The sequence below is a fragment of the Muntiacus reevesi genome, chromosome 21 (assembly GCF_963930625.1).
Source record: "Muntiacus reevesi chromosome 21, mMunRee1.1, whole genome shotgun sequence".
NCBI classification, from domain to species: domain Eukaryota; kingdom Metazoa; phylum Chordata; class Mammalia; order Artiodactyla; family Cervidae; genus Muntiacus; species Muntiacus reevesi.
In genome coordinates, this window is record NC_089269.1 from 6,310,092 (window position 1) to 6,598,449 (window position 288,358).

Genomic DNA, 288,358 nt, shown 5'->3' on the forward strand with positions numbered 1-288,358 from the left:
CCAGTTCTTTATCTTAATTTTCCTTGATTCAATTATAACACTTAGCACAGTGCAAGGCATGTAAGTGGGACCAAGTGACTGTTAATTGGAAGCAGTAATCTAAAACGTACAAGAGAAATGATAATTTAGTCACAAAAGTCTTGTTTTCTTGGTTTTTCAAAGTAGTTTGGATTTCCTGGTCCTCTTTCAGTGTTAATGCCCCAAATGCCATTTTACTTGTAAGATACAGAGAATAATATGGAGAGACAGTGTATGTATATGTTATTAAATTACACAAATGATAATAATAGCAAGTGATTTCATGTAAAGTATGTAGTGGAAGGGGAAATTGGATCTATTGAATATAAAAAATATCACATTTAACTTACAGGCTGTGAAGGAAAATACATATGAATTATTAGCTATTAGAGCGAGCAGATTCCTACTGTAATCGACAATGCTAACAGTATAAGCACAGACAGAGTTTCACGAGAATGAATTTGGAGTCAATGCTACACCATTTGGGGGTACATTTTTCTTTATTACCTTGACAATCGGAAACAGTGGGGATTTGAGTTGCTGATTTTAATTGATAAGCAGATTGTTTTTTGCCAACTATTGAGCTCTAATGGCCTAAGGTCTGCTCATTTTTTGAACATCATTTCTGCGCAATTGAAATAAAATGATCAATTAGTCTTTTAAGCACAGCATCTGTGTTTCAAGGGCAAGTTAAGAGCGGATGTAAAAATTGATTTTGTGGGTGAGTCTCAGAGGGGTACTGTCTCTTTCCCTTCAGGAAAGCTCCCATCTTTGAGCAGAAGGCAGCTGCTGGAATTAGGGCACGGTGGCAGATAAGTGCAGGTTTAGGACACAACCTGTGGAGCAGTTTTAACTGGTAACAACTGACGTGAGTGAGAGCTAATCTAATGCTGCATTAGCTGAGAAAAACAAGTGACCTAGAGAGAGGAATAACTGCTCAGTGTTACATACCTAGAGGGGATAGAAGGCCATGATGCTAACAATACACAGCCTCTCCCGCTGCCACTATGAGGGACATGTGGGGTAGGGACAAGAACCAAGGAGGGAGAATCTCCACTGATGGGAAGCTTTATCTTCCTCAAAATTAGGTAACAGATTCACATAATCCCCTGGGCTTTGTAATATACACTTATTAATACAAATGTTTGTAGGGATGTACTTAGTGATAGAAAATTATGCTCACACATGTATGTATTCTATTATATCTATATGCATATCTGTATCATTTGGAGAATGTATGCACCTCTGTATATGAGTTCAGTTCAGTTGCTCAGTCGTGTCTGACTCTTTGTGATGCCACGGACTGCAGCATGCCAGGCTTCCCTGTTCATCACCAACTCCAGGAGTTTACTCAGACTCATCTCCACTGAGTCAGTGATGCCATCCAACCATCTCATCCTCTGCCATCCCTTTCTCCTCCTGCCTTCAATCATTCCCAGCATCAGGGTTTTTCAAATGAGTCAGTTCTTCACATCAGGTGGCCAAAGTATTGGAGTTCCAGCTTCAACATCAGTCCTTCCAATGAATATTCAGGACTGATCTCCTTTAGGATGGACTGGTTGGATCTCTCTGCTGTCCAAGGAACTCTCAAGAGTCTTCTCCAACACCACAGTTCAAAAGCAGCAATTCTTCAGTGCTCAGCTTTCTTTATAGTCCAACTCTCACATCCACACATGACTACTGGATAAACCATAGCTTTGACGAGACGGACCTTTGTTGGCAAAGTAATGTCTCTGCTTTTAAATATGCTGTCTAGGAAGTTCATAGCTTTTCTTTCAAGGAGCAAGCATCTTTTAACTTCATGGCTGCAGTCACCATCTGCAGTGATTTTTGAGCCCAAGAAAATAAAGTTTGTCATTGTTTCCACTGTTTCTCCATCTATTTGCCATGAAGTGATGGGACCAGATGCCATGATCTTAGTTTTCTGAATGTTGAGTTTTAAGCCAACTTTTACTCTGTTTCACCTTCATCAAGAGGCTCTTTAGTTCTTCTTCACTTTCTGCCATAAGGGTGGTGTCACTGGATATCTGAGGTTATTGCTATTTCTCTCAGCAATCTTGATTCCAGCTTGTGTTTCATCCAGTCCAGCATTTCTCATGATGTACTCTGCATATGTTAAATAAGCAGGGTGACAATACAGCCTTGACATACTCCTTTCCCGATCTGGAACCAATCTGTTGTTCCATGTCCAGTTCTAACTGTTGTTTCTTGATCTGCATACAGATTTCTCAGGAGGCAGATAAGGTGATCTGGTATCCCCATCTCTTGAAGAATGTTCCACAGTTTGTTGTGATCCACACAGTCAGAGGCTTTGGCATAGTCAATAAAGCAGAAGTAGATGTTTTTCTGTATGTACATACATACATTAAATGCATGCATATCCATATATACATAAATGCATGTATATACATACATAAATGTATGTTTATCTGTACTTTAGAAAATGTATGTATACCTGTATATATATTATTTAGAAAATAGTATTCACAGCTGTATGTATTCTAAAGTGTATACATAGGACCAAGATAACACCAGAAGAAATAATCTGTAATAGTAAGAAAGAATCTTAGGTTATTGCATACAGCCCAGAATGTAGGGGGAAAAAATGAGCAAGACTATGATATGCATAAACTCAACTGACTTAATATTCTACATGACATCCAAGACATGCCTAGTTCGAAAAGCTCCACTGATTCACTGACACCCCCGATTTTGATTAAAAAGATACCCTCCTGTAGTTTCGTTTTCAGTGATGGAGCCTAGAGTTCATCAGATCCATTCCTCTGCTGTGACCACCACCCCAAGCAGCCATCTGTACCCCTCCCCCACCCAACGTGCACACCCACCCCCCCCACACTCCAGCCTCAAGGGAGGAAAGACAAAATTCTTCATTTACCAAAATCATAATAAAAGTATTTATTTAGTTGTTTTGACTATTAACTGAGCCAAATTTTATAAAACGCCTTGTACATGGCAATCTCATAAAAACTGCTGTTACTGTTACTGCTATTGTCTGATTCCAAGGCAACACATAATCTAGGCATTAACCATTGTGCATAATGAGTTCGTCATGATATAATGTAAAGCGCTGAACGTGGAATCACATTCAGGAGCATTTGGCTTATTTACTCCCCCTCCCCGAATCTCCATTTCTCTCTCTGTGAAATGGAGCGGTAACGTCTACCTCAGGACTGTTGTAAGGAATTGATGCACAGTAATTAGGAAGTGGGTGTTGGTGGATCAGTGTCAGTATCATCTGCGATCTCCTTCTAAACCTTTCCTGCGAGTGTCTCCACTCGAGACAAGAGGATGCAGCACTTCAATCAGTGGGTTGTACTCCTGCCATTCTTTCCTACTCTGAGTGATGGATGAAAACCTGTTATCTCTTTCTGAGCAGCAGCTGCTGTCGACTGCCACACAAGTGTTCCCAGAACATGTTGTGAGCAGATAGGGATGCTTTATTGCCCACAGTCAGCTGACCATTTCTCTGGAGGAGTGAAAAACTCAAATACGGTATGTGAACCAATGCAGTCAACCTATTCAGAATTGGACCTGGATGGATCCAAGAGCGATCACATCCTTAACTACCCTATTTCCAGCAATGCTGCATGCTTACGAAGCACTCGAAAGCCCATTCGTTGTAATTGTGCATTTAAAATGCCCCAGTTTTTATGTTTATCTCTAAAGCCAATTATGTTCCTAAATTTGTTTTGCAAGTTTTCTCCCAGGAAATATCCAGTCATTCTCCAGATTTGAGCAATGGAATGACTTTTTATCTTCTTCCACCATCCTTTCCTATTCTACTGACCACCAAGAACTTTGTTAAGAAATTCGAGATGAATATTAACATGAATCCTGTACTAGCACTTCTGCAAAGAGGCAGAGTAATCTTGGAGGCTAGCAGGATACAGCCCTGATCGTCTCTCTGTAGGGGCTCTATATCAGTTAAGCCTCGCTTCTCTCAATTGTGAAACAGAGAGAAGAATGCATTCTGGTAAAGAAGGGTTGATGCTGAAGTGAACACATGAGAGGAAAATGCCTAGCACATAGCTGATGTTCAGCTTTTCTATGGGTCGTCCTTCTCTACACACGGATTCGCTCAGTCCATCTTCTTGATCCCCTTGTTAAAAACTTACTCTGAGCCTCTTGCCCGTTTTAACTCAGCCCTGTCACACCTTCCGAGAAGCAATTTGGGAGCAAGCAGTTGCAGAAACATCTCCAGCTGTGCAGTTCCAGAGCTCCAGGCTTGGGGGCGGGGATGGGGAGGCTGGAGCCTTCCTGGGAAGCAGCAGTGACCTCTGGCACCACCCCCACGAGACCACGGGCGGCCTGACAGACACGAGCACTTTCCGGGCGCCCACTGGGCTCAGAGCGCCTGACTGGGCTCCGTGAGGGCAGACGGAGGAAAGAGATGAGCCCTCCTGCCTGGCTGCTCCTTCCACCGGCTGCTCAGAAGCCTGAGAAGCCAGGGAGTCAAGGTCAGCTGGAAGATGTCACACCGCAGTGCACTCGACTCGAGGAGAGCTCACTTTGAGCTGGCAGGTATTTGTTAGCACAGAAGATATTCACTCCTGGAGTAGGAAGCTGGAAGTTAACCAGATTCAGGGCACCCAGGGGGCCTTGTAAATCACAGAGCTGCTGAACCACCTGAGAATGCCACCGAGGACAGTGAGAGCATGTATTCCAGTCACAGAGGAGCGCAGGAGCTTTTTGTAAACCCAGTGAAGGCAGATGCTGGGCGACTGCTTCGCAGAGAGGACAAAATCTAGGACAGCGGCTACAGTAAAGCCACAGCGAAGCCACAGTCCTCCTGGTGTCCTTATTTTTACTCAGTCCTTCTTAAGTCTTTGCATCTGTCGTTTGTGAATATTGCCTGATCAAAAGGAAAACCTCTTGTGTGAGCAGAGAAGGGCTGGGCAGGGCAGGGGCTGGTTTCTCTCTGAAGTGGATCCGGCCCTCCGCCAGGCCTGAGGAGGGTGGAGGAGCAGACTGGTCCAGCTGGAGGTAATGGGGAGCATGATCGCCCCGCTGCCTCAATTATTGCTGAAATGCAAGCGTGCAAGGGCAGATCTGTGTTTAGGAAAAACCCAAGCCTTCCCACACAGCTGCGGGCTTTGTTCGTCTTCTTCTCAGAGTCCCACTCTCTCTGGGAGAACTAGATTCTCACAGAAGCTGCACCAAAATGGGAAGATTAATCCAGGTGGTTACAGGCCAGTTGTTTTTCGACAACTCTTTGAAGGTGGATGTGTAACAGACATTTCTAATTATTTATAATGACACTTCTATTACTATGGCTCTTTTCTCCTAAGGACTTAGATTTCAGCATGCTCTAGAAGCCTACTGCTATTCATCACAGGTTATTTGTTTAAAAATTGAAGTACGGTGGATATGCAATAGGCAATCTAAAGTCACATTTTATGTATCTTTCCATTATTAACATTTTTCAATTATCAAGAGTGACTACTTTCCTGTGTCAATTAAATTATATTTATTTTTTAAAGACAAATTTCAAAGTTGTAACTTAAAAGATTTAAAAGCAAAGTCAACGATAAACTTAAGTATAGGAAAAAGAACTTCAGATTTGAGACAAAAAACTAGGCTTAATATTGTAGCTATAAGCATTGCATGTGATCAGTTAAATACTTGAAAGCTACCAGGTGAAAGTTTATGATTACTAGTGTTTTCCTGGGTAGCGGTTCACGTTCATACAACAGAAGGATAGCTTTGAACAGAGGTCCCATACTGAGGGCCAGGGATAAAGTTTCAAAGCTGGATTTCTCCAGGAAGTCCACAAATACCCTGAAAACAATGAGCAAAACTTCCAGGCACCTGTGTATGTTAGGACTCTGAGTTGCAAGTGACAGAAATTGAACCCACACCAACTTATCCAGATAAGACAGTACAGGTAGAAGCCTGGGAGCTTGGGGACAGGTGGAACCTGGGCCTGGCACACAGCCAAGGTGCCCGTCCCACTTGGTAGCTGTGGTTTTCTCAAACGCGCATTATTTGTAAGCAGATAGGGTGGGGATCCTAGAGAAAGAGAACCAGGCATGGCTTTCTTTACATCAGAGAAACTATTTTGGCCTTAACCATTTTGTGATCTATGCCTAACTAGAATGCTTGCTCTTGAACAGGTCTCAGTAACTGATGTTCTCAAGAGAATGAAGAAACAACGGAAAAGTAGTCAAGAAACAATCATCAAAATACAACAGAGTCCTGGTTTCTCCTCAAGGGATATACACAAAAATCTGATACCAATCTGAGTTCTACAGGAACTAGGTCCCCCCGCCCAGGTGGAGGATGGAATAATGATGTTGACCCCTCAAACTTCCATCGACTAAAGCTTGGTCTCTGGCAACCTTTGCCCCAATTCTATGATGAATTCTGCTCTGCTCAAGCCCCTTCCAGTACACACATACCCTTTCCTCAAGGGTTCCTTCATTTTGGTGTTAGGGAGACACTGTTTTGTGAAAGATCCCTCGTGTTCTTCATACTTGCTGCAAGTGACAATAAATCCCTCCTTCTCCCGATCTCTGGGTTGGGTGTGTCTTTCAGCAAACCCAGTTTCTGGGTAACATATTCACTATTACACAGCTGACCAGCTTCTCAAAACCACGTTGAGGGGCATGGATTCAGACCATCACTTCACCCGTACTCTAGAGAAACTGATTCTCTCTCTTCCCAAGAGGTCGCAGGAGACAGCTCCTTGGGAAGAGACTTCTGTCTTTTTAGAACATCTCTGTGAGCAGGAGGCAGAGTACTGAAGATGCTAACGCGTACCACTTGCATGGCGCAGAGCAGGAAAAAGGAAAGCATTTCCCAGGAGAAAAGGAGATTGAGTATGGGGAGAGAAAGTTCACATAAATGGACCATTTTGTGGGAATTCTTTATCAGATTTTCAAACGTGTACATTCACCACAGAAGAACCACACATATCTATAGATCTGAGAATTAAAAGGATGTTTCCTCTTGTGGAAACATGTCTTAAGGCAGGTATTTCTTAAAGAAACACAATGTTTTGTGATATATAAAAAGTTTTCACTTCAGTCCTGTGATTAAAAAATTAAGTTACTCACTAATACCTTCATATAAACCAATGAATATTCCAATTGACATGCATAGAAGGCTACAATTAAGTTCTCAGTGGCCATCTTAGGTTCCATAGAGTGGCTAAAATCTGTAGACATCCATCAACTTCAACAAATATTTGAATACTTGTTATGCATAAGATTTTGAGCTTAGATAATGTCAAAATATAGTTGACCACTTTGAGGAAACATCCTTAACATTTGTGATAATTAATCTTACTCTCAGCTTAGCTAGGCTACGGTGTCCAATTGCTCGTCAAACACCAATCTTGACGTCGCTTTGAAGGTAGTTTTAGAGGTGATGAACACTGCAATCCGTAGACCCAGGAAAGCAGACGAGTCTCTATACTGTGCACAGACTCATCTAAACAGCTGAAGGCCTTAAAAGCAAAGACGGGTTTCTCAAAAAAGCAGTTTGGCCTCAAAACTGCAGCATAAAAACCTCACCTGGGTTTCCCGCCAGCAGATTCCCGGCCTGCAGACTCTGGACTGAATACTGCAACACCAACCCTGCCATGAAATTTCCAGCCGGCTGCACAGATTTCAAGACTTGCGGGCCCCACCGTCATGGGAACCAATTCCTTAAGGCAAATCTCTTTCTTTCTCCTACTGGCTTCGTTTCTCTAGACTCTGGCTAATACAAGATCTTGAAAATATAGAGTATCAAAAATTGAGCCGAAAACCCAAAAATTAACTCAGCAGAAGAAGCAGACCTTCTGCAAGGTCACCTCCCTTGGCGTGGCCCTCGATCACCTGCGTGAACACATCCCACCAGCAGCGCAGGCAGCGGGACAGCGCGGCGGGCGGAACAGCCGCTTGCAGGAAGCCTGCTCTGGGCCAGCGCGGCTGCCTGAGGCCGAAGCCCAGGCGCTGCCCACGAGAGGCCTGCGGTGCTAGAGATGCGCGTGTGGGTCCTGATCGTCCTGCCCGAGACGGCGGCTAGCGTGGGGTGGGGTGGGTCGGCTACAAAGGAAAGAGCTTCAGCCAGGTGCAAACCAAGCCTGACGGGCCCCTACCGACCAAGTTCTCATCACCTATGGGCCCGTGAAGCTCGTGGGGGGCGAGGTGGGGGGGTGATGGACCACCCAGTTCTGTGCTCAAGTAGCCTGCTCTGCCAATAAAGGCACAGAATTCTCAAAAAAAAAAAAAAAAAGACAGTTCTGTGACTGTTTCACATAAAAAGAAATACAAAAGATACTTAATGTTCTTCAAGATTAGGGAAAGCACATTCATAACTAAATTAAAATATGTATATTACATGTCAGAACGAGAAAAAAAGAAACACTTTCAATTTGTATTAGTAAACAAAAGAACTCTGTTATTAGGTAACCACACAGAGATAATTTTTTTTAACCTGTGCTCAGTTAATTACATTACGGTAGTTAGAGACTTTCAGTGTGAGAAAATAGAGAAAAGATATGCAAAGTAAAACAAGTTAAATGTAAAACTGCTAGCTTAAATTTGAATTGGAGACTTTTTTCTCTTAAAAAACAAGCACATTTCTTGACTCTGTCCACAGAAATAATAGCAATGAGAAGCGGTGTGGTTTGTGAATATCATTTCTACTAAAATATTCCAGGGCTCTTGATGAAATGAGTGTTTATAGCCAGACCTGGGGCAAATGATGGGAACATGAACTTCAGACATCTTACTGTAACAGGAAATAAGGAGTTTAGACCAATGTCCTCATATCAAAAGAAAACAGAAACCAAAGTGTAAAGTGCTCTCTCCCCATTGGCCTAAAATGTGGAGCCCTATGCCAAGGTCACAGGCGTGGAGCCTTGGACCACAGTCACCGGGCAAAAATCTCTGGAACTCACCCAGCCGCATAGCGACTGTTGCTTTGAGCCTTGTGATCTAAACCGGCCAGCTCCCTGATGCCATGTTTGGTAAAAATACCCAGGCCATTACCCACCCTCTAGCATCCTAACCAATCACCTAATGCCACCCTTCTAGCAGGAATCTTCTGTGTCTCGAGGCTGTAAAGATTGGCTACCAGCCTGTGAAACGGTTTTGCCCTCCCTTGGGCAGGCCTGCTGTTTTAACAGTGTCTCCCACTCTAATAAATTTTATTTTCCTCTCATTCTGCCTCGTGTTTGGAAATTCTTTTTCAACCTGCACACAGACCATGATAAATAGGACAATGTGAGCATCAAAATAAAAATAATGCCAGTGATAGAGTGAAATGCATATGATATATAAAAATCCATTAGCTCATTAATATTCCTTAGGAAAAACTATCCCTTGGTTACCATTTGGAGTTCATAAGATCCAATGTTGTTCCTCTAAAAACTGATGCAAGAGCAACCAGGCATCTATTCTTCCTCTCTTGTAGAAACTTTAGGGTAGGGTAACTAAGTAATTAATGTGTGTAGTTATTTATAGAAGACTCTCCTCTAATATCGGAGAAGGCAATGGCACCCCACTCCAGTCCTCTTGCCTGGAAAATCCCATGGACCGAGGAGCCTGGTGGCTGCAGTCCATGAGGTTACTAGGAGTAGGACACGACTGAGCGACTTCACTTTCACTTCTCACTTTCATGCATTGGAGAAGGAAATGGCAGCCCACTCCAGTGTTCTTGCCTGGAGAATCCCAGGGATGGTGGAGCCTGGTGGGCTGCCCTCTATGGGGTCGCACAGAATCGGACACGACTGAAGCGACTTAGCAGCAGCAGCAGCTCCTCTAATAGATGCTGAAATAATGATATAATTAGAAAATCGTCATTTGCAGCCTCCAGGTTATCAATGGAACTGGAAAAAGGTCATCAATGGATGTTCAACCATTTGTTAAAGATTGATAGGGAAATTCATAAGAAATACTTTGAACCCCAAATCTAATCATCATTAAAAGGGTGGCTACCACTTAATAAGCGTTGGTGAGAATGTGGAAAAATTGCTACCCTTGTGCACTATTGGCTGACGTGTATACAATTGCTCTAGAAAACAGTACAGCAGGTCCTCAAAAAATTAAAAATAGAACTACCATATGATCCAGCAATCCCACTTCTGAGCGTATATCTACCAAAATTGTAATCAGGGTCTTAAAGAGAAATTTGGACGCCCGTTTTCATAGCAGCATTATTCACAATAGCGAAAATGTGGAAGTAACCTAAGTGTCCTCTGAAGGATGAGTGGATAAGCAAAATATAATCTATACAAGCGATGGAACACTATTCATGCTTAAAAAGGAAGGAAATTCTGAAAATGCTACAGGGTGGATGAACCTTGAGGTTATAATGCTAGGTGAAATAATTCAGTGATAAAAGACAAATATCCCATGATTTCCCTTGTTTGTGGTACTTCTGAGAGTCAAAATCATAAAGACAGAAACAGTAACAATGGATGCTAGAGTCTGGGCAAAGGAAAAGTAGGTTGTTATTTTATAATAGTTTTAGAATTTTAATTTCATAAGATAAAAAGTTGTAGGGATGGATAGTGTTGACAGTTGCATAACAATATAAATGAATATAATACTCCTTAACGGTACATTTAAAAGTGGTTATGCTGGTACCTAGGTGGCGCAGTTGTAAAGAATAGCCTGCCAATGCAGGAGATGCAAGGGACGTGGGCTCAATCCTAGGGTCGGGAAGGTACCCTAGAGTATGCAATGGCAGCCCACTCCAGTTTTCTTGCCTGGAAAATTCCCTGGACAGAGGGGCCTGGTGGGCCACAGTCGTGGGTCACAAAGAGTCAGACAGCTGAGCAGCTGAGCACAGCGTGCAGGTACATTTTATGCTGTGTATATTTACAGCGGTTTTTAAAAACAGACTGTCAGGCATGAACCTCCTAATGTGATACAAAAGGAACTACACATTGCAACCTTCAATGTTTGCCTGGATAATTGCAACTAGATCCACTCAAGCATCCACATTTAACCACTTGTTTACAAGGAATGTGTGTGTATGTACTCAGTCAATAAGTTATGTCAAACTCTTTGCGACCGCATGGGCTGCATCCCACCGGGCTCCTCTGTCCATGGGATTCTCCAGCCAAGAACATTGGAATGGGCTGCCATGCCCTCCTTCGGGGGATCTTTCTGACCCGCGGATCAAACCCACATCTCCTGCATTGGCAGGCAGATTCTTTACTGCTGAACCACTTGAATGGTGCTTATCTGGAATGATAAGCAGATTGAAGTTTGATAGGAGAAGGGAGGGCTTAGAGGAAAGCGTTGAAAGCAGGGACCATATCACAAGAATAAAGGAGGAACAAGCTGTTCCTGTAGGAAATAACAGGCATTGAGCTGCATTCTGGAAGACCTTGAATGGAGATGTGAGAGGACACAAATAAATAAAAATAACGGCAGTCACTCATGAGTGCTTTACAGGGCAAGGCTTTGGATTTCTTGTGCTCATTTATTTCTCAGCAGTCTCGTATGAGAGGCATTGCTTTCACTGTTATACAGATGAAGAATCTGGGGCTTACAAAAGATAAGTAATGTCCTCAAGGACGTTTGTGCTCACATGCTCAGTCGTGTCCAACTCTTTGAGACCCCATGAACTGTAGCCTGCCAGGCCCCTCTGTCCGTGAGATTTCCCAGGCAAGGATATTGGAGTGGGTTGCCATTTCCTACTCCAAGGTCCCCAAGGATACTCAACACTTAGAAACAAAGATGGTTTCAAAGGTTCAGTGTCATTGCTTTCTTGACAGTAGAATAGGAAATTCTTGAAGAAATTATTGCTTATACCTCTCTAGCTAAAATGCAAATCACTCTTTGTTACTTGTCCCTGGATTATTTATTTATCATATACTATATGATTTAATTGATTCAAAATACCATCAGTTACAACACTCAATGATTTCATGTACCAAGAAAAATGCTGTCGATTAGGGTAAAATGTAATGTTTCATCATTTAGAATTTTTATCTGCTACTCATTGAAGGAATTCCTATGGTATTATTTAGACATTTATTTTGAATCACATATCACTGTTATTATATGTAAAATTAATGATATTAGCAAACTATGTTGGTTAAGGAGTCCTAAAATTTCTTAGCATTCAATGTGGACTTTCCTACATTGCTTTTCAACTCAGTCAGCAAGGTCAATATTCTTCTATACATTTTCCTTTGTGCCATCAAGAGCCAAAATATACTTAAAGTCCACTGGTGTTGGGTACTTGTCAGTTTTGCCATAATATATAGATAGTCTACTTTTGAGTTCCATTTAGAACTTAATCCATTTTTTTTTCATGTCCTTCCCACCTCCTCTTGCAAATGTCTTTATCCTATGAGTTAAAAGAGTGCTTCTGATTTTCCTCCAATATACTGAAATTTAATTTTGCAAGTTTTGATGCTATAATTTTCCATATTTTCTTATAAAATGACATCTATGGCACAAATGCTATGAGGCAAAATAAAATGTCATTGGGTATAACTTGTATCTTGATTACAGAGGTGTGAAAATGTGAGAAAGAAAAGTGCAGGCCTTAGCGTTACTAAATATGGTAGTGGAAAACAACGTATTTGCTTAAACATTATGAGATGTGGAGACAGAACCAGCGCAGCTAGCTGGGAGACTGTTGGGTTGAATCCTCTCTTGAGTTACTTACTTCCAGTGTTTCAGCAACAGCCTCCCTTCCTCCCTAATTTCTCCCTGTCTTTCTCTTCTTCCTTCCCGCACATATTTACTGAGTGCCTGCATTAACTAAACATTAGTATAGGTACTTGGAAGTCATTAGAAAAACAAAAAATAAGGATCACACCCTTATACGTTTTGATTTGAATCTTAAGGAAGAGAAACATCTGACAATTGTAGAGAAAGAGAAAGATATTTTAAATGAGTGGGCTATGCAAACAAGTCAACAAAGTCAAAACAAAAACATTTTTTCCTACAGTCAGTTTAGACTCTTCAGAAATTACTTTCTGATCTTTATATTCTTCATTTGCATATTATGTGAATAAATTATGTATGTGCGTGTATTACTCTTTAAAATTGAAATACACATGGAGCTATTTGTACAGAACATCATATATTCGTCAAGGTGAAGAAGAAAGACTTCTGCCTAAAATAATGATCAGTGAAATGCAAAAAAGGCAACAGCATGAAAATGAAACATAAATGAGGTTTATAAAACTATCTTGGATATATTTCTCTGTGTTGGTGTTTTCAGCCCATATGATCCTCCCCCCCTTTAGCACATGAGTTCTTATTTAAATAAAATGCCTTTGGAGTTACTTTGCTGTTACTCATGTGTGTTATGAATTTTCTTTTTCCTCCCTTAAATCCATGGAGAATATGTATCCTCCCAAAACGCATTTAGTCATTTTGAACTTGAGATATTTCCTTGGATTCTTCATATAGGAACAAATCTATTACTTTGTACAGGGAATTTTTTTTTTCCTTTGCTTGATATCACAGGATAAAGAGCACATCATTTTCAGCAATTTAAATTTAAATGAATCAATGTGATAACTTTGATTTGCCTCTGTTCCTTCACAGCCACATATAGTAGTTTGCATTAATCAAATTAATAATAAAGGGATTAAAATTGCTAACTTCTAAGTGAAGGTTGTGTCAGTGGTATTAAATGTTGCACTTGGAATGATTGTTCTTGCATGTTAATTATTAGCTGCCTGAAATATAGAGAAAGTTCAAGGAAATGATGCTCTAGCCATGTGTTACCTTAATTTAGGAAAATTTCCTTTAAAGGATGAACTGCATTGCACTGGGCTTTCTAATCTGACCATGCACTAATTTAGATCAATGACCTCCAGTCCTTTAAGTCCACTATCATTTGCAGTCATTGGGAGGCTTCTGTAAAACTGTTTACAAAGCTACATATCAAGACACAACAAAAGATGCATTTGTTTACAAAATCGAATTTGTAATCGTGTGCAATAGAAAGGTCATCTCATTAGCTGTAGTGGTGAACAGAAAATTTGTGGCATTTTGTTTTTGGTGTGTGCGTAGACTTGAGAAAGAGGAGAAAGTGGAAGTAAGAAAGAAACGATCAGTAATGTGGTTTTTGTCAACTGCTTAATTTCTTTCAGCAGCCTGACTGCTGCCAGTTACGGATCCCACAACACAGATGGCCATTTTCCCTTCGTTAAGCCTAGGTATACAAATAATAAGGGGCAAAATCCATCAGCAATCGTTTGGTTGCAGTAGTGTCCACTCAATGACTATCAGTCTAAAGAACCAGACACCCCAGCAGGAAAGAGCCTTCTTTTTGAGTCCTCTACCCCTGGATGGAAACTTGGACAGGACTCGTGATTTTTTGGCTCACTGAGCGTTAATAGACAGTTCTGTCATTACTTGAAATCACAAAACGCAGTCTTATTTCAGCAAGGAAGAAATCCAGTCCAAAATATTAATTGAGAATTTGACATCTCAATCTTCATTGTGAAGGAAGGCTTTCATTTTCTGTTTTGCTCGAACCAAAGCTTGAGCACAGAAGTGCAGTGTGACTGCTTTTTCCCATTCCCACCACACCCTTGTTTTGTATCTGTAGCTTTGACTTTGGGGACTTGGAGTATGGGGAAGGAGGAGGGAAAAGGCTAGAGAGGTAGGAAGTTTATTTATTGATGGTTTCAAGATCTCTGGCCTTGGAGGATATTTAAAGCTGTCTCTTGTAATTATTTAATTTTTTCCCCCTCCAATATAGCACAGTAGGTCACAGTTGCAATAGACTAAGCTATAAAGGAAGCAAGTAACTACCTGATCTAATTGGAAGAGGGGATGTCACCCCAAACTTCAGTCTTAGTTGTACTGGGTCATCTGCATCCATATTGCTACAAACTGCAGTAGACTAGAACAAAGTAAGGTGAATGTACATCCATCCAAGGTCTCCTATTCAGCCGGTCCTGTGGTCCTTTTGCCTATGTCAGACCTTGACCTGGCCATTGAGCCTGCTGACAGCGGCACAGATCTGACTTTACGCTAGAATGAGGACCGTTCCATGGGTGTGGAGAAGACCATTTCCAAGGATAACTACAAACAACTAGCCCAGCATTTGCCCAGGAGCTAATCTATTAGACCACATAGCCCCAGCACATCAGCAGTCCTCAGAGACTTTGTCTTTATAATGCAGAAAAAGATACTGTTCATGGTTTTGATATTTTAAAAAAATACTTATTTTTCTTGCTTACTGCCTCCATCTTTGTAATCTATACTCTGCTTTGCTGGGATTCCCTGCTCTGCCATAATCTCCAATTTGCCCTCAGTAGTGCAAACAGAGTCATTTCTCCTTAACATTTGCATTTTATTCTTTAAAAGACAATAGTCTCTGATGTAATCAGCATTCCTGCCATTTGACAGATGAGATAACTGAGGCTCAGGACTTTGAGTCTTGTGCTCCAGGCCTCACTGCTAAATAAGTTATAGATCCCTATTCATTTGGGAGCCCATTCAAAGTCTGCTTGCTTTTAAAGACTGTAATTTTTTCATTAAACTGATAAGTACCTCCATCTCTCAAGAATAACCTGTGCCATTTGGGGAACACAAGAAACAAAGGACCCTTCTTTCCCTTCATACCATCGTTACTTTGTCTAGGAGGTAGTGGAGAGTTGGGTCTACAGGATCTGCAAAGGTTGCAAGAGAATTTGGTGAGGGTGTATGCATGTGTATGTCTGTTTAATAACGCCCTCACAATTATTTGTTATTTAAATAGCACTATTCATATTTTCCCCTGCTTACATTGAACCTTCCTGCTGAGAACTTTTGTGTCTTTAAAACCTGGTGCCTGAAATGTGAAAACACAAGGACAAGGTTAATGAAAGCAGAGAGAAAACTTTCCTGATATCTTTTGGGTTGTTGCTTGTGCTCTTTTAGATTCATGTTCCGACTTAGTGCCTGAATACCTGAGTGCTTGCTGATTTGTATGATTGTCCTAATGACCAATGACATGAATTACTGAAAACCTAATTAGGCCTTTTGAGCTAAGAATATTTTTTAAGAGACTCTGACATTTGGTGAGAAATGTGGTGTCAGCGGAATATCTAGCCTGAATATAATTTCTAATTTGGGGAAAAGTATTGGCATGTAATTATGCGAGCATGTAGAGGGAGCAATTATATGAACCTGTCTTGAATGCTGAACTTTAGAACAATGGGAAGGGATGAATGTGCCCAGTCTGCCCAGAAGCTTGTATATACACTTACAACTTATATACTTAAGATCGCTAAATAGCTACTTGGCATTGCTCCAGATAATTCTATGTGTTGATGCCAAAGTGCATTTAATGCCACACAGAAGAGTTGGATGTCCTGGGGGAAGAACATTGGTCCCAGAAAGGTCAGAGAAGAGGGAAGCATTTCAGAAGTGCAAAAATCTAATCATTGGGGTTTTAATGAAATGTCTCTGATTTTTTGAGGAAGGAATCTTTTTCATATTAATCTGACCTCAGAAGTCAACCAGGAACTTACTTGCCTCTGCAGAGGTGAGCCAGTTAGCTACTGTCACATAACAACAGTCTCAAAACTCAGTAGCTTGAAACAGTCCTCTATTATTATAATGCTCACGTCTGTGGGTCATCTGACAGCTGATGTGGCCTGGGCTCAGGTGACCTTGGCTGAACCTGCTCATGTGCCTGTGGCTGGTGAGGAGCTCTGCTCTAGTCTAGGCTTGTTTGAGGCACTTGACCTGGTGCAGATCTGCTCCAAAGGTCCTCAGCCTCCTCCTGGCATTAACAGGCTTGCCTTGGCTCATCCTTCTCATGGTGATGACAAGAAGGCAAGAAGAAACATGGTAGGTCCCTTGAGGACTAGGCCCAGAATCAGAAAATGGCTACTGGTCACTTCTACACACTTGTATGAGTCAAAGCAAATCATATGGCTGAGTCTAGAGTCAAGGGGTGGGAAAATATGCTCCACCTTTTTCTAGGAAGAGCAACAAAGTCACATGCAAAGGGCATGAAGACAAGTAAGGGTAAATAATCAGGATAACTAAATAAACAGATAGACCATAGAAGAAACAGGAATGCTGCTTGCAAAAGCATTTAATTTTAGGAAACATCTTCTGAAACATACAAAGAGAGGAATGGATGGAAAGGACTTATCCTATGGTAGAGCTGGGGTGTGTGTTCTAAGAAGAAAATGTGAGCCAAGGACAAAATCAAAGGTTGTACAAGCTTTGTGACATGCTTCATATCACCATCATCTTTTAGCAAAAGATCAGTTAACTGCAATGACAAATACATGTGCTTTAAATCTGGAAACGTGAACTGATTTGGAGAGTCAAATCATAACTGAACAGTTCCCCTGTGTGCCTCTAAGTTCCCAGACCTCTTCTGTTCTGTTCTGCTCTTTCATTTCTAAATTGGAATGTAATTACTTTGGTAAAGCCCATTCGACTTTGCTTCCAATCACATGGTTTCCCCACTGGATCAAAAGCCAGGAAAAATCATTTTAAAGAAGAAACTGAGAAGTTGATTTCCACCCTCAGCCTATACTCATCCATATACTACTTCTGCTGGTAAGAATGGGGAATAACGGAGCTAGCCCAACAAGAACTGTCTTACTGGCAGTTCTTCTTTGGTGCAATGCCAACAGTCACTGGGTAATGATACTGAGGGGGTTAATGTAAATTTCATTTCATGATAAAACACCATAAAAACCACAGCAATACTATTTATAAATCTGAACAACTCTTAGAATGGAACACTAATTCCATACATTGCTATTGTCATCGGGACAACAAAAAATATAATGAGTCCTGTGGCTGTCTGCGGAGGTCTTACAAATAGTTGTGAAAAAAGAGAAGCGAAAAACAGGAGAAAAGGAAAGATAAATCCACCTGAACGCAGAGTTCCAAAGAATAGAAAAGAGAGATAAGAAAGCTTTCCTCAGTGATCAGTGCAAAGAAATAGAGGAAAACAATAGAATGGGAAAGACTAGAGATCTCTTCAAGAAAATTAGAGATACCAAGGGAATATTTCATGCAAAGATGGGTTCAATAAAGGGCAGAAATGGTATGGACCTAACAGGAGCAGAAGATATTAAGAAGAGGTAGAAAGAATACACAGAACTATACAAAAAAGATCTTCATAACCCAGATAATCATGATGGTGTGATCACTCACCCAGAGCCAGACATCCTGGAATGTGAAGTCAAGTGGGACTTAGGAAGTATCACTACAAACAAAGCTAGTGGAGGTGATGGAATTCCAGTTGAGCTATTTCAAATCCTAAAAGATGATGCTATGAAAGTGCTGCACTCAATATGTCAGCAAATTTGGAAAACTCAGCAGTGGCCACAAGACTGGAAAAAGTCAGTTTTCATTCCAATCCCAAAGAAAGTCAGTGCCAAAGAGTGCTCAAACTACCTCACAATTGTGCTCATCTCACACACTAGCATAGTAATGCTCAAAATTCTCCAAGGCAAGCTTCAGCAATATATGAACTGTGAACTTCCAGATGTTCAAGCTGTATTTAGAAAAGGCAGAGGAACCAGAGATCAGATTGCCATCTGTTGGATCATCACAAAAACAAGAGAGTTCCAGAAAAACATCTATTTCTACTTTATTGACTATGCCAAAGCTCTTGACTGTGTGGATCATGACAAACTGTGGAAAATTCTTCAACACATGGAAATACCAGACCACCTGACCTGCCTCTTGAGAAATCTGTATGCAGGTCAGGAAGCAAGAGTTAGAACTGGACATGGATCAACAGACTGGTTCCAAATTGGAAAAGGAGTACATCAAGGCTGTATATTGTCACCCTGCTTATTTAATTATATGCAAAGTACATCATGCACAGCTGGAATCAAGATTGCTGGGAGAAATATCAAAACCTCAGATATGCAGATGACACCACCCTTATGGCAGAACGTGAAGAAGAACTAAAGAGCCTCCTGGTGAAAGTGAAAGAGGAGAGTGAAAAAGTTGCCGTAAAGCTCAACATTCAGAAAACTAAGATCATGGTATCCGGTCCCATCACTTCATGGGAAATAGATGGGGAAACAGTGGAAATAGTGGCTGACTTTATTTTTTTTTTTTGTTCCCAAATCACTGCAGATGGTGACTGTAGCCATGAAATGAAAAGACACTTACTCCTTGGAAAGAAAGTTATGACCAACCTAGATAGCATATTAAAAAGCAGAGGCATTATTTTGCCAATGAAGGTCCATCTCATCAAGGCTATGGTTTTTCCAGTGGTCATGTATGGATGTGAGAGTTGGACTATAAAGAAACCTGAGCAACTAAGAATTGATGCTTTTGAACTGTGGTGTTGGAGAAGACTCTTGAGAGTCTCTTGGACTGCAAGGAGATCCAACCAGTCCATCCTAAAGGAGATCAGTCCTGGGTGTTCATTGGAAGGACTGATGTTGAAAATGAAACTCCAATACTTTTGGACACCTGATGCAAAGAGCTGACTAACTTGAAAAGACCCTGATGCTGGGAGAGATTGAAGGCAGGAGGAGAAGGGGATGACAGAGGATGAGATGGCTGGATGACATTACTGACTCAATGGAGATGAGTTTGAGTAAACTCCAGGAGTTGGTGATGGACAGGGAGGCCTGGCATGCTGTGCTCCATGGGGTTGCAAACAGTCAGAGATAATTGAGTGACTTAACTGAACTGAACTGAACAGGCCAATATCACTGATGAACATAGATGCAAAAATCCTCAACAAAATTCTAGCAAACAGAATCCAACAACATATTAAAAAGATCATACATCATGACTAAGTTGGCTTTATCCCAGGGATGCAAGGATTCTTAAGTATTCACAAATCAATCAGTGTGATACAGCAATTAACAAATTGAAAGATAAAAACCATAAGATTATCTCAACAGATGCAGAGAAAGCTTTTGACAAATTTCAATATCCATTTATGATAAAAACCCTCCAGAAAACAGGTATAGAAGGAACATACCTCAACATAATAAAAGTGATATATGATAAATCCACAGCAAACATTATGCTCAATGGTGAAAAATTGAAAGTATTTCCCCTAAAGTCAGGAACAAGACAAGGATGCCCACTCTCACCACTACTATTAAGCATAGTTTTGAAAGGTTTAGCCACAGCAATCAGGGTAGAAAAAGAAAGAAAAGGAGTCCAGATTGGAAAAGAAGAAGTAAAACTCTCACTGTTTGCAGATGGCATGATCCTCTACATAGAATACCCTAAAGACACCACCAGAAAATTACTAGAGCTAGTCAACGAATATAGCAAAGTTGTAGGATATAAAATTAATATACAGAAATCCCTTGTATTCCTATACACTAACAATGAGAAAACAGAAAGAGAAATTAAGTAAACAAATCCATTCACCATTTTAATGAAAAGAATAAAATAGTTGAGAATAAATCTACCTAAAGAAACAAAAGACTTAAATATAGAAAACTATAAAACACTGATGAAAGAAATAAAAGATTTCTTAGATGGAGAAATATACCATGTTCATGGATTGGAAGAATCAATATAGTGAAAATGAGTATACTACCCCCAGGCAATCTATAGAATCAATGCAATCCCTGTCAAGCTACCAACGGTATTTTTCACAGAACTAGAACAATTAATTTCACAATTTGTATGGAAATACAAAAAACCTCGAATAGTCAAAGCAATCTTGAGAAAGAAGAATGGAACTGGAGGAATCAACCTGCCTGACTTCAGGCTATACTACAAAGCTACAGTCATCAAGAGAGTGTGGTATGTGCACAAAGACAGAAATATAGATCAATAGAACAAAATAGAAAGCACAGAGATAAATCTATGCACCTATGGACACCTTATCATTGACAAAGGAGGCAAGAATATACAATGGAGGAAAGATAATCTTTTTAACAAGTGGTGCTGGGAAAACTGGTCAACCACCTGTAAAAGGATGAAACTAGAACACTTCCTAATACCATACTCAAAAATAAACTCAAAATGAATTAAAGATCTAAATGTAAGACCAGAAACTATAAAACTCCTAGAGGAAAACATAGGCAAAACACTCTCTGACGTAAATCACAACAGGATCCTCTATGACCCACTTCCCAGAGTAACGGAAATAAAAGCAAAAATAAACAAATGGGACCTAATTAAATTCAAAAGCTTTTGCACAACGAAGGAAACTATAAGCAAGGTGAAAAGACAGCCTTCAGAATGGGAGAAAATAACAGCAAACGAAGCAACTGATGAAGAATTATTCTCAAAAATATATAAGCAGCTCCTGCAGCTCAATAACATAAGAATAAATGACCCAATCAAAAAATGGTCCAAAGAACTAAACAGACATTTCTCCAAAGAAGACATACAGATGGCTAACAAACACATGAAAAGATGCTCAACATCACTCATTATCAGAGAAATGTAAATCAAAACCACAATGAGGTACCATCTCACGGCAGTCAGAATGGCTGTTATCAAAAATTCTACAAACAATAAATGCTGGAGAGGGTACAGAGAAAAGGGAACCCTCTTACACTGTTGGTGGGAGTGCAAACTAGTACAGCCACTATGGAGAACAGTGTTCAGATTCCTTAAAAAACTGGAAATTGAACTGCCATACGACCTAGCAATCCCACTGCTGGGCAGACACACTGAGGAAACCAGAATTGAAAGAGACACGTGTACCCCAGTGTTCATCGCAGCAGAGTTTACAATAGCTAGGACGTGGAAGCAATGTAGATGTCCATCAGCAGAGAAATAGATAAGAAAGCCGTGGTACATATACACAATGGAATATTATTCGGCTATTAAAAAGAACATATTTGAATCAATTCTAATGAGGTGGATGAAACTGGAGCCTATATACAGAATGAAGTAAGTCAGAAAGAGGAACACCAATACAGTACATTAACACATATATATGGAATTTAGAAAGATGGTAACAGTGACCCTATATGTGAGACAGCAAAAGAGACACAGAGATAAAGAACAGACTTTTGGACTCTGTGGGAGAAGGTGAGGGTGGGATGATTTGAGAGAAGAGCATGGAAACATGTATATTACCATAAGTGAAACAGATCACCAGTCCAAGTTCAATGCATGAAACAGGGCACTTGAAGCTGGTGCACTGGGATGACCCAGAGGGATGTGATGGGGAGGGATGTGGGAAGGGGATTCAGGATGTGGAACACACGTCCACCCGTGGCTGACTCATGTCAATGTATGGCAAAAACCACCACAATATTATAAAGTAACTGGCCTCCAATTAAAAAAAAAAGTTATGTGGTACATGTATATGTGATTTATATATATGTATGTGTATGTGTAGGAAGCACTTAAAAATGTGATGTGATATATTAAATTTAAATACAAATGTGTTTGAACACACATTATACAATTTTGTATATAATTTCTAATATATAATATTAAAATATTATAATATTTGTCTATTTAGTCATTTGAATATCTTGGAATAATCCTTTACAGAGGGTATAACCAGTTCATGTACCAATTAATATTTCTCAGTTTTACATATCATGAAAAGGAGGATCTGTTTATTAAAGAAGTGTGGTAACTACAATAGATTCTGGTGAGCCCAGCCTTTAGATCAGATCTGGTTTGATACCTGACTTACCTACTTAGAAGCTAAATGTACTCAGGAGTTATAGTATCTTTCTAAACCTTGGTTTTCTTCTGTTAAATGGGGGATATTTAATACTACTTATAACTGTTAAGGATTAAATAAGATAATATATAGATGGGCAGAGCTCACAGTATGGGCTCAATAAGTGTTAATTACTTCTCTGGCAAGCTGCAGTCCATGGAGTCACAGAGTGGGACATGACTGAGTGACTGAAATGAACTGAACTTCCTCTGACACATATAGCTGGCTTTACCTTATTTTGAGGGGGGAGGCATTTCTAGGTTCATTCCTAGGTAATGTCAAATAGTATGCTGAATGGAGTGTTAGGAAGTGAAGAAACCGGCAAGGGTCCTCTTAATTCAGTTCCGAGGACAGTGACATGGGACACCCACAGTAAGCATCATCCCATGGTTGAAAATGGAGACACGCATTATAGAAGTCACCACTTGTGAAATCGAGGACCAGCTGAAGTGACCCACCTGACACAATTGGAGGGCAGAGACAATTTTATTTTGCTGCATTACCTCTCCAGGGAGATGGGGACTCACAATGAGTTTTCCACTCTATAATAAAGACAACTACTTTCTATGCATCGACATCCTAGCTTAGACAAGAGTCAGACCAGCTGTGAGAGACTTGAAGACATATTTCAGTTTTATTATTTTAGGTATTGATGGGTATGTTAATCCATTTCCACATACAATTCCTGTAATCACAGATAGGGAGTGAACCTTGAACTGGCAAAACCTGTCTCCTGCTGTCAAAGAGTTAAGCTGGAAAGATGGAACCTCAAAGTTGAGAATTGGTGTATCATCTTCCTTCCCAGTCTTGCCGTGCTGACGGCTGTCGGCACACACCCAAGCTTTCCTTTTTATCCAGGCGCTGATCCACTGATAACAATGTTGTCTCTTTCTTCCCCCTGGCAAACTTTCTGCTTTCAGTCCATAGCTCAGAGTTTCCCATGTTCTGCTCTCTAGGTTCTGACAGCTGTTTTCAGACTTAACCACAGAAGCCAAGGAGTAATTGTAGTATAAAACTCTCTTTCTATTGTCACATTGCTTCTTTCTGCAAATATATCTCAGGAGTTAAACTTTGAAACTTTGATCTCTCACACCAAAAGAAAAAAATATTTATATGAAAGTAACTTAATTTTAGTGTTCATGATTTATCATGGAAAGGAGGTGTTTAAAATTTTTAGAATTTTTTTAACAAAATTCTAAGATAAAAGAAAAAAAGAAATCACAGTATTTACAGAGATAACAGAATGGCATAGCCATGCAGAACAAATAACTTTGGTTTTTCCCCTTTCACTTTGGTTTAAATATTGACCAAGATTCAATTTTTTTCCTGCCAAATAAAACTTCAATAAATCAAAGTTTAGAGGCAAAAATAACATATTTTCTTTTTTCCCATCATATTTTATACAACATTGAGTCTAATAGAATATTTTATGTATTTAATTCATACCAATACACTATAGGAAGCTTTTATTAAACTGAGTCACTATTGCTCAGACAGCAAACAGTTTACAAATGTACAACAATGTGTATTTCTAAATAATGCAAAAGTGGCAAAGTATTTATTCCTAATCTTCTGGCTTTAATCTTCAATTTATTTTTCATTGTCTTCCTAATTAATTATTCCATCAATCTAAAAAGCAAACACCAGTTTTCCTTTCCTCCCAAAGAACACAGTTCTATACCTGGAAATCTGATGTTCATTTTTTTTTCCGATAAAGTTATGTAACTCCTGGGACAAAAATGGCCATGCCATGTTCTCCCAGAAACCAGGCTTCTGCTTGAAAGAGCAAAGTTTAAAAGTCTTGTCACAAGTAGCTATTGGCAAATATCCAGTCTACCTCAAAAAGTTTTCATTTAACACTACCACCCTATAGAGCTCCTCCAGCATAAAACATGTTTATAAAGTTACAAATTTGAATGTAACTAAAGATACATAGACATTTTATTATTACACTTTAACATACTGTTTGATAAATTATGTACCAGTTAAAAACACTAAATGATCTCAAGGTGCATTCAATATCTGTAGCGTAGTTAACAAAAACACACACGAAAAAAATATATATTCTATATTCTGTGGAAAATAACACAGCTTTGATAATGATCACCGTTAAAAAATCTCCAATTCTGACTGATATCTTTTTTTTTTAAAAGGAAATAGGTATAATTTTAAGGCAGTGGATAACCCAAAGGATTTAACTCCAATTTTCAGTTCCAGTGATTTACATTGTAACCTATGAAAATGGGAATGTTAGCCATGAGTTTTCCAAACTGTCCCTCATACATTGGCTTGTTTTTTTTTTTTTTTTTTTTTATTTTTGACAGAAAATAATTTACTAGCAGTTGTCTCTAAAGGTAAATGCTACCCAAGTTCTGTGTGATGTTTTTTTCAGAACAGGAAAAAGCGTCAGTTTGGGAGTACTATTTGCTATTATGTGTGTGTCCATATGCGTGTGTGACTGCTTCTGAGAGTCAGCTGGCGGCACATTCACAGAAATAGTTCATCCGGTGCTTACCAACCTGACTCTCTGACTCCTCCACAGTGATAAAAATCAGTGTTTGATTAGGGCAATGTCGTCAATCTTCACAAGCTTCCACCTTTGGGATTTAGGTGCTTGTGAGAAAGTTTGGGGGCATTGCTGATAGCAATCAGAATCAGAAAGGTACCTGCTCAGATTATTCATATAAACAATTGAAATAAAAACATCACATTATACATCAGATTAACAGCAACTCCCAGAACAAAGCTTACAGTGTATAAAAATAGCTACGTAAAAAATTTACATAAAAGGCAAACCAAAAAGAAATTCTCAGTGCAGACATTTACAGAAAAAAAATCAAACCAACACAATATATGACCTATCATCATGGCTGCCAAAACTTGTTATTATTTGTAATTTCATTTCATTGTTTTACTTGAGATAATTCTCTGATATCCCATGACAGCTTGGTAGAATGAACTGCTTAATACTTGAACCATGAATTGCTGTCAGTGTCTTTGTATATGTCTTAAATACAATCCACGTTCATGCTTCAATTGTTCTATATAGTTTTTTTTTCTGAAATTATAAAAAGAAACCCATATAATTCAGATAAGTTACCATAGCAATCACTTTTCACAGTCAGTATATGCTTTATACTAAATGTGATACTTTGCAAGAACTTTTTATAAAACTCCGTCATCCCTGAACCTAGCTGTAATCCCAGTTATTGTTGCAGCTCTTCAACTAATAATTTTTTTTTTTGAATTGTTACAAGTCTTTATTTTGGGGAAACTTGCTTAATTCTTATGAAAATTATAAGGTTTTCCAAGAAAATATTTCATTCTGTTTCTCTTCAGGTTAAAAATCTCATTTATTCCTTCAGATCACACCCCATTTTATAGACTTTGTATTCAAGCTCAATTTTCCTTTGAGAATTTACTCTATCTGATTTTGAAGAAAACAGAAGGCAAACTCTATGTTTATAAAGGATTGAGGAATGAATCCTAGAGAAGCAGAAATAAAAATCAGGTGGGAATGCTGCATGCTTGGCCTCCAATGGGAGGCAGGATGGGGAACGAATTTAGTTTTTACTCCTTTCACCCTATCATTTTGAAATTCTGGTTTTAAGATTTTAAAAATGTCTTATTTCAGTCATTTTATTTTTCTTTCCTGTGTGCATCCTTCTAATTTCGATTCCTTCCCTTGTTCTCATCTCCTTTATGGGATAAACTTAGGTGACCTACTCAAACTATTTAAACTTGTGGTTTACTTACAATCAACCAAATTTCACTGTGGCTGTTGGGGACTTTTACATATATGAATAAAGTACGGTAACACCTATCCTCAAGGACATAAAAAATAATTTGTCAAAATGACTTCTCTGTTGGACTGGCTTGAGAGAGCATAAATAAAAATAAAATGTTCAAATTGAAAGAGGCGATACCATGGAAACATACCTCTTGGAGACTGTCTTTAAAAGTATACTCATATAGCAATTTTATATAGATATATGCAATATATATATATATTTAAAATATCAATATGTGCCTTTTACACACATATATATGCATGTATAGATACACACATATAACACATACACTATTTGGAAAAGTTGTGTGTACACACATACAAATTTGTTAGTCTTTTCATTAGAATGATTTCAGAAATGGCTGCATAAATGCATTGACACTTCTAAGTATATTAAATCCTTGGATTAAAATTATATCTTAAAATTATTCTCATAATTGATTTTTAAAGTAAAATATGAGAATGGCTCTTACCTAACCAAAACATCAACTTATAAAATTAAGCTTTTTGCACTCAGCAAAATTTTTGGCATTAGACTGAAAATGCTCACTGAATGTTAAAATCTCTAAATTGAGTTCAATTATCCTGAGGATAATGATTTTCTTGAGGATGGGGAGTCCACTGAGATTCCATTCTTCTGAGAATACCTTTCTGATAACCAAAGTTTTCTTTGGAAAAAATCTCTTCCTGTTTTTAAAGCTGCAATTATAATGCATGTTAATGTCAAGGCCTTCCCTTTCATCGCTAGAATGTTTCATATTTTCCTGGGAATGATCTTTGTAAACCTCACACAGCCTACCCACCTGGACAACAAGTGGAACAGTTTCTCTCTTAGGCTTCTGTTTTGTGACTGTTTTCTTCTAACTTTTTGTTTTCTTCCATATTACCAAGGTCCTTGTTTACATGTTTTGATGCAGTCCTACAAGAGAATTAAATACACATTATCACACTGACAAACATATTTAACGTTTCTTAAAAGCTGGTTTAAAACTCAACATTCAAAAAACAAAGATCACAGCATTCAGTCCCATCACTTCATAACAAATAGATGGGGAAATAATGGAAACAGTGGCAGACTTAATTTTCTTGGGCTCCAAAATCACCGTGGAGGTGACTGCAGCATGAAATTAAAAGATGCTAGCTCCTTGAAGGAAAAGCTATGACAAACCTAGACAGCATATTAAAAAGCAGAGACATTACTTTGCTGACAGAGGTTCATGTAGTCAAAACTATGGTTTTTCTAGTAGTCATGTATGGATGTGAGAGTCGGACCATAAAGGCTGAGCGCCAAAGAACTGATGCTTTCAAACTGTGGTGTTTGGAGAAGATTCTTGAGAGTCCCTTGGACTGTAAGAAGATCAAACAAGTCAATCCTAAAGGAAATCAGTCCTGAATATTAATTGGAAGGACTGAGGCTGAAGTTGAAGCTCCAATACTTTGACCACCTGATGTGAAGAGCCGACTGATTGGAAAAGATCCTGATGCTGCGAGATATTGAAGGCAGGAGGAGAAGGGGACGACAGAGGATGAGATGGTTGGATGGCATCATTGACTCAATGGACATAAGTTTAGGCAAGCTCTGGGAGTTGGTGAAGGACAGGGAAGCCTGTCCCATGCAGACCATGGGGTTGCGGAGTCAGACATGATTTAGAAACTGAACGGCATTTTTAATTTTAGAGTTCACATTAATGTATCTTTGAAAAGCACATGTTTTACATCAAATACACATATGCTCTTAGGATGAACAATTCCACATCTGTGAGCCTTGACTGGTAATAGAACACATTCCACTGAAACTACCTTGGACCTGGGGTTGCATTAAATATATGCTAAGAGAAATAGAAGTCATCAGGGAAACCTCAGTGATGGTACTTCAAATTATTATTGCTATATAATTCCTAGCAATTGTTGTTGTTAAGTTGCTAAGTCATGTCTAACTCTTTGCAATCCCATGGACTGCAGAATGCCAGGCTTCCCTGTCCTTCACTATCTCCCAGAGTCTGCTCAAACTCATGTCTATTGAGTCAGTGATTCCTAGTAATACTTACACTTTTAAAAAACTATATAACACCACATGTGTTTCTTGATTAAGGAAGCTGGGATAGACAATGTCATTTTTCCCTAAAAGTATTGCTATGTTTTAAATAGAATGCTGTAATTCATTTGCTAAGAATCACAGCTTAATAGTGTTAATACTGTTTAAGAGTGTATGCTTTACGTCCAAGTGAGATAAAGACATACAGCTCATTCACACTGGAACATTCATTATATTTAGTCTAAATTTAATTTGTGATTAAAAAATTTTTAATTTACCTTAAACTACAGTCTTAAATCTTGCCAACATGACTGAGTCCTATAATATGTGACAGGATAGATAGGAATTTACATATGAATTTACATATATAATATAAAGGTATATATACCCTTATATATATACATATATATAATGTAGATGGTATGTATATATATATAATTATATGCATAACACAGATTTTTTGAGTTCTACTCTCTTTTTCTAATTAATTGCTTTGTGTGTATGTGTGTGCAGCCACATCTGACTCTCTGCAACCCCACGAACTATATCTGACCAGGCTTCTTGTCTATAGGGTTTTCCCAGCAGGCATACTGGAGTGGGTTGCCACTTCCTCCTCCATGGGATCTTCCTGACCAAGGGATCGAACCTGTATCTCCTGCATTGGCAGGTGGATTCTTTACCATTGAACCAACTGGGAAGCTTAATTAGTTACTTAACTAGTAACAAATAAAATCTTAGTAACCTCAATAATGGAGTTTTCCAGGTGAAGTGGTGATGAACAGGGAGGCCTGGCGTGCTGCAGTCCATGGGGTCTCAAAGACTCTGACATGCCTGAGAAACTGAACTGGACTGAACTGAAGTGGTAAAGAATTCACTTGCCAATGCAGGAGACCCAGGAGATGTGGGTTTGATCCCTGTGTCAGAAGATCCCTTGGAGGAGGAAGTGGCAACCTACTCTAGTATTCTTGCCTGGAAAATCCCATGGACGGAGGAGCCTGGCGAGCTACAATCCACAGGGTCCCATAGAGTTGGATGTGACTGAGCAACTGAGCATACACACATGCAACCTCAATAACGTCCATAGAAGATAAAGTCACCATCAAAAGTGTACAAAGAATTTTCAAACGTGGATGCACAAATGTAACTGGTAACGGTCAACTAGCTCAAGAAACAGGGCGACTTCAGAGGCAGAAGTCCCTCATTATACTCCCTTCCGGTCACTGACCTCCCCAAAGGTTATCACAACCCAGACTTCTCACAGAATGGTTTCATCTGTTTTTATAATTCATTATAAATGGAACCGTACCATATGTATTCATTTCTATCTGCCTTTTATTTAAGCTCAACTGCATGTTTGTGATATTCATATATAATGTTGCATGTAGTTATAGGTTGTTTGTTCTCATTACTGTATAGCTTGTTACCAGGCTGATTTATTTCATTGATGATGGACATTGTTGCTCTTTATTCTTTCTGGGATTTCACTTATGTTGATACATAAGTTAGACCTTTACGTGTGTCCCACATGTCTCTTATTCTCTTAAACATCCTATCTATTCTTTTCCCCTCTGTGCCTTGACCTCTATGTATTCTATTGATCTGTATTCTAGTTTGCTTCTCTTGTGTTCTGCTGTGGCCAAACTACTTCTAAATTTATCCACCAGAGACCTATTTTTAATAACCGAAACCCTAATCCTAACCTATTTTAATATATTTTCAGACCTATCTTAATATATATTTTAATATTATATGAGAAATGCTGGGCTGGAGGAAGCCCAAGCTGGAATCAAGATCCCTGGGAGAACTATCAATAACCTCAGATATGCAGATGACACAACCCTTATGGCAGAAAGTGAAGAACTAAAGAGCCTCCTGGTGAAAGTGAAAGAGCAGAGTAAAAAAGTTGGCTTAAAGCTCAACATTCAGAAAACTAAGATCATGGCATCTGGTCGCATCACTTCATGGGAAATAGATGGGGAAACAGTGGAAACAGTGACTGACTATTTTTCTGGGCTTCAAAATCACTGTGGATGGTGACTGCAGCCATGAAATTAAAAGACACTTCCTCCTTGGAAGGAAGGTTATCACCAACCTAGACAGTATATTAAAAAGCAGAGACATTACTTTGCCAACAAAGGTCAAGGCTATGGTTTTTCCAGTAGTCATGTATGAATGTGAGAGTTGGACTATAAAGAAAGCTGAGTGCCGAAGAATTGAACTGTGGTGTTGGAAAAGACTCTTGAGAGTCCCTTGGACTTTGAGGAGATTCAACCGGTCCATCCTAAAGGAGATCAGTCCTGGGTGTTCATTGGAGGGATTGATGTTGAAGCTGAAACTCCAGTACTTTGGCCACCTGATGTGGAGAGCTGACTCATTTAAAAAGACCCTGATGCTGGGAAAGATTAAGGGCAGGAGGAGAAGGGGATGACAGAGGATGAGATGGTTGGATGGCATCACCGACTCAATGGACATGGGTTTGGGTGTACTCTGGGAGTTAGTGATGGACAGGGAGGCCTGGTGCGCTGCGGTTCACAGGGTTGCAAAGAGTCAGACACGACTGAGCGACTGAACTGAACTGAACTGAATATGGTGGCTTAGACAGTGCCTCAGATGGTAAAGAGTCTGACTGCAATACAGGAGAATTATATCATATTTAATATTATATTTAAAAAAATATGTTGAAGTACATTTCAATTTTTGACTCCATCTCCTTTGGCCATCTTTTCTTTCACTTTCAATATATTATTTATAGTTTTATTAATATCCTTGTCTGTTAACTACAATACCCAAATAATGCACAGATCTGCTTGTCTGCTTTTCCTCTTGATTACTGATTTTATTTTCTTGACTCTTTGTATATCTAGTCCTTTTTATTTTGCATGACACCATATACAAAATAACAGAAGAGACTATATACAATGTTATTTTCCATTACATAAGATCCTCCCTTTACTTTGTTAAACAGAAAGGTGAGTAGATAGGATGACTTCAATTGGGTCAGGGTTTGAGCTAGGTTGAAGCTCAGTTGCAGTTTTAGTAAGATTCAGTCTACATCTAGTTTGTCCCTACCCCTAAGTCATGGCCCTCTCAAGCTTCTGATTGAGGTTCTGAAATGTCTCGTTTTCTCCAGACCTTAAACATAGAGAGATTCAGCTCTTCCCATCAGAGTCTCCACCCCGTTCTCCACGCATCTGTCCTGTGACATTTCAAATGTGGTCAATCTCTTTAGTATCCTTGACTTGAATGTAAACTCCTTGATAGTAAGGACCATGTTTTATTTATACCTTCTTGTCTGAATAAGGTAGGCACCCAAAAGATATTTCTTTTACTGAATTGAACGAACTGGCCTTATTACACGTCATATGTATTTCCTTTTACTGTTCCTTATGATATTAGTGTTCACCAATATCGAGTCTAAACTAAAGAGCCTCTTGACAAGGGTGAAAATGAGAGTGAAAAAGCTGGCTTAAAACTCAATATTCAAAAAATTAAGATCATGGCACGTGGTCCCATCACTGCATGGCAAATAGATGGGAAAGAAGTGGAGGCATTGACAGATTTTCTTTTGGGGGGCTCCAAAATCACTGCAGACAGTGACTGCAGCCATGAAATTAAGACGCTTGCTCCTTGAAGGAAAACTATACAAACCTAGATAGTGTATTAAAAAGCAGAGAAGTCACTTTGCCGCCAAAGTTGCATTATCGTCAAAGCTATGGTTTTCCAGTAGTCATATATGCAAGTGAGAGTTGGACTATTAAGAAGGCTGAGGGCCAAAGAATTGATGCTTTCAAACTGTGGTGTTGGAGAAGGCTCTTGAGAGTCCCTTGAACTGCAAGGAGATCAACCAGTCCATCCTAAAGGAAATCAACACTGAATATTCACTGCAAGGACTGATGCTCAAGCTGAGGCTCCAATACTTGGGCCACCTCATGCAAAGAGCCAATTTATTGGACAAAAATGTTATTCTGAGAAAGATGGATAGCAGGAGGAGAAGGGGACAACAGAGGATGAGATGTTTGGATGGCATCATCAACACAATGGATATGAGTTTGAGCAAACTCTGGGAGATAGCGAAGGACAAGAAAGCCTGGCATGCTGTAGTCCACGGGGTCTCAAAGAGTCAAACACAACTCAGTGACTGAAAAACAACAATATAAAGTCAATACAGCCCCAGCTGCTTTTTCACAGATAGGTAAAATAGAATACTTTTGATAGCAATCAGCATAGTGACTGCCTAAGGGAAAAAGGATAACAGGGCTGGACAGGAAGGAAATCCAAAGGGGTGATGGGGTGCTCTATATCATGTTTGGAGTAATGGCTACAATGATGTATACATTTATCAAAACGTATTGAATTGCATATTTAATGTAAGCAAATTACACCTTAGTATAAAAGTATTATATAGAGAAAAACTAAAGCATTATCCTTATGGCCAAGAATTGCAAGAATCAGGCAAAAAGTACAATAAGAACCTGGATACCATTCCCATTTCCAATTCTACTCAACTTCTAGGTGGATTTAGTATTTGTGTAGGAATGAAGGGTAATTTCTGTGATTTCAAAAAATTCTATCAAAAGAAGGGGGTCTCGAGAGGAAGGGAGTGACTAGAATTCTAAGGAAGTTGTGGTTTTCAGGGCAAATCACAATATTTTTCAGCATATTGGTCAGGTAAAATCAGGCTAAGAATCACTGCTTACAGTTTAGCATTATGAAAAAGAGTTTGTTAAGGGTAACATGAAACATATTTGTAGAATATGTTTGTAGAAGAAGAGTTGAGCAACTTCAAACTTATTATTTTTAAAATTAAAAGAGAAAAAATTTTCCTGTCTTTTCTTAATCTCACTATCCAAAAAAAATAACTGCTAAAACTCATATTATGTCTCAGTGTGCCCCAGGAGCTGTTCTAAATGCTTCATAGATATTAAATTATTTTAGCTTTAGGATACCTCTGTTTTACATTGAAGTACACTAATAAACTTGCTTGTGGTTACACAGCTAGCAGACAGCAAAGCCAGGATTCAAACTCCAGTAGTCTGGCTCCAGTATCTATGGGCCAAGTTACACAGTTATACAAATATGCTAAGTGTTAACCACCGTGAAATGTATTAAATAGGAATAAAATAGTGTTGCTGTTGGGAGATGGAGGTGTTCACTGAGTGCATGTATGTAAGATTTACTTGACGTTTTTATGAATTTCTCCATTTTTGTTACTGAGAGTCTGCTCTCTCTAACTGGGAAAAAACTCTAGAACTTTGATTACTTTTGGGCTGTTTTGAGACTGATGTGGTAAAAAATAAATATAATTTTATGGATGTGTCTTTTTTAATTTGTGGAAATTTTAGAGGTGTGAAAGCATTACACAGGTTAGAAATCCATCTACTACTGGAAGAGAACAAAAATTTATTTAAACCATTCTTTTGAGCAATATTTTCAGTCAATATATTTTTCTAAGTTGATTGATTTAAGGAAGGAGGTTAAGGCATTTAAAAGAATGAGCATTTTGGTTAAAATACAAATTATTACAGTCTGAAGAGTTATGCATCAGTAAGCTTTTTTATAATTTTTAAATGAGATGAAATTTAAATAATAGAATAGCAAATTAATATTGGAAGAAGCTCTGGAGTTGGCCCTCTAATCAGTAAAGTGGAGAGAAGAGTCTTAACCCTGGGGTTAGTAAACCTGGGTTCTCATCCTCATGTGCCAAGTCTGAGCTGCGAGTCTTTAGACAAGTCCCTCCTCTGAGGGTGTTTGCCCTTCTGTAAATGGGGGAGCTGGTGTGAGGAAAAATGTAGAGTGTATGTGAAAGTCCCCAGGAAGTGACAAGGACTCACAAAACAACAGTGAGTCCTGGATTGTTGCCCAGTCACACAGCTACCGAGTGGCCGAAGATTCAGTCCTCGCTCTCAACCACTCTTCTGGGTTGTTTCTGTGAGTGCAGTGCTGCTAAGCATTCAAGTTGCTTTTAAGTAACATTTTAGAAGATTCTTTAACTTTTTTGTGAGATTTTCCCCAATACTATAAATTTGTTTCCAGATCTAAGTGTGCCTTTGCTTTAGAGTTACTAAGAGATGGGATAGAGATGCTACTAATGCTACATTGGAAATCATATTGCAGTATATAAAGGTATCAAATCAACACGAGGTACACTTTAAATTTATTCAATGTTATACATCAACTATAGCTCAACTAACATAAATTTAAAAGGGGATAAAGGACGTAGGAAAAGCGAAGGGGGTAGGAATGGCAGACATAGCCAATATATCATAATCTTGGAATGTGGTGTCATTGGAAAGGATACATAAAGTGCTCTAACAGAGTTGCACATTTGGAAAATAAAAATAATAGCCATGTATAATAATTCATACATGAAAGAGTTCATAGGACTTTAGGTTTTCCAAATGTAGGCATATGTATAACAAATTTGAAAGCTGAGAGGCAACACGAGGAATTATTAATACTTCCCAGTTTAAAAGGGCATTTTCTATGATTTCCACTTTATAGCATGCCTGGAACACAGCACAGAAGGGCACCAGGACCACAGGTATTTAAGACTGGGACCCTGGCAGTGTGGAATTGCCACTCTCAGCAAACCGGCCATTGATACCTGTGCAGGTAATCAGGGTCATAACCATGAGAATAGTTATTTTTCTTTATTCTTTGGTCACAGCTCTCAGCAAAGTAAGCTTCCCCCTGGGCTAACCTTAATAAAGAGTTAGGAGAGGAGGACTCTAAGCCCCACATCTCAGAAGGACATTCGTCAGCAATTTCTGGGTTTGAAGGAAAGAAAGAAAAATGGATAGTTGGACTTCTTAAAAGTTTTGATTTGATATTCTTAGCATTTTTTCAAATGATTCTCCAAAGAAACTCTCCACCAAAACAGTATATCCTAATATATTATATCCTAACACTAATATATATCCTAACTAACATATAGTTTGGATATCTAACTAACATATATCCTAACATATCCTAATATAACACTAAATTATATCCTAACACTAATATCCTCAGTGAAAAATAGAAGAGAGCCTTTCATTTGGGCAACAGCAAATATGGGAGCCACCATCACGTTAGTGGATCAGTGGATCAAAATAAAGATAACAACACTGAGTAGACATGAAAGCAGGACGCCACTGGCATGTATTCAGCGTCATGGTTCAAAGCATTTCCTTTGGGTGGGTGGTTCAGGCGCTTCCTTTAGGTGGGTCATGTGGTAACGGTATGGGCAGAGGCAGGAACTTGAGGAATAGGGCTTCCTTTCACCTTTGAAACAATGATTTTAAAAAAACACATGAGATGAAAGAAATTAAGTGAAATGCAATATATATAGACAGGCTTCCCTGGGGCTCAGTGGCAAAGAATTCACCTCCCAATACAGGAGACGCAGGTTTGATCCCTGGGTGGGGAAGATCCCCTGGAGAAGGAAATGGCAATCGACTCCAGTATTCTTGCCTGGAGAATCCCATGGACAGAGGAGCCTGGTGGGCTACAGTCCACGGGGTCGCAAAGAGACAGACAGGATTGAGTGACTAAGCACACAGAGAGAGATAAAAACGGAAAATTTGGTTCTATCTCCTTCCGCTGGAAAGGTTTCAGTTCACATGCAGTCGGAGAGAGCAGGGCCATGGACAGTTCTGCCCTTTTGAGTGGTCCTGACCTTGTGACTGACTGAATGGGGACTCCAGCATTCCCACATTATCTTATTTCCTCTTTAGTCTCTTCTATTATTTATGCTTTGATAGAATAATGTGGCATTGTCTTTTCTTCCTCTTTTGGCTGCCTGCCAGGTTATGGCGCAGCGAAGGAAAAAGAAACCAAAACTTGGACTAGCTTAATGTCTAATGTAAGGCAAGAGGCCACGTCAGCTCTGCACTTGAAAGTACATCCTTCCACCCATAGCACTACATAAAATGCCAGCAGGCAATTAAAGTCAGAGATGAGGTTTTAATTCCAAAGACAGCCTTGTGAGGCAGCAAAATATATTTGAAAGTTTATATGGGATACGAAATAAGATACTGCATGTGCTAACTTGGGTAGGTAATATTCACTGAGCCTTAGATACTATGAAATATGTTTAAGCAAACTTACCTCATTAAATTTTGAGGATTTCAGTTATGTAGTAATACACTAGGAAATTCACTCAAAATGTGCCATAAATGGTCCTTCAGCCCTGTATTTTCAAGTCATTCAGCAGGGAGTCAATCTTTCCTTATGGGAACATTGATTTTAGACAGAATATTGATTGAAAATAGAATTCAGTTAAAATTAAGTTTCTTGCAAGATCCTCTTCCATATACTAAGAGATACCAATGAGAAGAGTTCTAGAAAGGTTTAATATAACCATATTTCTTAAAGTTTTGCGGTTAAATACTAGTCTTCTTTCGGAAAAGGCAATGGCACCCCACTCCAGTACTCTTGCCTGGAAAATCCCATGGATGGAGGAGCCTGGTAGGCTATAGTCCATGGGGTCGCTAAGAGTCGGACACGGCTGAGTGACTTCAGTTTCACTTTTCACTTTCATGCACTGGAGAAGGAAATGGCAACCCAGTCCAGTGTTCTTGCCTGGAGAATCCCAGGGACAGGGGAGCCCGGTGGGCTGCTGTCTATGGGGTCGCACAGAGTCGGACACGACTGAAGTGACTTAGCAGCAGCAACTAGTCTTTAGTCTTTTGCCAAATTTAGGGCCGTCTGTTTTTTTCCCTAAGACAGTAGCAGAATAGTAAAGCATTATATAAGGCAGAGCTGACAAATGATATTTGTGATTTTTAGACTTCCATATTGTCCTCATATTGTACAAAAACTTCATGAAAATAGTCATGTGTTCCACAGCTGCAAAAGATAAATCTCTTGGTAAATTTCCAAGATTCACACAACATGTATTTTGACATTATAAATGTCTGGTTGATGCTTACTTTTAGTTTAGTGATAAGAAATATGGTGGCCAGGGGTCTCTTAAATGCAACCAATCAGGAAATTATGGTTTTAATACACTTCTGAATAAGCTTGTGGCTACATCATGCTGCCTTACATTTTTTCCTTTATCTCTGACTCTTTCAATTTTTCAGTAGTTCTTGTACTATAAAAAATGCAGGAGAGAAATTAGAACTCAAAAAGTAACATTTAACTTCCTCCAGATATAAAAACAATGTTCAGAGAATATGATGGAGTGAAATGGAGTAAATACTTTTAAAAGTCATTGAATTCTAGGTCTAGGTCTTTATGTTTCCATGTTTCCTATTAAGCATGACTCAGATGGTAAAGAATCTGCCTGCAATGCAGGAGACTGGAGTTCAATCCCTGGGTCAGGAAGATCCCTTTGAGAAGGGAATGACTACCCACTCCAGTATTCTAGCCTGGAGAAGTCCATGGACAAAGCAGCCTGGTGGGCTACAGTTCATGGGGTTGCAAAGAGTTGGACATGACTGAATGACTAATATTTTCACTTCTTTCACCCGTTAAACAACTAGATATGAACTGGGTTTAGTCAGTTAATACCTTTTGCCTGGAAATGACAGTTAATACCCTACATGCATAGGAAATGATGAGTCATCCATTCTCACTATCAAAATATCTCAAATTAAAAAAAAAAATTTCCAGTGAGAAGTTATATGAATCAAAACAGTAGAGGAAGCACGAATCCTTATTCTACAATGAACATACCATATCACAATGTCACGCACAACTGCTAAGCATTTTCTGCTGCAGTTTTCCATATTTAAAATAGATATAAAAATTTGTATCTCATATGAATGGAATGGCGAGTTCCTGTCTTTTGAGTAGTCACTAGGTATGCTGTACTCAAATTCTACTTGGGCATAAAAGCTTGTTTTTCTCATTTCTCTCTCCACTGACGTTAAATTGCCAACTCAAAGAACTAATATAATTGTTGCTACAAGTTGTTTGCAATAATGGGTGACTTACTAAGATTGTTGATGGTATCATTTCACAGGAGGGTAATCACAAGGGCATATTTCTTTAGGTATTTGAGAAAAAAGTCTGAACCATATCTTTATTATTAAATTCTCTCATATCCATATAAAATGGTGATGAATTAAGCTAAACATAGATATGAAACTCTCATATTGACTTGTAAAGGTGAGGTTACCTAGAAGAAAAGGAAGAAAAGGGGGGTATTGTGGACCCAAAAACAGATCTAAGAATTCTTAAAATGAAAGCTCTTGTTATGAATCTGCACTTACTCTGGGCATAAGTATTAACAATAACTCATACAGCAGAAATGCTTGCTTATCTCAGAGGGCAGTAAAAAGAATAGCTAGTCAGGAATGTGAAGCACTTTCTAGGAGAAGGAAATGGCACACACTCCAGTATTCTTGCCTGGAAAATCCCAAGGATAGAGGAGGCTGGCAGGCTACAGCCCATGGAGTCACAAAGAGTCGGATACGACTGAGTGAGTACAAATGTGAAGCACTTAGCAAATCTGAAGAGTTCTGCAAAGTCTTAATAAAAACACTTTGATGCTTGGGGTAAAAATTGCAATTTATTATTCTGACTACCAATAATATTGACTCTAGCAAAGTTGGTGCACTTTTCAATTAATAAAAGTTATTTAGACAAATGTTCAAGTCAGATGGTAAAATAAGCACTTAATTAAATGAAGTACTTCAAAAGAAATACATGCAGTCTTAATCCTTAAACTAAAGACACTATGAAGCTAAATGTCCAGCATTTATTTACCCATGATTTTAATTCTGGGTTATCATATGGTAATATCCAATGACATAACTTAAAACAGAACAACCTCCCTGCCCTCCACACACAATTTTTTTTTCCTATTCATAGGAAGACAAATTGGATATGATGAAATATTGGCAATCAGAGTACAATGATTAAGGACACTGGGGAGTGCCATGAATTTCACATTCATTTGATCATAATGTAGAAGACTGCTGTTTATTTTTCAGTGTAATTCCAGGATACAGAGAAATTTTACTTTTATTCTTTAAGAAGTAAAATTACTTTGAAGTGCCCTAAATAAAAATTACTTTTACAAATCCTAAATAAATAAAACCAAAATACTTTAGAGGCCAAGTTGTTAGATTTGTGAGCACCTCATTGTAGATTATAAAGGAAGGGTAAGATTTTGATAGTCAGGAAACTTAGACACATAGAAGGAGAATTTCTAATAAGATAAATACCGCCTCTGGGAAACTGCATTTCCTTTCTTCTACGTGGTACAGACAGTCTTCTACACTTTCCATAGAAACCATAGGTACAAAGCAACAATGAAGAGTTTGTAGGTAAAATGTTCACTGAGGGAAAAACCCACATTTGTTATCAAGTGATAGTGTGGACTGTTCAAGACAGAGGGCTGAAGTGCCAAGACTAGCAGTGGCTATGCCCTAGTGTGAGAGTGGACATGCATATCAACTACAATATACAACAGGAATGTGTTTCTGCCTCTCTGAAGAGAGAGAAAGCAAGGCGTAATGAGAGAAAATAAGACCCAGGAATTAAACACAAAGATTCTAAAACACTACTGCCTTAAATAAAACATAATTCTGTCCCTTACAACTGTATGATCTTAAGCAAGCCTTATAACCATTCTCTGCCTTAGTTTTTTTCCAAAGTGAAATATGTGTAATAAGATTATCTACTTCAGAGACGGACTGTGAGAACAAGGAAGAACTCAATTCATGCTCCTATTATGTGAGTTTAAAAATTCTAAGCTACTACCTTCCTTTGATGGTAGATCCGTTCAAATAATACTTCACTGAAATTTGTATCTGTAAAGAGTAGAATCATGGATCTGATTGAGTCTGTTTTTTCTTTTGATTTTAAGTTAACTCAACCTGAGTTGTTGATAGGGGATGTATCAAAACATCAAGAAAATACAAAATAAAGTCCAAAGTTGCCACAAGCTATACACATTCCCTTGTAAAATTCAGTTTCCTCATTTATAAGATATAGGGGTTTGAAACCCATGATTGAAACCAAGGGTATGCCATAGAATCATGAATGGAATTTTTATAAAATGCAATACAAGAACCCCATCTCTGACCAATTGCATCTGAATCTAGGGTCAGAGTTGGTCAGAGTTGAGGAGTGCTAGGCACGTGTGTATGTTAAGAATTTTCACTGTTAAGGGTGAAAGGAGTGAAAAGACTGGCTTAAAACTCAACATTCAGAAAACTAAGATCATGGCATCTGGTCCCATCACGCCGTGGCAAATAGAAGTGGAAAAAGTGGAAACAGTGACAGATTTTATTTTCTTGGATTCCAAAATCACTGTGGATGGTGACTGCAACCATGAAGTTAAAAGACACTGGATCCTTGGAAGCAGAGCTATGACAAACCTACACAGCATATTAAAAAGCAGAGGCATAACTTTGCCAACAAATGTCTGTATAGTCAAAGCTATGGCTTTTCCAATAGTCATGTACAGATGGTAGAGTTGGATCTCAAAGAAGGTTGAGAGCTGAAGAATTGATGCTTTTGAACTGTGGTGTTGGCAAAGACTCTTGAGAGTCCTTTAGACTGCAAGGAGATTAAACTGGTCAATCCTAAAGGACATCAACCCTGAACATTCACTGAAAGGATTTGATGCTGAAGCTAAAGCTCCAACTGGGCCACCAGATGCAAAGAGCCAAATCACTGGAAAAGAACCTGATGCTTGGAAAGATTAAGGGCAGGAGAAGCACGACAGAGAATGAGATGGTTGAATGGCATTGCTGACTCAATGGACCTGAGTTTGAGCAAACTCCAGGAGATAGTGAAGGACAGGGAAGCCTGGCATGCTGCAGTCCATGTGGTCCAAAGAGTTGGACACAATTTGGTGACTGAACAACAACTGTTAACTGGATTTTCATTATAAAACATCATTAGATGATTTGTGAGGTTGACTCTATATGTATCATTGTATCATTCTAATAATCTTTAATCTAAACACCATTTAGTCATTTTTAAAGTAATCTTATTACTTTAATCATTTTTTTAAAAATTCAACACAACATAATGATGACTTTTTCCCTGAATTAGATCCTCCTATGAAACAAAGTGACCTAACTAGAATCTAAGAGGAGTAGTGACAGCAAGATGGCTTGACCTCACCAACAATTTCACTGCTGGCCGGACCTGTCACTGTAAAGACACCTGCTGTCCCCATGGGATGTACTAACCACTTTTAATTAATGTCCACAAACCTCAGTCAAACAGTTCAGAATGGCTGACTCCTAGAGACTATGTGCTTTTTAAAAATCTACCTATGCATTGAGAAAAATAAGATAATTCAATTCGACTACTGACTGAGAAAAATAAGGGGACACATGTGAAATCACTCCAAGCCATGTCCCCAGTGTTGGTAATGTAGCCACGGTGAGCTGAAGGCAAAGCATGATCAACTTGACTTTGGGAAATATGTCCTTCCTCTTAGAGAAATTTACATCCTCAGCTGAAATAAACATAATGAACACATTGAATTTTCTCCCTGTGAAAGTCAATGAACAATGAAGATCTTGTTTCTTCGACTTACTTTGATTTCTTCATGTATAGCCAATAGACGACACCGGCAACTAGGGCAGCGAGGAGGAGACCAACAACAATTCCCACAATCAGTTTTGCCTGGTCATTAACCTTTTCTTTGTTTTCATCTACAACAAAGAAGAAAAGCCCATGCAATTACAGACAATGCCAAGCATTTCTGAAAAGAAGTCAATCTAGTTATTATTTCTGATTAAAAATGACCAAGGCTCACTACTAAGAGTAACATGCAAACTTGTGCTTCTAAGGGATTAAAATTTTAGCATTCTTACTATCTTGTCTCATTTGCTATTTTAACTCAAATCAAAATGTGGCAGCTAGGGAAATTACTTATGCAATGTCACTTCATAAATCTTGAGCAGATAGTCAAGGAAGAAGAGCCGGCAGCATAGTACCTACCACTTATCTCGTCTGCCTCATCGTGTTCTGGAATACTTACTGAAATGAAAAATGTTAATATGAAATTAAAAACAAAATTTGTTGATATATGAAAGTCACCTTTACCATTATAGTATGATGTAATAATTCTCAAAGATAAAATATCTATTCTACAGCTGAGGGTAGAAAAATTTACATTTAATAAAGCATGAACTTCCATACAAAGAAATTCATCTTGTTTTAAAGAAAAGACAGTAGATAAAACTGCAAAGGTATTGATCCACCATAGAAAACTTCACAACTGACAAGCTATAGTATTAATCTGAAATCCATATTAACTTTCCCACTATCTACCACCTTTTAATAGGATTTTTTTTTAGGAGAAACAAGTTGCAATGCATGGAATCTACAGTGTAGTGTTTCTCAACTTCAATTTTCCTGCCTCAGTGGAGGAGAATTTATTTTCATACGCTAGTGTCAGAGATTTGCCACTTAGAGACATTTTCAAAGTGGTAGGGGTGGTGGTTAAAACTGGGGACATCTCAGAGGTGAAGGTGCAATATATGTGATGCTTGTAAAAGCCCTCCAAATGACTAATAGCACTATGATCTTGGCCCATTTAAGGGATTGTCACTGTGGTGGATTATCATTTAATATTAGACTAAATAAATATTTTTATTTATGGCTTGCATCAGAACTTTCAGTGATGATTGTTAAAATGCAGATTCCTAGACCCTCCTCATACCTACTATATTGGAATTTTAGGAGGTGCTCATTGACTTTGAAAATGATGGTATTAAATGTTGATCAAACCACTGCAAGGTCTATAAAGTCACCATTTAATGGGTTAGAATTAAAAAGAGAGACTTGTGTTCAGGAAGAAAGGATAACTTCTCTTTTAGGTAGGACAGATCAATACTCACTGAATTGAATTCAGAGAAGTCAATGCTCCTATTTTAGAGTTAAATTCATTTGGTTCTTTTCTCCTGTCAATCCAACAGGCTTTTATGTTCCAGTCATATTCTGTTAAGGACCATTATCTTTAGAAAATTATTTTCTCCTAGCTTCAGCTAATTCCTAGCCAGTATATCTCTATCTTGCTAAAATCACATAAAGGATTCCAACTGACTGAGGAATGAGAGTTTGGCGAGTCAGTTAGTATCCTGTCCAGATCTGAGTCTCAATCTAGGCCAGCCCTGATTTAAGACTAACACAGCAAAATAAAGAATTATAGAATCTAAGATGATAGATAACTTCAAATTAAATAAAGAAGCAGATATTGGTATGTATCCATTACCTTGATTTCAGCATTGACAGATTTTTTTCACTTTCTCTGAGATTATTTCATTTGTTTGATTTTTAACCTATGATTCAAATATGATATTCAAATGCATCAATTTTTGAAACTAAACTTTTGGATTCCTGATAGCAGTTTTACTACCAATTTGCTGAATGACTTTAAGCATGTGGCATTCCTTTGCAAAATAAGAATAGGAAAAATACCACAAAGAATTGAAATGCAAAATAATAGATTAAAGGGAATTAAAATTTTACCAAATTTAAAACTGTTAGAGAAATGTCTTCAGGTAATCTTTGAATCATCTATACTCTGAACACAAAACATGGATTAAATAAGAGCAACGCAGTCCTTATCCTCTGTTGATCTTGGAAATATTCCTGTACAAGATAAAGTCTCTGATCCATAAAACATGAAATGATTTAACTGTCAAGACAAGGATTGTAAAGAATGGACACCAGGAAAAAAAAAAAAGAATCTTATGATGATGATACCAAATGCAAAATAAATAAAACTTACCATAATGCAGTACAGGAAGATGGAATTGAAGATTTTAAACTAATGAAGAATAACTTCAAATTTTCTTACTTTTTTTAATGCCAGAAAGGAAATACTCACTAGCAGAGACATTCAAGGAGTTTACTGTTCTCTCCAGCTGGTTTTCTGCTGTGCAAGTTAATGTAACATTCTCTTCAGGGGAAATGATAATTTTACTATAATACCTGCCATTGATATATGGAGATTCCTCTGTCTGGAAAAAGAAAAGGAAAATGGCTTTAGAAATGGAAATGAATTAAAAACATAGGAAAGGGTAACACTGAATGGAACAAGATAGGTGTGGTGCTCTGCGGCATTATCTGGCACGCAAGGGTATTTGTAAGTTCACAGATGAGACCAGGTCAGGTTTCTAACTACATCAGAGAGGAATAAGAATAGTGAATCCACACTTGGATTTCTCTTTATGTCTCTATTATTAATTTAAATAATTAAACTAACTAAGCTCTTCTTTTTCAATAGATGTCTCAAGTTAGTCTATATTTTGGCATGATAGTACCTATCTCAAAATAATTAATTAGTGATTAACTCGTCACCAGTTTTCTCCTAATAAACATATGAGTTTAATTCTATTTGTAAACTATGTCCTCAGTTAGCAGAGCATGGAACCCCTAATCCCAGGGTGATGGGTGCATGCCCTAAGTTGGGCAGTTGCTCTCCTATGTTTAGGGCTTCCCTGGAGGCTCAGCAGTAAAGAATCTGCCTGGAATGCAGGAGATGTATGCAGGAAATGTGGGTTCAATCCCTGGATCAGGACGATCCCATGGAGAAGGAAATGGCAACCCACTCCAGTATTCTTGCCTATATTCTTGCCTGGGCAATCTCAAGAACAGAGGAGCCTGGTGGACTACAGTCTGCAAAAGAGTTGGACATGACTTGTCGACTAAACAAAACTGTCATTCCCCCCTACTATAATACTGAATTCTTTTATTTTAAACCATGATACGTACGTGCATATGTATGTATGTTCATGGGAAAACCAGACTCTCTCTTTCTCTCTCTCTCTCTCTCAATTTTATTGAGTTAAATACAGAGGATGGGTTCTTTTTCAGTGACTGGTGATGAGGGTAACCACTGCTATTTAATTTCTTCAAACATAAGAGACAATCCACAGTACTCTCTTCCGTAAGAGGATTCTCAGTCCAACCCCACTAAAGCAAGCATGTACTTGCATTGTTTTTTGAAACATATTATACACACCACGTCCTCTAGTCCTCTATTGCTCTATATGTGCTTCCTCCTCAACTGCATTGTAAAGGCCTTGAGGACAGGAGAGAGCTTCATGATTAGAGATATCGTGGAGTCCCTGGGATAGGGGTGGCACAGAGGTACTAGGAGTTGTAAAATAATAGATTCACCATATGATGGAGGAGGGAACAAATAAAAAAAAATTATGGCTGGATCAGCACAAGCCTAGGACAAGAAAAATAACATATCACCTAGTGGGCCAGAATCAATCCTTCTCCTTGACAATGAAGAATGGAATTATTACTTTTATCCTCATAGCAAGTTCACCTGCTATTTTTTCCAATTTCCACTAGTATTTTTCATATGACTTTCTCACTGGACTTTTCTCATATGACTTTTAAAATTTTTATTATTTTTATCTCTACAAAATGCATTTGCTTATTTCTAGGTTGACCTTTTAAATCTTTGTATCTTTTTCTTCATTAAGCACTTATCTGATAATTTTTTTATTTTTTATGTTTGCATTACACCAAAACAAAAGGTCTTTTTGCTGTAATTATTATTAAATTGAACTAGAGAGTCAAAAAAAAGAGAATAGAGTAGAATAGAAACAGTCATTTTTTATGCTAAAAAAGAGATCTAAACATTGTCAGCAATTCAGGTCTTTATTCTGAAACCAAGAGCCTCTTTGTCATCCTCAGGCACGTTCTCTTACTTGTGTGTCCCATCACATATAACCAAGTCAGGAAGCATTAGCTTGTGTCCACTCCTTTAGGGACATTCCATACCTGAGTTATGCAAATAAATATACATCACCCATAGCTCTGCAAAACTAGACTATATAAGCTGGACCAGTAGCCCACCTTCAATAGACAGAGAAAGAGTGGACACTGTAAATTACAATTCTGGTTTATGCAAGCCTTCTCAGATTTCAACAGAGTCGAAAGCTGGGAAAGAGGCAACACAGATGATTCAAATAATCAAATGGCTCATGCGGGTATTCCTGAGGAATCCTTAAGGGGCTCCACTGAAGAGAGGGACATGAAGACTGTCGCAGAGAGAATGGAATTAACCAGTATGTCAGTAACCCAAGCTGACTGGCAATTTAATGGGATTACAGCTCTGAACAGTTTGTGATAAGCCGGATTCTCATATTTTTTTGTCAAAGAGAAAATTATTGGTAGTGTTCATACATTCTTGGCATTTTACTACTGCAAACTAAAATGGTGAGACAAAGGTACAAATATTACTGTTTGGTTTACATACACGTCTGTTCAGCAAAAATCTTCCTAGATACTAAATATTTAGCTAGCCTTACTTTGGCCCCAGTACACACAGATCAGACCATATGTTCACAGTGACTATGTTCTTCACCATTCCCCAGGGCCCAGTGTCAAGAAGAAATAACCCATAATGTGCATAGAAGTAAGCAAAGTGTAAGTGAGGCCACTTATACTAAGAGGTAGAAGTTCAGGATGTAGGTAAATATATCCCTTAATGTTTTAATCACCCAAATTTCAGAAATTAGTGACCATGGGATATTATCTAATTTAAATATTTTTAAAATTTATTTTTAATTGGAGGATAATTGCTTTACAATGCTGTGTTGGTTGCTGTGGTACAACAATGTGAATCAGCCATAAGCATACATATATCCCCCCACTTGAGGCTTCCTCCCACCTGTGACACCCCTCTAGGTCATCACAGAGCACCCTGTTATATAGCAGCTTCCCATGAGCTATCTATTTTATACATGGTCATATACATATGTCAATACTACTCTCAATTTGTCCAGACCACAACAAAGTAAGTCTTCCATACTCCATGACCTAGGATTTTAAATTTCTCTTTGAGCTATGGTCTTCCTTTGGGAAAATTAGGAAGTTAGCAAAAGCTTCCTCTGAGGACATACTGTGAATTTTGTGTTGATAATAAGTTAGATTACAGTTTAGGTACCTAAATAAAACCACACACTGGACCAAGTACAGCACACAACAAGAAGACAAATACTTGCTTGGTTTATGACACTTCCACTGCCAGTAATTGTCCACTGTATAGCTGGCTTTGGAAAACCTTCCACATGGCAGATTATTGTTTTAGACAGTCCACTAGGGTCAGTTTTCTTTGTCATTTTGATTTGAGGTTTTCCTAAAAATATTACAGTTAAAATAAGATGTTGAACTGAGATCATAAAAGAAACAGATTAAATTCTCAAAGAAAATTCTGAATTGGTGCTCATGTATTTTATTACCTTCTACAATCAGAGTCAATGACTCTCTTTTCTTTAATCCTTCAACCTCTTGCAGAGCAGTTTCACAGACATAGTTTCCAGCATCCTGGTAATGGAGACTAGAAAATGATGGGCTAGATCGAAGCTTGATGTTATCCTGATTAAATAAAAAGTTAATTATGTCACACGGCACAATTATAACTCTCCATGTATTTATTATATAGTAATAAAGACTGAAATTATTCTTCTGGGCCTAATGAAAATGAAAACTTCTTTTCTTAACTTCAAATGCTTTCACAAATAGATTTCCTTTTTCCTCTGTACTTTTAGAGTTAGACAAATCAGAATTTTATTTCAGACTCTTCCATTTACTGAATTTATAATTGGAACAAGTTCATAAACTTCTGAGATTCAGTTTCCTTACTTGTAAATAGGGTAGTAATCTTACCATATTAAAGACAATTATCAAGACATGGGATCTATTACAGAACAATTAAGACAAAAATGTTTTTTAAAAAGAAAAATTTTAAATGGTTTACTATACTAAAATTTCTATGCACAAAGGAAATGCAACATTTAACTTCGAAAATAATTTGATATACAGAAAATAATACTATTTACCAGGAATTGAAATGCTCCTAAGGCAACTAAACACAATCTTAAGATTATATGGTCTTTGTACACTATAATTTTTTTTTCCATTTCCATCAACTAACCAATAGCAGGCAATATTGATCAGCACTACTGATATGAGGTATTCAATCGACAACAATGACTGCAGCTTATGAGGAAACTGGTTTAACCAAGTAAACTTAGCTTCTCTAGTTCTGAGTAAAACACACCATGAGAGTTCATATACCAAAAACCTATCAAGCCCCTTGACCATTAACTGCCATAACACATCATGTTAAATATTCAGTCTATGGAGTGACATTTTAACTATGTGAGCAAATAAAATGTTGTGATGAGGCTGTGTTTAAGAGAAAACAAAATAATAAACTGAGTTTTAAGAGTTAAGATAACAAGTAACAGAGGATCTGGCATGAAAAGAGATAAAAAACCAATAGAAAATAATTTACATTTTCATCTAAAAGAAACTAGAGCAGTACATTTCCCACAACTTTTTACAAACATAATTCTTGTCAACCCCTATTTTAAGTGGTTTGATGTGTTTTTGTCAACTCATTACTGGATAAGTGCTTCTGCTACATGTCACATTACAGGAATAAACTGACTGGGTGTTTAGATATACTAGTTAAGGATTTGAGTGGAGGGAACCTAGTAACAACCTTTCCCTTTGTTGATAAAGAAAGAAAGTGAATGTGAAGTCGCTCAGTTGTGTCTGACTCTTTGTGACCCCATGGACTATAGCCTACCAGGCTCCTCCATCCATGGGATTTTCCAGGCAAGAGCACTGGAGTGGGGTGCCATTTCCTTCTCCAAGGGATCTTCCCGACACAGGGATCGAACCCAGGTCTCCCACATTGTAGGCAGCCGCTTTACCATCTGAGCCACCAGGGAAGTCCTGATGATAACCTTATCTTTGCTGATAACCTTTGTTAATAACCTTATCTCAAATCACCAATTTCCAATGCTACCGATCTCACTCTAAAAAGATAACAGCAATGCTTGGGTCTCCAGATAATAACCTACATTTCAGATTATAACAAGAACATAAGCTCTCAGGATAGCATATTAAAAAGCATAGACTTTTAAGTATGTCTTTAATAATAATAATAATGTCTTTAATAATACTTTGCTGACAAAGGTTTGCTGACAAATACTTTGCTGAAAAAGATAACAGCAATGCTTGGGTTCCCAGATAATGACCTATATTTCAGATGATAACAAGAATATAAGCACTCAGGACAGTATATTAAAAAGCAGAGACTTTTCAATATGTCTTTAATAATAATAATAATAAGTTTTTAATAATACTTTGTTGACAAAGGTCCATCTAGTCAAAGCTAGTAGTCATGTATGGATGTGAGAGTTGGACCATGAAGAAAGCTGAGCACTGAAGAATTGACGCTTTTGAACTGTGGTGTTGGAGAAGACTCTTGAGGGTCCCTTGGACTACATGGAGATCCAACCAGTCAATTGTAAAGGAAATCAGTCCTGAGTATTCATTGGAAGGCCTGATGCTGAAGTTGAAGCTCCAATACTTTGGCCACCTATGTGAAGAACTGACTCATTGGAAAAGACCCTGATGCTGGGAAAGATTGAAGGCGGGAGGAGAAAGGGACGACAGAGGATGAGATGGTTGGATGGCATCACCGACTCGATGGACATGAGTTTGAGCAAGCTCTAGGAGTTGGTGATGGACAGGGAGGCCTGGTGTGCTTCAATCCATGGGGGTCGCAAAGAGTCAGACATGACTGAGCGGCCGAACTAAACTGAACTGAAGCACTCAGGAAATATAGACTAAGCTCCTACTGTGTTCCAGGTGTTCTACCACGGCCCAGGGGTGACAAGAGATAGCTACTATCAAGGAGCTACTAATTCATGGAACCCACATTCAGACACTTAAGGTCAGTCTCAACTGAAAGGCAGAAGGTTATGTGAATAAAGTGTGGTGTTTATGCTGGGTAAGGCCTGAGCTTGAGCCTCTGCTCTGTCACCTATGAGCTCTCTGATTTCTCTCACTTCAAGTTCTTTCAAATAATGTACAGAACTAACCATTTTCCTGCATATTTCACAGGGTTGTTATAAACACACTGTTAAGAACATTATGGCTTAAAACACACTGGAAATTGTTAACCCCTAAAATATATAACTGTATATGCATGTGTGTCCATATGCATGTGTATATGTCTATAATTACTTAGTAAATACACATAATTAAATTAATGCCCCAAAGTTTCAGAGCAACAATTATGGATGCCATAGTGATATTGAGTACCTCTAAATTTTATTGTAGTCTATTTATTATTATTATATATAAAAAAAGAGAGTATGAGTTTGTATGTATAAACATATTACACATGACTATACAAGAGAAGCCTAAAAGGAGTCAGTCCAAAAGAAGAACATTACCAAGAATACTACTTACTTTCATCCACACCACAGTTGCATTCCTACTGGCAGATATTGTGCATGACACAGGCAGAGCATCGCCAATCTGCTTGGTCACCTCCCCACTTGGGTTTAAGGACAAATCCAAATCTGTAAAGCAGAAAAATCTGCTTGAAATACAACTCCAGAAAATGAGACAGTCAAAATATTTTTGGAGAAAAATAGATGAAAGAAAGAAAAACTCCTGCTAACTCCACTTGAAATTCAGAAGTGATTTATGTGACTGAAATAACTCAAGTGTAGCATAATCACTCTAGTTTTTCAAGCCAGCTTCGAGACCAGTTTAGACAAGTGTGAATGGTCAATTTAATTGATTATGCATTTATATGCAGTTAACATGATTGATGTTTTGAATGTATGTAAGTATTCATCTGGGGTCTATCACCTTCAGAAAAAAATTCTTAAATCACTTCTGGAAGAAAATAAAGAAAGATGATGACTAAGTAAATATTATGAAAAGAATTGAAAAGACATACCATGGGAAATCAAGTATATCTACACAGCAGGTGATAAACTAAAATATCATAAGGTGTTTACATGTTTCTTCAGAGAGAATTGACTACAGTAGCTAGATACTTTTTAAAAATGCTATCCCATTTCTCATGCGGTTGAAATTTTAAATTTAAATATTTTTTGTTGAAAGATAATTGCTTTATAGAATTTTGCTGTTCTCTGTCAAACCTCAGCATGAATCAGTCATAGGTATACATATATCCCCTCCCTTTAGAACCTCCCTCCCATCTCCCACCCCATCCCACCCCCTAGGTTGATACAGAGTTGCTGTTTGAGTTTCCTGAGCCACATAGCAAATCCCCCTTGGCTATATATTTTACCTATGGTAATGTAAGTTTCCATGTTACTCTTTCTATACATCTCACCCTCTCCTCCCCTCTCCTCGTGTCCATAAGTGTATTCTCTATGTCTGTTTCTCCTGTTGCCCTGAAAATAAATTCTTCAGTACCATTTTCCCAGATTCCATATATGTGTTAGAATACAATATTTATCTTTCCCTTTCTGACTTACTTCACTCTGTATAATAGGCTCTAGGTTCATCCACCTCATTTAGCACTGACTCAAATGCATTCCTTTCTATGGCTGAGTAATATTCCATTGTGTATATGCACCATAACTTCTTATCCATTCATCTGTCAACGGACATCTAAGTAGCTTCCATGTTTTAGCTATTGTAAATAGTGCTGCAGTGAACAATGGGATACATGTGTCTTTTTCAATTTTGGTTTCCTCAGGGCTTAGGAGTGGGATTGCTGGGTCGCCGTCTAGTCAAGGCTATGGTTTTTCCAGTGGTCACGTATGGATGTGAGAGTTGGACTGTGAAGAAATCTGAGCACCGAAGAATTGATGCTTTTGAACTGTGGTGTTGGAGAAGACTCTTGAGAGTCCCTTGGACTGCAAGGAGATCCAACCAGTCCATCCTAAAGGAGATCAGTCTTGGGTGTTCATTGGAAGGACTGATGCTGAAGCTGAAACTCCAATACTTTGGCCCCCTGATGCGAATAGCTGACTCACTGGAAAAGACCCTGATGCTGGGAGGGATTGGGGGCAGGAGGAGAAGGGGACAGCAGAGGATGAGATGGCTGGATGGCATCACCGACTCGATGGATGTGAGTTTGAGTAAACTCTGGGAATTGGTGATGGACAGGGAGGCCTGGCGTGCTGCGATTCATGGAGTCACAAAGAGTCGGACATGACTGAGCAACTAAACTGAACTGAACTGATGGTGGTTTTATTCCTAGTTTTTTAAGGAATCTCCAAACCGTCTTGCATAGTAGCTGTATCAATTTACATTCCCACCAACAGTGTAAGAGGGTTCCTTTTTCTCCACACCCTCTCCAGCATTTACTGTTTGTAGACATTTGATGAAGGCCATTCTGATTGGTGTGAGGTGATATCTCATTGTAGTTTTGATTTGCATTTCTCTAATAATGAGCAATGTTGAGCATCTTTTCATGTGTTTGTTAGCCATCTGTATGTCTTCTTTGGAGAAATGTCTGTTTAGGTCTTTTTCCCACTTTTTAATTGGGTTGTTTGTTTTTCTGGTATTGAGTTGTGTGAGCTACTAGTATATTTTGTAAATTAATCCTTTGTCAGCTGTTTCATTTGCTATTATTTTCTCCCATTCTGAGGGTTGTCTTTTCACCTTGCTTATAGTTTCCTTTGCTGTGCAAAAGTGTTTAAGTTTAATCAGGTCCCACTTGTTTACTTTTGTTTTTATTTCCGTTACTCTAGAAGGTGGGTCATAGAGGAACTTGCTTTGATTTATGTCATCAATTGTTCTGCTTATGTTTTCCTCTAAGATTTTTATAGTTTCTGGTCTTACATTTAAGTCTTTAATCCATCTGGAGTTTATCTTTGTGTATGGTGTTAGGAACTGTTCTAATTTCATTCTTTTATATGTAGCCGTCCAGTTTTCCCAGAACCATTTATTGAAGAGGCTATCTTTGTGCCATTGTATATTCCTGCTTCCTTTGTCAAAAATAAGGTATGCATAGGTGCCTGGGTTTATTTCTTTGTGTTCTATCTTGTTCTATTGATCTATATTTCTGTTTTAGTCCCAGTACCATGCTGTTTTGATGACTATAGCTTTGTAATGTAATCTGAAGTCAGGAAGGTTGATTCCTCCAGTTCCATTCTTCTTTCTTAAGACTGTTTTGGGGTCTTTTGTGTTTCCATATGAATCATGAAACTTTTTGTTCTAGTTCTGTGAAAAATGCCATTGGTAAATTCATAGGGATTGCAATGAATATATAGATTGTGTTTGGTAGTATAGTCATTTTTACAATATTGATTCTTCCTACACTGGAACATGGACTATCTCTCCATCTGTTTATGTCATCTTTGATTTCATTCATTAGTGTCTTATAATTTTCTGTGTACAGTTCTTTTGTCTCCTTAGGTAGGTTTATTCCTAGATATTTAATTCTTTTTGTTGCAATGGTGGATGGGATTGATTCCTTAATTTCTCTTTCTGAGTTTTGATTGTTGGTATATAGAAATGCAAGTGATTTCTGTGCATTGATTTTGTACCCTGCAAATTTGAATTTGTTAAATTCACTGATTAGCTCTAGTAATTTTCAGATACTATCATTAGGGTTTTCTATGTATAGTGTCATGTCATCTGCAAATAGTGAGAGCTTTGCTTCTTCTTTTCTGATCTGGATTCCTTTTATTTCTTTTTCTTCTCTGATTGTTGTAGCTAGGACTTTCAGAACTAAGTAGAACAATAGTGACATAAGTGGACACCTTTGTCTTGTTCCTGATCTTATGGGGAATGCTTTCAGCTTTTCACCATTGAGAATGTTTGCTGTAGGCTTATCATATATGGCCTTTACTGTGTTGAGGTAGGTTCCTTCTATGCCAATTTTTTGAAGAGTTTTAATCATAAATTGGGGCTGAATTTTGTCAAAGGCTTTTTCTGTATCTATTGAGATGATCATATTGTTTTTATCTTTCAATTTGTTAATATGTTGTATCACATTGATTGATTTGCATATATTGAAGAAACTTTGCATCCCTGGAATAAACCAAACTTGATCATGGTGTATGAGCTTTTTGATGTTTTGTTGAATTCTGTTTGCTAAAATTTTGTTGAAGAATTTTGCATCTTGTTCATCAGTGATATTGGCCTGTAGTTTTCTTTTTTTGTGTGTTGTCTTTGTCTGGTTTTGGTATTAGGGTGATGGTGGCCTCATAGAATGAGTTTGGAAGTGTTTCTTCCTTTGCAGTTTTTTGATAGAATTTTAAAAGGATAGGCATTAGCTCTTCTCTAAATATTTGACAGAATTCTCCTGTGAAGCCATCTGGTCCTGGACTTTTGTTTTTTGGGAGATTTTTGATCACAGCTTCAATTTCAGTGCTTGTAATTGGGTTGTTCATAATTTTTATTTCTTCTTGGTTCAGTCTTGGAAGAATGAACTTTTCTAACAATTTGTCCATTTCTTCCAGGTTGTCTATTTTATTGCCATATAGATGTTCATAACAGTCTTTCATAATCCCTTGTATTTCTGCATTGTCTGTTGTAACCTCTCCTTTTTCATTTCTAATTTTGTGGATTTGATTCTTCTCTCTTTTTTTCTTGATGAGTCTGGCTAATTGTTTGTCAGTTTTGTTTATTGTCTCAAAAAACCAGCTTTTAGTTTTATTAATCTTTACTATAGCTTCTTTCTTTTCCCCTTATTTCTGCTTGGATCTTTATGATTCTTCCCTTCTACCAATTTGGGAATTTTTCTGTTTTTTTTTTCCAGTTGTTTTAGGTGTAAAGTTAGGTTGTCTATTCAATGTTTTTCTTGTTTCTTGAGGTAGGATTGTATTGCTATAAACTTCCCTCTTAGAACTGCATCCCACAGTTTTTGATTTGTCATATTTTCATTGTCATTTGTTTCTAGAAATTTTTTTATTTTCCTTTTGATTTCTTTAGTAACCTGTTGGTTATTTAGAAACATGTTGTTTAGTCTCCATGTATTTGTGTTTCTTACACTTTTTTTCTTGTATTTTTATATCTAGTCTCATGGTATTGTGGTCAGAGAAGATGCTTGATACAATTTCAATTTTCTTAAATTTACTGAGGCTTGATTTGTGACCCAAGATGTGGTCTGTCCTGGGGAATGTTCCATGTGCACTTGAGAAGAAGGTGTATTCTTCTGCATTTGGATGGAATGTCCTAAAGATATCAATGAGATCTATCTCATCTAATGTATCATTTAAGACCTTTGTTTCCTTATTAATTTTCTATTTTGATGAACTGTCCATTGGTGCCAGTGGGGTGTTGAAGTCTCCTACTCTTATTGAGTTATTGTCAGTTTCTCATTTTATGTCTGTTAGTGTTTGTCTTATGTATTGAGGTGCTCCTATGTTGGATGCATAGATATTACAATTGTTATGTCTTCCTCTGGGATTGATCCCTTGATCATTATGTAGTGTCCTTCTTTATCTCTTGTAATCTTCTTTATTTTAAGATCTATTTTGTTGATATGAGGATTGCTATTCCAGCTTTCTTTTGCTTCCCATTTGCATGGAATATATTTTTCCATCCTCTGATTTTCAGTCTACATGTTGTCTTTAGGCCTGAAGTGGGTTTCTTGTAGACAGCATCTATATGAGTATTGTTTTTGTATCCATTCTGCCAGTCTGTCTTTTGGTTGGAGCATTTAATCCATTTACACTTAAAGTAATTACTGATATATATGTTCCTATTGCCATTTTCTTAATTATTTGGGGTTGATTTTGTAGATCTTTTTTCTTCTGCTGTATTTCTTGACTATATAAGTCCCTTTAACATTTGTTGTAAAGCTGGTTTGGTGGTACTGAATTCTCTTAACTTTTGCTTCTCTGAAAAGCTTTTTCTTTCTCCATCAATTTTGAATGAGATCTTTGCCGGGTACAGTAATCTTGGTTGTAAGATTTTTCCCTTTCAGTATTTTAAATATATCCTGTCATTCCCTTCTGGCCTGTAGAGTTTCTGTTGAAAGATCAGCTGTTAAGCATATGGGGTTTCCCTTGTATGTTACTTGTTGCTTCTTCCTTGAGGCTTTTAATAATATTTCTTTGCATTTAGTCTTTGTTAGATTAGTATGTGTCTTGGCATGTTTCTCCTTGGGTTTATCCTGTATAGGACTTTTTGTGCCTCTTGGACTTGATTGACTATTTCCATTTCCATGTTGGGGAAATTTTCAACTGTAATCGCTTCAAAAATTTTCTCATACCCTTTCTTTTTCTCTTCTTCTTCTGGGACCCCTATAATTCGAGTGTTGGTGTGTTTGATATTGTCCCAGAGGTCTCTGAGACTATCCTTAGTTCTTTTCATTCTTTTTACTTTATTTTGCTCTTCAGAAGTTATCTGTACCATTTTATATTCCAGATCACTGATTCATTCTTCTGCTTCAGATAGTCTGCTATTTATTCCTCCTAGAGTAGTTCTGATTTCAGTAATTGTGTTGCTTGCCTCTGTATGTTTATTCTTTAATTCTTATAGGTCTTTGTTAAATGATTCTTGTATTTTCTCCATTTTGTTTTCAATGCTTTTGATCATCTTTACTATCATTATCCTGAATTCTTTTTCAAGTAGTTTGCCTATTTCCTCTTCATTTATTTGGACTTCTCTGTTTCTAGTTCATTCCTTCATTTGTGTAGTATTTCTCTGCTTTTTCATTATTATTTTTTTTTAACTTATTGTGTTTGAGGTCTCCTTTTCCCAGTCTTCAAGGAAAGTTGAATTCTTTCCTTCAAGAAGGTTGAGTTCTTTCTCCCTTTTGGTTTCTGCCCTCCTAAGGTTGGTCCAGTGGTTTGTGTCAGCTTCCTGTAGGGTGAGATTTGTGCTGAGTTTTTGTTTGTTTTTTTCCTCTGATGGGCAAGGCTGAGTGAGGTGGTAATCCTGTCTGCTGATGACTGGGTTTGTATTTTTGTTTTGTTTGTTTCCTAGATGAGGTGTCCTGCACAGGGTGCTACTGGTGTTTGGGTGATGCTGGGTCTTGTATTCAAGTGGTCTGTTTGTGTGAGTTCTCACTATTTGATATTCCCTAGGGTTAGTTCCTTGGTAGTCTAGGGTTTTGGAGTCAGTGCTTCTGCTCCAAAGGCTCAGGGCTTGATCTCTGGTCAGAAAAGAAGATTTCACAAGTGGTTTTTTATGGCATTAAATGAGATTAAAAAAATATCAAAAAATGAGAAGCCAAAGATGAACCCAAGACAAATGGCAGTTACAAAATCAGGCAAATAATAATTAAGAAATGGAATATATACACCCATGAGCAAAGTCAAAACTGTCCAACAAAATAAAGTACAGTCGATTGACCCAGAAAACAAACGGTATAAAAAATTATATTTACCAGTTAAGAACAAAGCTAACTAAAGCACAAACTCAAACAAAACAAAACAAAACAAAACTAAAGCAAGGTGCCAAATGAGGAATAAAGCTATGAAAACAAAACTAACAAATATGTTGTGAGGAAAGAAAGAAAAGAAAGAAAGAATAGATATGCAAAGTTAAACCGAGGTAGATGAGGAAGATTTATATTTATTAAAGATTAACTGCAAGGGGAAAAGAACAGTAGGAAAGGTAAACAAGGAATAAATGTAGAGAAAATATAATAGGTTTAAAAAATTAAAAATTTAATTTAATTTAAAAGGAGAAAAGAAAAAAAACAGAAGAAGAAAGAAAAAAAAACAAAGGAAAACTGCACTGAACTTCAAAAGCCCAATGTAGATGCAGAGGTTTATAACAACAATAAAAAGTATGAATGAATATATACATATACATATATGCCTATAAGCAAAATAAAAACAGTCCAACAAAAATAAAGTACAGTCGATTGACCCAGAAAACAAAGGAAATCAAAAATTATATCTGCCAGAACAAAACTAACTAAAGCACAAACTGGAAAACAAAACTAAAGCAAGGTGCCAACTGGGGAATAAAGCAATGAAAATAAAATTAACAAATATGTGAGCAGAAAGGAGAGAAAGACAAGAAAGAAAAAAATAGATATGCAAAGTTAAATAGAGGTAGATGAAGATTTATATATGTTAAAGATTAACTGCAAGGGGAAAATAACAGTAGGAAAAGCAAGCAAAGGAATAAATGTAGAAAAAATAATAATAGTTTTAAAAAATTAAAAATAAAAAAAGAGAAAAGAAAAAAAAAAAGGAAAACTCCACAGAACGGCAAAAGCCCAACATAGAGGCAGAGGTTTATAACAATAAAAAAATATGACTGAGAAAAAAAAAGAGCTCAAAAGCTTAATTGGATTTCATAGTGCCAATAAAAATGACAACTACAACAGAGTGGGTTCAAAAAAGGAAAACAAAAAGAAAAAAAATCCAAAAGATTCTACAGAACAAGTCTAAACATAAGAATAATAAATGTTGTTCTTGAGTCACTGCTGTCAGGGTCCTTACCCTTGCTGGGAGTCACAGCCCCCTCACCTCCCTGGGATGCCCTCCAACACTGCACTGATCCCTGGACCTGCCGTGGGGGCAGCTCAGACTCTAACCTGCTCCTACTCCTGTGTGTTCTTGCCTCCAATGCCCACAGCTATCAGAACGAGTGCGTTTTCTTTTGTGGGAGCTCTCAATGACCTTTTATATATTCCACAGACATAGAGTCTGCCTAGTTGATCCTGTGGATTTAATCTGTAGCTTGCACAGCTGGTGGGAAGGTTTTGGGTCTTCCTTCGCCACGCTGCCCCTGTGTTTCAATTGTGGTTTTATTTCCACCTCCACATGTGAGTCCTCCACTGGGGTTTGCTCATGAGGCTGCCCTGGAGGACTTGGGTTTGCCCCTTTGAGGCCAGGTGTGGAGGTGGGGCAGCTGCTTGGGTCACAGGGGTTCTGGTAGCACCAGGTACGCAGGGGAGTTGGCGGCTAGGGCAGCAGGGAATACAGTCTCTAGAGGGGTGTGGCAGCCAGTGTTGGCCAATACGCTCCAGTGTTCTTGCCTGGAGAACCCCCCTCCTTGACAGAGAAGCCACAGTCTACAGGGTCGCAAAGATTCAGACAGGACCAAAGTGACCCTGCGCACATAGACGAAAGACTTTTTGGCCTGTGGCAGCTCTGCCCCAGTGAGAGTTGAGTGTGAAGGTGGGGCAGCTGTTTGCCTTGAGGGGACCCTGGTGGTGCCAAGTGTGCAGGGACACGGACTGCCTCCGCTGCAGGGGTTATGGCCCCATCAGGGTCTTTTTTCAAGCTTCTTGTAGTGGCGATCAGAAGGCCTCTTTCTTTCTCTGTAGCTCCACCCTTTCAGGCATTTAGTGAGTTCCCTTGCCTGGGGTCCTTCTCCATTGTTCAGCTGTCAGGAACGTAGAGGAGCCCCCTGGCTGGGGTCCTACCCTGTAGATTGGTCAGGTATTTACAAGGGCACCCTGGGTGGGGTCCTACTCTGTAGTTCAGTGGATCAGGCATTTGATGGGCCAGCCTCTCTATTGTTCAGCTGCTGATGCTGACCCTGGGGAGAGAGGCTATGGTGATGGCTCCACCTCCTATGCATGACTCAGCAGTATCGCCTTGCTTCCATGGCTGCCTGGCTTTCCTCCACAGGCATTTCCCACCATGATCTCCTCCCTCACATCCCCTTGATCTGTCTCTCCGCAGTCAACAGCATCCCTTGCTCTGGGATTGCTCCACAATCTCTAAACCCCAGCTCCCAGCCATTGAGCCTTCCAGGGGACCAGCGTTCCTGGATATGTATGGGGTATGTTTGGGGATGTGTCCGGGGTATGGATGGCTGCAGCAAGGACTGTCTGATTCTCATTCCATCTAGGCTGCCACAGATCAACTGTTTCCCTCCCAGCCTTAAATGTTTCTCCTCTGACTCAGATAATTGCCTTGATGTAGGGATCGAACCATTGTTTCAGTTCCCCCACTCAAGAAGGGCAAGTCCAGTCCTACTAACACTCCTGTTTTTTCCCCTAGTTCCTTCATCCTACTGAACTTGGTATGGCTTTATATATTCTTTTCCACTGGCCAGGTACTCCTGTCTGTTCTCAGCTGGTGTTCTGCATGCACTCCTGTGTCTGAAGGTGTATTCCTGATGTATCCATGGAGAGAGATTTACTCCACGTCCTCCTACTCCTCCACCATCTTGTTCTCCCCAGTTGAAATTTTAAATAAGGCTTATTGTTAGGTACACTGTCAGCAGATACCACTTTTAAAAAACACAGCATAAACACATCTACGGAAGTATAATCTTTCAGATGGAAAGTAGTTTCTATAAAAAACTACTGTCATAGTATGATTTGTATGAGGAAAATCCAGTTCAATAGAACCTTTACTGTACTAGGTTCCAAGCACTGACAGGAGATACAGAGATGAATAATGAGCTTACAATTCAGCTTGAGGTAGAGGTAATATGCACTCAAGTATGTGACGATATGACACAGCAGCACGAAATCAGCACTTGGTGGTAAATGTGCTGTAGATTAGGAGCTCAGGAAATGTTTGCTGAAAAACTAGAGCAAAGGCTACAGACAGAGGTACAAGCAAAGACTTACAGGAGAGTGGAGAACAGAACCAAGCTGGGTTTCAAGGCAATAATGAAGGCTTTGTATGGGAGGTGATATCTGTTTGTGGCCCCTGATGGTTGAGAAGGATTGTGATAAGTGGAAATGTTGGTAAAACTTCTGTCACATAAGCAAAGGCAAAGAGGTGAGAGAGGGTGGGGGATTTCACAGTGGTGAGTAAAATGGTATCAATGGTTAAAACACATGGAAGATAAACCTATACAAGTAATTTAGGCTAGCCTGGAGAAGGAAATGGCAACCCACTCCAGTCTTCTTGCCTGGAAAATCCCATGGATGGAGGAACCTGGTAGGCTACAGTCCATGAGGTCGCAAGGAGTTGGATACAACTGAGCGACTTCACTCACTTCACTTATGAAGGACTATGCCTGCCATACTAAGTGAAGAGAAAGTGCTAGTCTTTGCAACCCCATGGACTGTAACCTGCCGGGCTGCTCTGTCTTTGGAATTCTCCAGGCAAGAATTATGGACTGGGTAGCCATGCCCTTCTCCAAGGGTTCTTCCCTACCCAGGGATTGAACTCGGGTCTCCTGCATTGCAGGTGGATTCTTTACCATCTGAGCCACCAGGGAAGTCCATTTCGTTTGGTGATTTAGATGTATTCATTCATTAGTTCAATCAACATTCAGAGATGACAAAGCTTATTAGACATTATTAGCGTTACTGTGTGCGTGTGTGTGCTAAGTTGCTTCAGTTGTGTTCAACTCTGTGCGACACAATGGACTGTAGCCAGTCAGGCTCCTCCTGTGTCCATGGGATTCTCCAGGCCAGAGTACTGGAGTGGGTGGCCAAGCCCTCCTCCAGGGAATCTTCCCTACCCGGGGACTGAACCCACGTCTCTTAAGTCTCCTGCGCTGGCAGCCATGTTCTTTACCACTAGCACCACCTTGGAGACTGCCATACTGAGTTGGGACTCTATCCTATGGCAGTGGGGATTTGCCCACCTTGTCCTTCCCATTGGTTTTTCATGTTATAATCACAATTTGTTGATTGTTTGCAACATTATTTTTAATACTTGTTTCACCTACTAGGTTATAAGCATCATGAGGGTAGGGACCATGCCCTGAGTTGTCACTGTGTATCCACAGTGCCTGCCACATTGTAGGCCTTCAAAAACTCTTGTTGAATGAAGTGAAGAAGCATGTGTCTCAGTTTCTCATTAATATAAAAATATACATTATCACATAGAAAAGTGGAGTTTCCTCAGACTGTTTTGTTGAGTTATATTTAGATGAAAATTCAATTCAGGTCGAGTTAAAGCTTTTATTAGTTGGACAGATAACTTGCCAGGGAGAAGACAGAAGAAGTTATTTTAAAGAATGATGATGGACTTTGAAAGCTCAGATGAAGAATCTATGTGTGAATGAATCGGCAAAGGACTAGTACTTCAGCAACTATGATTCTGTGAACTGAAAGCCTGATGAGAGGTCTGTTCTGCTATCATGTGCAAGTGCTGGTAGGCACTTCTCTATCTACTCCCTTTAGTCATCTATGAAAAGAAAACAAATCTTGCTTTTTTGGAAACAATTTAGGATAAGTAGGCTAAAATAGGATTTTTAAGTTTTCATTTCATGTGAAAGTGTTAATCGCTCAGTTGTATCTGACTCTTTGCGACCCCATAGTCTGTAGCCCTCCAGGCTCCTCTGTCTATGGGATTTTCCAGGCAAGAATACTGGAGTGGGTTGCCATTTCCTTCTCCAGGGTTCATTTCATGTAATTTAGAGTAAAATCTTTATTTACTTGCAATGTTGGTAGCTCAGCTGGTAAAGAATCCACCTGCAATGCAGGAGACCCGGTTCAATTCCTGGGTCAGGAAGCTCCCCTGGAGAAGGGATAGGCTATCCACTCTAGTATTCTTGGGCTTCCCTGGTGGCTCAGCTGGTAAAGAATCTGCCTGCAATGCAGGAGACCTGGGTTCGATCCTGGGTTGGGAAGATCCCCTGGAGAAGGGAATGGCTAACCACTCCAGTATTCTAGCCTGGAGAATTCCATGGACTGGATAGCCTATGGGGTACCAAAGAGTCGACAGGACTGAGCGACTTTTACTTTCTTCACTACTTTAGCTTTTAAAGAGCAATATAGGCTTTAAAGTCCAGTGTTAGAGCCTACCTTTCAAAACCTAAATGTATCTAAATCAAATCTAATAAAATTGCACTGAAATTCAATTAAACTGTTGCATGCTTTTTTTTTTTTAACTACAGCTGACCACTGAGTTATTATGCAGCTGCAGCCTTTTGCCTAATCCTTCTGCTCTCTCTTTCTTCCTGATATCCAGGTGATAAAATGAGACTTCTCTTTCTTTAGGGTTCTGAGTAGCTAGTATCTCTTAAACATAACCACACTGTACCATCTCTAAGCACTGGATTATTGGTTACTGGTCCAAAGATCTCATGAGCAATGATTACAGAAAGTTATTCCACAGGCAATTCTATCTACTGGTTATATTCCCTCACTTCATTTCTTTTTCCCTGTGGAGCAAACTGGATAAATGATCCCAGGCCAGAATAGTTCTCAGAGGAAAAGTAGCACAGTTGTTATCGTGAGAAGTTGCTGCTTTCTCTCTAACTTGCCCCTGATGCCAGACACACTCTGATCTGTTCAACATGAAAATGAACAAACAGAGAAGTCGCTTGGTTGTGAATCTTAATATTCAACTGTCACCACAGTGCCCTCCAGGGTGTGCACCCAACATGAGACTCAAAAGCAACCAGCTGGTTACTCTATTCCCCAGAGTACTGCCTTACATCTCCTTCAGAGCTTTAACTCCTCTCCTACATGTTTCCCAAGCATTATGGGTAAAGTGAAAGATTTAGAAACATTTTCTCAGAACAGTTTCTAACATCTCTTTCCATTTTGAAACAAAGAAACACTCATAATGAATTGGATTGTAATGAATCATGTCTAGAGAAACCTTACTGTAATGGATCACAGCTAGAAGTGTTGTTGGGTACAAAGGACTTATTAAAAATTTTGATCTATATCTCCAAGCAAAACTGACATTTGCCCAAAGAACGCTGTGAATTCTAGTGTCACCAGGGAGAAGTTCAAATTAGTTTCCCATTTCTACAACGCACTGGGTACATCAGTAATATAGACAGTCAGGAATTACAAAAGAATTGAAATAAAGGTCTATTTTCTATATATTTATTATTTTCAATCTACTGGAATAAATGTAACTTTGGGAGCACCTGGAGTATAAAAGAGAGTTAAAAAGTATGTTTAGGGTGATTTTGAAGCTATGTTTCCAGAAAATTTCTGTCCTTCTGTACAGAGACCATTAAAAAACTCTTGGTGGTATCTACCTCCTCCTCCAAAGTTGAGTCTATTCAACTTTGTGTTGCTTGGGTTGAGGGATTAAGAATACTCTGTAAATTAAAAGATACTTAATCTATACTTTTATAGGCCAAATGAAAACCTTTTAAACTTCAAGAATACTCTAATATTTTCTTAAAATATAAAACAATTTGTTACTTTAAGGTGTATGTGTTGTTGTTATTGTTTAGTTGATAAGTTGTATCTGACTTTTTGCGACCCCATGGACTACAGCATGCTAGGCTCCCCTGTCCTTCACTATCTCCCAGAGTTTGCTCAGATTCATGTCCATTGAGTTGTGATGCTATCTAAACATCTCATGCTCTGCTGCCCCCTTATTCTTTTGCTTTCAATCTTTCCCAGCATCAGGGTCTTTTCCAGTGAGTTGGATCTTCGCATCAGGTGGCCAAAGTATTGCAACTTCAGCTTCAGCATTGGTCCTTCCAATGAATATTCAGGGTTGATTTCTTTTAGGTTTGACTGATTGGATCTCCTTGCAGTCCAAGGGACTCTCAAGAGTCTTCTTAAGCACCCCAATTCAAAAGAATCAATTCTTCGGCCCTTGGCCATTTTTATGATCCAACTCTCATATTCGTATATGACTACTGGAAAAACTATAGCTTTGACTATACAGACCTTTGTCTGCAAAGTAATGTTTCTGCTTTTTAGTAGGCTGTCTAGGTTTGTCAAAGCTTTTCTTCCAAGGAGCCAGCATCTTTCAATTTCATGGCTGCAGTCACCATCTGAGGTGATTTGTAGTCCAAAAAATAAAGTCTGTCACTGTTTCCATTGTTTCCTCATCTATTTGGCATGAAGTGATAGGACTGGGTGCCATGATTTTCATTTTTTGAATGTTGAGTTTTAAGCCAGCTTTTTCACTCTCCTGTTTCACTTTCATCAAGAGGCTCCTTAGTTCTTCTTCACTTTCTGCCATTAGAGTGGTAACATCTGCGTATCTGAAGTTGTTGATACTTCTCCCAGCAATCTTGATTCCAGTTTGTGATTCACCCAGTGCAGCCTTTTGCATGGTGTACTCTGCATATAAGTTAAATAAGCAGGGTGACTATATACAGCCTTGATGTATTCCTTTCCCAATTGGGAACCAGTTCATTGTTTTATGTCCAGGTCTAAGTGTTGCTTCTTGACCTGCATATAGGTTTCTCAGCAGGCAGGTAAAGTAGTCTGGTATTCCCAGCTCTTTAAGAATTTTTCACAGTTTGTTGTGAATACACAGTCAAAGGCTTTAGCTTAGTCAGTGAAGCAGAAGTAGATGTTTTTTCTGGAATTCCCTTGCTTTCTCTATGATCCAACGAATGCTGGCAACTTGATCTCTAGTTCCTCTGCCTTTTCTAAGATCAGCTTGTAAACCTGTAAGTTCTCAGTTTACACACTGCTGATGCCTTTCTTGAAGGATACTGAGCAGAATCATTTGAAATGAGCACAGCTGTGTGGTAGTTTGAACTTACACATAAGAACTATACAAAAAAGTTCTTAACGACTGGGATAACCACAATGGTGTGGTATCATTCATCTAGAGACAAACATCCTGAAGTGCAAAGTCAAGTGGACCTTATGAAGCATTGCTACAAACAAAGCTAGTGGAGGTGATGGAATTCCAGCTGAGCTATTTCAAATCTTAAAAGATAATGCTATTAAAGTGCTGCACTCAACACATCAGCAAATTTGGAAAGCTCAGTAGTGGCCACAGGACTGGAAAAGGTCAGTTTTCATTCAAATCCCAAAGAGAGCAATGCCAAAGAATATTACAAAAAAGATGCACACGAATATTTTGTTAATACCACAAATTGAAGACATTTAGATAGAAGACAGAGGTTTATCACTCCCAACAGTTACAATTAATAGATCCATTCAAGATTTTAACACTGTAGGACATATTTAATATTGTAGGGCAAAGGGTAACATCAGATATGCAGATGTTACCACTCTAATGGCAGGACCAAATTTGGGTTCACTCTGATGGTCTCTAGTATATCTATTGAAATCACATTATTTAAGAAAATAGAGTGCAATTTATTTGAAAAGACAGCAGAGTTAGACTATGAGAAAAGGCCTTTCAAGTGAAGTTAGTAAAGAAGAATAAATTGACTTACAGTGAACTGTGATGGCTGCTGAAGCAATCATGCTTCTTTTGTCTACCAGGGAGCATTTATAGTCTCCTGTTGCATTGCGTTTCACATCTGTCAGTGTGTAAGTATTTGAACTTCTAATTCCTTCAGGCTGTCCCTTTTGATAGAGGCAAAAACATCAGATGATTATACTTGGTAGCTACAATAAGAACAGCTGTATTTGTTGATAAAAATGACATTTTTCTCAGATAAGAAAAACAAGGAACATGTTTCTTTGATTGGAAAAATGATATTAGATTTTGTATGATCTGAATCCTGGGAAAATAATTGATAATTTGATTCTAAGGAAATTGAGAAGGTAATTTACATTGTTTTGATGGCATATATTTTGACATTATGGCTTGTGTTAAAGTAAAATTAAAAAATAGCCAATATTTTATTTTTACATTTATCTCTTAATTTGACAAAAAGAGTTGAGGGAGCTTAAAAGAAAATATAAAATATATTCAAATTAAAGAAAGAAAGCAAGGAGGGAGAAAAGGAAGGAAGGAAGAGAGGTAGAAGGGGAGGGAAGGAGGAAGGAAGGAAGGAAGAGGGGAGAAAAGAAATTTTTAAAAGAAAAAAGAACCAGGAACTAAGAATTAAAAAATATATTTTGAGTATTAGGAGTATATATTAACAAAAGACATAGTGACTCATAAAACTAAGACACAAATTTGGCTCTGTAATCCCTGAAAATCAAGGTAGAAACGTAATTAGTTTCAAATTTTCATTTGCATATCAGACAAAAACACTATGTCAATTTATTAGGATATATAGAATCTTCTGTCAACATTTAAGTATAAAAGTGAAAGTGAAAAGTGTTTAGTCTCTCTGTTGTGTCCAACTCTTTGAGATCCCATGGACTGTAGGCTATCAGGTCCTCTGCCTGAAGAATACTAGAGTGGGTTGATATTCCCTTCTCTAGGGGATCTTGACCCAGGAATTGAACCTGGGTCTTCTGCATTGCACGTAGACTCTTTTCATCTGAGCCACTAGGGAAGCTCCTTAAAGTAAAAAGAAATCACTTATACTGGTTTTCTGAGTAGTCAGTGGTTGATAGTCTAAGGCATTACTGAGCAAGCAGTGGGCGGCATTATGAACAGACCCCTGCAGTACGAGCTGCATATGGCTTCTCCCAAAGGAATGTTCTGTCAAACACAAACCCGAGAAGGCTGTGGGAGAGCCAGCAAGTGTCCTCAGACATAGGTCTCATCTAGTCTGCCTCCACAACACTATGACATCTAGAACACAGCCAAATTATCCTCTAGACATCAACCCTTTCAGTTCCAACACTGATAAAAGCTAAGAAAGTGGCCTTTCATGACCGTGTATGATGGCAAGATATAGCCCACTGCTTTCCTCTATCACGCTAAATACAGTGGCAACGCAAGTGTCCCTGTACTGGGAATTCAGGACATGTTTAGCAACACCCTCTGTGTGGATTTAGAACCCACAGCAAACCATTTGCTATCATCATCCTACATTTTATGTTTGTCTGCTTAAGAAGAGCAGATTCTTACAGTTTATTTGGATGATGAAAATTTGAGTTTCAACCATGATGGTTTCCTATGATCAGCTCTTCTCCTCTTTGTCTCTGATTCCACTTAACACTGAATTAAAAAAAGCAAAGGCGCCGGCATACGCCAAAAAACTTTTAAAGGACGTTCCACAGGTTTCCGTTGTCTCCAAGAATAACATCCTTTCTCACTTAAGCGGCCCAAGAACATACAATTCTTAATGTCAGCCAACTGCCAAACAACAGGACAGAATGATAGCAGTCTAGCTCAAGTAAAAATCCTGAATCACTTACTGGCAAGTAAAACAAAAACTCCTCAGGAGGAGGGTTACCATTCCCCAGGCATTTAAGAGTGATGTTGTCCCCTTCTTTGATGGCATTTTTTGATGGCAGCACTTGGATTGTCACCTGCTCTGTGGGATCTGCAAGCATCACAAACACAAGTTAACCATTTCATCAAGCACCAAATTACTTTGTACATATAATGTGACTAAATTATACACAATTTTCTCAAGAAGCTAGTAATGGTAATTACTTAAATGTATCTTTTTATAGAAGGACTGAAGTTAATAGCTACTTGCTGTAACAAGTACTAATCTTGGTTAGAGCAAACTACAAAGAAGCTCTGTTAACATAAAAATCAATTTCTTCTTAGCAAAATGTCTTTAGCTGAAATAGGAATGACCATAATTATTTTATGTGTAAAAGACCAGTAGGAACAATCTCATTGTATAATCTCATTATAAGGACATTTAACTATATTACACATATCTTACAGTTTGAAAAGATTGCTAGAAAAAGAACTAAAACTATGAGGCACCTCCACACTCATATTACACAATAATATCTTATAAACTAAAAAGGGACATAAGCCAAATAATATCAGGAAGATTTTTGGTATGCAGGAGAGCAGATTTGCTTTCAGAAAGATGAATCCCATGAACAGAGGGAGACACTTAATAAAATACAATCAACAGAACTGTGAATGTTTTGTAATTCTTTTCTGTTCATTGGAGCCAAGATGCAACTTCAAATTCCATTTTGGTCATTTTTAAGGAGAAAATAGGGCTAAAGGGTATTCTTTGGTCAAGACTACTGCTCAACAGTAGAATGCTAAAGGAATTAAAAGCTGGATGCACACTGGACCATATCTACCCAACAGGAAATCAAAGGAGGCTGTGCTGGCAGTTATAAATGACCCACTTTCTAATATATTCACTTGTTATGTAGCTGGTAATACAATGAACAATGAATTTTGAAATCATATAATGTAAAGGTTTATTTTAGAGAGTCTTTTCCACAAGGCTTAATAACTACTGAGGCATGTGTCTATATTTCCAAACTGGCAGCACTAAAAATAATCCATCTATGAAGACTTACTTTGCTATTAGCTAATAAAGTGAGATGAATAAGTGGTAGACTTTAAAGCTGTTTTTTCTTCTATCTCTTGCAATCATTTACTTGTCTTGCTAAGATTAAAGGCAGGAAAAAAAAAAAAGAAACCCAGAAGGGTTGTTTTAGATTGCCTCTGACTTTTTTTCATGCTTGGGCATTTCTGAATATTTGCCTAGAAGGTTCTGAGGCTAAAGAGTAATTGACTTGATATACTTTTTCATTTTTCTGAATTTGCCTGAGGTAGTTCCCTGACCAGTTCTCAGTGCAGTGGGAAAGTAAATAAAGTTTGTCCCCCGCTGGCCTTCCACCTCTAGGCCTCCCTCACTCATTCACATGGCCCTTCTCTGCCTGGTTTGGTCTGTCTCACATTATTGCAGCACGTCTCTGACCAAAGCTGACACCAGAACAGCTAGGAATCATAATCGATCTGACTTTCTGCTTTATTTTAACCCTGCTTCTCTGGATCCCTTCTTCAATAGACTCTGCTCTGTACTGGAGAGTTGAAGATCTAGATTGAGATCACGGGGTTAATGTAACACGTTGGAGTTCTAACAGTGGCTTTCTGGATGCCCGCTAATGTGCGTCCAACAAAATTAATGATCTCATGCTCTCCCTTTGACTTTGAATTTTACTCTATTAGTAAATCATCAGTCTGCCAGTTACTCTGGCTTTCTCCTTTGCCCTCTCTTATCCACTCAGTCACCCAATCTTAATGACTAATCCTTATATTCTGCATTTGATTCTTCCCTTCTATTCTCCCAACACTTTCTTTGTAAAGGCTCTAATTAATCTACATCTGAAACATTGCCACTAAACGTCATTCAGTTCCTCACTGTAAGCCTTTCTCTTTTTACATCTTTACACATACTTTCTCTAAATCAGTTTTGGAAATAGTGCTTTGACTATTACAGTGATATTTAAAAGTCTTCATGCATTCTCAGAGAAGGCAATGGCACCCCACTCCAGTGCTCTTGCCTGGAAAATCCCATGGACGGAGGAGCCTGGTGGGCTGCAGTCCATGGGGTCGCTAAGAGTTGGACACGACTGAGCGACTTCATTTTCACTTTTCCCTTTCAAGCATTGGAGAAGGAAGTGGCAACCCACTCTAGTGTTCTTGCCTGGAGAATCCCAGGGATGGTGGAGCCTGGTGGGCTGCCGTCTATGGGGTCATACAGAGTCGGACACGACTGAAGCGACTTAGCAGCGGCAGCAGCAGTATGCATTCCCAAAAAGCAAAGATTGAAATAAAAATTTCTTAATCTGGTATTCATAACTGCTTTGAACTTACTTTGGGTAAGAATCATATATCTCACTACTCCATAAATACCCCTACATAATAACCAAAAGGGTCTACCCAATTTTTCTTTTTCTCATTTCTCCATTTATCTTATGTTCATTTATTTGGTTAATACTTGTTTAGTTCAAGTACATAGTGCTGGAGTTACAAAGTTGAAAACAGCAATTCCCTGCCCTAAGTGAACTCTCTTATTTATGATGATGTCAAATTTATAAATTAAGACTGAAACAACATTAAAACTGCCTAAGACGCATAGGCATAGTAGTCACTGGTAGCTTATAGATTCACCAGATGAGGAAGCTTCTGGTAGGAGCTGGCCCCAGAGCTAGGTTTTGAAAAATAAGATGTTTGCTGGATAATAAAGATGACAGCATGACAGCATATGAATAGGAATGTACACAGTATTCTACAGGAGGAATCTGGAAAATAGAACAGATTAGAGAAGGCAGTGAAGTGGCGAAGGTTGGAAAAGGAAAGGACCACGGCTATAGGAGACTCAAGGCATTTTGAAATTGAGAATGTAAAGATCACCTTGAGAGATCTGGGGAGTTGCTGAAGAGTTTTCATCACAGGAGTAACATGTTCACATTTGTGTTTTAGAAAGATATGTCTGGCAGCAGCTTGCAGGGCAGTTTCGGGTGAATAGACAGGAAAACTATTTTTGAAGCTGTTACAAAAATACCAGCAATGAGGAATGGTGGCATAATCTTAGGCAGTGTCAAAAGGCACAATTAGATACACACAGATTAAAGAGGTGTACTGTGAATCAGATATACACAGATGAAAGAGGTAAGTTCTATAAAACTTTCCAGATGAATTGATCACATTTCTTTTTCTTGAATGTATACTTCTGTACTTTTCATTTAGCTCCTCCTTCTCTTCTCTGAAGTCATCCTGGAGCAATGAAAATCGCTCAGTCGTATCCAACTCTTTGCGACCCCATGGACTATACAGTGCATGGAGTTCTCCAGGCCAGAATGCTGGAGTGAGTAGCCGTTCCTGTCTCCAGTGGATCTTCCCAACCAAGGGATCAAACCTAGGTCTCCCGCATTGCAGTACCAGCTGAGCCACCAGGGAAGCCCATGAATACTGGCATGGGTAGCCTATCCCTTCTCTGGTGGATCTTCCTAAGGCAGGAATCAAACCGGGGTCTCACGCCTACTGGATGAGAAACTCGAGAGCCAGGTCCAGTAGTCTGTATTCTAGCAAGTCCTTCAGGGATTCTGACGCCACTGAGTCTGGGGATCACTGCTCTCGGACCCTGAACTTTCAGGACTCTTCACTGAGTCTCTGCGGCACTTACAGTCACAACCTTGCACTGATAATTTCCTTCCGATGCATGTATCTTCTCTATTGGAGAAACCCCTTGAATGTCAGGACTGTGTCTTAAACACTTTTGGGTCTTCGCTTTGAAGGCCAGCACTGCATACATTGTGCCTTCTCAAAAGCTCTGCCAAATGTGCCCCACACAGCCAGCCGCAGTAAAATCATTTCCTTCTTATTCATCCAAGGACTTTTCTGCCCATCTATTTCCCCATGCCTGATATTCACATATATTCTGTCCTTCCTAAGCCAATTTTCCAATCCTTTTCACTGATCTTGATGTTCTTTTCCTATCTTGTACTTCTGTGCTTACACCAAGATAGTTTATTTCCAATTGAATATCTCTGAATAGAGTTCTGCTTCCACATACAGAAATAATAGTTTGATTTTAGATAAGCTGTACATGATGAAATCCTCTCAATCCTTGCCTTTAAATCAAGTTGAAACTTGTTTACAAAGTTTAAGGCAAAACATCTCATGATGTTTAGAGCAAGTGGAATTTCAGTTTTGCTCTTTATATAAGATTCTTCACTTTATGGAACCCAAATAGAAATGTAGCTGAGATAAAACTCTTTGAAGGTTTAATGGGCATTTCTACCCTTTCTCTCAAATAGTTGTAGAAGTATTAGGTTATTCTACAACATATGACAGTATTATGGGAATTTCTAACTCATTAAAAATAGTAAAATATTCTGTATCATTCTCTGAAATATATCTTGTCTATATGCTTATTAGGTAAAAATGATAATAGTACTTACTAACAAGCATTTAATGTGCTACATGTTGTGCTATTTTAGATGTTTAATTTCATTGAATCTCCATAACACCACCATGAGTTAAGTATTATATTTATCTTATTTCAAAATATGAAAACAGACAAAGTAGTTAAGCTTCTTTTCTAGAAATACATAGTAACTAACAGCAATGAAACTGGATTGCCAGCATCTTTACTCTAAATCATATTATCTTGACTTCCATCTTACAGGAAGGAACACAGCATTGGAGAAAAGCATTCTAATCCAGTTGCTAAAGCTAATTTAGGGCAAGTCTCTGGGTCTTATTTTGCTGTTAAATAAAATAATGGACTTAGATCAGATGATCAAGAAATTTCCTTTGTAGTCTAATATTCCAGGTTTTAAAATCTGTGGTATAAAGTCAAACAAAATACCTTGGAATTCAACATTCTATCTAACATATGCAATTGATTGCACTATTAAAATATTTCTCGTTAGTAAAATGGAAATTCCATATCTAGAAAACCAATCAGTCATAAGTCTCTATTCATCTGTCATTCATTCAGAAAACCATCAGGCGGCATTCCGAACTCCTACAAAGTCCATGACTATGTGCCAGGGTGGAGAATTAACAGAAGAAATCAGACTAAGTTAGAGAATACAGAGGAGACGATTATAAACAACAAAGTAGAGGCTGAAAGCTATCATAAGATGGGTGAGCATTTATTCTATAGGTCTTGCAAAGAGGAAGATATTACTTGGGTACTATGGAATAGGGATGGGAGTTTGGAAATAGATTCCAAAGAGCTTTTGAATTGGGACTTAAAATAACATTGGAACATTTTTTTTAATACATTAAAATTGTATAATTGTGTTGAGTTACTTACAGTAAATATCAAAAACTGCTTGTTCAGAGTAAACTGTTTTCTGGCCAGACGGTCCATAATATGTCACAGAGCAGGTGAATGGCATTTGTATGTCAGCCTTGGATGTCTTGTACTCCAGGGATGAAGTCATGGTATAGAGCTGAGTTACTGGGTCCATTTGCTTTCTAAAAATTATGACCACCGCTGAAGAAAATAAAGAACACTAATGGTAGGATCTTTCATCGGAAAATCACAGCCCTTAATTAACTGTCATAGCAACTTTGAGAAGTGGTTTTGTCCTTCTTACTGCATTTAACAGGAGGGAAAATTGACATGTAGTGAGGTAGATGTCTTTTCAAAAGCATGAATCAGAGACATGGACAGAAATAGAATCCTGGGAATTTTATCTCCCACTCACTTTAATTAACTTCTAGAACATGCCATATACAGAAATAATTTTCTCTGCTCTTGATTCTTCTGCACAAGGTCTAAAATGAAGTTTTAAAAAAATCCCTTACTTTCGAAACATCCCACCCTCCCCTTCTCCCACAGAGTTCAAAAGTCTGTTCTGTACTTCTGCGTCTCTTCTTCTGCCCTGCATATAGGGCCATCGTTACCATCTTTCTAAATTCCGTATATATGTGTTAGTATACTGTAATGTTCTTTATCTTTCTGGCTCACCTCACTCTGTATAATGGGCTCCAGTTTCATCCATGTATATTATCTGTGGTGAAACAGACCACCAGCCCAGGTGGGAGGCATGAGTCAAGTGCTCGGGCCTGTTGGGCTGGGAAGATCCAGAGGAATCGGGTGGAGAGGGAGGTGGGATGGGAGACCGGGATGGGGAATTCGTGTAACTCTATGGCTGATTCATATCAATGTATGACAAAACCCACTGAAAAATAAAAATTAAAAAAAATAAAAAAATAAAAAAAATAAAAAAATCCCTTACTGATTTAATGGATACTTAAGTAACAAAGAATATAGAGTCATAAATCAAAAGAGGACAATGCATTTAGGCTCAGGATAGTCTAAAGAATGCTTAGACAAGAGAAAGGCAAAACAGGTCCCCTGGATTTATTGCCCACTTCTTACCCACCTCCTTCAAGAGGCTGCAGAACTTTTCCATGCCTGTACCACGTGATGTTGCCATCTGGATAGCTGTCTTTTGAAACGCACTCACCCAACTGCAATATAGAGAGAAAACATTACAACCTTGGTTTCATCAGGGGTTGTCCACTTGAAAGCCCCAGACTCCTCAAGGGATGCAGAGCTCCTCCAGTGATTTCCTGACCCATTCATTTTATAAGTCCCAACTAAGGACTGAATGAATGCACTCTTACATAAAAACAATGTCTTGTGTTTAAAATTATAGTCTTGCCCATTTTAAAATGCGCAGTAGATGCTGCCACCATTAATAAAATCACATTCATTTAAAAGCATTACCCAATTCATTTTGACAGTATTCATTTTTAACATTAACTAAATAACATAACTGCATTAACGTTGGCTATTACCATGGTTGACAGATCTGCATTTGAAAGAGTCATTAACGGTGTTAAAATGAGGCTGCCTCTCTAACTTCATGCTACATTTCAGATGACATATACTTACCATGAACTGTAATCCTTACCACTGTACTTCACATGTGTTTTTAATATGTGTGTGTGTGTCTGTGCATGCGCGTGCATGCTCAGCCACGTACAATTCTTTGCAACCCTGTGGACTGTAGCCCGCCAGGCTCCTCTGTCCATGGGATTCTCCAGGCAAGAATACTGGAAATGGAATAGGTTGTCATTTCCTACTCCAGTTTTTAATATTTAGTGTTTATCAAATAATATTATGCAGTCAACTTTAATCTGATTCAAAGAATTTTGAACTTGCTTTTCCCTCCAATAAAAGAAATTTGGGCTATTTTAATTAGTGAAAGTAAGATTATGAATCAAGTGATATGCTCACATATGGAACTCCAGTTTTGTCCTTCCTTCAAATCTCTGCTAATATGATTGTACAAATCTGATCTTATCCCTTTTCTTCAACTTTTCAATGGTTTATCAGTAAGATAGAGACCAAACATTATACATGATGGAAGGTTTGTCATAATCCAGCCTCTCTTAACTTTCGAGATTCACCTCTTACTGGACTCTCTTGCCCACTGGCTGAGCATCCAAAATTCCCGCAGTGCAAATAATGTGTTTCCCAACCATGCCACTTCCTTTCACATGGTATTATTTCATATTGTTGGAAAGCCCTTTCTGTCTGTGGTGTGCAGAAAATGTACTCATCTACCATGACTTCATTAAACATTCAGTTCATTCAAACAAGAAAGACTTACGCTTTTTTAAAAAAGAAACTCTCATCTCCTTCTCCTCCCTTCAGAAATAACCACGCCTTCCCCTCTGTCTCCTTTCTACCTTGTGTGGACTTTCTGACTGGTATCTGGAACACTGTCAACTCCACAGAGCAAAGTCTATCTTATTTGTCCTGGCATCTGAGGACAAGTAAAGGCATTCAACAATAGGCTAAGGAAAGGCAATCAATCAAAAACAAGTTCTTACCTTTTTAAGCTGGTCTGTCTCAAGAAATGGGGCTCTGCTTACAATTTCAGGTTTAGATGGTTGCTCTAAAGTTAAACAGAGAAATATTTTAAGTGCACATGGAAGAAGAAAATGGACATTTGTGATTTGGTTTACAGAAAAATAATTAATTTACTCAAAGTAGAAAAATAAGCAACACAATAAAAATTTCTCATATAATCTATAATTAAGAAATCTGGTTAGCTACCCATTCCAGATATTTGCTTTATTACATTAAGTATTATTTTAAATGCTTACTACTTCTGTGAATAAAATATTGGTAACATCTTCTGGATGCTTTATAACAGTGAGTATGGTTCAGATGGTAACAGAGGTTAATGTATTAAAGAGGAGATATTATCTGCCGTTGATTACCCTGTGCACATTCTACTTACCAATAATTTCCAACTCTTTAGATGAAAACTGGAGTTCACATGAATTTGAATCACAGGGGCGCTTATTTAAAATGCAGATTTCTGAGCTCTACCAGGCCAACTGAATCATAATATCTAGGGGAAATCCTATAAACCTACTTTTAAAACAAGTTCCATTGGGGATTTTGGGGCACATATAGTTTAGGAATCACTGCTCTAAAATCAAGGGAAATATATAGTGGTTAAGGGATGTAGAAGCTCAAGTTTCCTATTATCTTAAACCTGGTCTTTTAAGTGAAGATATATTATGAAACTATAAATGTGAGAAAATCTTTCAAATTTGGAACCTAAGATAATGGACAGAGGCATTTTCAACATAGGAAGCTCTATAAGCATATATTCTAATAGAGGCTTTGGGAAAAACTGATTACAAATTGGATCAACATGGTATTATTTAAACTTATTTTATTCTAGCCTTTAGTTGTCTATCATTGATGAATTTTTTAACTTATTAATTAGTCTATATTAGTCTTATTAGCTCTAAGAATTAGTCTATAGAAAATGGATATGTTCTCACATTGTCATTGATTTTTGTTAGTCTTATGGACAACTATTCTATTCTCAAATAAATAAAGACAACCAGCTATCCTTTCTTTCATAATCTCACTGTCTACCATCACTGCACTTTTACTACCAAACTAAACTCGCTTTTCTATTATTATTATTCAGTTTGGAACTCAGTTATGACACATATTACCTAACCAGATCATTATAGGGAACATGAAAGAAGACAAAAAGTCTTTGAAATAGCAAAATGGGTATCACCAAGATTCCAGGCAAAAATAATGTAATCTTCTTCAAGTTAATATCCAGAGTTAATTTTCCCTTTGCAATTATTTTATATTAGAAGTTAGAACAATGAATAATAATAGTGAATTTGCCTATGTGTTGAACTTGCACTTCAATTATAGGAGGCCTGTTTACTATTAACTCTAGAAATATAATTTTCTTGATACAGCTTCCTGAAGAGCAATTATCTATATTCTAAATGCACAGACTGAAAAGAAAATATAAGAAAGATTAAAAAGTAAAAGAAAGATAGAAAAATAGAAAATAATAACAAACAATTACATTAACACAAATAAGAAGTGATCTGGCTACCTGACTGCTAAGAATGTGACCAAAAATTACGAAAAACTGAAAAAATACTCAAAATAAATAGCAATTTCTGGGAAATATGTAGCCTTCTACACATCAGCAAGTCTTAATTTTGTGACTATTTTAAAACAAAATCATTAATGTTCATAATTACAACTTGAGTTATTGATAAAACCTTAAATTATGTTCAGAATCCAGTGTTTTATGGCAAATGTTCAATGCCTTTGCGATAGGGCTGCATCCAAAATATTTAAACAGAACGAAAATCTTGGGGTTTGAGTAAGTGAAAGTTCTCTGGAAACTAAAGTCAGCCACTCAGTGACACCACTCTCAGAGCTCAAAAGAGGTAAGGTATTAAATTAATTTATGTGGTTGATTAAAAGTCAAGTTTAACAAGAAAAAAAGAGCAAAATAGTTTTCTGTTTCTCTTCAGTTACTATCTATGCCTGGAATATACATATAGATTGGAAAAGATCCTCTAAAATATTAGATTTTTAATAGAAAGTGCAAGTGGGCAGTTTTGTTAGGTTGCACTAATGTCTAGTTCATGAAAATCAGATGACAACTCGGTTAGACACATATTTCCTCTAATGTAGAATATACTCCTCTACTGTAATTTATAAACTGTGTAACTGTTAATACTGGTGTGTTCAAATTGTTGGTCTTTTCCACATGTCCATGTGCACTTGTTTCCATAAACACTGTCTAAAATTTATTATTTCAATAAAAGAAAGCTGCAGCAAACCCAGGGAAACCTGATGAAAGGATACTTAAAATTTAGTTCTCTTTGTACAGTTGTTCATTTTTCTATTTAGAAGAGAGAGTCATATTGAATATTGAGAAAGTAAGGCTAATAGCAATTGCATTTCTTTGAGTTATTTTCTCAAACTTTTGTTTCAAACATTTCATATTAAATACATATTTTGCAGGTAACTTTCATATCAGCGTGTAACAATCGATGAGTGTCGGTTAGAGGACCATAAAAGAGGATGTGTACTATTTTAGCAAAATTGCATATTGATTCCAAAGTGATTAAAAAAGCTTTATGTGAATTACATCTTAATATGATTCATGGATTCATAACTAAGTATAGAATTGAAAGGAAAAGTCAAGTCACAAATTTATTAGCATTATTAAAATAATTTTGTCAAGGGTTTCACAGCCAGGTGAGGATGAAGTGATGAAGACAAAACTGTTCTATATCACCCACAATGCACTAGAGTTATTCTCAAAAGCCACACAGAGGACAGACAGCTCAGTTTGGTATGGGAAGAGAGTAAGAGGCAGGTGTACTGGCTACAGAGAGTCAAGGATGCTTCTGTCTGTATTTTCTCGACAATCACCTCTTGATCTACTTTAAGTAATCATTATGAACATTAAATTATAGTTTATTTTCCTTATGAGATGGGAAGAGGTATTATTTTTTTTACATTTAAAGGATCAAAATGAAATATACAGGGTAGACCTCATTTGTTGAAAGGGTTATTTTCTGCTTCTTTCATTAAAAAAAAAAAAAGAAGTGGCTTGCAGTTGAATAATTTTCACAGGGAAGGTTTGAAGAGGGATGCTCAGTTCTGATAAATATTGAGCACAGTGTCCAAATGAAAGCTCTAAAATAACACTGTGATGTCAACCATTACTAGGAGAAGAGCTGGCTGGTCCAGGTAGACACCAGACTCCAAGTCACAGAAATAATCTTCCTTTTAACACCACACACTCCAGTGCCGAAGATTAGGCTGGATTGTGATTTTCAAAGGCTTTTTAGTGCTCAAGCCCTTCTCTCATTTTTTTTTCCCCCTGAACAAAATATCATGAAAAAACTTTGAAACACTGAGTGACTAGAATTCTAGTTAATCAAGTAGAAGCTGCTCCTCACTTTCCTCAGCCTTATTCATTAGCTCCTCAAGAGAATCCTAGGAACAGAGTGGGAAAACTCACTTATGGACGAGGAGAGACTCGCATGCCTTGCCCTGACTGGGGAAGTCACTTGTCCAAGGTCAGAAATTTGTAGCAGATCTAACAAAGCTAGATGTCCTGATGACCAGTTCAGTGATTTTCCTATTATACCGCCGACAGCCATTCAGCCATTTGGCTCTCTGGGCACGCATTCAACCTCTAAGACTTTTGCACAGTCACAACAATGAATCTTTGGGAGAACTTTTAAAGGTTTGCTCTTGCTAAGGGATAGTTTTATTAACTTCAAATGTACATTAAACGCAAAGGGTCTGATTTTAGTGCCATTTTAACTACCAAACAAACAAAAGTGCCTTAATACTGGTGACAAAGCAGGAGACTTATTTTGGATCTGGTCTGCTTTACTGGCATGATTTCTTGCATGAGAGATATAGCTTAGAACTGAATAAACAAACCTTCATCAGAGTAATAAAGTCATCACTCATGGCCTCTACTTTGAACGAAAACAGTTTGACTTTGCCTATAAGGCGGACATTCTGCAGTAAGCTGATTTGGGATTAGCTCACGTTAACCACACTCATTCTGTGGTACACAATGCATGTTGCTAGGTGACTCGTCAGAAGGAAACAGAGGACTGATTGATGAGCCTGGTAACTCTTAAGTGACTGCAATATATACATGCACAGAGTGAAAGCCTCCATGTCACAGCTGCTATTTGCTTCACAAATAACGATCCAAAGTAAATTCATTATTTTTAAAAAAAGCAAAGTCCCTATATGCTCTTTGCAGACTCTTTATCATGAGCTGTGCTGTTTATTTAATTGGACTTGGAGGGTCCCACAGTTTCTAGTATAAAACCCCTTTTTCAAAAATGTATAACTTATCTATTTAAATTCTCCCTGGCCCAGAGCCTGGAATGCAAATTCTGTTTCTGAGAATCACTTTGTTTTCAACAACATTCAAAAGAGAAGGGGGTAGGTAGCGGGAGCTGATTGTATGCAGGGTGTGAGATTGGTTTTACAATCATAGATATCCCTTACAAATTTTATCGAATTAAGCCAACTGAACTTCTGGGCATTTAAAAAATTATATTCTAAAATTTGTATTCTGAAAATGGAACAACCTGAATTTTCTCAACTTTCTTGTTTCTTTCTCAACTGTCTCTTCTTTCTCAACTGTCTTGATATTTGGTAATTTTAACATAATAACAAGAAATGTGACAATGACATCAATACACATAACCTTTAGAGTGATGTGACTTAATCTCTACCTACTGCAGTACATTCCTATATACTTATATTTATGACATCATGGCCTAATTAAAAGATTTTGGATGCTCTCTTTAGAAGAAGTGTTTCTAGCAGTGCAAAATTCATCTTCCTAATAACATAAAAGTGAAATAAAAGGAAAGAAAAAATACATGGAACTTTGGCAAATACAGGATGGAGATTATTTGGGGTGTCTACTAGAAAGGGGCATAACTGAGAAACACGTGGTACTTGGTTTGATCCATAAAATAACTGAGTTGAGTTGATGGTTTCTGGAAAGTGCCTTCTAAGCTGAAAGGTAATCAGCTGAAACATGTAATATGCTTTTACACGGTTCTTCTGGAGAACAAAGGCTTCTTTGATTGTATAAGCACTCTTTGAATCCTTGTCGTGAGCCCAAAGGAGCTTTGAAGTCCATATAAATGCTTAAGGGACTGTCCTACTTAGTTGCATGGGCTATTACAAGAGGAACAGGAAAAATCCAAGGTTACTTGCTGTAATAGCAAGGCCCTCTGGCTTTCTTTCTTCCCTGTTTATTTCAATAATTTCTAGGTGCTGTCAAGTTATCAGAAAACTGGAAAAAACTAAAAAGTGAGACCTTCTTCCCTAATTAAAAAAGACTGGCATTCTGAAGCCTTTGAGACCTATTTTTCTCCCTGTAATTTCTAAGATATTATGATGTAATGAAGGTGGGATATTTTATTTAAATATTAAAAGATAAAACATTTTAATTAGAACTTCTCAAGTCATTTATTTGCAGAGCTATTTGCACCCTCACATTAACTACATAGTATCATTAGCCAAAGTAACCTACAGTAATTATTCCAAGCTTCTTTACAACTTTCTCTTCTTCCAATCCTACTCTACTTTTCCCCCCTGATGGATTCCACATACACCACATAAAGAAGTGGTGAACTTCTTTATTTTAGGGCAATTTTCTAAACCACTTGAAAACTCTCAGAATGTAAATCAACAAGTATTAAGTGCTTAAGGTCAGAATGTGTGTGTGTACACATATACATATACAGAAAACTTAGGTCTCCTGCTTGCATTTTGTTATTGTTATACATCAAAATGGAAATTTTATATGGCTTAGCCTAATGCATATTTATGGATGCATTGATATGCATGAATATGTATATCAAAAATGTTCAAATTTTTCCATAACGTTGTACAGAAAATCCCGATGAACTTTCTGGCCAACCCAATATGATGTATCTATGTATTAGTATCTATCACATAACATTTATTTGTATATGTCAGTGAAAGTAAAACTTCACAGGCTCATTTTTATTTAACAGCGCTTCATATCACAGGAAATTTTATCCAACAAAACAACAGAATATTCTTTTATTCCCTCACTGCAAATAAAATAATATTCTGCTTCTTTGCTAGATAAAATTCTTATTTGAACTTCAGCTTTTTGTTTTTCTCACTGACAGCATGCATGAGCAGAACGAAGCTCTCTAGAAGTCCTCTTACATGATACCTGCTGTGGAGACACCACAGAGAGCTCAGCCTTCTTTCTAAAGAACATTTTCTAGGACCAATCATCAATCCCACTTAGCAGTTACACTCGGACTACTTACTGAACACCTTGACTACTGTGGGAGCCTCAAACACGTCGTCCTCAGTTACTAGCATGCACACAAATCTCTTTTCATCACTGATCCTTGCATTACTGATAGAGAGAGTGTAGTTTTCTGAGAGGTTCAATCTGTCTTTGTATTCGGGTACATCGTCGTACTGCACACTTTTCTTTGTAGAGGACCTGAAGGCAATAAATACTGGGGAGCCATCGGGCTTTTCCTAAAAGTTAAAGTAACAATACATTAAAAAACAGGCATATTTAGACATTTCAGAATTACAGTCAGAGCAACAAAATTTTCTTGGCCAGGTTATTCCATCAAAATTTGTAGTTCTGTCCAAGAAGAGTAATTTTGGATATGAGCGTCACATAAATCTTTGGTTACAAAGGATCACTCTTCGTAAGGGAAAAACTTTAAGCTCTTTTACAGGCATCGGTAAGTATACAAACATGAAAGGATGGAGCTTAAGGGATCCCATCTTTTCTTGCATCTGAAGGATAGAATTGGTATCTCTTTTGAAATTGACAAGGGTTGGCCTTATGTCTAATACAAAAGAAAAACAGGTGAAAACAAATGTGTTTTGTGTTATGTTACAAAAGGATTTTCAGCTAACTATCACAGCAACATACACTTGAGCTGCAAACACTCATTTAGAAATCCTAGGCAATTATCTTTAGCATGCTCGTTACTTTAATCTGTATACTTTATGTGCCCACACTTTTCAGTTTCAGTCAGAACTGACACAGCTGACCTTTACATATAACATAGTTTAATGAATCTTCATGGAGGAACAGTATATTTGCCCTTGCAAAAGGATCATGTCCATTAAAGCAATAGAATCCGATTAATCACTGAAACCCATGCTTTTGCTATCTGAGTCATAAAACTTAGCTCAGAGGGCTTTCATACAAAAACTTATTATCAGAATAAAATATAATCTGGCATATACACTTATGCCAAGAGCACTGAGACATACAATTCATTTCTTCCTTTGCTCTCACAAACATTCTCTTATTTAATAACAACAATCTAAAATAAGGGCCAATCTCTCTTCTACTTGGGGCTTCCCAGCTGGCACTAGTGGTAAGGAACCTGCCTGCAATGCAGGAGCCACAGGAGATGTGGTTCCATCCCTGGGTCGGGAACATCCCCTGGAGGAGGGCGTGGCAACCCACTCCAGCATCCTTCCTGGAGAATCCCATGGACAGGGGAGTCTGGCGGGCTACAGTCCATGAGGTTGCAAAGCGTTGGACACGACGGAGCAACTGAACACACATGTGTGTACTCTCTGCTACTAACCTCACAAGGTCTTGAAGAGAATAAAATATAATAAAACATGTTAAAGTGTATGACAAATTTCAAGGTGTTAAGAGAAGTAACATTTAAAAAATTATTTTATTTACTACTGTTAAGAACTCAAGGCTTGAGACCCTCCCAAAATTGTATGTCTAAGCCCTAACCCCCAGGGTGGACCTTTGTGAGATGATTAGGTTTAGAAGAGGTCTTGGGGATGGTACCCTCATGATGGAATTAGTGCCCTTATAAGAAGAGGAAGACACATGAGCGCTTCCTCTCAATGAAAACACAAAGAAGAGGTCCTGTGAGTGCACAGCAAGTGGCAGGTATTGGCCAGTTGGGAGTAGGGCCCTCTTCAAGAACTGAATCGGCTGGCACCTTGATTTTGGACTGCTCAGCCTCCAGAACTCTGAGAAACAAACATCTGTTTATTTAAACTACCAGTCTGTGGTAGTTTGTTATTGCAGCTCAAGGTGACTAAGACAATTACTAAGCTAAAATTGGAGTCCAAAAGGTTCAGTTGGTTGAATATCTGAATACATCAGTAACATTCTCTTTAAATCTTTTAATATTGTTACAGGTTTACAGTGCAAATCCTTGTACTAAATCATTCCTTCATTAAGAAAAATATGTTAGAACAGTATCTTAAATTTCTATAGTTCACTCATGCAAGAAATGACAGTTATTACATTTTGAGCACTTAACTATAAACCAGGGGACTTTCTTCAGGCTTCCTGTGCATTAATGGATTTAATATTCATAACAACCCTGTAAATTACACATAATACTGGCCTCATTTATAGACAATGGAGACAGAGGTTGGTTAAATAACTGGTCCAGAGCCCCAACCAGTGTATCTCAGCAGGGCCAAGACTGGAGCTTCACTGCCTGGCTCCATTATGACTATGTTATATCACTCTTGACAGTCTCAGATGCTTCTTCTGTACCAGGCACAGAGGTGGATGCTGGTGAAGAAGCAGTGGGAGTGGGGTAGGGTGGTGTGCAGGGAGGTATGATCTCCACTCACAGGGAGATTACCATGCAGTAAGAGAGGAATGAATCCATCTTTCCTCTGGGTTCGCTCCCTTTCACTCTTTCCAAAGCTGCTCTTTGCCTTTCAGGCTACATTAAATTAGAGGTTGTATACTGCATCAGGGAATCAAGACTGCTTTCAGAGCATATGGCACTTCAAATATAGCTCATCAGTTTATTGCTGAAGCTTTTTATTTCATTAACAGTTTGAAACCTGCCATTATTGCTTGTTTTCACTGCCATTGTGCCAGTTCAGTTTAGGTGAAATGTATTCCCTGGGCATCAGAAATGTCGATAATCACAGAAGTTTTTCACCAGTGGATTCCATTTATGTTAGCACTAATGGTGGTAGCCTCCCAGACCCTTGGGATTTTAGGATTGTGACTAGACTTTGTCCTCACAGGCCTTAACTTTGTATTTCCATTTTTATACAGAACCAGAAATAGCTAAAAATTACCCAGGGTGAGCTGGATATTAGGAGGAGGGAACAGGGAAGTGGTATGCCGGCTTACCTCCTTCTGCCTTCACCTGCCCCATCACACACTGTCTTTAGAACTCGGTGGTACCACACTCACAACAGTTTACACTTTTCACACAATTACCACGTGCCAAGTACTAGGTAAGTATTCCTATATGAATTACTTCATGTAACCTTCACAACAGCGTAAGGAAGACTATCATTATCATCTCATTTTTTTCCCATGAGAAAATGGGGATTAATTCACTTGTCCGGAATTCTACAGCCAGTACATGATAGACTATGTCAGCCTGACTTCAGAACCTGTGCTTTAAGAGACTGTGCTTCACTACCCCTTGGGTGCAACTATGCACATTTCTATTCTGTGGAACATTAGTTCTTGCAGATATCTGAGAGGAAAAGTTGTGTGGTTCAACAAACCTAAGAAATGAATGAACTCAGACAATTCATCATGTAGCTGTACATAGGAAAGGCTCTGAGAAGTATTGCAGAAGTTTTCAAAAATTATTGGACCATCAAATCCTTCTCCTATTCAAATATCTTTTAACATTTCAAGGACCTAGGGAAAATTTGCCAATTGTGTTCAATGAAACTTATGTCCTCTGTTCAAACTTGCAAACTATTGTGTCTTATGTGATCTAGCACTCGGAGATGGTGCCACACAGACTTTTTGTTGGTTCCGGGAAATAGACTGAGGTATCTTATTGGTCAATGTTTTCCAGCCTTTCCACTTCACCTACTAGGATAGCTACCCTGCGTTTCCAAACCTATCTGTACCTCAATACCTGAGAAAATATGATTTTCCTATCTGCAAGAAATGAACGAATGAGATGGTTGGATGGCATCATCAATTCGATGGACATGAGTCTGAGCAAGCTCCGTGAGTTGGTGGCGGATAGGGAGCCTAACGTGGTGTCCATGGGGTCGCAAAGAGTCAGACATGACTGAACGACTAAACTGAACTGAAAAAATGAATAAAATCAGCAATGTGAAATTTTAAAAGAAGCTACCACATCAACTGAGTTGTAAGACCAAGTACCAGAAACAGGCTTCTAATACTGATGACTAGTTTTCAGTGGACATGTGAATGCTCTGGTTCCCGGTACATCTTGCCTCTAAAGTAACCACACCAAACAAGAGATGAGTATGTAGAGAATGGCAGCCATTCTCCTCCAAGCTCTGTCCTATACTCCCTGAGTTTATTCTGGAATTCTGCCATTTCTTTTGCTTTGAACACTTCAGGGTGACTCTTTCAGACTAATTTGAGCTAAGAATTATCTGTTTATTGGTTTTATTTTAAAATAGCATTTGTTATGTAAGGAATTATTCCTTTGATATACTCAACACATTAATTTCATCTTCTTACATTTATACCCACAGTTGAATATTACCATTATGTTATTTGAAATTCACATTTACTCATTTTCTTTAAGAGACTAGAGGCAACTAACCAAGTCCTAGATAGGTCACACTTACATATTTCCATTTGCCAAACATGAGATTCTGAGGTACATCGACTCGGCAAGGCATGATAATGGTATCTCCATATGCTGAGTTTACAGTGTACCATCCAAGACCTTTAAAGGAAAGGAACAAAAGAGAGACAGAAGAGTTCAAATATTCTCTTGAAGCAGCAAAGCAAATAACTTCAGTACAAGATGCAAGTCTTAGTGAAGGTTATGTATTATAATTTTATCTTAAATGAAATACCATAAATTATAGTTAGAACATATTTCCTATTTAAATATCAACAATTCTTATTTAGTTTAGTTATTATTAAGCCTTTGGATGTCATAAGATTCAAATCTATAAAACTCTCAATTTCACCAGGAAGTAGACAAGTGCATGGGTGCATGATAACTCGCTTCAGTTGTGTCTGACTCTGCAGCCCTGTGGTATGTGGCCTGCCAGGCTCCTCTGCCCATGGAATTCTCCAGGAAAGGATGCTGGAGTGGGCTGCCCTGCCCTCCTCCAGGGAATCTTCACGACATAGGGGTACAGCCTGCATCCCCTGCGGCTCCTGTATCATAGACGGATTCTTTACCACCGAGCCACTGGTGAAGCCCCATATAAATAAGCAGTTTATGCCAAAGGAACCGTCTAACACCTAGGGTTTATTTTCACCTTCAACTGTATAATATAAGGAGAAAATTCACTGTATTTCATAGAAACATAGGACTACACAAAGATTAATATGCTTAAATTTTTCAAAACTGGGTTCAAATATATTTGTGTTTTTTATTTGAAAATACTCTTAAATTTAACTTCTGAAAAATTGCAAAAACTATCAAAAACTAAGAACAAGTTCAAATAAGCCCACAACTGAATCTTAATTATAAGTGGCAAAATGAGCATGAAAGTGTCGTGCTTTACTGTAGCAATGGCTTAAGTACTAGTTTTCACTTTAACTATACACAAAATATTCACATGATAGGAGTCTGTAGGGAATTCCCTGGCGGTGCAGTGGTTAGAACTTTGCACTTTCACTACGAGAGTGAGGGTTCAATCCCAGGTTGGGGAAACAAAATCCTACAAGCTGAGAGAGGGCAAAAAAAGAAAAGAATTTGTAGTATGAAATTTCTTCATGAAATGATTACACTGCTTTTTTGGTAGACAATCTAACTTAAGCAATTGTTTTGCTTCTAAAGTACAGAAAACTTCCTTATTTAATTCTTTTTTAAAAAGAATGCAAATTATAACTAATTGAATTATAAATAATTTCCACATTTTTCATAGATATGTAACATACTATTCAAATTTATGACATTTAAAGAAACATAGGTATTTAACTTGGCAATAGTATAGTATTTAGGGGCTTCCCTGGTGGCTCAGAGGTTAAAGCGTCTGCCTGCAATGCGGGAGACCTGGGTTCGATCCCTGGGTTGGGAAGATCCCCTGGAGAAGGAAATGGCAACCCACTCCAGTATGCTTGCCTGGAGAATCCCATGGACAGAGGAGCCTGGTGGGCTACAGTCCACGGGGTCACAAAGAGTCGGACACGACTGAGCGACTTCACTTAGGAAATCTAGAAGATCTTTTTACCTTACTTTGTTTACAACTGTCTTTAAGATTAGATACATTTTCAATTATTTAATTGTATTAAATGATTTAATATCTATTAAGATAGCTCATAATGGGGTGCAGAGTGTGAAGGGGCTAACTAAACCAAAGAGAAAAACAAACGATATTTTTTCCACCAGGTGGCGCTAAAGTGCAAAGCTAAGGCAATGGCAATACATGAATAAGGCCATCTTATGGCTTTCTAAAGAAACAAGACAGGGTGGAGACTATCTTTCACTGCTATCATCAGTCACAACATGTACAAAAATTTCATGGTAACCTTAGTAAAGAAAGAAAAGGAATTCTGTCAACTGAGGAAGGTACTTTCCTTTAAAGCACTTTTGATCCAGTGAACAAAAACATTACAGAGAACACAAATTTTCACAAAAATAAACCACACAACTACTATCCAGGATTTTTAACATCATTAAAATGAAGAATACAAAGTATAGTATAAGCCATAGAATGCATTTTTAACTTGCTATTAGAGACAAAATTTGACTAAAACTTTTATTACATATTATTTTATAATGAAAAATTAAAATTTCCCATCAATAATTTTCAATTGCTTAGTGTCAGTCATAATGATTTAAATTCCTTTTTATGATAAATCATTGAAGAGCATAAGACTGTAAATGAAGAAATAGTCTCTTCAGCTTTATTAAAATAAAAATTGTAAGGATTTAGACATGTGGTTGTAGACAAGCAAACTTATGGCAGTTAAGAAACTGCTTTATTTCACAAAATAGAACTTGGTTTTGTATAACACTTTGGATCCTAAATGTGGAACTTGTATCATGTATTTTAGGATCTGTTCAAGCACTGTACACAGGGGCAGGTTTTCCAAGCTGTGGAAACAATTTTGTGATTTAGTATCTTGCTTTTTTCATGACTATATAGCAAGACACCTGAATATGTAATGACTCTAGAACATTGTGATTCTCTTCCTTAAATTATGGTAAGACATGCATGTCTAATTACTTTCTGTATTATCAAAACATCTTCTTTTGACAACTGATGGTGTTCCCATGGTTGGTCCAGGAGTGAAAACAGATTACAGAGCCTGGGTACCAATGAGGTGATCCTTTGCTAGGTAAAGGGAAATAAAAAATGTCTTTTCCAAAAAATGCAATGCCCTGCTCTATCTTACAGACCATTTTTCTTTCCTCTTCTCTATAAAGCTTCAATATACAGCAAACTTTATAATTTTATAGTTAATTTAAAATTTTAAAATATTATAATTTTATAATTGATATTAAACCTATATGAATTTCAAGGACATAATGTATTAGCATGATGAAAGCAGTTACAGCAGGGAAGGGAACACTTTTTTTTAACCACAGTGTCCCTGGGATAATTTCTGGCATTTAATGTGCATCTAGTAAGATAATTTTCCATCTGAATCTTGTGGAGTCCTTTTCACTTAAGTTATCAAATTAACATCTTTGAAACCAGGGAGGCATTGACAACACTGGAACTTTCAAAATTCTTATTCTTGTCACCTACTGTGAAGGCTGTCATATACTGTCTTCAATGTTTAGGGAACATAGATTTGAGCTTGAATGTCATGCTCTTACTTGAAGAGAAACAAGCACAAATTCTATGTTTTTATGAGTTTATGGATGTAACTACGGGAGAAAACATTTCTTCCTTCTCTTTCAAGAGAAAATGAAGAACTGTTTGTACCCCATGATTTGCAAACGTCCCTAAGAAATGCCTTTTCCTTACCCGTGATGACCATACAACAGAGTTGTTTTTTAAAGTATTTGCAAATTTATGGATTGGGTCTTTCAGTGACAGCTCGATATCCAAAATAAGCCATGACAGGACTTGCCAGAAACACAGGGCAATGAGGCATTTGACAAGAATGAGCAAGAGGTAAACGAGCAAGGGAGCAATCCGCAGACTGAGGGCAGAATGAGCGGTAACCGTTTGGAGGGCATCAGGAGCCACAGTCACAATGAGTTTAGAAGTAAGTTGGCCATGTTCATCAGCTTTCCTGTTCAGGTGGGAGTATGATGGCGCCGGGTGCATCTGAAAGAGAGACTTGTACATGTGGGAGAGCTGACACTGTCAACCCCCTGGAGATAAAGTAGCCATAAAGACGACTATGATTTTGTGATACATTGGCTTCCTGACACCTCTAGGGCATGTCGGTCTTTGAGATGAAGTGCCAGGTAGACCCAAAGCACCTGTCAACACAAATAGTTCTGTTTATACTTTTCATGGAAGCAAGAGATTTTATCTTTGAACTGCCAAGTTTGAATTAAATTTAGCTTACTAGAATCCCCCTGCAATTACTTCCCTGTAATATTAGTTTGTTAAATTATTCATGGTTTTGTACTCTAGAGATTATTGGATATTATTGCAAATATAGAATACCTATGATGTCCTTTCTCAAAGAGGCTAAATATAAAATATAGAAGGAAATGTGTGTGTTCACAAGGGTTTGCATTTCTGTTCTATACATGTTATGTCTATATGTACATGCATATGTCAGAAGATACTTTAAACTGGGCTAAATCACCTTATGTATTAAATGTGTTCTAAAAATTTAGTGTAATGTTATTCATTATTATTACTGTTGCTATCAAAATGTCAACACATAGAATAAAACATAAATATGTGCTGTACTTGAATAGAATTGTGTAGTTCTTTAGTCATTCTTATAAAGAGTTATTAGCTACAGATAAAGAACTATAGAACTAGAAAGGTGACAGGAGAATTCAGTGAGAAAAAAATAAGACAAGCACATCCCAAGAAAAGTCTCTTGACCAAATAATCTCACATATAGAATTCTCAGGCAAGTGATCGTAAAATACAAGATAATTATAGTTATGCATTTTATACAGCAAATAATTTAAAGAGGCACTAAAACAGACTCAGGCAACCTTTTGAAGTCAGGTGAATGCTTTATATTTCTAATTAAAATAATAAAACTGTAATAATTTGGGCTATATTGGTGAGAATTTCTTTTTCTGGGTAAAGTAATCCTTAAGGATGATCAACGTCTGAGTAATCATTCTCTTTACATTGCTGACATACAGACATCTGCATTGAGGTCACTTAAAAGTCAGAATCTGCTACCATATTTCAAGAGGAAGTGCAACAAATAATATAGAATAGTATAAGACCAAAATTCATCAGAGTCTGTTTTACACGCTGTAATTTAGTGTGGTTAATTATTTTTTATTGCACTGATACTTTGAAAGCATCATCATCCTTAAAAGCATTTTTTTTTTAGCTCTGTAGCTCTGGTTGGTGCCATAGAAGGGTAAATCATTTTACAATGGGCTCAGAGCTTACGACATAAAAACTAAATTCCAGTTCTACAGAAATGTTAAGAGAAGTTTATTTGTGCAAATGAACTGTTGGGGGAGGAAGTAGGTAAAAATGAGACTTATCCTTAGAAATTACTTTCATATGTATTTGACTGATTTTGACAAACATGCCAATGTCCCTATTTGCTTTATTAAAGAATTAAGATATATACAACTCTAATTAAAACAGGTAGTGTTTCTTAATTTCATCACTGCTGACATTTGGGCCTGAATAAATCTTTACTGTGGGGGGCTGTCCTACATAATTCTAGCAGCACCCTTGTCTCTGCCCCTCAGATACCAGTAGCACCTTCTTCTCACTAAGACAACAGAAAAATCTTCAATCATGGCAAATGTCCCCGGAAGGCAAAACTGTCCCCAGAAATCCCAACTAGTTAAGAACTACTGGTTTAGACCTTCACTCATTTAATAAAACTGTGGTTTCCAATAAAGGGATCATTGTTGTAAAATAGAATCTTAGCGTAGGACTAAATAATCACTGAATATGAATGAAAGGATGGAGGAAGCAATCACACATAACAACATCTGATTATTATCAAATTGGTTTTCTTCACAGAAACATATTATATTAAACTATGATAGGAGGATTGATTTCTGACTTTGAAACACTGTGATCCAATCCAATCTAAGAAATTACAAAAAATCTATTCCATAGAAATCTACTTCATATATTCATTATAATGAAGCACAAATTGTATCTACTATATATGCTTTCTAAAGTGTATATAGCACATGTATCTTATTTGATATGATAAAATATAATAGTTCTACTGACAGAAGATTAAGTTGATGTCTTTAAAGAGACTTTCATACCTGATTTTATGATTCAATGACGCATAATTATATCTCATAATTCCTCTCATAAACTATTATATTAGACAAGAGCTTAAAATCTTTGTCAAGGTCATGTAATATACAACAAGTAAGATTTCTGTATGTGTGTGTGTGCATGCGTATGCACGTGTGATATGAGTTCTTGTAATTCTCAAATAACTTGGTTGCATGGCAGATGGGAGAAGACATCTGAGGGAATTCAATACCACTTTGTGAAACTGAGAAAACAGCTATGCAGCCCACTTTTTCTTGTTTAACTTCCCTTCATAAACGTGGGTACATGGGGGTAAAGTTGGGTCTTTGCTAAATCAGAATTAGGAATACAGTTTTTCACAGTTTACTTCCATTAACTTTCATAAGTATCATATATTATAATGTAGGTATAGTTGTGCAATGCCTACATATCAGAAAAATAGTAATTCTTCCTTTCTTCTCCTCTCACCAGTTACTACAATTTTAGAAATGCATTGTGTGCATATGTGCTTCAGTCGTGTCTGACTACTTGCAACCCTTTTTACTGGAGCCTGCCGGGCTCCTTCGTCCATGGAATTTTCCAGGCAAGAATACTGGGGTGGGTAACCATTCCCTTCTCCAGGGGATCTTCCCAACGCAGGGAGCGAACTTGCATATCTTGCATCTCTGGCATTGCAGATGGGTTCTTTAGCTCTGAGCCACTGAGTGAGCCTCATAAATGCATCATATTATGTCTTTTAGATAAATGGTTAGGCCACTGTGGAATCACATTCAGATGAAAAAAAATCTTTGTATTAAATCATAAAATATTGCTAGTATTCAGGAATACACTATAATATATGTGTTTTTAACATTACTTCCCAGTTTGGCATGTTATAATGCTCAAAATATTTATCTTTTTAGTGGAGTAGAGGTCAATTTAATAATCCATACTATATCACAGAAGGGACATCTAGAAAAACAATACAATTTAAAAAAATATAGTAACCAGTTTGCATTACTGTGCTAAAAATTACCTTTTCAATTTATCATGTGAAAGTAAAAGTGAAAGTCACTCAGTTGTGTCTGACTCTTTAGACCCCATGGACTGTACAGTCCATGGAATTCTCCAGAATAGAATACTGGAGTGGTTAGCCTTTCCCTTCTTCAGGGGATCTTCCCAACCCACAGATAGAATCCTTGTCTCCCGCGTTGCAGGCGGATTCTTTACCAGCTGAGCCGCAAGGGAAGCCCAAGAATATTGGTGTGGGTAGTCTATACCATATGCCTCATATATTAATATCCTAAGCATATAATGATCTCTGAGCCTGATAAGTCACACTTATTTCCTCTTAGTTTAGGTTTTACTTCATCTCTACTTCATTTTTTATCATTGCTCCTTGAGACCATCTGCTCTGACTTAATTCCTACATATTCTAAGACCCATCTAAAAAACCACCTGTTTAGACATTAAACAAGCACCAAGTGTTTACTGAACACCTGCTATAGTCAACACGTACTACTATTATCAGGGCTTCCCTGTAGCTCAGCTAGTAAAGGATCTGCCTGCAATGCAGGAGACCCTAGCACAATTCCTGGTTTGGGAAGATCCGCTGGAGTAGGGATAGGCTACCCACTCCAGTATTCTTGGGCCTCCCTTGTGACTCAGTTGGTAAAGAATCTGCCAGCAATGCAGGAGACTGGGGTTCGACCCCTGGTTTGGGAGGATCGCCTGGAGAAGGGAAAGGCTACCTACTTCAGTATTCTCGCCTAGAGAATTTCATGGACTATGCAGTTCATGGAGTTGCAAAGAGTCAGACACAACTGAGTGACTTTCATTTTCACCACAGTCAAAGTGCTAGATGTTCTTTGTGGGGGAAATATATAAATAAAATAATGAGGCCTGCTCCTCAAAGAACATGATGGATTTGTAGGAGGTGCTTACTAGGTGAAGTAAGAGGTATGGCAAAGCAGAGAAAGGAATCCAAGCAAGGAGTTTGAGGGTATTGGTTAAGGTGTCTTGGAGAAAATTTCATTTGATGTGAACACTGAATTTCTGTGATTGGAAAGATGAGAACTACTTCACTGGCTTGCCATAACCAGGGACCATGTAGACGCATTGAGTGATACTTGGTCTTCTGTCTTATGGCAGATTCCAATTTTTATTATAGTAATTTTGACAAATTACATCTTTGGTCCTCATAAGGAACATGTCCTAAAACTGGCAGTTTACCCAAATTCATAAATGCACATAAAATTTTCTTAATAAAATGCAATAAACTGTTACATTTTTTTACTTTTTCTTTCCTTTCACCATCAACACCAGCATTTGGATTCCATTTGGGGTCACTTTTTAATTATAAAGCAAAAATTTTACTTAGAAATGATTTAAAAGCAACAGAAATTATTTAATTTATGGACTTTTACTCTTACTTTTGGGAAATGCCTCAGGAATTTTAAACCAGCAAAACACAAACTCTACTGTACTTGTTAGAATTTCTTAACTTGGAATCCATAAATGGACTTTAGGGCATCTATGAATCCTCTAAAGTTATTTTTTAAAAAACCCAAATTGTGGTATACTGAAGCATTTCTTTTTAAAGAAAGAGAACTCAGAACTTTTATTAGATTGTTAAAGATTGCCTTGAATTAAAAAACAAAATATTTAAGGTTCATTCTAAATTGAATAGAACTTATGGAAGCATAATTTGATGGTATCTATCAAATTTTAAAATGTTAATACCCTTTGATCCAGTAATTATACCATTGAGGATCTAGCCTACAAAAAGTTTTTGCACAAGTGCATGATTGTATATAAAGATAACACAGAATTATTTTGAATACTAAACAACTGAGGAAACTAATGTTCATTAAAACAGAAATATAAGCTAGAGGAGTATCTACACAATGCTTTCCATGAACCCACTGAAATAAATAGGCAAATACATGGTTTTCCTTTTCCCTGTATATATTTCAGTGTTTATTCTTTATCATTCATTTATTGGCTATTGAGTGCTCGCTTTGTGCCAAGGGCTGTCTAGGGTAAGCAATTCACATTGATGAAAAGAAAACACCCTGTACTCAGAGTTTAAATTCTAGGCATACACATATATATATGTATATATACATACATGTGTATATATACATATATATATATATGAAGTTTAATTTCTTTTCAAAAGAGGGAGAAATTATCAGTTTAATTATCCACCATGCTGCAACCTATTTGAAGGAAAAACCTACATTGCCCTCACTTTGAAATTCATCGCAGCACCATGAAGGTTGCAGGTGCTCAATCATAATGGGTAAAATAAAGCCCCATTGCAGTGCACTGAAAGGAACTCTATCAGATCATATTCTTACAACCCATAATTTTTAGTTTGCATTTAACATTTCAGAAAACCATATACAATTCTTTGGGATTCTAGGGAATCTGGGAAGGTGGGGATAAAGCAGATACTGAAGTAATTAGATTCAGTATCTTAGCATTGTCCCCCACCAAAAAGCTATTTTGTTTTAAAAATATTTTTAATGGAATAAAACATACACTCAAAACAGTGCACAGACCTAAATTTACATTTGAAATGTCACCAAGAGCATCAGGATTTAGGGTTTCTTTGACAGTTCTCTTCACATTCTTTGTTCTGAAGATGAGATTGGGGTTTCCAAAAATTTGTTTCACACGGGAGCTGTGTGTCACCAAGTTCTCATTCCTCAGTGATGAGTTTTTGACTGGACTACACAGTCTCTGTAAACACTGGTTCCTTTGTGGGGACAAACTCAAATAAAAATACTTAAAAACACTTCATGCTTTATGGCGAGGCAGGGGGAAGCCAGGAAGACTACATTGAACCAGAAATTTAAAAATGTATATGAAAATAACAATCTTCTATATTTTATTTTAAAATGGATTTTCATAGTAAAGGAGACTAAAGAAAAGAAGGCTTAATCATGTTTCCCTTTATATTCTACAGTTCACACATTATAATATTTACAAATACTTATGTAACTAATAATTTATGTAAGTTGAGATTCATAAAGTTGACTATTTTCTACTATCATGCTTCTCTCCTAATTATCTAGGACTTGATGCTGTGTCATTAATGAGAATCCACTCAGACACTTAATCAATACAATGAAAAGAATCAGTAAAATATTATTTTCCTTTCGTTTCTCTCCCCCAATTCAATTTCCTGCATTAATTCTTGCACTGTCTCTATTCAGATCCTGAGAACTTCATTTGGGAACCAGCTTAACTAAAGAGGTAGGTAGAAGAAACCCCTATTTGAACACTGCCCCATGTCAGATGCAAAGGAAAGATGCTCCAAGTTTAACTAACTGTATCAATTATATGTGAATACTGAAAAGTTACATTTTCCTGTGCATTTTCCCACATAAGTTGTATTGAAATTATGAATATGACTTAATTATTTTAGCAAAGACAATAACTGTATTGTATTCATGAAAACACTATCAACAGGAAAGCAGGCACAATGCTTCACAAAAGACCTTAAGTGCATCATCTGAAGTAATGGAAACTTTTGGAATTTAGACTAGAGCCTGTCTTCAGAAAGAGTTCATAGTTATTGTGACATTATTAAATTTGTTGTCTGCAAATAATTTAATGCCATGACAACAAAAAGACCTCTTGATTTGAGATAATCAAAGCTGTCCTTGATAACACTCTCCAACTCCCAAACAACAAATTCCTAATAGCTTTTACATTTCTCAGATGTCTTAGAAAAAACATATTATAAATATTTTTAGCCAATAAGATCATCATTGTTTTCAGAGAGCTTCTGCTAATAACAGCTTGTGCTAATTTTATTGCTTTAGCATTTAAAGTAATATTCAATAGCATTAGAGAATTTTACCCAATAATTGAGGTAATGAATTATAGGGGTATAGCAAATAAATTGTCAAGGCTCCTGAACGAGCAGAGTAGTAAACTTTTGCTTCCTAATTGGTTGAGTGATCTTGTCCAGGATGCCTGCTTCTGGAATATTCCCTGTTAAGTATTTAACTGCTGCTGCTGCTAAGTCATGTCAGTCGTGTCCAACTCTGTGTGACCCCATAGACGGCAGCCCACCAGGCTCCCGTCCCTGGGATTCTCCAGGCAAGAATACTGGAGTGGGTTGCTATTTCCTTCCCCAATGCATGAAAGTGAAAAGTGAAAGTGAAGTCGCTCTGTCTAGTCCAACTCTTCTCGACCCCATGGACTGCAGCCTACCAGGCTCCTCTGTCCATGAAATTTTCCAGGCAAGAGCACTGGAGTGGAGTGCCATTTCCTTCTCCAAAGTATTTAACTAGGTACCAAAAAAATGTTTACATAGGTTGAAATAGCTTTTTGCTCTTTTCTTCACATGAATCCCAATTAGCACTGCCTACGTCTCCTGAGGATATAGATTTGTACAATCAAACATGGTAAGTAATAAAGGTTAAAAAGCTATTTAATAGATTTCCCCACATATTTCATATTGCTGGCTGATTTCCAAGACTTAGATTCGTGTAAATTCCATGCTTTTAAATTGACAACTTCCCACAGGGGTTGTAATATAAGTTAAGGTCATAGGAAGAAAATGATGGCTTTCTATGGCATTTGCCCTTTTTAAAGAACTAAACAACTTACTATGAAATCTAGTTTTCTAGTTCTGACGAGGAAGAAGAAATAGAAACATTTGTCCAATATATTTTTTGAAAGCAATTAAGACCACAGGAAAAATAAAATTTTCTTTAAAAAAATTAAAAGTAAAACAGATAGTTGCATAATAGGAAATCAGCATAATCTACTACATAAAAATGAAATCATCCTCCAGTCTTAGAGGTTGAGGTAAGCATAGAGAATGGTACCCACTGTAACTTGTCCACAGCATAAGCTCAGTGGTGTTGCTCTGAAATGCATGAACTTAGACAATATTAACAATAACTTTGATATATTACACTTTTCCTGACAGTCATTACTCTTAACTGATGAGTGGGAGGAAAAGTGGGAAAGAGAACAAGATAATTTAGGAAGGCAATAAGTAGCAATAAGGAATATAGGAAGTTGTATTGAAAGGTAGTTTTAACATTTCTAAGGATATCAGAATGGGGGAATGCTTTTAAAAGACCTTGTAAAATCTGGATCTTAATTTGGCTGAGCTTTGAAACTCCCTTACCCTCAAAGATTTTTAACTTGCTGAACACTTTGTAATCCCAGACGCTCACTGTAACTTTAAAATGTGTCATATTTATACTGTGATTTAGGCAAAGGTCTAATGATCCGCAGAGTTTCTGGAAGACTGACCATCATGGACAAAATGGCAAAAATGATAACAACAACAACTCTCTAGAAAGGTAAACAAGTTCTTACAGCAGGAAATGGCTTTTCCGCATTCAGCTGAACTCTCCACTCTCCAGGCCAAAATACCAGAGTGGGCAGCCTTTCCCTTCTCCAGGGATCTTCCCAACCTAGGGACTGAACCCAGGTCTCTTGCATTGCAGAAGGATTCTTTACCAGCTGAACCACAAGGGAACTTACCCTCTAAAATTAGTAGGTTATTGGATCCTAGAAAATTCAGATTGCAATAGGGGTGTAGGAAAAAAAAACAAACCTACAGTTTGATTTAGTAGGGAGTTAGTCAAATTAAAAGCAAAAATACATTAGAGCAATTGTAGCAATAATAATAGACATTTTATGGTGCATTATAGTTGTAGTGCTCTTCTATTTATACTGTACATTTTTGCATTTGAGTCTCACAATAGCTCTATATGATGAACAAATAAAGGTTAATGTGAACACATACTATGATGCTTCCTTTGCTGATGGGATCCTGTTCACCCTTCAAAGCGAAGAGGCTACTACACAAGAGACTACCACCAACAATGTCAAGCCAGTATGTAGTGAAGCTAGAGCGCCAAATTAATTCTCACCTGCAGTCCAATACTCATCACTATTAGATACACAGAAAACGATGAGATGTTCTTATTTCATTTTAAATTGTGGTTAAGCTAGGAATATTGTTTGAAAAGTATAAAATGTTTTCCATATGTATTATTAAATAAAACTTTCATATTTAACATTATAAAACCTATAGATCAGAAGGACAGAAGGACTAGCAAGAAAATAAACTATCAAGTTTACCACCTCCTTCTCAATTGGATGTTATACACCAACCGAGCATTTATTGCCAGGAAATATGTGAAGTCTTGTCTATGACAGCTCATCTGATTCTCAGAACACAACAGAAAACTGCTAATATCTGAGATAGATATCTTTCATATAAGGAATCAGAGGTATAATAAGGCTTTTAAGTGTAGACAAGGCACATTTGACAGGTGGAGTGGCACTTTATTTAAGCATTTCAAACACCCAGCACAGTAGAAATAATAGAGGAGACTACCAAGAAAAATTTATTGGATGAATAAAATGAAGGTTAGGATTCAAATCAAGTCTAACTTCAAAACTCATGCCTTTCCTCTCCATCAAAAATAGTTTTCACAATTACAAGTTTTTGAAAATTTTTTACTTTTTATTGGGGTATAGTTGACTTACAATGTTGTTTTAGTTTCTAGTGTAGTAGTTGTAGTTTAGTCCCTAAGTCATGTCCAACTATTGTGACCCCATGGATTGTAGCCTGCCAGGCTCCTCAGTCCATGGGAGTTCCCAGACAAGAATACTAGGGTAGGTTGCCATTTTCTTCTCCAGGGGAACTTCCTGACCCAGGAATCAAACCCAGGTCTCCTGCATTGAAGGCAGATTCTTTACTGACTGAGCTACGAGGGAACTCCATCAAAGTAAATAACTTTATTAAAGTAAATCAATTCTACATGTACATACATCCACTCTTTTTTAGATCCTTTTCCCATATAGAGAAGCATCCTTTTCCCATTATAGAGTATTGAGTAGCATTCCTTGTACTGAGTTGAAAATGTTTAAGCTCACAAAAAACCTTAATATAATGTTTATTCATAATTGCCAAAATCTGGAAGCAACCAAGATGTCCTTGTGAATGAATAAACCAGGTGGTATATATGATAGAATATCAGCAGTAAAAAGAAATAAGCTAACAAGCTCATGAGCTCAAGCTCATGCAAAGACAAAGGAAACTTAAAGGCACATTGCCAAGTGAAAGAAGTCAATCTGACTGATCTTCTGTGTCAATCTGTATGACTCTGACATTATAGAAAAAGATGAAATGATGGAGATAGTAAAGAGAGGAGTTCCCAGGGGTTTGATGAGAGGAAGGATGGGATGGACGGACAGAGCCCAGAGAATGTTTTGAGTAGTGAAATTATTCTGATATTATGATGGTGGATACAAATCATTATACATTTGTCAAAACCAATAAAACATACAACACAAAGAGGAAAACATATATAAATTATAGATTTTACTTAATAATAATAATGTGGCAATATTGACCCCTCAGTTGTAATAAATGTGCCACACTTATGCACGATGTTAATAATAGAGAAATAGGGGGATGGGGAATTTTGAAAGAGTATAGGGGAACTCTCTTCTTTCCATTGAAATTTTCTATAAACCTAAAACAGATAAAAAATACTCCATTAATTAAGAAGAACGATGCACATAGCTTCTTCAGCCTATGGAATGTATACATTCTGTATCCAGACAATCTCATTTAAATTCCCTTGGTTAAGATGGAAGGAAGGACATAAAATCTTCAAGGACAAAGCTTTGCATCCCCCAGCAAAGGTGATCTCTGCCTAGCCAGCTGCATCCCCAGGTGGCTCTCCGCAGGTGTTGATAGCACCAAGACCTCTGCTGAACATTGTCCTGGGTGGTCACGCTGCAGCAAGAAATGGCGTTTTATGATTATGCTTTCTACATATTCTCAATCCCACCAAAGTGCTAATATATTTGGTTTATCTTTGGATTATAAGAGATAATGTCTTTGATAATTTGTTCATGGTTACTGCTCGGGAAGACAATGAAGCTCAAAATCCCCCTAAACTTCATATTATAATATTACCTCCTTGGCTCTGCTATTCTTAACAGTTTTTAAAAAGAATAGTGTCATGAAGGTTAAAAAAGCAATTCACTGTTCCTACACATTAAAAGAATACCAGGTTACAGAGATGCGCTGCTGGAGTGTAAGCAAGGCTTCATGTTATATCATGTGTTTGGTTTATGAATTTCATTTGAGTTCTATAACTGAAAATACTCCTAAAGCTGCCTCTCAAGGAAGAAATTATTAATTAAAAACAAACAAACCAAATAGAAATGACTGGGATGCTTAGACTGTGTCAGTCTGAAAATCCATGGCAATTTTCAAGTTAGTTCCCCCTTAAGAGCTTTACCAAAACATGCCGAAAGCGTGCATTCTTCAGCTACAATTTTACCTGTGTGTATAGAACAGATGATAAAGAATGTCTCTGAAATCAGCTTTACAACGTTTTCTTCATTATCATTTTTTCAATTGTCAGTAGCTTCAACATACAAGTATGAATATTGATGCATATTCAATCTCTCTCTCTCTATATATATATATTATATATATATATTCCATACCTTTATAGGTAATCAGTATGATTTTAGAGTTTGTTATACAGAAATTCATTGTTTCTTACCTCTAATTTTAAAAACCAAGAGATACTTTACAAAGGAAATTTCCAACCCAACATCATACCTAATAGTCACCCAAGGTAAACCTATATGGTCAATGAAAATAACTCATACACAAGTACTTCAGAAAGATATCACTAGGGAAGTGTGCTATTCATTCTAAAACCTTAAAAACTAAAAGATAATTTATAATGACGTACATTGGAAAGCCACTGAAATCTACTGAAAATGGAAAATTGCATGTGCCTGAAGAATAGTCTAAAGTAATTACAGGTTAAACATTTATCCAATATTGTTGATGTAACTGAGAAATTATAAAAGATATATGCTAAACACCAAGATCCACAGTTTGCATCTCAATATAAACATTTTATTATTGACGTGCCATATTTTCCTTAATTTTTTCTAAAAGCTTATGAAAATAACATTTCCTTAACTCAAAAGATTCTATTTCATGATATTTATAAATGCATTGTACCATAAAGCAATAGGTTGGCTGCAATGTCAGATACTGTATTCCTCTTCAGCACACAAATGTAAATAAATTATCTATTCGATGGAGATTAAAATCCAGAAGAAGAGGCGACAGACAACACTACACAGGTGTGATTCCAGCCCTGATACTAAGAAGGTAAGTGACCTCCAGAGTTAGTTGAACTGTATGTTCTCATCTTTTCCAACCATTAAATGGAAGATAATAGTATCAAGCTCAAAGGGTAATTGTGAATATTAAATAAAGTAATGTGTAAGCTGCTTAAAGGGCTTCTCTGGTGGCTCAAACAGTAAACAATCTGCTTGCATTGCAGGAGAGCCAGGTCCAACCCCTGGGTCGGGAAGATCCCCTGGAGAAGGAAATGGAAACCCACTCCAGTATTCTTGCCTAGAGAATTCTATGGATGGAGGAGCCTGGCAGGCCACAGTCCATGGGGTCACGAAGAGTCAGACATGGCTGAGTGACTTAACACACAAGCTGCTTGAAAGAATACTCTTCATACAAATGCTCAGTAAATGTTAACTATTAATAAAAGATGCTCAACATCATTAATCATTAGGGAAATCAAAACCATAAGATACCACCTCATACCTCTTAGGATGGCTCCTACTAAAATGGTCAAAAGGTACGTGTTAGTGAGAATGTGGAGAAAAAGGAATCTTTGTACACTGTAGGGGGGAATGTAAATGGGCACAGCCATCATGGTAAAGTACAGATATAAATAGAGATGCCATATGATCAGCAACCCCACTTCTTGGCATATGTCCAAGGAAACAAAATCACTCTGTCTAAGTGACATTACGCTCTCACAGTCACCGTGGCATCATTCACAGTAGCCAAGATACGTGCACAATCTAAATGTCCATCAATAAAGAAACTGTGATACACACATACACACAACCACACAATAGAATGCTACTCAGCCTTAAAAAAGAAGGAAATAAGGAAATCCTGCCATTTGTGACAACATGGATGAATCTAGACATTTCACTGAGTCAAATAAGCCAGACACAGGAAGACAAGCACTGCATAACCTCACTGATGTGTTGAACATAAAAAGCCCAACAGATAGAAACAGAGAGTAAAACGGTGGTTTCTAGGGCTTGGGGGAAGAGGGGAACGGGGAAATACTGGTCAAAGGCTACAAACTTTCAGTTACGAGTGAGTTCTGGATACCTAACATACGTGGATGTGTGCTTAAGCTCAGTCGTGTCTGACTCTTGTGACCCCACCAGGCTCCTCTGTCCACGGGATTCTCTAGGCAAGAATACTGGAGTGGGTTGCCATACCCTTCTCCAGGGGATCTTCCTGAACCAGGGATCAAACCTGGGTCTTCTTCACTGCAGGAGGATTCCTGACTGGCTGAGCCACAAGTGGTTATAATTAATAGCAATGTATTGTACACCTGACATTTGCTCAGATTAGATATCAAGGTTCTCATTATATCCCCCCAACAACACACAAAGGGAAACTATGTGAGGTGATGGATACACTGATTAGCTTAAACATGGTAATCACAATGCAATATGTGTATCATAGCTTGTTACACACTTTGCACATATACAATTTTTTTCTGTCAATAATATCTAAGTAAAACTCAAAAATGTTAGCTATTATACCCCTGTCTTTTATTATTTAATGAGTGGAATTAAAGAGATTATGTGTTAAATGTTGTACTAGCAGAGGAGAGATTGATGAATAGACTGAAGAAGGCTTTATTTTAATAGGACATTCATATTGACCTTCACAGACAAGAATTTCCTCAAGTGAGAAGGAGAATGAAGGAAAGTACATGCAGATGAAACGCTGGGAACAAGAGGTATGATCTCATTCAGTCAGTGTGCCTAAAACTTAGGGCATGTGGGAGGTAATGGAAGGAAATAACAGCTGGGAAGGTTGCTTCTGGAGTGATACTAGGAAAGCCCTTAAACAACAGCTTAAATAATTTGGATTTTACCCTATAAAGAATGTGGAAGAAAGGGTTTTTGGTGTATTTTAAGGATGGTAGTGAAGTAGTCAGATCTTTGCTGTTGAAAATTCTCTTTAGCAGTATTCTGAAAGATAATCAACTGTAGAAGGGACTAGGGGATGGTAACCTTGTCAGAAACTTACAATGTTTAGAAGGTCAGGTAATCATAGTGAAATATGGCAAGAGAATGAAGAAGAGAAAGCACAGTGCGGAGGAGACATTTCCAAAGTGGAATCTGTGTGAGCGTCACGTGGTCACAAAGTTCACATTTCCCAACCTAGCCGGCACACTGCTCACGTGAAGAAGAGCTAACACTTTGTCTGGTAGAAGCACATCACGCACCATGTGTGAAATCACACACGGACTAGGCAAATAGGAGAGCTGCCTTTTTATGTTAGCTTTTTGGAAAAAGCTTGAGACTAAACAAGCAGAACCGTCCAAAGCAAATATTAAGTCTGGTGGTGTTAAGTGCTTAGATTTCTAAATGCAAATTGTTAATGTAACTTGCATTTTGCTTTTAACACATGCAAGCCCTTTTCGGTAAACACCGCAAAAGACAGAAAGAGAAAAGTCATGGTGCTGAAACTTATATAGTCCTAAAGAAATTTTCCTGCTTATTATTCCCCTAAGGCTTTGTGTTTACCAGTTAGAACCTTTGATGAAAAAAGCAAAAATGAAATGTAAAAGGAAAAGACTTAAGATATTGAGCTTTTAGGTCACTACTAATTTTTCTTTTTAAGAGCAGTTTCTGAATTCAATTGGGATTCCAGAAGTGTTTCTTCAAGCACTGATGAGTGGGTCAAGGACCTCACAGAGCTCTGATATAAAGTACAAAGCCTGACACTATGTATAAAATAGATAACTAATGAGAATATAATGTACAGCACAGGTAACTCTGCTTAATGAACTGCAGTGACCTGAATGGGGAGGAAGTCCAAAAGGAAGGGAATATATGTATATGTGGGCTTCCCTGGGGGCTCAGGTGGTAAAGAGTCCACCTGCAGTGCAGGAGACCCAGATTTGATTCCTGGGTCAGGAGGGCCCCCTGGAGGAGGGAATGGCAACCTACTCCAGTATTCTTGCCTGGAAAATTCCATGGACAGAGGAGCCGAGTGGGCTAACGTCCATGGGGTCACAAAGAGATGGACATGGACGGGCGACTTTCACTTTTTTCATGTGTATACATTTAGCTGATTCATTTTGTGGTACAGTAGAAACTAACACAACATTGTAAAGTGATTATACTCCAATAAAAATTAATTAAAAATACAAAGCCATTGTACTATCATAGTTTAAACATTCCAATTCAGATGACAGTGTGACCAAAGATGGTTGTCAAAGACTATAAAGGGAGAGAGTGGAAGATATTACTTCTATATCTTTCAAATAACCCTTTCAGAAGTTGCTGGTAGCTGGGAGTTAGCAGCCTCTGGTGTTGTTCTTTCTTTCCTTGCTGTACATAAGCATAATCGAACGATCTGTGCCCTTGTCTGCCAGGAAGTCAATCAATTCCACTAACCTGCACCCGCCTGTCTAATGTCCTTTCTCCTGCTCACCATTCAGCTGCTTCCATGTGCTCTCCTTAAATGCCTGGACTTTAGGAAATGATTTCCAAATTATGGCCTCAAGTCCCCAGGACCATGGACTGTCATCTCCATCCACTTTTTCATTCTTAAAATGTCTGCCATTGATGCGATAGAGTAGATTATTAAGCTGTGTTTATTAAAAATTCAGTATAAAATATCAAATCTGCAACTCATGGTTGAAAGAACTCTGGTGTGGTAGTCTAGGAACCTGAGTTCTTGTCTCATATTTGCCTTGAAATCATTGAGAATCTGCTTTCCTAGGCCTCCATTTATTCATGTATAATATGATATAAAACAGGGCTTAAATTTCTAGGCTTAACGTTCCCAAATATGAGAAAAGGATTCCCGTATTGGATTCTCATAAAGGATTCTCGTTAATTTTCAGTTGGCATTTGAAGCCATATTACTTTTATGCCTGGACTGGCAAAATCTTTTTAAAAAAAGAGAGAACATGTCAGATTTCTTATTTTCGCTTTATAACTTAATTTGCTGTTGGCATTTCCAGGGAATATTTTAGAAACCTGACACTGACAAACTTTGGTTTTGGTTTCTAACTTCTCATCAACTGATGAGTGCTTTTAGATTTAATTTTAGTTTGCTTTATGTTGGCTACCAGTATCACTCAAGAATTATTAAAAACTTTTATTACATTGGCTCAGCATGTAGTATGTTTTGAGTATTGGCATGTATTATATTCTGCATTACTCCAACAGTATGCAATACTATCATAACAGGCTCATGAGTCTAGAAACAGTGTTACAGAAAATTCCAAACTGAGCACATAAAAATTTTGTTTAATCATGGAGCAAAATGAATTAATATTATTTTATCTTAATTACTTCTACTATAGATAATAAAAAATTACTACCTTTCAAAATTAGAGTAGCACTTCATATATTTAGGATTACTCAGATATAATTTTTAGGTAACTGAAATCTAGTCCATTATGTGCCATATCACATTAAATTTTTAATTCTCTCAGATGGGAAACATTTGTATCACAATGCATACTGTCCTGAACTTCAAATCAAATTATATGATAATACCTAACATTTATATATTACTTAAAAATGCACTTTCCAAGAAATCATCTCTTAAACTAAATATTATTCAGAATATAAATAAACTTTCTTGTGGTAATTCAGCTACTTCTATAAGCACATACTGTGCTATAATTCAGAGACGATCTTGGAAACTATTGAAGGGATTAAACCTATTTGCCCAGGTATACCAAACAGCACAGCCCAATAGAATTTTCACATCACTATGTTGTCTGAAATGATTTACCTTTCCTCTCACTGCTCCTGTCAGTTGTCATTCTTACCAATGATAACAGCTCAGATCTGCACGTTACTTGAGAGCCTACAAAGCTCTTTCCCATACATTGTTCCATCTTGTGATGGCCTCGTAGTCCCTTTCCAAATTGCCAGGCCTTTGTAAACAAGATAAACTTAAAAAGAGATTCTATGTAAAGAGCAAACAATCTCTGAGGGAGGGCCCCAAGGACTTTCCCAAAGAATAAGGTTAGGAATGCTCATGGACACCAGCATTTATTTTGGCTGCTGAGAACCTATGTGTTTCCCATAGATTCTTGGCTGGGCTCTAAAGGGTTGAGTTTGGCAGATAAGAAGCCTCTGATTCTACACAATATTCTGTTATTGCACTTTATACAATGAACTATCTGGTGATTTAAAGGCACTGTACACTGGAATGAGAAATAACCTTAGACATTATTCACTACAGATTACTCATCATACAGCTAAGAAGGCTGAAGACTAGAGCATTTTTAGTGCTAAAGGTAGAAGTGACTTCAGTTAACAACTCTTCTGGTCCCAATCAATGCACTCTCTATTAACACCACAATGTGCACTTGTTCTAAATCTCCCTGGTATTTTTAAGATACTGAGCTTTTGGAATCTAGCCAAATGATAGATGAAGATAATGTATTTTCAAGTGTATGTAGTACGACATACAGTGAAGCATGTAACAGAGTGACTGACTTTCCCACTATTAAACTGTAAATACCTTATAGGTATTTTCCCCATAGTTTCAAAAGTTAGAGAGAAAACATTGTAAACGACATACTGAGTTTTTAAAAAAAAGTTATCTGACTACTCTCACATACAAAGCTTACATTTTGAAAATACAAAATCCTAAAATAAAAGGAAAAGAAAAAAGAAAAGGAGTGAGAAAGGGAAGAAGGGGAAAAAGTAGGAAAGGAGAGAAGAAAGGAGGGAGGAAGGTTGAAAGGAAGAAGAGTTGGGGAAAGTAAATCATTCTTTGCATTTGAATATTAAGGAAGTATAGCAATTTTTGTGTTTCAATAATTTTCTTCTATTCTATTAATAATATGAACTACAATTAGTTTGTGGTTAAATCAGCATAGGTATTTCAATTATAGCTTTCTGGCAGCAGGGAAAGAGTGGCTAAATTGGTCACTTGTATTCTAAGTGATGGTGTGTGAAAAAACTGATTACTATTCCCCCTAAATTCTCCACTTTCAACTAACTAACACAATTATTACCAAACATTTTGGTGTTCAACTGAGTGACAGCTTTGACTTGATATTTAATTCTTCTCAGGTGTTGAGAGTAGGAAGAAATAATTGCCTGTTACAATCTATTCATAGTTCATTCTGAAAAACAATCCTGTTTGTCAAATGACCGCACTGGAATAGAAGAAAAATGGATCAAGTATTTTCATATTTCATTTTAATAAAAAATGCATAATGAAATAAAAGCAGACTATATATTTCACTGTAGAAAAGTCAGTTTTTTTGTTTTTATTACCTAACAACTTTTCACCATGTTCACACTTAACAACAACAACAAAAATGAAAGCATGCTTTTTTCCTTGGTTAGGAGAAATTGACTTGATATTTGCAGATTTATTCTCATGACAAATTAATGATGATTCACATATTAGCTTTGGAAGTAGAATTCTGGAGAAGAAATTCTACTATCAATTAAACTAGAAACTGTGCTGGTAAATCAAGTACAGGTCAGTTCAGTCCAGTTCAGTCGCTCAGACGTGTCCGACTCTTTGTGACCCCATGAACTGCAGCACACCAGGCCTCCCTGGTCCATCACCAACTCCCGGGGTTTACTCAAACTCATGTCCATCGAGTCGGTGATGCCATCCAGCCATCTAATTCTCTGTCATCCCCTTCTCCTCCTGCCCTCAATCTTTACCAGCAAGAGGGTCTTTTCCAATGAGTCAGCTATTCGCATCAGGGGGCCAAAGTAATGGAGTTTTAGCTTCAGCATCAGTCCTTCCAATGAACACCCAGGACTGATCTCCTTTAGGATGGACTGGTTGGATCTCCTTGCAGTCCAAGGGACTCTCAAGAGCCTTCTCCAACACCACAGTTCAAAAGCACCAATTCTTCGGCCCTCAGCTTTCTTTATAATCCAACACCCACATCCATACATGACCACTGGAAAAACCATAGCCTTGACTAGATGGACCTTTGCTGGCAAGGTAATGTCTCTGCTTTGTAATATGCTATCTAGGTTGGTCAGAATTTTCCTTCCAAGGAGTAAGTGCCTTTTAATTTCATGGCTGCAATCACCATCTGCAGGGATTTTGGAGCCCCCCAAAATAAAGTCTGACACTGTTTCCATTTTTTCCCCATCTATTTGCTATGAAGTGATGGGACCATATGCCATGATCTTAGTTTTCTGAATGTTGAGCTTTAAGCCAACTTTTTCACTATCCTCTTCCACTTTCATTAGGAAGCTTTTTAGTTCTTCTTCACTTTCTGCCATAAGGGTAGTGTCATCTGCATATCTGAGGTTATTGATATTTCTCCCGGCAGTCTTAATTCCAGAATGTGCTTCATCCAGCCCAGCGTTTCTCATGATGTACTCTGCATATAAGTTATATAAGCAGGGTGACAGTATACAGCCTTGATGTACTCCTTTTCCTATTGGGAACCAGTCTCTTGCTCCATGTCCAGTTCTAACTGTTGCTTCCTGACCTGCATATAAGTTTCTCAAGAGACAGGTCAGGTGGTCTAGTATGTCCACCTCTTTCAGAATTTTCCACAGTTTATTGTGATCCACACAGTCGAAGGCTTTAGCATAGTCAATAAAGCAGAAACAGATGTTTTTCTGGAACTCTCTTGCTTTTTCAATGATCCAGTGGATGTTGGCAATTTGATCTCTGGTTCCTCTGCCTTTTCTAAAACCAGCTTGAACATCTGGAAATTCACGGTTCACGTATTGCTGAAGTCTGGCTTGGAGAATTTTGAGCATTACTTTACTAGCATGTGAGATGAGTGCAATTGTGCGGTAGTCTGAGCATTCTTTGGCATTGCCTTTCTTTGGGATTGGTAACATCTGAGAAATAAATTGAGGACTTTAATTGGTCGTTATGTGTCCTAAACAAAACCTGTAATGAGGACCCTGAGTAGACTGTGTGAGTTAAACAAATCCACAGCAGGTTTATCTTCTTCAAAGAGGCTCTGAAAGCAAAGTGTTGTTAGCTAAAATAATTTGAAATAAAAAACAGGCAACATCATATTAATTTAAACAACCAGCATTCACCAGTACAGCAATTCTAAAATTCCCACTTTAAAAAGTAGCTCTCCTGGGGATTCCAAGAGTTAAGTGGTGATGGAGTAGTGAAGAATGTATCCATATCTGAACTGAGGTCATTAGTGTAAGATGTTCTGTGTTGAAATCACATCAGCTTTCCACCCAAAGATCCCGAGGATGTATGTTTATTTCTGTCTGCCACCATTTACTTATTTGATCATGTGTTTAAATACAATAGGCCAATCACATCAAACAACCACTTTTCCACCCCCAGGAGATTATAACCAATGAATACAAATTAGTTGGTAGGTAGAAAGATAGACATGAAATAATTTATAGAACATATCTTTGAGGTAAAACATATTTCTTGTCATTAGAAGTTCAGTTCAGTCACTCAGTCGTGTCCGACTCTGCGACCCCGTGGACTGCAGCAGGTCAGGCTTCCCTGTCTATTACCAGCTTCTGGAGTTTATTCAAACTCATGTCCATGGAGTCAGTGATGCCATCCAACCATCTCATCTTCTGTCATTCCCTTCTCCTCGTGCCTTCAATCTTTCCTAGCATTAGGTTCTTTTCCAGTGAATCAGCTCTTCGCATCAGGTGGCCAAAGTATTGGAATTTCAGCTTCAGCATCAATCCTTCCAATGAATATTCAGGACTGATTTCCTTTAGGATGGACTGGTTGGATCTGCTTGCAGTCCAAGGGACTCTCAAGAGTCTTCTCTAACACCACAGATCAAAAGCATCAATTCTTCAGCTCTCAGCTGTCTTTATAGTCAAATTCTCAAATCCATACATGACTACTGGAAAAACCATAGCTTTGACTAGATGGACTTTGTTGGCCAAGTAATGTTTCTGCTTTTTAATATGCTGTCTAGGATGGTCACAGCTTTTCTTCCAAGGAGCAAGCATCTTTTAATTTCATGGCTGTAGTCACCATCTGCAGTGATTTTGGAGCCCCCAAAAATAAAGTCTGTCACTGTTTCCATTGTTTCCCCATCTATTTGCCATGAAGTGATATGACCAGATGCCATGATTTTAGTTTTCTGAATGTTGAGTTTTAAGCCAACTTTTTCACTCTCCTGTTTCACTTTCATCAAGAGGCTCTTTAGTTCTTCTTCACTTTCTGCCATAAGGGTGCTGTCAACTGCATATTTGAGATTATTGATATTTCTCTCGACAATCTTGACTCCAGCTTGTGCTTCATTCAGCCTAATATTTCACGTGATGTACTCTGCATATAAGTTAAATAAGCAGGGTGATAATATATAGCCTTGACATACTCCTTTCCTAATTTGAAATCAGTCTGTTGTTCCATGTCCAGTGCTAACTGTTGCTTCCTGACCTGCATACAGATTTCTCAGGAGGCAGGTCAGGTGGTCTGGTATTCCCATCTCTTTCAGAATTTTCCACAGTTTGTTGTGATCCACACAGTCAAAGGCTTTGACGTAGTCAATAAAGCAGAAGTAGATGTTTTTTCTGGAACTCTCTTGCTTTTTCGATGATCCAATGGATGTTGGCAATTTTATCTCTGGTTTCTCTTCCTTTTCTAAAACCAGCTCGATCATCTGGAAGTTCACATGCTATTGAAGCCTGGCTTGGAGAATTTTGAGCATTACTTTGCTAGCGTGTGAGATGAGTGCAATTCTGTGGTAGTTTCAACATCTTTGACATTGCCTTTCTTTGAGATTGGAATGAAAACACTAGAAAGACAGAATTAAAGGACTTTTCTATTCATAACTCAAAGCCATGTTAATATTATGTGAGTGTTTTTGGCCTGGGGATTTGGAAAAGAATTAATAAAACATACCATATCACTAAACTGATAATATTATAGTATGAAGATAAAACTGCATGACTTCTATATTCTGTTTTAGCTATAATTTAACATTATGGTCTGATCTTTTGTCTTAACTGATAATCCACTTATCAATTGCTGGTTTTTGCTTACCTAAGTTCATTTACTCTTAGGGGATATGAATACAAGCATATTTTAATTAATTTTCTAGGTCTTAGATATTAAAGATATGAGATCTCCATTCTACATGGCTTTGAAAATTCTCCTTTTTGCATTTTTACAGTGATTTAAATATCATTTCTAGTCAGTTGGTATATTTTAAGCACTTTCATGAACTCAGAAATAATCTTGTGACATTGTACAATCGAAATTTATTGCCATTCATTTGCTTTTAAATAGGTGAGATAGGTTGAGTCCTTCTCATTCCTAAACATATAAATCATTTTTACCATATACAATATCCTTTAAAAAACTATGAAAAACATTAGTATTTGTATAACCTAATGAAGAACTGTTTCACTCTATTTTAGAGCAGCTTGTGATGAATTACATCTTCATTAATGGAACAAAGTCACTATCTAATGTCACATTAACCATACCATGGCAAGACAGAAAAAGGCATATTATACTAATAGACAGATAAGGTAGCTGCCCACCCTCCCACCCACCCTGCCCCTCACACACACACAGAGCAAACTGACAAACATAACATTCTGGTAAAAAGGTTGTCAAACTTAAGACAAACTGCATTGTGATTCTTCTTCTCTATTTAGTATGGAGACCAAAGTCCAGAGCACGCTAATCACACACTCAACATTTAGAAAACTTCTCAGTAATGCTGATGATTCACATTTAGTTTTTCTGACCAGAAAGTATGGAATAGCAAGCAGAATATTATACAGCAGGGGTCCTTGACCTCTGGGATCTAATGCCTGATGGAGCTGAAGAAATATAATAGAAATAAAGTGTACAATAAGTGCAATGTGTTTGAATCATCCTGAAACCACCCCTCCCTATCTCATTCCCACCCCTGGTATATGGAGAAATGTTGGGGACCCCTGCTATAGAGCACAAGGGAAAAGCCCCAAATTTTACTATTCAAATGTTCTGGTTTGAACCCTCGCATCATGACTTCCTAGCTGTAGAAGTCTTGAGTATATCATTTAATCCTGTGTGCTTCTCTACTTCACAAACTGTAAAATGGGAAAAACCACACCTCTCTTCCAGCATTAAGTAGATAATGAATGTAAGACATCAATCACTCTGGACATGGTAGGTGCTTCACTAGGGATAGCCCAATTTTCACTTTCAAACAATAAAAGCTGAGGAAATTCTGCTTGGCAACATATGAATTCAGTGACCACATCTTCCAAATGAAAAATTGAGACATAGTCTGCCAAGTATGAATGCATTTTTGGTGACAGCAGGACAGAGCATTTGAAACTGGAAATGTCACTGCAAAACCATGATGGGTGTTTATCATGCTATGAGGAATGTAGCCATCAGGAGAACATCCAAGAACATTCATTTTTAGAGGAATTTTATTTAACAACCTTTGGTATTTTCACTTCAAAAAGAAAGGAGATTAACTAGAGCACAACGCACACCCCAAAAGTCATTTTCTCTGAAAAAGATATTCTTAGGAAACATGTCATGTTGTTATAAATTGTAGAGTTGAGCAATTCTGATGAATTGCACATAGAGTCAAATATAAAGAGCACTTAAAGGAAGCTCCCTATTGGTTAGGATGACTTGGGGATGCTTTCCTTCCTTCTCTACCTCCTTTTTCTATTTAGTGTCTAGAGAGAAACCATTGCTTATCTTCAATGCATTCTGTGACCTTTTAAAAGTCCCCCTTTCCTAGTGAGAATGATTTGATGTTGTTTAAAGAAAAAAAAAAAGAGACCATCCTCATGGTTTTCTGTGCTTCAGTGGGAAGTATACTTTATTTGAATTTCTTCCTTAAAGGATACCATAAAACTTTCTTTTTTTCATTGATTCAATTCAAAAATAGAGTAGAAAACTTTTCTTTCATTACTAAGAATAGTTGGAGGGAGGTAATAGAGTGAAAGAGGAGATGTAAAAAGCCTATATATTTCATATTTGAGGGCTAATCTTTACTGAACTTCTTCATTGCTCCTTCTTGTCTCTTCTTTATACTTCTGCCATAAACACATACATACATATTTTTTTAAAAAACTGGACAACCAGAATATCTAAACTCACTGTGTATGGTAAAAAAGTAATCTCTTTAGAAACTATCTCTTCTAGTAATAATAAATTATCCCACAACTTTACCCAAGATGGCCTTATCTATCTCAATTACTGTATTCTGTTATTGTACTTAACACCAAGAATGTCAAAAGACGAGAACGGAGAATGAGACAGTGCATGCAGAATGATGTCTGAAAGTCAAACAAAACTGAAGACAAGCAGGGAACTAGGAAATATGTATTTCTTCTTCAGTGATTGAAGAGGGTAAACTTTTTTTTAAAACTCTGTTTAGATGACAGTATTTAAAAACATAACTTTTCTTCTTTCCCTCCATCCTTAGTCCATATTTTCCCTTTTCTTTGCATACACAAAATAAGAAGCAAAGTTCTTTGTAAATTCTTGGGACAGAATTGATTTTTTCTTAAAGGCTATCAAATCCATTTTGAATGACATAGACAATAATATGAAATGTTCTTAAGCAATGAAAATATACTAGCAGTGTCATACCTCTATCTAAACTAAAATCATTGGCTAAGAAATCATTCAACTGATTTGCAAAATCTAGATATATTCCTCTACATCACAAATATTATTTAATGCTAAAAACTGCAATGTATTGATGCACTTTGTTGTCATGATGTGCAATGTTTCATATGTAGAAGAAATTCTCTGATCATATTTTTCTTTTCATAGCTCCTATAAGTTTTTCTGATAGAAAAAATAATTAGGTAATTTCAAAATTCATTTATTTTAAAGAAAGATCTCGACATTTCTAATAAGCATTTTAAACTTACCACAAATAGAAGTATTTATGCTTTGAGAACAGGCAGTTATTGAAAGTTAAGAAAAAGCAAGAGATGGAAAGCAGAAATAGTTCAGTTCTCTTTTATTAAAAAGTTTATATGCATGGCTCATAAAATATACTCTGCAATTCTATGATTTTCCATGCCCTTAACATTTTCTTTATCTTTAGATAGAATCATCAACCCATTCTTAGCTAATCATTTATTTGCTGTCAAAGGTACTCAATGGCACATGATCTTGTTTGCTAATTTTAGACATAAACTGACTCTAATCTCTTGCTGTGCTGTGTTAAATGTATCCCACCCTGCTAGCATATTTTGAGTACAACCTCAAACTCTTCTACAAAAACAAATTCTTATTCATGTTGCTTTTTTTGTTTTTACAAGTTTGGCATCTGATTCTTCCATTGCCAGAGTTTGAGTCTGTCATCTCTTTGGAACGAGGACTCTGTCTCTCATAGATTCCCTTTCTGTCTACACCCATCATCATGTTCTTCTTCTCCTATAGAACAAACAAGCTTCATTCTCCCCCTCTTCATACCAAAATGCCCTTCTTGTATTGCGGTTCATATCAAAGAGGATTCTTCTTAAAGAGAGATGAAAATACAGCCAGCCCCTAAGTGGCCTCAAGGGCTTGCAGCACCAAAGAGGAGGAAACCAAAAGGCTCCATTATTGTTGGTCCTCCAGATTTCTGATGTGAAATTCGGGGTCAGGTGGAGCACCAGAGAGACCTCAGAGCTCTCAAGAGCACAGGCTCATCACCTCAGATGTCATTTAGACACGGAATAAGTGGTGTTATTTTGGTGAAGAGGATATAAAATGTTCAAAGCTCCCAGGTTAAAAAAAAAAAAAGAAAGAAAAAAAATTCTCCCAACTTGAATGAGTAAGAAGGGTTAGGAAAGCTTTTGAAAGAAGGGAGAAAGAAGCATTAATGCATCAAAGAGAAGAGAGGCACCTTGGAATAGCAATATAAATAAGAGAGAAGACAAATAGATGAGGAGCACCATAAAAGTAAGGAGAAAGCACTGCTGCCTGGCAAATCGGCAGTGAAATTTTTTTTTTTTTTAAAAAGAGACTTAACTTTTTTCCTTCTTCTCAGATACACAAGTTTAGCTGCTTAGGCTGAGAAAAGAAAAGGAGAAGGAATGAGAAAAGGAAGGAAGGAAACTCCATCATCAAATAAAAGATCATTTGCTACATTCTAGAATATGTCATACTAGTGATGTTATGCTTAATTATTCCCTTATAAAATATTATCAAAATCATTCATATTACAAGAAAATTAAAGTTGATGATTTTAGAAAGATAAATAAAGCTAATTTGGCACAATGAGCACAGTAATTTTTTTCTAAAGGACCCAAAATCCTCACAGGTATCCTCATTGGCCCTTCTTTCCAGCAGGTAACTGGCAAAGAAAAATTGATTTCATTCCATAGTAGGAAAAATGAAACTCTTGCTTGGTTTTGATATATAAAAGGATTTTAAACATATCATCTTTAGAACAAAACAGTCCAGGGATCAAATGCTGGCTTCATCATTTACAAGCTAAGCTTGAGAAGTTATTCCAGCACCCTAAACCTCAATTTCCTCATGTATAAACTGAGGATAATGATAGTTTTTATTTCCTAGGGTTGTTGTGAGGTCAAAATGAGTTCACTTAAATTACTGTAGCAGAGAGCCTAATACATCAGAATTTTTTATTGCTGCTGTAACAAATTACCACGTTGCTTGTTGCTCATGACTGAGCAAACATGCTCAGTCATGTTTGACTCTTGCAACCCCATAGACTGTAGCCCATCAGGCATCTCTGTCCATGAGGTTCTCCAGGCAAGAATACTGGAGTGGGTAGCCATTCCCTTCTGTAGGGGATCTTCCTGACCCAGGGATCAAACCCGGGTCTCCTGCATTGCAGGCAGATTCTTTACTGTCTGAGCCATTAGGAAAACCACAAACACAGTGACTAGAAACTTAAGAATTGATTATGTTATAGTTCCTGGGGGTCAGAAGTCTGACCTGGGTCTCACTGGGCTAACCAAGGTGTTGGCAAGGTTATGTCCCCTTCTGAAGGCTCTGTGGGAGAATCTACTTTCTTGCCTGCTGCTGATTCTGGAAGCTGTGTGCAGTGCATTCCTCTTCTTGTTACCCCACTCCTGCATCGTCAAAGCCAGAAAGATTGCCTGTTTTTCTCACTGCAGCGTCAAAGCATCTCTGCTTCCAAGAACTCATGTAATTATGTTGGGGCACCTGGACAATTCAGGTAAATTTCCTCTTAATCTCAATGTCCTTAATATTAATCACATCAGCAATGTCCCTTCTGTCATGTAAAGAAATATATTTCTGGGTTCCAGGGAACAGAAGGTGGACATCTTGGTTGGGGTCAGGTCATTACCCTACTTACCACAGCTTAGTACCTCAGAATTTACTACATAAATGTAATTATTTTATTATTTTTATCATTACCATTACTATTTTTATTGGCATTAGGGTGGTCATATGCCTACAGAATCTCATAATTTAGGTATTATTAGTGACCCTGACCTCCCATACATACTGACACCTCTCATTTCGCAGTTGAAGAATTAGAAACCAAGAGATGGGAAACAACTTACTCAAGGCCATCCAGCCAATTGATGCTGATTTTTGTCAATTCACCTCATTCTTGGCTCCACATAGTGCTTCCCCCACATTACACAGCTGAGAACAGTAATCTAAAAAGTACACCTAATATTTATACTGAAGTTTATTTGCACAGAGCCTCAAAAATGTCAAACCAATTACTTAATTTGCATAACCAACAGCATAAATTAAAACAATAATTATTCTACTTTTCACAGACTTAAGATATATTAAGGAGGACGCTTATAATTGCTAAACTTCACTGAAGCCAGATTAGAAGTTTTGATTTGAAAAAAGTGAGTTTTTAGAGCACACATGTTTTATCTATAAGCCTTTCCATTTCTTGCTTGTTTTTTCTTGTTTATTTCTTTCCTTGTTTTGTACCCAGAGTTCTGAATGAATATGTTGTCTGTTCAGCAGGAAAAAATTAACAGCACAAGAAGACAACAAATTACTTCATTTATAATTTATGATAACATTATATCACTAGCCTATTATTCTATTTTTATTCAAAGAGTTTCTATGTTGATTCAAATAGGTTACCCATTGGGACTGTTTGAAATATTCTGGGTTATAGTTTGAAAATATCCACCTGTATACCTTGCTACAGGGGAACAAGTACAGACTAATTATCTATTACAAATCTAAAAGCCAGTGGTCTGTTTTGATTCGATAGACACTTTATATAGACAAATTTTAGACATAACTAGGTTTCTGTTCCCTAATGCACGTCAGTCACATTATGATAAGGTGTTTGACGGCTATCCTTTCTTAGTCCCCTAATAAATTCATGCACCTCACTTTTTAGTTGTTCTTCATGGTTTTCCCAGGTGGCACAGTGGTAAAGAATCTGCCTTCCAATGCAGGAGACACAGGTTCAATCCCTGGGTCAGGAAGAGCCCCTGGAGAAGGAAATGGCAACCCACTCCAGTATTCTCGTCTGGAAAATTCCATGGACAGAGGAGCCTGGTGGACTACAGTCCATGGGGTTGCAAAGAGTCAGACATGACTGAAAAACAAAGCACTCACATGCTGGCAAAGAAATGCTCTAAATTCTCCAAGTCAGGCTTCAATAGTGGGTGAACTGTGAACTTCCAGATGTTCAAGCTGGATTTAGAAAAGGCAGAGGAACCAGACATCAAATTGCCAACATCTGTTGGATCATCAAAAAAGCAAGTCCCAGAAAAACATCTACTTCTGCTTTATCGACTACGCCAAAGCCTTTGACTATGTGGATCACAACGAACTATGGAAAATTCTTAAAGAGATCAGAATCCCAGACCACCTGACGTATGCAGGTCAAGAAGCAACAGTTATAACTGGACATGGAACAACAGCCTGGTTCCAAATGGAAAAGGAGTACATCAAGGCTGTATACTGTCACCCTGCTTATTTAACTTATATGCAGAGTGCATTATGCAAAATTCTGGGCTAGATGAAGCACAAGCTAGAATAATGATTGCCTGGAGAAATATGGATAACCTCAAATATGCAAATAGAACCACCCTTATGGCAGAAAGTGAAGAACTAAAGAGCCTCTTGATGAAAGTGAAAAGAGGAGAGTGAAAAAGTTGGCTTAAAACACAACATTCAGAAAACTAAGATCACGGCATCCGGTCCCATCACTTCATGGCAAATAGATGGAGAAACAATGGAAATAGAGACAGACTTTACTTTCTTGGTCTCCAAAATCACTGCAGATGGTGACTGCAGCCATGAAATTAAAAGACACTTGCTCCTTGGAAGAAAAGCTATGACCATCCTAGATAGCATATTAAAAAGCAGAGACATTACTTTGTCAACAAAGGTCTGTCTAGTCAAAGATACGGTTTTTCCAGTGGTCAGGTATGGATGTGAAAGTTGGACTATAAAGAAAGCTGAGCACTGAAGAATTAATTGATGCTTTTGAACTGTGGTTGGAGAAGACTCTGGAGAGTCCCTTGGACTGCAATGAGATCAAACCAGTCAATCCTAAAGGAAATCAGTCGTGAATATGTATTGGAAGGACTGATGCTGAAGCTGAAATTCCAATACTTTGGCCACCTGATGCAAAGAATGGACTCATTAGAAAAAACCCTGATGCTGGGAAAGATTGAGGGCAGAAGGAGAAGAGGACGACAGATGAAGAGATGGTTGGATGGCATCACTGACTCAGTGGACATGAGTTTGAGCAAGCTCTGGGAGTTGGTGATGGACAGGAAAGGCTGGTGTGTTGCAGTCCATGGGGTCACAAAGAGTTGGACAAGACTGAGCGATGGAACTGAACTGAACTGAACTGAATGAGAAACGTTAACAAAAAGTTCTATCAATATCTAAATAAATCATTCTTAATCATTATACTTTTGTGTAAATTCTTCATCCTTTTTTTTTTCTTTAGGATACTGTGGGAAGAGGTTAATATTTATTAACAGAATAACTGGCATTATCTGGCCAGAAGCCTATTGACAATAAATTTAGCTATTTGAAATTTCTAGGTGATGGAATTCCTAGCTTACATGTAACTGATAAATGGCAAGTATATTTTCCCACAATGTTCCTGCCTTGTTAAATATATCTTCTTATGCAAGCGCTCATATGTGCTTAGTCACTCAGTCTTGTCCAACTCTGCCACCCATGGACTGGAGTCTGTCAGGCTCCTTTGCCCATGGGATTCTTCCCAGCAAGAATACTAAAGTCAGTTGTCATATCTTCCTCCAGGGGAATCTTCCCGACCCAGTGATCAGATATCCATAGCCTGCATTGGCAGGTGGATTCTTTACCACTGAGCCACCTGGGAAGTATTATATTCCTTAACATCCAAGTGTCCTAAGTATAAACAAGTATAGCAAACATGATACTCAAAGTATGTGTTATTCTGTGACAAACTGGATTTTTTGGATAATTCTTCCCTGTTAATTTGTATTCAAATTATAGGTTAACATTAACAAGAAACTGCAGACACTGGAAATTCATTTTTCATTTATAGGAGTCTATACAGGGTCAAAGATAATGGCTATTCAGAAACGTTAGTGCCAAAAACACCCAAGATTTATTGAGTCCAATTCAATAAATGATGAAGAGGGGAACAGTCCAATAGGAGTATATTTTAAATTTAATTTTATATGAAAAGAACATTTAGAGACTACAATCCTAAATCCTAATGTATATCCTGCTTTTTTCTCACCCATTTCTTCCAACCAACACACACACACACACACACACACACACACACACACACACACACAGAGTTACCTTTCAAATAACAGAAAACATACAGGAAACAAAGAATCGCAGGACACAAGTGTGTACTTACAAAAGTAACATTTCACTTCTGTTTTCAAAGGTACTACAGGCTAAGAGTACCTTTGAAGCCCTGGGTTGGGAAGATCCCCTGGAGGAGGAAATGGCAATCCACTCCAGCACTCTTGCCTGGAAAATTCCATGGACAGAGAAGCCTGATAGGCTGCAATCCATGGGGTCACAAAGAGTCAGACACGACTGAGCGACTTCACTTTCTTTACTTTTCACAGGCTAAGAGAATTCAGTGTTACAAAGTAAACCTGAACAGTTATCTTTATTTACCCAATTTCTTTCACTAAGTGTTAAAATAATTCTATTGAGTACGGTCATTTGACATCACTTTTCTATCACAAGGCATCAACCAAATGTTTGTGAAAGGCTAGGAACATAAGAGGCTCAAACATTGGGTATTTAGAAAATGAGAGATTATAAAAACTTGACTACAATGTCTAAATAAGGAGGACACTTGCAACCTAGAAACTCTCAATAAAGAAGACTTTCAGGAGGGAGGACACTTGCTGCCTAAGATATCATATATTTTTAGCCTCACTTCTCCAAATTCCTTAGTTACTTTGCTAGGGAAACAAAAGTTCTTAATATGTACATTGGAATCAGACCTGAGAGGCAGGAACTGATAGCAACACTAACCCTACTTAGAAAGTGTTATTGGCACAATGACTGGAATGTGAAAAATAAAACAGGTGAAAATCATTAAATGGTGACCTAGCTAAGTGAGTTTAAGTGATGGATGGGGAAAAGTACCCAGATAAAATTTTTTTATGGTAATAAGTCTTTTCTCTATGCCAAGACAGTCTTTAGAAAATGCAGTTTATATTCAGTCTCATAAAACAGATTGAATTACACCTAAAGGCAGCATAAATGTACATATTTATACTGACACTTCTTTTATATATCTTCCCCTGGAGAATAAAATGTTTTGGATGAGAAAATTTTCAAGATAACTAAAGTATACCCATTTAATTATAAAATTATATCAACAAAACATGGTTTGAGATTTTGGGTGGCAATTTCTCTAAAATGCACTGAATATTTCACTGATTTATCCACCAAACTCGGTCACATGCTAAGCAGAAACTATCCAATTTTAGACGATATAAGGATCAAAATTATTGCCCTGTTATTTAAGCGAATGAACTCTCTGGGAGATGCCACGCAGTTTGAGTGATGGACTATCCACTAAATGCCTTCTGGACTGCTGCGTTTCTCCAGATTCTGATACTTCAATCTCCTTTATCACTGTCAGCCATCATTTCTTTATTGTGTCTGGTTTAAGGATTTTCCCTTCCTTTCCTTGCCTCTTCTAAACTATGCTTCACTAAAATGAACTAAACCCTAAGAGAGAAGCAGACACCTGAGATATAAAATTCAGGAGTCTTAAATAGTCACACAAGAACCTACAGGTAGCACTTTCTCCTTCTTGCACAAGGATAGATATAGCTTTGGATGAATATTATTGAAATAATTGTTAAAGTCTGACTTATGAATATGGTATATATGAATTTGCTTTCTTTCACCTCAAATGATTAGAATATTAATATAATGCATTAGGATATGAAAAATGTGGTATGTATTGATATCACATGGGAGTTTGCTAGAAAAAAGCTCAGTACTACTCCATCTTGAAATCTACTGAATCAGAATTTTGACAATATCACCACAAGAACTTTATGCATATTAAATTTAAGAAGCACTGATTTAGAACATAATACTCTCCAACAACAAGCTCACCAGTGATGAAATTTCATTACTATCACCCGAGAAATCAGGAATTTTTGTTCTGAGAACTCAATTTTTCCCTTTAATACTCTTCAATTTACCTTCATGGATTATTTTTACTATCTAACATACCCTTAGCAAATCGTTATTTTCAAGAAAAAAACCTGAGTTGAAATAAATTTGTTGCAGATAAAGGGATATATTAATCAATTCATTTAGAGTCAAGAATCATAGATTTTTAATTCTTTGAGGAGCATTATAAATTTTCAGGGTCAATCTAATCCCCTCAATTTGCACAAGAGAAAACTGAAGTCCAGGAAGACGAAGTGACTTGGTTTAACACACTAATCAAGTATTAACATGCTTTACTCTCTCTTAATCACAGATCCACTCATTCAGTTATGTCCACTCAATTCCTTTTGTTTGTTTAAATTTTTTTTTTCTGTTCAAATTCATGCACACTTTTCTACACATCAGTGTCAAAACTGTTCAGTGGGTTCATTCTCCCTTAGATCAAACTCTATATATCTTTATCAAGACTTATAGTAGGAGTCCCATGTATTTATGCCTCACACTTAGTTCAATCTCCCGTATTCTTGCCAGAAAAAATCTTATGGATAGAGGAACCTGGCAGGGCTACAGCCAATGGGGTCGCAAAGAGTTGGATACAACTGAGTGACTGGGTCTAAGTTAAGGCTTTATTCATTTTTCCATGGACTTTTCCTGATCTCCATTTCTGCCTGGACTGACCTTTGCATTCAGGTTGGTGGTGCTCTGTGCAAGCTCCTTAAATTTTAGGGACTCAGCCCAGGAGCTCTTCTTAAAGTAGCAACTAAATCTCTCTCTACTGCATCATCAGCTCTCAGGAGCTCATCTTACTCTCTACCTTTATAAGTCTTTAGTCACATCTTCTAGGGTTAGGATAAAAAACTCAACTCCACCTTCCTCTCAGACCTCATAACTCTTAACAATAAGTCCTAATGTTAGTCATGGCAAAGGCATGATTGTAGAAGATTATGAGCTCTGGTGAAAGAAACAAATAATAAGAACTATTTTGTTTCTGGCCTCTCTTTCTTGAGATCTCTTATAGCTCTTGGATTACATGTTCTGTTTGTATTATTTTCTCTTATTCTATGTAACTAATAGGTGAGCAAAGGACAGGAATACATCATTTTCTTCTCACAAGCCTATGCCATAAACAAGGAAAATAGGGAATAGGAGTTGACCCCAAAATTAGACTTTAGTCTCAGTCTTATTTAGCCTTATCTGTGCTCAGCCCAGGAGCACAGATTCCATATGGCTATAAGTTTAAATCAAATTAGTAATAAAAGGTATACTTTACCTAGAATCTCCCTCACACAGGACTCTCCATGAGGATTTGGGAGAAGGATGTGAGGGAAAGAAAAGGAGGGGCTTCTTATTAAAAATGTCAATAGGCCCCAAACAGTTTTATATAGTTAGATTTTTAAAAAATAGTTATTCATCTCTAAAATGTATGCTCTTGTATCTTATCTGGTTTTCCCAAATCCAAATGAAAGCTTTCTTTTCTGTGTGGCTTATAGATAAAACTAGTGCCAAACTAGGCAAAAATCTTCTTCCTTCATTGGTAACCTATTTTGAATCTGAGCCTAGCACAGCAACTAAATAAATAAATATGTTTGTAGTCTGCTCAGAGAGATAGCATAAGAATAATTCACTGCTAAAAATAACCTAATTTTTAATGCAGGTGTTTAATTTCAAAATAAAATTCATCCATTTTAAAGTTAGACTTCATGCTAATCATTTTGAAAATTAATGTTGAAAGATGAATGTAACATAATTCCTGAAGTATTTTTCATCTATATTTTTAGGAATGCCTTTGGATTGGTTAACTATCAGAAGCTGGCCTTTCTAAATGCCCCATGTCTAGCAAATTAATTTAGCTGTCAGTATATGCATCTTGTTCTGTGGCAAATTATTAGTGAACAACCAGTGCAATTAGATGAATACTCACTAAGATGCATAAGATGAGAATTCAAAATGATGCAGAACACATTCTTTCCTTATTAAAAACAAATACTAATTCCCCCTAGCATGGACTTTGCATTTTGCTCTCTTTCTACTGGCCTCTCCCTTAAAGAAGAATTACTGAGTTACAGCTAAGTATAGTATAAAGACACAATTGAAATTTGCTGAATGCCCACTTGGAAGGTAGAAAATATATCAGGCTTTATAAGCTGATATAATAGTCTTATTTGGAGAATTGCAATTCAAGCAAAAATTCAGTAAGTGCCGCATCTCAAATAACTGAGTATACTAAGCATCCACTAAGCATGGAAGCATTTTTAGAGAATCCAGCTGAGCTTCAGAAGTATCTATCACAACATTAAGATCTTCATTCAGTAAATTGGATCAGTGTCTCTCCCAGGAGGATTATCATTGTGATGACGGTGTCCAGCAGGGTACTCTTTTATAAAGCACAGGAAGATCAGTGCTTTCACCTGAAAATATTAAATTTAGAAAGGTTCAAAGTTGCTACAAATGGGTTAACTCTTTCAATGCTTTAACTAAAGTTATTGGAAGAACTGTTTAATCCAAATAGTTCTGGAAGCAAGATTTCTTAAAAAACTGGAAATAGAACTACCATATGACCCAGCAATACCACTTCTGGGCATACACACTGAGGAATCCAGATCTGAAAGAGACACGTGTACCCCAATGTTCATCGCAGCACTGTTTATAATAGCCAGGACATGGAAGCAACCTAGATGCCCATCAGCAGATGAATGGATAAGGAAGCTGTGGTACATATACACCATGGAATATTACTCAGCCGTTAAAAAGAATGCATTTGAATCAGTTCTAATGAGATGGATGAAACTGGAGCCCATTATACAGAGTGAGGTGAGCCAGAAAGATAAAGAACATTACAGTATACTAACGCATATATGCGGAATTTAGAAAGATGGTAACGATGGCCCTATATGCAGGGCAGAAGAAGAGACGCAGAAGTACGAAACAGACTTTTGAACTCTGTGGGAGAAGGGGAGGGTGGGATGTTTCGAAAGAACAGTATGTATATTATCTGTGGTGAAACAGACCACCAGCCCAGGTGGGAGGCATGAGTCAAGTGCTCGGGCCTGTTGTGCTGGGGGGATCCAGAGGAATCGGGTGGAGAGGGAGGTGGGATGGGAGACCGGGATGGGGAATTCGTGTAGCTCTATGGCTGATTCATATCAATGTATGACAAAACCCACTGAAAAATAAAAAAAAAATAAAAAAAAATAACTTTCTAAAAAGATACGTGATCTTGCTGTTTTGGTAGCTGGTAAAATATCAAGAGGAGCAAGCCCTTGCTTGACAGATTGTAAGAATTATTTTTTTGGTAAATTGATACAATCTGTGTAACAGAGTCAAAGTTTAAATTTGAACGTCATTATTTGGGTTCATACATTAATAAATTTGTACTTTTCTTAAATTGCCTTTATAAGCTGTTGATTAACACTTACCATTGGAGTATGCAGGGATGAATCAAATACTGGATTCAAAAATATCAAATAGCCCCTTTTTCCTGAGGTAAAAAATGGCCATAAGTGGATAATTTCATATTGTTTAACCTAAAGCCAAGGTTAGTAGATATACAACTTCATTAATATCATGATTACTATTCAATAATCCAGATGTTTGGTCTGTAGCAGAGTGAGCATAGTGAAGTTGCTCAGTCATGTTCATCTCTTTGCAACCCCATGGACTGTAGCCTACCAGGCTCCTCGTCCATGGGATTTTCCAGGCAAGAGGACTGGAGTGGGCTGCCACTTCCTTCTTCAGGGGATCTTCCCCACCCAGGGATCGAACCCAGGTCTCCCGCATTGTAGGCAGACCCTTTACCGTGTACTGCATATTTATTAAAGGAATAAATAGTGGAGAGTTAACACAACTCTTTCATCTATCGGTCTTCTTATAGACTTAATGCTTAAATCCAACTTTCTGGGTCAAATTATATTGATTTAGTGTATCTTCTATATTCCAGAGAGCACAGAAGCAGATGAGTTTCTTCTATATATTTTTTTGTTACATGCAATGCTCTTATCTCTACTTCTCTCTTTTCTTCTCTTTTTTCTTCCCCCTCATTCCTTGCCTTTCTCCTTCCTTCTCAAACAGACACACACACACACACTACAGTCCTGTCTGACATCTCAAAAATAATCCTAGACTATTGACTATAATTACAAGATTTCTTTCAAATATCAATCAGTGAAGTACTCAATGCAAAGCACAAGGGCATTTTTTGACCAGAAGCAGTGTGTGTGTGAGTCTGAATGCTAGCAACTGAATGCACCATCCACAGGCTTCTTTTCATACTGCATTAGAGATGCAATATTTGGTTTTGCAAGAATGTCTTTTATTTTGTCTTCTAAGTGGAATTTATTTTTTTAATTTGATATTTGGTCATTAAACACTGGACAATGAATAAAAGATTGCTATTCATTTTAATTTTTGAGCAAATGTTTAGGGGATATTTGGTAAATACTGAGAATGTTTTCACGATTTCTACTATTTTCCAAAGAAATCCATCCTGATTTGAAGTTTGTTTATAGGCTTAATGAAAATTATTTGCTTTCCTAAAGTATGAGTATGCACAGGGTCACTAGCTTCTGAATAGTTTCTCTAGTTAAGCTGTTTTCATTTTAGTGGCACATTTCCACAACAGCTGTTTATTCCACATGTTTATGTTGAAAACATATTAATCTGAGCACCTGGATATAATTATCATTATGTACAAATGTCTTTGGATGTTAATGATTCCTCTTCTGCCCTTTCTCTATTGTCTGAAACCTGATGCTATTAGGAATAAATGTCTTTGTGTCATCGTGGTATTGCTAACATCCTGAAAGTCATCCACATTGACTTTGGTTAAGAAAGCTTGAGTTCCAGTAAATATTCTTCAGTTAACTGTGTATAACTCAATAAATAGATATTTCTTTTTTTCCCATAGGAGTATATATTAATATTGACTTGATAATAATAACATAACTCACTGATCTTTGTTCATCTGGAATCATTTAGATTTAACAATTTTTTCCTTGAGATCTGGGTGTGACAAACATGTAATATGCCATTTGGATTAAGCTGGTAAAGGAAAACATCACCATTTCTTGGATTATTGATATTCTTGATATGGTTTCCCAGTTGTTATATAATGAATGTAATTCATCTAGTAGAGCAAACACAGCAAAAGTTGCTCTCAAACTTTACTCTTTATATGATTTCAACATTTCCTTCCATGGTTGATATATGACATGAACTTGACATATGATGGCTCTATTTGTCTACTTCTATCCCATAGGAAATTGCTTCTGGTCAAGAATGCTTACCTGTTTACTTTCAATACTGTACATAAAATATTGACTCTTGAAGAACCATTTTATTGAGTCCCTAAAGTTTACAAATAAAAGAAAAAGATAAAGACTGAGACTTGTTTAGGAACACTCAGATTGTTAAAAAGCACTTGCAACTTAATTGGGTTTTGTAAAACCCTAGACAGGCTAAACTCTGACATTCAGAATAAAGCAAACTATAAATCTGATAAAAATTATTCATTACCACATGTACTTCCTTTCAGTCCTTTCACTTGTGGTCACATGAGTTTTAAAATAGATGTTTCTTTTTCTGGCTTCATGGTATCTTGCTCTCCGGCTACTCTTCTATCCTCCCTGGGTTATCCTTTACTTTCTGTATCTGCCTGGCTGTTTATGTTGTATCTGCATCCAGTTGCCAGAATCTCTTGGTCAGTATATTCAGTCCTGACCATGCTTCTGTGATCCACACCCATATTTGCAATTGTTCACAAATCTTCTTCACCTGAATGTTTCACACACATCTTAAACTTAATATGGCCCAAACTGAACAACTATTTTCTTGCTCTCCTCACTCTATCATCCATAGGCAAATAATTTTTCTCCTATATTTTCTACTTGGTTACTAATTCAACAATCTATACAAGCAACCAAACTGGGCAGGCGAATGGCACTCTAGATTTCTCTACCACTCTCAGTTCCCCACACCTAATCAAACACAAAGTTCTCCTAACATCTTATATGGATGTCTGTCATTTGTCTTGTCCTCATTCTCTCCATTCTACCAGTTCATTGTAATGCCTATGTAAACACATAATATGTGCTTTATAAATTTTCATGGATGAATGACTAGAACAAGAATGAGCAAATGAATGATGACTAAGACATCGTTCCTACCCTCATTAGCTCACTGTCTAGCAAACGGAGAAAGATAAAGAGATATTGCTGTGATGCATGATGTTCCAAGAAAAGTCATATATAAGAGGTTACCTAAGCTGGGGTGTGAGGAAGTCTTTCTGAAGAACAAAAACCTAGGTAATGAATAAATTTACTTACTCATTTATAATCTATTTAGTTTTCTACTAATCTCTTCAAATTTAGTAAGGAAGAAATTTGGATGGGTTTTCCTCATGGCTCAGGTGGTAAAGAATCTGCCTGCAATGCAGGAGACCCAGGTTCAATCCCCAGGTTGGGAAGATCTCCTGGAGAAGGGAATGGCTATCCACTCTTGTATTCTTGCCTGGAAAATTCCACAGACGGAAGAGCCTAGTGAGCTACAGTCTATGGGGCTGCAAAGCCGAACATGACTGAGGGAATTTCCTTTTCACCTTGGGTGGTAACAAAAAGAAATTCAATGGTTTCCACAAAGATCAGTTTGGCTTTTCTGCTCCCCAGGTAGCCATGACTGCTTAGATATTCTTGGGCACATTTTTTTTTTTTCCTAAAAGACCTATGTCTGTTTTACAAAATTAATAACTCACAGAAAAAGACTTAGCCCCAGATTTTGATAAAAAATCATGAAACATGAGGTTTTCGTTAATTAGCAGATTATGTTGCCCTATAAACTGAAATGAATTCAGATGAATCCTTATGTTTTACTATAAAGCATAGGCTGCACAAATACACTGATAAAGCTATAGGATAAGATTCAGCTTCAACTTTTGTGTGAGATGAGCTCCATGGACTGGTCTCAGCTATATGATGACACTCAAAATGAACAGGTATTTCTAGTGGTCCTTATTACATTTATTTGGTCTGAAATGGACAAATTATGTATTAACAATAATAATAGTAATAATTCAAAATTTCCTAATATGCTTTCTAGAAAAAAAATCTCCTTGAAAATTTAGAAAATTCTTCCCATATAATATTCAGTATGATTTAATATTAGTAGTAAATTATTAAGTTTCAAGCACTACTTCCTGGCTCTACTTTAAAGTTTGTTTTCCATTAAATTTTCTTTTCAGGGTTAATTAGTCTACAGTGTATGAAACCTATCAAATAATAACCTTGGTTACTCTCTAATTACCAGACATAATTCAGTAAATAGTGAAGAGATCAATAGATTTAATTCTCATTTTTAATTTAAACATACAAATTTAATTTAAACATACAAACTATCTTTAATGAATCAGTCTAGCACCTCAAAAAACACCTTTATGGTTTCATAAAGAAAACACTAAGAAATACCTAAACAAACAACAAAGGGAAAACACAGCTTTTTTCTTCAAAAACACATATTTTTCATCAAGAAAAACTCTCATCACTAAATCTGTGCAACTTTCTGTCTTAATTCAGTGTATGAAATATGTGGAGGAATTTATTAAATGAAATATTCCCCTATTTGGTTCCTTTTGGTAAAGGCACTATTTAAAATCTGTATTTAATGTCAAATAGCCAAAAAAATCTTGATAAAGAACAACACTGGAGGTATGCTCCCTGATTTAAAACTATAAAATACAAAATTATAGTAATCAAAACAGTATATAGCATTAGCATAAAAACAGACTATTATATATTATGGGAACATATATATTAATGTTATGTAAGGACATACATATTAATGGAACAAAATAAAGAGCCCCTAAATAAACTCACACATATATGTTCAATTAATTTACAGCAAAGAAGGCAAGAATATATGGTGGGAAAAGAACAGATTCTTCAATAAAAAATGTTGGGAAAACTAGATGCCAAAGAATAAAACTGGACCAATCTCTTATACCATATACAAAAATTAACTCAAAATGGATTAAAGACTTAAATGAAAACCCCAAACCATAAAACTCCTAGAGAAAACAAAGTGGTAAGCTCTTTGACATCAGTCTTAGCAATGTTACTCCAAAAGGCAAGGGAAACAAAAGCAAAAATAAATAAACAGGACTACATCAAACCAAAAAACTTCTACACCGTGAAAGAAACCAACAAAAAATAAAAAGGCAGTCTACTCAAAGGAAGATGTTTGTAAGTCATAATCTGATAAGGGGTTACTATCTAAAATATGTAAAGAACTCCTACAACTCAATAACAAAGACAAACAATCCAACTGAAAAATGGGTAGAAGATCTGAACAGACATTTTCCCAAAGAAGACGTACAATGACTAATAGGTGTATGAAAAGATGCTCAAAATCACTCATCGTGAGGGAAAGGCAAGTCAAAACCACAGTAAGATATCACCTCACAACTGTGAAAAAGCTATTATCAAAAAGGCAATATAGCAAGTGTTGGTGACAATGTAGAGAAAAGGGAACCCTTGTACACTGTTGGTGGTATTGTAAATTGGCGCAGTAACTATGGAAAACAGTATGGCGGTTCCTCAATTAAAAATAGATCTACCATATATGATCTGGCAACTCTACTCAGTAATTTTCAAAAAAAAAAAAAAAAAACACACACACCAATTCAAAAAGATCTATGCATCCTCTAGTGTTCACTGCAGCATTATATACAATCGCCAAGATACGGAAGCAATCTAAGTATCCATGGATAGATGAATGGATTAAAGAGATGTAGTGCATATATACTGTATACTCAAATCATTCAACAAGAAGAATGGAATCTTGTCACTGTGACAACATGGACGGACCTTGAGGTTATCATGCTAAGTGAAATAAGTCAGAGAAAGACAAACACCACATGATTTCAGTAATATGTAGAATCCAAAAAATACACAAAAAAACCAGAAACAGACTCATAGATAGATACAGAAAATAGCCTGGTGGTTGCCCGAGGGGAAAAGGATGGAATAGGTGAAAGAAGTACAAATTTCCAGTTATAAAATAAATACATCATGAGGATATAATGTACAGAATGAGAAATATAGTGAATAATATTGTGTTAATTTTATAAGGTGGCATATGGTTACTAGATATATTGAGATGACCATTTCACAATGCATACAAATGTTGAATGACTATGTGGAACATCTGAAACTAATTAATATTACATGTCAACTATACCTCAAGAAAAGACCAAATCATTTTATAGTAAGTTAACTGAAAAGACAAAATAATAAAATAAAATGTGTATTCAGTCTGGACTACTTGTAGAATTAGTTTTTTAAAAAGATGATAAAAATACTGCTAATTCAGAGTTACACACCACATTCTATCATCATTTCACTTACTTTTACTTTCTTTCCATGGCAAAATTTCGTTTTTAACTTAGTATCCATAACCTGTGCTATGAATGATCTAGCTTTTAGAAAGGAAAGGGGAGGCATCACTTACATCAGTAAAAAATGCAATTCCAGTTATTTCCCAGTATGGGAAGATGAATAGCGTTAAACTATGTATAATATGTCTGCCCTGGTTCCCCTCGCAATTGTTGAGTAACACTGAAGAGTTGTTTATGAACTACAGTTATGTGCTCAGTTTTTGGCTTTAGGAAACAAAATATATTTATGTCTTACATAAGTGCAAAGTCTGATAGCATTTGCTTTATTGGCCCCACTAAGTAACCCAAACTCACCAATTTTCTGTTTTCTGGCTAAAAAATACATTCTACTTTCCACTATCATGAGTGTTGATGGCTCTATTCTTATAAATAGTGTTAGAAAAAAAACAGAACTTCTTATATCCCAAGGTTGTGCTACTTTCAGCCTCCCCGAGGTCAACAGATAGGGCAATGAGAGAAGTTATGCACTGTCACAGCCTGAACAAAATCTCATCAATCAGAGAACAAGATTTCACTCTCTGGTGCTTTCTTTTTGCTGGAGTGGAAACAAAGGAAAGAATCCCCAAACAAGTAATTCTGATGAATTACTGTGTAAGACTATGAGAAAAAATGGCAGTGCTTATATCTCAAGTATGCAGTTTCCAACATGAATAAATCCTTCTTAGAAAATACATTTTATCTGAATTTTATTTCATAAACACAGGAGGTCCAAAGTAACAGCACATAAAAGTTAAAAAAAAAAATCTAAAGTCAAGCTTTATTCTATGTATGGAGAAGAGAAATGTTCTCATCCTAACAAGAACTTTTTTTTTCACTGCACGTTAGCCTAGCACACCCCTTACACAACCTCAGATGTCTGGCCGTGGTGAAGCCATGCATTGGAGGGATTTTGATCTAAGCTCTATGAGTCTGTTAAGTCAATGGATCAGAATTCAGCTCCTTTCTCAAACCACCTCTTAAGAACTGCTTCAAAAACTTTATAATATGTATATACATACACACATACACACACACACACTCCAGCAAGCCAAGGATTAAAAAGCACTAAAGACACCAGAAATTTGAGGCCAATGAATGAATAAACTTTTAATTTATTCTTACCTCCATGGTTTTTCCCATATATATTTGTTAACATATTATGTCAAAATGTGTGTATTCATACTGTTAGGATGGGTAGTAAGGAATTCAAGGTTGTGCCTGGTATAGGGTAGGAATGGATTAGATATAACTGAGTGGAATCTCCACAGTACATGATCTGTCCAAAACTTTGCAGACATAAACATTAGGTGTAATTAGGCTTTAGGAGGCTGATTCTCAGTATCTAAATTCACAAAGAAAGGCTATTTAACCCAACTAAAAAGAAATAGTTTCAAAATAGATGTATGTGAAACAAGATTGACCATGCTAATAGCAAGCATAAGAAACATGCAATGGATACTTTATATCAAATAGAATAGACTCAAACCAAGAGTATTACTAATATAAAAGAAACATTTCAGGGTAATAAGAGAATTAAGATGATATAAGTAATCATAAATGTATACAAACCTAATAACAGAGCTTCAAAGTACATGAAAGCAAAAATAAATAGAATTAAAGAGAACAATAAATAATTCTACAATCATAGTTGGAGATTTTTAATATCCTCTCGGCAACTGATAGAACAGTAGTCACAAAAACACAGTACAGAGATGTATAATCTTAAACAAGACAGTCAACTACCTTTGCCTATTGATATTTGTATAATATAAATATAAGACCTTTAAAGAAAGGAATATGAATGCAAAAAATAATTATGAAATTGGGTGTCTATTTTTGCTATACTTCCAAAAACATTATTATTTTGCAAAACTCATTAATCAGTCTTTGGTGTTCAGTCTTTTAACAATCTTTACACTGATTGTACTTACTTGTAAATCTATTTGTTATTACATAATTAACCTTAGAAAGAAATCTTTGTTAAATATGTATTATATGTTGTAAAATAAAAGGAAAGCGTTTGCAAAATATTGATTTCACAATTTAAAATACAGTAACTGAACAATTTGCAACCTGATCAAACATCAACAAATTATTTAACTCAATTCTTTAAGTGTGAATGACAGAAAGCTATAAAAAGTCTCAATAAAGCTCCAAACATTTATTTTTATTTAATTTACATAATCAAACATTCATTTTGTATTTTGTTTTAGTTTTTGAAGCACTTACCTTTTAAAATCTAATTAGAGAAGAAAAATTTCAATTATGTATTTAGTAGTTTGATAATTATTTTTAAAATATACTCTATGTACATGTGAGGCATTATTCCAGAAGCCAGGGATATATTCATAATCTCTACTTTAATAAAATTTATATTCTAATGGGGAAGTAAGAAAGCAAATAAGAATACAAAAATAGCTAACTATTTAATTATAACGGTGCTATAAAAGTGAAGTAAACAGATGCCTGGAGAAGGAAATGGCAACCCACTCCAGTGTTCTTGCCTGGAGAAACCCACGGACAGAGGAACCTGGCAGGCTACAGTTCATGGGGTCGCAAGAGTTGGACACGACTTAGCGACTAAACCACCACCAGCACCCAACAGTGATATCAAAGTATGTGGTAGATAGGCTCAAGAGACAGAAAACGGAGCTGAACTTTGAAAAATGAACAAAAGTTAATCAATGAAGAGAGTCTAAGAAAGAGGGAGAAGAATGTGAAGCTTGATTCAGAAAGGGGAAAATGTGTTTGAAGGACCCTAGAAAACGCCTGTTGATGGATCACAGAAGGAACAATGGTTTCCAGGTAAGGCAGGCAAGGTAAGCTAAGCCTGGTAGACCAAGTAAATGATTAATAGCTTTTCCTCTGTTGCAATGGATAGTCAGTTAAAGCACTTTAGACAGGCGATTTAAAATTGAAAAGCAGATATTCTGAATTTGGAGAGTCAAAAGGAACAGTAAACTATAGTTCCTTGGTTTCTAGCCTAAGCAACTAAGTGGATGGTGATGCCACTTGCTGAGATGGGAAAAATAGAAAAGGTAGAAATCTGTGGAAGAATTAGAGAGTACATGTTGGGACATACTGAATTTTAGTGGAGGTGCTGTAAGACATTCAAAGGAAAAAGTTATGGGTACAACCCAATACAGAATTGTATATCAGAGAAATGTTTTAGTTTAGAAGCGTAAATTTTAGGGATCATTATCACACAGATGACAATGAATGCTATGACTGTGAACGAGAACATTTAGAGAAAGAAGAGAATTGCTATCAAAATATGCCACTTGAAGCTCAAGCAACTTTATCAGTTGGAGAAGGTTAGGTAGATGAGATAAGCCAGCAAAGGAAAGAACAAGTGTGTGCCGTGTGGTGAAGGGCAAGAAAGTAGTGCCTAGAGGAAGGGATCGTCATTAGCTGTGGTGTACCAGAGAAGCCATGCAAAATGAAGACGCCCAAATCCTGTTGCTTTAACATTATGGCCTACTGTTCATCTTACAGTGAATCACATTTTTGCTGGAGGGATGAAACTTGGAGGAAAATTAGGCCTGATGAAAAAGGCATGTGTTATTAAAAAGGAAGAAAAAGAAGAAGGGGGCCATTGGAAGAGTGAAGAAAAGGAGGGTTATATTGATAGAAATACATTTTTTTTTTTTTAAGTTGGCAGCATTTTGAAAGTGGTGATGAAGACAAGGGTCAAGTTCAGAGGGAGAGAGTAGAGACAAAAGAGAGTGTGAAGGGCCCGAGTTACATTTCCAGTCAGCCCGATCACCAGAGACAACATTTAGGAGAGCTTTCTCTCAGATTTATTCAAATAATCTGATATTTCATTGAGCATGAAATTTATCACAGTTACATTTGATGCTGAAAAACTTTATTGCCAAATTATGTATGTGATTAAGTCTTCTTTATTTAAAACATATGCCCCAGTTAATGAAAATTATAGATATGTCTTACCTACTTAGCAAAGACTACGTTAAAGGGAAATGTTAACTTAACCAGCAAATTAGTTTTAAGCAAGTATACAACTGAAACAGATGAACAGAACACATACTGCAATTTACTGTTTTATTTCTGGAGATTTACCTGAGTGATTTCTCCTCAGAGAAATCAGAGCACTTTAAAAAATCTCATTTAAAATTTTTTTAGCATACAAGTCAACCTCATATGAAGGATGTTATATAATTATTTGTATCATTTAAAATATATTCATCGAGGAAACTACAAACCTAAAGCCTTCTGCATTAATAGACTTTGCTTGATCGTTTTAATTCAGAATACAGGTTTTAAAACAAATGCCCTCTACCTACCTACAAAATAAACAAACACCATCAAGAGTATAATAGGTTAGAAAGTGTGCTGCCAGATTTTTGCCCATGGCAGGGGGATAAGTAGGTGACTCTGGATATAGCTACAAGAGCATTGCCGTTGTAGATACTCAGGTATTGTTTGCTCTAATTGAGCTGCTCTGGGGATGATTCTCAACGAGCCAGCTGAATGAATGGACTGTCTGTAACGTATTTTGCATGTGACACAAATAAAAAGAACCAGGAATCCAAAGGAGACTTAATTACAATAATTCTAGTAAATATAATAAAAAGTAAAATATTACAGCTTTATAATTTAAAATTATGGTGTGTCTACTGCAGGGGCTTCCCCGGTGGCTCAGTGGTAAAGAATCTGCCTGCAAATGCAGGAGACAAGGCTTCGATCCCTGGTTCAGGAAGAACTAGAGAAGGAGACGGCAACCCACTCCAGTATTCTCGCCTGAGAAATCCCATGGACAGGGCAGCCTGGCAGGCTACAGTCTGTGGGCTCACAGACAGTCAGACACGACTGAACAACAATAACAACAAAAATGAATAAAAGTACATATGGTTGCTGTAAATCTCTTAGGTAATAATCTTATGTCCTGGGGACAGTTTAACAAACAACAATCTCTCATAGAACAAGGGGACATACATTGTCATAAAGTTTTCCACATAATACTTCAATCTAGTCTACAAACCGCAGTGTGGAGCGAGTTGGAGCACATACACAGGAAGCTGCTTCATGAGCACCACAGAGGGAAGCTGACATGCAGATTGCATTCCAATAGTTCTATTTAGTGTCTAATTACATATTTAATTCAAAATTATGGGAGGGCAAGTGACAGAACAGCATCAAACTTCTTGTAACGAGGTCTACATAATCCATTTGATGTTGTTGGAAAAACAGCATATGTTTTGGGTAATTGCTGAAACCTCAAAGGATATTTTCCCAACTTCTGAGAGTGAAACCAAATGCTACAAACCCCAACCACTACCTGTGATGCTGATGGAACCACAGGTACATAATCACAGTGATGGGGTCAATAATTAAGTAGCCATTAACTCTTAAAAGCATGGTTTCAACCTTGAATGTAACTCTGAATAACTGGGTATAGCAGACATTTGAAGACAGTCACTCACTCTTTTTTTTTTTTTTTTTTAATATTATTTTATTAGTTGGAGGCCAATCACTTTACAACATTTCAGTGGGTTTTGTCATACATTGGCATGAATCCGCCATATAGTTACACGTATTCCCCATCCCGATCCCCCCTCCCACCTCCCTCCCCACCCGACTCCTCAGGGTCCTCCCAGTGCACCAGGCCCGAGCACCTGACTCATGTATCCCACCTGGGCTGGTGGTCCGTTTCACCATAGATAGTATACATGCTGTTCTTTCAAAACATCCCCCCCTCACGTTCTCCCCCAGAGTTCAAAAGTCTGTTCTGTACTTCTGTGTCTCTTTTTCTGTTTTGCATATAGGGTTATCGCCACCATCTATCTAAATTCCGTATATATGTGTTAGTATACTGTAATGTTCTTTATCTTTCTGGCTTACTTCACTCTGTATAATGGGCTCCAGTTTCATCCATCTCATTAGAACTGATTCAAATGAATTCTTTTTAACGGCTGAGTAATATTCCATGGTGTATATGTACCACAGCTTCCTTATCCATTCATCTGTTGATGGGCATCTGGGTTGCTTCCATGTCCTGGCTATTATAAACAGTGCTGCGATGAACATTGGGGTGCACGTGTCTCTTTCAGATCTGGATTCCTCAGTGTGTATGCCTAGAAGTGGTATTGCTGGGTCATATGGCAGTTCTATTTCCAGTTTTTTAAGAAATCTCCACACTGTTTTCCATAGTGGCTGTACTAGTTTGCATTCCCACCAACAGTGTAAGAGGGTTCCCTTTTCTCCACACCCTCTCCAGCATTTATTGCTTGTAGACTTTTGGATAGCAGCCATCCTGACTGGCGTGTAATGGTACCTCATTGTGGTTTTGATTTGCATTTCTCTGATGATGAGTGATGTTGAGCATCTTTTCATGTGTTTGTTAGCCATCTGTATGTCTTCTTTGGAGAAATGTCTGTTTAGTTCTTTGGCCCATTTTTTGATTGGGTCGTTTATTTTTCTGGAATTGAGCTTCAGGAGTTGCTTGTATATTTTTGAGATTAATCCTTTGTCTGTTTCCTCATTTGTTATTATTTTCTCCCAATCTGAGGGCTGTCTTTTCACCTTACTTATAGTTTCCTTTGTTGTGCAAAAGCTTTTAATTTTCATTAGGTCCCATTTGTTTATTTTTGCTTTTATTTCCAATATTCTGGGAGGTGGGTCATAGAAGATCTTGCTGTGATTTATGTCGGAGAGTGTTTACATAGTGTTGGAAGTTTTGGCCACAGCAATCAGAGCAGAAAAAGACATAAAAGGAATCCAGATAGGAAAAGAAGAAGTGAAACTCTCGCTGTTTGCAGATGACATGATCCTCTACATAGAAAACCCTAAAGACTCTTCCAGAAAATTACTAGAGCTAATCAATGAATATAGTAAAGTTGCAGGATATAAAATTAACACACAGAAATCCCTTGCATTCCTATACACTAACAATGAAAAAACAGAAAGAGAAATTAAGGAAACAATACCATTCACCATTGCAACAAAAAGAATAAAATACTTAGGAGTATATCTACCTAAAGAAACAAAAGACCTATACATAGAAAACTATAAAACACTGATGAAAGAAATCAAAGAGGACACAAACAGATGGAGAAATATACCGTGTTCATGGATTGGAAGAATCAATATTGTCAAAATGGCTATTCTACCCAAAGCAATCTATAGATTCAATGCAATCCCTATCAAGCTACCAACGGTATTTTTCACAGAACTAGAACAAATAATTTCACAATTTGTATGGAAATACAAAAAACCTCGAATAGCCAAAGTAATCTTGAGAAAGAAGAATGGAACTGGAGGAATCAACCTGCCTGACTTCAGACTCTACTACAAAGCCACAGTCATCAAGACAGTATGGTACTGGCACAAAGACAGAAATATAGATCAATGGAACAGAATAGAAAGCCCAGAGATAAATCCACGAACCTATGGTCACCTCATCTTTGACAAAGGAGGCAAGGATATACAATGGAAAAAAGACAATCTCTTTAACAAGTGGTGCTGGGAAAACTGGTCAACCACTTGTAAAAGAATGAAACTAGAACACTTTCTGACACCATACACAAAAATAAACTCAAAATGGATTAAAGATCTAAATGTAAGACCAGAAACTATAAAACTCCTAGAGGAGAACATAGTCACTCACTCTTTAAAGAAAAACTGTCCTGTTTCCACTGCTAGCAGCAGCCCACATTGGCTAGTGGCTTGACGGACCTAAACACCTCTCCAGGGTTTGAGGGAGAGAATGGAGCAGGAGATGGAATGTGCCATGAGACTCGGCAGGAGCGTTACACATGTATTCTTTAGTCATAATGCTTTTTGGGAGAGATGTAAGCATATAAGAAAGTATTTACTGACCTTTTAACAGCACAATAATCAAGCTTTTTACAGCCAAGATGTTCTTAGAAAATGACATTGTTACTTTCCCTAAGTTTCTTTTTCAGGTAACTTTTCCCCTTTTCTCAACAGTTTGGCCAGAGTAACTATAAATTCTGGCTTCCAAAAGAGAATGATTTAACCATTAAACAATAAAGAATCTTATTCCCCATGCTATCACATTTGACCTAATCCACACTAATAAAATTTTCCAAGCGATATTCTAATTAAATGAAAATAAACCAATAAATTGACCTACATGTATAAGAATAGATGGTCCTCTTATTTCTTCTATTCTCTTCCTTCTCCTTTCCCTAGTCTCATTCTTTTAGGGGAGGAGATATTGAGAAGAAGGACAGAAAATTAGTATAAAGTAAATGTAGCATTTCACTGAGCAGCTTTGAGAGTTGAAAAATTCTTTATATACTAATAGTACAAAGCTCAGAAAATGGAACATTCTAATTAAACTTTCTAGTGAACTTAAATTAGGGAGGAAAAACAGTCTTTAAATGTTTCAATTCTTCTTTAAAACCTTTTGAAAGTGATTTAACTCCTTTCTTGGCTTATTAATTATAATCTATGGAGACGAAAAAACATATATGATGAGTTAGATTGAATCAGAATCACTTATGAATAATAATTCTCATTGTACATTTCTGGGATGATATCAACATTTGGACTGATCGTATATAATCTTCAAAAAGCCATAGAAAGTTATCTTCTGAGTAAATCCTGTTTATCACTTGCTCTTTTTCTCTCTTTTCTCTTTCATTTAAATCTGAGCACTATAAAATTCTAATAAAGTGAGAATTATAGTTAATTCTATTTATAGTAACTTTAACTTTTATATGTATAAAAATTTTCAATTATCAAAATATTAATTATTTTAATTATATTTTCACCTCTAAGCACTTACTTTCTAACTTCCACTAATATGGTTGATTAATTCATTATTAACATAAATATATTCATTATTTATTGTGGCAAAGGAACACCTGGAATGATGGTTCTATTTATTTATAAAAATTGTGTAAGTTCATTCTCATCCTGGTAAATATATGAAGAACTTTTAGGATAGGAGAGATTACATGCTGTCTTAATCTGGAGTGCATGGAATATGGAATGCTAATCCAAAGGAGAGGAGAGGAAAGCTGCATAGTGATTTTTTTTTTAAGAATGATTCTCAGTTTATCTATTTATTAAATAATAATATGAACCTACTATGTGCAAAGTACCCTTGAATTCTGGTACCCAGTTTCTACCTTTTAAGACTTTAGAGAATAATTGAAATAAAGGATGACTTTCAATTTAAGTAAAAACTGTAGACAGAAATTAAACCTATCATTTGCTGAGTACTTACCAAGTATCAGTCACATTAAAACACTATATTTATACACACACACATACACATATGTGTTTATGTGTATAATGTGTGTATATATATAATGTTATATATAACATACTTATATATCACACAAAACCCCACACATACAACATATCATAGTGTCTCTAGTGAATAAGAGTTATTATTTCTGTGTTTATAGATATAAAAACTGAGGCTCAGTGAGGTTAAGTAAGCCAGAGAGTTTATGAGTTCATGTTTCAATATGAGAAGATCACACTGTCAGTTAGATAGTAATGGTATATATTTTCTGCACACACCTTATTTATTTGGTCCACAGGCAAAATCCTATAAAACCAAGAAACATATGAATTTGCCCAGTGCATTATCTATTTCTAAGTTCAACTCTCAGCTCTTCTACTTTCTGCTTACTTTTGGTCTCTTCAGTGCCTTCAAATCAGATAAATAACAGTAAGATCCATAGTCTTAGTGACTTAACAAAGCAGAGTTTGGAGCTAACAGCATCTGGAGCGGGGTTGGGTAGAGGAATCTTGGAAAGGAAAGAGCTGCAGAGAGGCAGAGGACAAACACTGCAGATTAAACCTGCCTAATACCTAGCAGAGCCCTGAACTATATACACATGAGCAGTGAAAATTCTAAGAAACCCAATTAAGGCTAAAAGATATGAAAAACTGTTAGCTACTTTCTCCCAAGCTGTGGAGACAAAGCTTGAAATTAATTGCCTCATAAAGCAAACAAACAAAAAACACTCTTTGGGAGAACATAACAGAATCTAGAGTCCTTACAATGCATTCATTATTCACAAGTCCTGAACTTGTGTATAATAATAATGAATAATCAGATATTATCACACATATAAAGAAACAGAATAATGTGATTCACATGTAAGGAAATGACAGTCAAAGAAAACTGGCCTTTGTGTGACCCAAAGGCTCAACTTAGCAGGCAAGGACTTTAAAGCAGCCTATTATAATTATTTACTAAAAAAATCAGTAAACAAATAAGAAATGACACCAAGAAATAAAAAGAAACCAAATAGAATTTTAGAACTGAAAAAGTCAATATCTGAAATAGGAGGTTGTAGTGGACCTACAACATTCATTTAGATAAATACCAATGTTTTCAGACATGCCAGCTTCATATTTTAAGCATGAACTCACAATAAAACTAAACTGAATATTATTTTATGTGCTCTCAGTCATTGTTTATGACTCTGTTCAACCCTGTTAGTAAGAAATTCTTTTTCAGAAAAGGAATAGAGATGAGAAAGTAAATTATGTCAGCAACTTGTCACATGCACTGCCCACGAGACATGAAACCACAACCTTTTCACAATGGACGTGCAGTTTCATGGGTTGATTTTCCTGAAATGCTGACAGGATGCAAAAAGCATTCATATGATCTATATCTCTATAAAAATAACATAAAGAAATGGTTTTTGATCAAGTTTACAGATACAGTCTATAAAAAAGTTCACCTTATGATATTGCTTAGGAGGGGTATCAAATAGTCAAAGCTATGTCATTAGATCTCTTAGCATTAATCTCTAACCAACCAATGGTTGATCAACCAAACTTCTTACTAACTAATCTTTATTAAGTGTCAGTTAGTAAGGTAGTTTTATTATATATTTTATAGTTATCCTAGTCTGTACCAGAGAAAGAGAGTAGTAAAGCCAAGAGTTGGTAGAAGGCTGTTTTATTAGTTCTTGAACAAACATGTTGTTTGTTCAGTTTGAACCACTTTCCTTCTCCTAAAAACCACAGTGTGTTCTGCTATTACAACACATACATGGCTCAATGATGAAATTAGCCCATTCTATTGTAATTGTCCTTTTCTTGCCTACATCCTTCCTCACATTCAAACTTCTTGAGAGAGGTATAAATTACTGCTTTCTCATTGGTCAACAGGCAACAGCATGGAAAGAATCACAAAAATTGACCCCTACTTCCTCAACAAAACTGAAAATTTAAAATGTGAGATGAAAAAGTGAAAAAAAAGGTTTTCAAGATGTCTGAGGCAGTGGTGGACAGATGTAATAAAATTGTAAGTACCACAGTGCTATTCTGCAAAATGAGATCCCTCATTTGTATTGCTCATAAGTGTATTTTTTACTCGATACACTGCAGGCACCTAATAATTTTTCTCACTTCAGAATCAGGGTCTGAGAATCACCTGAAATTTAAGTTACGAAGAATCAATATGAATCTGAAGAAATGATGCTGAAAAATAATTTATTTATTTCAGAAAAAAATCTGAAAAAATTTAAGGTATCTCCAAACCTCACTGAAGATCTTGAAATTTTTCCTAATTAAAAATATGTCACAAAAGATCAGGAGTCAAATTATCTAAGAAAATCACTTACAGGAAAGATTATACTATGAGAAGCATGCAATTAATAAGGAATATTGAAGAATAAGAATTATATAGTGAAATGTTTTTGTATGTCTCTTACACACTCTATAGGAGAGGGTTTTTTTTTTTTTTTTTTGGACTAAAGTCCAATATTAGTTATCTACCTAGAAATATTCCTAGGTTGAAGAAGATTCATTTCATTAAGGCTGCACTAGATGAAATGTCACTCTTTATATAACTCTGTGTTTATGAAATATCTATTTGATCTGTAGACTGACTTTCTGAAGGAGTCTACCAACTAGTGCGCCAAGCTCTCATTAGGTAAACATGTCTGTGCTCAACAGGAATGAAGAAAAATAAATCAATATTTACTTAGCCAATAATACATTCCAGAGAAGTTCCTATGCAATTCTCATATATAGTCTATGTAATTCTAAGCAGAGTCCTGAATAAGTACTATATTCATTTTACAAATAGGAAAATTAAATTCAGAGGGATTAAATTATATATCCAAAGTTACACAGCTGTTAAACGGTGAGGTTCGAATTAAACCTCATTCTACATGGTTCCAAAGTCCATACTCTTTCTTTTCCACTGTAAATTGATAAAATGCCATTCTGCTTCATAAATCAATGATTTATGAGCCTGATGAGCCTGCTTAGAGCAAATAACTTCTACAGAGGCTACTCAATTACCCTATGTGGAATTGATAAAATCAAAAGTCTAACTCATTCAAGCAGTTGAGATTAGACCTTGAGTCTCCTGGTGGAAAAATCCAACAACTAGGCTTCTGGCATTTGAGGCTAGAAGTCAAATATCTGCTTGCTCATTTGACCTGGATCTAGACAGAATCAATTCAGGTCATTTGTCACTAATTAATATGTGCTGAAACAATGTTCTAAACATTTAGGGCTTATAACCTTTTCATTCTGCATGTCTCAGAGATGCCAGAGTACAGTCACCTCTTGATTAAGCTGGATGGACAAGTTAACCTTTGAGCTACACCCTGGAACATGAGAAAGAATGGCTTTGTTAACAAATGGAGCTGGGAAGAGAAGGATGTTTTTTAATATGAAAAGAACAGATGGATATAAGAAGAGCACTTAAACACTTCTTATACAGAAGCAGACTCTTCAGAACATATGAAGCCTTAATAAATGAGTAACCATTAAACAAAAATGTGAAGATGGCACAATGCTAGAGGATGCTTTTGCCTGATCTCTGGCCCCTGATGGCTGAAAGGGCTTGAGATTTGCACTTAAGAGCATAGTCACCCTGGCCTGTTCATCCATGATTTTTTGGAGAACATTCAAAATGGCCATAAAGGAACTTATTAGGTGTAGAGATTTATTAGTTGTACTGGACATTAGGGGAATCTGGACCTACAAGAACAAGAGCTTCCCCAAACAATGAAGAGTTAAGAAACTAATCATAAAGCAGGGATAACAGAATAGCTGTCATCACATTGTTTGAGTTAGAAATCAAATAAATGGTGGAAGAAATTTTTAAAAATTAGATACTAGGGACTATTTGAGTGTCTTGAATAAAAGAAGAATGCAAAATTAATGTTGTATGAAGATGATGGCCATTTAGAGACTGGCACTGCTTTAATTTTTAGTGAAATCATCATAGATCTGAGGTTTGAAGAACAATGGCCGCCTCTCTTCTTGCAGTATTTTTCTTGGTGTTTAAAATCAAAACCTATTTACCTCTTCGGTAATACACAGTGGTCTAACTCTCCTGTTGCTGTTGTTTAGTCACCAAGTCCTGTCCAAGTCTTTTGCAACCCCATAGACTGTAGCCCGCCAGGCTCCTCTGTCCATAGGATTATCCCAGTGAGAATACTGGAGTGGGTTGTCATCTCCTCCTCCAGGGGATCTTCCAATTCAGGGATTGAATCCATGTCTCCTGTCTTCGCACACAGATTCTTTACCACTGAGCCACCTAGGAAGCCCAGTCTAGCTCTCTACTCAGGTTTAATTACGACAAAATTTTTATGAACGATTAAAAGCTACAAAAATTCCATGTTTAGAAGAAGAGTTTCATTAACAAATGTGTTTTAATGCTTATCTATAATAACAATAGTAGAAAACAAAATGAAAAATCTCCTAAATTTGCTGAAAGATTATCAACCATGTTGTGTTCAAATAAGCAAGTTGCGTCTTTAAAGCTGAAAAGAGAAATCAGGTATAAACTGGAGATAGCTATTTCAGATATGCTAAAAGTGGTCACAAGCTCTTCAAACCACAGATACCAGAGGGTGTAAATGTCTTACTCATAGAAACTGCCATTTCCTTGTTCCTTACCAAATTTTTTCTCTATGTATTTTTTAATATGCTCCAATTATCGTTACACTTTTGATCATTTCCAGAACTCATCTTGCCCATAATCAATCTTGGCTAAATTATGTGTTTTGATTTCTCTGAACCTACTCCAGCTCAGAATATTCTGGAAAAAGTCACGTAACAGTGTTGACTGACAGGATTATGAATTTATATGTTTATACATCTTTTTATCTCCAGTTCAGGATAGATATGTTTCTACTCTTTCAAAAATCACATAATTACTTATGCCCTCTCTTTTGAATCTTCTAGCTCTTTCTCTACACAAATTCTTTCCCGGAGCCCATGAACAATATAAACAAGTATCCCGACAAAACTTCTTGCCTCTTCTAACTACCAGGTATTACTATTTTTTCTCATTATCAAAATTTCTAAGTATATATCATAGTATTTAATTTATACCAAAATTAAGAACAGACAAAACTAACCTATAATAATAGAGAACTTGAAACAGTGATTGTCTCTGGGCAGGGCTACAGGAGATTAACTGGAAAGGACATGAAGGGAATTAGCTGGGGTAGTGGAGATGTCTTGTATATTGGTTAGGTTGGCTGAATGCATTGTCAAAACTTATTGATCTTTACAATTAAGATCTAAATTCAAATTACATCTCAAAGATATATTCAGAAAGTACAGCATTTCTGATATTTCCTTCACCAAACTACTCACATATTTTTCATCTCGTTAACTATTTCTACCACAATATTATTTTGTAGCTACTTTTCCAAAGACAACCACAGTCCTCATATGAAAACCCCATTAATCAGCAAATGTAGTCACCTATTCTGGGAAGGATTATTTCTTGATAAGCCTTTTTTTCTTTTGTTCTTTTTTTGATCGTAAAACAGTTTCCTATAAAGTGGAAAATTAACTACATTATTCCATGGGCATCCAATGCAATAAAATTTATTATTTGCCCCAGTGTGCTTACAGTTATGAAGAATATATGAAGAAAAAACTAGGTCCCTCACTTGAAGACATTTGAAAATCTCTTTGTAGATTGAGAATTTGACTGGTTTAAGTAACCAAAAGTAAACAATATTTTTTAAAATTTCCTTTCTAAAATGTTCATTTTTTTTTTTTTACTAAAAGCTCTGAACATAGAAATTTTGTTTGGGAACCAGGATTATGCATAATATAAAGCATACTAAGTTATTAATTATTTTCAATTATTGTTCTATCACACTGCATTTCATAGAGTCAAATATTCCTCTATATAGAAGTTTTCAGTGAAAATTTTGGTGGAAAAAAATATGAATTTACTAACACTCTAAATATGCTTAGACAAGAAAATATATTTAACTATCTAAGACAGAACTGTCTCTGTTCTATGCATTACCTTGCACTTACATGGAAGTTGACAGATTGGCTCTTATAGAGCAGCAGATATTTTACAGGCACTAAATAATGCGAAACAAACTGCACATCTTGTTAGCTTATTTTAATCTTGCTTGTGCCGAACAGAATATCTGTGCATTATAAAAACCTTCCTTAGGAAGGACACAAATTTTATAAATTGCCAATCCTCCAGATAAAGTAATCTGCAGTCCCTGGGAAATTGCTATTCCTTCTATTGATTGAGTGACTTCAAGGAAAACAGTAACAGAACAAAATCTCCCATATTCCTAAATAGCTTCATTGCATCTCTGAATCCATGGCCCCAATATTCCACAGTTATATATTATAACACATTCACTATGAAAAATGTAATAGACATCTGTGTTATCTCCAAAAGTCAACAATGGAATTTTTTAGAGTAATTGCAAATTTCAAACTTTTCAAGAGAATTAGTTTAGCCTTGTTATGCAGGTGGTACTCATTGAATAATCCTCCTTTTCTAAAAACCCTCCAAACTCTCTATTCATATAAATTGCAAATCAAAAAACTTAACAAGAAAATTTTATAATTTTATCAAAATGCTTTAAGAAAGTGTGTCAAGTTGTTCACTGTTGGAAAATTCTGTTCTTAAAGTTATGTCACTTAAAGGTTTCTGCACCTTTACCTTTTTAGCATATAGACTTACTGGGCACAGAAATAGACAAATTAGAAATATATGGTGAAGATAAAAATTCCATCACAGCAGGCAGGAAAATGTATGCAAGAGAACCACCATTAAATAAACAACCACCCTAATAGCTGCTGCCCGAGATAATGTTGTGCTGACACAGTAGAAACGGGCTGAGGGAGGTGAAATATTACTGAAATTCAAATGCTGGGAAGTTCCTTTTGGGTATATAGTTTTTAATAAAAATTACTAAGTGATACTGACTTTTATTCCTTTTCATGATTGAAATATGGTTTTCTGAAAGGTATGCAACAAAATAAGGTTAAACTGCATTATATTTGTCATGTGGTATGTCAGTTATGAAGGAGTAGCTTTAAAAAAAATAATATCCAAGATACAGATTTAAGATGGTCATGCTGACACTTTATTTTTCTTGTACATATGGATCTGATCTCTCTCAATTTTCAAGTTAAACTTGGAGAGTGCACAACTAATATTCTATGTGTCTTGGAACAGTGCCTGGAAAAGAAGACTGTGAGAAATGGATAGAGAGGTTAGGCTAGCAATATAGCATTTTTGAGTAGAATGTCACTATGCAATACAAGCTTTCTAAGTACATATTTTATATTAAACCACCTAAACTTCAATGCTTTTGGAATGGTTTTCAACTGTTTGATCATGTTTTAAGAGTAATACTAAGTCTGAAACACCAACATAGACTTTTGTTAGCTTTATGTGTAGCAATTTACTATGCTATGGGCAGTGAACAATTGAATAAAACTTTTCCCACCAGTACTTACTCATATTCATTGATTAGCAATGTAATTATTCTTTAAACACATTACATTTTACTCTGTTAAATATGGGTCTTTTGATATATATGTCAATTTGTAAAATTAGTATATATCTCAATCTATAGTTTAGAAAGTATAAAGGCATCTGCTGAAGCTAGAATGTCAAATATTTTTAATATTTATACATGTATATTACATAAAATGAAATATTATATGTAATCAAAAATATTTGGGGGTATATACCAGTACTGCTCCCATTCTCCAGAATAGCTGCCCTTTCTTTTTTATGCTTCTCTACCTATCTCTCTGCAAATCTATGTGGCACATTCACAAAGGGCATGTAAGGCAAGAAAGTAAAGTGTATAAATATTACTTGTACTGATTTTAATATTTTTCCTAATGATAAGTATTCATTTGATAGCTGTTGAATGGAATTTATTCATTAACTGACCAAAAGTTTGGCTATCCACGTCTAATTTTTTACAAACTTTTGATGAACATGAGATGGTTTTATGTTCATTTGCTTCTAGAAATATTTTGACACAATTATATTTGACATGCTACAGAACCTTATATACAAAATATTATTTTTGATTTTCACAGAATTATGGAAATTCTCAAATAATTCCACTTCCTTCTAGAATAACTGAAGCATATCTAGTATGACTGTCCATGTAATCAATTTGTAATAAGGTTGGTTTGACCTGTGTCCATATGCATGGGAGACCATGTATTAATAGGAATTGTCATCTGGAGTCTGAAGTAGTATATGGAACATAGTAGGTATTCAATAAATATTTAATTACTTAATGAATATCTCTGTTTTATCCTAAGTCAAGATAGGAGGTGACAGAGCATGGAAAAGAAAACAATGGATCAGGGGTTAGAAGAAATGGTTTTGGTCCTTTCTTTGTTCTCACTTACTGTCTTCCCAAATTATCATCTCTAGGCTTCAAACTGCTTTGCTTGGAATGCTGGCCCCCCTGCTTACTGTGGGGGGCCATTAAGTTTCAGATATCATCACACTCCTTCCCATAATTCTGGCTTAACTTCAGCCAGCATTGATCTCTTTCCTTTTACACTTATAAGTTCTTTAACACGTTGTTAAGTCTTACTTCCCCAGTACCATCTCATGTTCATCAAAACTTTATCAAAAATTAGAAGCTGATAGCCAAACTTCAATAACAGTTTGGTCAGTTAATGAATAAATTCCATGCAGCAGCCGTCAAATGAATATGTACCATCAGAGACATCCAGAGGTCTCAAACTTACAACTGAATTGTCTCAAATACGTGTTTTATTTGACCATCACACAATTTCAATGTTTAACCAGTCGCAGATATTCATGTGAGAAAGCATGACAAAAAATAGTTTTCTAATTTCTCTTAGAAAAGTACAGAATCTGGTCCCACCGGCCTGCTTCTTGTTTGGCAGTGATCAACCAGAGCTGAATAACTACTGCCCATTTAGTCCAGGCACATATTTACATTTATCCCCACCTAGCATGAAACTGTGGGATATGTGAGATTTTAACCCCTGATGATACTTCATCCTAATATACCCACTCTCAGCACCACTCTCAAACATCGCCCCCCCATACACACAGACTCCACACTTACTTGAAGTCTCTAAAAAGACCCAAGGTCTCTATCTATATATCTGTTAGGCATTTCATATTTAAAATGTTTAAATTTTAAAAAGCTATCTAAATTGTCAGGTTATCTTCCTGTTTCCTATATGTCCATAAAGTGAGATTCAATTTAAAAATGGTGTTGAATCTACTTCTTATTTCCCATCTTCACTAATGGTACATTGAGCAATTAGAAATCAAAAAGCCATTTCGACTTCTTCGTTTACATATCGGTATCCAGTGATTTCCCAAGTTCTGTCAGAGATTTACTGGTAGAGAGAGCAGTTAGTGTGGTTGTGGTGGTGGTGGGGGGACTCATTTTCTCCTCTCCATTCCTGTTTCTTGCCCTCAGAGTCTGCACTTGGTGAAACGGTGCCCCTCACTCTGAGGGGATCTGTCCTTAAAATTAACAGAGCTGCACTAAGCAACTCCATTTAGCTTTGATTTCAGATTCCAGAAACCAGAGTCAATTTACAGTCAACAGTAAAAGAGTTGTTTTAGAGCCCAAATTCACTTTCATGGAGCTTGCAAAATGGCACTTCGAAACATTTACAATGATCTAAGAGACGATTGGTGAAATGTTTTGGCACCAGCAAGTCTGCTCTGCAGCTCTCAAGACAAGTGGCATTTCAACCTATATCCTACTTGACTTTATTAGAAGCACTGCGTGTGAGAGAAACAGGAAATCTGCGCAGCACTTTTAAAGTAATGCGGTGAATTATAAATTAATGAGGGTTTAGTATGGGAAGGGAGTAACATCTGCAGAAGAGCGGATTTCATAAAGACAAAAGGGAAAAAGGTTTCCCTTAATAAAACATAACCTTTCTGCATGCACAATCAATTCTCAATTAGTCATACCAGAGAGAGTATCCACCACAGACTGTCAAACTGCCTCACTTTAACTGCTTCCTTTCCCCCACACTGTTTTCTGATTCTGCCTCCTCTCACCCAAGATGCTCCTTGAATTAATATTTCCAACAATTTTCTTCAATCTGTTTCTGCCATCAAAAAATCCAATTTTCTTTTTATTTCAATGGAGTCTCTATTGCATGATACAGCTTTTCCTCCCATAGTTTCCTGGCCTTTCTCTGCTCAAGCCTAATGCTTAGTCAATCAAAGTGGGTAAGAAGCCAGAAGAGAACAGGAACTCAGAGGAGAAATGATTTCCCTAGGAAGTTCTCCAATTCCTTCTTTATACCTCTTTAATGAGCATACAGCAATGCAGTCATCACTTTGGAAGTTCAAAAAGACAACAGAGAAATTTTTGGAGTGCTTTCAAAGTTCAATTCAACAATTATGGACTGAGTACTTACTTACTATGTGCACAGCCTTTAAGTGGGTACATAGGAAAAAGAACTCTCTACCCTACGGGGCTTACACTCTAACTGGAAGGGGAAGTAGAAGATAATTTTGCAAATAACCAAGACCCACACCATGACTTGTATCATAGTAATACCGTCAATGTTTCATTCAGTAACATCAGTAGACAGTAACCAAACATTCACTACTTGCTAGATGCCCTATAAAACCCTGGGGATACCAGGATAAACAAGATAATAACCTATCTTCACAGTCTATTAGGAAAGTAATGCAAGGAAACAGTTACAAACATCAAGATTTAAATGTTCACTTAAGTGCTATGTAGAAAAACATGGCTATATGTGTGCCAGAGAGACAGTTTCTATCTCTGCCCAGGAATGGGCAGGAGTGCCAAGAAAGTTTTCAAAGAGAAGGAGCTGCATCTTGAAGGGCAAAGAGAGAAAGGCATTTAATACTGAAGCACAAGGATGTGCAGAAGCTTGGAAGTATGAGAGAACATTCTGCATTCCAGAAGAGTTCATTGTTCTATAAGGTGAGTGTACTCACAGGACCTGACCAGGGGGTACTGGGAGATGAAGTAAGGAAGAAATATGATCCTGGAAAGCTTTTATGAGTTAAGCAGCCAGCACAGCACCTGGTACAAAAATAGGTGTGAAAAATTTGTGTGAATGAATGAGTGAATAAAGAGTTTGGCTTTTATCATAAGGGTGCTGCATATGTATAGAAGGATTTGCATTTGGGAAAAGGTTCCAAAAGGTGAAAGTGATGGTTGGATTGGAGGGGCTAAGATGAAAGGTACAGAGACCAGACAGGACACTCCTGCAGCTGTCCATGTAAGATGACGTGCATGTGTGCATGCCAAGTTGCTTCAGTCCTGTCTGACTTTGCAACCCTATGGACTGTAGCCCGCCAGGCTCCTCTGTCCATGGGATTCTCCAGGCAAGAATACTGAAGTGGGTTGCAATGACCTCCTCCAGAGGATCTTCCTGACCCAGGGATCAAACCGAGTCTCTTATGTCTCCTGCACTGGCAGCTGGGTTCTTTACCACCAGCACCACCTGGGAAGCTCCATGTACAATGATATGACCCCTCAATACAGGGAGAGCTGAAAAACCAGAGTAGAACTGTTTCAGAAGTTAAATGGCATAGCTTGTTGAATAACTGGATGTGAGGAGGTAAGAGAGAGCTCAAACATGAAGATGTTTTTCAGGTTTGTAGCTTGGATAATTGAGTAGATTTTGCTGCCCTTCGTACAGATAGGGAATTCGAGAAGAAAAGCAGGTTAATTCTACCTAAGCTACCACATGCTCAGCAGAAGTTCCTCAGGTTCTTATCTGAGGTTCATTTGATCTTTACTTGTGGGCTTCCATGGTGGCTCAGAAAGTGTCTGCCTACAATGCGGGAGACCCAGGTTCAATCCATGGGTCGGGAAGATCCCCTGGAGAAGAAAATGGCAACCCCCTCCAGGACTCTTGCCTGGACAACTCCATGGACTGAGGAGCCTAGTACTCCTAGTACAGGCTACAGTCAATGGGGTCACAAAGAGTCGGACACGACTGAGCGACTTCACTTTCTTTCTTATCTTTACTTAGATAATTTAAAAATAAGTCTAAATATCTAGTTTACCAATTCAGCATAAGTTAGAAACTGAAATTTTTGAGTAGGTAGGTTTCACAGAGCATTAAGAAATGAGAGTCAATAGTTCAAGAGAAAGAGGTAAAAAAAACCTTAAAAGCAAACAAAACCACGCCAACTCGTGCAGTTTTTATTTCTGGCATTGTTTAATGACATTTACCATTTCTCTATGTGCTGAAGTAGAATGCTACCTTGGCCCACATACGCATAGTTTTCCATACAAAACTTAGCAGTATACCCAGCTTCACTAATATGTTAAGCACATGGCCCCTCATTTAAAGGAGCAGCATAGAACTACTGCATTCAAGGTACTTTCCAGGGAAGGCAACCTTGAACTTAATATACGGTAGTGCCACCTTTTCTGCAGTTCTGATTTCCATGGTTTCAGTTACTTTTGGTCAAAAACAGTCTGAAAATATTAAATGAAAAATTCCAGGAATAAACCATTCATACAATTTTGAAACTGCTGGCTGTTCTGAGTCGTATGATGAAATCCCGCGCTGTCTGCTCCATTCCCCCATTCCTGGAACGTGAATCATCTCTTTGTCCAGCATATCCAGCCTGTAAGTCACTGAGTGGCTGGTCTCTTAGTAGCCATCTGAGTTATCAGATCAACTGCTGGGCTATCACAATGCTTGTGTTCAAGTAGCCCTTATTTCACCTAATAGCCCCAAAGCATAATAGTGGTAATGCTGGAAATTTGGATATGTCAAAGAGAAGCCATGAAGTGCTTCTTTTAAAGTGAAAATGTGAAAGTTCTTGAATTAATAAGGAAAGATAAAAACTATGGTGTGGTTGCTAAGATATATGATAAAAAGGAATCTTCAATCCATGAAATCATGAAGAATGAAAGAGAAATATGTGCTAGTTTTGCTGCAGCACCTCAAACTGTAAAAGTTATGGCCACAGTGCAGGGTAAGAGCCTATTTAAGATGGAAAAAGCATTCAGTCTGTACAGTAAGATATTTTCAGAGAGAGACCATGTTCGTATAACTTGTATTACAGTAAACGGCTATAATTATTCTATTTTATTATTGCTATTAACCACTTACTATGCCTAATTTACACATTAAACTTCATCATATGTATGTATGTATAGGAAAAAACATTGTATATATTTGGGTGCAGTATGTTGGAAGTTTCAGACATCTATGAGAGGTTGCTGTATATAAAAAATCTGGGTTAAAGAACTTTTAAAGTTCCATAATGATTCCAAATCCAACCATTCCTCTAAAATTTATTTTCTGAGTTAAATGATTCCCCTAGATGTAGATGTTGAGCTGTAGTGTGTTGGTTCAGCTATAAAGTTGTTTTTCTGAACTACATGTACAGTAAGGATGGTTATAAGAAATAGTCCTAGGAAACTAGCTTTTCTTAATCTTTCTAATGAGTGTATTGCTTAAGAGGTTCTTTAGTACAATACCAGCACCGTTTCATTCATTCAAGATATATTCATTGATTATCTGTAATTTTTCAGACACTGTGCTAGGTTTTGGAGATAAAATATGATGACTAACACAGCATCCCTGCTATTAAGAAACTTTCAAAACCATGGTGGAGAAAGATGACTAAGCAAGCAATTATAAGGCAACGCTGTAAGCGCAATGATGCTGACAGGTCTGGAACGACAGCACTAGAGAGGAGGACGCCTCACAATGCCACTGGAGGATCGCATGCGGAACTTCCAAGTGTTCTGAGTAAGTCAGAGAAGTGATAGGGCATGCCAGGTAGAATTAGCGAGCAGATGGGAAGGCATGGAAACACTGTAACATTTTTCTCAGGACCAAAATAGCTCTGATTCTTCTGCACACCTGAACAGGAGAACATGCGCACACGTGACATCTCCCTATTTTTGTGGACTGCTAGTCATTTGTGCCTTCCTCTAACAAATGAAGAGCTCTTCCTAACTTTTTATTATTATCATCCCCAGCCTCATCTTATTGGTTTTACTTAATTCATCTGTATCCTGATTTCCTTGCTTCTTAACATTATTTTAAAGTCATTAAAATGCATTTTGTAAGGAATATTAAACCCTTTACCATAAATTGGAGTATAGATAAATAAAAAACTCCAATGGGGGTTATGATGATAGTAACATCTTTTATAACAAAGGCTTGTTTAGAACAAACACCTGATCATCATTGTGTAACTGATATTCATGATGTTCACCCCTAAATCATCAAGAAAAGTTTAGACCTTTTATGTTCTATATAATAAAGTTCATTTGTTTTAAATACCCAGATCATTTAAAAATGGTTAATGTAACATATTAGCATGAATAAACTTATAAACCTTTAGATCAAAAACATGCTTAACTGGAATTGCTTTTCCCTGAGGTCCATAATAAACAGAAGCTTTCATGTGCTTGATTTAGAAATACTTTTAATATAATGTAAAAATCTACTTATGGAATCTAATTAAGTGTAGTAGAGTCCATAGGTAGATTCTTAGCTACATTATATTAAAAATATTTTTAAATCAAACATGTGAATGCTTCTGCTAGTGGGCTTCCCTCGGGGCTCAGCTGGTAAAGAATCTGCCTGCAATGCAGGAGACTGGGTTTTGATCGCTGGGTCGGGAAGATGCCCTGGGAAAGGAAATGGCAACCTACTCCAGTCCTCTTGCCTGAAGAGTTCCAAGGACAGAGGAGCCTGGCAGGCTATGGTCCATGGGATTACAAGGAGTCGGACATGACTGTGCAACAACTTTCACACTTAATTAAGGAACAGACCACCTTTCTGGACTTGAATGAGTGTGGGCTGACTATAGATCCACATGTAAAATGCAAATAGGAGTCCAGGGAAAACCCAGGCTATTGCTTTATAAGTCTCATTCAAGTTTGGATAAACACTTACTAAACAAACTGTGAAGATGCTTTTGCTGAAGAAAATCAATGAGAAATAATGCTTTGCACCTAATATAACACTGGAATTATTTCTACAGGCTCCATTTAGTGAGTAACTTATTAGTATGTATTTGCATTTTATAACTTTTTAAGTCATCCAATTTACACTTTCATGTTTGTTATTTTACATTGCTTTTTTATATTTTGAAGTTATTATCTCTAATAAATTATTTTACAGAAATCAGAACTTGGGTAAAATATCACTGTTCATCCAACCAAACTTATGGATAATATTTAAAAAACAGGGGTTTGCCTAAACCTCTTACAGTAGCTGAACTGCTGTCTGTTGTTATAGGCTGTCATTCATTAAACAAACTTTAATGAGCATCTACTGCGCTGGCACCACTCCAGGTGCTATCGAGTAATAAACCATGAGGAAGGGCATACTCAGAGCTTCGCCTTCTGATGGGATATTACTGGAAATTATAAGTTAGTAAATGAAGAAGCCAGCACCAAAATACAAGCTTACTGACTCATGGTCTACCTTCTAAGCCTTTGAGATACTCAATTTCCCACGTTGAAAATGAAGCTGATACAGAGGAAAGCATGTTGACAGATAGCAAGAGACAATATTCTGATGACATACTTTTAGTACCTGGATCCAGCCAAGCCTAAGGCCATGTGTACCCTGTACTTCCTAGCACTCCAAGCCAATAAAGTCTCTTTTTAGCTTCAAATAGTTTGTTTACTGTTACTTGCCACTAACTGAAACCTAGATAATAGATAATCTGTTGGATGATTTTGTGATTAGTCTCTATGAGTATGAATAAATTAAGGAAAGTATTATTTGATTATAGTATTAGTTGATAAAAGCAAAGTACCTGTCATAATCCTGCTAGAATTTTCAGAATATTAAAAATATTATAAATATAATGCTATCTTCCTTTCAATTATATGACTTGAGCAAGTTATTTAATCTCCCAGTGCTTCAGTTTTCTCATATGTATAATGAGTAAAGTACTAGCATATAGGGCTGATTTGAAGGTAAGATTAAATGAAATAATACATATTTTATGTAAAACATAAAATTGTACCTGACAAATTAAAAGTACTCAAATAGAATACAAATATTTTTATTAGTATTAGTCTTCTCAAAGGGGTTTCTGGCACCCACACAATTAAAGAAACACTGCCCTATATTTTCATGACTTTTATTTTAGAAATTATGTGAGGTAACCAAGATTGATTTAAAGTATTTACAATTCTTTTTAAAATGCTAAATGGGCCTATGTGAGGTGGTGTTGGGAGATGACAGTTGGCCCAGGACATTGAGAAGATGAAGAATAATCTGAGATCTGCAAATCTGCATACCAAATTTTGGAGAACTTCTACCAAAATGCAACTGCTTCTGCAGAGCAAAAAGGAATGACATGGAGGGATAATATAGAATCTCAGTCAAGATCAGGAGGAAAAAAATAAAAAAGGAGATTCCAACCACAGAAAACAAAAAAGGAGAAGAAAATACCGTGACCCTGTGACTTAATTGGTGGAGTATCTTAACTACTACTTAGAATGGCTACTCTATGTAACATATGAAGCACCTTCAAACTGATAAATTTGTAGTAAATATTCATGGTGCTATTATTTGAACTATTATAAGTAGCATTTGGGAAGCAATAAGCAGTACCCAGAAGGCAGTAACCATGTGGAACACTTTCTTGCTTCAAAGACACAAGGACCTATCATGAAAAGATATTTTTTAATGAGAGATGTGGTAGTTTGGCATAATAGACTAGTTCGGGTTCGATCAGCAACATTTTTAAAAATTCATCATTTAGGGAAAAAAAAATGAGAAAACAATTCATTTGATGAAAATAGTATACTTCCATTGAAGTACACAGCAATACCACCATTCTCTTGGTGATTTTCCTCTATTTCTCATTAGCTTCATCCCATTAAAATTTTTGACAAATATAAATCCTATAAGGCTGATTGGTTTGATTAACCTAATAAAGAAAAAAAGTCAGCCACTTATCAACCTTCACCTGACATTGACATAAAGTCTTTACATGGCACAGTTCCTGGGCTTTGTCATTTGAAATGGAGCAAGGGATAGTTTAGGAGAATGAATAGGGTTGCAGTGCAACAGATTAATTTAGCTGCTCACAGGAACGATATTGAGAGGTAACTGATTAATTGAACATTGAAGCCATCTAATCAAATAGCAGACACAATAAATATGTTTCTTCAGAGATAAATTATGCCCTGATTAGCATATTCATTTATAGAGTTGAATTAACTCTTTATCTGCTTTTAAAACTGTGCTGAGCTGTAAATAATTACCTCTTTCATGTAGTTCTAAAAATGCCTGGTGAACATGCCTGTATCCTTCAAGATTTGAGCAGTTTATTCATTAATTATGCAAGCTTTCTGTTCAGAAAAGAGGTAAAAAGTCCACTGAGTCATTATTATTATTCCACACACCCACAGGCAGACAAAGCATACAATATAATTGAAGATGAATCAGGAAGAAACCAGAATCGAGGGTTTCATAAGAAAGGGAGACTAGATAGCTGTGAAAATATTAAAATCAAAGATCTATCAAGTCATTTATAAATGAAAATATGCCTTTTGAGGTGTGAAAGCATGGTAATTATTTTTTTCACATGAGCCTATGTGGAAAAGATGGCCACTTTGCATCTATGAAGTTTCCGTAAAATAAAGGGTTGAACTTAAATCAGGGCAACTGGGGGAAGGTGACTTCACAGAGCGTAAAGCGGTTCATTTGTGCTTAAACTGTCTTCCCTTTTGCTGGTACTGAAGCCCTGCCCCCTATTTTTGACACCCGGGCAGAACCCAGTTGTCACAGCTGTGTGGCTCAATGAATAGCAAGAGTCTGCTCCCTGTGCTTGAGGATGCTCATCATCAAAGAGGGTCTGTCACCCCCTGGTTCAGAGGCAAATTCCCTGCCAGCCTGAAGGAACTGAGCTTCATGGGGGCAGGGCAGAAAGTCCCAGAGATAAGAAATGTGGCCTTGTCAGCATCTGAGCCCTGGCAGCATCTAGTCCTAATGCAGAGTCCTGACTGAATTCCTGTGTCAATGATTTTCTTACAGAAATTCAAGCTCCACCCAAGGAAGAGCTCTCCAGGAAAGAGGTCCTGTGAAAGCCTCTGCTGCCACAGATGTCATGTGGAAAACTGGATGGAGCCATGGTTACTCATCTCTCTGAGTTGGAATTGGCTAAAAGGGCAGTATCACGTGTAGAGGCAAGATGTTACAGAGCTGTTGGCTGAAAAGGGATTCAGAGATTACTGGAATTATTTATTCTAGTGGAAACTAAAGAACTATAAGTGAGATTTTTTTCTTTCAGCTTAGAAGAATTTCAACATATCGGGGGTGAATAATTTTATACTGCCTAATATTTTATGCATATATTTGCATTCTGTATATACACGTACAGATGAAGATTGCTTAAAATTGATCAGAAAGAGTAGGTCTCTCTCTGTGTATCTCACTTCTTCTCTGTTTTTTATTATTTACTTACATTTCTACAGTTTATAAAATCCAATCCTAAAGTTGAAAGTTTTGTAAGCAGAAAGAATAATATGTAAGACGTATTTCATACATATGATAAGTATTTTAAATTAATCGGAACAAGAAAGTCCCTAAACTGGAACCGAAATGATTTCAGGATGTTACTGAAATACTTATAGTTCAACTTCAGATGCCTTTTAAATAACTAACCTCTAAAAGAAAATAGCGTATCCTTTACCAGTAGAACTTCACAATCACAACTGCTTTTATTTGGTCATGGTGGTATCTACATATCAAGAGTTCATGTCAAACACATCCAATTGCAATAATCTATTAACCAAGAGGAAAAATATAATCAGGACAATCAAACATCTTTCTCCTCATATTTTTGATCTACTTCCTTACTGCTACTGCTACTGCTAAGTCACTTCAGTCGTGTCCGATTCTGTGCGACCCCATCCCTGGGATTCTCCAGGCAAGAACACTGGAGTGGGTTGCCATTTCCTTCTCCAATGCATACAAGTGAAAAGTGAAAGTGAAGTCACTCAGCCATGTCCAACTCTTCGTGACCCCTTGGACTGCAACCTACCAGACTCCTCCGTCCATGGGAATTTCCAGGCAAGAGTACTGGACTGGGGTGCCAGTGCCTTCTCCGGATCCACTCCTTAGAGCATTATAAAGATAAAGTGAAGTACATCTTTTCAACCTATTCGTGTGTTTACTGGTAACAATGTCATGAAGGAAGACAGAAACCCATTCCACTGCCAAACACCAGCATTATTTGATAACAAAAGGAGAACACATGTCAAAAACAAGCTAGAGTTTTGAGGATTATATTTTTCAAAATTATAAACATGAACTTGTCTTCCTTTCAATAAGACAGCTGGTGATTTACCTTTAAAAATATATTCAGTCTCATTAAATTCTGAAATTTACTGCTGCACTGAAATTACAAAACCTTTTACATCTTTCCCTCTTAGCTAATCCTTCCAATTTTTAAAGATGAAAATTACCTGTTCATGTATTACTTAACCAACATTTATTGTATTTGAATATGTGGCAGCTGTGTAATGGAGTGAATTAATTTACATATGTCTTCAATGTTAATTTCTCCAATTATTTTTGTTGTTGTTGCTCTTTAAGTTCATTATAAATACTATTACTGTCTGACAGACTAAGATGAATACAGGTCACAAAAAAAATTTGTTTCATAAATCACTTATCAAAAAAACTGCTAGTTGTTTCCTGGATGTACTTGGAATGTATGAGTTATATACATTTGTATATATGTATCAGTTGAGTTCAGTTCCATGGTTGTGTCTGACTCCTTGCAACCCCATGGACTGTAGCATGCTAGGCTTCCCTGTCCTTCACCAACTCCCGGAACTTGCTCAAACTTACGTTCATCGAGTTGGTCATGCCATCCAACCATCTCATCCTCTGTTGGCCCCTTTTCCTCCCACCTTCAATCTTTCCCAGCAAAAGGGTCTTTTCAAATGAGTCAGTTTTTCGCATCAGGTAGCCAAAGTATTGGAGTTTCAGCTTCAGTATCAGTCCTTCCAATGAATATTCATGGCTGATTTCCTTTAGGATGGACTGGTTGGATCTCCTTGCAGTCCAAGAGGCTCTCAAGAGCCTTTTCCAACACCACAGTACAAAAGCATCAATTATTCAGCACTCAGCTTTCTTTATAGTTCAACTCTCACATTCCATATATGACTACTGGAAAAAACCATAGCTTTGACTAGATGGACCTTTGTTGGCAAAGTAATGTCTCTGCTTTTTATTGTGCTGTCTAGGTTGATCACAGTTTTTCTTCCAAGGAGCAAGTGTCTTTTAATTTCCTGGCTGCAGTAACCATCTGCAGTGCTTTTGGAGCCCAAGAAAGTAAAGTCTGTCACTGTTTTGATTGTTTCCCCATCTATTTGCCATGAAGTGATGGGACTGGATGCCATGATCTTCGTTTACTGAATGCTGAGTTTTAAGCCAACTTTTTCACTCTACTCTTTCACTTTCATCAAGAGGCTCTTTAGTTCTTCTTCGCTTTTTGCCATAAGGGTGATGTCATCTGCATATTTGAGGTTATTGATATTTCTCCCAGCATTCTAAATTCTAGCTTGTATTTCATCCAACCCAGCATTACACATGATGTACTCTGCATATAAGTTAAATAAGCAGGGTGACAATATACAGCTTTGACATACTCCTTTCCTGATTCGGAACCAGGCGGTTGTTCCATGTCCAGTTCTAACTGTTGTTTCTTGACCTGCATACAGATATCTCAGAAGACAGATAAGGTGGTCTGGTATTCCCATCTCTTGAAGAATTTTTCACAGTTTGTTGTGATCCACACAGTCAAAGGCTTTGGCATAGTCAATAAGGCAGAAGTAGATGTTTTTCTGGAACTCTCTTGCTTTCTTTATGATCCAGCGGATGTTGGCAATTTGATGTCTGGTTCCACTGTCTTTTCTAAATCCAGCTTGTACATCTGGGAGTTCATTGGTCATATACATATAAACTTCTTTCTAGGGTTGTTGTTGCTGTTCAGTTGGGAGGTTGTCTGACTCTTTGTGACCCCATGAACTATAGCATGCCAGGCTTCCCTGTCTTTCATTATCTCCCTGAGTTTGCTCAAACTCATGTCCATTGAGTCAGTGATGCCATCCGTCTTCTAATGTAGCTTTCAATATTTTCAAAATGAAAGGTTCATTATTTGTTAAGATCTGCATAGGTGATTACCTACCTGACTACTTATCTTTTAAAAAGAGCAGAAAGATAAAAAGCATGAATACTTTTTAAAAGTATATACAACAAAAATAATATTACTAAGCATTTTGGTTCTAATTATAAAGATGAATACCTTGCACATTGGAGGGACCAGATTTAAATAATCATGGCATTTTGAATTATTTTTTCATCTTTTGAACAAATTTTAAATGTGTTTTGTGGCTTTTTGAATTTATTTTATTTGGTCAATATTTTTGTTTACTTAAAGAAAAATCCCAAATAATCTAATATAACTGATTAAGGGAAGAAATAAAAAATCTAAACACACCAATCACTAGTAATGAAATTGACTGAATAATCAAAAAACCCACCAAATGAAAGTTCAGAACAACATGACTTTACACCAAACTTTTATAGAAGAGATAATACCTATCCCCCCAAACTATTCCCAAAAAATTTAAAAGGAAGGAATGCTTCCAAACTCATTCTATGAGAGTACCATTACCCTGATACCATAACCAGATAAAGACACTACAAAAACCAAATATTAGAGTCCAATATGCCTGATGAACATACATGTAAAAATCCTCAACAAAATATTAGCCAACAAAATTCAACAATGCATTAAATAGATTATATACCATTATCAAATGGAATTTATTCCAGGGATGGTTCAGTATGTGTAAATCAACCATGTGATACAGCACATTAACAAAGAAAATGAGTAAGAATCCTGTGGTCATCTCAATAAGTAGAAACAAAGCATTTGAGAAAAGTCAACACCCATTTATGATATCACTATCAACAGAGTGGGTGGAGAGGGGACATACACCAGCATAATATAAACCATGTGTGATGAACCCTCCGAAATCAGGAAGAAGACAAGAATCCCTAGTATCACCAGTCTTAATCAAGATAGTGTTGGAAGTCCTAGACAAATCAGTAAGACAAAAAAAGGAAAAAGAAAAAAGGGAGAGATAAAAGGTATCCAGACAGAAAAGAAAACAAAACAGTCACTATTTGAAGATGACATTATGCTATATATAGAAAATTTAGGTATTTTATTCTTTATGATGCAATTGTTTTCTTAACTTCTCTGTCTGATAGTTCTTTATCAGTGTAGAGAAATGCAACAGATATCTGTATATTGATTTTTTTATCCTGCAACTTTACTGAATTCATTTATCAGTTCTAATAGGTGTTTGACAAAATCTTCAGGGTTTTCTTTTTTTTTTTTTTTTAATGGCTACATTTTTATTTAGAATTCTTTTTTTTTTAATTTTATTTTATTAGTTGGAGGCTAATTACTTCACAACATTTCAGTGGGTTTTGTCATACATTGACATGAATCAGCCATAGAGTTACACGTATTCCCCGTCCCGATCCCCCCTCCCACCTCCCTCTCCACCCGACTCCTCTGGGTCCTCCCAGTGCACCAGGCCCGAGCACTCGTCTCATGCATCTCACCTGGGCTAGTGATCTGTTTCACCATAGATAATATACATGCTATTCTTTTGAAACATCCCACCCTCACCTTCTCCCACAGAGTTCAAAAGTCTGTTCTGTACATCTGTGTCTCTTTTTCTGTTTTGCATATAGGGTTATCATTACCATCTTTCTAAATTCCATATATATGTGTTAGTATGCTGTAATGTTCTTTATCTTTCTGGCTTACTTCACTCTGTATAATGGGCTCCAGTTTCATCCATCTCATTAGAACTGATTCAAATGAATTCTTTTTAACGGCTGAGTAATATTCCATGGTGTATATGTACCACAACTTCCTTATCCATTCATCTGCTGATGGGCATCTAGGCTGCTTCCATGTCCTGGCTATTATAAACAGTGCTGCGATGAACATTGGGGTGCACGTGTCTCTTTCAGATCTGGTTTCCTCGGTGTATATGCCCAGAAGTGGTATTGCTGGGTCATATGGCAGTTCTATTTCCAGTTTTTTAAGAAATCTCCACACTGTTTTCCATAGTGGCTGTACTAGTTTGCATTCCCACCAATACATTGTATAATGAAGAAGATCCAAAAAATAGGGGGTATATGTATATATATATACAGATGATTCACTTTGCTATACAGTAGAAATAAACACAACTTGTGAAGCAACTGTACTTTAATAAAAATTAATTTAAACAAGAATAAAATACCTAGAAATAAATTTAACCAAGGAAATGAAAGACCTGTACTCTGAAAAATATAAGACATTGAGGAAGAAACGTGAAGATGATGCAAATAAATGGAAAGATATACCATGCTGATAGATCAGAATTGTCATTAAAATGTCAATAACAACCTAAAGTAATCTGCAGATTCAATGTAGTCCCTATCAAAACATACATGACATTTTTTCACAGAACTATAACAGGTAATCATAAAATTATATGAAATCCCAAGAACCCTAATAGCCAAAGCAATCTTAAGAAAGAAAAATTGTAGCTGGATGCATTATGCTCTCTGATTTCAAAGTATACTACAAGCTATAGCAACCAAAATTGTACAGTACTGGAGCAAAAACAGGGACATAGATCAAAGTAACAGAACGGTGATCCCAGAAATAAACTCACACTTATTTTGTCAATTAATTTATGACAAAAGAGCAAAGACTATACAAGCAGGGAAAGAGAGTCTCATAAATAGATGATACTGGGAAAACTGGACAGCAACATGCAAAAGAATGAAACTGGACCACCTTCTCACACCATATGTAAAAATAAACTCAAAATGGATTAAAGACTTAAAGGTAAGACCTGAACCCATAAAACTCCTCCAAAAAGAGAGACGATGTACTCTTTGACACTGTCATTACCAGCATTTTTCTGGATTTCCCTCTTCAGGCAAGGGCAACAAAAGGAAAAGTAAACAAATGGGACCACATCAAATTAAAAAGCTTTTGTGCAGCAAAGGAAACCATCAACAAAATGAAAAGGCAACCTACTAAATGGGAGAAGATATTTCAAATCATGTATCTGATAAAGAGCTAACATCCAAAACATGTAAGAACTCACAAAATTCAATATCAGATAAAAAACAAAAAACAAATAATCCAAATAAAAAATGGACAGAGACTTTGCTCCATCAGAGCTTGGGTCCCCATGTCTTTCTTTCTTTCCTTCCTTCTTTCTTTCTCTTCCTCTCTTTCTCTTTATCTCTCTATTTCTGGCTGATGCCCTGGAACATGAAAGCTGCCTGCATAACCCAGGGAATATTAGCCTCTTTCCTTCTTTCACTTTCTCATCGTTGACTCCGGACCACCAGGTTCCGGTCCAATAAAGGACCAACAAATGGCGCCGAGAAACAGGGACTTGGTCCACTTGGATTCGGACGGAGTGACCCCAGAGGACCTATTGAGGCCGATGGATCCAACAAACTCACATGGCTCCCTCTCCGAAAGCTTTGACCCAAGGGGGCTCCCGACAAGAACCCCAGGAGGAAGAAATTCCAACACGGGCCATGGCGGCTCTAAAGATCTCCAGAAAGCACCGCCCTTGGCAGCATCAACCCTATGACCTCCCCTCTTGGGACAGATAAAAACCTTTACTAATAAAGCTGAAAATTTGGTCTCTCAAAAAAAAAAAAAAAAAAAGGACAGAGGACCTGAATAAACAATTTTCTCAGGAAGACATACCAATAGCCAACAGACACATGAAAAGATTCTCAACATCAGTAATCATCAGAGAAATGCAAATCAATACCACAATGAGATATCACCTCACACCTGTCAGAATGGCTATTACCAAAAAAACAAAAATCCAGTTTTGGCTAGGATATGTGTAGTTAGTAGGACTGAATACTGTTGTAGCTACTATGGAAAACAGCATGGAGGTTTAAATTAAAGATTGAACTTCCCTGTGATCCAGCAATTCCACTTCTGGGTATTTTCCCAAAGAAAACAAAAACACTAATTCAAAAAGGCATCTTCCCCACTTGTTACACTGCTATATACAATAGCCAAGAGATGAAAACAAAGCTGAATATTACTCAGCCATAAGAAAGAATGAAATCTTACCGTTTGCAATGACATGGGTGGACCTAGAGAATATTATGCTGAGTACCGATATACGTCAGACAGAAAAAGACAAATACTGCATAAGCTCACTTATATGTGGAATCTAACAAAACACAAAAATGAACAAAAGGAAACGAAACATAAACAAATTCAGACACAGAGAACAAACTAGTGAATGCTAGAGAGGAAGGAGGTGAGAAGTTGGGTGAAATAGGTGATAGGGATTGAGGAACAAATTTCCAGTTATAAAATGAGTGATTCACAAGGATGTAAATGTATAGCAGGGGGCCCCAACTCCTGGGCCATGGACTGCTACCATGCATGGCCTGTTAGGAACAGGGCCACACAGCAGGAGGTGAGAGGTAGGAGAGCGAGAGAAACTTCATCTGTATTTGCGGCCACTCCCCATCGCTTGTGTTACCATCTGAGCTCTGCTTCCTGTCAGATCAGTGGCAGCATTAGATTCTCATAGGAGTGTGAACCGTATTGTAAACTGCATATGCAAGGGATCTAGGTTGCGTGCTCCTTATAAGAATTATCCGAAACCATTCCCACTCCTGGTCTGTGGAAAAATGTCTTCCATGAAACCAGTCCTTGGGGTCAAAAGTATGAGGACCACTGATGTACAGTACTGGGAATATAGTCAATAGCACTGCAGTGAGTTTGCATGGTAACAGGTGGTTACTGGACTTGTGGCGGTAATCAGTGAGTAACGCAGATAAATGGTGCATCACCATGTCCTAAACCTGAAATAACATAATGTCATATGTCAAGCATATTTCAATTAAAAATATATATTTTGTCTATTAATTGCAATACCACTGTAAAAGCAAATACAACTACCTTTATTATAAATGATTATAAAAGGCAGTATTTCTTGCCCTGTTATGAACAAATCATGCTATTCTTACAGTCAGTTTTTAAAAATTAAATTTATTTTTAATTGAAGGATAATTGCTTTACAATATTGCATTGGTTTCTGCCACACATCAACATGAATCAGCCATGGGTATACATATGTCTCCTTCCTCTTCAACCTACCTCTCGCCTCCCACCCCTTCCCACCCCTCTAGGTTGTTACAGAACCCTGGTATGAGTTCCCTGACTCACAGCAAATTCCCACTGTCTATCTGTCTTACATATGGTAGTGTATATGCTTCCATGCTACTCTCTCCATTCATTTTTTTAAAGGCCCTTTAAGAAACTAGTAGTGGTTTCATTTTATTCAAAAGGAATAAAATCAGTTCAGCAATAGACTATACTATACAATTATCCCAAATACTATTTATCATATCAGGAACTTATTAAAAATTTAGTCTATGTTTTTGGCATCATGACAACAGTCCTCTGAAACTGGGTATAGATTGAATGAAAGTAGGCACTGAAGAAACATTTGATTTATCTTTTAATACTGTGAAAGTAAGAGTTCTGCATTTCATTCAAGGTATGAAAGCTATAACTGGCTTGATTTAAAATTACTCATGTCAGCAAGTTTATATGCAACTGCTCTAAGCCTACTTTAATAACAAAACTTCTCAGCCTATTTTGATAACAAAGATATTTCATTTTACATTTGTCCAGTGCTGAAGATGGCTTCCCTGGTAGCTCAGACGGTAAAGCGTCTGCCTGCAGTGGGGGAGACCCGGGTTCGATTGCTGGGTCAGGAAGATCCCCTGGAGAAGGAGATGGCAACCTACTCCAGTACTCTTGCCTGGAAAATCCCATGGACAGAGGAGCCTGGTAGGCTACAGTCCATGGGGTCGCAGAGTCGGACACGACTGAGTGACTTCACTTTCACTAGTGGTGAAGACACAAGTATACATATATATATATATATATATATTTATTATAATTTCAAGAGAAATCATATTTTCTAGTTAAAAAATTCTATTATTTTACACAAACCTCAGCTAAGGTTTTAATTACTGAATTATTGAATTTGATTATATACTTTTTACTATTATTCAATGTCTTTTGTATAGCTGTGACTTAATTCATTGGTTCTAAATATTTTTTCTGCTTTTAGGAAGCTCATTTGTACAATATCCTTTACTCAGAAACATTGCACATGGGCAGTATGATTTTCAATGCAATAGAAATGAGGGAAAGGGAGGAGGCATTTCAAATTTAGAGAAAGTTGGAGAGGGAGGATGCAATTTGTAAAAGGCACCTTTCAGGACCATGATTTAAACCCTATGAAAATACGCTTGTCCTCATACAAAAATTAACAACTAAATGAATAATCTTTCAATTTAGTTTTCCAAATAATACATATTATTTTAATCGTATATCTTAGGGTGCACTGAAAAGCAAAATAAGAAAAAAAGCCTTAGGTTAAAACAACTCTTTTTATGAAAAAGTATTCTATTGATACTTCTTTTAATAATGTTTTGATACATTGTATGCTTCTTCCAATCTGAGAACTTTGAATTTACTTATTTTAAAAAAAGTAATTCTTTCTTTAAAAAAGTCTTTTTTTCCCATTAAAATATTTGACTTTTTCTTATTTATGCTAAGGCACAAAGTGAAAAGATATCTTCATTATTACCTTGCAGTGGAAATGTTTTAGTTTAAAATAAATTTGTAAAATTACTTGACTCACATCCTTCAACGTTTTAATACACTTTGAAAACAATAAATGTCATTAAGCTCATGATGTCTCTGAGAGTTAGGATGGCCCTAAGGGTACCCTGGTACCTCAAACCTGGGAGACAAAAAGAGGCACAAAGGCCAAAGATAGATTGACTCTGGTCATAGTCTAATTTTGATTAATAATATAAAATCTCAGTCAGCCTCACAACCAGCATGGACCCATTTATAAGCTTTCAATCTTCTACTCTTCCCAGTACTTTCACTATATATGTGTGTGCATGTGTGTGTGTGTGTAAATCCCCTTGGTTATTTTAAAAAGCAGAGAACAAAAAGTCTTCACCTGTACTAAATGATAAAAATTGAGGCATTACTATAAAGTATTGAAGTTTGAAAACAGGTTCTAAATGCCATTCCAAAAGAGTAACAGCAATAACCTACATGTAACGGCAGTGGCCTTGGAATAAACGTATTGACACTCAGGGTGACTCCTTACAAGTATGTAGCATTCATTGAGATATTTAAGTAGAGTTGGATTTCTTTAAATATCAATCTTGTTAACATTATCTTATAGTCATACTTCAAAACAGAAGAAATGCTAAACCCTTCTTTTATGAAACATTAATATAATGAGGATTTGGAACCTGTTACAGGGAAAAAACGTTTTGCAGAAGTTTTAAATAATATGTAGAAAAACAGACATTTATTTGAAGGTGAGTTGTGAAGGGGCTGGAATACTATTTCATTTATTGATCACAGGATTTACAAGAGGCAACATGGGAAGGATGCATAGTCAAGGTCAGCTGCATCTTTACATATAAGTTCACGTATTAACTGATGAGCTGTGGCTGTATATGTTTCCTACTTGAAAATCTGTGAAGGCTTTTTCTTTCAATAGATTAAAAGCAAAGGAAAGTTGACAGGGGAACTAATGAGCTATGCATAATGAATAAGGTGGCAATATTCTCTTCTAGTCAATCTTCCCTTTCATAAACATGGGAGCAGAAATCTGATTTCAACGCATTGCCATAGAGGCTGATCTGTGAACTTCAGCCACTGTAGCAGCTACACTGTTAAGAACCTTTAGTTACCACAGTTAAAAAGTATATGTAGCCATGAAAACAAAATAAATCATCTGATTCTGGGCTAAAAAATGGTGAGCCCACAAGAAAAGTCAGATCTAATAGTTAGAACTTGTATTTCCTTTAATTCTTGTTTGGTCACAAAGTACATTGGTCTTTGGCAAATGGCCAAATGACATTTGGGCTTCTATTCAAAATCCAGTGATCATGGTTGATGTATAGAATCAAAGTGTAAATTCAGGTCTTATTATTTATTCAGGTCCTATTAGCTCGGCTTTAGCAGGACAAGGAAATGGTAAGCCAACCCAGTATTCAGTCAGTTCAGTCACTCAGTCATGTCCTACTCTTTGAGACCCCATGGACTGCAGCATGCCAGGCCTCCCTGTCCATCATCAACTTCTGGAGCTTGCTCAAACTCATGTCTATTGAGTAGGTCACGCCATCCAACCATCTCATCCTCTGTCGTCCCCCTTCCTCCTGCCTTCAATCTTTCCCAGCATCAGGGTCTTTTCCATTGAGTCAATTCTTCGTGTCAGGTGGCCAAAGTATTGGAGCTTCAGCTTCAGCATCAGTCCTTCTGATGATATTCAGAACTGATTTCCTTTAGGATTGACTGGTTCCATCTCCTTGCAGTCCAAGGGACTCTCAAGAGTCTTCTCTGACACCACAGTTTAAAAGCATCAATTCTTCAGTGCTCAGCTTTCTTTATGGTCCAACTCTCACATCCATACATGACTACTGGAAAATCCCCAGTATTATTGCCTGGAAAATTCCATGGACAGAGGAGCCTGGTGGGCTACAGTCCATGGGGACACAGAATTGAGTATGACTTAAAAGACAGCATGCACAAGGCCTCAGCAGCTTAGAACAAATGCTCTTGAAGGGGTTTTCTAACTCATACAAAAGACCATAGGTGAAATTTTTTAAAAAGAGGAAGTTTCTTTTCTGTGTTTCCTCACCCTTATTCTGTTCCCCCAAGAAGATTCACGAAGACCCAAATGGCCCGGACTTCCAAAGAAACTCACACCTTTCCTCTACTGCCTGAAAAGAAATGTTCTGGGGCAGCAGATCTGAGATAGCATTAACAGAAAAGCGATTTGTTTGGTTATCTGATGGAGGTAATTTATGCAGAAGTGTGCAACGACTTACATTTCCTGCCTGACTTGCTTTTAAAAAAAGGATTATTAGCATAAATGAATCTTGATTACTGACAGGAGGTGGTAGGCTCAGTGCTCTTTGCTAAAGTCTTCCCTAGGGCATGTTGGAGGTAAGAGGTCAGTAACTTGGCAACCCTTTAAAGACTGCACCGTCTTTCTAGTTGAAAGTCTCTTATTTGAGGGCCTCTGAGCGAAGTGCTGAAGACAGGGTCATAAAAGAGACACTCCAGTCCCCGATCTTGAAAAGTTGTGACTTGAGGAGGTTGTCTCCTCACATCTCCCCTCCTCTAGCAAGCACAAAAAAAATTAAGCAAAACAGAGCAAAATAAAACCGGTCTGAAAAGACTCTGCTACTCCAGGATGGGCAGCAGGATAATCAATAAATTATTTTTTTTAGCTTTAGAGTTGTTCCACAATTTTTTTTTTCTTATCAAAAGTGGTACCTCTTAGGAGTTTCTCTCTTCTGTTTCATTTTCCTTTGACTTTCCTGCCCCAAGGTTCCCTTCAGTTCGCTCGCTCAGCTGTCTGACTCTCTGTGGCCCCATGTCCTGCAGCATGCCAGGCTTCTCTGTCCATCACTCTCTCCTGGAGCTTGCTCAAACTCAGGTCCACTGAGTTGGTGATGCCTACAAGCTTCCCTTACTTGATTTAGGTGTTATTTCTTGGGCTGACCCAGGGGTTTTCTCGCATTCTGAATTTGTTTTCTCCTTATCCTGTTAAGACTTTTATCCTTATCACTTTAATCTGCATTGATAAGTTTTGTTCTTTGCAAATATTAAATGATCTTTACATATGGCTGAATGAATGATATACACTGATGCTTTTGCCATAGGAAAGAAGTAATATTGTGTATCTAAATCGTCTTTAAAAAGAAAAGTTTACCCAAAGTAAGACCATAGCTTCATATGCTTTTAGATGCAAGATAGTAAGTCAAATGCTGCAATCTAGGAAAAAATTTTCTTAATTTGTATTAAGGTGGAAAAAGAAAAGAATTTAAAATAACCATTAATGAAAAAAAAAGTATTCAAGTTTTACTGAACCTTTGACTCAACAAATTGATGAAAATTGATTTTGAAGCATTAACAGTTGACTGTCTTTACAAAACACCATAATGGAAAAGTACATCTTCTAAATTTTGTCATTCTTATCTGTTTTTTTAAAAAAAAAATTAAAAAATGCAACTAAAGGACAGCACTTCAATTAACCATGACAGTATTCATTTTAAAAATCTCTCCTATTATGGTTAAATATTGCTAGATGATTTTCAATTGTTTACTGTGCCAATAAACAATTATTATAAATGACATAAATATTTTATTTTTAGTCATAAATCATAAGGTAAAAGAAAATCACAGTTTGTCTCACTTGGTATTTTGAACTTAAAGCTAAATGGAAGGCAACTACCATCTTTATGATTAATGGTGCTATAGGTTGAGGGCTTTTATTCAAAATATTGATTTAATTGATCTATGCCCTGAACTAAATAAGTATGGAAATGAGAGAAGAGAAATAGCACGGACATTCAGAAATTACTGAATATAATGTACAATTTTGAAAAATAAATTGCAAAGATACAGCAATAAAATAATTTTCTTTTTTAGAATACAGGATAGTGCCACATAAAATTTTATTTTTAAATTTTACAAAAAGCCTTGAATGTTAATGTTAATACATAAAATGTAATTCATTTTAATTCTTTTATTTCTTTCCATCATTTAAAAAAAGAAATAGAAAAAAATGATGTTACCTATATAGCTTAATCTAGTTTTTCTGTTATTTACATTTCATTCATTAGCATTTCATGCTGGAAATCTTACATTTCTTATTTACTTTTGTCAAAGTCACTCAGTCATGTCTGACTCTTTGTGACCTCATAGACTGTAGCCTGCCAGGTTCCTCTGTCCATGGAATTCTCCAGGCCAGAATACTGGAGTGGGTAACCATTCCCTTTTCCAGGGTATCTTCCCTACCCAGGGATTAAACCCAGGTCTTCTGCATTGCAGGCAGATTCTTTACCAGCTGAGCTACCAGGAATCGTTGACTTACTTTTTAGGCAGTAATTATTGATATGCATTTTTCTTATGATGATATTTCAGAGCAAGGAAAAGTAAAGAATGCTTATGAAAAGAGAGTGGAAATGTTCTACAAATTCTGCTAGGAACTTTTACATGTCTAATTTTATTTAAAGACAAATTCAAAATCAAAAAGAAAAATTACTGGCATACACAAAAATAGTACCTATAGTTTAATGTAAAATAAACTGTTATAATATAGAATATTTATTAACACTTTAAGCTTTATTTTTGATGATATAGACCAGAAATGAACTGTAAAAGTATTCCTTTAACCATGCTTTTCCTTTCATGTTATAGCCAATAAAAACAATGACAACAACAAAATAGCAAGTTTTGTAGCCACAGGGATTCTGCTCTCTACAAAGCAACTATACTTATTGTCCTGACCTGCAGCCTGGAAGATTCCTTCAGGAAATATAAAATAGAATACAGAAATTACTCCCTCAGCATTGGGATTGGATTCAATCTGTGCTCTGCATACTTGTATCCTGATCTTACTGCACCTGACCTTTTAGATACTAGATCAATACTTGCTCCAACTTTCTATTTTTAGATACAAGGTCAGAATTCCACACTGAGCCAGATTCTTTCCATCCCCAATTCTCATTCATGTGTTTTACTTATCTTATGGCTTTCTTCCCAACAGAATCACAAGTTCATTTTAGAAAGAGACTGTTTCTTTACCCAGATCATAGTAAGTATAATTTGTTAAGTACTTACCACATGGAAGGTGAATTTCATGATTTTTTATACATACCAACAACAACAAAAATCCCAAACATATAAAGTGTTTTTGTTTAGTTTCATTTTACAGTTGACCCTTGAACAACATAGGTTTAAACTGCTTGGATCCACTTATATACAGATATTTTTCAATAATAAATATTACATGATCTGTGGTTGGCTGAATCCAAGGATGCTGAGGAATCTTGTAAATGGAGGGCAAACTGTAAATTACAGGCAGGTTAACCACTGCATTGTCTGAGAGTAAACTGTTTTACTTTGTCATTTTTATTGATAATGAAAATGAGTGAGTGCTAAGTCGCGTTAGTCATATCTGACTCTGTGCAACCCTGTGGGTGGTAGACTGCCAAACTCCTCTGATGGGATTCTCCAGGCAAGAATACTGGAGAGGGTTGCCATTTCCTCCAGGGGATCTTCCAACCCAGGGATTGAAACTACAGCTCTTAAGTCTCCCGCATTGGCAGGTGGGTACTTTACCACTAGCACCACCTGTGAAGTCAATGATTTTTTTTTTTTCTGAAAGACGAGTGTGAAAAAAGCCTGGAAGATGACTTTGTGTTACATAAGTAGTTGTTGTGCAGAATCATGTATTTACAAATAGGGTTTGAGTTTAGGCTACAGCTTTTCTTTTAAAATTTAAATGGGGCCTAAATTTAAAATTGATTAAAATCTAAATTTTCCTTCTATGAGAGCTGAGGAACCTTTTCATATACATGGATGTAAAAATAGGATGCTTCTAATTTGCATACAATGGTTTAAGTATGATATTTTGTATTCATTTGTAATAAAAATGAATACAAAATGAAAAGGAATTCATAACACTGTAATAAATTTTGGGGTAGATTTTAAAAGAGAAACTTTTTATGTTAACTTACATCCTTTTCCTCTCTTGGAGGGAAAAAAAAGTGTTAAATCAGATTCAGGAAGAGCCTATTACCCAGGAAGATGATGATGCTATTAGGAACAGTAGTTCCTTTAATATTATAGCTAACCAGATATTGCTATCAGCTACATACCAAAAGTTCATGTAATATAGTTGAATTAATTTCAATGTCCTTATGCATTAAATTTCCTTTCTTATTAGCTGTTGTTGATGAAGTGTTCTAATGTTTTAACATGTAAGAACCAGCCAGCACTTCTTCCACAAAACACCTAGGATTTTTAAAAATCATTTTTATTCCTTTAGAAAAGAAAAACAAAAACCACACACACACACAAAAGAAGAATCCTTCCAGGTAATATCAAGAATGTTAAGGAATAGTCTTTAAAATTTTTCCTTGTCTCAAGATATCTGGGGACCCTGAGGGGTAGAAGTGATAGAAAAATAAAAACTAAATCTATCTTTGCCATGAAGTTATATACGATCATGGTGACAGTAATCTAGAAATTCAAAAAGGCTGTTCTAAAGAATAATGAATGAGACCTCCAGAAGGTATATGAAAAATAATTAATCTTTTTATTAATAACATTAAACAAAGGTTACTATAATGTATGACATATTACAGGTTTAAAAATTCTGTGATTGAGTTTTTAGAGGACTATAATTATTATAGTCAATAATCAACTATAAAGAGAATAAAAGAAAATCCTTAGTATTTCTCCTCAAAATTATAGTGTGTGGAAGTGAGAAATGAATTAAGCAAATCCCCTCTTGAATCAAACTTGAATCCAGTTCCCATATCATGAAGTATATTACGCCAGGTATCATGAGCTGAATGTTTCAGCTCAGTTCAGTTCAGTCACTCAGTCGTGTCTGACTCTTTGCGACCCCATGAATCGCAGCACACCAGGCCTCCCTGTCCATCACCAACTCCCTGAGCTTGCTCAAACTCATGTCCATCGAGTCGGTGATGCCATCTAGCCATCTCATCCTCTGTCATCCCCTTCTCCTCCTGCCCTCAATCCCTCCCAGCATCAGGGTCTTTTCCAATGAGCCAGTTCTGCACATCAGGTGGTGAAAGTATTGAAGTTTCAGCTTCAGCATCAGTCCTTCCAATGAACACCCAGGACTGATCTCCTTCAGGATGGACTGGTTGGATCTCCTTGCAGTCCAAGGGGCTCTCAAGAGTCTTCTCCAACACCACAGTTCAAACGCATCAATTTTTCGGTGCTCAGCTTTCTTTACAGTCCAACTCTCACATCCATGCATGACCACTGGAGAAACCATAGCCTTGACTAGACGGACCTTTGTTGGCAATGTGATGTCTCTGCTCTTTAATATGCTGTCTAGGTTGGTCATAACTTTCCTTCCAAGGAGTAAGCGTCTTTTAATTTCATGGCTGCAGGCACCATCTGCTGTGCCTTTGGAGCCCAGGTAGGAGAGACCAAATATGTGTTGACCTCGGGAAAAATAATGTTGTGGTCTGTTCATGCTTCCCTCACAGCTCAGTTGGTAAAGAATCTGCCTGCAATGCGGGAGACCAGGGTTTGATTGTTGGGTCAGGTAGATCCCCTGGAGAAGAAAATGGCAACCCACTCCGATATTCTTGCCTCGAGAGTTCCATGGGATCACAAAGAGTTGGACGTGACTGAGCGACTTTCACTTTCCCTTTTGTGCTCCTGTAGCAGAATACCATAGGCTGGTTGGCTTAAAGACAGTAGACCTGTAATACTGCTCATAGTTCTGGAGACTGGGAGGTCGTGTGTCAAGAAACCAGCAAGTTTAGTGTCAGATGAGTGTCCACTTCCTGATTTATAAATGATCTTTTTCGTTTTGGGTCCTCATGTGGTGGAAGGAGCAAGGGAACTCTCTGGGGTCTCTTTTATAAGGACACTAATCTCCTTCAAGAGTGCTCCACCCTTAGGACAAAATCACTTCCCCAAACCCCAGCTCCTAATACCATCATATTGAGGTTGGGACTTCAACATGTAAATTTAAGGGGACATAAGGCTTCAGCAATACATGAACCGTGAACTTCCAGATGTTCAAGCTGGTTTTAGAAAAGGCAGAGGAACCAGAGATCAAATTGCCAACATCTGTTGTATCATCCAAAAACCAAGAGAGTTCCAGAAAAACATCTATTTCTGCTTTATTGACTATGCCAAAGCCTTTGACTGTGTGGATCACAATAAACTGTGGAAAATTCTGAAAGAGATGGGAATACCAGACCACCTGACCCACCTCTTGAGAAACCTATATGCAGGTCAGGAAGCAACAGTTAGAAATGGACATGGACCAACAGACTGGTTCCAAATAGGAAAAGGAGTATTTCAAGGCTGTATATTGTCACCCTGCTTATTTAACTTATACCCAGAGTCCATCAGGAGAAATGCTGGGCTGGAGGAAGCATAAGCTGGAATCAAGACTGCCAGGAGAAATATCATTAACCTCAGATATGCAGATGACACCACCCTTAGGGCAGAAAGTGAAGAGGAACTAAAAACACTCTTGATGACAGTGAAAGAGGAGAGTGAAAAAGTTGGCTTAAAGTTCAACATTCAGAAAACTAAGATCATGGCATCTGGTCCCATCACTTCATGGGAAATAGATAGGGAAACAGTGGAAGCAGTGTCAGACTATTTTTTTGGCCTCCAAAATCACTGCAGATGGTGCTTGCAGCCATGAAATTAAAAGATGCTTACTCCTTGGAAGGAAAGTTATGACCAACCTAGACATCATATTAAAAAGCAGAGACATTACTTTCCCAACAAAGGTCCATCTAGTCAAGGCTATGGTTTTTCCAGTGGTCATGTATGGATGTGAGTGTTGGATTATAAATAAAGCTGAGCATCGAAGAATTGATGCTTTTGAACTGTGGTGTTGGAGAAGACTCTTGAGAGCCCCTTGGACTGCAAGGAGATCCAACCAGTCCATCCTAAAGGGAATGGATGTTCATTGGAAGAGCTGATGTTGAAGCTGAAACTCCAATACTTCAGCCACGGAATGCAAAGAGCTGACTCATTCGAAAGTACCCTGATCCTGGGAAAGACTGAGGGCAGGAGAAGGGGATGACAGAGGATGAGATGGTTGGATGGCATCACCAACTCAATGGACATGAGTTTGAGGAGACTCCGGCAGTTCGTGATGGACAGGGAGGCCTAGTATGCTGTGGTTCATGGGGTTGAAAAGAGTCAGACATAACTGAGTGACTGAACTGAACTGAACCGATGGGCAGGAAATAGGGATAATCACAAGGTGTCCTCTAAGAAATGTCTAGCAGTGTTTGTGTTCTCTTTTTAATTTACTCATATTAAATTTAGGAGGGATAAAGAACAGGATTTATTTTTCTGTCAGCAGCTCTAGATGGTATGTCTACCTTGTGTGACTTGCCACTGGTGGCATCAGCTGTGCTGACTACAAAACTGAAGTAAGATAATTAATCATTACTTTTTTCTGTCAGTACCATCCAACCATAAGCGTGGTTTAAAAACAGAGAAAGAACAATCCAATCTCCACAGAAGGAGTTGCAATTTACTAAATCATACAGAAGCCTAAAACTGCATGAGGAATCACCACAAATACCCTCATTTCACAGTTGAACAAAGTTAAGGGTTTTGCCTAATGTCATATCACTGCCTTGTAGCAGAAGCAAAGACTAAAACACAACAAACCATACTGGGAGTTTACTTATCTTCATGCTATAATTTCTTTTCAGAGACTTCCTTTTAAATCACAAATGTAAGAGCTTACAATATTTAGTTAGGTTTAGAACTCTATTCACATGTAGAAAACTGGTTCACAATTTCTATATATATGTATTATCACTAGGCAGAATTTCATGCTGTGCACTATTAAATAAGAGTTCAATAAACCATGATTTTATTAGCAGCTTCAAACTTCCAATATAAACTTATACAAGAGTTAAGAAATAAACAGCTTCATTTCTGGAGAATTAGTTATCTTTTAGGTCAATGGTTCATAATTTACCTAATGCTACTTTAGTATCCTGATATATTTAATTTATGTTTTCTTACCAGTAAGAACAGGTCTATGAATTACTTTAGTAATTGCCCAGGAAGATAAAAAGGCCAATGTAGAATATATTTACATATATTAAAAGATATAAAACTTTTAGTAAAGGAAACTCAAAATCTGAGATAAAATATTCTCTATATTGCACTTTCAAAATAAGGACAAATCATTTAAATTAAAATCTAATTTAAAATAAACAGATCTTGTATGTTCAACCTAAGTGAGAAAAGAATTTGAAAAAAAAATTGATACATGTATATAAATAACTGAATCACTTTGCTCTGCCCTTGAAACTGACACAACAATGTTCATCAACTATACTCCAATATAAAATAAAAGCTAAAATAAAAAAATAAATAAGTAGATCTTAGCAAAATGAACTTTTCACATTTCAGTCTCATTTACCATGAACTCCAGTATTCTTGACTCGAGAATCCCACTGACAGAAGAGCCTGGTGGGCTACAGTCCATGGAGTTGCAAAGAGTTGGACATGACTGAGAGATTAAAATTTTACTTTTTTTTTTTAACTATGAACAGAAAACTAAGACAATTGGTTAAGATAAAGTCTTAGGTATTTGAAAGCTTTCCCAAAATTGCACTCTGTTTTTCTTAATGATTTCTCACTTCTATGTCAATCACAAAATTTATAGTCATATTAAATTAACTACAGTATGAGACAAAAAGTGCTTTGAAGTTCCTGGATGAAAAGCTCTGTTTTAATGCAACACATTATTAATTTTATAAATGCCAAAGAATTTGAAAGAGAAAGTCATTTTATGAGGAGAATAGATTTTGAAATTGATTAGAATCATAAGAAATTCTTACTATCAAGGGCACCTTAGTCTTATATTTTAAGATCAGCTAGTCTCATAATTAAGACCCTTCCATATATCCCCAGTGGTGGGACAATGAAGTAAGTACTTTGGGGAGGAAGAAAATATGAAGAAACTCTTCCATTGCTCTTAATTAATCACTCAGTCTTCTTTGTGGCAGCAGATCCAGATTCTCTGCCATGAGATAAAGGCTAATTGGAGGATTCACTCTGACCAGCTCATCATATGTCTATCACAAAATTTAAACACACTGTCTATAATCCGCTTACAGGGTGTCAGCTTGTCTGAGAGTGTGCATATATTTTCGTACTGTGAAGGAAGTAATGTCAAGCTCTGTTTAGAAACTTGCTCAGCACATTCCAGAGACAGTAAAGGAGGAATTTGGTAGCTTAGACATAACTTTTTCATGGATTCTATGAAACAATATTTAGGGTCTTGCAATGAAAAACTACTTGTCTGGAGTATCTGAATGTTTCACAGAATCAGAGGAAGCTCTGATTTGAAGCTTCACACTGAACACCTATTTATCGATAGAGCCTCTTTGTCCTTCACAAATCTTGGCATTGAGGACCTGGCATCAATCCAGCAATAACAGAAAAATTAAACGAAGAATGGTTCTTTGAAATGTATCTAACATAGTACCTGATTATTATAGCAATAAGCAAGAATTTTCATTGTCTCTGGAAGGAGGAGAAAGTGATATCTAAACTGAAGTGTAACATTTGCACATTCTCTCTGTTTTACTTCATGGCCATTTCTCAAAGTTCAAAGTGTTACAAACAGAGTTCTCCAGTTTAATTTATGTGTGCGTGCACATTAGTTGGGCAATTAGTTGTGTTACATTTAACTGGTTAATGATCATGCTGCTATTGTTTCAGAGACTATGATTAGAACAAAAGTGTATATATAAATCCTTGTAACATACTGGTTACAAAATGTGGTCCACTGGAGAAGGGAATGGCAAACCACCTCAGTATTCTTGCCTTGAGAACCCCATAAACAACATGAAAAGGCAAAAAGATAGGACACTGAAAGATGAACTCCCCAGATTAGTAGGTGCCCAATATGCTACTGGAGATCAGTGGAGAAATAACTCTAGAAAGAATTAAGGGATGGAGCCAAAGCAAAAACAACATCAAGTTGTGGATCTGACTGCTGAAGAAGCAAGGTCCTATGCTGTAAAGAGAAACATTGCATAGGAACCTGGAATGTTAGGTCCATGAGTCAAAGCAAATTGGAAGTGGGCAAATAGGAGATGGCAAGAGTGAACATCGACATTCTAGGAATCAGAGAACTAAAATGAACTGCAATGGGTGAATTTAACTCAGATGGCCATTATATCTTCTCCTGTGGACAAGAATACCTTAGAAGAAATGGAGTAGCCACCATAGTCAACAAAAGAAACCGAAATGCAGTATTTGCATGCAATCTCAAAAACGACAGAATGATCTCTGTTTGTTTCCAAGGCAAACCATTCAATATCACAGTAATCCAAGTCTATGCCCTGGCCAGTAATGCTGAAAAACCTGAAATTGAACGGTTATATGAAGACCTACAAGAACTTCTAGAACTAACACCCAAAAAAGATATCCTTTTCATTATAGGGGACTGGAATGCAAAAGTAGGAAGTCAAGAAACACCTGGAGTAACAGGTAAATTTGGCCTTGGAGTACAGAATGAAGCAGGTCAAAGGCTGTTTTGCTAAGAGAACGCACTGGTCATAGCAAACACCCTCTTCCAACAATACAAGGGAAGACTCTACACATGGACATCACCATATGGTCAATACCAAAATCAGATTGATTATATTCTTTGCAGCCAAAATGGAGAAGCTCTACACAGTCAGCAAAAACAAGACCAGGAGTTTATTGTGGCTCAGATAATGAACTCCTTATTGCCAAATTCAGACTTAAATTGAAGAAAGTAGGGAAATCCACTGGACAATTCAGGTGTAACCTAAATCAAACTCCTTACAGTTATACAGTAAAAATGAAAAATAAGATTCAAGGGATTAGATCTGATAGAGAGATTGCCTGAAGAACTATGGACAGAGGTTCATGACACTGTACTAGAGGCAGTGATCAAGACCATCCCCAACAAAAAGAAATTCAAGAAAGCAAAATGGCTGTCTAAGGAGGCCTTACAAACAGCTGTGAAAAGAAAAGAGAAAAGCAAAGGCAAAAAGGAAAGATATACCCATCTGAATGCAGAATTCCAAAGAATAGCAACAAGAGATAAGAAAGTCTTACTCAGGGATCAGTAAAAAGAAATAAAGGAAAACAACAGAATGGGAAAAACTAGAGATCTCTCTAAGAAAATTAGAGATACCAAGGGAACATTTCATGCAAAGATGGACACAATAAAGGACAAAAATGGTATGGATCTAACAGAAGCAGAAGATATTAAGAAGGGGTGGCAAGAATACACAGAAGAACTATACAAAAAAGATCTTCACAATCCAGATAATCACAATGGTAGGATCACTCACCGAGAGCCAGACATCCTGGAATGTGAAGTCAAGTAGGCCTTAGGAAGCATCACTATGAACAAAGCTAGTGGAGGTGATGGAATTCCAGTTGAGCTACTTCAAATTCTAAAAGATGATGCTCTAAAAGCACTGCACTCAATATGCCAGCAAATTAAAAAAACTCAGCAGTGGCCACAGGACTGGAAAAGGTCAGCTTTCATTCCAATCCCAAAGAAAGGCAATGGCCAGCAATGCTCAAACTACCGCACAATTGCACTCATCACACACACTAGCACAGTAATGCTCAAAATTCTCCAAGCCAGGCTTCAACAATACGTGAACAGTGAACTTCCAGATGTTCAAGCTGGTTTTAGAAAATACAGAGGAACCAGAGATCAAATTGCCAACATCCGTTTGATCATCCAAAAAGCAAGAGAGTTCCAGAAGAACATCTATTTCTGCTTTATTGACTATGCCAATGCCTTTGACTGTGCGGATCACAACAAACTGTGGAAAATTCTGATAGGGATGGGAATACCAGACCACCTGGCCTGCCTCTTGAAAAATCTGTAAATTGAAAAATGCAGGTCAGGAAGCAACAGTTAGAATTGGACATGGACCAACAGACTGGTTCCAAATAGGAAAAGGAGTACATCAAGGCTGTATATTGTCACCTAGCTTATTTAACTTAAGTGCAGAGTACATCATGAGAAACGCTGGGCTGGATGAAGCACAAGCTGGAATCAAGATTGCCGGGAGAAACATCAATAACCTCATATGTGCAGATGACACTACCCTTAGGGCAGAAAACAAAAAAGAACTAAAGAGTTTCTTGATGAAAGTGAAAGAGGAGAGTGAAAAAGTTGGCTTAAAACTCAACATTCAGAAAACTAAAATCATGGCATCTGGTCCCATCACTTCATGGCAAATAGATGGGGAAACATTGGAAACAATGACAGACTTTATTTTGGGGGGCTCTAAAATCAGTGCAGATGGTGACTGCAGCCATGAAATTAAAAGAAAATAGCTCCTTGGAAGAAAAGTTATGACCAACCTAGACAGCATATTAAAAAGCAGAGACATTACGTTGCCAACAATGTTCCTCCTAGTCAAAGCTATGGTTTTTCCAGTAGTCATGTATGGATGTGAGAGTTAGACTATAAACAAAGCTCAGCACCGAAGAATTGATGCTTTTGAACTGTGATGTTGGAGAAGACTCTTGAGAGTCCCTTGGACTGCAAGGAGATCCAACCAGTCCATCCTAAAGGAGATCAGTCCTGAATATTCATTGGAAGGACTGATGCTGAAGCTGAAACTCCAATACTTTGGTCACCTGATGCGAAGAACTGACTCATTTGAAAAGACCCTGATGCTGGGAAAGATTGAGGGCAGGAGGAGAAGGGGACAACAGGGGATGAGATGGTTGGATGGCATCACTGACTCAATGGACTTGAGTTTGAGTAAACTCCAGGAGTTGGGGATGGACAGGGAGGCCTGGCATGCTGCAGTCCATGGGTTGCAGAGTCGGACATGACTGAGCAACTGAACTGACTGAATACACTCGTTTATACCAGTTATTTGTTTCGTTTGGACTCTGCAGGATGAATCCAAACTTTTAAGCCAACTTTTTCTAATATGCATTTTCCAATGCCTACATTTGAACCAAAGTGTTGGTATATGGCAAATAATCTCAATCTGAGAATAATAGATATATGGACCCTAGCAAGTGACTGAAAGACTTTTTTAAAGACAGTATTGGGAAGTAAGGTATTAAATAAACATAAAATTATATATATATCAGTGATATCAAATTATTACTAATGATCTTCTTATGTATTAATCACAGTTCTAAGTTTGACAGCCTATCTATCATTTAATTCTCCATTAAAAACCATACAAGATAGACTCTACACTTCCTTTTAACAGATAGGGTAATTGGGGCTCACAGAGGATAAACCCTAGCTAAGCCAATTTTCGAAAAGACAGAATCAAGATTTCAACCCAGATCTTCTTGGATTTTAAACTCTTAATTTTTCACTACAAAGTGCTACCTTAAACATAAGCAGCTTTTTAAGGCAAGTGTAACAGAAACTGCTTCTTTTAGGATTGTATTTAGAATATAAGATGTTGACATAAAAGTTTATATTTAATTACATCTCATACATTATTTTCAAATGTTTTAAGAAAAAAAGCTATTTATTTGTTTGTTTTAATTTTCCTACAGAAAAAAAATAGGATTGATATGCATGAATTCTGAAAGGCTTATTTTATTTCAAACAAACCCTAAAACAACAAATATGCAAGTTGCATATTTAATCAGTTGTCAATAATGCTATTTTAAAGAACATTTCCATGGAGACCTCTTTAGAAGTATGAGTTTATCCTTTCCTGAATATTCACTAAGAATAGATTATTCATATATCTAATTCTGGCATAAATGTATATGGGGGAGATTTATAGGCTTAGTTGATTCTTTCATTTTACAGACCTGTTCATTATTACTCTTCAAATTTTGCTGCATGAAATTCTTTCATATTGAAAACACACTCCTATTAAAAAGCTTTTGTTCAATAAGATTTTATTATAATCCAAGATGTGTGCAAAATTGAAAAGCAAATTACTATCTTATACTTTTAAATGATTTGGTCCTCAGTTTGGATAGAACAGCTTTTGAAATATGACAGTTAATGATAGCACTGCACTTCCATTTACTTTCATAATTCATAACAAAAACAGGGTGGAAACACTTTGAAAACAACAAACACACACCCAGGAGAGCTTAGACACTTTTCCTTGCATAGTTAAGCTCTGTAGATTGATTGCTTTAATGGCCCTACTTTGTACCCCTTCCTGTATGGGCTATGCTTGTCACGTGACCTTCTAATTCTGCTCTCTAAGGAGGCACAGATCTCTTTCTCTTTTCTTAAATTTGGGTTCACATTGACTCTTGCTTTGACCTCTCTAATGATAGCAAATGTGATGTGAGCAAGGGTCTTCAGAAAAATGCTTACATATTCCTGCTCACTCTTGCCCAGAACAAGCCCAGACTGGTCTCCTTCATGAAAAGAGATCTTGGATTGGAGCTAATTTGCCCTAGTTATGCTCCCTGAGTCAGCTGATTCCTCTGACCTCTCTCCCTCCCCTCTGACACCTGCACCTAAGCGAACCCAGCCAAAATCAGTCAAGTTTGGACCAGACTGGCTGAACTCCATGGACTCACAAGCTATATAAATGTTTATTGCTACTTGCTGCTAAGTTTTGGTGGTTGTTTATAATGTCACATTACTGCAGCAATATCTAAACCATATACTCTATCTCCTCTCCTTTTTATTTTTAAGAGTATAAGTGGGGATCTGCAATTAAGAAATAAAGTGAAAGTGAAGTCGTTCAGTCGTGTCCAACTCTTTGCGACCCCTTGGACTGTGTAGCCTACCACATTCCTCTGTCCATGGGATTTTCCAAGCAAGAAAACTGGAGTGGGTTGCCATTTCCTACTCCAGGGGAATCTTCCCGACCCAGGGATCGAACCCAGGTCTCCCACATTGTAGGCAGACACTTTACCGTCTGAGCCACCAGGGAAGTCAGTTAAGAAATAAGTTCATCTTAATAAAGTACATTTTATATTTCTTCACTAGGAAACAGCCCATGAGCACATTTCTACATACAGGTTTCTATTAAATTACCATTTACTGAGCATCTACTATGTTTCTGGCACTGTGCTAAGAACTCCAAATATAAAAAAATAGTTCAAAAGACACATCTAGAACTGTTAGAGCAACAAAATAAGCAAAGTAGTAAAGAAATATGATTGAAAGCATAAAATAAATATGCATGAGCATATAGATATAAATGATCACATAAATAATAAGGGAGACCAGATAAATGTCCCACGCAGAATGTGTGCTTGTGTGCATGCATGCATGCTCAGCTACGTCTTACTCTTTGCAACCCTATGGACTGCAGCCCACCAGGCTCCTCTGTCTGTGGAATTTTCCAGGCAAGAATTCTGGAGGGGATTGCCATTTCCGACCCAGGGATGAAGCCAGTGTTTCCTGGGTCTCCTGCATTGGCAGGCAGATTCTTTACCACTGAGCCACCTGAGAGGCCCATGTAGGATAATTCTGAGTAATTTAGATAGATACTTCACACTTAAGGAGGCAGAGAATAAATAACGTGTCCTTTAAGTGAGGGCTGCACATAGTGACTTCTTTCCAAAGTGCATGGTAGAGAAAGAGGGAAAAAGAGTAACTTCACTGGGCAGAAACCTAACAAACACCAACTCAGCCAGGTGTTTGAGGTTAACAACAGCAGCTGTTAATCATGTTGATACTATGAACCTCTGATACGATGGGATGAGAACTGCATTTTGCCTCTGTGGTTTTCCTCCTCAAAACCTAATATTTCAATCCCAAAATTATCACAAGAAAAACAACAGATGAATCCCAATAAGGAATATTCTACTAAATAATTGACCAGTACTCCTCAAAACTGTCAAGATGAATAAAAAGGGGGTAGGGTGGGATTTGAGCAACTGTCCTAGTCAAGAAGACCTTAAAGAGGCATGATGACTGAATGGAGAGGGGTGTTCTAATGATATTAGGCAAAAACTAAGAAATTCTGAATAAAGTATGAATTATAATTAATAATTACTTAATTATTATTCATTCATTCATTGTGACAAATGTACCATACTGTTGCTAAGATGTTGAGAATAGGGAAAACTGGGTATAGAGTATATGGGAATTCTGTGCTATTTTCACAACTTTTCTATAAATCCAAAATAGTCTGAAATTAAACTTTTATTAAAAATATAGTGTCCCTGAAAATATGTAACAGTTAGTATGCTTTTTTTAAAAAAAAATGAATCATTTACTGCTCCACTGTACAAATGCAAGATTTTGATTGATTATACACAACATTTTGCTTATGTATTATTGACCTGTTTGCTTTCTCTTTCATTACCTAGTAAGATTATCTTGAAATTTCAGACAAAGGCTTTCTAAAAAGTCTGAAAAATTGTAATTTCCCCAACAGTGTTATACAGAAATGAATTTTAACAGATTACTAATGTAATATAAATCACTAGTAAACAAACAGTATCTCATTCTGAATTTTGTAGGTTAAAGTAATTTGAATTCTAAAATGAATTTGAATGAACATATCACACACTATTTTAACATAATTTTGAAAGTAAAATTTAAATTGAATAATCACTTAGTTTTCACTATCATTTTCTAAAATTATGGTCAAATATCACTTCTTGTCACAGTTTTTCTGGAGAAGATTAATGGTAAGATCACAGAGATACCAGCTGTTTAAATATTCTTTTTATTTACAAAGCTAGCTTAATAAATAACCAGTCTGCTTAGCAACTATAACCTTTTTTTTGGCTGCAAAACTTTCATGAATGTCCCCTACATATATGGAACATTATTATTTTTTAACACTAGGTTATTATCCTTAATAACTTAGTGGTATGAGACAAATGTTCATTGAAGTGACAGAAATAACCACTAGCTCATATGTTTGGTGGCTTTAAAGAAATGAAAGCTATCCATCGAGCTTTGGTAAACAGGTCTAAAAGATAAAGGAAGCAGGTGTAGAAGACATTTAATAAAACATGCCTCTCACTTTTATTCCTTTTCTGTTTGGTTTCTTGGGAATCTCTGTTTGACAGTGAACTGCAGTATATTTGCTTCAGGCAGATACTTTTGTTCTTTCTGTCTACTGACGTGGCAACCAAGAGAAGGATAATGGAAGAATAGTTGACACCTAATATTGTCTTAAAGAGCAAAATAGACTTTTTGCAGATAGGATTGTAGAGTGAAACAATTTAAGATGTTGGGTTTTGTTTTTTTTGTGTGTGTGTGTTTTCCAGCTGTGCTGTATGGGGGATCTTAGTTCTCTGATCAGGAGTCAAATCCATGCCCCTTTCAGTGGAAGCATGAAGTCTTAACCACTGGACTACCAGGGAAGTCCAAGACACTGGTTTAGTGTTTATTATCTGAAGTTGGTCATAAAATGGAAGCATAGATTCCAAAAGTTAGAAGGCAATCATGTTATGCTTGATGTTTTTTTTAAATCTGGAAGGAAGAATATTAACATAAATTTACTAAAAGTATTTTGCTTTGTCCAATGTGAAGATTATATTGAGTATAAATGGACAAATGTAAATCACTAGGTCATAAAGATTAAAGATTTATTCTTCCTTTAAGGACCTGGTGACACCAATTCTCTTCTGGAGACCAACTCCAACACACTGTGGCTCCAGTTTGTTTTTTTGCATGCCCTCACAAACACACACTTCAGTTTTAATAAATATTTTTGGTTAACAGTTTCAGACACTAATAGTATTGATCCACCTCTGCTTTGTATAATGATCCATACAACTACCATATCTCCATAGGAGATACAAACGGTGGAATTATTAAAAGATATATAAATGCAGTGCTCCATGAATTACCTTTTAAAAGTAGAAATTCTGAGTATTTATTAGAAGACTGTAATATCTACTATTGCACTTTGTTCAATATCTCATTCCTTCTTTAATGAGATTAGCAGAAATTCTATATATAATGAATTTATATATATACATTAAAATGTTTGTATATACATTACTAGTATTTCTAATACATGCATTATATGTAGTATTCTAAAAAATATGTACAGAGGACTCAACTAATCTCTTCCAGTGCCAGAAAACATGACTATCATAGAAGATAGTCACAGTTGCAAAGAAGAACCATTAGAAATTTTTTTTCAAATTAAAAAAAAGTGGCTTATAAGGGTGAAAAATTAAGAGGTAAAAAATACTCTAATGTCCCTGGTTTTCTTTTTTTTAGATTTTATTATTGTTTCCAGGTTCATTAAACCTTAAGAGGAACATTGTGTCAAAAGGGCCTTTTAGCCCTGGAAAAGTTCAGGTCGAAAAACTGAAGCATCTAATTCTAAGGTTGTCTGATAATATTTATGCAGTCCTGGGAGTTTACCAAGGATATGAGTAGTGTGATTCTAAGAGAAGACAGCAACTCATGATCTTTCTAGGCATTCTAATATTTAGTTCAGGTGCTTCAAGGTTATAAATCAAGGATTTTTAAATGTTTTTCTTTCTTTTTCAAAATTGTTCTGTATAGGGGCTAGAGGGACAAAATATATCTTATCTCAATCTAACCTTTGATTTGCCTATCATTTTAATAAATATTATAAATTGTGTCTAATTCTAAAATTGACACGTCTGGATGAGCATGTCTGGATGCTGGTCCATGCTCATCCATCTTTGGATGAGTATTTCTGCTCATGTCTGGAAACGTCCTTTGCATACAATTTGTAAACATTCTCCAATGAAAAGAATTGTGCACATAGTAGTTAAATTTCTAGAAGAGCTGAGAGAAGCAAAATAAAAGGTGATGAAGACTTGGCAAGGAGAAATCAAGGAAAGAGTCGGAAAGTACACATGGGTTAGGTTACACTGAACCAAAATGAAGTCCAGGTTAATCTAAGAATCTAGTCAATTCTATGTACTCTCTCCATACAAACCCTCAAAAACACTCCAAACTTTGCTAAAGAACATTGTGAAGCTCATTTAAGGACTCCCTTTCAGAAGTTCAGGTGTTAAAGAGTCCTTGCTTTAAGTAAAGTGTCAGACAAGGCAGGGAAATGGATGAAGAATGGTAGATACTGAGGAAGACTACAGTTTCACTGTCTTCAGGCCCGTTCTTTCCTTCACCACTCAGAGGCAACCTTGGGCCTATGATGATGAAACTGAACAGAGGGCAAGAGTTAGCAGCAAGGGGAGTTTTAAGGCAACATAGAGTTTGCCCTTCTATCCACATCCCACCTTTTTTTCTCTCTGCCTCTCACTCAGATCTTCCTCTCCCTTCTCCTCCATCTCTCCTCCATCTCTTTATTACAGATGAGAGAAAGACACAGTTGTGTCAGGGGCAGCCACAGTTTCCCGGGAAAAAGGAGGAGCAGAGCCAACAGGAGTCTTCTGGTCAGAATGAGAGAGAACCTTGGCCAGCCATCCCGCTTTCCTCGTTATCCTGGCTGCCCTCTCCCCATGTGTCTGCTTCCCTCCATCTCCCTGCTGCGCAAGGAGCTACTAAGAGCTAGAGATAGTTCTTTGGAAAGTGTGGGCAGTGGAGAAGGAAAGAAGATGATTTCCTTTACTTCTCCTTCCTTTCCCACTCCTTAAAGGTTTCTTCAAAGCCAGACAGTTCCCACTGGCACTGAGGAAGGCAGCAGAATCTCTGTGTCTCCAGAAGGATGACTGTTCAACTGTAAGAGAACTCTCTCAATCATTGAATCATTGCATATAAATACAAAACTACCTGTACTGTTAAATTATGCTTATATTTGATCAATAATGGAAACATTAAAAAAATACATTTACAAAAGTCTAGTGATTCATTTTTGCTGTTAATTCTAGTCATATCTATAATATTCAGGGAACAATATGTTGTATGCTAATTTACATTTTGCATTTGAAGCAAATAGCAATTCTACATTGTCCAGACCTTTAGGCTTCCCAGACGACTCAATGGTAAAGAATCTGCCTGCCAATATAGGAGATGCAAGAGATGCAGGTTTGATCCCTGAGTTGGGAAGATCCCCTGGAGTAGGAAATGGCAACCCACTCTAGTATTCTTGCCTGGGAAATCCCACTGACAGAGGAGCCTGGTGGGCTACAGTCCACGGCGGTCACAGAGCCGGGCACAACTGAGTGACTAAACAGCAGCAGCAACCTCCTTTAACATATCCAAGACCAGTCATACCCCCAAGGAAAGTCTTCCACAAAAGCAGATAATGCTATACACTCTTGAATTTTTTGGCCAGCTGTTATATTCGTTCCTCCATTTTCTGTTAATCTTAAAAGTAACCAAAAAGATAGAAACAATCATCACTGTCCCAGTAGAGATGTCTGGGGATTGAATCTAAGTCTTCCTAAATTCTAGGTAGGCTTATGAACTTTATGGTATTTTGCCAAGTGAGATCCAAAGTCTAATTCAGAAGAATCCTCGTTGCTTAAGCAGTTAACAAACTGTATAACTGGAAAGCAACTGAAAGTTTTTCTTTATGTCAGAATATTGAGGGGTTGCTTTTTAAAACCCTTTTAAGTATTTTTGATTTCTAAGATAGTATTGAAATAACTTAGGGGCCAAGAACCTTCAAAAGTAGAATAAATATAGAAAGATGATTATTTTTATTTGACACCACCTATAATTTAATTCAAACTGCTAGTTTATCAGCTTGAAAACTAAAGTCTATATAACTTGAATGATTTACCCAAAGTCACTCACCAACTTAAAGTCACTATATATATATCAAAAAATACCCAAACTTTCACTCAAATTAAGTTTCTAGTTTATAACCCTAAAATGAGGAACAAGTGCATAACCTAAAATGAGCAAGAGAGCGCCTACAAAAATAGCAAAGTAGAGTGTAGTTTTGCTATGATCTGAAGGCCAGCATTCCCTTCTACTCGAAGTACAGGTCCCCTATTAAAGTAAATCATTGAAATCTTCCAAGGATCTCATTTTTGAAAGAGAGACTTCTACGTTTCTAAGAAGTGAACAAATCACCAAGCACAGAGCAACTAGGTAAAGTCTGCTGCTCACGTTCTGACAGACTATTCTGCCACTCCAATAATCATGTGATGGATACTCCAATTCTGCAGAATCTGCCCCCACTTTACTGTAAAAAGTATCAAAGTACACCAGCAAAAACTGCCTACTAGTTGTAGTATTAATCTTTTTACTATGTACATACCAGTGGCTATTTAATCTATGCCTGGTTATTATAAGGTACTGAATGGTACATTTAAAACATAAGTTTGCAGCTAATCAGAAGCTAATTAAAAACTTTACACTATAATTTTCTCTGCTCGCTTTCATCTGTAGTTTTACAGGAATAATTATGTGATTTTTATAGTGTAATCTATTTGATTTTTACAGTGCAATACATTTAATCTTTATAATAAATTATTCTTTAAATCATTTCTGGAGAACAAAAATCAGTTTCCTAGACTCCAAAGTGCTCAGCTGGAGCTCTAAAAGAACAATATTCCTCTAATAGAAGCTCCTCCTCTGACAATTTGAGAGGGTCTCCTCTGGATGAAGAGAAAATTCCTCAAGCCTCACTAGATATTATACAGACACACGAAAAAAAAAGGTAAAGGAAATGGAACCATTGTGTCACCAAACATATAGCACAGCCTGAACTCAAGTAAGAAAGTAATCTTTTCAGAAAGACTAACACTTACACTGAAAGAATTATAGAAGTACTTAAAAATTATGAAGCACAGAACATGACTGCAAACATTCAGAATTTTAGCGCTTATTCCTCTATTTATGGCTATAATAATTTACATCTTTGAGCCCCATTCTTCCTATGTCTAGCTGCTGCTGCTGCTAAGTCGCTTCTCTAGAATGAAACTCAAAATAGCAGAACATGTGCCACCCACAAGCTGGAGGCCAGAGTCCAAGTTCTACTTCCTCCACTTACTTCAGGGTACGGAGTGCAATGGCAGGCACATAGCAGGTGCTCAGTCTTTTGGATATGTCTAAAGGTGACGAAAAATGGCAGGTTTCTTTGGGAAAGGACAAGATTGGCAAGAGAAGTAAGGATGACCTCATCGGAATATAGATGTGAAGCCCCAGCCACACTAAAATGACATCAAAACAATGAAGTCATGTTAGAACACTATAGCTATTTCAAAGAAACAAATCTTTGTTGATAGATTATGATAGGTGAAGAAGAGGAAAAAGAACTTACTCTCTAGCCTGCGAATCAGGCTTCATTCACTTAGCAGGTGTGCTCAGTTGTATCCGACTCTTTGCAACTCCATGGATTGTACGTAGCCTGCCAGGCTCCTCTGTGCATGAAATGTTCCAGGCAAGCATACTGGAGTGGGTCGCCATTTCCTTCTCCAAGGGATCCTCCCAACCCAGGGATCAAACCCACATCTCCTGTATTGCAGGTGGATTCTTCACCACTGAGCCACCAGGGAAGCCTAGAATACTGCAGTGGGTTGCCATGCCCTCCTCCAAGGGATCTTCTTGACCCAGGAGGCAAACTTGTGTCTCCTGCACCTGCTGCACTGGCAGCTGGGTTCTTCACCACAGAGCCACCTGGGGAGCCCAAAATGGCCTTACAATTATTTAATATTATCTACCCCAAATTCTAAGAGAAGCAAATTTAATTCTTCAGTATAATACCATAAAAGTTCTCATTCTTATACCAACATGTTTTTGCTCTGAAATGCCCTTGCATTTTCAGCATAGGAAAAATAACAAGATTTTTGGATTCAAAAATTCTAAGTATTAATATGAATTCTGATATTTGACTAGATGTATAATTTAGGAGAGCATGGCTCCTTATAAATTCGGACTAAGTACTTAATAAGTTTTTTTGTGAGAATTAAATGAGAAAATAATAGCAAATAATAGATATAATTTATTGAGAGCATACTGTGGCTAATACTCAATTCAATACCATTATACATGTATTTAAACACCATGATTTTTTATAGGTATTTAAACATATATGTATTTGCCTGTATGTAAAATGTATTTACATGTTTTACATGTATTTAAATACAACCCTTATGGCGGAAAGCGAAGAAGAACTAAAAAGCTTCTTGATGAAAGTAAAAGAGGAGAGTGAAAAAGCTGGCTTAAAACTCAACATTCAAAAAACTAAGATCATGGTATCCAGTCCCATCACTTCAGGGCAAATAGGTGGGGAAACAATGGAAACAGTGAGTCTTTATTTTTTTTAAGTGACTCTTTATTTTGGGGGGCTCCAAAATCGCTGCTGACGGTGATTGCAGCCATGAAATTAAAAGATGCTTGCTCTTTGGAAGAAAAGCTATGACCAACCTAGATAGCATATTAAAAAGCAGAAACATTACTTGACCAACAAAGGCCCGTCTAGTCAACGCTATGGTTTTTCCAGTAGTCATGTATGTATGTGAGAGTTGGACTATAAAGAAAGCTGAGCATCAAAGAACTGATGTTTTTGAACTGTGGTGTTGGAGAAGACTCTTGAGAGTCCCTTGGACTGTAAGGAGATCCAACCAATCCATACTAAAGGAAATCAGTCTTGAATATTCATTGGAAGGACTGATGCTGAAGCTGAAACTCCAATACTTTGGCCACCTGATGCAAAGAGCCGATTCACTGGAAAAGACCAAATTACTTTAGTTGGTAACAGTATTTTCACTGACTCAATGGACATGAGTTTGAGCAAGCTCAGGGAGTTGGTGATGGACGGGAAGGCCTGGTGTGCTGCAGTTCATGGGGTCGCAAAGAGTTGGACATGACTCAGTGACTGAACTGACTGACATGTATTTATATACTTGATACTTGCAATAACCCTATGAAGTAATATAAGATACCATTTCTCATACATGAGGAAGTTGGGGCATGGAAAACTAAAGCAATTTTCTAGTAAAGATGTGTAGTTTCTGAGCTGGTACTGTTAACTTCTAAAAAACATGTGTATCTGGAGTAGTAGTATTCTTGGTATATGCACTGAAAATGTTACTAAATGAGCAATTTGAAATTTTATTTTATTTTTTATTTTATTTTTTTCATTAGCAAAACCACTTTAATAAGAAATCATTTATTTAAAAAAATACTAGGTGTATTTTCCCCAAACTATTCAAATACAGGTAGCTTATTTGACACATGAATCAAAGTTACTGTATATATAATTAAACTCTTATAAGTTCTACTCTCCCTCTATGAAAAGTGTATGAACTCTTAACTACAGGAACAAGGTTTGTTAATGTGTGGATTTCTTTAGACTTAAATATTAAGGGAACTTTTCTTTATATTAAATTAGAACAGCATTAATTTGCAGAATAAAATGACATGAGTGTATATAATTTTCTGGTAAAATCTGTGAAAATACTGTTACCAACTAAAGTAATTTGGTTACTGCACTAATACAAATTTTAGTCATTAGAGAAACAAACATGGTCCTGACAAAGAGTTAGAATTAGTACAGAACTTGACACTTGCTCCTTAGGAGAAAGTCTATGACAAACCTAGACTGTACTAAAAAGCAGAGACATTACTTTGCTGACAAAGGTCAGCTATGTTTTCTCCAGGAGTCATGTACAGATGTGAGAGCTGGACAGTAAAAAAGGCTGAATGTTGAAGAACTGATGACTTCAAACTGTGGTACTGGAGAAGATTCTTAAGAGCCCCTTGGACAACAAGGAGATCCAACCAGTCAATCTGAAAGGAAATCAACCCTGAATATTCATCGGAAGGACTGAAGCTGAAGCTGAAGCTCCATTACTTTGGCCACCTGATGCAAAGAGCGACTCACTGGAAAAGACCCTGATGCTGGGAAAGATTGAAGGCAGGAGGAGAAGGGCCGATGACAGAGGATGAGATGGTCGGATGGCATCACCAACTCGATGGACATAAGTTTGAGAAAACTCTGGGAAATAGTGCAATTTGATTAGCTTCTTATGATAAAAGTTTATTAAAAATAGAATATGTGGACATTGAGACTTTATATTTTCAATGTTATACTCGACACAGAATTTTCATGAACCACAAAAGAAACAGCACCGATATTTTTCCATTTTTTCTATCAATTCCACAGTGTTTTCCTCCTATCATAGGTTTTTGTCTTATATTTAATTCAGTCAGCTAGAACATTAGTGGTGATTAGTAACTGTGACCAGTGCCATTTGTTTACTCTCTCTGAAGCTATTTTTCACTCTCTGAAATAAAGCTAACAACTCTTATCTCAGAAGGTTATTGCTACTATTAACGGAGATAGTATAAGTAAAACATGTCATATCTAAAATATATTTTAAATAGACTCAGGATTATAAACAAATGTTTACTAAATTATTTGCCCACAGGTTGCCAATCCTGAAAAATATTGCTCCAAAGTTACTAATTTATCATTCATTTCATGCCTTAAAATGCAACCAAATTGTGTGTTAAACCCCTGAATCTTTTAACCCCATACTCCCACAGAGATGACAAATCTCTGTCGTTTTGCCTTCCTCTCTTCTGCACAGACATCTTCCACACCTCCACCAAAATATATTGCTGCCTCATTTATGTTCCCACAGCAATATCTACATTATTGTCCCCATCCTAGTGCATTATAGCTAGCTGTGATTGTGCGTGTCAATTTGACTGCACTGAGTACATCCAGAGAGAGAACCTGGCACCTTCTGGAACGCCATCACTGAATTGAATGACTCAGGAGTGGCATTAAGAAATAAATGCTCTATGAGCTGAGGAAGATAATACTAAAAATTATTATTTAATGGGAAACAATTTTCAAAATTCAAATATATAATTCCAAATGCTCTTGTCTACCAAATCAGTTCAGCTCCCTGAGAGTTCAGTCTATGGTTAGTTGATTCTGGCTGAAGTTTAGATGCAATATTTAGATGTGATATTTCCTCAAAGCTAACATTCTTGGAACCAGATTTTGATTCTCTTAGAGCGGATAGCAACGTGTGGAACCTGACCTTGAATTTTGCTAAGTTAAAACAGTATTTTCAATGTTCTTTGATATAGAACTCTGAGAATATAATAAAGGGCATTACATATCTAGGCACTGAACACTTTTGGAGCACCTTTTTTAAAAGAAAGGCAAGTTTTGTCTGTTTCTATAAGTGTTCTATACATGGCAAGTTGGAAAGAAGAAAGCAGCTCAACCTAGAGCCATAAAAGAGCAGACTTCTCATTTTTCACATCTGGGGTACTCAGGTATCTCCATTTCTTGTAACTGTTTACTAGTCTGCATGCTACTTGTGGAATGAAGGAACTTCAGGAACTCTTTAGTGAGCACAACCCTGAATCAATTCCTATCCAGTTCTTTCTAAAGGACAATTCAGATGTCTGGTATTTGAAAGGGGCTTCCACAGAGATGTGTGAACATTCACTGTCTATTGGCTTTTTAAAACTTTCTATTACACTGGTTTTTGTCCTTCCAGAGGTAAAGGCCTTTTTGAGAAACCAAGAAAAGCAATGAAAATTCTCTTCAGAAGAATGCAAGTGAGCAGATACCTCAACGTGTCTGTGAAATCCACATTAAGAACCCCTGATTTATGTTGATTCATATCACCAAAACAACATGTATGCATTCTATCAGTTTGGGTGTCCACAAACATGACTTAAACTGAGTTATATGTCAATGAATTGTTCTAAATTTTTATTGTTGAGAACCAATATAAATGCGATCACTTGAAGATCATGTATACATGAAGAAGAAGAAAGGAAAAGAGGAAGGAGAACATCCAACAGTGACTCTATGATGTGAAGTAACTCAGTTGTCTACAGGAAAATTGAAGCATGTACACTTTAGGAAATTTTTTAAAGTATTTAGTATTTGCTAATCTCTCACTTTAAAATATGAAATAATACTTATGATTCTTCAAAAATGCCAAAAAAAGGATTTATATTTGATTTTATATATATATATATATATATACACACACACATATATAAGCCCCATCCATCTTACACTTACATTTCCAGATGGCTAAAACAGAAACTTATAGATGTACCAGGCACACAGTGGGCACACAACAAATGCTCATTTTGGGAAATGAAGCTCAATTCTCTTTTTAAATTTTTTATTTGGGTATACATGTTTCAAAAAGATGTGTTAGTTTCTGCTGTATAATGAAGTGAATCAGCTATATGTTGACAAAGATCCCCTCCCTCCTGGACCTCTTTCCCTCCCTCCGTCCCACCCACCTAGACCACACAGAGCACGAAGCTGAGCTCCCTGCACTACACTCATTTCTCACGAGCTCCCTGTTTTACACACGGCAGTGCACACAGTTCAGTCCCAAACTCCCAACTCATCCCGCTATTGTCTGTGTCTCTATTCCTGAGGCAGATCAAAACTACAAAGAGGTATCACCTCACACCAGTCAGAATGGCCTTCATCAAAAAAAAAAAAACAACAAATGCTGGAGAGGCTGTGGAGAAAAGAGAATCTTCTTGCACTGTTGATGGGAATATAAATCGGTAGAGCCACTGAAGAGAACAGTATGAAAGTTCCATAAAAAACTAAAAACAGGAAGGTTGATTCCTCCAGTTCCATTCCATTCTCAAGACTGCTTAGGCAATTCACGGTCTTTGTGTTTCCACATGAATTGTGAAACTTTTTGTTCTAGTTCTGTGAAAAATGCCATTGGTAATTTGATAGGGATCACATTGACTCTGTAATTTGCATTTGGTAATATAGTCATTACCGACTAATATAGTCCGACCCAGGAACAAGGAATATCTCTCCATCTGTTTACATCGCCTATGACTTCTTTCATCAGTGTCTTATACTTTTCTATGTACAGTTCGTCTCCTTAGGTAAGTCTATTCTTAGAAAATTAATTCTTTTTGTTGCAATGGTGAATGGGACTGATTCCTTAATTTCTTTTTCTGATTTTTTATTGTTAAGTTCAGTTCAGTTCAGTCAATCAGTCGTGTCCGACTCTCTGAGACCCCATGAACCACAGCATGCCAGGCCTCCCTGTCCATCAACAATTCCCGGAGTCCAACCATGTCTGTCGAGTTGGTGATGCCATCCAAGCATCTCATCCTCTGTCGTCCCCTCCTCCGCCTGCCCTCAATCTTTCCAGCATCAGGGTATTTTCAAATGAGTCAGCTGTTCACATTAGGTGGCCAAAGTATTGGAGTTTCAGCTTCAGCATCAGTCCTTCCAATGAACACCCAGGACTGAGTTCCTTTAGGATGGACTGGTTGGATCTCCTTGCAGTCCAAGGGAGCCTCAAGAGTCTTCTCCAACACCACAGTTCAAATGCATTAATTCTTCAGCACTCAGTTTTCTTTATAGTCCAACTCTCACATCCATACAGGACCACTGGAAAAACCATAGCCTTGACTAGATTGACCTCTGTTGACAAAGTAATGTCTCTGCTTTGTAATATGCTGTATAGGTTGGTCATAACTTTCCTTCCAAGGAATAATCATCTTTTAATTTCATGGCTGCAGTCACTATCTGCAGTGATTTTGGAGCCCAGAAAAATGAAGTCAGTCACTGTTTCCCCATCTATTTGCCATGAAGTGATGGGACCAGATGCCATGATCTTAGTTTCTGAATGTTGAGTTTTAAGCCAACTTTTTCACCCTCCTCTTTCCCTTTCAAGAAGAGGCTCTTTAGTTCTTCACTTTCTGCCATAAGGGTGTCATCTGTATATCTGAGGTTATTGATATTTCTCCCAGCAGTCTTGATTCCGGCTTGTGCTTCTTCCAGCCCAGCGTTTCTCATGACGTACTCCGCATATAAGTTAAATAAGCAGTGTGACAATACACAGCCTTGACATACTCCTTTTCCTATTTGGAACCAGTATGTTGTTCCATGTCCAGTTCTAACTGTTTCTTCCTGACCTGCATGCAGGTATCTCAAAAGGCAGGTCAGGTGGTCTGGTATTCCCATCTCTTTCAGAATTTTCCACAGTTTATTGTGATCCACACAGTCAAAGGCTTTGGCGTAGTCAATAAAGCAGAAATAGATGTTTTTCTGGAACTCTCTTGCTTTTTCAATGATCCAGCAGATGTTGGCAATTTGATCTCTGGTTCCTCTGCCTTTTCTAAATCCAGCTTGAACATCTGGAAGTTCACAGTTCACATACTGTTGAAGCCTGGCTTGGAGAACTTTGAGCATTACTTTGCTGGCATGTAAGATGAGTACAATTGTGTAGTAGTTTGAATATTTTTTGGCATTGCCTTTCTTAAGGATTGGAATGAAAACTGACCTTTTCCAGTCCTGTGGCCACTGCTGAGTTTTCCAAATTTGCTGGCATATTGAGTGCAGCACTTTCACAGCATCATCTTTTGGATTTGAAATAGCTCAACTGGAATTCCATCACCTTCACTAGCTTTGTTCATAGTGATGCTTCCTAAGGCCTACTTGACTTCACATTCCAGGATGTCTGGCTCTAGGTGAGTGATCACACCATTGTGGTTATCTGGGTCATGCAGATCTTGCTTGTATAGTTCTCCTCTGTATTCCTGCCACCTCTTCTTAATATCTTCTGCTTCTGTTATGTCCATTCCATTTCTGTCCTTTATTGTGTGCATCTCTGGAGAAGGAAATGGCAACCCACTCCAGTATTCTTGCCTGGAAAATCCCATGGATGGAGGAACCCGGTAGGCTGCAGTCCATGGGGTCGCAAAGAGTCAGACGTGACTGAGTGACTTCATTTTTCATGAAATATTCCCTTGGTATCTCTAATTTTCTTGAAGAGATCTCTAGTCTTTCCCATTCTATTGTTTTTTTCTATTTCTTTGCACTGATCACTGAGGAAGACTTTCTTATCTCTCCATGATATTCTTTAGAAGTCTGCATTCAAATGGGTATATCTTTCCTTTTCTCCTTTGCCTTTAGATTCTCTTATTTTCTAAGGTATTTGTAAGGTCTCCTCAGACAACCATTTTTCTTTTTGCATTTCTTTTTCTTGGGGATGGTCTTGATCCCTGTCTCCTGTACAATGTCATGAACCTCTGTCCATAGTTCTTCAGGCATTCTGTCTATAACATCTAATCCCTTGAATCATTTGTGACTTCCACTATATGATTGTAAGGGATTTGATTTGGATCATACCTGAATGGTCTACTGGTTTTCCCTACTTTCTTCAATTTAAGTCTGAATTTGGCAATAAAAAGTTCATGATCTGAGCCACAGTCAGCTCCCAGTCTTGTTTTTGCTGTCTGTATAGAGTTTATCTATCTTTGGATGCAAACAATATAATCAATCTGATTTCGGTGTTGACCACCTGGTGATGTCCATGTGTAGAGTCTTCTCTCGTGTTGTTGGAAGAGAGTGTTTGTTATGACCAGTGCATTGTCTTGGCAAAACTCTGTTAGCCTTTGGCCTGCTTCATTTTGTACTTCAAGGCCAAATTTGCCTGTTACTCCAGGTATCTGTTGACTTCATATTTTTGCATTCCAGTCCCCTATAAAGAAAAGAACATCTTTTTTGGGTTTTAGTTCTAGAACTTCTTGCAGGTCTTCATAGAACTGTTCAAATTCAGCCTTTTCAGCATTATGGTCAGGGCATAGACTTGGATTACTGTGATATTGAATGGTTTGCCTTGGAAACGAACAGAGAGCATTCTGTCATTTTTGAGATTGCATCTAAGTACTGTATTTTGGACTCTTTTATTGATGGCTATGATGGCTACTCCATTTCTTCCAAGGGAATCTTGCCCACAGTAGTAGATGTAATGGTCATCTAAGTTAAATTCATCCATTCCAGTCCATTTTATTTCACTGATTGCTAAAATGTCGATGTTCACTCTTGCCATCTCCTGTTTGACCACTTCCATGCCATTGGTAAAAGTATAATGAAGCTGTATCTTTTGACATAAAATTATAGGGTTGATTTAAGAAGAAAGAGCACAAAGACAAAAATCTTGATGGAAAAAGATTTTTTTTTCTTTTCTTTTTTTAATTATCATTAACACCTTCTGGGGTTGACATTCTCAAGTAAAACTAATTTATATATAGCTACTTTGATTCAACATACTTGCTGGTTCATGTTGTTTCCAGAAGAAAACCTTCTGGGCTTGACATTCTCAAGTAAAACTAATTTATATATGGCTACTTTGATTCAACATACTTGCTGGTTCATGTTGTTTCCAGAAGAAAACCAATAAATGTTTCTACCATTTTTACTAATTTGGCCATGGGGCTGGTTGTTTTCTGGAGGGAGTATCTATAAACTGTTGTCAGTGGACAAAAATTTTCATTTCCTTGCAAAAGCTGGTCCTTAGGAGATCACTTATCTGGAGATCTCTACTTATCTTTCACTTCACACAATTTCTGCCTTTTAAAAATTTATTTCCAAAGCATAGACTTGAGACACTAATAAGATTTATTTGTTTCAGGAAAACTATATGTCCCATAGTTTTTTTTCCTAAAGAACTTTATCTCAACTAATTAATCCATAAAATCTCTCTGAGACCAAAGTGGTGAAGGCAAGTAATCCATATTTATCGAGAAAGAGAAAATTTAGGCATCTTGCCTGGAGTCTCTCAATAAATAAGCATGGAAAAATGGGCATCCATCAGATATTCCCTGGATAAGCTCTATACAGTCAGCAAAAACAAGATGGGGGGCTGACTGTGGCTCAGATCATGAACTTCTTATTGCCAAATTCAGACTTAAATTGAAGAAAGTAGGGAAAACCACTAGACCATTCAGGTATGACCTAAATCAAATCCCTTACAATTATATAGTGGAATATATATGCTCTCTAAAGAAGAGTCTGCAACAGTTTCAGGCTGCTAGCCCGACAGTGCATGCAAAACAGTACTCTAGAGAGAAGCCAAAATTTTCTGAGCTGGCACAGATCTTGCTGGTGCTTTATCTAATATCTCTCTTGAATCAGCTCTACCACTTCTGCTCTCAATGCTGTTGATCAGATTGAGTTTGTCTCTTACCTTCATTATAGCTTCTTAAATGCTCTCCTTCTTTCTAAACTTTCTCCTCAAACATATCTTAAATACTATCATCAGACTTGCCTTTCTCAAATACAAGTAGTCTCTTCATTCCCTCAGTCATAAAAGCTTTTGATACATTTACAAAATAAGCTCCACACCGTTCATCTTTGAATTCAAATTCTCCTCCAGTTTAACTACAACTTTATTTTTGAACTTTATCTCCTACTACACTGACTCTTAATCCATCTTTCACCAAGAAACACAACCACACACACATACATGTGATACACCCTATATTCGCTGAACATGCTCTAAGCTTTCTCAAATTTGAGTTTATTTGGTCACGCTGTTTTGTAAAGTACTCTTAAACTTCATAGCAGCCTTCCCATATGTCATAGGTCAGCTGCATAAAGAAGCTACCCAATTCATCCCAGTTTGAAAAAAAATCTATATTTCTCTTCTAAACTCACAGTACTTTGAATGTGCATCTCTTCAAACACTTTCACTACTTATCTTAAACTTTGAGTTTCTGTGCATCACTGAATTTTAAGTCACTAAATAGGAGAACTTTATTTAAGCTATTAACACTTACATTTATTCCCCTCCATCAGTGTTGGGCATGATGCTTTACATATAGTAAGTACTGCATTTGCTAAACTTAATAATGTTTGATAAATGACATCACAGCACATGTCCATTATAGGTCTAAGTAAAGATAATATGTTCTACACCATTTTCTTCCATTCACTGAGTGCAAAAACTCAATAAAAATATTCCACATTCTGTTTTATTACTTTTCATCTATGTTTCTTCGATGAAAAGAGATTGTAACTAAAAGGAAGCCTACAATGATCAAACACATGTTGCAATAAAAAGGAGCTGTGGTTATATTACCTATCCAGTATTAAGCTTGCTCTATATCAAATAGACGGAGAAGGCAATGGCAGCCCACTCCAGTACTCTTGCCTGGAAAATCCCATAGATGGAGGAGCCTGGTAGGCTGCAGTCCATGGGGTCATGAAGAGTCGGACACGATTTCACTTTCACTTTCACTTTCACTTTTCAATCTCATGCATTGGAGAAGGAAATGGCAACCCACTCCAGTGTTCTTGCCTGGAGAATCCCAGGGCCTGGTGGGCTGCCGTCTATGGGGTCGCACAGAGTCGGGCACGACTGAAGCGACTCAGCAGCAGCAGTAGCAGCAGCATATCAAATAGAGATTCTTGGCATTGTTACATTGATAATTCCAAACAACTTGTTAAATATCAGTCCTTTCATTTTACAGATGAGAAGGACTGAAATGGAATATGTGATTTATCCTGTGCCCAGTTATTAGGTTCCAGAAAAGGATCTATAAGTCAGGTATATTTTATCATAGAGTCTAGACATGTTCGAGACTACAGCACAAATTCCTAGGTCTACAAAATTGAAATGCAGTGCAAATATGTATAGAAGAGATGGAGAAACTATTTTTCATCCTTATTTGTATAGCAAATTTATAGAGAGATTTAACATGAGAAAGGACTACTAAACAAATATATCTTTCTATAAATGTCCCAGCCTATAATATTTAACCTAAAATATATGGTGTTACTACCAGATACATATTTTAAATCAAATGATAATTTTAAAATATAATCTTTGCAGACATAATAAATACCAATTACTGTGCCAAGCATTTAATTCACTAATAAATCATCACAAGAATACTAAGGTAAATACTACCATTATACACATTTTACAGATGAAGAAATGGAAACTCAGAGATGGTATTAATCTATCCAAGATCACAATGCTAGCTAAGGGTGGGACATTGATTTAGAACCAGGACTGCTAGAATGGCAAGATATATTTCCTAATTATATATGCAAGTTTATATAATCCAGGCAGAACTTAAGCATCTGAAATGTTAAATTTAGATAAATCTTTTATTATTGTTTATCATATGATAAGGAGTTTACATGCATGAGATTTATAATAATTTTGTTCAAAACGTTTCCTTGGAGAAATTCTAGTTAATATCCTCATTAATACAACCTTTGGTTGTTACTGAGTATTTAATATAAAATATTAAACATAGTGGATGAACATTAACTTATAGTTCATATTTTTATTTACATACTGTTCTAGTATTTTCCAAAACACTAGAGGGAAATTTTTTCTTAAACTAGACAAAATCACCATTTGTTTTCTGCTCTTGTTGACTTGTGGAGCTATATCTAAGTCATTTTTCTTCCAAAGAACATAGCACTTAAGACTGTAAATCATCTCATGCATAAAAGAAGCAACATGGCACTTAAAAATATGATTCTGAATTAAAATTTGAGCATTTCCCAAACACAAAAATACAATATAAGATTAACAACTTGCAAGACAAGATGTGCAAATGGATCACTAATTTTACTGCCTTTAGTAAAAAAAATCACTATTTTACTTTTAACAGTGTTACTATGAGAGGAATATATTTGTTTAAATTTTGAATACCACATTTCAGACTAATTATAATTATGCAATTTAAACATCATCTACCATTTCAGTTAACAATGAGAATAAGGCACATTTGTTTCTAATAATTTTGGCCTTCAAGTTTCTCTTTAACTACATGCTTCAAGATTGTTAAAGTGGAAATGCTGAATGTCCTAATTATTTGGTCACACAAATCTCTTTCTCCCCTTATGAGTATAATTCTGTGATACTAAAAATTTAAGAATTACTTTACACTAAACACTCAGAGGTCTGTAAATGACTCTAGATGCTTATCCTCTCATTCTCTAAGTTTTACTCATATCATTCTATATGTATGCTATTAGTTCTGATATTAATTATCTCAAAGGGAAAAGATTTCATTTTCTCCTTCAGCAATTTGTTGCAGTTCATAAAATGCCCTAACCACTATGAGAGTTTTTCCATTCTTCCTATTTACAATATAAATGTTACATGTGATTAAACCATTTCGTACACTTTTCATCTGAAAGATAAATACATTCTACTCCATCATTCCTGGTGGCTCAGATGATAAGGAGTCTGCCTGCAATGCAAGAGGACACGGGGTTTGATCCCTGGGTTGGGAAGATCCCCTGGAGTAGGAAATGGCTACCCACTCCAGTCTTCTTGCCTGGAGAATTCCATGGATAGAGGAGCCTGGCAGGCTGCAGTCCATGGGGTCAGAAAGAGTTAGATACAACTGAGCGACTAACATACACACATACTCCTTCATTTTAGGTTAAATTTTTCTCCTAGGTTATGAAACCCCAAACACAGAGGACTTTAGAATCTTCTATATATTCTTCCCCTTAGCATTAGAAGCTGTTCATGTCAGTAGTTGCTCATGGAGTCAAGTGAGGACTTCTGTTACCTTAAAGGCAGCATTGCTAAGAAACTCCTGTTCAGCTCTGTACAGATGATAATCAGCATCTCTAAACTCTGAACACTATATACCAATTTGCCCTTAGTCCCTTTACTGATTTTGATGAATAATTTCCTCATAGATAATCTCTGTACAATGGGAATAGCCCATGTTTTAGGGGCTAATTTGAGAATTAAATGAGTTAAAACACGTAAAGAGCTTATAACAGTGCCTGCACATAATAAATAATCAATAAATGGCACTTGCTGCTCCTAATACCATGGTACTATTTCAATTACTCCTATTATTTACTAATGTTTCTCTTGCTCCTCCTACTGCTGCTGCTACTGTGACTATTATTACTACTCCTCCTTTACGACTACTACTATTACTTCTTTGATTCTGCTTCTACTGCCATCAGACCTTGGCAGATGCACTCTCTTCTACCATGTGGGGCACCCAGAGTGAGCTTTAGGGAACTGAACATCACTTCCTCCCAACTCCTAACTCCTCTTAAATGTACAGTTGAGCCAGGCTCTCCTTGATCACATGGTCTCTGACATAATTATTATCCACAGTTGATAAAGACACTGTAGCAAATTTATACAGAACAGGGCCTCTAGCTTTTCTGGCCCTTCATCCTTCCTGAGAGCATTCTGACAGTCTGTCATTTTGCAAGATCTGCATTAATGTTCTTCCATTAACATGAATTATTGAAAGTTGCCTAACAGAAATATCTTTCAATATTATATGATGTTTATCAACTTCATAAATGGGCTGTGATGTTTTGTATGCAAGCATGTATAAAATTATAAAGATAGGCCAAAAATTAAATTTCTTAAAAACTGCTGGGAAAATATTCTACCTTTTTCCTCATGAGATGATGTCAAAGGAAATTTTGAAAATAATTAAAAATACTTTTTAAAAAGCAATTTGAATTTTCAAAATGTCACACAATCATTCTTAATGTTTACTCCTTAATCAAATTCCATGAGACAGTATGTCATCATCAACCATTTTTTTCACAGATGAAAGGTCTAACTTGTAGATATGAAGCCACTGAAAGATGAGTCAAACTGTGACTAGATTTCACAATCTCTAAGTCACTAGCATGCTGTTAAGAGTATTGAAGCACTGCCTGCCATGGAAAGGTAGCATAATAAATGAGTTAGCCTTTAGGTTTCCAAATAAACCAACACTAGATCATTAACCAAGTAAGTAAAGCCTATTTCCATGGAGCTACAAATAATATCAGGGTACACAAACACAGACACACCATAGACAAACACACAGACACACACGTACAAAGGGAAACTGGGCACACGCCTCTGCCCTGATTTGCTTTGAACCCACTCTGATTCTCTGATGGATTTTATGGAAGACCTCACAGCAGATACTACCTCCTTCCCACCAATGTTAGACAACTTGCCTTTGTGACTTCTAATGCAGCCTGTCCAACCTGCCTTTCCCATTGTGCTAATTCTGGGTGACCCAGATTGGTGATCTTAGAGACTGAAACTGCAAATGGACAGCTGCTCAGATGGCCTTGTTACAACATCAAAGGTGACTGTGAGGATAAAATGAAGCCAGAAAAGCCACAAGCAGCAAATTTAAATTCATGTAGGTATTATGACTAAAATATAGACCAATCTGTCCTATATTCATTGCAATCATATAGCTCCTGTTAGCAAGGTATGACATTGTAAACTATTTTCATGACAAGAAATTCCTAGTACTATGATAAAGTGACTAGAATTCACACATTTCTTGACAGAAATTTCCATTGAGTACAAATGAAATCACTAGATTATGTAACAGTAAGTTGTTTCACTTGTTTTCTGTATAAGCCATATACTTGGAATATTTCAGCATTACTTTTATCATTCTCTTTGCTTGGTGTTTGTCATTATACACTATCTCAGAATTACATAGTGTTTCTCTTCTCTGCTTTCCACTCTCAAGCAGTGGTTCTCGATCATAGCTACACATTAGAGTCAACTCCAAAGTTGTTTTTTTTTTTTACTTAATTGCCTGCAGTGAAACTCAGTTATTAGTATTTTTTAAGACTCCCAAGATGATCCTATGGTGCAGTCAGTGTTGATAACCACTGATCTACAGGCATTTACTTTGTTTCTGAGAGTCAAATCATTATCTAATAATGATTAAGGGCAGTAGTCACTGAAAGGATTACAGTATGGGAGTGGAAACTTTACATAATTTATTCTACATGGTATGATGAATACCCTAGGAAAGAGTTGAAATTATTAATTTTTTTAGACAGATTTTAAGTTCTGTGAAAGTAGGGACTACGTCTATCTTGGCTACCACTACATTTCCAGGTGTTAAGTTCAGTTCAGTTCAATCTCTCTGTCATGTCCGACTCTTTGTGACCCCATGGACTGCAGCACACCAGGCCTCCCTGTCCATCACCAACTCCCGGAGTTTACTCAAACTCATGTCCATCGAGTTGGTGATGGCATCCAACCAGCTCATCTTCTGTCATCCCCTTCTCCTCCTGCCTTCAATCTTTCCCAGCATCAGGGTCTTTTCTAATAAGTCCTTATTAATACCATAATAAACACTTGCTGGACAAATGAATAAACAAACAACCATACTGAATTTATTGGGAGGGAAAACAAATTTCTTATGAGAAAATTATCTGAATATGATCTTCTCCTGAAGATTCTGTCTAGCTCCTCCACTGTATTGCTCCTGTGTCACAGTCCCTTAAGTAGTAAGAGACCTCTCAAGTAGTTGTATACAGAAGTCAGCAAGGTTTATATGTCTCAGTGGCGCTCCATTAAACACATGATATAAATTCCAAAGAGACAGCTATTACACTTTTAAGTTCAACTTGAAAGCAGGAGTAGAATACATATAAACATACACGCATATAAAATTTGTATATAAGAATAAAGGTATCAATATACCTGTGACAGAAAGTAGGTGATGGTAGTGAGGGATGGAGTAAGGGAATTTAGAATAATATTTGCTACTTTTTAAGAGCAGTTTTTATACAAAGAGATGGAGGCTGTCTGCTAAACAAGTTAATTTAAGCCAGTGGTTAAGAATACTCTGTATTTTCAGGCCAATGGCAACTCTGCTGAAAGAAAGCCAAAGTTTTCCAAACAGAGTGACCCTTGTTGTCTTTGTGTGAACTGACCAGCTCTTTTGGATTTTCCAGGGAGGGAAGGTTTTCACAGTTGGATGGTCAGAAAACTCCAACCTGTTAGATTGGATTGAAAACACAAAACCGTAGTGATAGATAGAGCTGTGAACAATTATGAGACAGAGAAATTAACATTAATAACAATGACTAGATATAATCTTTTGCTTATTTCATTCACTGTTTATATTGAAATTTGATAAGGAATTTTAAAGAGTTGTAGCCAATAAATCTACATAGGTCTAATATGTGCATATATGTGCAATACAATGTTAATTGAGACTAGGTATTTTCTGTTAGCTATTTTGAATTGTTTTAACTAGTTTTTTGGCAAATAAATAATAACTAAGTTAATATTTTAATATTTTTACACAGTGTTATATTTCATCTTTTCAAATTTACAAAATTTAAAGTGGAAGATGAGTCTTGTAAATGTAGCAAGCTATTTTAAGCTTCAGGGAAATAACAGACATGCAGTTTCTTCCGAAGCTAAAATGTATAGAACAAAAATAGTCAGTTCAGCAAATATTAACTAAATGTATTTTGCACTATAACAGATACAGAAATAAGGTGACAAGTGTCCAAGTTTTATCTGAATAATTCCTATAGAATCTGAAATGCATTCATTTTGAGATGGAAAAGGCCACCAAATTCAAGTAGCATTTTTCAAAATTTATAAAAGTTTATTGCTATCCGTATCTTATAGTAGTTTCAAATATACCTTATAAGAAATTCACATTTAAGGCTGTGTTTCAAAGTACTTTGAGTAAACTGTCCCAAATCACTTAAGATTCCCAAGGGAAAGGGCTGAGAATAAGAACAAAATAAAGGAAGTGTAAAGGTAGTTTAAAAAAAAAAAAAGCTTATGAAGGCTGGAGGCCCTTTTCTTTTGCTGCTCTTGGCAGAAGGAACAAAGTGAAAGGCAATCTTCAGTGCTAAGAAAAATGCAGACATGAATAATGGTGATTAAAAATTGGTAAATACTACCAGCCTCTTTATAAATACCTCTCCTAAATGTACTATGTTTAATTGTTTACTGTACAAAAAATATGACCAAAGCAAAAGCCATAAAAGAGGTTTTCATGCTAGGAAAATAATTTATACTACAAACACAAGTGTAGTCATTCTAGCTGGCATGCTGCTATCCATCTTAATTATTGCAATAAATGAACTGCTGGCCATCACTTTTAAAAGACTATGGAAATCTGGAGGCTTACCAAAAGATCAGAAAGAAAAGCTTTATGTTAAAACAAAGTGATGATTAAATTGGAAATCAAGCTGTAATGCTGATGATACATTTTTCTGGAATAAACAAGGTGGCTTTGTCTTTGAAAACTGTATCTATCTGACCTTGTAAATTTCTTGATTATTTTATAAGCAACTACACAATATGTGGGCTATCCAAACACCAGACTGCATATATAGAAAGCATACGTACTGCTGAAAATAACTGCAAAGGGAGTCCTGCAACAGGCAGGGGTCATCAGAAGGTAGGCTCATTGGAGACTGGGTAGATAGACAGCATTGCCTTCCTCTGGCACAGCAGTTACCAAAGTGCAGTTCCAGGAACAGCAGCACCAGTAACATAAGGGAACTCGTTAGAAATGCAAATTCTGGACTCCATATCAGAAGGGCTGAATTGGACATTCTAGGCACTGGACCCAACAAGCTATGTTTTAGCAAGCTAACCAGGGCCTTCTGATGCATGCCTGGGTTTGAGAACCATAGTTTCACTGAGATGAAAGCTCCATGGGACCACACTGTGTTTGCTGCTGATCCCCACCACTCAACGTAGCACAATGGCCAGCCCATGGTAGGCACGCAAATATTTGTTGGTTGAATTCATTAAAAAGAAACCGTTTTCCGAAATAAAGTAGACTTCAAAAGATATCCCAAATCATCATTTTAGGTATTTCTAGTGCTATAAGTAAATAATTTCATTTATAGAAGTTGAACTTTTTAAAAAGTTTCATTTAAATGGAAGCATTCTGATTCAAATTTAGTCAACTGCAGTTGAAAAATAAAATGTTCTTTAACAAGTTATCATGACAATCATTACATAAATAGTTTTGAATTTATGAATGGGCAGTTTGTTCATTTTCTGTTGGTACTATTGGAGGGAGGATTATCTGAGAAGGAATTGGTCTTCTTGAAATATAAAATCTATTACCTATTATTCTCCATAACTGGCATAAATTATTTATTAAACTTAGTCATCCATTTAAACTTTTTAGCTATCATTTCTTGTTATTCAACATAATTTGATATATTCATTAAATTCTGTGTCACAAAATAACTAGCACTTTGGATAGCCTCAATTCATATATATCGATACATGTGCAAAATCTGCAAAAAATATCCTTTATTTTTCAAAATCAGTGCTCACAGAGGATGAACAAAAACAAAAACTTAAAAATAAGAGTAAGATTTGTATTTGCAAACTCTAAACTTATATTGCCAGTTAAATAAGGAAACAAATGCCAACAGGACAATTTATGAACCTCAAGGGGGCAGAATAACGGCTGTCATCATTTAACAAAGTACAATTTTAGGAGACATGCTTTTATTGCATTTTTGTTTGAATTATAAACTTTAGTAGAAAATGGGAAATTGGGCACAGTCATATATTTTAACTTTAGCAAACCATGTAACATAGCCTCACAAAAACATGTTACTTCAAAAAGCTAATTCCATTCATCTGCAATAGGAAACCTGTCACCAGGATCTAAAAATTGGCTGGAAGCCAACAAATAGAAAGTCAATAAACAATGTTTAATGCTTAAAGATACGCATTCCCTCTTTATAAAGATTACTATTTCACATGCTGATGTATAAGAAAAGGACTATAGAACTGCTATGAAATGAGTCCAGAGGCCATGAACTTTGGAAAGGAATGAAAACCCATAATGGAACAATCTATTCTCCTGAATGTCATCAGTGGTGTTAGCCATGCCAATAATTGCTGACACCAGGAGCATCCAGGGCAGGAGAAAAGAACAAAAGAAACAGAGGACCAGGTAGGGAAGAAAGCTATGGTTCCATCAAATTTTAATTCCTAGGGAGTACATATCACTGCAGAATGTCAAAAACTTTATTAAGCCCACTACAAATCTACTTTTAAAACCCAGCTGATATTAATGCCTTGATCCACCTTTTTTTTCTTCTCTGAGGAAGAAGCCCAAGTTGCTAAGCATTCTATTTCCATTTCTTGGCTTCTCCTCCTCCAACTTTAACAGTTTGCTTAATCAATCCCCATTTGCTCCCAAGTCTAGTTCTGCCACTTTAGCTTGCTCCATCTTCTCTGTTGACCCACATACATATTAAAATCTTTTCTTTTCCAAACATACTCCGTTGAATCAAACCCCTTAGCTCCTTAACCTCCTATTTCTCTCCTTATCATTACCAATCTCCGTTTTCTGTGTTGCTCTAACACCTTTTGATGTAGTAACTATTTTATTTGTCTTTATCCAGAACAATAGCTATATGCAAAGGCATGCTCCTCATGGATGTCCAATAAATATTAAGTTAATTAAAGTACAAGTATTATTTGCAAGTATTACATAGTATTAAAACTTACTTGCAAGTATTATACAGTAAAGAACAGTATTATTGTGCCTGTCCAGTCCCTTCCGTTACCACATGCCCAATTTTCATGAAACTGTGCAGAAAGCTGTCAACCTTCCCTCCAATTATAGCTGCTTGGTCTGAAGTCAGTATCTGTTCCAAGCTAAGCCAAAAAGAATCCTTTCCATGCTAATTTGGACCTGGAACTAGACAAACCATGCTGGCTAGTTTACTGAGTGAAGATGAACCAAATCCAGGCGATACAGCCTAACCTTCAGCACTAGAATCAAAATATGATAGTTTGCAGAAAGAGAGAAGGCACACAAAGGCAAAGAAGAACTAAGAAATGGAGAAAGAGAACTGACAGCGATCATACCCTTGATTCTATTCAGTTCCCAGTCCTAAATCCTAGGTGTGTCATTTTCCGTTGTTACACAGATACTTTGTACCCTCATTATAAACCCCCTTTTTTGCTTAAACTACATCAAGTAGACCACTGTCACTACAATAAAAGATCCTAACCAAAACAGGTACCAGAATCATGGGTCAAATTTAGTTAACTACTTTTGACTTATAAGAGAAAATCATATTTTCAGGGTAAATAAAATAGAAAGCTAATGTGGAAAAGTCACTTGAAATCAGACAGAACAAATATATAACATGAGTATATACACAGTAAGAAAGTAACAAAAACCATCTACATGTGGGAAGTAGGAATCTATTTGTCATTTGGATTTTTACACTTTTGTATATTCTCAGAAGACAAAAAGCTCTAGATATCCATTTTACTGTACAGGATGAGGGTGACAATATGTGGAATGTTGCCATGAAAACTCCATTGAATATGGTTCAACATAAAATGTAAGAGTGTACTCTGTGTGGTCACTGCTGGTCAGTAGCTAAGTTGTGGCCAGCTCCTTGTGATCCCATGGACTGCAGCACGTCAGGCTTCCCTGTCCTTCACCATCTCCTGGAGTTTGTTCAAACTCACATCCATTGAGTCGGTGACACCATCCAGCCATCTCATCCTCTGTTGTCCACTTCTCCTCCTGCTCTCAATCTTTCCCAGCATCAGGATCTTTTCCAGTGAGTCAGCTCTTTGCATCAGATGGCCAAAGTAGTGGAGCTTCAGCTTCAGCATCAGTTCTTCCAATGAATACTCAGGGTTGATTTCCTTTGATTGACTGCTTTGATCTCCTTGCTGTCCAAGAGACTCTCAAGAGTCTTCTCCAGCAACACAATTGGAATGCATCAGTTTTTCTTTATGGTCCAACTCTCACATCCATATATGACTACTGGAAAAACCATAGCTTTGACTATCTAGACCTTATTGTGTTCACTAAATATACATATTTTTGGTGGACAGCTATCCATAGTAACTGTCAAAAATTTCAACAGTACAAAACCTTTGTCAATAAGTTAACAGGAAAGTCACTTCATTAAATCACAGATCTTACTTGTTAACTTATGATAAGCTTTAGGTGCAATTCTGTGGTACGTGATACATACTTTATTTACAATGCTTCCAAATTATGACCTTACAAAAAACTATATATGAACCTGGTCATTATTTACCTACCCTGAATTTGTTTCACCAATTATAAAACTACTTCTACTTTCCATATTAATAGAAAGGATAATAACATAAAGCAAAACCTTATGAGAATACCATGATGGATTCTGAAAAAACAAAGGCAATCTTTGTAACCTACTGAATTATCATTAAATAACTTTCCAAAATACAGTCATTGGCTTGCCATACTTTCTACATGGCTGCAGTTAATCTTAAAATGAAAAAACAAAAAAAAACCATTTGCCAAACTAAATAAGTTTGCTCATGACAATAAATGCATGAGACCCATAGGCCATAAAGCTGCATGATATAACCCTGAAATAAGAAAAATAATTTTATGGAGTACTTTGTGGAATACGTTTCATATCTTGTATTTTCTTAAACACAGTGATAACTTATTAAAAGTCCTCTGGGACAAAGGTCTGTTTCACAGTCAGCCTGGGTTGAAGTAGTTAAAGGAAATCTTTGAAGCCCTAGTAAGTGTAAATGGTAGCAAAGAAACGTCAATTGAGAAGCAGGCGATGTGCCCTTTGAAGACGGAAAAGCCCAAGCGCTGGGCAGTGAGGGTGGAGGCTCACTGACCAGGGCTATGTGCATCCGCAGCGGCCAACTGGAAACACCTCAAGATGCCTAGGCTTCCCTGCTTGCTTGAATACCCAGTAGTGTGTGCCTGCTCGCTCAGTCGTGTCCAACTCTGTGCGACCCCACGGACTGTAGCCCGCCAGGCTCCTCTGTCCACGGAATTCTCCAGGCAAGAACGCTGGAGTGGTTTGCCATGCCCTCCCAGTTTAGGTACCATCATCTCATACAGATGCACCCAGGCAGTGAGTCAGGTGTTATGGGCTACATGGGAAGGAAAAGAGGAACTAAATACACTCACCTTACTGCCTCAAACTATTCTGCACCTTCTTAGTGGGTTCAATGATCTAAGAATTAATCTTAATTCTTTCAGCTTTAGGTGTTTTATATACTGTTGCCATACTTGGTGAAAGTGCCATAGTACTCTGCCTACTGATGTGGCATTCTTGAGGAAATGGACTATAATCACATTTTAAAAACACAAAGCCTTTTTGTTTGCTCCTGTAGCTATGGGATTACTATGGCAATTTGAGGGGATTCATAATGCCTTTCATATACTATTCATCCCAGCTCATAAACTGAAAGCACTTTTACTTAAATCAGCCTGGCTTCTATACATGACAAGTGAGATCAGTTATAGTACTCTGGAATTGTTGATTACCTACAGGCAGGTGTTCATTATATTTTTCAATAAAAAAAAACAAAACAACCTTTTACTCCCTGTCTTAATTTTAGTATCTTATTCTTTTGGTTGTTTCTTTTAATACATGTTTATGTGTGTTTTAAAGTCTAATCTCTTTTGAATTAGCTCTTGAATAGCTGTGAACTAAATGTCAGATACAAAGGAGGGCCTAGAAATCAGAACAATTTGCATTTCTAAATGCCAGAATACAATCTAAAAGTAAGACACCATTAGACTGCCAGTACTGAAAAGAATCATTTTATGAGTGATGTTTCTGAAAAATGCCAGAGATAACAACTATATGGAGATTGTGGCCCAAGTGCTGTCTCATGAATCAGGTGAGTTTTAAATACGTTTTGTATGAATCTACACTTGAAAAAAATCATCCTTTGTTGTTAAGAGGATTGTGAGGAGGGTTAACTCTGCCTCACAGAATGTGGCTCTGCTAAATTCCTCCAGTGAAGACTTAAGATTTAATATTCTTCCATTCTAAGCCCTCCTTAAATTAGAATAACAAAAAGTTTTATTTGCACATATTTATGCTTTGAAAATTTCTGGTTGATAAAAACAATTTGGTAATACAATTTTTCTATATTCTGTGTAGCAATATTGTATCTTTGATAACCCCTGAGTCCTCTAGCTTCTTATGGGGTGCTAAGTATTCAGCATATCAGGCAAAAAATAATGAAAATAATACAATTACTGTTGACTACTTCTCCAAATATAAAATTAGTCTTAAGTAAGCTTAAAGTTAAAAACTGGATGATATAAATTCCAAATTATGAAGAACTCATATGTAGCTTCATAGAAATGAATTGTGTAGACTTCTTTAGCTGGCTATTTTGCTCTTCTGTCGTATTTTTATTTTTAACGCAGAAATATAGTTCTAGATGATATCAGAAAGCAAATAATCTTAAGTTTGGAAAATAAGTTTCATTTGTGTAATATATTTTATTTGTAAATGTGAATAGAATAATGTTTCTTAAGCACTGATTCTCTAAGTGTCTTAAATCAGACACCAGATTAAACAATGCTAAACAAATATCTTTACATCAGACATTAGTAAAGCTTATTTGTATACTGAATTTTAAGAGTGAGTATAAATGTATACCATTTCACAGATGAATTTCATGATACCCTAATTATTGGGATCATAAGAGTCTAAGAAACATTTCTCCAGGACTTCAATTCCACAAGTTTCTAAAGTTATCAATTTCATAAAACATGGTTCAACAACCTTTGGTGTCAGAAAATTATCACTGATACAAAATTAAAATTTGTCTTCTTATATGTTTTCTTCTCAGGCTCATTTGCTTATCTACACATGTGTGAATTTGTTACCTATATGACTGAACAGTCTTTTAGTAGGTATCATATAGGCTTACATTTACATTTGCAAGTCACTTCAAAATACCAATTAACAAGCAACCTGCAATATTTAACTTATATGCAGAGTACATCATGAGAAACGCTGGGCTGGAAGAAGCACAAGCTGGAATCAAGATTGCCGGGAGAAATATCAATAATCTCGGATATGCAGATGACACCACCCTTATAGCAGAAAGTGAAGAGGAACTAAAGAGCCACTTGATGAAAGTGAAAGAGGAGAGTGAAAAAGTTGGCTTAAAGCTCAACTTTCAGAAAACTAAGATCATGACATCCGGTCCCATCACTTCATAGGAAATAGATGGGAAAACAGTGGAAACAGTGGCTGACTTTATTTTTGGGGGGTCCAAAATCACTGCAGATGGTGACTGCAGCCATGAAAGTAAAAGACACTTACTCCTTGGAAGGAAAGTTATGGCCAACCGAGATAGCATATTAAAAAGCAGTGACATTACTTTGTCAACAAAAGTCTGTCTAGTCAAGGCTATGGTTTTTCCAGTAGTCATGTATGGATGTCAGAGTTGGACTATAAAGAAAGCTGAGTGCTGAAGAATTGATGCTTTTGAACTGCAGTGTTGGAGAAGACTCTTGAGAGTCCCTTGGACTGCAAGGAGATCCAACCAGTCCATCCTAAAGTAGATCAGTCCTGGGTGTTCATTGGAAGGACTGATGCTGATGCTGAAACTCCAATACCTTGGCCACCTGATGCGAAGAGCTGACTCATTGGAAAAGACTCTGATGCTGGGAAAGACTGAGGGCAGGAGGAGAAGGGGACGACAGAGGATGGGATGATTGGTTGGCATCACCAACTCAATGGACATGAGTTTGGGTGGACTCTGGGAGTTGGTGATGGACAGGGAGGCCTGGTGTGCTGCAGTTCATGGGGTCTCAAAGAGTCGGACACGACAGAGCGACTGAACTGAACTGAACTGTAATATCATCTTAAATTGATTTAAAGTGAAATATGGACTAGTATTTTGTAAAATGTCAACAGGAACGAGGGGTCATTTTAATTCCAATATATTTGTAGGTTTACTATAATAAATCAAAAAACTTTCATGGGTCTAAAGAAAAGAAACAGAAGCAAGAAAGGCAAAAATGAGTATGACTGTTACTCTAAAATTTTATAATAATGGATGGCACTATATGCAGAGAAATGCTCTAATTTCTCAAGTCAAAATAACTACATTACTTACTTGAGAAGATGTATCTCTTCTATAGTTTTGGTAGTAGCACTATTGTTTAATAATCTTTGTATTAATAACTTATTTAAAAATAATATACAATTATAAATACTCAAATCACATAAAAGAATATGCAGTTAAAACAGAAAAATCTTCCCTTCTGTCTCATATCCCCTGCCCTCCCTTTCAGAGATTGCCATTACTAAATGTTCTTGTATGTTTTCCAGAAAAAAAAATAGCTTTGTATACACAAGCATGTTAAATGATTGCGTCTGTTTAAGGACATATTCCATTTCCTTGCAAATGAGCATATCATATACATTGTTCTGTCATTACTTTTTTCTGAATTAAAAAAAGGATTAAAAAAAATATAGTGCGGTAGTTTTCCACCTTACATGAAATTTTTTTCCTCTTATCTATTATATTTGCATATGTATAATACTTAAACTTTTCCATGAAAGTTTTAGCATATTAAAACATCATTTAAGATGTTGACAACAATGGCAGTGCTAACAATAATAGATAACATTTCAGCCTGTACTTCTTGCCATTCAGTTTGCTAATCACTTTACAAAGATTATCTCAATTAGGTTTTTCAGCAACTCTGATATTATTACTCCTTTCACATTACAGATGGGCTTCCCTTGTGGCTCAGCTGGTAACAAATCCACCTGTAATGCAGGGGACCTGCATTCAATCCCTGTGTTGGGAAGATCCCCTGAAGAAGGCAAAGGCTACCCACTACAGTATTCTGGCCTGGAGAATTCCATGGGCTGTATAGTCCATGGGGTTAACTGAGCGACTTTCATTCATTCACTCACATTACAGATAAGGAAACTGACCTAGAGAATTACATAACTTGCCCACTTCAGTATCTGTTTCAATTATTCATTCTTCCTCTTTCCTTTCACTTCCTTAATATAACCACTCAATTTATAGTGTCTATGAGTACATGCATGCTCAGTCACTCTGGTCATGTCTGACTCTTCACAACCCTATGGACTGCCGCCCACCAGGTTCCTCTGTCCATGGGATTCTCCAGGCAAGAATACTGGAGTGGGTTGCCATGCCCTCCTGTAGGGGATCTTCCCAACTAGGGAATCAAACTCACATCTATCTTCGTCCTCTGTATTGCAGGTGGATTTTTACCCACTGAGCCACCTGGGAAGCCTCTATGGTCTTTATATCTTGAATATAAAGTCTCAGGTCTTTGAAACCTAAAGAGCTAAAAGATCCACAGGGTCTGGTTAGACTCATTTTAAATCTAATTATTAAGTTCAAAATCTACCTATGTGGGGCTTCCCTGGTGGCTCAGTGGTAAAGAAGCCTCCTGCCAGGGTGGAGGACATGGGCTTGATCATTGGTCTGGGAAGACTCCACATGACACAGAGCAACTAAGCCCATGCAACACAACTACTGAGCCTGTGCTCTCGAGCCCAGGAGCCACAACTACTGAAGCCCACAGATCCCCGAGCCGTTGCTCCACAGCAAGAGAAGCCGCCAAAGCCCACGCAGCACAACTAGAAAGTAGCTCCTACCTGCCTCAACTATAGAAAATCCTGCACAGCAACGAAGACCCAGCACAGCCAAAGATAAATAAATAAAAATTTTAAAATCTACCTGTTTTATCTTTTAAAAGAAAAAGAAAGTCTGATCTTTTAAACTAAGTTTCCTAAAAGGATATTTCTACAATTGAATATTAAGCTAAGGTTCAGATCCAACATTCCAACACTCAAAAATCATAGACAATTTGAACCAGAGAGATCTTAAGTTACAGTTTCTATCATGCAATGGATAAGAAAAATGAAGTGTTTATCACCAAGTTTATTATCCTTTCATATGGATCTCTGCATTGAAAGAGATATTAGAAAAATCTCTGCCTTGATTATGAAATACATATAAAACATCCCAGACAGACAATTGGCTATAACATTTTGTAACACTATCAGACAGCAGTCTCTGAGTCATTCTCAAAAGCAGCCAATTCAGAGTCAAGGAACTATCTTTTTCCAGTAGCTGAATCCTGTGTTGTGATTATTGATGTAGGACAGCTGTCTCTGAAGACAGAGTCATGGATCAGTGTTTTCATCACAGCTATTAATTCACAGTTTACCCCTTCCTTCTCTAGACTTTAAGTCTTCTTCACAAGACCTGTATTCTATAAGGCTTAATCAAGTTTATTGTTTTTGTCTGCACCAAATCTAACTTCTCTATATCTTTATTTCAAATATTGAGACCAAAATGAAAACATGATAGTGTATTCTCATCAAGTATGTTCAGTGTTGAATAGGGGAGAAGTTATATCCCTCCTGTCTGCCATAATTTCACACACTGATAATGCTTGTCTATACTTTATTGTTTATTTCTACAGTTTATTATTTTATCTATGGGACAATGTGATTGGTAATCTCAAACTGCAAAATGTTACATGGTTAGCTCTTAATTGAGCACATTGGTGAGAACAGAAGAACAACAGTGAATACCAAGAGAGGCAATGCAAATATCCTTTTTATTTGGCAATATAATTAAATCACACAGCACTTATAATCACATGGAAGGAAACTCACCCACTTATAATCAGTCACATGTTCTGGCCCAATATCATCACTGAACAACCAAAGAAACAGAAAACAGCAAAATCCCAGGGCAGAACTGAAACTTGGGGCTCATATTTCCTCTCCAGTCTCCTACATCACTCTGCCATTGATCACTGGCAGTCAAGCCTCACCAAATAGGAAAGCTCCTAGTCACTGTTATCAACGCCACAACGATCCTGGTTACTGTTACTGATTCAACAATGGCAAACAAACACTCACTATTAAATATTTTCTAGTTTAATCTTTAAACAAAAAGTTAGTGGAGTATGTGAACTGTTTTCATGGCAGCTGTTTTCTTAGTTTCTTTTTCATTTTATTTTACCATTTGTGAAGCACCTATAATTAATAATGTAGTTATGTGGTTAACAAGTACACACAGGTTCTGTTGTGAGAATCAATGTCAGTTTTAAAAAACTTAGTAGTACATCTCATATCCTGCAAACATCTAAAGAGAAAAAACTAACAGATTGTGCAATATTTCCAGAAGGCAAAGTAAATAACCACAAAAAAGTAAAGGATGATCTTATGTTTGAACTGTTTCTGGGCTTTGTTTGATGGTATTTTATGGGGAGTGGAGAGGTTTGTTTAAATATTTTATTTTTATTTCCGCCTGCCATTCCTGTAGCAAACTCATTTGGAAGTTCAGCCTGTTTGACTTCTAAACACTGCTGTGGAAAATGTAATTACCACTCAGTTATTTTAATTTTTAAGGAGAAATTTCTAAATATCTATCTAGAAAATTATCTGAGGTGAGAAAAGAATATAAAATTCAAAACTTATCAATCTGAAGTATCATTAACATTTAATATGCTATGAACCAGAGCGAGATTAAAACTATTGGGAAAATAATGTTTATTAGGTAACTTGATCATACTACCTTTGACCTTGTTTTCATGTTAAAGCATTAAATTCAGAAGGATACCACTCGAAACATTAGAGATTGTACTTGAAAAAGGAATACAATGATAACGAGTTATTTGGTAGTTCTTGAATTGGGCTTTGTGTTCAAACAGGCATGTGTCTCATAAATGTGTATAACTCTATAGGAAATAATAAACATCTCTCACATTATTTTAATTTTTAAAAACTCCACAACTCACTTAAAAATCAACTAAATACATGCATTTATTTTCATATAATGAGAGGCCAAGTTGAGGCTCTCAGGAAGCAGGGTCTAATGTCTCAGGGTAAAGGCAATGGGGAGAGAGGGTAGGAAGGCAGCATGTGGGGAAAAGTGTCACAAACTCTAAGCACGGGGAGCAATGTCCCCAGCCAATAAGAACTGATTCGGCTGCACTCTTGCCTCATGAATAAACCAGGGGAGGGAAACTCTAAGTAGAACCAAATTTGCAGTTATTATGGTCTTGAAAACCATGAGCCATTGTGCAGTTGATGCCAAACAGAGGTAGAGGCACCTGTTCTAACCAAAGATATTTTCACTGGTTCATTTTTGTATACCTAACTCTGGTTTTCTGATATCCATTTCTTCCTCCTTCAGGATGTCCACTTCCTTTTCCAGAACTTGAGTAGTCACCCACTTATCTTTCTGTTATACTCATTCCTCTAACTTTAACTTCCTCTGCCAACTTGGGAGTTAAACTCTTCATTCCAGCCCAGACCCACCCTTTGAAACAGAAGCTCAATGCTCAAGTCTTATCTCAGGCCCACTAATCCCCAGGTTTAGAGCAGATCATTTAATACTATGTTAAGAGCATATGCTCCTTCCATCTCTTGGGGGAGTAGTTTCAAAAACACTGTCTTAGCAGATTCTCACTGGTTCATGTCGGAAGCTGGATTTGTATAAACAAGACTTCAGCACTCATCACAGATCAGAATATACATAAATATGCTTAGAATATGTATCAGAATATACATAAATATGGAAAATGACCATTATATTGTATATTTATATAACTTCACTATTAAATGATATGCCCTAGAATTATTTAACTTCAGTTGATCTCTGGAATTCAGCAAACTAATACCATTCAGAATTCCCCAACTTTGATAAAGAAACATAATTTCACATTCTACTATTGTAGTGTTGGATAGACACTGCTAAATTTGGTCAATAATTATCTGGGTTTCAATAGAGATTTGCATCAAAATTTCTCCGTAAGAAGTTTCTTTCCAGTCATTGTTCTCCCTACTCCAAGATAAAAAAAATAAAGTGATTTTTAGTTATTGAGAAGAGAGATTCAAATTTGGAATTACTAGACTTCATTATCAACCAGGTGCTGAGCTGAAAAGAAAAATTATTTTACGGTATGATGCTACTGGTCCACATAAGCAATTTGTGTTAATCTCTTTTGAATAGCAATTTCTCTTTCATGCTAGCATTCAAGTTTTGTCTCTCTTTTCTCTCTGTAGAGAGGTCCACTCATTCACTCTTACATATTCCTCGGTAGTACAGGCTGCCCCCTTAAGCATCACTTGTCTTCTACAGCATATACAAAATACTCGTTTTTTCCTATAATCACATTTTGTATAAGAAAATTTAACTTTTGAAACCTATTCATATAGAATAAAATAAGGCTCACTGATAAAGAAAATTATTTCATTGTATTAACCTTAGATTCTGCATCCATGGAAAACTGAAAGCTCTATGATTTATATATTGTCTGACACGACTGTGGGATGATTGTTTTGTTGGGTTACAATATTGTTAATGTGGAGTCTATATTAGAACCCTAGAATCCATGCAACATTTGTCATAGACATGAGTAACATTTTTTCAAGCAGTAGAAGAAATTTAAAAAATTAAATTCTCATGTGGACTATTTGACTAATACAGACTCTTGACAGGTCATTGACATGGCCCAACCAGTTTTATATATATAAATAAAAAGTCTCATTTACTTGGCTTTATTTGAGAATATGTTTACACTGATTAATTTTTGATACATAACGCTATATGCATTCAACACTATACACATTCAAAGTCCTATACTGTAAAGGCTGAAAGTGACAGCAGACTTTGTAACCCAAAAAATAAAATAAAAATTATAGTCTTTAAGCTTAAGATTGATTATACAAATATACTGGTCATTCTTTTCTAAGGTACTACTGTGCATGGAGCATACCAGGGATATAATCTGTGGGATCTATTAATGACAATGTGTTGCATTTGTGTTGGTTTATCTGGACAAGTACTTTTCTAACATATTAGAAATTCTCTGTGGGATTTAAGACTTGAGTATCAGACCAGAGTAGTAAAAATTTACTAACAAGGTATTCTATAGGGAATAACAGAATACAGCCATGATAGGAAAGTTAAAATTCCAAACAAGTGGGAAGGAGTCAAAGTAAAGTAAAAATAAGTAAATAAAGGCTTATGTTTTAAAAAGACTTTAACTAGAAATCTTATAAGGATTAAGATTACTTTGCCCAGAGAAAAAATCTAAGTTTCAAGTGCACAAGGTTTATTTTTCAGTAAAAACAAAATCCATTTTTTTCATGAAATTTTCTCTATCTGTACCTACATTTTAAAAATTCTTTGATAAAAAATACTTCTACAGAAGTAACACTAGATATTGTCCAAATTATCTCTGATATTTTACTGTTAACAGCCTTCAAGGCATGGCCCACAATACATACATATCTTTTGTGGTACAAATATATTCAATATTACCTGTGTGACTAGCCAACTTCTAATGAAATCTTTTCTATCCTGTTTTTGCCATAATCAGGAATATGCCCTGATCCAAAGTTTTAAGTTAAGAATTCAAAGCAGGAGAAATAAAAATATTACTGGTCATTTATCACCTATTGAGGATGTGTTACTACAATCTTCCTAGAAAAATTTAGTCTTAAAAACAAAAATAAATCAGTTTAAATGCACTTCTGTATTTCTCTGGATGATCTTACTTTTAACGTTCAATGTCTATGGGAACAGAGTTATTAAGGTTTTTATTTTATGTTAACCTGGATTGGCACCTGGAAGTAAAATTAGACCAACTTTATTCCACTTCTTTTTATACTTCATTGCATAGCTTGGGTGAAAAAGTGAGAGTCAGTCACTCAGTCGTGTCCAACACTTTGTGATCCCATGGATTATAGACCACCAGGCTCCTCTGTCCATCGGATTCTCCAGGCAAAAGTACTGGATTTGGCAGCTATTCCCTTCTCCAGGGGGTCTTCCTGACCTAGGGGTGGAATCCAGGTATTCTGCATTGCAGGCAGATTCTTTACCATCTTAGCCACCAGGGAAGCCTGTAACTTGGGTAAAATATGGTAAATATTTCTTTTTAAGAACCATAATTCAGGAGATTAGCCATTCTCTAATTGAATTTCTAAAAACCATTGAAAAATTATCCCCATACAGATATTCATATGTTATATATAAATATATTGGCTTTATTAAGATTTCTAATTTTACTTAATGTATTTATTCAATCTTCATATATGTATGGGGGATATGGTGTGTATCAGTAGACACTGAGTAGGAAAAGAGATTAGGACATAGCCTCTGCCTCCAGAACATAAAAATCCTCTAAGGTAGAGAGAAATGAGTAAACAGGCATTGGGCAAGAGAGGAAATTAGCTTTAGAACTACAGAGAGCATACACTTTAGGGCAATCAGGGAAGAATTTCTGAAGAAGATGGCATCTAAACTGTGTCTGAAGGATGGAGATGCCAGTTATTTTTCAGGCAAAGGGATGGTGATGGAGGAGGGTAGATAGAGAACTCTTGAATAAGACAGTAACATGAATAACAATACAGAGTCAAAAAGGTCATGGCACACTTAGAATGGAGCACAGATTTCCAAGAAAGACTGTGTCAAGAAATGCATGAAGGACCTTAAATGTTACACTTAGAAGTTTGTATTTTATCTTTACAGTAAAGAGAGCCATTGAAATATTTTAAGCAGAACAGTAACAAGATTCTTTCACATCTTAATTTCATTTTAATAGCAGATAGAAGAGGTTGGAGGGGTGCTAGACTGAAGTTTGGGAAAACAGACTATTTTTTTTACTTCCTTAAAATTACTTATGATCACTACTCTATTGTACTCTGAATCTAGAGTCTACATAAATCTGTCTTAAGCACATACACATTTTCTTACTCTTAAATTACCTCTGGCCAACTTACAAGAATGACCTAAAACAACAATACACTTTCAGATGCTGTGAACTAAAGTCAGCAATTTCAGCTTTAATTTTACCTCTAAATTTAGATCACAATGCAATTATGTTTCACTATCAGATAAGAATTGTGTCATAATGACTATGATACTAATAATTAATGGATAAAGCCTAGGCATTTGTGAATGACTTGTTTCATATAGCAAATAAATTCAAAGTTAATGACTAATAAATAACATCACTGCCATTCATAGTCTACTTCTTGAGTAGAGAAAAAAGGTGGACTGGGGAGGAGCTACAGCTGTCAGTTTTTTAATTTTGAATAACCTGAGACCTCTCTTTTTTATGTGCTATATTAGTGGGAGTAAGTTGGGTTTATAATCATATTTGGGGGAAGTTGGAGATTAACTGAATTTAAATATTTCAATAATATTAACAATGTACTGAGAGCAGATTATTTGACAATCACACTACTGAATGAGCTTGTCCCTATTGCACACATCATTAGAGAAGAGGGATTAAACAGTTTGCCCAATGTCACCCAGCTAGGAAGGTAAAGAGTGGAGATGAGGTCTCAAAACCACTCAGTTTGCCTCCAGAAGCCACACTCTCAAAACTCTAATCTAAACAGAAAGAAAGCTAAATCAAACAAGCACTTACTTCAAAGAAGGCTTAAAACCATAATGAATAAGTTACAGGCCTCAATCCCAGGCTGCTCCACTAGCCCTGCCAAGAGAGCACATATCTAACTTTAATTTATGAAATGTTTAAAAGATGTCTCTCTCTGTGTTGGCGATTCTTACACGTACTGGGCCATTTCTTTAACTGATGGCATTTTTTAAATAAATTAGGAGGTCTGTGTATAGAATCAGGCAATTTTCTGTAGAACTCATAATTTCTGTTTTGAATAAAAAGTAAATAAGAATCATTTAAAAACCTTTTTTCTTAATTGGGCCTCTAGTAAAAGTTATTGATTACTATTAATTCAAGCCTGTATAAATTTTTCTAGATCAATGTATAATTTTGAATCTTAGAATTTTTAAGATCTTAGAAATCATGAGACAATACTTCCATGACAAAAGTGAACCCCAGAAAAGGTAAATGAATTGTCAGGGTCACACACAAGTGACAGACTTCAACTTAGATTGAAAATATAGTTGGAGCTATCTAAATCAAGGGGATATTTAGAAAAATAAAAAAGAGGGAAAGATACGAGTATAGGCCATTTGCACATAGACATCTATAATCACTGGGTTAAAAATCTAGGCAGAGTGTGAAAAATACTAGCTATTTTTCCTCTTCTACTCCATTATATAACTGTCTTATTTAACAGATACCACAAAAGTAATATCAAAATATTCATTATTTTATCATTGGAAATAAACTTGTCCTTTGATGTCTTGCTGTATTAATTTGAAGTATGCTTCTCAAGAGTATACCTACTTTAATTTCCTCTAGTGATTTATTATTCAAAGGATATAAAGAACTAAGAACTAGGGTTTTAAAACATATATTATGTGCAGAAGCACTTTTTGAATTCCATTAATAAGAGGAAGATATTGCTCAATTTCAAAAATATCATTAATATGAAAATTACAAATTTTTAATAATTTCATTATTAAATTAGAGGTCACCAGAAAATCATAATAAATAGAAGCATGCTACAGTGCTCACAAAAGTAAAGTAGTGGAGCTCCCTCTATTGAATTATGGTTGAGAAAATGCATCTTGTATTTAAAATCATAATTTTACCTTCAAAACAACTCTATTATAATATTGTAAAACTTTTCCCTTTCTAAGCTCTACTTTTCAAATTATAGAAGCACATATGCAACATCAATTTCTAAGAATAGTATTATAAATTGCTTATGTCTTTATAATTTTACAGTGTTATTTTTCTTTAACGATTTTTGTTTGCAGGAAATTACATTTTAAGGTTGCAATTTTCAATTTGTGTTTTTCTTTTGTTTTCCTTGAGTTTGTAAAACTGAAAAGTTACTTGACAGATACTGGGACTATGATATGTCCTAATAAGAATAGGAATTCCAATTTTGTTATGGAAACTCAAAAATGTACTTTAATGGAACTAAATATATCTTCCAGCCAGTAAAGTGAGGTATTTCACAGATTTTTCTGTTACAAATAAACTGACACTTATTATAATATTATGAATACTGAAAAACGTGATTCATAATGATTATTATTGGTTGAGAGTCCACTTTGTGCTAGGCACTGAGTCATGCACTATGCATTCATTACCTTCTTGAATATTCACATCAAGTGAACTTGATAGTATTGTAATCCTCGTTTAACAAACGAGAATATAAAGGCAAGAGACAGTAATCAAACTATTGTTCTGACCCAGAGCCCAAGTTCTTGAGCTCTTGTGCAATGGAATATATGCTATGTACTGACAGTCTGTGAAATCTGTAAGCAGTGACAGTCTACAAAAATTAAGCAATTATTTTTTAATACCACTGAGGTATAACCACAGTGTACACACACACACACACAAAATCACTACTCAGGTAACTCAAATCCTTTTTAGTTCAATATTGAGGATCATTTCTAGAAAATGATAACCTCCAAACCATACCTGGAAACTCTACTCTTTTTACTGTTTTATCATTTATTTTAGAAAGAAGACATACTTATCAGCAAAGAGAAAAACAGCTGAGTTGATGCAGGTTTTGTTTTAATAAACATATTTATTTGCCATTCCAGTATGATAAGAAAAGCAGTTTTATCATATACTAATCAGTCAATTCTAAAGGAAATTTTCTATTTGAGAATTAAATTATGATACACTGGAGTTGGGCTTCATAAAAGATTAATCCAACAGGGTAAATCCAAATATATATTATATTTTACTCTTAGATTTGATATCAAAAGCATTATTCATTATTCATATTTTGCTCATCTCTGCAAAAATATAAAACCTATGCCTTATGACCAACATAAACATTTTTCTTAGAAAGTGTCATACCTATCACCAGGTAAAGAAAAATGCCTACAGAATGAAGGCCACAAGTTTGGATATTTAAAAGTAAATGCTAGGCAGAAATTACTTTATTCATAAAATTACAGTATGTACATACAGTAAATCCATTATGAGCGCTTGTTGCCTTTTAAAAATATATCTTCAGCATATACTTGTTGGAAACTTCATGTATATATTTTATGGTTTCTCCACATAAAAGTGATTGTAAAATTATACTTTACTCATTTCCATAATCGGGCCAAAAATTACAGGGTGAAACATATGTAATAGCACTGATATTTTTTATAAACTTATGGAAGATGGTATTTTTATCAGCTCAAAAAAAATTTTGACAATTCTGTTAAAACAAACTTGGAAGAACTGTTCAAAATATGATTTACTTAAAAATGAGGTCTATTCAGTAAAACTTATTAAATAGGGTTTAGAAAATGGTGTTAGTGAGATCAGCCACAAATGTGTATTGCATCCACAATGAACTAACATGAATACCTGGAAACCACTTGTGTAATGTAAAGCATTATCAACTACTCTTAAGGTTCACATCTTGCTCCCTCCTAATCCACTGCTTCAGTTAATCTCATCCCACAGAGTATGAGTCTTCTAAAATGGAAACAAATATGGCTTATGATTATATGGTTTATGTTCTAAAAGTTACCCATCTTATGTGGAAATAGCAATGATAATAATTCATAATAAATGCACTTCTTTCCTGCATTTGTGGCTCCAGGGTCATGACTGCGCATGCACACACCCTCCTGTATATTGGGGCTTCCCCGGTGGCTCAGTGGTAAAGAATCAACCTTCCAATGCAGGAAACACGGGTTCAGTCCCTGGGTGGGGAAGGTCTTCTGGAGAAGGAAATGGCACCCCACTCCAGCATTCTTGTCTGGGAAAGCCCATGGACAGAGGAGCCTGCCAGGCTACATTTCATGGGGTCGTTAAAAGAGCTGGCCACAACTTAGCGACTGAACAACAACTCCTGCATATTCAAGTTAGACATCAAGCTGTCTAGAGTTTTCCCTTACATAAAGATGTGTGCCAATTATTCCTGTAATTCTCACTTCTCCCACAAGCTCTAAATAAATAAGAATTAACATATTATCCTGGTTTTTTAAAAGTTATAGTAATAGTAGAGGAGAAGTATGGGAAAGGTGCATCTGCATATACCTTTGTTGCAATTAAAGATATGTCCCTGCGTGCTAAGTCGCTTCAGTCATGTCCGACTCTTCATAACACTATGGACCATAGCCCTCTAGGCTCCTCTGTCCATGGGATTCTCCACACAAGAATACTGGAGTGAGTTGCCATGTCCTTCTCCAGGGGACCTTCCCATCTCAGGGATCAAACCAAGGTCTTCTGAGGCTCCTGCATTGGGTTCTTTACTGCTGAGCTGTAAAGGCAGATTCTTTACTGCGGAGCTGCTGAGGAAACTTCTCAAAGATACATATTTCATTTTTAAATACAGATATAATTGACATACATTTGTTTTAGGTGTACAACATAATGATTTTATAGATGTATATATTGCAAAAACCATCAACCACAATAAGTTTAGTTAACCATCATCTCCATACATAGTTAGAATTATTTTCTGTGATGAAAACTTTTAAGATCTACTTCCTTAGCAACTTTTAAGTATATAATTCAGTATATGTTCTTTGAACTGTAATTATTAATAGAATCTCTTTCTAAATGTAAAATACATATATTCTTTGACTCAACGATTTCACTTCTAAGATATTTTCCTGCCAACATAATTGATCTTATGAACAAGAACCAGTATTAAAATGTTCACCACCATATTGTCTGTAATAAAGATTAGGGGAAAATCGACATTTCCAAGAACTGGGGAAATGGTTAAATATGGTATGCATAATAAATTCCAATACACCATGTGAAAAAATGAGGTAGAGATGTGCTGATAATTAGATATTCTCTTATTCTCCAAAATGTGCTTCTAAATGAAAAAGTACAAAATGGTATGTAGAGTAGGTTCCCCCTAGGTATTTTTATTTTATTTAAAAAAATTTTTTTTCTCCTACGTATTTTTAAAGTGGAGAAAGTATACATGCAAATATGTGTTAGTATACAAGAATTTGAATAAAATCAAAGAGATCCTCTGCTGAACCCCATAACTGGTAAGTAAATTAGGGAAATTACAAAAAAGAATCTGAACAACGTCAAGGAATTCCTGGTTACCTCTAGGAGTGAGAACCATATTCCTTCTCCTTAGTGTATTCACTCATCTCATTCCTTCAGTTCATATCTTCTGCTTAATTATCTCTCAACTTTAGATATCACTTCCTGAAAGAACCTTTCTGATTTGTTTTCCTAATCTCCAGACCAAATTTGGTCACACTGATGTAAAATGTTCTTTATGCATCCTTGTAGTACTTAGCAAAAGTTCTATCCAATAATTATATAATTAGCTGAGTTATGTCAGTTTCCCAGAGAGAACATAATTTCTTGACATGAAGGACTTGGCTATTTAGTAGCTAGTTTATTACTGTATCCCCAGCACCAAGCTCAATCCTTTGCACATACTGAACACAATTTGAATGCTATTATATATGCTGAATGGTTAATTGACAAGAGTTTTAATTAATTTTGGCTTGGTTATACTTAGGCAAGTAGCTAAGTACTTTTAAGGTTCTTCATAGCTCTAAAACCTTGAACCTATGGGTCTAAACATACATCAAACTAAAAACATCGTTTTCCCCAAAAATGGTGGTAAAGTTTCTTTCAAATTTTACTTTTCTTTACCTGTATCTTCCTCTATCTTAGCTGTCAACAGAAGAACTGAAGAAGACGGAGGTCTCAGACACCTTCTCAGTTTCCCAGTAACCCCTCTTCTACCACATTTTAGCTTCTGATCATGAATTGCATGCCTTTAACCCTTCAGTCTCTCTCTCCGCATACACATACACACACACATACACAGATTAAACTTGCCATGATTTTATTCCAGGGGAAAATTTTGAACAGTGGGCAACAGTATTCTTACTGGACACTGCTCTACAATATGTGAGCCGCTATAATATTTTGTGCCTAATAATCTGGAAAAGAAGGGTGTAAACTGTGGATGTGGAGTTAAGGATCTGTAGGAAGGACCCCTGCTACTGCCACACCCCTCACTACTATTGTGAGAGGCAGACTGATTGCAAAAATAATACTAACCCTCTCTCCTGGTCTTTATCAACCCCTTTAGCAAAGTGATTTTAGCTCCTTCCATTCAATAAATGGAGATGATTTCCCCACCCTTGAATTTGAGCTGGGCTTGAAATTTGTCTTTACAAACAGAATGTGGCAGAATGGTTTTCCAGAAGACTTGCACACTTCTGCCTTCTCTCAGAATCCGGCTTCCATCAAGAGAACTAGCCTATGGAAGCCAATCAGAAAATGAAAGACTATGGAAAAGAATTAATTTTTCCTGAACAACAACCAGTTAAATCTCAAATGCAAAGCTACATAGTCTGACCCACAGCAGACTACAGTAGAATGATATGGAACTAAAACCAGAAAAGCACCCAAATGCCCAGTCTAAATTGCCAAACTGAAAAATAACGAACTACATAAGGCAGTTGCTGTTTTAAACCATTATATTTTGGAGTACTTTATTATGTGGCATAGTTAACTGACACACTGTGGTTCAAAATTTTAATAAGAGTAGCAAGACTTCTTTTTGTTTTTTGCTTGATTTGGAGCTAGAAAACCAGAAACCTCTCAACTATTAGGGAAAGTACTTAAGAATATGCTGATAAGAGTTTTAGCCACAGTGTCCAATGCCCTCTCCCTTCAATCTATCCTATTAATAAGGACAAATCTATGCACCCTTTAACTGTGTGCTTAGATAATACCCTCTCACATTTCCCACCTCCATTTGCTTTTGGAGTTTTCTGTATATCTGAGACCCTCAGAGACAGATGAACCAAACAACCTGTGAGTGACCAATCAGGAATAGTCAGTCTTGACACCGACTGTCCTGGCCATGTTATTGGCTGTTGCAAGTCAGGTCACCATATCTAGCTGATGGAACTGTAGCTCACATGTACAAAAAGGCTCGAAACTCTCCTTCAACTGGATAGATATCCTTGGTAATTTATTATTAGATCGAAATTGACAGTGGAGCTACTGAGAAACTTTACAGAACAGAATGAGAATTGTGCAGCTGGCTAAGAAAGGATTTCAGAATCAAACTGAAATAGGCCTTCCCTAGATAACTCCATGGCTAAGTATAGCTCTCAGGTGAATTTCAAACACCACTACTCTCTTGGCATCTCAGGTCAATTTGATTTCCACTCCAGTCCATGGAATCCTTAATGTTTCACACATACTACAATATTCAGGGGTTCCAGCCATAACCTTATATCTCTGTCGAACTTGACATTAAAGAAACATATAACCCCTTACTGATATTTCACTGTAGCTGATACTTAAAATAAAAAGGTTAGAAATAAGCAGTGTGTCAGGATGAGGAATGCCTTAACTGTAGTATTCTAACTTAAGTATTCTAAGAAAGACACATAGACAGTCAAGTCAATAATTATTGTGACCATATAATTTGCCATCCAAACTGCGTTTCTGAGAGTGAAAGGGTGCCATTAATAATTGAATAAACCAGGCATAAACCAGGAGTGTCTTGGATCTACCATGACGTATGGGTCACGGAGTGACAGAGAACAGAGTTTTAGGGAGGAAAAAGGCAGGGAAGCAAGCCAGAGAAACTGGACAGCTGTCTAATTTCTGATTAGACTTTTCTCCCATAATTTCATTATATTGCAATACTATGAATTTTTATGGAGAAGGAAATGGCAACCCACTCTAGTACTCTTGCCTGGAGAATCCCATGGACAGAGGAGCCTGGTAGGCTACAGTCCAAGGTCACAAAGAGTAGGACAGGACTGAGTGACTTCACTTTCACTTTCACTTTCATGAATTCTTAGAAGGTCAGACATAGTCATGTTCACTGAAGTACCTCAACTCAAAGTTGAATTATGTAATCCTTTGATTAGAAATTTTTGGATTTTGCACAACTCTGATTGCCCCTTGAATAGAATAGATAATTGAGAACTGACTGGATAAATAAAAGAGGAAGCACTAAAAGCTAATTTCATTCTTGGAACATACACTACAATAATGGGATCTGATAATAGGTTACCATAAAACAATTACTGAATACTACAGCACATTTGGAACTAGTCCTAGCTGAAATATATATGGTATTCTGTCTAATATGTTTGGGGGAGAGAACATAAATTTTGTTATTTAAACAGAGAAATTAGCTGGATGAAAATATCAGTAACTATAAATATATGATATTTTGTACACTATAGGGATACTTGTAATAACTGTAGGATTTAACCTTATCAAAAGCCGATAATATCCTTTTTTTAAGATATATTTTAGTCTTGGCTTTGTTCTCCACAGGAAAAGGAAACTTCTGCCCTAATAAAAAAGTAATGAGAAATATAAATTGACATTTTTCCTGTCTTTTTCAATCTGTATTGAAAATCAAAAGGAGCTGATATCCAAAAGTAATAATCAAATAAACATTAATTCATCACTTAACCACTCCCAAGAAAATTTTCTTTAGTATTTCAATAAGTTAGCTCAATTCTTAATATGCTACATAAAATCATGTGTGAGAAATAAAATGGGCCTTTGTGAAAATCTAACAATTAAGAATAAAATTAACACTTTGAGGGAAATTAAAGTTTCTGTGTATACACACAGGCTGAGTTACTCTTTTATCATAGCTACACCTATGTTGCTCTCCAGTATATTTGGGATACACATTGCATGTGTCTACTTGAGTGAATTGTTCCAGAGAGCTAGAACTCTTTGATGACGTTTTATGTGAAATAGATGACTAGAACAAAAAGAGGTGTGTTTGGGAATATAAAACAAGGTAATTATAAAGCATTTAAAATATTATATGACAAAAAGCTGCCATCTTACAGTAAATAATGCTGACAACTTAGTGCTTGGTTTTACAAAGGCCTATATTTAGTGTCATGAAAACTTGAGTGCAAAAAGGGGAAAAAAACAAAACATTTTTGCCTGTTTTTAATAAAAAGGTCAAAGTGATAATTAAGTGTAATAAATTTAAAAGTGTTACTCTATTAAGGATGTAATAAAAGTCTTAATATAGCATGTTTTACTTGAAAGATTCAAAATGCTGAGCAAGGGAGTTACTAATCTCACCAAAATCAGAATGATACACTACACAGGGAGATAATTTTACAGATGGGAAATAAAAAGGAGTAGAAAAATAACTTCCTCAAGGTTACAAAATTCTTATGCAGCATAGCTACAAACTGAACACATGAGTACTAATACCAATATAAAGAATTTTTTGTTAACTTTTAGGAGTCTCGAAGTAGGTTTTTGTTGATTTTTTTTCTTTTTAATAAGTCAACAATAGAGAAGCATTTCTTCTAAATTTCTATTTTTAAAGACAAGCTGGTTTAGACTTTCTAAAAAGTCAGAAAAAGTTTAGAATCTAGTCATAAAAATATTTTGGATTTCTACAGATTTCAAAAGTGACACAAAAGCATTATTATATTCTATTTCCTTCTGTATTGTACATACAACTATGAAGCAAATCAAGTTTGTTTAGGAGCATTTTTAATGTGTACATATAAGACTTTGAATGTATTAGCATAAACCATGACCTACATTTTATTCTAGGAACTATATATGAAGTTTAACTACAGCCAGTCTTCCAGAAGGGATGGGCTGCAGTAAAGGGTTTCTCTGTTTTTTGGTTGTTTTTTTTTTTTTTTTTTACAACCCAAAGCCTTTTCTGACTGTTGGGATCCCTTTTACCAGGAGAATGGAAGACTAATTCTATTATACAATTTTTAATAGTCTGATTCAGGCCCAGAGGAGTAAGCACAAGATACGAGTTTAAAAAGAAGGAGAAAAGACGGGAAACTAGCAAATGGGAGCCACTCACATTCTTCTAGTAATAGAATTTATAGGAATTGTGTCTGTCCAGACTGTCTGAAAGCATTAGAAAAACACAATTGGAAAATGACTCTGCCTTGCCTAAATGAGCTTTTTACTCCAGGTCATTAGGAACAGAGTTTTGAGCGGGCAGAGCTCTCAGCAGAGCCTCAGTCCACCCTTTCCCTCATATATGCGGATACTGAAGCCCAAGGATGGTGAAATGACTTGCTCAAGTGCCTGAAGGTAAATGGTCCTGAAACAAACCTAGAAAAGCAGTTTACTGTAAATAGTGCCCTATTAAATTATAAATTGCTATTGGATTAAGTAAATCATCAAGGAAACAGCAATATTATTGGCTTCTAAGCAGTTTGCAGTTTTGAAATTATAAATTTTAATAGTCCCACATGAGGTAGTCTGGAAGGACATTATTTGATGTTTTTCCCAAGGCCTCTTGAGATAAACAGATGCATTCCGAACATAGTATTTCACTGGGGGGTGGGGGGGTGGGCAGTTTCAAGGGTGCTTGTGTTTTGGAATGAACCTTATATCAGTGAGCAATTCAGAAACATTGCAGAGAGGAGTGCGCACAGATGACCCAAGAGAAGAGATAGTTAATTACAGGACCCCACCTTCCTGTAAATAACCAAGGAAAGCCCTTTTAAAAGCAATACAAAATGTCACCACAGGCTGACGCTCTTTCTACGAGAATAATGAGATTCTTGCTCCCTCAGATGCTGAACACATACTTCATCGCCTTTATCGCCGAATTCATTTTCCGTGGTTCATAGATAATCCTCCCTCTCCCTTCAAAACAGACTACATACCATGCCTACAATATATTGATTTCAATGCTATATAGTGACTATAGACGGGAAGACCTGCAGGGGCAGTTTCACAAACTCTAGGTTTCTAAACACTCTGTCAAAACGGCTCCGGAAATGAAGGGCTGCACGCGGGGCAGTTAGTCCCTTCGCCTAAGCCAGCTGCTGGCACTGCATCCCCACTGGGCTCGGCCGTGCTGAGGGATCCGAAGGAGGCGCACTTGCCGTCCAAGACTTGCGTCCAGAATCTGGACATGGCGGTTTTAGTGTCATAATCCTTTCTTTCAAAACACACATGCCGTACGGAGAATCTGGAGCATATGTCAGCCGGGTAAATTCAAGGAAAGCACCGATCTGAGCATCCGAGCTTTCCGACCCGCACATCAGTGGCGGGTAGGCAGCGGTAACGGAGCCCTCCGGGGCTGGCTGGAACCGCGCAGCCGGGTGTCGGAGAGAAACGCGAGCTTGCTGAGCCAAAAGAGTCGCCCCAAGATCCGAAAGAGGAACCTCTCCCTTTATAGCAATTACAAGTGCGGAAAAACCTGTCCTCCGAGGTGGCCCAACTGAAAATAAATTCCAGCACTGAAAAGGAAACTGGGCGTGTGCATGCGGTCCGGGGGTGGGGGTGGGGGGGTGTAGGTGAGATTACATTCTCAAGGTGGCGAGGGGGTTAAAACCAACTGTAGGCGTGTGGATCTTTGCATTTTACAAACTACAGCAGCCTCACACTCCCTCCTCTCCCCTCGGCTCCCGAGTGAGTGCCCTTCCTTCCCACACCGGACACTGGGATCTGGAAAAAGTGAGATCTGTACAGTGCCTGACCCAAGGGGGTCTCCCCATCCTCCCTCTCGGGTGTTCTCGCCCCACCGCACCAGCTTTCAATCCGGTTCAACTCTGGCTTCACACTCGCAGCCCCGGAACCGGCGATCTGTCACAGACCCCTCTTTCTCTTCCTCAGCAGGTGAGCTCATTGCTTCAAATAGAAACGTAACTTTAAAAGAGACCCGATCTGGGGAGGGCACCCACCTCCCGCGTGCCACCATCACTAACACACACAGCGGCGGCAGTTCACCAACACCAGGGATCTTCAGGCTCTAACCCCCAGCCTCACTCTTCCCCCCTTTCCTGGGAGAGATCCAGAGGCTTTCAAACCTCTGCTTTGACCTGAGCTTGCCAACAACTCAAGGTATGTGCAGAAATAAAAGATGCGAAAAGCAAGTGAGTTTTCCTTTGATAAAAACTAAAGCAAGGAGCAAGAGGACAAACAGAAGCCAGAATAACAGGAAGTAGGAGTTTTATCTTCAACTGTCTAGGAGGGGCTACAGATCAAAACTTCAAAGGGAGAAAAGAATGTCCCCCCAAATCCTCAAGTCAAGGGAAAAATTAACCTGCTGCTCTGTCAAGCGACTGCGAGCACGCGGAACGCCCTGGGAGGATCAACTCCTGTCAGCCACCCAGCGGGTCTCGAGGATGACAGCGCCAGGGGACGTCCCCAAGGGTGAGGAAAGGGATTCCCAGGCGAGATATATTAGTTGTTGGTTGGTTTTTTTTTCCCCCCCTTATGAGTCTCAGTACAGAACTGAAAACTGAGGTCGGATCACGGGTCCTGACCAATCCTCAGCCCCCTCACTAAGGGCGCGCAGACCTGGCTGCGGACTCCAGTCCAGGCTGCGTCCTTTGCCCGCCGTCACCCCCACCCTCACAACCCACCCAGACAATGGACGAAGGGGCTTCCAAGCCGCGGCCGGAGCTTTTCAGCGGTTCCAAAGAGGAAAGCCCTCCCTTCCTTTCTTCACCTCTCACCCAGGGGAAGTCACCAGGGGATTTATCATGAAAAAGCGCGAGTTACTGCCTCTGAGAGCTAGGCGAAAGGAAAACTGCCCAGAGCGCAGTGACGTGGACTTTGATACCCGAGGGGTTGTCAGAGGGCGAGAGCTCGCCACCCAGGCGGGAGCCGCGTGGGGGAAGGGGGGAGAGCCAGACGAATCTTGCCTGCGGGCCCCCTGAAGCCCCGACCCCGGCCGCACCCAAACTTCCTGGAGATTTATCCAGTGCCCCCAGTCGCTGCCCCAACTTGAGCCAAGCGATCGGACTCAAACGTGCGGCACAGGTGAGGGAAGCCAGGGCCAGCTCCGTGCCCGCACCGCCGGTCCCTTACCTCCCGCATCCGCCTGGGCGCGCCGCCCAGCGGGGTGGGGGGCCCGAGGCCCGGGCCCGGGACCTAGGAAGCTGCCCCCCGGTCCAGGCCGCCCTGGGGCTGCTCCGAGGCCCCTGCTCTTACCTGGCCTAAGGACAGCAGCGGAGATCAAGAGGCAGAAGACCAGACGGCAGGAGGGGGCCGCCTTCGAAGCCATATTCCTCCTCCTCGGGGACCACCGACAGAGTCCGCGCCGCAGGAGGGGGCGTCGTCCCCGGCCCCGCGCGCTCGCGCTCCGGACGCTGGGGGCAGAGGCTTCTCCCCGACACACCGCCCTCTGGGCTGTGGCGCTGCACCTTCCCGTCTCCGCCGCCCGCAACTTTCCACCACGCAGTGGCCCAAGTCCTCCCGCCTCCCCTTCCACACCCGCCCTCGGCCCCTTTGGCTGCTCCTCCCGGGGCCGGCGACCCTCTCTTCCCGGGAGACACTTGAGTAATTCGGAAAGGTATACGTGGTTCTTTTTAGCGGGTCTGTTGTTTTCCTTCTCTTGGGATAATAATAATGGTAGTGGCAGTGTGCATAAAAAGCCCGGTGTTAGGAAAGAACTGCCGGGGGTGGCAGCCGAGGGGCGACAGGTCCAGGCGGTCTCCTCAGGTGGCGGCGGCGGCGGCGGCGGCGAAAGCAGCGGCGCCAGCGGCGGTCTCTGGGCTGCTCTGAGTGGAGGGACTGGAAGGCGTGTGTAAGCTGCCGCTCTCCTCCTCCCTCCGCCCTCCCTCTCTCCTCGCTGCTCCCCGCTTCGCAGGAGGTACGGCCAAGCGCAGGTGGTAGGAGCGGGATCCGCAGCCTAGAGGCGCTGCAGGACCAAGTCCCAGGCTGAGGCGGGATCTGGAACTCCGCTGGGAAGTCGCGCGCGCCGCGTCCTGGAGCCCCAGGTGGGCGGGGCATCTGAGTGGCTCCGCCCCGGGGCCACGCCCGCCAATAGGAAGCGGACCCAGAAGCAGCCGGCTCCCGGCAGGGCCTCCAAGACCGCCACTTGCAGTGTCGTTACCAGAGCTGCGTTCAGACCTATCTCACTTCTCACTGCCCACGCAGCTTCGCCGCGGTTCAGATTGCACCCTGTTTGCCCCCAGACGCCCGTTCACTGACTCACTCCTCGGGGACTTTTCGGCCGTGATATCGCAGCCTGCTTCTTCTGTAAAAGGAATAGTAGGGCAGGGAGGTGGGGGAACGGACCTCGCCAGGGGCTCTCACTTTGGGTCCAAATTGGGGGGAGGGGAGCAGAAGAGGGAGGGAGGGGCTGGAGGAGGTGGCTAGGGTGGGAACTTGCCTCCCAGAAGTTAAAATGGACAGCGACTGATTGGCGGGGTGGGGGGAGCAGCTCATTAGGCTGAGTCCTCCTTCTACCCGCCCCCCTCCCCACCCACGGGCCCTTCTCGCACACACCTTTTGCAGGCAGATCACTTGGGTTGATTGCCCAGTTGCAAATAGAAAATATTTACTCTTTTCCGGGGGAAATTAAATCAGGAATTTCTAGATCCATACTTCGTCACACAGATTTTCCCCAATGTCTGCAAAAGCCAGAGCGTGTGTCTTTTTTATTTTGAATTAAGCGGCGGCTTTAAGTTACAAACAGAAATCTTCAAGTTACTCTAACAGCCAAGCTTCTTTTCCGTTTCAGAAAAGCCAGGCATGCCGGCAGATGGACAGGCTTCTCCGGCAATTTCTAAAGATTAAACCACCTCCCAGGCGGAACATTAGGAAGCTGTGTTGCTTTCAGATCAGACAGAGAGCATGAAGGAATATTTTCCTCTAGAACACCTGGGTGGAGCTGTCGAAGCCCTTAGTGACTCTAAATCCGGGATGTGGGATCACAACTCTCATCCACGAAGCATAATAAAATCTTGGTCCCAGAACCACTTCGCCAAGGCATTGAATAGCCTTCCGTGCATCACAGGGTCACCCCTGTGTGAGGCTAGTCTGCAGAAGAGAATGTCAACTAGCAATCATCACATACTGCGCTTTCATCAGAAGGCTTGAGTCACCAGCTAGATGGGGATGAGCGGAGTTGGTGGCAGGAGAAATAATAAAACAAGAGGGAGCACGGTCGCGTGTGCACACACAAGTCTTTGAATTCTTTTTCTTTTCATGCTGAAATCTCTAAGCTCCGTCTTCCGCTGTGATTTTTATGATAAAGGCTGCCAGTCTTGTGTTCCTGGTTCTTCTTACATTACACTCACAGTATTCTAGAGTTCTTATATTTTTTTCTCTCTAAATAAGTAGTTTCTCCCTCTTGGTTTTAACATGAACATTTCATTTTCATCTATGGACCTACAAGAAGGCAAATGCTATGAGGCAAACACCTTTTAATTCAGTATTCCTTTTATTCAGTATTTATTAACTCAGTATGAGTTAAGTTTGACTGCATTGCTAGCATTCCGATGGGATCCTGTAGAAATCCTTTAGGGAACTGTTTCCCTTTTAACAGCAGTTCTAAGTAGCTTTACAGGGACAAATCATCTTAACTATATATTTAACCTGGACCCCTCTCCCCCTCAACTCTCTCTATCTGATCCCCTTTATTTTGGGATGAGAGTTAATATAGCATAATTGTTAAAAAGTGGATCTGCAAAAGGCAGAGTGTTTGATTTGGGTTTTGACATTTATCAGCTGCATGATCTTGATGAACTCAACCTCTCTAAGCCTCAGTTTCCTTACTTGTAAAGAGTGGCAACAATAGTGCCAGCCTTGTGAGATTGCTCTCATGATTAAAGGAAATCACACAAATAGTTGGCTAGGCACAGTAGCAGGAGCTTGGGTTTTAGGGAGCAATAAGAGTCTAGTTAAAACTCCTGTTCTGCACAAGTGAGTGACCTTGAGCAAAAGTCAGTCTCATCATCAAAGTGTGATGACACATCAGAGGGCCACCTTCAAAGATGTGCAGCTAAGTTGGATCAGAATACATCCTATAAACTGAGCATGCCATACATACGTACAGTTAGGACAAGTATGATTGTATGTAGTGCTCAGTTGCTCTAGTATTCCTTTTAGAGAGGAATTTGTCCTATCCTAGGAAAATACCTTAGCATGCCACTTGGAGCAGTAACTCCAAAAGTTATTAGTCATCTATAGCTAAGGTCTCTAAAGTGATGGTGAAACTACTCTATATTAAATCACATGAGAAAAGCAAAATGAGAAATTACAAAATAATAAAAATAAGAATTTGGTAGGGGAGTGAAGACAGCGATGATGAGAAAAGAAGGCACCAAAAAAAAAAAAAAAAAAGAAGAAGGGACAATGACTAAGCCACACAATTCTAAACTGAGGTGGTGGAAGACCTTTAAGTATATTATAAATAACATTAATAGCAGTTATTGAACACTTACTTTTTGTTAGGGTATTCTAAACAATTTTTATGAATTAGCAGAATAATCCCCCCTCAAAAAACCCTATGAAGGAGGTGCTAATATTGTCTTCATTTTACTCATGAAGAAACTGAAGCCCAGAGACCTGAAGAAGCTTTCCCGAGGTCACACAATCATCCATGATTCACAGTAGTGGTAATGCCACAATTCTACTCAAGGCATTTTGATGTTAGAGCTTCATTTCTATTTACTTGCTTATCACTATCCGCTTCATTTATCAGAAATGTGTAACAATATATTTGACTGTTTTTTGCTTGTGGGGTGGTGGTGTTGATTAAATATAAACTCCTTTATAGTCCCAAAGCTTTAATAAAGCCTCCTACCCTCAAATACATTTTCCTTGAAGAAATTAGTAAAGCAGTGCACCCTATCTGCATATGAGCAAGGTATAGTGCATATGAGATGACAATACTATTTCTAGTAGTTTAGCATAAGTAAGAGCTCAGAATTGAAAATAAGCTTGAAATATAAGTTCCACAAAACAATGTAGTAGAGTATTTGTCGTTCACAATCTAAAGAATGGAGAGATGGAACCACTTTACCTAGTTCTAAACAGAAAGACCTTTTCCAGAGCATCTGGATCACAGTTGCTTTTGTTACAACCTAGAAAACAGTATTCCAATGATATTTACCAGTTTAGTCATGCATCACAGCATCATAATGGGTACTTCTTATTGCAGGAAATAAAATGAATAATGTTCAGCCAGAGAAAAACATATTTCTTGTTACCTGAAACATGAGAAGCATTTTGCATCTTCAGTATAAAAGAATCCATCATCAGTCAGGACAGTAAGCTGAAAGCAGTAACAGTACAGTAGACAATATTTCAGCTTAGAATCTGTTGAGATCAGTTCTCAGGATCCCAGAGGCTCAGGTCAGGAACCTTTGCCCCATCTGTACTAACCCATCAGTATGTGACAACACAGCTAGGTGGGGCATGTGAGCATTTAAAAAGTTGAAGTGATTTTTTCTTTGATCAATGTAAACAATTTCCCACTGGAGATGAAATTTCCCAAAGATAGTTTTGGAGGCTGGGGATGATTGTTACTTACCACCTTTGTTACAGTGTTTTGTGTGCCTTCCTAGCTTAACAAACGATGTATGATGTATGCAACTCAAGAACATACAACAAATCTGACTCACTTTGTCCTCACCCCCACCTCCCAAACAATGAGTACTCATTTCTGGCCAATACTTTGCAAATACATAGACTACTCCCTAAGTACGTAAGTATGAAGGATACGTAATGTGAAAGAGTTCTTTATAGAACAGCAACCCTGAAACAAACTTAATGGGAAGAGTGAAAAACAGAGATGAAAAGTGTTTCCACTGTGTCTTCAATGATTGGACTAATATGTTCTGGTACCAATTCCATCGTGTGGGGTTTTTTTCACATACCACCAAGGAATTCTTGGACCCTAGCTAAATGTTCTACAATTCAACTTAATTCTGACAGTATCAGCCTGGTTATAGTCTTAACCAGACAGAAGAGATGCCTAAGGCAAGTTGTGTGGGAAGGAGAGCAGAGCTTCCTTGCTCTCTGAGCAGGCCTCTCTCCCCCAAATATCCACCTGTTTACCAACCCAGAAGCTCTTGGATCCCAGTTCTTTTAAGTTTTTATGGAAGCTTCATTGCATAAGCACCGTTCATTACATTCTTGGCCATTGGTGGTTGAACTCACTCTCAAGTCCCACGCCCCACCCAGGAGGTCCAGAGGTGGGACTAAAGGTCTCACACTTTAATCACAGAATCAGATCTCTTGGCAACCAGGAACCATCCTTAGGTGACCTAGGGCTTTCCAAAATCACCTCATTAACATAGCAAAAGATCCCCTTTCCCGCTCCTTATTTAGGAAATCCCAAGAGTTTTAGGAGCTGTGTGCCAGGAGTCAAGACCAAATATTATATTTCTTAGTATCACATACAATATTACATCTAGGCAGACTAAGCTTTAGGAAAGGCAAAAAGAATGAGTCAAGTCCTAGTCACCATAGTGAAAACCTTGAAATATAAGCTGAGAAACTTAATCTACAGGAAGAAGAGTGTGGAAAAAATTATTTGTCATCAGTGAGAAGAAAACAGAAAGAGCCATGCTGAGAACAGAATCCTGACTAGTAAAGTTCTCCAGTGAGCAGCAGGGAATGCATTGCCTAATGCATTGATGAGAGAGATTGAAATAGATTAGACTGAAATGCTAAGTGGTATATATATTAAGTCTAGAAAGAAATAATTATTTTAAAGAAGCATAGGGTTTACACAGATATAAGACAAAGCTCTGTTTCATTTCTGGACCCTAAAGCTTTTTAAGTCAATGATGCTTAAAATGACTCTAGACATAGACTGGGCAACAGAAGGGTATCTTTCCTTCTATAAAATTTTTTCTTGAATTTTATTGTTTAATTTTGATTAATAGTAACATAAGTCATCACTTGAATACAATTTTGCAACTCACATCTTCAATAACATTAGTTAATAAAGCTGTATCACTGGAGCTCAGGAGGGCAAAAACTTTCAAAGTCTATGGTAAACACTGAGTTCTTATTTCAGACTGTGGATCACTCAGTGTCTGGGTACAAAAAGAAATTCACAGCTTTTTCAATCAAAGCAGAAATCCACTTAGTCATTTCCTTCCTGTCTCCTACATGAGAAATGGAGAAAGAATCTAGTAAGCTCTCTGACTATGAAATATATACTGTTAACTATAAAACAGATGCCAAAACTCTTAGTGTATTGAATGCTCATAATTTATTAGTGATTTCACTAGGTGCATAAAATTTACTCAAAAATTATAACAGTCTGAGTTCATCCTATAGGTTGAGAGTTTCTCTTCCAAGATCTTTATATGTTTTCAACTTTTAACTGAAATATACCATTCTTTCAGTTTTGGGTAATTAGAATGTGACTAAGAGTGTAATTAGTCAAATTTTTGATACCTCAAAAGAAGTTTCAGCCTGATTACCTCTCCAAAAATTCTCCAAACTTTTCTCTACTTGCTCTGTCATATGTCTGCTGTGCTGTCCCTCAGTCATGTCTGGCTCTTTGCGGCCCCATGGACTGTACCCTGCCAGTCCTCTTCTGCCCATCAAAGTTTCCAGGCAAGAATACTGGAGTGGATTGCCATTTTCTACTTGAAGCATATGTCTGCTAGCCACTGTGATTTATTATAGTTTCATTCAGAAATTCTGAAGAGAACAAATAATGACTATAGAAATTGGAAATAATGTATCTTTGATTTTCTAAAACAAATCATCATGGATTTAATGGACTTCTGGAAAACTGAATTAAATAAATATTAATTAGGCCTAGGTTATCTATACCATTTTTCCTTAAAATAATTAAGATACTTGAGTTTACAGAAAAGCATTAAGAAGAAATTCTTGCATAAATGTATTATCCCTAAGGAGTGATTTTTTTTTTAGGAGGGATATTAATTAGCAAAAAAAGATTAATAATACTGAATAATGTCTCATTGATTATGTAACATATGAATCTTATCATTTTAATGTTTCTTAGGGACTTACAAGCAATTGAGATGAAGAGTTTTCATTCTTTATTTAAATACAAACTTTTTTCTTTTCTAATGTAGGCTTACTCTTAAGTCCAATTTCCTATTTCCCCATTTGATCCATTCAAACCACCTACCATATTCCCACAATGGGACCTTTGCACTTGCTATTTCTTATCCTTGATACTCTTTAACCCAGTTTTTAATGTAGCTTACTCCGTCATCTTTTTCAAGGTATTTGCTCGAATGTTACTGTCTCATTGAAGCTTTCCATGAGCAACTGTTTAAAATTTCAGCCCCCAGCTCCAATACTCCTTATCTTCCTTTCATGTTTCATTTTTTTCTCTATCAACTCTATCACCATATAACATGATAGCTTGAAAGCTCAATGAGGGCAGAAATGTGTGTGTGTTTTATTTTCTGGTATATGGCTAGAATAGACAGGCACGTAGGAGGCACACAATACTACTTGACTGAGTACATCAAGTCACGAATAGTTGATGAACAATAAATTACTGTGAAAGGTAATTAACAAACTGAAACCAGTGGGACTGCTTTTACTGAAGTTTGAAAAAGCAGCCTGAAGTTTCATTTCCCCCTTTACTTCAAAGCTTTTCAGCATAGTTAGGAAACCCACCAGGCCAGTGTAACTGTATCATAAGACAGGTGAGGTAGCTGAGGTCCCAGAATCCAGAAGACTTTATCAAAATTTACACAGATATGGGTAAATACCACTCTTGCTTAAATGCAAAAGGACCACTTTCTGGCAGAGTAAATACACAAGATCCTCTGTAACTCTTAAGTCAAATAAACCAATATAAAAAAATATTTGGATGCTATCAGGTCTTATTAGTCAATTTTAAATGCAGGGTATTTAACCAATTTTTTTTGGAACAGACATTCGGAGTAATGTTCTGTACAACATTTCACTAAGACATGATTATGGATGCAGTATCAATATTGCAAAGTCTAGAGGTGGCTCAGTAGTCAAGAGTTTAAGCCTCAATGTTCTTTATACTCTGTTCTTTACAGGGTACATTTGACAAAATTATAATTCAGAGCAATGTATTCCACAAACATAGATGATTCATAACCTATTCAGCTAACAGTGCTATAGGACAAATATTTAATTTAATTTAATGCCCAGCATTTTAACATTACAGGGAGGTGTTTAATGTGCTTACTTTTCTTTGTAAGGGCAAGAAATCCACTTAATAATTGTACCTCTAGGTGAAAGCTTAAGAGAAAGCACAATACATTTTAAAACAGCTCTATAAGCTAGTGCACAAGAAGATTTATAAACATGTATGTGCTTTCACTGAAGTCACCAGAATATGTGATGTGTGTGTGAGCTGGCAGGGAAGTATCAATAGATGAAATGATTTTTAGCCATGGCTTCCAGTTTTGAAATTCTGTTAAAACTAGTTAATTGATACATCTCTTAAGGAAAATGATTTATCTTTTTAGAAAACTGACATCCAAGTTACAGAGTGAAGCATACTGTCCAAGAGCAGTTAACACATCAAGGCAGGAGATAATGCCCAAAGAATGTAACTCTGGACCATTTTTCCCAGTGAGTGCTAAGTCACCTAAGTGTGTGACTCTTTGGAACCTTATGGACTGTAGCCCACCAGGCTTCTCTGTCCATGGGGATTCTCCAGGCAAGAGGGACATTTCAAAAGAGAGCAAGGTCCATGGTTATTTCTCAGATTTTCTCAAGACTGAGACAAATCTTGAGCTTCAGATTAAATGATCTCTAGATTCAACACTTAAAGGCAAAGAGACATCAAATAGCAGCTTGAGAGTGTGAATGGAAGGGGAATCATAGTCATCTAGCCTTGCTGAGAAGGTAATAGCCTTAATTACTCAGGTTTTTCTCCCACAGCAGCAACTGAGTCATCTTGTATTCTCACTTCTGCTCTCCTCATGTCTTCAACTTCTGGGATCTTCCCAGAAAGTCTAAGTAAAACTCCCAAATTACTCTATCTTGAGGTGATTTTTCACCATCCGCTCAAATTCCTGCCATGAAATTTAAGATGTGAAGCTTCTTTTTCTAGCAGTGATATGTCTTTCCAGTTCTAAAATGATCAGCATTCCCTTCTCTTGTCTTTTTCTCCCAACTGAGTGCCTTGTCTTTGGCCAGTTCTGTGAAAGCTCAGCTTCAAATACTAAAGTCATGACAATTTATGAAAGAAGGAAGAAATGTACTATGGTCTGGCTATCAGTGAAAGAAAGAGATATTTAAAGAGAGGTGAGTCATAGGTCAGGAAAACACACAATTAAATAAGAATTATCTTAGAATATAGGCCAAAAAAGGGAATTTAGTTCTTGGTATTTCCCCTTCCCCTTTCCTTCTGCTTTTTATTTATGTATTTGAGCTACAGAGACATTGTTTTGATAATGCCAGTCAGCCAGCAAGAGTTTGTCATCACGTTGGGAAATTTTTACTAAAGTTTTTGTAATGGTCAGGATACTTTCAACTGAAAAATGACAAAAACATGGTCCAAAGAGTATAACTGAGAAAAAAATGAAGAGGAGGAGGAGGTGACTTACTGGTTTAAATGACTGGGAATCCCCAAAGTATGTATATGTTTAGGCATATCAGGATCAAAGCATTTGAACAAAGTTGTCAAGTCTCTTTGTTCTTTTTTCCATATTTCAGCTCTATATCCCTTTTTCTTGTCTTGGACTGTTTTCCTAGTTTCTCTGCTGTGGCCCAACTTCCTTCATCCAAAAAGATACCTTCAAACTTAAGCTTGTATTCATAGGGATTGAAATTCTAAGGGAAGAAATAGCCTCTAACTCATGAAAAAAAGTGGGGCTTCCCAGGTGATGATAGCAGTAAAGAAACTGCCTGCCAATAATGAGACAAGGGTTAAATCCCTGGGCTGGGAAGATCCTCTGGAGAAGGGCATGGCAACTCATTCAGTGTTCTTGCCTGGGAAATCCCATGGACAGAGGATCCTGGCGGCTACAGTCAGTGGGGTCCCAAAGAGTCGAACACGACTGAATCAACATAGCGCACACATGCACACGTGGAAAAGTGTAGAATTGGTTTTACCCATCTCTTCAGTAATTTACTGTAAATAAGAAGATCCAGGACCATGACTGGCCAGTTCTGAGTCATATGTCCACCTCTGCAGCCAGAAGGCAGGTGGGCATCACACTTGACTGTACCTCAGAATTGCAGGGATGGGGACCATTTCCCAAGGAGCAGACAAAAACAGTAGATGTACATTGCATTTGCTTTATGTTATTTTTTAGCTGCTTCTTAGAACCAAGATGCTTTCTGTTCAGATTGTGTACAATGAGAGCTTTTGATTATGAAGGCAAAAACAGAAATATTCTGTAACATAGGAAAACCTAATCTTGTTTTCATCCTTGCTCCTTTCTAAGGGCTAGATTACTGGCACAAAAAGAAAACAGGCATTACTTGCCAATTCTTACTAATGGTTTCCCAGGTGCCTCAGTGGTTAAGAATATAATGCAATGCAGGAGACACAAGACACTGTCTTCTATCCCTGGGTCAGGAAGATATCCTGGAGAAGGAAATGGCAGCCCACTCCAGTATTCTTGTCTGGAAAATTCTATGGACAGAGGAGCCTGGCAGGTTGCAGTCCTTGGGGTCAGAAAGAGTTGGACACAACCGAGTGATTGAGCATACATGTCCTGCACACTCTGTTTATGTGGGGAAGGAGTAAGCATTAGTGTTGTTCTATGCTTAGAAGGATGTGAAACAAAGTGGCAAAAGATATATTGTGAAGTGTTCACAAATATGCTTATTTCCTCTGAGAGTCTGCCAAGCAGGCAGGTATTTCCTCAGGACTTCTTTTGAAGGTGAGCTGAGTAACTCCTTTCAACTTTATTGTCCATATATTTGCTACAGCTCATTTTCCATCCATTTATCACTGTCATCAGTGTGCTGTTGTCCTTACATAAAGAAAAAGTAGAAAAACAGCCAGAAATTCATGTTGGCCAATCTCTCTGATTCATATAGGCCCAATATTTTCAGTTTCAGCAGTCCTTATGACAAGTGCCTGTAGGAAGTCACCATTCTGGTCTTTTTTCAAGCAAACTGCCTTCCTCCCAGGAATGGTGATTTTAAGCAAGGAGCTGCCAGCGGCCAATCCTCAATCACACATTCCACTGGACCCCTTTACAATTAGCTCAATCTATCTACCTTCTTGAGTATAACTAAATGAATCCTCTTTCCAGCCTCCATGCATTATCCCTTCTTTCTCCAAGAATCACCGCGAATCACACCCCTTCTCTAACACATGACACGAGCTTCCACCCCTCCATGGTACTGTTGCAGACTTCTCCCCAGAGATGCTCATGTGCAGCGCTTCTGAATGCCACCTTCAGCATGTCACACTGGCAGCTTGAAATCGCCATCATGGGAAATGGAAATTGGACATTGGCAAACAGTGCAAGTCTGGGCTGCTTTTGGTTTTGAGAGATGGCTGTTTTCATTTCAGTTCAGTCACTCAGTTGTGTCCGACTCTTTGTGACCCCATGGACTTCAGCATACCAGGCTTCCCTGTCATCAACAATCCCCGGAGCATGCTCAAACTAATATTCATCAAGTCGGTGATGCTATCCAACCATCTCATCCTCTGTTGTCCCCTTCTCCTCTTGCCTTCAATCTTTCCCAGCATCAGGATCTTTTCCAATGAGTCAGTTCTTCACATCAGGTGGCCAAAGTCGTGGAGTTTCAGCTTCAACATGTCCTTCCAATGAAAATCCAGGACTGACTTCCTTCAGGATTGACTGGTTTGATTTCCTTGCAGCCCAAGGGACTCTCAGGAGTCTTCTCCAACACCACAGCTCAAAAGCATCAATTCTTCAGTGCTCAGCTTTCTTTATAGTCCAACTTTCACATCCATACATGACTACTGGAAAAACCATAGCCTTGACTAGACAGACCTTTGTTGTCAAAGTAATGTCTCTGCTTTTAATATGCTGTCTAGGCTGGTCATAGCTTTTCTTCCAAGGAGCAAGCGTCTTTTCAATTCATGGCTGCAGTCGCCATCTGCAGTGATTTTGGAGTCCAAGGAAATAAAGTCTGTCACTGTTTTGATTGTTTCCCCATCTATTTGCCATGAAGTGATGGGACTGAATGCCATGATCTTAGTTTTCTGAATGTTGAGTTTTAAGCCAACTTTTTCACTCTCCTCTTTCACTTATATCAAGAGATTCTTTAGTTCTTCTTCACTTTCTGCCATAAGGGTGGTGTCATCTGCATATCCGAGGTTATTGATATTTCTCCTGGCAATCTTGATTCCACCTTGTGCTTCATCCAGCCTGGCATTTCACATGATGTACTCTGCATATAAGTTAAATAAGCAGGGGTTCCATGTCCAGTTCTAACTGTTGCTTCCTGACCTGCATACAGATTTCTCAAGAGGCAGGTAAGATGGTCTGGTATTCCCACCTCTTTCAGAGTTTTCCACAGTTAGTTGTGATCCACACAGTCAAAGGCTTTAGCATGGTCAATAAAGCAGAAGTAGATACTTTCCTGGAACTCTCTGGCTTTTTCTATGGTCCAGTGTATGTTGGCAATTTGACCTCTGTTTCCTCTGCCTTTTCTAAATCCAGCTTGAACATCTGGAAGTTCTCAGTTCACGAGAACTTCATGAACTGCTGAAGCCTGGCTTGGAGAATTTTGAGCATTACCATGCTAGCGTGTGAGACGAGTGCAATTGTGTGGTAGTCTGAGCATTCTTTGGCATTGCCCTTCTTTGGCATTGGAATGAAAACTGACCTTTTCCAGTCCTATGGCCACTGCTGAGTTTTCCAAATTTGCTGGCATATTGAGTGCAGCACTTTCACAACATCATCTTTTAGGATTTGAAATAGCTCAGCTGGAATTCCATCACCTCCACTAGCTTTGTTTGTAGTGATACTTCTTAAGGCCTACTTGACTTCACATTCCAGGATGCCTGGCTCTAGGTAAATGATCACACTATTGTGGTTATCTGGGTCATTAAGATCTTTTCTGTATAGTTCTTTTGTGTACTCTTGCCACCTCTTCTTAATATCTTCTGCTTCTGTTAGGCCCACACCATTTCTGCCCTGTATTGTGCTCATCTTTGCACAAAATGTTCCCTTGGTATCTCTGATTTTCTTGAAAAGATCTCTAGTCATTCCCATTCTACTATTTTCCTCTATTTCTTTGCATTGTTCACTGAGGAAGGCTTTCTTATCTCTCCTTGCTTTTCTTTGGAACTCTGCATTCAGATGGTTGTTTTAAGTACTAGCATATCATACTGTCCTTGGAATTGACTTTATTCTTCACTAACCACTTTAACAGTGCTTGCAAGTCTGAGGGTGTTGTCAGATATACTCGAGTTCTGGTTCATTGATCTAGTATTTATGTGACAGTGACTTGTTTCACCTGTCTGGGTCAGTTTCCTTAAGTAAAATAACACTGGTGAAGTTTCTGGCACAGAAAAGTGCTGAGTAAGAGTAGCTATTTCTTCAATGGCACTTGATCCTTCATGTGTATTTCATTCATAATTTGGATTAGCTGTTTCTGGACATATGTTGATGTCTTTTGTATTTGCTTTCCTTCACCACAGAACCCCCAGTGTTAAAAAAAGAATCATCAGAGTATCTTGCTTAGTATGCTTGGTAGATAGCAAATCCACAGTAAATCCTACTGTGGGGCATATTCATAGAGTAGGCAGGCACAGAGTCAAAAATATGTGGCCAGTGATGCCTGACAGCACTAGATAAAGAGTGCTATGTGTGTTGTGCTAAGTTGCTTCAGTCGTGTCCGACTCTTTTCGAACCTATGTACTGTAGACTGCCAGGCTTCTCTGGGCAAGAATACTGGAATGGGTTGCCATGCCCTCCTCCAGAGAATCTTCCGGACTCAGGGATCTAACCCACATCTCCCAGGGATCAACCCCCCATCTTCCATGGATTGACTCTGATGTTTCATGCTTTGGCAGGCAGGTTCTTTACCACTAGAGCTACATGGGAAGCCTAGATTAAGAATGCCTGAATTTCAGTCTCAGAACACAGCATACTAAATTGTAAGAACTCCTGGATCAAACATCTCTACTTTTGAATCACAGTTCCACCTCTAATCATCTGTGCTGACTTCATCAAGTTACTGGTCTCAGCTTCCTCATCTGTTAAATGGATGAAAGAGTAGCTTTGTACTTAGTGTCAGTTTAGGAAGATCCCTTGTACTAAAAGATGCTAAATATGTGGACGGTCTTAATAAAAAGTGGCTACTACCATTCTTTCACTAGTTGATCCTGTGGTTTAATCTTCCTAAATTTCATAGACTTTAACTATATCTGTGAAAGTGAGAGGGCTAATTTGGTGTTCTCTCAAGAGACCTTTTTTATTTTGAATAAGTTTCTTTATGTCGAGAGCCCTTTATTCTAGAAACAGATAGAAGTCCTAATGCCAATACTCTTTGGTGAACAAGATCTCTCCCCTCTAGTCTCACTACTCCTAGTCCAGGACCCCATCACTGTACATGAATTTTCCAACCAGTCAGCTACCACGTGGCTTTACTTTTCATCCTCCAGACTTCCCTGTAGTCTTCTTAGACTGGCAGACTACACACACACACACACACACACACACACACACACACACACTTGATTGTGGCACTCCCTTTCTTTAAAATCCCTGCTGTATGACCCAGCAATACCACTTCTGGGCATACACACTGAGGAATCCAGATCTGAAAGAGACACGTGCACCCCAATGTTCATCGCAGCACTGTTTATAATAGCCAGGACATGGAAGCAACCTAGATGCCCATCAGCAGATGAATGGATAAGGAAGCTGTGGTACATATACACCATGGAATATTACTCAGCCGTTAAAAAGAATTCATTTGAATCAGTTCTAATGAGATGGATGAAACTGGAGCCCATTATACAGAGTGAGGTGAGCCAGAAAGATAAAGAACATTACAGTATACTAACAGATATATACGGAATTTAGAAAGATGGTAACGATGGCCCTATATGCAGGGCAGAAGAAGAGACGCAGAAGTACAGAACAGACTTTTGAACTCTGTGGGAGAAGGGGAGGGTGGGATGTTTCGAAAGAACAGCATGTATATTATCTGTGGTGAAACAGACCACCAGCCCAGGTGGGAGGCATGAGTCAAGTGCTCGGGCCTGTTGGGCTGGGAAGATCCAGAGGAATCGGGTGGAGAGGGAGGTGGGATGGGAGTCCGGGATGGGGAATTCGTGTAACTCTATGGCTGATTCATATCAATGTATGACAAAACCCACTGAAAAATAAAAATTTAAAAAAAAAAATAAAATAAAATAAAATCCCTGCTGGAATCATTTTACTTACTAATGAAGGTTAACCTTCCTAGCAAGATCTCTAAAGCCCTTGACATTCTTGTCCTGGTTTCATATTTACCCATCTTGGTTTCATATCACAGCCCTCTCTCGTGAGCACTATGCTTCAGTCGGGTTAAGCTCACTGTTTCCTAAACATACCCTGGCAGCCTTTCTCAACTTGTGTCATGACATATATGGTTCCTTTGGCAGCCTGAGATGCACCTACCAACCTACCCCTTTGTTTCCTGGGATACTCCTACTCATATTTCAAGACCCACCTCACATGTCAAGTTGTCTTTTAAAAAGGTTTTCCTGATTCCCCCAGGCAGTGTTAGTCACGCTGTCTCTGTGTTTCTACAGGGCTAGCACTTTCCCCTTTGAATTATATTTATCTATTTACAAGTCTGGCTCCTCCACTGGAACAGTAACTTCTCAGTAGTGATGTGCCACAGGTTTGGAGTCAGACTGTCTGGTTTATAAACCCCTGCACCAACACATACTAGATGAATGAGCTTGAGAAAGCTACTCAACTTCTTTAATCACCCATTTTCTCACCTATAAGATAGAATGTTGCATTATCAGGGCCCTTATAGTAATTAAAAGAGAAAATGCATGTAAATCTCCTACCAATATGCCTGGCATAAATTAAGGGCTCAGTAACTCAATCATTCTCAATGTTGATGGTGATGACAGAGGAGATGGTACAGCAGCAGTGGGAGAGAAAGTGATGGGGAAAAAAAGAAAAGAGAAAACCCTCATTTATCTTTGCAGTCTCTGGACCGGTTCCCAGTCTGGAATCTAGTAAGGACTCAATGCGTGTTTGTTGAAAGAATGGTGCTACTTTATAGCACACCTAAAATGACAGATACCAGCTCTTTTCTCATATGTGAGTCCAAGATGCTGAATTAATTTTTGAGATGCCAACAACTGAGTTGCTGATGGAAACTGGGAGGAGGGGAGAAAAAGGATGATGGAGGATAGAGAAGAAAAGTAGTATGTTGGGCATGCTCTTCATAACTTCGTCTAAGCATTACTGTTATTGTCATTATTAAGAACAGAAACTTTTTTTTTTTTTTTTTTTTAAGAAGTTAAGTGGTAAGGATTCCCAGTCTAGAGAGCAACCCCACCAATAGGCATTACTTGGGTGTGAGGGCAGTCAAAGCAAACTCCTTTAATGTGATAAGACAGCCAGAGGGCAAAACCGCAGGCCGCAAGAGGTTGGAATGCAAGGGGCTCAGAACGAAAATCCTTTCTTATTATCGGAAGGGGCCGAGATCACTTAATGATGAGACCCCTGGACTAAAAAGGACTGAAACATCGAGAGTGGAAGTCCAGGTTAGCGAAATAGTAAACTCCGGAGTCATTTACACAAATTAAAACCAAACAAAAGCCTAATACACAGGACATAAAAAAAGAAAGAGACAATTTTTTTCAATTAGTTCCAAAGAACAGCTGGAAATCAGACTAGGACTGCTGCGAGAATGGGATATCAGAATTTAAAGTGGGAAAGGAGAAGAACGGAGGAGGTGGAGAGAGAAGCGGTGCTGCTGAATTTATCTCAAAGAAGAAAAAAGAATAAATACATGCTCTCTTGTATCCATTAAACGTTGGATGCTCCCCAGACCAGAGTATCGGCTGATTCCCTTTCTGCGCTCGGTAGAGAAAAGAACACAGAAACAAAAACAGAAATAAGCACAAAAATAAAGGCATGCTTTCGTCTTCTCCTCCTCCCCCCTTCCAGCCGAGTCCTTCCCCGCAAGCAAAGGTTCGGCTTGGCTGTCCACGGCCCGCGTCCTTCCAGACCCCCGGCAGCGGGCCTTGCTTCCGTTCTCGAGCCCCGAGCCAGGCTCGGTCCCCGGGTCTCACGGTCCCGGAAGCTGACCCCCTTCTCTCGCCTTCTCTTCTGCCCTCCCACTGCTTCCCTCCTCTTCCCTCCGGCCCGTCCGCCCCGCTGCCCAGCTGCCTCCGGCGGCCCTCGCTCCGCACGCCTACGACGCGAACCCGCGGCGGGGAGGAGGGCTGGGCGCCCGGCAGAGCGGGCAGGGTCCCAGAGAGAGCCCCCGCTCTTCCTCTTTAGCAAACCGCTGGCTTTCGCACCGGAAACTGATCTCCACTGACGAGGACCGTCCAGTCTGCGTCCGCCGGGACCGACCGAGAGAGCCAGCCTGCGCTTGATCTTTGGCTCCGGACTCGGAACCCGAGAGAGCCCTGCCGGCCGCGCGCTGGCCGCGAACACGCTCGTCCCCAGCTGCCCCGGAGCCCGGGGCATCGCCAGCCCCCAGATGCCTGGGGCATCGCCAGCCCCCAGAGCCTGGGGCATCTCCAGCCTGGGGCATCTCCAGGTCGGATAGCTCGGTTCCGCCTCGCGCAGAAGAGATCATGAATACGCTGTGGTCCACTGCAGTCCTCCGGGGCTCTGTTCCTCTAGATGAAGGGCCCCAGCCGGCCTCCTGGGTCAGAAGCCGCCGACTCACTGTTTCTGAGAATTGGATTGACTGATATACTTAGAGGAACCGAGCCCACAAATACGTTAAACAAAATAAGCAAGTGCATGCTTAATTATGTCTTGTCATTATCACTGGCAAAAAGAAGTCTAGGATTTTCCCAAGTAAAATTCTAGCAGCCCCGCTCTCCCTCATAAACTTCCATTATTAGTGACAGTGCGTCTGTCTCAGTCATGCCCAACTCTTTGCGACCCCGTGGACCGTAGCCCCTTAGGCTCCCCCGTCCGTGTTTTCCAGGCAAGGCTACTGCAATGGGTACTCCGAAATGACTCTATATCCCAGATAATATTTAGAAATGATGATTGTACTTTAATCAACAGCTGATTAAACCAACCTACCCAGATTGAATCAAGATTGCCCGGAGAAATATCAATAACCTCACATATGTAGATGACACCACCCTTATGGCAGAAAGTGAAGAGGAACTAAAGAGCCTCTTGATGAAAGTGAAAGAGGAGAGTGAAAAAGTTGGCTTAAAGCTCAACATTCAGGAAACTAAGATCATGCCATCTGGTCCCATCGCTTCATGGGAAATAGATGGGGAAACAGTGGAAACAGTGACAGACTTTATTTTGGGGGGCTCCAAAATCACTGTAAATGGTGATTTCAGCCATGAAATTAAAAGACAATTACTCCTTGGAAGGAAAGTTATGACCAACCTAGACAGCATATTGAAAAGCAGAGACATTACTTTGCCAACAAAGGTCTGTCTAGTCAAGGCTATGCTTTTTCCAGTGGTCATGTATGGATGTGAGAGTTGGACTGTGAAGAAAGCTGAGCACTGAAAAATTGATGCTTTTGAACCGTAGTGTTGGAGAAGACTCTTGAGAGTCCCTTGGACTGCAAAGAGATCCAACCAGTCCATCCTAAAGGAGATCAGTCCTGGGTGTTCATTGGGAGGACTGATGCTGAAGCTGAAACTCCAATACTTTGGCCACCTGATATGGGAGAGCTGACTGATTGGAAAAGACCCTGATTCTGGGAGGGATTGAGGGCAGGAAGAGAAGGGGACGACAGAGGATGAGATGGGTGGATGACATCACCGACTCGATGGACATGAGTTTGAGTAAACTCCAGGAGTTGGTGATGGACAGGGAGGCCTGGCATGCTGCAGTTCATGGGGTTGCAAAGAGTCAGACACGATTGAGCGACTGAACTGAACCCAGGTTGAATAGAGCTGTCTTTACCGGAAGGAATTCCTCAACAAAGCAGAATGTGTAACTTATGGAAGGCGACCACTAGAATTCTCTGGAAACCAGAGACCGGGTTGTGAAATAGCTGACAGTACAGCTGAATTGGTTGCAGGAAGTGAAAGGCCTGCTCATGTCTTAGGGCTTCTGGAGGACTGTTTTTTATATTTAGGTGCGAATACTGATTTTGTCATAATTGATACAAAGAAAGTTACAAATTGATGTAGGAAACAAAATCTTAAGAAATCCTTAGGCAATATCTGAAAGAGCATTTAATTCTCTGTCACTCAAGAAAAAGGAACAGTTCAGTTTTCAGAATGTATCTACATTATACAGTCAGCCAATAAAACATAATCCCCACTTAAGCAATTAGAGGAGGGCTGTGGGGTTGCAGTTGGGATTTTTAGCTTGGTTAAAGCAAATAAAATACTGTAGGAAGAATGAAATCAAACTTGTTGAAACTTGGATTTACAGAAATATAAGGTAGCTTGAAGAAGATGAATTCAGGTGGAAAATGACCTTTCCATTATGTTCAGGAAGGCATTAGAATGTCAGGAGAAATGCTGGAAAGGAGATTTATTACCATAAGTACAGTTGACAAGTTCCATTTTGTTGAGTATCTTGGAAGGAGGAAGGAAACCAGCCTTTCAGGAGGTGATTAAAAAAGCTCTGAAAAGAGTGTTCAGTAATCCAGGGAGACCTGAATGGTGGAGGAATGTGTTGCTCTTGGTCTGCTAAGAGGCTCCTGGGAGTCTCAGAGTCCCCCTGATTTGCTTATTCCTCGTCTGAATATTTGTGCTAGATGACTTACATGTGATATGAGATGGGATAGAGACAATGTGTGTGTGTGTGTATGCTTCTTAATCCCTGTAAAAAATTCTTCCCCCTCCCCTCCCTCTCTGTATTTGTATGTGTATATATGTGTTTGTACAAACATATCTATCTACATATATATTTAGAGGTGAGGAGGGAATTTTCAAAACTATATCATTTCTCTGTAGTAAAGTCACACTTCTATTGTTTTACATATTGAAGGCCATATTCATTTGAGACATATACATACCTTGTGTGGCCTAGAGGGCTTATGTTACATTTCCACTGCAATGATGAGGAAATGAAGATCAGAGAAGGGAAATCACATAAATACTGTTTTGTTTTGAAAGCCACCTTTCAGCTGAAACATACACATGCCTCGTGTGGCCTAGAGGGCTAGTGTTAGGAGCCCCATTTTAAAGATGAGGAAATAAAGATAAAGAAGGGAAGTGATTTTCCCAATGTCCTTTTCAAATTTGCCATGAAACCTTTCACAGTACTTGTGATTCATAAGCACAAACTTTAAAACCACACAGGACCTCAACACATCCTCTTTTCTTGAGCATTTTCTGTTTCTCCTTTTTAGGTTGAATATTTAGTTAAAATCTGATAAAAACTTGAACAAGTCTCCATGCACACTCACCTCCTATTCTTTTTCCTTGTTTTGTTTTCCTCCTTAGCACTTCTGACTCTGGAACACACCTTACATTTTACATATTCATCTTGATTTTTGCATATGCTTTTCTGTTCCAAAGAATATGCTCAGTGAAGACCAGGAATGAGTTTGAGGGCTAAGGTGGGGACTGTGGTTTTTCTGCTGTATCCTCAGTGCCAAGAAAAGTGCCAAGCAAATAGGAGGCCCTTAATAAATGCCTGTGAAATGAATGCCCACGTGTATGAATGAATGAGGGCTTGAAAATAGTCCATGTAAATCTACCTAGCATCTATCAAGTCACTGCTTTTTTTGTAAGGGAAGGGTGCTCACTAGTTCCTGTAAGAAAAATAATGAAATGACCTCACTGCGTCCCTGGACACTTGATGTGAAGATCATATTCCTTATTTGTCTTAGTTTTTTCTGTTAGCAAAATGTGGTTGAAACCTCACTTCTGAGGGCGAAATGATGCCTCTGCTGTGGCTGGGAAATTTTTGTATGTCTTATGTCTTTGTTGCCTCCTACTCTGCCTTCACCTTTCTCTCATGTGTGCACAACCCTCAGGAAATGCCCTCTGCCTACAACCCAGCCAGGAATGTATTTTTTCTGGACCAGTGCCCTTTACTTAGGATCTGTCCAGACCTTTTCCTCCCTCATTAAATTTAACCTACCTTTCCCCCCATTCCCTCTGGTGTCTACTTTCCATACTGTTATGCTTCCTAGGTAATACATTTTTATTTTGTTAGAAACAAGTAGTCTTAGAATTGCAAGACCACACAGTACAGTTTCTCTTTCAGATATCCAAGTCTTTCTACGGTTTTGACAAGTGAGAAGCAGTGCAAATGAGAACTCAGTCTCCAGATATAAGATGGATAAGCTTTCTGCCTTTCATGAGTTATGTGACTTTGGGCAAATTATTGACCTCTCTAAGCTTCAGTTCAGTTCAGTTCAGTTGCTCAGTCACATGTGACTCTTTGCGACCCCATGGACCTCAGCACGCCAGGCCTCCCTGTCCATCACCAACTCCCTGAATTTACCCAGACTCATGACCATTGAGTTGGTGATGCCATTCAACCATCTCATCCTCTGTTGTTGCCTTCTTCTCCCCCCTTCACTCTTTCCCAGCATCAGGGTCTTTTCAGATGAGTCAGCTCTTCATATCAGGTGGCCACAGTATTGGAGTTTCAGCTTCAACATCAGTCCTTCCAATGAACACTCAGGACTGAACACCTTTAGGATGGACTGGTTGGATCTCCTTGTAGTCCAAGGGACTCTCAAGAGTTATCTCCAACTCACAGTTCAAAAGCATCAATTCTTTGGCACTCAGCTTTCTTTATAATCCAACTTTCACATCCATACATGACTACTGGAAAAGCCATAACCTTGACTAGACAGACCTTTGTTGTCAAAGTAATGTCTCTGCTTTTCAATATGCTGTCTAGGTTGGTCATAACTTTTCTTCCAAAGAGTAAGCATATTTTAATTTCATGGCTGCAGTCCCCATCTGCACTGATTTTGGAGCCCCCCAAAATAAAGTCAGCCACTGTTTCCACTGTTTCCCCATCTATCTGCTATGAACTGATGGGACAGGATTCCATGATCTTAGTTTTCTGAATCTTGAGCGTTAAGCCAACATTTTCACTCTCCTTTTTCACTTATATCAAAAGGCTCTTTAGTTCTTCTTCACTTTCTGCCATAAGGGTGGGGCCATTTGCATATCTGAGGGATTGATATTTCTCCCGGCAATCTTGATTCCAGCTTGTGCTTCATCCAGCCCAGCATTTCTCATGATGTACTCTGCATATAAGTTCAATAAGCACGTGACAATATACAGCCTTGACATACTCCTTTTCCTATTTGGAGGCAGTCTGTTCTTCCATGTCCAATTCTAACTGTTCCTACTTGACCTGCATACAGATTTCTCAAGAGGCAGGTTAGGTGGTCTGGCAGTCCCATCTCTTTCAGAATTTTCCACAATTTATTGTGATCCACACAGTCAAAGGCTTTGGCATAGTCTATAAAGCAGAAGTGGAGAAGGCAATGGCACCCCCACTCCAGTACTCTTGCCTGGAAAATACCATGGATGGAGGAGCCTGGTAGGCTGCAGTCCATGGGGTCACTAAGAGTCGGACACGACTGAGCGACTTCACTTTCATTTTTCACTTTCATGCATTGGAGAAGGAAGTGGCAACCCACTTCAGTGTTCTTGCCTGGAGAATCCTGGGGACGGGGGAGCCTGGTGGGCTGACATCTATGGGGTCACACAGAGTCAGACACGACTGAAGTGACTTTGCAGCAGCAGCAGCATAAAGCAGAAATAGATATTTTCTGGAACTTTCTTGCTTTTTGGATGACCCAGCAGATATAGACAATTTGATATCTGGTTCCTCTGCTTTTTCTAAAACCAGCTTGAACATCTGGAAGTTCATGGTTCACGTATTGTTGAAGCCCAGCATGGAGAATTTTGAGCATTACTTTACTAAGGTGTGAGATGAGTACAATTGTGCGGTAGTTTGAGCATTCTTTGATATTGCCTTTCTTTGAGATTGAAATGAAAACTGACCTTTTCCAGTCCTGTGGCCACTGCTGAGTTTTCCAAATTTGCTGGTATATTGAGTGCATCACTTTCACAGCATCATCTTTTAGGATTTGGAATAGCTCAACTGGAATTTCATCACCTCCACTAGCTTTGTTCATAGTGTTGCTTCCAAGGCCCACTTGACTTACCATTCCAGGATGTCTGGCTCTAGATGAGTGATTACACCATTGTGGTTATCGTGGTCATGAAGATCTTTTTTGTATAGTTCTTCTGTGAATTTTGTCACCTCTTCTTAATATCTTCTGCTTCTGTTAGGCCTATACCATTTCTTTCCTTTTTTTTTTTTTTTTGGTTCATAGTTTTTTTTTGTTGTTTTTGTTTTTTTTATTTTATTAGTTGGAGGCCAATTACTTCACAACATTTCAGTGGGTTTTGTCATACATTGACACGAATCAGCCATAGAGTTACACGTATTCCCCATCCCGATCCCCCCTCCCACCTCCCTCTCCACCCGATTCCTCTGGGTCTTCCCAGCCCACCAGGCCTGAGCACTCGTCTCATGCATCTCACCTGGGCTAGTGATCTGTTTCACCACAGATAATATACATGCTGTTCTTTTGAAACATCCCACCCTCACCTTCTCCCACAGAGTTCGAAAGTCTGTTCTGTACTTCTGTGTCTCTTTTTCTGTTTTGCATATAGGGTTATCATTACCATCTTTCTAAATTCCATATATAAGTAAGCCAGAAAGATAAAGAACATTACAGCATACTAACCCATTTCTTTCCTTTATTGAGCCCATCTTTGCATGAAATATTCCCTTAGTGTCTCTAATTTTCTTGAAAAGATCTCTAGTTTCCCATTCTATTGTTTTCCTCTATTTCTTTGCATTGATCCTTGAGGAAGGCTTTCTTATCTCTTCTTGTTACTCTTTGGAACTCTGCATTCAAATAGATATATCTTTCCTTTTCTCCTTTGCTTTTTGCTTCTCTTCTTTTTGCAGCTATTTGTCAGGCCTCCTCAGACAGCCATTTTGCTTTTTTGCATTTCTTTTTCTTGAGCATGGTCTTGATCCCTGTCTCCTGTCCAACGTCTCAAACTTCCGTCCATAGTTCATCAGGCACTTTGTCTATTAGATCTAGTCCCTTAAATCTATTTCTCACTTCCACTGTATAATTGTAAGGGATTTGATTTAAGTCATACCTGAATGGTGTAGTGGTTTTCCCTACTTTCTTCAACTTAAATCTGAATTTGGCAATAAGGAGTTCATGATCTGAGCCACAGTGAGCTCCCAGTCTTGTTTTTGATGACTGTATAAAGCTTCTCCATCTTTGGCTGTAAAGAATATAATCAGTCTGATTTCAGTGTTGACCATCTGGTGATGTCCATGTGTAGAGTCTTCTCTTTTGTTGTTGAAAGAGGGTGTTTGCTATGACCAGTGCGTCCTCTTGGCAAAACTCTATTAGCCTTTGCGCTGCTTCATTCTGTACTCCTAGACCAAATTTGCCTGACTTCCTACTTTTGCATTCCAGTCCTCTATAATGAAAATGATGTCTTTTTTGGGTGTTAGTTCCAAAAGGTCTTGTAGGTCTTCATAGAACCGTTCAACTTCAGCTTCTTCAGTGTTACTGGTCGGGGCATATATTTGGATTACCATGATATTGAATGGTTTGCCTTGGAAATGAACAGAGATCATTCTGTCATTTTTGAGGTTGCATCCAAATACTGCATTTTGGACTCTTTTGTTGACTATGATGGCTACTCCATTTCCTCTAAGGGATTCTTGCCCACAGTAGTAGATATAATGGTCATCTGAGTTAAATTCACCCATTCCAGTTCATTTTAGTTCTCTGATTCCTAGAATGTTGATGTTCACTCTTGCCATCTCCTGTTTGACAACTTCCAATTTGTCTTGATTCATTCACCTAACATGGTCTATGGACTCTAAACTTCAGACACTTCATTTAAGTCTGATAACAAAATAGATCTCACCACCCAGGGCCATTCTATTAAATAGAATATTTGGGATGATGCATCAAATAATTCCTTGCCAGTAGTAACCAGTATTAAATAGCTATTTCATATACCATTTCAATGTTATCAGCATTGGGACAGAAATCTCTACTTTCCTGAGTCAGTCAGTTCTTTTCTGAAGATACGTGGTCCATCTCCTGAAAAGATCCTTTACAGTTAGCCCAAAGCTGCTCCCTATTAGCTTCTGCCCATTGGTCCCCAGTGTTTACTTGGAGAAAGAGAGTCAGTACGCACTGTTATGATCTGAATGCTTGTATCCCACACGCCTTACATTCATATGTTGAAGCCCTAACCCTCAATGTGACGGTGTTTGGAGGTAGGGCTGTGGGGAAGTAGTTAAATGTAGATGAAGTCAGGAGAGTGTTTCCCTTATGTTGGATTGGTACATTGAAAAGAAGAGCAAGAGAGAAGAGAACTCTTTCTCCAGGAGCATACACCAACAAAAGGACATAAAAACATACAACCAAATGGCAGTCTTTGAAACCAGGAAAAGAGCCAAATCTACTAGCACTTTGGGCTTGGGCTTCCCAGCCTCTGGAATTGTGAAAAATAAGTGTTGCTGTTTAAGTAACCCAGTCTATGGCTATTTTCTTAGAGTAGCCTGAGATAAGACATGTGCCTTCTCTTTTATGGTTTTTTTAAAGTTTCTAAAGCAACTTTTATAGTCTATCTACATCTTCTCCATTTTAAGCTAAGGTTTTCCAGTTCCTTCAACTGATCTTCATCTGTAATGGTTTCTCATTGCATTACCAACTGCTTGCTCACAATGGCATCTACTTTACCTATGTGCCTCTTTAAGAGCTGCACCTGAAAGATATACAATAACCTAGTCATTGTATAACTAACACAAATTACAGGGGCGGTATTATCTCAAATGGTTCGGACGTTATAGTCTTGATGGAGACCGATCTCATTCGTTTCCTTGGCAAAGATATCACACAGTTGGAAACACGTCTTGTCAAACACAGCTTGGAAACAAAGTAAGCACTCCAGGTCCTTTTCACAGGAAGCACTGATAAACCAGATCTAGCCTGGTCTTCACGTGAGCAACTAGGAGTGTGCCTAAAGGCAGGGCTTATATCCATTCCTTTCAAGTCACACCAAAGGATCGTCTGGAAATAATGCCTTCCATCTATTGCTTCCACCCCGCCTTTTTTTTTTTTTTTCTCCTTCTCAGTACATATTAATGATGGTATTCACATGAAATACAAACACGGGTACACCCATGATTATTTGAAATTCCCATCTCCTGTTTTTAACTCCACCCTTCACTCTCCTGTGCAAAAGAGCATATCAGAAGTTGAGTGAGTAAACTAAAGAACTAAATGTGAAAAGCAATAGCCCAGCGCTTTTGGAAGATTACATAGGTTAATATCTTCCTGATATTAGGGGGGAAAAAAGAATTTCTTACACAATGTCAGAAAGAAAGCAAGCAAAAATAATAAAGGAAGAAGTTGAGACATTTGGTTTTATTAAACCAAAAAATTAAACCAAAAAATTCATTGATCCCCATAAACAAAATGAAAGGTATTTGCAACACATAATAAAAGCGCTAGTGAAAGTGTAGTCGCTCAGTCATGTCAGACTCTGTGATCCTGTGGACTGCAGCCAGCCAGGCTCCATTGCCCATGGGATTCTTCAGGCAAGAAGTAGGTAGCCATTCCCTTCTCCAGGGGATCTTCCAGACCCAGGGATAGAACCTGGGGCTTCTGCATTGCAGGCAGCTTCTTTACTGCCTAAGCCACCAGGGAAGATGAAGGGCTAGTATGTTCCCTTAAATTAAAATGAATTTTTACAAATTATTAAGAAAAATACAACCAATGGAAAATTAGGTAAAAGACTTAAATATGTACTTTACAAAAGATACCTGACTGAATAAAAAAATCATGAAAAAAATAGCAAAATTATTCAGGAAAATATAACTTAAAACTCAGTGAGCTCGAATTTGATTCCCACTAGACTTGCAAAAGTTAAACTAATTGACAATACCAAATGTGAGGGAGGAGTTACAGTAAGGAGAACTATTATACTCTTCTGGTGGAGATGCTAATTGATATAGCCAGTTTGGAAACTATTTTGGCATAATTTAGCCAAATATATGGCTATGCTATATATTACATAAGTTAGAGGTCAAGACACTGACAAAATCCCAAAGTCATTTGCCTCTTATATTAACAGTCCCGAGTGACTTAAAAAAAAAAAAAGGCTTATTTATTTATTTTTGGCTTCCCTGGGTCTTTGGTTCTGTGCATGGGCAGTGTCTAGCTTCGGAGGGCGGGGTGCCTGGGCCCCTCATGGTGATGGCCCCTCGAACTGGGGAGGAGCAGCTACAACAGCAAACAGGGTAGATGATAAAAAACTATTTCATCACATCCTATGACATCGAAATTCTAGTCCTAGGTCTGGCTCAGCTGGTAAAGAATCCGCCTGCGATGTGGGAGATCTGGGTCGGGAAGAATTCCTGGAGAAGGGAACAGCTACCCACTCCAGTATTTTGGCCGGGAGAATTCCATGGACTGTATAATCCACGGGGTAGCAAAGTGTCGGACACGACTGAGCAACTTTCACTTTCGCTTTCAGGTCTGTGTCTAGAGACTTGTTTCTAAATATGTATCAGGAGACCCTGTACACGAATATTCATAACAGCACTGTTTTAGTGACAAAAAATCTGAATTTTATTTGTATTATCTATCAGCCAAGCACAGAATAAGTGAATTGAGGTGTACAGTGGAAAGAAACTGAGGCTACACATCAATGCAGATGAATGTCAAAGCAATGCTGGAAACATAAGCAAGTCACAGAATATACAGATTGATTTATTGACTTGGAAGGTAAAGAATCTGCCTGCAATGCAGGAGACCCAGCTTCAATCCCTGGGATGGGCAACTCCTCTGGAGAAGGGAAAGGCAACCCACTCCAGTATTCTGACCTGGAGAATTCCATGGACAGAGGAGCTTGTTACTGGCAGGCTACAGTTGAGTTGGACACAAGTGAGTGACTTTCACGTACATACATGTATACATACATGGAATATATATATATATATATATAGGATGATCCATTTGCATGAAATTTAAAACAGGGAAAAACTGAAAAATGTAATGTTTAGTGATACCTAACATGGTAAATTGATGAAAAATGTGAAATCTTAAAAGTCAGGATAAGTAGCTATTTTTTTGTGCTAAAGGAAGTTTATGACTTTGGGAAAAAGACTCAGTAGTATTGGCATTGCTCTATTTCTTAAATATTGGTGATAATAACAATAATTTCCCTTTTTTTCTGTGTACGTATGTTGAGCAACAAAATTTTTCCTAAAAAAAGCAAATTTAAAAGTAAATAATTGTTAAGATTCTGTATTTTAAGTATATAATTAACTAATTATTTGTGACATGCGTCTAGATGACATAATCATCATTGTACCCAGAGGATGGATTTGTAAAGAGAGTTTCAGCAATTCTGGGGCCAGGCTTCAGGAAGCCTTTGAGGATGGGGATGTTGGGAAATGAATGTTTTTTCTATCATATAATGCAGACTTCATGTTTCTGTCTTCTGTCCTCTGCCAGGGCAACTTTTTCAAGGTCCACCTGTATGTAAATCAGAAAAGAACATCGATTCCATACTAACCACAGTTCTGATTTTAACAAGTAGCAAGCCTATGTCAGTGTTCTCATCAACTCCTTCAATGCAACATAATGATGCAAAGATGGTTCTAGAATCAGAGTGTTTAGGTTAAAATTCTGATTTTTCCCTGTAACCATTGACATTCTTTTTAACATCACCAAGTCTCTCTGTTTTCTCATCTATAACATGGAAACTTTAATACTACCTACTAGGGTAATTGTGTGGAGAAGGGAATGGCAGCCCACTCCAGCGTTCTTGCCTGGAGAATCCCAGGGATGGGGGAGCCTGGTGGGCTGCGGTCTATGGGGTCGCACAGAGTCGGACACGACTGAAGCGACTCAGCAGCAGCAGCAGCAGGGTAATTGTGGGGTTAAATAATATAATGAATAATAATTTTACACCTATCTGTTTTATAGTAGTTGCTTAAAAACGTTAAGTTAAAAAACACAGTAAGAGCATTTTTTCAACTAGTAATTGGTTAATACCAAGAGATATAGAAATGTAACACACTGCTGGGCCGAATACAGTGCCTTTTACAAGTTGTTACATATGTGCAGAAACTAGTTTTAAAGTGGTAGTCCTGGCATGTAATGTGTACTCAATAAATCTTAAGTTCCTTTTATTTTTGGATACTTAGATGCTTTGTCCTGGTTCTTTCAATGTGTTAATATCCATGAATCTACTAATTAGAATCACAAGTTATAACTAGGAGGTGAATATCCTATAACCTCTCTAAAGTGTTGAAAATTTTTGTTTAACAATATTTGCTTGTGTCTAGGGATCAGAATCTCAAAGGGTCAATGATGAAAAATACAATGTAAAGTTAAATGGGATAACTATATGTTAGCTTCTAGAACTATAATTGTATATAATAAGAACTTAGGACACTTGAATTTTCTTTTCCTCACTTGGAGTTACTTTTGATGCTATGTAAAACACTAAAATAAATCCTTAATATATCTTTGCTTTTGGAATTTGAGTTTGATTTTTGGAAATAGCACAAAGCCACTCAGAGCCAACTGTCATGAATAATGTAAGTGAACAAGTGGTATAATACCATTTTTGGTCAAAAAAATGAGTTGTGATGAAATTAATGAGATTTTTTTACTTGTGCAAGCTTGCGAATGGTCTCTGAAGACAATTCTAAAAAGGAGTTCCACATGTGGCTTAGGCAATGACAATATCTTTGAAATATATTTTAAGACTCCTATTCCTCTCACCAAGCCATGTTGACTTCACCCTGATATACTACAGTGGTATCAGTTTTGAGAATATTAGAATAATTATGTACCGACTACTAACAGTGTTAGTCTTAGTGCTGTGTGCTCGCGTCAGTCGTCAGTCGTGTCCGACTCTTTGTGACCCCGTGGACTGCAGCCCATCAGGCTCCTCCGTCCATGAAATTCTCTAGGCAAGAATATTGGAGTGGGTTGCCATTCCCTTCTCCAGAGGATCTTACAGCCCCTGACCTCAATTCCCTTGAATACGGGTCCCAAACTTCCCAGCTGTCACTGCCCCTACATTAGGCTGACTCATCGGGATCTCAATCCTGCTGAAGCTCTACAACCAGTGTGAATACTGATTGGCTGATGCCTGCACCATCCAGTCTGCTAATTATTTTGAACGTCTCTACTGTCTGTCATGCCGTCTGATCAGCAACTTCATGGTGCTGGCAATGCTCATTTTGATGTTAGGCTTGGGTAGTTTGCGTAACATCAACAACAATATATTTCTGAGATGACTAGAACAGAAAATTAATAGTTCTTTAGAATAACGGATCACCCTCAAAATTCTTTCCTTAATAAAGTGCTACATGCATCAGATTAAGACTTCAGGTGTGTTTATCTTCAACACACAAGTGTTTTATTGCTGTTTGCAGTACAGACAGAAAAAGATCCTAAATTGTCTAGTTAATTTCAACACCTTATAAATGATAAGGCATGATTAACTCTGCCAATGATGCTTCCATGGAACTCCTGTATATGAAAAAAAAAAATAGAATAAATTCCTGGATGCTTATAAAGCAAATAGTATAGATCAGTCTCGATACAGAGTAAGAAAAAAATCTTTGAAAATCCATATATGTATTATGGTCCATTTATTTTCACAATTTTCAGTTGTTATCCATTGAACTTACTTCATTGATATTTTTATTGGTTACAGAATGGTGATTCTTTCATTTTTGTCATAAATCACCCCACCTCATTGGCAATTTTCTATTATGGTTTCATTTGGCATTAATTGCAATTGCCAGCTATTGACATCATATGATCATACATTTAGGCCGTGGCTGAAGTTTACATCCACTAATCCCAAAGAAACTGTGTTATGAGGTGAGCACTGTGTTATAAATGTTATAAATAAAACATGTTATAAAAAGTGCATGCCTTTTTTATTGTGTATTCTTATACATACATTTGAAAGTAATTCTGGTTTCCTTTTCTGTTCCTGGCAGTTTAGAAGAAAGAGAAAAAAAGAAAAACAAGGGAAAAAAATAACTAAAGAACCTTAAAATTGCCAGAGTCCCCGGCACCTAACACAGTGCCTGGCACATAAAAAGTGTTCAATCAATAGTGAGTGAATGGAGAAGTATTTAAGCATAGAAATCATGTCTCTTAAGTACTTTCCTCAGTTACAGCTTTGGAACTCTTGGCTGTAGGCTCTGTGGTAGCCAAGAGCGGAGGCTGGAGCGGTTAAGGCCCTTGACCTTTCCCCACTTAATTTTTAACTTGAGAGGACTGTGCAGTAGATACTATGTGGGAGGTTTCTGGACTCTGCTGTCAAAAAACTTTCTCATTTTGAAAAAATGAGCCACTTTGCAAGTTGTGGAGTGAAAGTGTGATAAAGATATCCAAGTAGAGACTGATAGACTTTCCCATAGTGTTGTGTTTGAAATAGCTAGAGTAGGCTAAAGAAGCGAGAAGAAAATGGAAACTGGAAGATGATTATCTGTTTATTGCCAAAGGGGCTAATACCTTGAGCTCTTTGTTACAAAGTGATAAAGTCTAAGGAGTCAATTGTCCTCAATAAGGGAGCACAGTGATATACTATGAAGCATGTAATTTCATTCATCCCTTCTCTGAATGATACAAACTTGGTGTTTATTTTAATAGTTGGCAATGGTTTTACTACTTGGAAAAAATCAAACTAGAATGATGTATTAGGTATTTATTGTTGTTTAGCAAATTCCCTAATACTTAGTGAAAGCAAACATTTGTTACCACTGTTTTAGTAGGTCAACAGTTGGAGAGTGGATCTTGCTCAGGGTCTCTCATGAGGCCGAGTGAAAATGCTGGCTGGGGCTACGATCACACGAGGGCTTGACAGGGCCTGGAGGACCCACTGCCAGGAGGGCTGAGGCACATAGCCAGCTGGTGCCTGTCGCTGGCACGAGGCCTCGGCTCCTCCCCACGGCAGCTCTCCTAGGGCTGCTTGAGTATTCGCACGGCATGGCTGCCGGCCTCTTCACAGTGAAGGACACGAGAGCTGGTACTCGCCCAGCACGTCTTCGTAACTTAGCCACAGAAGTCATAGATGGTCCCTTCTTCAGTATCTTCTCAAGCAGAACAGCCTTAGTCATTGCAGGAGGGAACCACATAAGCATGTGAATGCCAGAAAGAGATCATAATTTGGGGATCATCTTGGAGGCAATCAGAAATGCAAAAAACTTAAATGGAAACACTGCACCGGAGGGCTAGGAAATGGTGTATCCTATCCTCAATTCTCCATCTCTCTAAAAGTTTTCATTAATTTTTTGTCCACTAAGACTTTTGCTTTAAATTATACCTTGAAAAAGTATAAGTAAGATATATTATTGGTCCCATTTCAGATAAGAAAATGGGGGCCTAGAGTGATTAAGTAACTTATATAATGCTATCCATCTAGTAAGTAATTGAGTCAGCATTTCAATTTACTACCACTTAAACAAATAGATGATAATACTGCAGCCATTTAATGAAAATAAAGTTGAGATAGTTAGGGGGTTTACGATCATGTATGAGATAATACTCAGGGCAGATTTTGCCTGAATTTCTATCAAAGCTAGATAACCTCTCTTAACCATTAAACTAGTGTGTCTTTGCATGCTGCAAATGTGATTTCACCTGATTCTTGCACTCAAGTTATTTAAGTGTAGGAGCAATGGAGTTATAAATTAAAATCCTGAGTAATCCACTTATAATATGAAATATAATTGCTGGGACAATTAGGTGATTACTTCAATCTGATTAGCACATTCTTCCCCTGTAGGGAGTTAGTTAATTGTATCATTTGTGATCATCTAGATTGTGCTGCCATAACAACCTCACAGTTTCAGTGGCCTGAAACACAGATTTATTCTTTGCTCCCCCTTGTCCATACTTTATTGGCAGGGTGATCTCATTATAGTATATCAGGAACCTAAGCTGATACAGGCCCTGTGTCACATGCCAGGACAGATCCAAGATATATGGGGTCTGAGACTTGTACTGTCTTGGGTACTCTTTTTAAGAAATAGAATGCAAAATCATATTTTGAATATTCATTGGAAGGACTGATGCTGAAGCTGAAACTCCAGTATTTTGGTCATCTGATGTGAACTGCTGACTCATTGGAAAAGTCCCTGATGCTGGGAAAAATTGAGGGCAGAAGAAGAGGGCATCAGAGGATGAGATTGCTTGATGGCATCACCAATGTAATTAGGCCTGAACTTGGGCAAGTTTTGGGAGATGGTGAGGGACAGAGAGGCCTGGTGTGCTTCAGTCCATGGGGTCGCAAAGAGTTGGGCATGACTGGGCAGTTCAACAACAACAACAATACAAAACTAGAAATAGAGAATTAAATATAGAGCTTTGACGTGGACTGATGCAAATGAGGGGCCCTAAAACTTAAGAGTTTTTAAATTAACTTCACAATCAGCTTCATGCTTCAGTGATTTCCAGTGCAGGAAAAAGCAATGTGGTGAATCACACATTGTTCAAGCTTCAGTCTGGAGGTGACATAGCCCAAATTCAAAGTGGGTTGGGAAGCATAATTCTACCATGTGTCCCCAAGGAGGAGAGTGGGAATATTTTATAAACAGCAGTTGTAGTTAGTACAATAAACAAGGAGCAGAGGCAGGAGAGATACCTGATTTGAATGCGTGGTCGTATTACTTTTCAACTTAAGGCATCCACTTGTCCACTTGTACAAAATGTCGTTACCTACCTCTCAAGTAGAATGCAACCACAAGTGAGCTTTCTTGGGTCTCCCTCCCAAGGATAACACAAAGGATAACAGACAATGTTTGGTTCCTACATTTCTATCTTTTTTCCCTTTTTTTAAAAAAGTCATCAGTTCCTTTTCATATTGATACATTCTTTCTTAAATATTATACCATCTTTTGTCAAATTAAATGATATTATATCTATAGGTTTATATATGGATACTGTACTATCGATATAACACCACAGTATACTATATATGTGTGTGTGTTAGTTGCTCAGTCATGTCTAACTTTTTGTGACTCTATGGACTGTAGCCCAACAGGCTACTCTGTACATGGAATTCTCCAGGCAAAAATACTGGAGTGGGTTGCCATTCCCTTCTCCATGGGATTTTCCCAACCTAGGGATCAAATCTGGGTCTTTACAGAATCTTTACTGTCTGCGCCATCAGGGAAACCCATATATATATATATATATATACACACACACACACATATATATATGTATATAATATTATAATGTACTCTCTGTATATTACAGTTGACCTTTGAATAATGTGGTGATTAGGTGCTCCCATCCTCTGCACAGGGTGTTATATCCTCTGGATGTAACTAATAGCCCTCTGTATCTGCATTTCCACACCCATGTGGAACCAACCAAACATGTAACACTGTAGCATTTATTGTTGAAAACATACTGTATATAAATGGACCTATGCTGTTCAAATTCATGTTGTTCAAGGGTCAAATGCATACGATACATATATAGTATGTATATAGATAGACATACAGTTTAGACAGTATATATAGATGTGTGTATATATACACACACAGTATAGCTATATATAGTATATTTACTATATAATAGCATGTATACAATGTATTACAAACAGTATAGATATATAGATAGATGCTGTAGACTTATATAGCACTCAATATATATGCTCTGTATACTATATATATATATATATATATATATATATATATATGTCTACTATATTTTGCCAAGGTTTTTTTGTCTCTTTAATGTGGTATTATATATAATCTTTGCTACTATACTATATGTAGCTTTTCTAGTTTGTTGCAGAATCACCTTACTTTCAATTTCTTGGAAATATACTGCCTAAAATATCTTCTAGCTTTCTTCTAATGATGCCCATGCCCCAAATTAGCAAGTATAATTGCTCTGAGTAATAGCTGCAACTGTGAGGATCTGAAATAATCAGCAGAATCAGATTTAGAACAAAGAGAAGAGGAATATGTTCATCAAAAGTTGGGATTTTTTGGTCTTTTATTGGGTATTCTGGAAAAGTACAGTACAGAGATAGAATTCACAGTTAACTAGCATTTTTGAAATATGTATGAAATGGAGTCCTGTCTTATAGTTGCATATTGACAATTCTTATAATATGGTTTGAAAGACAAATCATTGTGCTCGTTTGCTGTTAATCTGGAAATATGCCCAAAATTCATGCACATTAACATGTACGTGTTAATCTATTGAAACAATTATAATAAGTTATTTGCTTTCTTTGATTTCTTGTATTCAGTTCTTAATCATTTACTTCAATGAAAGGCTGTGGCTCAAATAATTTTAAAAATAATGACAACAGAAACCTAAAATGTGTTGTGTGTGTGTGTGCACACAGCTCATTCGTGTCTGACTCTTTGCGACCCCACGGACTGCAGTCCACCAGGCTCCTCTGTGTATAGGATTTTCTAGGCAAGAATGCTGGAGTGGGTTGCCATTTCCCTCTCCAGAGTCATTCCCAACCCAGGGATCGAATGTGTTGAGTTTCCATTAATGTAATAATAAATGATTTAAATTCATGCTACGTAGGTATAATATTTTACTGAATTTTTTTAAAAAATGTATTCTCTATTGTTTGAATTGAGCTGCACAGAACTTTCAATCTCCACTACAATGAAAAGGAGCTTTGGCATAAATAATATTTGAAAAAAATAATGAAAATGTTTAAAATGTGCTTTGTGTGAGGCATGGTGCTACTTAATGTGTGTAATATTATTTCATTTGCTCATAATGACTCTGTGAGGTAGATCCGACTTCCCCCATTTTACTGACGAGGCGAAGACTCTGAGAGATTCATGAATTTGGCATTACACAGTCAATGAGTGATAGAATAGGCAAGCCTAATTCAAAACTGCAGTAGATGGTTTCACCAATTATATTATCTTTGCAGTCTTCAAATCCTGAATAAATGGGCTGTCAGTAAGAGAAAGGTATTTAAGAGCCTTTTATAATAAGTAAATTATTCATCTCTAGATAATCTACAAATGGGGGTTGATATATATATATTTTTTAAGAAAGCACAAAAGAAAAGAGGGAAAAGAGAACAAACAAGTAAACACATAAGTAAAGATCCATCAAATATAGTAATTGGTGGATGCTGGAGAGGTTATCAAGAGGACATGACCACTGGCTGACCAGAGGGTTGGACTTTCACAAAGGAAAATGCCTCAGTTCCTCTTCTGTCCTCAGAATGTATGTTCTGCCCACCGTTCCCACAGCAGGAGCTGTTCCAAGGATAAAACCTTAAGAGAATATGATGTTGAGACCATGCGGACTGAACACGTGACTGAACTCAAGATCTCTCTATGAATTTTAAGATTCTGGTAGGCAGGTGAGGAAATCTACAAGCCTCATATATAAGTTTCCTTGCTTATTGAAAGTGCCACCTACCAATCTGAAGTGGTCTGTTTTCTTTCTTCTGTCTCTCCAGGACCTCGGCAGCGACCAGATTGTGAACCAATGACTGGCAAGCCAGCCAGGAAATCAAGTAAATGGGTCTTGGGAAAAGGTATCCAAGGGCAAATCCTGGGTTGGCCACTGACTTCTGTGCAGGGAGGGGTGACTCATGTTCAGTGCTTGTGGACCACTGTGTGAGCGTGGTGAAGCCTGGAAAACAAAGGCTGGTTTAATGCACTGGTGTGAGGAACTGCACATAGTACACCATGGGAAAGGAAAGAAAGAAATAGCAGGTACGCTGGTTTAGCTTCCGATGCCCAGCTAGAGGCTGAAGCTTAGGTTAGCAGTTGGAAGAAGACCTGAGGTTAGAGAAGGACATGGAGTGTCCAGTGCTCTGCTAGCTTGGGGCTGGCAGACAAGGTGGGCGAGCAGGATAAGAAGCTGCAGAACTTAAAGTGCATTTTGCAAAGCTAGGATGGTGGAATGGCCACAGATTAAGGTCACGGCCTTGTGACAAAGCCTAATCAGGATGCTAAGAGGTGGAACCCCTGAGAAAGTGGAGAGGAGGAGGTTATGATGATTGACTATAAAATGGGAGAAAAAGCCCCCTTCCATCCGGCTCCTAATACACAGAAAAGGTGAAGTACAGTAACCACAACCCCAGCCAGCAAGACAGCCCCCCATTCAGAAAATTTTCATGATGAGAGGATTTGCTCCTACTGAGCTTATTGAGCTAGCTGCCAAGTTTCAGAGATAGGCCAACGGAGGTCTCCAGGACCGGTTAGTGCTGCTCTGAGATACAGGATCGGGTGGCATTTCCCTGACTGGGCAGGAAGCAGAGAAAACGAGCAAGGTCACCACACTCCCTGCCCTCTGGGGGCGCTTGTGTGGTGATCAGGGGGCTCAAATTACCTACTGCTTTGCAGACTGGGTTATTCTGGCTGCAGTGAGGCTTGACCCAATGAGGGGGACCTCCCTGGGCACATGGGACCCTGGAAATCAATAGAGGAAGTACAACAAATTCTTAGGGAGTGGGAATGAGCCAGGCCTTCTATGCCTCTACCTTTGAAGGCTCTGATCCAGTCATAGTCACTGTGGGAGTGAAAGCCAAGATCCTCTGGTCTGCCCTCAGCGCCTCAATGAAACACCAGTTGATACCCATGCTGAGCCCGGTCGTGGGACATGGCATCTATGAGGTTGTGCAACCCACTGCTGGTTTGGGGAAACTGAGAAATCTAGGGACTAGATGCGGGTTGTGGGAATGGCCCAAGATAGAGCAGGAACTCAAAAAGCCAAAAGACTATCCCAATAGGGTCTGAAGTGCTCAGTAAAAATAACCTGGGAGTAAATATGGTTTAATTTCACAGCTGCTGGGAGCCAAGCTGAACAATTGAAGTGATAATCCAGCACTATGTTGGTTGACTTCAACCAATCCTTTGAGAGGACTGAAATTGCTTCATACTGTGATACTAAATGTTATATTCAGTATATTCCCTAATACTCAGTGATCAATGCAAAGAAATAGAGGAAAACAATAGAATGGGAAAGACTAGAGATCTCTCCAAGAAAATCAGAGATACCAAGGGAATATTTCATGCAGAGATGGGCACAATATAGGACAGAAATGGTATGGATCTAACAGAAGCAGAAGATATTAAGAAGAGTTGGTAAGAACACACAGAAGAAGTGTACAGAAAAGATCTTCATGACCTAGATAAACACCATGGTGTGATCACTCACTTCGAGCCAGACATCCTGAAATGTGAAGCCAAGTGGGCCTCAGGAAGCATCACGATGAACAAAGCTAGTGGAGGTGATGGAATTCCAGTTCTATTTCAAATTCTCAAAAATGATGCTGTGAATGTATTGCAGTCAATACGCCAGCAAATTTGGAAAACTCAGCAGTGGCCAAGGACTGGAAAATGTCAGTTTTCATTCCAATCCCAAAGAAAGGTAATGCCAAAGAATGTTCAAACTACCTCAGAATTGCACTCATCTCACAAGCTAGCAAAGAAATGCTCAAAATTCTCCAAGCCAGGCTTCAACAGTATGTGAACCATGAATGTCCAGATGTTCAAGCTGAATTTAGAAAAGGTAGAGGAACCAGACATCAAATTGCCAACATTAGTTGGCTCATCAAAAAAAGCAAGAGCGTTCCAGAAAAAAATCTACTTCTGCTTTATTGACTATGCCAAAGCCTTTGACTGTGTGGATCACAACAAACTGTGGAAAATTCTTAAAGGGATGGGAATACCAGATCACCTGACCTGCCTCCTGAGAAATCTGTATGCAGGTCAAGAAGCAACAGTTACAACTGGACATGGAAAAACAGACTGGTTCCAAATTGGGACAGGAGTATATTGTATATCAAGTATATCAAGGCTGTATATTGTCACCCTGCTTATTTAACTTATATGCAGAGTATATCTTGCAAAATGCCAGGCTAGATGAAGCACAAGCTGGAATCAAGATTGCCGGGAGAAATGTCAATAACCTCAGATATGCAGATGACACCACCCTTATGGCAGAAAGTGAAGAAGAACTAAAGAGCCTCTTGATGAAAGTGAAAGAGGAGAGGGGAAAAGTTGGGGGGTTTTTGTCATAAAAATATTTCTAAAGGTATACTTTAGGGACTATCATCATCAGTCATCAGTTCAGTCACTCAGTTGTGTCCAACTCTTTGCGACCCCATGGACTGCAGCACACCAGGCTTCCCTGTCCATCACCAACTCCTGAAGCTTACTCAAACCCATGTCCCTCGAGTCAGTGATGCCATCCAACCATCTCATCCTCTGTCTTCTCCTCCTGCCTTCAATCTTTCCCAGCATCAGGGTCTTTTCCAATGAGTCAGTTCTTCGCATCAGGTGGCCAAAGTACTGGAGTTTCAGCTTCATCATCAGTCCTTCCAATAAATATTCAGGACTGATTTCCTTTAGGATTGACTGGTTGGATCTTTTGTATTCCAAGGGACTCTCAAGTCTGTTCCAACACCACAGATCTGAAGCACCAATTCTTAGGCATTCAGCATTCTTTATAGTCTAACTCTCACATTCCATACATGACTACTAGAAAAACCATAGCTTTGACTAGACAGACCTTTGTTGGCAAAGTAATGTCTCTGCTTTTTAGTAGTATGCTGTCTAGGTTTGTCATAGCTTTTCTTCCAAGGAGCAAGTGTCTTTTAATTTCATGGCTGCAGTCACCATCTGCAGTGATTTTGGAGTCCCCCGAAATAAAGTCTCTCACTGTTTCTACTGTTTCCCCATCTATTTGCATGAAGTGATGGGACTGGATGCCATGATCTTAGTTTTCTGAATGTTGAGTTTTAAGCCAACTTTTCCCCTCTCCTCTTTCACTTTCAAGAGGCTTTTTAGTTCTTCACTTTCTGCCATAAAGCTGGTGTCATCTGCATATCTGAGGTTATAGACATTTATACCGGCAATCTTGATTCCAGCTTGTGCTTCATCTAGCCTGGCATTTTGCATGATGTACTCTGCATATAAGTTAAATAAGCAGGATTACAATAGACAGCCTTGATGTACTCCTTTCCCGATTTGGAACCAGTCTGTTGTTCTATGTCCAGTTGTAACTGTTGCTTCTTGACCTGCATACAGATTTCTCAGGAGGCAGGTCAGGTGGTCTGGTATTCCCATCTCTTTAAGAATTTTCCACAGTTTGTTGTGATCTACATAGTTAAAGGCTTTGGCATAGTCAACAAAGCAGAAGTAGATGTTTCTCTGTTCTCGGCTTACCAAATGCTTTTTTCAGTGTACCTCTTGTTATTGAGTCATAAGATCAATCTGCCTTCACACTGGAGGGAAAACAATGGACCTTTAAAATGTGTCTCTGAAGCTACTCTTCCAGCCCTGCCAATCGTCATGGGATGATAGCCTGAGAACTGTCCCTGTTCTCTTTCCCCAACTAGTAAAATGGGCTCACTGTATTGATGATATAATGTTAACATATGAACACTTGCCTAAGTTGCAGGACACTCTCAAAACTTTGTTTGAATATTTTTGAGGGAGAAGATGGATGATAAGCCACAGAAAATTCAAGGCTCAGGCACTACCATAAAATTTTGTGGTGTCATTTTGTTGGGTAAGGTCCTCCTTGTCTAAGAAACTGTGATTGGTAAGATACAAGTCTATGCAGCCCCTAAGAACATGAAAGACATGCCAGCTTTCATGGGGATTTGGGGTTTTGGGGAACTTTTCTTCCTTACCTGGGACAGTGCCTTCATCCCTTATACCACTTGGTTAAAAAAGGGTATGTGTTGGACTGGGGATCAGAGCATCAAGCCACTTTCCAGAAGGCAGAAATACTACTGCAGCAGACGAAAGCTCTGGGCACCTCCAGTGCAGGGATAGCATCCGGGTAGTTGTATCTGAGACTCTAGAAGGGACAGAATGTGGCAGAGAAACAGGAGAGAGCACCCCTAGGATTTTGGTCCCTGCTCTGGAAGGGGGCAGACTCCCCACATACTCACAGAGCAACAGCTTCTAGCAGTGTACATGGCACTCCTCCAGGAAGAGCCTCTCATGAAGGAACAGGGTATCATGGTTAGAACTTCCCTTTCTATGAAGAGCTGGTTGAGAATACCTTCTATCTACCCAACTCTGCAATGGCGCACACTTCCAAGATGACTGAGTGGCTTACTTGCCGCAGAGGCCACCCCGCCCACCAATCACCGTCTCTAGAAATGTGGGTTGTGCTAGGTCCTGTGGGGTATGCAGATCCTCCTGCCCTTGTTCCTGCATAGGCCCCTGCAGCCTGTAAAGAGGGAGGAGGGGAAACTCCCACTGATGCCCGCTATACACGTGGGTCTATTTGGAGCAACTGGTAAACATGGACTGTAGTCACCATTCAGCCCAACACTGACACCATCTGATAGAAATAATAACAAACCACAGCTGCCAGCGGGTTCAACTTAGAGGGGTTTGCCTAAAGATTACTCTTGGCTCCTGCCTGTTAATTCTTTGCATTGACAGTTGGGCTGTTCTAAAGGCATTGACCCTGTGGCCTGGATAATGGGAAGCCAAGCGTGACTGGTCATGAATAAGCCATCTTGGGGTCAGGATATGTGGGAAGACATGTGGGTTTTGCCTACAAAAGCCTGAGGCATTCCCTACTGTCTTCAGTGTTTATGCTCCTAAGATGTCGACACCCCCAGGCAACCAGGAAATCGATGCCCTAGCTCTGGAACAAGCCCTAGCAACTGTATTGCCAATGATGACAGATTGTTCTAGAAATAAAATAACTTGGTTAACAAAGTAACAGCATGCCCTGTGTGTTCCAAGTAATGCCCAAGGCAAATTTCCAAGGATGCCGAAGGCCATTCACTAGAGTTCCCAACTGGTGAGGAGATGGCCCAATTGATCATATTGGCCCCCTCGCTTCCGAGTGAGGGTTCTAAATTTGCCTTTGTGTGGACACTGAATCTGGCTTAACTCACGGGGCTTATTATCAGGCAAGCCTGGCTGCCGTCATTAAAGATCAGAGAAGCCAAGTACCGTGTACACATACGCTTGTTAAATGGACAGTGATTAGGGGTCACATTTCAAAGCTCTTGGTGAGCAAGCAACACAGTAAGTGGAGGTCTTCTCTCTCCTGTAACCTGTAAACCGCAGAGTTAACAGAAAGGAAAAATGAAATATTAAAACAGCAGATGAAATTGCCGATAGGTGAAACCACCGAGGCCCGGTGCACTAAAGCGCTCTCCGGGGCCGTAATGCATTTCCATGATGGAGCAGCAGGGTCTGTGGCTCCATCCCGCAGACCGCGAGCGCCTCCATCGCTGCTGTGGCATCGGCCTCCAGCTCAGCCAAGGGAGCCATCAGACGAGGCATCTGCAGGCCAGTGGGACCCCCGACTGACCCCTCAGGGCGCCCTGCGGAAGAGAAGGGCCCGGCACAAGGATGGAGGGTTGGAGGAGGTCGTCGAGAGGACGTGACCTCCAGCTGACACCCGAGCTGGACCATCAGAGGCTCCGCACCCCGGCCCCTGCCCGCGAAGGCCCGCCGTCCCCGTGGCTGGAGCCGCTTCCAAGGCCGCGGCCGTCTCAGAGCAAGCTGTAGGCAGGCCATCAGGGCCGAATCCTGTGTCTGAACTCAGGTGCGGTGTCTGTGTAAACTTTCGGGATTCTGGCGGGGAGGCGGGCGCGGGGGTCTTTCGCAGCGGCTGCGGCCCAGCCTCGCTGTAAGTTCCCGTGACTTTATTAGACCCGCCACCTACAGTCTGCAGGGACCGCCTCTTTCTTCACTCTCTCCTCGCCCCCCCCCGTATGCAGGGGCCAATTCGGGAACAGACAGGGAAATACTCAGAACTTAACTTCCATGGGAACTAAAATCCTGTTTGGATTCTTTCCTCCCTTTAACGGGCCATGATTACTGAAGCGTGATATGATAACATGGGAGTAAACATGACAACTTCATTTTTGAGTTATTGCTTGTATTACTGTAGAGATAAGGATATTAGAAAAAAACAGCTGAAAGATTTATTGCTGTTTCATCATGCATAGAGAAGCTAAGTACAGATTACTTAAAGTTTGCCTGAAAGATCTATGAATTAATGTTATTGTATATTGTTTATTTTCTGGTGTTCCTTATATTAATATGAGGAAAAAATATTTAATAGGGGTAGGGAAGGAAGAAGTGAAAGATAAATTTAAAACCACAAGATATGTCTTATAAAATTAATTTCTCTCCCACCAACTCCACTATCTTATTTAATTAAGTGGCTCTGTTACTTGGCTTAGAATATATAGACTATAGGTTATACAAATATTTATTTTATAGGAATGTGCTTAATGCTATCACCGATTCACATATTCCCAGTGTGTTTGAAGTTAAACCTTGAACATGTATAAAAATAGTATCAGCCTGTTATTGTTTCGGGACCTACAATCATGTGACAGATTATTTGGACTCCTAATTTGCAGTTAGAGTATCTGTTCAACTGTATTTATGCCACTCACATTTCATATATCATCTTCCTTCGCTTCAGTCCATAGTCATATCTTAACTGTAAATGTTAAAGCTTGCTTATTTGTAACATTCATTTGTATTTCATCCAATTTTTTTTTAATTCCCTAAATGGGTTTCCACATTTTAAATCATGAGAAGTTAATTGATGTAGGGGAATATATACCATTTTAAAAAACTTCAGTGAGACTAGTAATTAATATTTGTTGAATGAAGTAATAAAACACCAGTTATTCAGTCAACAAAAAGCCTCTTTAGAATTTGTGTTGATGTTATACACTTTAGTAGAAAAGGTTCATCCATTAATAAATTTACTAAATTTATTAAAAATATATTTAACCAGAAAAATTATAGATTAAAAAAAGGAAAACACTTCTTTGGCACTTTTACCTATTACAAAGCAAAAAACAATACATGGTAAAAATGATTTCAGAAAAATAGTTATTAAAAGAAATGAAGACAGCATGAAGTTGCAGCACTTGTAATTTCTGTTCAGTGTTCCATAAAGCACGAGTATAGATTCTTTTAATAAAAAAGTGAAAGTGGAAAAACACAAATGTCAAAAAAAATAATTTATGTCAAGGTTGAGATTTGATCGCTAGACGACTTCTTGCATATTATTAAATTAAGTCACTAGTTCATTTTCGAAAATCCATTTTCTAGGCGGTTCACCATATGTTTACTAGTCAGTTTTAAATGGAAATGCATATTAAAATAGTTTGGATTATTAACATGCAGCACAATTTGTCCAGAGATGGAAAAGATTCGATAGAGTCGCAATCTCCATGCATTTCTTTGAAAATAGGATTTTTAAAGTGTATAATGCACTCAAGGAAGTTGGAAGGGAGGTCTTCCTATTTGCCAGACACTTTTCTGAGTGCTGTTTCATCTATTCTCTCATTTATTCAATAGAATACTATGTTGTTGTTTAGTCGCTTGGTCATGTCTGACTTGGGACCCTGTGGACTGTAGCCTGCCAGGCTCCTCTGTCCATGGGATATCCTAGGCAAGAGTATCAGAGTGGGTTGCTATTTCCTCCTCCATAGGATCTTCCTGACCCAGAGGTGGAACCACGTATCCTGTGTCTCCTGCATTGCAGGCGGCCTCTTTACATCTGAGCCACCTGGGAAGCCCATATGATACCATGGGGTAGACATTATTGTGATCCTCATTTTAGAGCTAACAAGAATGAGGTTTCTGGAAAGATACTTTAATTAAGTAGCGTGTGAGGTTGTAATAAGTTCTTCTAGGTGCTATTTCCTGCCAACTCTTCCATGCTTGTGTTTACTATCACTATTTTCTCTGCTTGCAGTATACTTAACCTGCTGGTTCTGTGTCTGTAAACTCTTTTACATCCTTCAAAATCACTGATCTCACCTCATGCCTAATTCTCCTTCATGAGGGCTCACAGTCAAGAGTACTTACTGCCATGCACTGAGTTAATCTATTGAATTTAGCTGGGGCAGCTTTCACTTGGCTGTTAAATTGTTGCAGGCAGGGACCTTGGCTTACTCATCTTTAGTCTTAGCTCAAGTTCCCTGCAAAATGTAACCTGTGATGTGCTGTACCTTACAGGAAGATGCAATTTCAGGGCAGAAGGAATGTGTGAAAGGGGAAGTGGGACAGGGAAGCAGAGAAAGAAGACATAAGGCTATTGATCTGAGATGGTCACAGCTTCACAGGACAGTGCAGCTGGTTGCTCAGCCACATGGGATGTCTTCCAGGGCGTGTGGAAACAGAACACCTTGGAAAAGCCACATAGGAGGAAGAAGGGTTGAGAGTTTTTCTACTTCTCCATCCTGTCTCTTGCCTTGCACTGGTTAGGGTTAGACCTCTTGAATGTTACCACTCTCTGCGCTTCTGAATTGTCCCTTGGTACCCATAGGGAAGCATTTCACCTGATCTTGAGAGTTGTGGGAGAAACCATCAATTAATGTTTTGATTTTTTTTTTTTTTGTTCACTGTGGATTTTGCATTAACTTGATTTTTTCAAAATATACTGAATTTTTTGCAGCCAATTAAAATTTGCCTTACCCTAGTCCCAAACATTCTATAGAAGTGCATATTCCTGCAGGTCTAGGTTGTTCAAGACGCACTGGTTTAAATTGGACAATTTTCAAATCACCAGATGCAGAAACGCAAAGAACCCCAGGCTCCTGACAAAGCCCAAATCGCCCTGTCCACTTTCATCAATTAATCAATCAATTCATTAATTGAACAAATGTATATTAAGGTTCTGTGTGCCAGTAAAGATGTTAGCAGACAGCTGTGAAAATGACACTGTAACTACCATATTTAAAAATATAATTTATATTGTGATAATCTTTAATTATTTTTCTGGAAATTTGCATTGGTACATCACTAGTTTGTTTGCCTTGTATAATTAAAATATATGACATACCCAGCACTTTTCAAGAGGAATCAAAGCATCATATTCAGCTGTTTGCTTTCACATCAAAATTACCATTTTACAGAAAAAATGTTGAAAGCAAAGTCTACACACATGCCTTACTCAAGAGTGCATATTCAAATGACTTTGTATTACAAACTTTTTTTAGGTTGACAGGAACCTTATATTCAAGTATATATACTATTGCAGGATCTTATGTGTTAATGGTCTAAATTTTCTTTATACTTGATATATGACTTCTATTAAAATTTACATTTTGTTGAGTTTGGATATTTGTTTTATTCTTCACTTTTTTCTTACTGCATATATTACATGACAGAAAATAGGACCTATATACATATATATGTATATATATACTGTTTATTGTATTTCAAGATGAAAGAATGATCTAACAGCATAGAGTTCAGAGAAGGGTAATGGTAATGAATTTCCTTGTAGCTGAGCTTCCCACATTGAAACACTATGTTCAAAATCATTAATATTCTACTTATGCACTAATATACATACTAGTATAACTCACTAGTATATCGAGTATACTTCTGTCATTCTCTCTAAGGAAAAGAAATAATTTGAAGCATAAACTGATTTACTACTATGTCACATAATTACAAAACTTCAGTTGTCTTGGAGTTGATGTTGAGGACATGCGTTACTAGATAAAGAGCCGATGCAGACTTCAATGAGTGACTAAGAACATATGCTAAGAAGAAGCTCAGGAAGATGAGCTAGGTTATCATGGAGAATTTTAAATGAATTGAGGAAAAAAAAATCACTGGATTTTTACAACGAAGAAGGTATCAGGAGGGTGCTGTGATGAGATAAACAGGAATACCTGCAACAGCAAGTTGCTTCCTTTTCTGTTAGTTGAAGCCTAAGGCTCCCATGTGTTTAAGATCAATAAACAAACCTGCAAGACTGGGGTGGTTGATGATGTACTGTGCGTGTGTGCTCACCTGTGTCTGACTCTTTGCGACCCCGTGGTCTCTAACCCGCCAGATTCCTCCGTCCATGGAATTTCCCAGGCAAGAATACTGGAGTGGGTTGCCGTTTCCTACACCAGGGGATCTTCCTGAGTCGGGGATCAAACCTGTGTCTCCTGCATTAGTAGGTGGATTCTTTACCACTGTGCCGCCTGGGAAACCAGTTAACGATGTAGCGGGACACAAAAGGCATTTTTTCTATCTAATTTTTTAGAAGTTGTTATTATTTTTAAAAAATTATTTATTGTAAATTTTTCTACCTATTTATCTTCAGGGCAATAAAGCAAAAGTTGAGGTGTTAGTAGAAAAGGTAGTAAAAGGATTCATCCCAGATGGCCTACCACTTTGTCCTAATGAAGGAGAAATATATTAAGGTGTTAAAATAGGAGATTGAGTATAAATTGTACAACATTGGTGAACACAGTTAGAAAATAGATTATGACCATGCCAGAATAGATAGCAGTAACAGTGCTTGTTCTGTTACAGACACCATGACCTAAGGAAATCTACGATAAAAATGCACAAGAAATATTGTTGACAACCCATATCTCGAGTATGTTGCATGTTTCCTAATTTTCTTTTGATGAGTCACTTTGTGTTATTCTAACAAGTCAGTGTGTGACAATTATCTGTATATTTTCTCATGCTATTAAGATTCTTTGAACATTGTTGATAATCAACCCTGATTAATCAGAATAAATTAGTGAAATTAAATTTGCTCACATATATCACCTTCTGTTTTCATATTCATGTTTACAGGAATCAGGCACAAAATAAATCTTTGAGTAATCTTCCATTCAGTTGCTGTTTTAAAAATAGGTCTTTAATCAGACTGGTGGATAGGTAAAGCCTCATTCAGTTCAGTTCAGTTCAGTCGCTCAGTGTCCGACTCTGCGACCCCATGGACTGCAGCACACCAGGCCTCCCTGTCCATCACCAACTCCTGGAATTTACTCAAACATGTCCATCGAGTCGGTGATGCCGTCCAACCATCTCATCCTCTGTTGTCCCCTTCTCTTCCTGCTTTCAATCTTTCCCAGCATCAGGGTCTTTTCCAATGAGTCAGTTCTTCGCATCAGGTGGCCAAAGTATTGGAGTTTCAGCTTCATCATCAGTCCTTCCAATGAATATTCAGGACTGATCTCCTTTAGGATGGACTGGTTGGATCTCCTTGCAGTCCAAGGGAGCCTCAAGAGTCTTCTCCAATGGCACAATTCAAAAGTATCAATTCTTTGGCACTCAACTTTCTTTATAGCCTCATTAATTTTTTTTAATTAAAAAAATTTTTTTAAAGCCTCATTAATTTTTCTATAGAAGTGCATCCCATTTTTATGGACTATTTTAGATATTTATTAAAGACAGTGCCATGTAGTAAAAATCCCATATTTCTTGAGGACTTCTCATTCTTCAATACATTTTATGTCTAGTGCTTATAAAACAAGGGGCAAGTAAGATACTCATACTGTTGCAATAAATATAAGTCTATATTTATTAGTAGGATAGTTCTATTAATTACAAACATTGTTAAGGGGAATACTCAGAATATGCATCACTGTGACTAAAAGTTCCTTGATTGCTATACTTTTAAAGTGATTTAAATTGTTTAGGAGATAACATTACTTATGATTATCCTTTTAATCTCCTTCACTTAAAAAAGCAATTTAGGTAGAACATTTTTTTAAATTACTACATGTTATTTCAAATTTCTCTCTACCATTATTATAGCAAAATACTTGGAATTTAGCATCATTATACCACTGATGGGTTGTGTCCCTGGTTTATATACCTTAGGACATCTCACCCACAAGATTAGTGACAGCTTGTGAATGAAATGCCATCCAAGCTTCTTAGCATCTGTGTAGCAGTGCTAAGGACACTGAAAAATTCTTTCAGATAATACTTTACAATTATTTTCATTTAAATCACAGATAACTTACCATGGCTTCAGAGGACTCCTTTTTAAAATATGAAGTTTGTAACTAGTAACATCAAACCAGAAGCAATTTATAAAAAACTAATAGTCACTCCAGGAAAGTAATCTTAGAAGCAGCTTTGTGGTGATTCAGGAGTAATAGTGTGATAAACACTATCATGGACACCTGAAATCTTACTGTAGTTTCCAAACTCAAAAAGTGGAAAAATCTAGCATAATAGAACTAGCACTTGGGTTAAGAGATGATTTCTGCACTTTGTTTGGATAGGACCTGAAGTGAAAGCTTAGTTTATGTGGTTCAGTGAAACACTAGGTCATGGAGTTTGGCATGACTTGGTAGCGTTTAGGATTACTGCCTTTGAAGAGCAGAATATTAACCTAATTATTTCAGCCTGTCCCCTTCCCACTCCCCCCAAAAAAGGCATGTTATGTCACCAGTTTCTTATACAGGTATTTTCCTAGTCTCAGAGCAGAGGATGACTTTTGAAACAGAGACTGATAAAGACTGTTGTAACACCCCTCCCTATTTGGTTGAAGATTGGTATTT

General features: G+C 37.7%; 1 protein-coding gene across 2 annotated transcripts; it reads right to left on the reverse strand.

Moving 5' to 3' along the window:
• Nucleotides 1–27,189: 27,189 nt before the first annotated feature.
• On the reverse strand, nt 27,190–239,824 carry ALCAM (activated leukocyte cell adhesion molecule). 2 transcript variants are annotated; one of them, XM_065913576.1, is made up of 15 exons: nt 239,161–239,824; nt 86,400–86,500; nt 82,118–82,337; nt 75,797–75,861; nt 74,338–74,425; nt 73,260–73,442; nt 67,918–68,045; nt 66,090–66,222; nt 50,619–50,731; nt 47,588–47,723; nt 47,347–47,484; nt 44,212–44,340; nt 42,318–42,356; nt 41,911–42,028; nt 27,190–27,305 (listed from the first exon to the last, which is right to left on the reverse strand). In XM_065913576.1, the coding sequence occupies exons 1-15, from the start codon at nt 239,231–239,233 to the stop codon at nt 27,218–27,220; spliced, it is 1,752 nt and encodes a 583-aa protein (XP_065769648.1). In that variant the 5' UTR covers nt 239,234–239,824; the 3' UTR covers nt 27,190–27,217. The 2 variants fall into 2 exon arrangements, with proteins under 2 accessions (XP_065769648.1, XP_065769647.1); XM_065913575.1 differs by having other exon boundaries at nt 44,212–44,344; nt 47,351–47,484; nt 239,161–239,821.
• Between the last annotated feature and the right edge of the window lie 48,534 nt (nt 239,825–288,358).

What these genes read in the sequence shown, in the direction of transcription:
- ALCAM (XM_065913576.1), bottom strand. Translation starts at nt 239,233, where the DNA reads ATGGCTTCGAAGGCGGCCCCCTCCTGCCGTCTGGTCTTCTGCCTCTTG. An exon ending in CGCTGCTGTCCTTAGGCCAG is followed by an intron (nt 86,501 to 239,160) that starts GTAAGAGCAGGG and finishes TTTCCTTTAAAG; the next exon opens with GTCTTGGATGGTACACTGTA. An exon ending in TCTGCAGCCTCTTGAAGGAG is followed by an intron (nt 73,443 to 74,337) that starts GTGGGTAAGAAG and finishes TATTTTCTTCAG; the next exon opens with CGGTGGTCATAATTTTTAGA.